We start from the raw sequence: 288,358 nt of genomic DNA, 5'->3' as shown, positions 1-288,358 counted from the left end.
AACTCAGTAGGTTCCCTCTGAATATCAGGAAACACTTTTTCACTGTGAGGGTGACCAAACACTGGCAAAGGTTGCCCAGGGAGGTGGTGAAGTCTTCATTCCTGGAGATATTCCAGAGTTGTCTGGATGTGGTCCTGAGCAACCTGTTCCAAATGGCCCTACTTGAGCAAGGACTTTGGGCAAGATGACCTCCAGAGGTCTCTTCCAACCTCAGCCATTCTGTGATTCTGTGACCTCTGATTTGTTGCATATCATGTTGTTTTAATTTTATATCACCTTCCATGCTTTGGTATGCAAGAAGAAAAATCAGCCAGAGACACTATGCAGGACTATCTGCACAGTAATCTCGAACATTTAGATTCATTTGTCTTGACTTGGTAGTTTACAGTCATAAAAAAATTCACTGTAATAGAGGCAAATTCTCAGAAAGGTAGAGCTTAATACACACTCTGACTTTATCAGTGGAATTTAGCTTGTCATTTGGTTCATCTTGCACTGTGAGCATTACATGTATTTTCACACTGCTTTCCTTCAACAAGCTGTTCCTACTAGGCACATACTGATTTAATCAAATCTTTCAGCTGTAGTTGAGAAGTGTTCTGAATAACAATAAGGTTTTTATACTGAATATGACTTAATTTAGAAAATACTGCTGATGCAAAGTGGCAGATTCATTAAACTGCATAATTGGTCAATGTAGTTATACTTCAGAAAATACTATTTTTTGAAGGTAGATCACTTAATCTTTCATATATCTTGTTTTGCTTTACAGTAGTGTTTGGGGGACAGCTCTTGGGAACCCAAAAAGAAAGCCAGTGATCTGGAATTAGCTTCAACAGACAGGTGAGACTTCCCAGTTTGGTGCCTTTCTGTGTGGTGAAGGTCAGGGAGCTTTTGCATCAAAAGACAAAATTTTTTCCTCAGGTAAGTTTGCCTTCCTTGCAAATTGCATTTTTTTGCAAAGCATCATGGATGCTTACTTTTTAGTATGTTGAAAAGACAAGACCTTTTGTTTGGACTCTGATTGCAAAGCATCATGGATGCTTACTTTTTAGTATGTTGAAAAGACAAGACCTTTTGTTTGGACTCTGACTATCCAACCTATTTGCTAGTATCCCTACTTCATCAGTGCAGGTGGATGTAATAGAAACAGTTTTCTCTTTCTTTCTTCAGTAACTAGACCAGGAGAGAAAAAGGGACAGGTAGACGTTAAAGTACATTTGATGCCTTTCCTATATACTGGATTTACTTTCATTTATTGGTACTTTTTGATGTTTAAATAACCATATTTTTGAAAATGCTGTTGTCCATTGATCGAGACAGAACAACTGTTTCAGTCTTCTTCATGTGAATAAAACCAGAGTGCAACCTTGATACATACGTTGTAGTAATTAAACTTCTTGTTTGAAAATAAAACATAAAGAAGATATATTTCTATAAGCTTCTTTTAATTTTTTACTTTAGCTATTGCTATTGAAGAAGGAAATAGGCAATAATAAATTGAAAATCTCTGCAGTTAATGCATCCCTGCTTATTCAGAAGACATTGGGATGGAATTTGCCTTAAGGGAGCAGTGCATAAGAACATTATAGCTTGGTTTGGTGGCATTTGGAGGTTATTCTGTATAAATATACAGAATGAGACTTCAGTCTGGATCATTTACGTTGTAGTAAGGAAAAATGTTCTAGCTGCTATGATTAGCTAATATGAGGGTTGATCGCTCACATAAATCATATCTGATCCTGATTTTAGGGAAATTACTCTGGGAAAATCTATTAATTGCATAAGCAGACATTTCTGATAAATAAAGGCAGTTACAAGAGAAGTGGGCACTATCCTTTCTGCAGGGAAAAGCACAGAAGAAATTATGTCACTGAGCGTTGTACGTGATATTCCTGGGTGTTGTACCTGCTCCTGCATTTATCATCTAGTACAGGATATATGATGACAGGGCTTCCAGGCTGTGTTGCAGCACATGTGAATGAAACTCACCCTGGTAGAACACAGAGATAAAAGTTGAATTGGATGTAAAAGTGCTTTGATTTGCATTAACAAGTCATATCAGATTGGTTTTAGTTTTTCTGACAGGAATTTATTTTTTTCTCCTGGTGGAAGTTCTGAGGTTTTTTGGGACAAATGCAAATTTCATAATACTAACCCATACCTCCCCTTTGGGAAAAACTCTTGTGTGTATTCTAGTCAGAGACAATTATGATTCAAGTGGGGAACCTATCAGAATTTCATTGTTCTTTATTCAGCTATATATCTCTTAACAGTTTTAGGATATTGTCATGACTCATGTTTAGAAGAAACAGGGAAGAAATTTTTAGATTTTATTTTATTTGTTTTTTTCTATAACTTACAAACAGAAATCTTTAAACAGATAATTATTTAAATCTGTATTATTTAACTAAAAAAAATTGTATGACACTCAGAGTAGTCTGAAATAGTCTGATGTTTGATCTCTGTTGCCCTTTTTGCCATAATATCATTTCACTATATCCCATCTGCATTCATTTCAGCATGATTGCCTTTCCACACTCCAATATTGATATAAAACTTTGTAAATTCTCCAAGTTCAATCACTTATTATTTTCATAATAAAGAGGTCTCCGGCATTACTAAATTAAAAAAAGTAACTACAAAGGCAGGAACGTCATACAGTGATATCACAGGGTAGGGAAATTTTAGACATTTAACATTTGTTGAAGAAATGAATTCACGAGTGTTGATTCATTCTGAAAATGTGTATTTTCACTAATTTTTTACTTCTGGAACACATTTGGACCTTATTGAGCTGAAGGTTTTAGTCATGCAAAATATGCTACCACAGGACCAATAAATCAAAGCCTGTCACTGACAGATACTATTTTGCAGTGCATCCAAATACAATAGTTACACTAGTTAATTAGTTGCCACTCACCCCCAAACCCTCAAAATTTAATCTGCAATCATTGTAACAAAGAAGATTGAGTTTAAGATTGGTATGCATGACTTGCTCAAATTCCATTTAGTGTATCACAGAAGAAACTCCAGCCTAAACAAAATGAAGTGTTGCTGGTAAGGTGCAAAAGTGATTTATACATAAACCTTTTCAAAACCAAAATAGAATAAAACCAATGAAACCAAGGACAAATAATTAGTAGGCAGCTTTAGAAAATTTTCCAGGCAGTGCCTGGTATTTATTAGTAATTATATGACTAAGCTTGCCCCATGTTTGAATATCTCTCTTTCATGTCAGAACAATTCTATAGTGTTAAGAAGACTGAAATTAAGTAGTTTCCAGTAGAGTCATCAGGTGCGGAGGCTAAGGAAAGCAACATAAGTCACCGGCCTAGATGACTTGTCTCCCTTGTTACTGTTTAGCACTTTGTGGCTACAGGCATTGTGGTATACAGTACCCCTGAAATTGTTCCATATACCACTTTTTAATGATGAATGGAGAGGTGCCATGTTGTCACTACAGAAATATTTAGTATTTGAGAAGTTCTAACAGGGTTGTGAATCAGCTGTTCTAGTCAGTATTTTCAATCTTCTTTCTCCTCCATCATTTAATCTGTGTAAGATGGCAAACGCTGTATTTACCTATACACTTGGGTTTTGAGTAATTACTCTTTTCTACTACTTTAAAATTGCAAGAGGTACCGCAGTGTAAGTTGCAGGAACCTGAGAGGTCAGATAGTTGTGTTCACTTGTCTGGATATCACTTCTCAAAATTGCAATACCCTAATCATAGAATCAGAATATTTTGGGGTTGGAAGGGACCTTAAAGATCATCTAGTTCCAATCCCCCTGCCATGGGCAGGGGCACGTTGCACTAGACCAGGTTACTCAAAGCCCCATCCAACCTGGCCTTGAACACTTCCAGGGAGGAGGCATTAACAACTTCTATTGGCAACTTGTTCGAGTGCCTCACCCCGCTCATAGTAAAGAATTTCTTTCTTATATCTGATCTAAATCTCCCCTCTTTCAGTTTAAAGCCATAACCTCTTATCCTATCACTACATGCCCTTGTAACAAGTCCCCCTCCAGCTTGCTTGTAGCCCCCCTTTCAGGTACTGGAAGACTGCTTTAAGGTCTCCCTGGAGTTTTCTCTTCTTCAGGCTGAACAGCCCCAACTCTCTCAGCCTTTCCTCATAGGAAAGGTGTTCCATCCCTCTGAACACTTTGGTGGCCTTCCTCTGGACCTGCTCCAACAGCTCCATGCCCTTCTTATGTTGGGAGGCCCAGAGCTGGATGCAGTACTCCTGGTGGGGTGTCAGGAGAGCAGAAGGGCAGAATCACCTCCCTCGACCTGCTGGCCACGCTTCTCTTGATGCAGCCCAAGATACGCTTGGCTTTCTGGGCTGCAAACTCTTTACATTTCAGCTGTACTTATGGATAAGTTATTTGATAAACAATAAATTGAACCTGTAATGTAGGAGCTTGCATTTAAAAGTACATGGTAGCTGAGCATTTCTTTCTGCTTTTCAGACTCTAAATTTCATACTGTTTTTAAAATCTATTTGATGCTCATTGTTCTACACAGTTGCCTTGTTGGAGGTATGTATGTGCTTACCGTCCTTACGTAGGAGACATGAAACATTCTGAATATAGTGCTTGTGTTTCTTTTCACAGCAATAATAGGATTTTGTACAGAAGTTAAGGAAAGATAAAAAAGCAAAACTGTTAAGTCAGAAACTTATGTTAAACTTGATTTTTATTTATTTACTTGAACATATGTAATTTTTGTGAATGTAATGCACCCACCTCTTAAAGGCAGATGCCGCCTGTTTTTTCAGAGATTTCCCTCAAATCCTAAGAAACACATCTATGTACTATTTTTGTCTATGTCAATATTATGCAGTATAAAAGGATACATTGATCCTGTTACACGGTAAATTAGGCAATGAGCTATGACATTTCCATTCCTCAATAAAACAGCAAATATTTCTGGTTTCTTCTCCTTAAACTGGAAGTTTTCAGAATAGTAGAGATGTAGAAAGTGAGGAGAGTGGGGTTCTAGAGATTTGGACATTTTATTTGGATGACCTATGTTTGGATTTATTTTCAATTCCAGGTATTTCACTTGGAGAGCTCAAAGCTGTCCATCTTGTCAGCTTTAGAAATAAGGCCCTGTTTCAAAGTTGAGTGGTTGATTTTGACAAGTGGATGTCTGTTACCAAACTCACACTTTCTTCTTCAGAAGGATGATTAGCTGCCTCCTACTTACGTACATAGTCTACTCAAACCAGATTAATTAGCCTAGAAAAAATTCTAAAAATATTACTTCTTCTCCTCAATTTGCCATGAAAACATTTATATATACTCTATTCCTTAAAAAGACTTATTGTTTTGTGGGTTGCGGAATGCAAAATAATGGACCAGAGGTGCTCTGGTGACTTAGCCCATTGTGCAAATATTTAGAAAGAAAAGTGTCTATTAGTTCCTGAATGTTTTAAAAAGAGGCTATTAAAATCTAATACACCTCCTCAAATACAATGAGATCATTTTTTCCGCATATTCAACAAACTCTGAACGGTAGGAAATGTAGATGGAATCCTCTCATTTCCTGCTGTCTTTAGAGAGCTGTTTTCTTTGAACGTCTAACGCATCCTGTATTTTGAATTAGATGTAGGAAAAAGACTTATTGCGATGAAAAATGTAGAATTCATATTTTTCTACTTGTGTAGTGTTAGAAAAAATTTTTTCCTTTTTGAGATTGTTAAAATTAAGCCTTCAGGATAATACTGTGTTAGATAAAATAGACCATCATGTTCTCTGAAGCATTATTTTTTAAAATTAGATCCTTATACATAAACATTCCATTAGAAGTCATAATTCAAATGGACCTGTATCGGAACTTATTCTACACTAGCAGATCTCCTAACATGAAGTACACATTCTGGCTCTTATGAAAAAAATTCTGTGGAGCTAATTTATACTCAGTCTTCCAAATTTGATGCAACACCTGCCTAGACCAACTACACCCCGACTGAGACAGACACTTGTGGTTTTGATACACAAATATTGACAAAGTTTTCTCTGTAAGAGATACACTGTTCTGAATTAGTTTCTTCTGCCATTTAAGACATGAATGGTATAAACTCCCATTTTACAAGTTTACATGTATGTCTGGATTGAAGCCAAGTGAGGAGTGACTTCAGAGAAATGAGATAAACAGAATCTGGAGGCTGATGGAGGATTTCTGAAGCTGAGTTTCACCTTTGTATAAGGCAACAAACCATCAATATTCTAGATAAAATCAGTTTCCTCAACAGCACCTTTAAAGATGGCAAAAAATCTAGAAATATTGCCAAATACTTTCTTTTACAAAATTTCCATTAGCCACAGCAACAGCAGAAATTATTCATTCCCTTTACTTACTGTGCTTTCCAACTAAACTAAAAAAAAACCAATAAAACAAAACTAGAAGAAGAAAGTATGAATTCACTTCAACAAACTGTGACACTACAAAAAGCACACTACAATAACAAGATGATAAGTAAGATCCATGCTGAACGTGAAATTTTCTATGCATTCTGCTAATTAGGTTTGCTAATTCTTAATTGTAGTACAAGAACTAAGGCACTTCAGCTTGGAAAGAGATGACTGAGAGGAGATATGATAAAGAACTCTGAAATAAAAAATGGTAAATGATATGGAGAAGGGTTTACACAGAATGTCTGTTTATTGCTTCTTAAAATGAAAGAGCTAGTTGTGACCAAGAATAGCACCTGGCAGAATATTTTAAATAAACAATAGAAACTATTTGTGCAAAGACTGTACTTACACTGTGGAACTCATTTGTAAAGCTGTGGTGTTTAAAGGAATAAATAGGAACTGGAAAAGCATTAAGCAAATTAATTAACTAGGGCAGGCCAGGCACAGCCATAGTTGGATTTCTGGAACCTGGAAGGACACAGAGGTGAAAAAATCTTTCTGTGTTTTTCCTGTTTCGTATACTGTCCTTGCAATTATTTACTACTGGCGTCCTTCAGAAACAAGACACGGGAATGTCTGGACCTGTTATTGCAGTTGTTGGACTACCTGGGAAACAAGAAATTAGAAGCGTCTGTCCAAACTTTAGCAGTTTTCATACAAAGATTACAGGACCAGGTTCCTTCAGCTTGGAAAGGAGATAATGGGACTGAAAGTCATATACATGCGTAATGTCGTCGATCATACAGGAAAAACATGTTTTTCACTTGCTACAGTAAAAGATGGGACAATAAGTCAGACCTTAGTTTTGGTCCCCTAGAACAGCTATTAGAAAACAGGTAATCCTATAAGAAATGGAAATGTTAAATAAGGCTTTCAGAAACATACCAAAACATTCTTGAAACCCCTGCTAGGCGTTTTTCTATTTATTTGAGGACAAGGATCAATTTTTCTTATGCAAACACATACTGGGCATTATGAGAATAAATTGGCATAAAATCGTAATTTCACAGAATCACAGAATGGTAGGGGTTGGAAGGGACCTCTGTGGGTGATCTAGTCTAACCCTCCATGTTCTCTACTGAGAACATTTCAGTAATAAATTGATGTAGTAGAAAATAAATCTTTAAAGCAACTTTCTGGAGGAAAAAAATCTGGATCACATAAAAAAAGCCCGTACAAAAGAAACACGCTAAAAATAAAGCAATTGAAGCTTTGTCATTTTTTTTAAGAGACAAAGCTTGTTCTGAAAAGCCAATTATCTGCATAAAAAAGTATGTAAATACTGTATTTGATCTAGTATAATCCCTAGTCACATTAAGGATTTAGGTTTAGCTTAATGAACATTTTCTTATGATGCGAACAGCCAAGCACTGAAATAGGAGTGCATAGAAATGTTCTGGAATTTCAGCAACAGATGCACTATAAAACCACACATGACAAATATTTGGAATGGTGTATTTAGACTTGATCCTGGTCTGAAAGGATGAGATGGACTGTATAATCTTTCCCATTCCCTTTCAACTCTATTATTAGAAATTTCTATTATTCTATGATTTACTGAGAGTATCTGACATTTACTCAGCTTCATTATTACACAGAGCCAGATCCCCAAAAAGGACTTTGCTAAAGGTTAGATAACAGAACCAAGATCTCTCTGTCCCAAGTGGAGAGCCTGAAAATCCTGATTAATAGCTGCCAAATCCTGCAGATGTGTAAACAGCATAGTGCTTTTGAGGCTCACACCGGAGAGGTTCTAAAGAACCAGAAGATCTGCATGTGCTGCAAAGTTACACAGCTGTGCAGGCATCAACAGTACAGGCATACAAGTCACTACAGCATGGTAGAGAAATACATGAGCAAGCTGTGTGTTAAAGCCTGTCTAAATCACCTTTTGCAAAGTAGTTGCAGATAAGGGATTTTGTGTAGGCAGTTTACCTTGCTTTTCACACAGCACGCGACTACGTCAGGAACAGCAATGCTGTGACAATGTTGTTGGACTCACCATAACTGAATATCAGTTTGCCTCCTTGTAAGACAAATCTGAATCTAAAAACTGAGTAGTTCTGGATGTCTCTGTCTTGAAAGACTCAAACAACCAAACGTGCTCTGAGAAAATCTATTCTGCAATCTCTGACTTGGGCTCGTGATACACTGCAGGCACCTGACTTCAAGTTCAGGTGGACAAAGTGTCTCTTGCCTGTTTATACACCCTTCAGATATCTGCAAGAGCTAACTAAGAAAAGCAAGCAAACTCAGTAAGTCTCCATAGGCATTTCCCTTCTTCTTAAAAATGTGGAGATTGTAAACTATTATCCTTTTACTCCAAATAGCCCCTTAGCTTGCAGGAGACCTGGGTAGAATACTATTTGCCCCTGAAAGGCTTCAAACCCACATCTCTACATCCGTAGATGATGGTGTAGCTTCCAGTTCATACACTACTCTTAAGCAGTACTTACTCTCAAGCCTCCCTCTTGAAGTACTTCCACTGTTCAGTACAGCGGAGAAGTGAAAAAACTCCTGACTTTATGGAGTGGTTAGGGGAATTCTATCCTCCTGTTTGTGTTTCAAGTACCAGGTACATTGATGAGTGAAGAACTGAGGACAGAAAGAGGTTTTGAATACTATCTTTCTGCAGAAGTGCCTGGCCCAGTACTACAAGTGCTGCCCAATACAATAAGCTGATGCTTGTTTTTATTCTGAAGCACTAATTCAGAAAGTTTTACAATAAAGCGAACTTAAGATATAATACCTCTGCTCAGATTGTTTTTCTATTTTCTGTCTGAATTTTGGTAAGTCTTCACTGAATGTACTTGTTATGTTTCCCTCTCTGAGACTCCTAGCTACATAAACAAGGGAGGGAGCCAATGCACTTGGCCCAGAGATCTGGAGTGCTTTGTGGAGGCCTGGCATCTAGGAGCTTAGGCAGTACCTACTCAACACTGTCAGTGTCACTGAATTTTATGGATATATCTCACAGTCCACATCTGGCAGGCTTGTTTTAAGTGTTTTACTTTCCATGTAAGATCTTGCTTTTGTGTGTAGACATTTCAGTGAGACTTAGCTCCCTGTAGGTGAGCACTTACCAAGACCATGGAAATAAAGCTCCTTGAAACAGGCCTCATCCTACCTTCTCAGTAAGTTCCTGAGAGCTAGCTAGTGAGATTGTTCTCCTCTGGGGAAAAATATATAGAGGAAGTAAACCTCAAACAAAACTATGCTTATTTCACATGTATATTATTAAAGCTTCACAAGCTTTCCTTTCTAATTTTTATCAAAATACCTGTGCTTCCTTAAGAAATAAGTTAATGTTTCACTGCTTGCTATTCCAATACTTCTAGCTGATTATTTCAATGATGTAACTTCTGACATGGGAAGAAACTATTTGAATTTAATTTGGCACCAGGGAAAATGTTCTTACAGTCAGATCAAGCAGGTTAGAATAGTTTTTTAAAGGAAGCAAAAAAAATCTCAATTTCTTCAGTAACTTAAAATGATACTAGACATAACATTCCACCACTGCATTGACAGTTTGTGAAAAAATTTTGTTTAATTTGTCTATTCTCCCTGTTGACCCAATGGTTTTCTGAGAAATTTATCTGTAGCAGATTTCAGGGCATGACTCTTTTTCAGCTTAAAAATAGAGAATCTTGAAAGTCTCAATTATATTTCTAGCAATAGAAGCATATATTCAGTATGTAAAATTTCACAGGCATTTTTAGTGAAATTAATTGGGGAAATCTGTTTAACAGATTCTCACTTTCCTTTTTTTGTTCCAATGACTTTAAAAGAAAGATTTCATCTGTGCATCTGTGGACACAAAGTATTTGCACAAAAGGTTGTAGTATACAAATAAGATACAGTTTGTAAAGGTTTTGGGTTTTTTTGTTTTTTTTCCAGATTTATTCTATTGAGAAGATTGAGTCTGTCCTTTCAGTGGTAGGGAATGTAACCTATGTCTGCAGGTGTTACGAGATCCACACTGATAGAGGCAAGTGGTAGGAGATGGTAGGCATCAGCCATGAGCCAACAAGCAGAGTCCTGTGCTCTTCACATCCGTTAAAAAGCTTACACATATCAAATTCATAGTTCCTGTTTCTTTATTTCTACTACAATTTGTTTTGCTACCAGTGAAAATACAAACATTTCCTTCAAAGTTCATAGGACTGTAGAAGAAGTTAGGCTGCAAGGGACCTTTGGAAATCCTTTAGTCCTCACACTAAGGTGAGACCAACTACAAAGTTGGATCAGGTGGCTCATGGCCTAATGTTACACTGATTCTAAAGTGACAAATAGGTGAGAAATACAAACAGTAACAGAAGGCCTGAAAACATATCTTACTGCTTGCCACCTGGGTCTTTTCTAGGGCAGCATCTTCATCTGTTTCTTTCAAGTAAAATTTTCAAAAGCTTTCCTAGCTGTACAAACTCTACATGGTCTTACTGGGATCCCTCTGGAAATCATCTTTTTCCATCTTTTCTGAGGCCTGATTTTGGATCTACACCTTGCTGTAAATGAGCTCCCCACAGGTGCAGCTTGCTCTCCTATAGGTTACTGCTTATTATTATTTTCCCCCCTGTCTAACCAGGCCATATTCTTCTCCCTACTCAGCTTTTCTCCCTTCTCTCTCAATTTATTGCATTATTCAAGCTGCTCCAAAAAGCATGCATGCTTTCTTCCGGGAAGAGAAACTCCTTTTCTAGAGATTCTTACCTAACCAAGGACAAAACAAGCAAGACAAAGGACGTGGGTGGCTTTCATGCTGCACACCTACACCTTTTTAAACAAAGCCTGCATCCTATGATACACTGAAAACAAGAAAATGTAATGCAACCCCCACAGTGTTCTTAAAAGATGTTTTCAAAGTGACTTAGGGATATTAGTTTTCTAGGGATGCTAACCATGGAGGAATTGTATCCAAACCCACAGGTTAAGCTAGTTTATGAAAGATAAGCTGAAAGCGCAGATTTGTTCTCTTCTAAATGTCTATAGAACTTTTGAGTCCCAACCCTTCCCAGTCCCTGTTTTGGCAGATGCTTCTGACAACAAATAGCATTTGACTTCTCACATGTAGATTGCCTGTTAGTTACTTTGTGTAATTGACTCTGGTTAATCTAATTTAAGTAGATATTCTTGAGCATACTAATTACTTAGAACCTTAGTTATGAAATAATCATATTCTCCATGAGCATGATGTGAATAAAGTTTCTTCAGGCCCAAATGATATTTTTTTAATGTTTTGATAAACTTTTTGTACCCTTTTCATAAATGAAAACATAAGAAATATTAGCTGTGTCTCTGTTATATGATCCAGTGTATTTAACCAAAATTATTGTTGGCAGAGGGCCAAATGCTTACAAATTTTCACATATAAAATTGATAACAACTTCCATTTAATAAGATGCCAACATGAGAAAGGCCAGCCAGATAGATTTAAAAAATAATTTTATCTAAACCAGAATATATTTGAAATATATTAAACATTTCTTAAACAAATTCTCTATGTTTTCTTTTCCTAACAAATTAGCATCTCATAGTCTGCAATTAATACAGAAATCTCTCTCTGTAATTAGGCATTCTGGGACTTATAAGGTAACTCACTCATATAAGAATGATATTTATTATTTTTAATTTTCTGTACATTGAGGTTTTGTATATTTTCTCCCATTAACTGAAACTTTTTGTGAGGCTTTATATTACCTAGATGAGGGGTTTCATCCTTTAAATGTAAACCTTTAAGCAGCCATATGATAGAGAGGAATGAAATTAGCTTTTTTTCTCAAGCAAAAATCACAGCTGGCTCCCTTCCCCCCCCCCCCCCCCCCATATATTTTTCATTGTTTTCACAAAGTGAATTTCTTAATGTCCACAAAAGAGCATAGATTCCCAGGGGTTTAGATTTCTTTCTTGTATTAACAAACACACTCTGCCATGAGCCAGGTAATAAGCCTTACAATGACTTTTGACGGATGATTCCAGTCTGATGTTTTCCATGCAAAATTTTATTTATTTATATTTTTGTGCCAGTTTTGATTTAAAGTCATGGAATATATGTAAGGTTTACGCAGAATTTTTTTCTGTCTGATATGTAATCTGACAATAGACTTTCACAGTTTCTCAATTTTTCCTCTAATACTCTGATTTTATTTTATTCTTTTTGGTAGCTGGAGTATATGTATAGTATACTACGTTGTGCATAAATATACATATATATGTATAAATATATATAAAATATAAATATGTAGTCTCAATGGATATCTTCTGTGAATCTCCTTTGGTGCCCAGAAACCACGTGTGATGGTGCAAGATGCAGAATGGAAACTGTTAATTAGCGTTGGGTGAAAATACGCACGCAGTGATACTGTTGTGTGGGTCATAGAAGAAAACAGTTACTTTTTACAGTACAACTATGTTATTTGATACTACCTTTCTTTTAATAGCAAAATGTTTGGTTGGGCTGGTTTAATTTGTCAAGGCGTATGGACAATTATGTCCCCAAATGTGTGTACTTAAATGTAAATTTGGTAGCTGATTGATGCTGTGATGCAGTCTTTGAATGCTTTACGATTCATTAGAAGTGATTAATAACTGGCTGGCATTTGCATGTATGAATATGCATTCACATCTTGAGTAGCTAAGAGGACTGGCTGATCTAAGGATGTACCAGTGGGGAACATCTGTGGTGCCAGGTCCCAGTGCTGACTGAACTCCTACCCAGGTGATGTGCTCAGGTTCAGATCCTCCAAGAAGGAAGCACAAGTTATCCAGAGTGTATTTGGTGCCTTACACTTTATCAGGTACCTTTTCACCTCAGCAAATCAAGACTTTTTTTTGAAAAGGGGAAGAGTGCCTTATGCACCCCCTGCCTTCTACAACACGGGCACCTTCACTCACAGCCTCCATTCTGAGTGTGCACCGCATTTGTGCTGACTGTTGCTGCTGTTGCTGTTGTCAGTGATTCAGATGACATCTGTAACCAGGAGGCCTGCTACAGGCTATTTTCATCTTCTGGTGGCTAAAAAAATGTATTGTTGCCTGATCTGCCCCACGGGAAAAGCACACACTTTATGGCGAGAAAAGCTGCTTGTTCCTGCTCTGTCCTCATCCTCATTGCAAAGTGGATGTACATAGATGTAGGAAGGGTTGGACTCCAGTGTATGAAGCAACACATCTCCTTCAAGGAATCACATCCCCAAGGCAAAAAACAGTCATCATCTTAGGAAACGTAGCTATATCACATGGTATCAGTAGAAAGCGAGCATAAGGAGAGGAATAAAATTTGTCATGAGGATATGAAGGAGAAAAGCTAGACATTAAGTATTACAGTGAGACTCAGTTCTTCACTTCATCTGTTCGCAACAGGAGTGTCCCAAGAACCGGTGGAGCTTCTAGTCACATACCTCTTCCAGTCTTTTCTTCTTTTATCATACTGAGCCTCCTGAGTCCTAAATAATAACCTTGTATATAGGTAACCAGGACAGGCTAATTCTTTTATAGACTGTATCTCTGAAGGATTGCCTGAGGATGGTCGACTGGCTGGCATTGGGAGCTCTTCATAAGTTTAGGGAAGCATATGAAGTCTCTGAGTTGAGCAGCAGTGGTTTGTGCGCTTCTAAAGTTTGAAAGTCAGACTGCAGAAGGATGTATAGGGGAGGGAGCAGTAGAACTGGTCTGGTCTCTCTACTAGTCTCCTGTAAGCTGCAAGTTGTTATGAATGAGTGGTTAGGTTGCTTAAAGGATCACTGTCAAAGGTATTTACAATAAATTTTTTTAATAAGAATTTCTAAAATGTGATTTGACAAAGTTCGTTGACAAGGTTCACACTGTTACTTATCAAATGGACAGAATAAAAAACTGAGGTAGGATTAAGATAAAATGGTTTATACAGAGACTGAAAGAAAAGATACAAGGGTAAGGGACACCCTTTCATTAAGTCACAAGATTCAGACTGGATCCACTTGCTTTCTAAATTCCTTCTCAGAGAGGTGCCCAGGTGTGGAAGGATCCAGACTTAGCCTTAGACTGCAATGATTTATGTCCAAAGGAAATGTTTAGCAGCAATTTAAGTTTTGTTCACAGTTAGACAGACAGAGAACACCACAGAAATTTAGCAGTAATTAATCATTTGTTAACTTTACATTTACAGAGTGATTAAAAACAATTCACTACAATCACAATAATAGAATATTATGATTTGAGTGGATTCACACATAAGCGTGTGCACAGACAACATGAATAGATAACGGTACATGTTAAAATTCCCCTGGAGTTCAGTAAAATACTCACTTCAAATTATTTTCCTCAAAAGATGAATGTCGAGCCTCAAGGAGTGAGGGATCCCTGTAGTTCAGCATCCCGTCAGTGACAGTGACTTCTAACTTCAGAGTTCAAAGTGCTCTGAAAGGCATCCAACTGAGAGAGAGCTACTGGGTGCAGCCCGCTACTGTCCAGAAGAGCTCGAAAGGCCTTTCTTCGTACCGCTATTTATAGGGTTTCAAGATGATTGACTTTGGTCAGTAAATTTCTATCCTGGACACATTTTGGGTTGGTAATTACTGGAATTCTCAAGATTCCAGTAACGCTGGTAGTGATCTGCCTGAGTTACAGTCCAGGTAGGATCCATTCCAAGGCTGCTGGGGGATGACCGATTATTCCTGCTCTTGTTCCCCACCTTGGCAAGGCAACCGGAGCTCCTGTGCTATTCCCTAGCTATTCCCTAGCTTAGCCATGCAACAGTTCCTGGTACAGTTAAGTGACGTTTAACCACCAAATTTGTTGCACAAAGGCTAAGACTTGATGGGAATTCCTGAGATCGTAAAGCAGTCCAGAGGAGGGAAGGGGGCTGTACCATCACAGAAGTGGATTTAGAAATGCTGGGTGTTTCAGGAGAAGGGGAGTAGTCACCGAGGCTATGCTAGGTATTTTTGCAGAACAAGTATCTTGTGCCATGCTCTTAGCTGGTCAGACTCAAGGGTAGACTTACATCACGGACAGCAAGTGTATTATGGTGATGACAGACTGTCATTTTGACATCTCCAGAACTGCCCAGAGTGCCTTTTATACATAACATTTGCTTACAGCTCACACCTTGAAAGGCTTTGCTTCTGGTTGGCAGTGTAATAGTAGGAGCTTGAAGTACTAAGCAGCAGTGGGAGATAGTGGTAACGTGGTCCTGACATCTAACTATGGCTGACCTGCTAACAGTTCCTATGGAGCCTGCCCTGTGCCTACTCACCAGTCCTTGTCTTGTTCCTCTCTTCTGATAGTGAGTTGTAGATGTCATTTCCCTTCCTGGACTTCCAGCTCTTTGTTCACTCTACCGGTCCCATCCCTGTCACCGTACCTGAACAAAGTGTGCTTGAACAACGGGTGCAGTATAACCTCAGGGTGTAGGATGGGGGTGTCTGTGTGATGTCCAGAGCCTGTGACTTCCGGCAGGCATGGATGGAAGAAGAATCAGAGGATAGGAGTCCCTCAGTAAACAACATGCATAATCAATTTACTATCGACACCAAGGCACAGATAGCAGCAGTCCTGCCAGAAAGATTACTTACAAGATCTTAGTTTGTTTTGTGTGTGGAGCAAACCAAAGTAATTTTTAACCTGATGCCTTGACACAGGATCTGTGGCTATTTACCCAAATGACTTAAGGATGCTTAAGGATGTCTAAGTGACGTGCGGAAAGCAGACTATTCACTATAAGAATCTCCCATAGTCTTTCAACACCAAAGGCTAAACTTCTCGAGCTTTAGCCGTCCTGGTCGGGAGTGGTTCCGGCCAACTTGAAAAGGTATCCATTAATACCAATAGATATCGGTACCCCCCTTTTCTTGGGAGTTCAGTGAAATCAATTTGCCATTGCTGCCCAAGCCCATTACCTTTTCCAATCTGACCCATTTCTGGTTTAGGGTTATTTTTCAGATTAGTCTGGAGGCAAAGATCGCACTGCTGAGTCACCTGTCTCACCGTGGTGTATAAGTTTCTGGCCACAATGTCTCTAATTAAATGTTTGTACAGACCATTTGTCCCCCAATGCCTTTTTATGTTCTTCCCTTATCAAATGCCATATCAGACAGGAGGGAATGATTAGTTTTCCCTGCAGGGTTTGAGCCCACCCTTTCTCATTATATGACTCTTCTAGATCTGTGAGAAGTTTCTGGTGTTCCTCAGTACATTCTGGCTTACCTTCTAGGGAGATTCGTCCATCAGGGATTAAAGCCCCTTCAGTTTTTACCTCCGTTTTGGCCACCTGTTTTGCCTCTCTGTCCACGGGCTTGTTTCCTTTTTCCAATTCTGAGCTCAATTTCTGGTGCGCCTTAATATGTATGATTGCCACTTTCTCGGGGAGTTGAACTGCCTCCAGTAGTTTCAAAATTTCTTCTGCATGTTTGATGTTTTTCCCTTGAGAGTTCAATAGTCCTTTTTCCTTCTAGATCGCTCCATGCGCATACACAACTTCAAAGGCATACTTTGAGTCTGTGTATATATTCACAACTTTGCCTTGGACCAATTCCAAGGCACGGGTTAAAGCAATTATCTCTACCTTTTGCGCAGAGGTGTTTATGGGCAAAGGTCTTTACTCTATGATTTCTTGACTGGTGGTAATAGCGTACCCCGCGTGTCTCTTACCACTCAGAACATAGCTGCTTCCATCAGTGAACCAGGTTTCTCCATTTTCCACAGGGCTGTCTCTCAAATCCGGGCGACTTGCATAGGTTGCTTCAATGGTCTCCAAGCAGTCATGATGCACTGGTTCTCCTGTGTTTCCGCTGAGAAAGGAAGCTGGATTGACAATGTTAGTAACTATAATCTCCACATCATCCTGCTCTGCCAGTATAGCCTGATATCTCAGGAATCTTTGTGGAGAAAGCCAGTGTCCTCCTTTTGCTTCCAATACTGTGGATACTGTGTGGGACACCAAGACAGTCATTTTCTGGCCCAAGGTAAATTTTTGGGCTTCCTGTATATTTAATATTACAGCTGCAACTGCTCGCTGGCATCCAGGCCAACCCTTCTCAGTTGCATCCAGTTGTTTGGAGAGATAGGTAACTGCTCATTGATATGGACCCAGATCTTGTGCTAGTATCCCCAGAGCAATCCCCTGCTTTTCGTGAGAGAAAAGGAAAAAAGGCTTACTCACATCTGGGAGCCCTAAGGCTGCGGCCAACATCAGAGCCTTTTTCAGTAGTTCAAAGGCTTTCATGGTCTCCTTGTTCCATTTAAGGTGATTTTGTCCAGTAGCTGTTAGTGCATATAGTGGTTTAACAAGTAGTCCATAATTATAAATCCACAGCCGGCACCACCCGGTCATTCTCAAGAAAGTCTGTAGCTCTTTCACTGTCTGAGGTCTCAGAGTTTGGCATATTACCTCTTTACGGGCCTGTCCCAAAGTTCTTTGTCCAGCACTGATTTCATAGCCCAAGTAAATCACCTCACGCTGCATTATCTGGGCCTTCTTCTTAGATACCCGGTACATTTGGAGCCCCAAGAAATTTAGTAGACTCACCGTCCAAGTGATACAACCGTCTTCTGTTTTGGTGGCAATCAGGATGTCATCCACATACTATAGTAATTTCCCTTCTTCAGACAGGATTTCCCAGGACTCCAAGTCTTTTGCAAGTTGATTACCAAAGATGGTAGACTGCTCTTAAATCCTTGTGGCAGGACCATCCAAGTGAACTGAGTCTTTCGACCACTTTTGGAGTTCTCCCATTCAAATGCGAATAATTTCTGACTGGCTTCATGGAGAGGGAGGCAAAAGAAGGCATCTTTCAAATCTAAAACAGTAAACCAGGTTAATTTGGGAGCCAATAGGGTTAACAAAGTATATGGGTTTGCTACTACTGGGTAGAGGTCTTCTGTTATTTTGTTTATGGCTCGCAAATCCTGGACCACCCGATACGACCCGTCAGATTTATGGACAGGTACTATAGGAGTGTTAAAATCCAACTCGCACTCTTTCAATAGTTCTAATTGTAAAAATATTTCTATCTCTGGTGGGATTCCTTCCTTATCTTCCTGTCTTAGGGGATATTGCTTAACTCTTACCAGTTGCCGGCCTTCTTTGAGTCTGACTTCAATGGGTGGAGCATTCTTCGCTCTTCCAGGGACATCAGTGGCCCATACCCCAGGGTATACCTGGTTTAGGATCTCTTCGGGAATTTTCCTTCTGTGGGAGGACTGGTTAGAAGTAGACTCAGTACTTGAATATATTGTCGATCCTTTACCTCCAGAGTAATTTCTCCTTTTTCAAATGTAATTTTTGCACCCAAATGTTCCAACGAATCCCTTCCCAGAAGTGCCTTTGGGGAATTGGGCATATACAAGAATTTGTGGACGCCCCATTGTTTTTCTAATTTATACTTCAAAGGTTTACAAAAGTATGCCTTTTCACTTTGGCCATTTGCCCCTTTTACCATGATATAGTCACTCCCCAGGGGCATCAAGGCTTGATTTAAAACCAGGTATGTTGCCCCCGTGTCAACCAAAAATTCTACCTCTTGTTGTTCCTTTCTCTCTCTTGCTAAACACTCTCCATGCTTCATCCAGCAGGACTTTCAAGTTCCTACCTTTTGTAGGACGCAACTTCTGGAGTTTGCACCTAATGTCTCCCGTAGACTGACCCAAAAATAGGGAGACTAGTTGTTATATTCCTACCTCTGACCCAGGGTCCAGCGGTGTGTTATGGCGCATTACATCCCTCAATCGAACCAGGAATTCGGATGGAGACTCGAAAGGACCCTGTTTAACTGCATATAAAGCTGGCCAATTTATGGTTCTGGGAATGGCCCTTTCCATTCCTTTAGAAATCCACTTTGAATATGCCTGCAATCTCTCCATGTGAGCAGACCTGTTAGCATCCCACTTCGGGTCTTGGAGGGGGAAATCCTAGTCCAGGAAGATACAGGGCTGTCTGGAGGAGTGGGGATTTCATCCGAGTTCACATCCTGTTCCTGTGGTCGAGGGGGAGGCTTAAACAAGTCAGTTAGATTAGTACATCTTTGTCTAATACTACATGCCGAACAACACTGCCTCAGTTTACCTCTGAATTCTTTATTGTTTTCTTGCTGAAGTGCAAGTACCATGGGGTCCTGTGGTGGTATCATTCCACAGTCCCTCTGTCACTCCGGATGGTTTCGGAGGGTGAAAAACATATTTGCATATGAGACCTCATCCCATTTTTCTTCTCTCCTCAAAAACAGCATTAATTGCAAGAGAGTATTATAATCTATTGACCCATTTAATGGCCACTTGGCCCCATCTTCCAATTTATATAGAGGCCACTATTAATTGCAATGTTTGATAAGGGTCCTTTTAGTTTCTATGCCTCTGGTCCCAAAAATGTCTTTCCAGTGAGCAAGCACACAGCCTAAAGGACTCTTTTTCAAAGTTCCTCCCTGATTGTTACCCATTTCGTGACTTCTTGCCCCTTTAACTTGCCTTTTGCTATTCTTTTAATAAGTTTCCACGTGAATCGCTTCTTACAATTTGTTATAGTTTCCTCCCAATCTTTCTCCCACACATCCCAAATTTCCAGAATCAATTTTTTCCTTCCAGACACCAGCTTCACTACCTCAATTTCTTGGTGAGTTCTTTCCCAACTATAAAACTGTGGGGTCCGGGGAAGGCATTTAGGACACTACGCTTCTCACATCCTAGATACACAGTATCACTTTTTATCACAAGATTTACACTTCAACAGGACCTAAGCTTGGTACCAATTTTTATATAATCTAGGAGCTAGCCCACATGCGAAGCAGGGAATTATTCCTGCTTTCCCATCAACCCCAGGATTTACAAGGATTTCTGGAGGTTGTTCCCAACCTAAGGCTACCTGCCACCCTGCGGAAGTCACATATGTTCCTTTAAAATACAATCTCTCTTCTCCCCTTTGTATCCAATTCCCCCCCTCATTCAAATACTCCCAAGGTTCGAGCCCAAACCACCTAAGGAGTGATTTCTTTTGCTCTGCCACTTTAATAATTAACCAGTTCCCATTCCCCATCACTTAGGAGAGTGATTAGGTACTACCGCAACCCAAGTTGCACATTAAAAGATTTACAAGCTTTATAATTATTCCAGGCACTTTGTCCGTCTCTGGCCATGCTCCTTGCGGAGTTACAGAACCGCAGATCGGGACTCCCACTCACTTCACCACAATGCCGTGTCTCAACCACACATACACACGCACAAAGACAAAACTTTTAACATAAAATCCCCGGGTATTCAAATTATAACATTATCACTTCAATTAACATTCATACAAAAACCACCCAGTTACAGTTAGCATTTATACAAAAACCACTCGAACTCAGTTACAGTTAACATTCATACAAAAATCACTCGAACGCAATTGCACGGAGGTCCGCTTACCCTTCTCCTGCTTCTTCTATACAAAACCACCCAAACACAATTGTGCAGAGGTTAGCATTCATACAAAAACCACCCGAACGCAATTGTGCGGAGGTCCGCTTACCCTTCCAAACATTAGCAGGTCCTTCCTGGCTCCCGACACTGGGATGCAGCGGTAACCTCAGGTTTGCTCGATCTACCCTCAAGATCTCTAGTGGATGCTCTATCGGTCAGCAAACCCCCCCTTCCTTACCAGGGTACCCTTTCCCCACGGGGAATATGCTGCAAGTCAGACGTCTCAATGTGATTTACCAGCAGCCCCGGCCATGCGTACGACTTACAGGCCCTTCCCTACAAAGCATACCGTTTATATCTGTGGCTTCAGCAGGTTGTTGTCTGCTTTCTAGGTGAGTGGCTGGCAGTGGAGGCTCCTCCGAGGAAAGTGCTCAGGACGCGCCTAGGAGCGTCCGCTCCGCAGTCGCTCCCACGGTCGAGTAGAGATCTCCTGGCTGGCTCGCCAAAACTGACGTGCAGAAAGCACACTCCACAATCTGTAAGATTGTAAAGTAGGCATGTTTATTCAGCGCCGGGCAGCACGGGGAGTAGTCCCACCAAAGTCGTGCGTGCCGAGCAGCAATGTGTCTCTTCAATTTATACATTCAAATATTACATATACATTAGATTTCTCAATACACCTATACATATGCATCTATCCTCATTGCATATCAAAATCAGTTCTGAGAAATAATTTCCATATTATAATTAGTTCCAAGAAGTCATTTCCATAGACTCCTCCCAGTTGCACTTGCGCAGTGCCTCCTAGTGGTGGTCGTCGGGGGTCCCAAGATGAAGGCCCATCCTCTTCATCACGGTGTCCGCTGATTGACCTTAGTTTCTGCGTAAACTCAGTTCTCTCCTGGCTCCCGTCCATACAGCAGGGTTGGTCTTGACCAGTTCTAGGCAACTCCCAGCCCCTATCAGGAACTAACCCCTGTGTATGGAGATGCAAGACTCTCTGCTTCAGTTAATTTAGACAATAGATAAGCACTATCAGGTTTTTTAAATGCACAGCAACTATTAAGTAATGCCACTTCTATTAAAATCCCTTTTAACCCCTTCCTTCATAAGTTCTTGCCAAATGCACGTGTTGCATATAGATTCTAGCATTGCTGGAGGGCTGTGTTTTGCTGGACAGTTGAGGTTTGGATGCTGGAACAGTCTTCCTTTCATTTGCTGTACAGCAAAACAGTCTAGCTAGGCTACAGAGAGTGTCTGTATTCCTCCTCCTTTCAGTTTCTGAATTGAAAACTTCTAAGCTTAATGGAAATGCTATCTATTCCCTTATCTTTGGAGAGATATGCTATCTGCTCTTTAACCATCTGTTCTATTTATTTTCCACAATTTTTCCATTTCCACTACTTCATATAAAGGAGCTAAACACAGAAAAGTCACTAAGATTTGCCTTCAAGTTCTTAGTCTTCACAGGAATGACTTGCAGATGTGATTCACTTGCATTTGTGTAGTTCCAGTGTGAAGCAGCAGTCTTTCTATAAGTTTGTACCATTCCTTTCTAAAATGTTGCCGATTACCTCTATGCTCTGATTTGATTTTCACTTCCAAAGTCCTGAAAACAGAGCTCTATGGGGCACGCTTTTTTCCTGTGGATGGCCAGGGATGATGAATGACAATGAAAGATTATGCTCTTTTCCAGAGGCTTAATCAATCATGATACAAAGTGAATGTATATTTTTTTTTCGGTTAGATTCTAAATAGTTCATAATTAGGCAATTTTATTCTTGGTGTGAGAGAGCTTCTGGAAGAGTCGGAAGTCTCTGAAAATATAATTCTCTCCGGGGTGGTCTAACACACCATGTATCTCACAAGCTTCCTGGCTTAATGGGCTTTCCTTCCAGCTTGCCAGCTCTAATTAAAGGCAAATTCTGTTTCAGTATGTTATTCCATTAGCTTGCATAAAATCACCCACATTTGCATGAGCCTGTCAAACCTTGTTCTCAAACCTGCCTAGTCTCCTGAATGTAGCAGGAGATTTCCTTTCTTTTTCTTCTGGCCATCATGGTCTTCTGAATTAATTGTTCAAACTCTTTGCTTCTGCAACTGTGAACCTGACACGTAGTGCATTTCTCATTAACAAGGTATTTTGCTTGTTCTTTTGTCATACTGCTACTTTTCTTCATGTTGCATAGTAAGACTGTTTCCTAGTCAAAGGGTCTGGAAAGCAATCTCTAGAAAAATGACTGGCACTATGTAATGGCACAGATGTATCCTGGAGAAAGAAACCTGACAAAATATTCAGTATTACATATTCCCACATTCACAGGAAAAAGCTCATTGATTTTACATTATCTTAGTTAATTTACAATTTAATGGGCATTAGCATATTTAGTTGCAATTATGACATATAATCCATAAAAATAATACAGAAAATAGAGTGATAGGAAGCTAACAAAACTCCTCCCACAAACTTTCTGTAAAGATACTAGCTTTTACTTTGAAATATTGGGTAATAACAATGCAAAACAATTGACTATATGTTTCTTGTTATATATATCTGTTTTATTTGCTTCCACAATTAAAACATCAATTAGAAAAAAGATCAGAATCTGTCATGACTCTAGTTCTCTCCACCCAGAAAATCTGCAAACCACTTCACAAATCATACACTTTTACTCCATTGGTACAGCTTCTTTGTAGTGAAATAGGGTGCTTATCCATTGTAGAACAACTCTGTAAATACGTTTGAGGCAGACGCTGTAGTGTATTGCAACAAATGCAAATTCCAATGTGATTTTTCAGATAAAGTGTAATTATCCACTTTCATTTTTAGCTAGGACCATTCAGCCATATGCTTAATTTGTTCCTACTGCTTTGTAATATCTGAGTGCTTTACTGGACATTAATGGATTTAACTTCAAAATACCATTGAGATATGGTAGTATGATTAACTTTATTATGCAAAAGCAGAACTGAGACACTGAGAAACACAGGATCCAAATTAAAATCCATTGAGAAAAGAAAATATTTTGTCAGCTTCAGCTGGCCTTGGATCACACCCAAGATTATATATGCAACCTGGAAAGACACTATTCTTGGCAAAGAGTCGCTTAAGCAAAAAATTATTCTATTATGAAAGGGTAATGGGACCTTTAATCAGTGCAAGTGATATGAGCTGTAGTTTGAAACACCAAGAACACTGCAATGTCAGTATTTGTACTAAACAGTCACCAAGAAAAAAAAATCATCAGTAGTTCTCACCTGAAGGAAAAACATTTACACTTGGACAGTCTTTCTTACTATTTTCTAATTCAATAATAAAGTATTTGTGTTGTGATTACAACAGAAGTACTATCCCTGAAGCCTTCAGGTGTGTACCTATTAGGAGCACTTTCTTGCTGCAGGCATTTTCATAAAATAATATCAGCAAAGAACTCCTATAGTGAATGCATCCATACACCTGTTAGTACAGTTGGTTTCACTCAGGAAAACCATCTCCTTATGCCAAGGATTCGTACAGCATCTCTGATAGAAGGACTGCAGGACTGATCTAGCGTTAGCGCACAAAATACTCCACATGCAGGTTGCTGGAAATGTAAATGTTAAATTGGAATGTATTATAAAATACTGGTAGATCTTAGCTGATATGATTTAGCTCTTTAAAGAATTTATATGTATTTATACATTGAGGATGACAATAAGAAAATTCTAACATTTCAGTAATTTTCAGGGATCTTTTGATCCTCCTTAATATTTGTAACTGTAGTGAATTGAAGTATACCCAGCTCCAGCTTCTGTCAGGATCAAAAAGCTCCCCAAAGCTCATTACAATTATATGTATCAGTGAAGACTACAGCAACATCCATGCTAAAAACAAGTTATAAATTCCCTAATGAGAGAGGTCAAACAAACTGAAACCTTCAGCTCAAGGTCTCATTAAGTACTATTACTCAGATAAACTCTTCTGTTGGGATGCTCAGCAGATAAAAACATTTTAATAATTTTAACTCTTAAGAGGGCAGAAAAAAGGCAGAGAAAAAGCAGAGAAACTTTGATGTTCAACCATATGGGATTACAAAATTCTGATGGGTGGATTTGAACCACTGTAATGACCAAGTGGTACTGCACAACCTTTTGGTACATCAGCTTTCATAGAATAGCTCTTCCAGACCTGTACTTTATGTTACTGCCCACCTGATTTTTGGATCAGGTCCTCCTGGACCCAAGGTTCTTCCAAGGCAGTTGGATCTAAGAAACAGCTGGTTAGCATCTGCCTCTGGCCATCACAACATGCTTTATGGTGCCATTGTTCCTATTTGGCTCTGTTTTTTTATGTAGGATTATTTAGCTCTAGTAACCAAAACACCCTCAAGACAAAGCTCTTGCCTTCCAGTTCACCTCAGTAGTTTATTTCTTTCTCTCTCTTAAATTCTGCATTCGTGCTTAGAGTCATTTGACACATCCTTTGCATCATAACTATAAAAAGTCCAAATAGTAGTTTTCATTTTAATTTTATTATTTGTGTGTTTGTTAAGCAATCAAAATTATTCTAGGAGTCAGACACATAAAAAGACACAAACGCTTTCTCAGGGTAATCAGTGTGAAAGACCTGAAGCGAGAACTGTTGATGGAGCAAGAACAGATCATTTAGGTTCTAATACAAAGCAAATCACCTTGAACTTTAATTGTAAATGTCAGAAATTGATATAAGATTGTTCAGAAGATTATTGGACAAAATTCTATAATTTGACTTTTCTTAGAAGAAGACTTTTTAGTTCTGCCTGTTCCAAATCAAGCTCTTACACAAATGTTTGGTAATGAACCCAGATGTTGTCATCTGTAAGCAGAATTTCAGCTACATCGCGTAAGTTATACCAATATCTCGTGTTATAGTTTTTCAGTTCACATATTCATTTCCTGATACTTTTGGCAAAATTACTGTGTTTTCTTTTCTTTTTCCCCTGTGAAATTTACATTGCCTGTGCTGCCATCATATCTGAAAAAGTCTTGTGTGGACTTCTCTCCTCTGTGCATATCTTACCTGCTTAAATGAAATCTCCCCGAAGCAATGCTAAGGAATAATATCAGTCTGTTGCTCCTTTTCTTGAAGCAGTCTGAGTCATCAGCAATTTTTTATATTTAATGAATAATCAAAAATATCAATTATCCATTCCAATTTTGGTAAACGAATGCTAATAATGATCAAGGGTTAAACAATTGCTTTGTTCTTGCAAATACCCAGAAGGTTCAAACCATGTGAAGTCTGTAATTGCTGTGTACACAAAAGGTACTTTAATATAAACTCCAGCACTCTGAAGAATGGCATTCTGGGTTTTTTTCCATCACAGAAGAGACTGCCTGAAATGAATGGCAATTGCAGTTAAGGTGGCGGAGATCTGAAATGGCTTAAGTGTCTCTGGTAAGTTGACCAAGGCTTCAGTCTCGTACTTTGATAAGCAGGTCAATACAGAATTATCTCATTTCTGCATGCAAGTGTGCCGAGACAGTCTGTTAGGTGACTGCATTACCTAAGCTGTTAATATGTTGGTAAATAACTGGAGTTGGAGAGGTATATATTCTTACTGATCTCCTGCACAATTTCAGGTTTAAACAAATTACAAAAATTGTGAGGGTGAAAAGAAGTCCTTGGGAAAGCAAAGAAACAGTGATATGAAGGCCAAAATTTACTATGGGACTTGGTGTGTGGTGAGCCAGCAGAATCTGTTAGCCTCGGTTGCATAGGTATTGCCTGTTTTCAAGTGGTAGTAACATTTCCAGTGGTGTCCAGGGACAGGACTTCAGTACTTCCTTTAAGAACCATGAAGAAAGGGCAAAGGGTCTGCACAAACTAATCACTAATGAACAAAATCGACCCACTGACTTCACACTGGACATGCCAAACATGAAGGACACAGCACGCAAAAAGCCCCTAAAACGTTATGAAAGATGTACATCCAAAGAGTGTCACTTCATGTCTAAGAACTTTTTATAACACTTTTGCTATCAAACTTGAGGATACTGAATACTGATAAAAGATTTAGAAATTGTAAGGGGTTGATTCTAACTGACCTTGGGTAATATGTCTGTTCAGCTTCAGCACTGTGCTGGATACATGCTATGCAAGGAAAGCTGTGGTAGAAAGTATTGTGTGGAGACCAGCTTTTGTCCACTGATGGTGAATTTTGGAGCTGTGTGGATGAGCTAAAGGCTTTCTGGACACAGGCACCTTTCCTCTTTGAATCCTGCGGTTCTGCCCTGTGCCACTAGGAACCAGCGTGCAACCTGAGTGAACCTTGCACTTTTATAGGTTTGTATCTTTTAGTGATTCCTTCCAGCCAGTGATTAAGACGAAGTGTGACAAAGGAGGAAAACACTACAGAGAGAACAGACATTCCAGTCAAAAAAAAGAGGGAAGACTGTGCTTTCTCTCTAACTTTACCTAAGTTTGACCCTGCTTAGAGCATCTCTAAGTGGATTACGTTAGGTCTTACTGATTGAGAAATGAAATGCAGGATCCAGTCCAAGGGCATTTTTGTCTTTGAATGTTTTTTTGTTCGTGGTCCAAATTCCTCTGAATACACAGCTCCCAGGTTGCCCTGTCTTACATTAGTCCAACAGCTTTTTCTGTTCTGAACATTAATCTCCCCTTACCCATAACTCCAAATGTCCTCTAACATTTATGACAGATGTGCCACTACTTCAGCAGCTTCCATATGTCCTTCCTTTCTCCTGGCAGGGCTCCCTTATGACCCCCCTGTCTCCTGGCACAGGTATACTTTCAAGAGTTGGTATTCCTTTCACTTTTCTGTTTGGTATTTCCATTTCTCTCATCATTAATAAACGTTCCAGTTCTGTGAGGCCCTATTAATCATCCAACTAAAGTTACCAGGTACTTCTTTTTTAACTAGATCAGTTTTTTCCCCACTAGCTCTTGCACTGTCACTTTATGTTTGGAAAATAGTCAGTATCTGTAGATTATTTTAATGAAAGATTTTCTGCACTTTCATCAAATTGGAAGGTATGCAAGTGTTAAAAAAAACCGTTATAAAGTTCTACCAACCTTCACCTTTGTGACTCAAAGAAAATCCACTTCGAAACCAAGAGACGCAGATATAAAAGTTTTAGAAATATTTTTCCAGGTGAAAAGTCAGAATGTAATGAATGAGAACAGATTAATTTGTTTCTTTATTCTTGGTCTTCAGTCTGAAACGAGCTCTTTCATTGAATTATAGACAGATCTTTGTCCCTTTAGAAAATAGCAGTTGTAGATTTTCCATATTATCAAAATTTAAAAAATCAGTTCCTAAGAGGTGAATGATCTAACTAATTCACCTAAGAATCCATAGTCTATTTTAGTATTTTTCTAGTACATAGCTTGATTCTGAAGTGAAATCTCCTGCATCAGCCTGAATCTGGTTTAACTTCAATTGTAAAATTTGAGAATCTGCCCCATTTTCATTAAAATTATTGAGAGTGTAAGTCATTATAAGTAGACAAGTACAATAGATGCTAAGAATCATGTATTTGTTTTATGTAATAGTCTTTATCTATATCTGTTGGTGCCTTCCGGAGTTGGATATACACAACTTCTTTTAGTAGGCAGTCAAAGCATATTAAAAATGCATATAATAAAACATTGTATTTTTATCCCCAAACCATTGAACTCAAATCCAAAAGATAATGGTAACTACTTCTTAAATTGTAGGAAAAGTTAAGCTGTAGCTATTTTGAGAATATAAAGGATTAGACTTTTCCTTTGTCCATATCTGAATACTAGTATTCAGCTGGTATTCCTGGTGAGAAACAGAAAAATGCTTAAAACTTTTTCTTATAAATTTCCATCTTCAGTTGAACTGGAATTCAATACAATGCACAAACTTAATGCATTTTGTACCCTTTTTAATTCAGATACAGAAAGAGTAACAAAGTGTAGTCCTTCCTACTCATTAGTTGACTTATTTACCATTAAAAGAATATGTAGATGTTTTTATGAGCTAAATTTAATTCAGATCACTTCTATGCTCTGAATAAGGCTAAAGCATTATGCTTTTGCCAGGAATATAACCTGCTCATGTTCCTGAATGTCCCTTCCATATGCATGAGTGCTCACAACTTGCGGCACCAACAAATTAATAGTTTTCACTGCCTTTTCAAAGAGGAATTCGAGACGCATGAGTCACTTTACTATTGATTCAGGGACTGGGACTGCCAAATTGCTACCAATAAAGTAATTTCCTACAGTTCTAGCTATCATGATCTGAAATTTATTACTATCCTTACGTAGCAAACTATCATTTTTAAAAGAGAAAAAAAATAATTAGAAATCCAGTGATGTTCAGATGGCAATAGCAAAGCTCTTTGAGATAATGCTGATACGTTGATATCAGATATGTTGATAACAGCAAAAAAACCTGTTATTTTTATGTGTTTTATCTAAAATCACTAGGGAGAAAGAGCTTAAAATGGTGATTCATCTGCATTGTTACAAATAATATTGTGGTTCAAGCAAAAACTTAAATTGGATCAATCTCAGACACAGTATACTGTTTAGTTAAGGTAAAATAGTCTCCTCACTGACATAATATATGGTTACCCAAAGAGTTTCTAATTTCTCAGAAGTGGTTGTAGGTTAATCAGGTGATGGTCAGATCCATTGTGCTATTTTCACCACTCTTGCTCTACCCTGGAGGAAGCCCATGGCATTTCTCCTTCCTTTAAATATGTCCCCAACTAACTTACTATGAGGAGTAGCAGAATAAGCCTGTAGAATCCTGCAATGATGTGACTACAGAATGGCTTTTTCTTTCAGGCTGCTACATCAACAAGGTGTTCTTCAGTTACTGATGTTATTTTGTTGTTTTACTTTCTTGCTTCCCAATCTTACTGTATTTCTACAGAAGCAGAATCTGAAGGCCCAGAAACATCTGCTAGAGACTTGACAGTGTAACATTTACATGTATGATTTTTTTCTGTTAACGTTAACTCTACTTTCAACCAGCATAGCATTCTCCTGAAGTTATTAAATGCAAAATCTGCCTCCTCAGTTTCAACTCTGATCTCAGTAGGATGTACCTCATCTGCTATAATAAAAGTTTACAGATATTTGTGGCAGTTCCCTTGCCCTAGTGGCACAGCATCAGTATGCTCTTGATACGTTATCTTGCCTAGAGAAGACATAGTCACAAAAGAGTATGAGAATCAATCCTTGGTTTATGTTGAAAGGCACTCTACAACCTCCTCTGCAAACATAGCTCTGGGCTTATTCTTTCCCTCAACCCAAACACTATGCTGAGCGTTGGGCAAGGTACCTTTTCCCTTCCTAAAGCTAAAAATTCCTCCAGGAGATTTCTTCTGGCAGCTTTCCATCTCCTCTGGCAGCCCCTTTCCAGAGTCCCTTCAGCTGTTGCTGTGTACTCTCTTGCTCTGAACTCCATCTCTAACTATATGTAGGCTATCATACCCCAGGGGATCCCTCTCCCTCCAGAAACTGAATATTCTCCACTGGACAGTTCCAGCATCAGCCCTTAGATGTTTGTACATAGTTCTTTCCAGTCCCCAGCCATGTATGTAGCTCCAAGCATTCCCTCTCTAATGTGCTTCCTCACCCTAGGCTGAGCCATAGGGAACAAGGGCCCTTTGATTCATCTGGAAACAAAATGCTAGTTACTTAAAAATCCCCAATTTCCTTTGACAGCTCCTTCTCTATCATTATTTGCTTTGTAGCTCTGGGCTTTCTCTTTCAACCCTAAGCTGAGACTTAGACAAGACACCCTTTGTCTTCCTCACTTCCTCACAGAGTCGTTCTTACGTACTTCATTTTCGTCTCACAGCCCCACTCTGGCTGTATTACATCTGTAGCTGGGGCTTTTCTTTCTTTCACCACCTAAAGGTAGACTGAACCATTGGTCAAATTCCATTCTCCACTCAGGGACTAAACTACTAGCAGCTCTAATGGGGATCTCCATGGAGCATTTTGAAGTAAGCTTGTGTTTGTGCATGTCTGTGTACAATGTACCAGAGAATTAGGAGAACAGTATCATAGAAAATATGAACAGTTTTGGGTATTTGCTATCAAGACAGTACTAAAAAAACCCCAGAAAATCTTGCTGTGCTTTGGAAAACTGAAAGTCTTTCCAAACTTTTCCTACATGTCCCCCTACCTTTTATTGTTGTTGTTGTTTAGCCTGTATTACCAGAGAAATTCCCACTAATATTTACTCTGCACAAGAGCTCTGTAATGTGTTAGTGAAAGCTGTACTAATGTGAACATGGATGGAAAGAGGGGTATGGAAACCTGTTACATCTGACAAGTTGCCACAAGTGGAACATTGCTCCTGCTTCCACATCTTACATTCATGTTACAAGTTACCTTTGCTGTGCTGATCACAACAGTAGCGGCACAAAAAGTTAAAAATTTCAGTGAGGTTTGAACAGTTCTGTTGGGTTAGCCCCAAGGTAAGAGCTGCCCCTGATCTTAGGCAGAGAGGCTGGATTTTACTTTTTACGTCAGCTGTTGTTTGTGCAGATTTTATTTAAACCTGCCTCCCGCTTCAGCCCCAGAATCTGCATTTTGCCATTGAGACTGAACCAATATACTTAGAAAAACTTACAGGAAAGCTGGAAATATGTTTCATTCTCTGAAAAAATTTCTTGTAAGGAGTTGAAGTTGGACAATCTTTGTCTCTACCCATTCTGGCATTGATTTCTGCAAGAGACTGTATTCTGAAAAGTCTAGCCATTGCTTTTTATTTCGCTGGGAAAAAGACCCTTAAGACCTGCACAGAGATAGACATAACCAAGACATGCCCAGGAAGTGGCAAGATTTAAGACTTATATCATCGGCAACGATACTGGCTGCCTCAGCTGGTATACGATCTATTTTAAGGTATACGCGTAGGGCAATTCGGGTTATGGAGTGCACTCGAGGAGTTAGAAGTCAAACTCTCTCCACTAAATTAGGATTCAAAGTTAAGAGCACAAACACTTCAGGTTCCAAAAATTCCGGGTCACCAAATGAAGATGATCCAGAAATGCTTCTCTCTTTCCATTAACAGACTAGAAGACTTTAATAGTTATGTCTTTAAATCAGATAGGTTTTAGATGTTTGAGTGTAGAAACCTGTCTCTTTGTACAAAATCCTGTACAAAGTTCTCAGTAATTCCATTTTTTTAATAGGTAAAACTATTTTTTGTTGCTGTTGTTAAACAAATTTAATAATGATTAGGAAATTCTTCAGGATATAGTTGTTTTGAATTTCATCATGCTTTAAAAATCATTTTCTGAGCTATTATGAATGCAGTATTTTTCACAAAATTTCTGTGAGAAGAATGAGTTTTAAGCATGAAACAACTTTTAGAGACACTTTCAAGAACTCCTGCAATGAGGTATTACGTAGTACTGAAATACTGTACATTCACTCAAGCAGGCTTCTTCTAGGGACTGTGCAACTTCTTCCGGCGGATGAAATGCCTATACTGACTAAACTCTCAAACTTAAATGCACATTTCTTTCTCTAGACATGTGGTTATAAAACCAAATTTATAAAAGCAGTTTAATATGAACTCAGTTCAGTTATTAAAACAGGTCTGTTATGTAGGCACCAAAAATAAATGGTCAGATTTTTCAATTTCTTTTCTGTCGAGTACTGATGAGTGCCAGACCACTACTCTTGCAATTTTTGAGATGTGAGAGTTGTGGGTTAATATACATCTAGGCAGGAAGGAAATCGTGTTTGGCTTGTTAAAATCTTGATCAGTGACTATCATATAAAGGGAGCTGTAATATCACCACTCAATTAAAAGAAAATACCTGGTGCTATTTTTGTAGGGTTCATGTTCAGAGTGCATATTGGATTGGCATAAGATAACCTTGTGCATCTAAATGCCTGTGACGATGGAGGCAGACCTGGAGACGTACAGAAGTATAACTTTGGATTCCCGGGGAACATTCATATAAAAAAAAAAAAAGAACATTAAACAGAGTTCTTTTGCTTTGGTATTCTGACTAGGTCACTGAATACAGAAAAGCTGGATTTCAGTCCTGAAGGGTACCCTCTTAGGGTATTTTCTTGGAATTCTTTTGTGGAATGACAAAGTGTTAATTGCCAAAATAACCTGAATTGTCTTCAGTCCCACAAACAGGTAACTACTCTGCTTGTGGCTCTTAAGTGAGCGACACAAAAATTTTGTAACAGCTTATATAGCTGATCAATGTAGCTTATTTTCATCGTCCTTTTGGTTTTGGTTATAGATTCATATCAAAACACACACAGACACAAAAGTTTTAAAATACTGGTCACTTGTTTCCAGATTTAACTGATACAACTGAATAACACTTGAAAGAAGCAAATAGAAGAGAACAAGTAAGATATGATAGGACACGTCTGTGTTTGTGCAATAAATTTCATATGAATGAATGCTGGCAGAATCCTCACAGGGAATTCAAACCATCACCCCATGGACTGGGAACGAGGATTCTCTCTCCAGCAGAGGAACTGGGAACTCTTTATTAAATCAAGAGCATTTCCATCAGAATCTTTCTCCACCAGCTGTGCACAGGCACATATGCATGTTTACACTCTTTTCATATATATGCATTAAAATCCAAAATCAAGTTTGTAGGTGCTACATTAATTACAGGGAATGTGATGAGTTAGAGAATATCACTGCTGGTTTTTGAGAGTCTGTATATAGTTATTTCTCTTTGGGGCACACTTCATGATTGCCTAAGGTCCTTCCTAGTCCTATTTTCTATGATTCTACAGTTAAATGCTATTAAAAATATGTTCTTAAAAAATATAGATTTGTACGTGCTTATATAGATAGGATCTGACAAGTTGAAAAATCTGTAGATAACAGTACCTAATTAGGTCTGAATTGCCCTGGTACTTAGTGTAATGAGTATGACTATATACAACAATAATGCACAATAGGTATACACAATTTAATGTTTTCGGGCAGCTGCAAATTTATACTTAAGCTGTTTGTGGCTGACTGTATAACTTGATACTGTAAATAAGATTTAATGAAAAAGTGTAGTTTTTTTAGCATGTATTTTTTTCTAATGGAGTATTTTCATATTTTATATATTATGGAGTGAAGATGAGGAGCGTAGAGCACTGTTGTTTTAGCACAGTAGATGATATATGTGGAGTAGACTACATCATACTTTTTATTTTAAACAGTTAGTGACCTAAGTTGTAACTATAAAGAAAATATTAAAAGATCAAAAGGAATCAGGCAGACCTGATCTTAGTGCAAACCAGATGTCCTGCAGAGAGGTCACTTTATTCATTACATCTGTTTCACATTATCTGGAAAGCAAGTTCTAAACCAAATTTGTGAATGAATGTTTAAATACTGAGAAGTGAGGTTCCTATGCCGTATAAAATACGTGTGTCTAACATCAGCGCTTTACTGTACCTAGTGCTTCTGTTGAGATTTTTTTCCCTCCTTGTTCCCATATGAAAAAGATCATGTTCTTTCTAGTGTCATCTAGTAACTGGTCTGGTTTCATTACACAAATCTCAGTGTAGTAAGCTAGAAAACATATGTCCATTTTATCTTCATTATAATGAGGAAAATAATATTGACATATTAATAGAAATTAATGTCTCTTTTCTCTTCTTCTGAACTTCTTTTTATGCTGTTTAAGGTCCTATATCCTGTGACTCTTGGGAAACAGTAGGCGATTTTAACCAGTCAGGTTTTCTCTTTTAATAATTTCTTAAAGAGACATGAAGAGGTGATTCATATGAAATGTTGATACTTGAACATCATACTAGCAGATCTTTTAAGGCAGCATGTTCAAATAAATCCATAAATCAGTGAATAGACATTTATATAAACAATCTTTTAACACAGAAGAAAAATATTATATTTTGTGAAAAGACTGGCGTGTTTTCTGAATGCTAGTAGAGACAATGAATCAGTAACTTGTAGTACCTTATTGCCTTGGGTAATTTTTATTTCATCTCTGACACTGATTGTAAGTGAAACAAGCTTGTTGTTTACATGTGGAGCCATGATGTCAGTTTTTCTGTATTATACCAACAACAGTAAATTCCCAGTGAGTAACTGCTATTTGAAATCCTTTTGTCATCATTTCGACACATAAAGTAGAGCCAAAAATGTAACTGGTCCGATTCCTGAAAATCCTGAAGGAAAGCCTTAGCTATAATTTTTACATTACCAGGTATATCTTTCAAGCTCTTGATCTATAGAATTATTTATTCTGTCTGTTAACTAATGTGGGTTTCAAATGTGGTGAGATGGATACCTAGGGATGGGCTCTGGGCAGAAGAGAAAACCTACATGCCAAGTCTCTTATAGCTGATCAAAATGAAAAGCACAAAAAGGTGCGTTTGAAACCCTACCATTCTCTACAGAGCAGAAGGGCTCTTGAGAAAGTACCTCCACTCAATTGAGATCCCAAAATCACTCCAAAATCACTGCAGTAGGCATCTGAAGCCATTCTTATAAACAGATGAACAGGGTTTACTGTTTTGTTTTAAGAAGTGGTGAAAGGAAAGAGTAGTGGTGGTGCTGTTATACTTTGTGTTTATCGCACTTGTCAGACAGGAGGTAAACTTAGTTCCTACATTTCAGTTTCTTCAATCTTGGATGACGCTGCTTAGCATGCAGCTCTGAGGGTAAGACATCTACTGGGTAATGGATGGGTTTTAATCTCCTCAGGCTGTGGAGAACCTAAACCCAACACTTTCTGGATGGCACTTGAATTATTAGGATGACGTCTTTTAGTAGTCTTTTTAGTTAGTGACTGCAACTGCTTTTTATATTGTACTTACTTTTTAGGTGCTGAGGGAGAACAAATAACAAAAGGTCAGGATTTAGATGGAGAAAAAAGGAAGATATGTTCTGCATACTTGTATTTCTCCTTTGTGATCACTGTGGAATGTTAACTAAAACCAGTGTATGTTGAAACTCAATCTGTATGCTAAAAAGTATTTCAGTGATATTTGGTGGTTGAAGTTAAAACTAGCAAGAAATAACAAACAGTGCTGGAAAACATCAGACATAAAAGATGAATAGAAATAGAAAAGCTAGCAGCAGAGATCAGGATACTAAATGAAGCAAATAAAAATCAACAATTTAAACAGGAGTTGCTGAATTGACTAAACATTGTGAAACGAATCATGGTTTGTATTTGCATGTTAAACCTCAGACTGAACCTGCGTTCATGCTTTAAGCTGTTGCTTTTCACATGTTTTAACTGAAGCCTAGGCTTGAGCATATGAACCCTGAAAACCACCCACCCATTCAAATTCACATGAGTCCTGAAGATGGGTCCTACAGCAACAAAAATTTCCACGAACAAGCTAGTCCAAGGGCTATTTAATCTAGGTGCTTTTGTTCTCAGACAGTTATTAGGGTTTTTTTAATGTGAATGGTCTCCTATTTCCTACCAGACTCCTTTACAGGGTAACAAATAATTTTCAATCTTCCAGTATTTGTCCACCTCTTCACATACTTTCAAATGTCTATAAAGGCACTAAAAAAGAAATCTCTTTAAACTTGAAATGAGCTTTATATAGAAATGGTAATAAAGTGCTGTCTATGTAGCAAAAGACAAAGAGAATTGAGGAGATTGACGACACGGACTCCAATATCCAAAGTGAAGACCCTTTATTTATCAGAAAGCTGAGTTTTATACCCTTACAAATCTGTCCATGTGCTTCAGCCCCAGTCCTTATTTGTTAACATACCTTGTTCACGCGCCTATTCTAAACATTCAATTGGCTAGCTTAGGTGTGTATGATTTCTCCTTCGTTTGCTCCAGGCGTTCTGCCAAAGTCCTCTGTTGCAAGTGATAAAGTCCTTATTTTAGTCTTGTTCAGAAACTCTCAAGGACACCATGACCTTCATTAATATAGTATGTTCCCACAGAGAATCACTTTTCTTTTTAACAAACAAAGGCTGGTTGAAAAACTCATAAGTTACTTTTCTTTCCTTCTTCCACACAGATAACTCAGCCATAACCGCTTGTGCTGACCCCTTGTATGCATTAGGCAGTCTGTTAACCTGGCACTAAATTGAAGAGTAGAGAGGAAGGCTGGCAGTACGCTGAAGGCATTCATCAGCTACTTGTGGATACTGCCACTTCTTGTCTTGGATCTAGATACTTGACTGTATCCGTTTGATTGAACGCTGACAACCTGAGCTAAAACTGTAGCTTAAGAAGCGAAATGTTTTATCATCTGCCCCACTGGGCTAAAGCTTTAAAGTTGTCAGAGAGAGGCAAGGAGTGAGGGGAAAGCTTTTCTGAACTTCTTTTGAAAAGAAGACTAAAATATTAATTCAGACCTCCAAGCTGGAGCTAATATGGTGTACCTACAGACTGGTTCAGAAACTAGTGACTCTGTGAAATTGTCTTACACCAGTTCACTCTACACAGATTTCACAGTGGATACAGAGGATCTTCTATTTATTTATCCTACAGAAATGACTGCAATCTAACATGAAGGAAATATTTCCTAGACTTAAGGTATCTCAGTATTAGTTTAATATTAGCACATTCTTTCCGAGTAAGACTACTTTGACAGACTTTTTGAAGGCTTAGAATTATTGTTGTAAGGCTTATAACTTTTGACATTTTTACATCAGGAAGCCATCTATAGAATTTATAAAACAGTGAACTGAATTAAATAACAGAGTTCTAGGAATCTTTTGCTGTTTCATCTGCAGTCATGTTGCTATAGAGACAAAGAATGTACTTGCCAACTGTACTGTACAGCCAACGTTGAAGGCTGACTCCAAAATTGTTGTTTCTTACTGCCCTTCTTTTTCTATATCTCTACCGACTCAGAGTTAGACGGTTTGTTTCCACGTGGTATTACTGATGAACTGGTGGATAGTAACTTGTCTCTGATACTCTGCCTCTGATATTGAGATTGCAGCACCTCACAGTTTGTCAACATTCAAATGCTACAATAAATAATTCCTGCAGCTACCAGGAGAGAACCGCATCTCTGGTGAATAACTTGTACTTGAAATTGAACATAGGCAGCTTTAAAGCAAAGATTTCATTGTCTTTGAAGACCCAAAACTACATCTTCTGCAGTTGGCTTCAAAAAGGGTAATTTATCTGTGGGTAAATAATTTTCCATCCTTTTTGCTTGTGTATTTTGACACCTAAGACGCATTTTTCCTAGCTATTACTTTGAATTTTACAAGTTCATTCTTTCCAGACAAAAAAATGAAGTGCAAAAACAGTTCAAGTACCTCAGGGTTACTATCTTTTTATTATGATCATGTGTTTGCCTGGGGGAGCCCTAAGCCTAGAAGAAATTGATTTTGCAGATTAGACTCAAGGCTGAACATCACAGTATTTGTTAAAGATGTTATTAGAAAGTAGTTTCAAATGCAATCTTGGGAATTCAGTTTTGTTTTCTTTATAACATTCATACAGATACAAAACTAGTTGTGAATATGGAAATGGAGTGGGTGTCTTCTAGGTAAATTCCTCTGTTTCTTTGAATGGGAGGCCTGAACAGGAAAAATTAGGAACTTCTGCAATACATTGAAATAACTATAGACTATTTAAATGTCATGGAATGAATAGCCAAAATCAAATTCCACATAGTTAAATACAGAATGCTTGCAAAAAGAAAATGAGTTATTTTTTCTTCTGTTTTGAAAAGGATTTTAGTATGATTTCAAAATCATATCATAAGGATGATATGACCTTCATTTAATCCTTTGTGATTAAATATTAGTTGTACTGCAATGCAGTAAATTACCAGGGAATAGCTGCCTCCCGTTTTTAGCCAATAACCTGGTGTAGAATAAAAATAGCTGCTATGAATGTGGATGGGAAAGATCCAAGTACTCCTTCAGATGTGCTGAACATCAGTTACATTTACCCCAGATGCCATGCTTGCTCCCAGGACCTCTTATAGTGAGAATATTAGCTTCACTCTCTGAGAGTCCTGATGCTTCTTCTTTCCTTTCTTATACACTGTTTTCAAGCAGTTATCCCTCATCTTGTAGATCGCTGCTCGCTTCTGAGTACTCTCTTTAGACACACCTGTTCCTCAGCACTCTCAGTGAAGAGGGGATACAAGTTTTTTCTCTATTGTGTGGTTTGAGCTCCCATCATATGGATCCTTTGTTACGTGATGTCATAACTTTTCTTTGACAGGACTTCTTTTTCAATGTACAGGAGAGATGGTGCTCTCTCACAGAGATGCTTTTCAACCTTCTGTTTTGCTACGTTGTTAGCATGAGTCCCTGTTCCTCACTTACTGTCTGCTACTGAAAACCACTTTAAAGGCAGGAAGAAATGGTTCTGGGGAGCGGTAATGAAGGAGGTTCTTTCTATTGATTTACTAACTATAGATCATGAAAGATACTTAGAAAACTTGGAAAGGTACAGAAGAAGCAGCATGTCAGAAGGAAGAAGCTTATGAATTGCCCACAGGACTGGAGTCTGTCTCTGCTGCAAAATTATTTTCATATGTAGCTACTGACTTTCTCTTTGTTTTTTTAGCCAGAAAATCAGCTGAGCCAAAGGGAACACTTTGAAGATTGCTTAAAGAATTGGACTTACCTATATAGTAGTTCTTGAAGTATCACTTGTTTTTCTCCTTCTGTATCACCTTTATTTGGTCTCAGAACCTGGGTAGACGATTTTACTTGGGCAGAATTTCAGAAACTTATGTGCTTGCATGAATTACATTTTTTGGAACGATAATGGCAAGAAAACAAGGAAATGTCCAGGGTGTGAATGTCACACAACTGTGCAGTACATGGTCTGTAGGACAGATGTTCCCTGAAAAATCATCCTCCTTAACAAAAGACATTTTCTGTTGCTGTGCAGTGTCAGTCAATCTTCTTCTTTCAGGGTATGGCTGTGCACCCAACGTACATGAGTGGTCTCTTATGTATCACTAGGTTACAAACAGAAATGTCGTAGCTCATCTTGCTTTGAGTGTTGCTGACTATTCATGCTGCACTCCTATATTTAGTCAGTACTTTATGGCACAATTTATGAAATGGGCTTATTGTGCATTTTCAGGTTTGCTTTTAGTGGGGGAAATGACTTGCTCTTTAAGAACTTTTAGCACGGGTCTTTTTATCATGGGTCATTATTTCTAGGTAAACATTATTTACCTGTGTTCTGAATAGGAATTTTCAATTTTAGTTGAAATGTTAAAGTACCTGTTCACTGACTGAAGGATACATTCAGGTATGTGTGGCCACTGCACTCTTTCTCAGACCAAATCTTCCTTCACTTGATACCTTCCTAGCTAAAGTCATAAGGGCATCAACTTTAGAGTTACAGGTGAATCAATGATCTTTTTTGTTGTAGCATAGTAGTTGCTGCTCTCATGCATTCTTGTTTTCAATAACTGAAAGCTGCTAACAATTCTGTTGCATAGAATACAGTACATTTAAAATTTACTCTGCAAGGAGATGACTTCTAACAGGCTAAAATCTGTCCAGAGAGAGTATTTTGTCTGGGCTTTGTGGCCCTTCTCAGGCTATAATGATTTTCTTATTCCTTCTCTCTTCCATACTTTTTTACTACCTGGGACAGAAGCTAATATTTTGGATCTATATTAAACCAGTCTGAATCAGACTCTTTAAAATAAGCCAAATATCTCTGGGGCTGCAAAAATAAGAGCTGTATGTGTGTCTTACTCGCTTCCTGGAGTGTTAACATACGACTATGTCATGATACCTAGTGCTCTTTTTTCTAGCTTTTGGAGGTCTGTACGTGTATCTGAGGCAGAAAATCTATTACCTCTTTATGCCTTTTGTATGTGGCATTTTCCTTTCTAATCCAAGACAGTGTGTTTTGCATACCAGAGATCTGATTCTCTAATGTTGTGGTAAAACAAAACCACCTACAACTTTTTTCTTGTCTATGCAAGTGGGAGTTTGAAGAAGTAGGTTATTTCTCAGCTTAGTCACAGAAATGCCTGCACAATCTTAATAAGCCATTTAACTTACTGAGTTCCAGTTTCCAAATTCGTAAAATATAGTATTATCAACTGCCCATCTCAGATGTAATAACAATTTTAAAATGCCATCAGATTTGGAATTGTTTTTTTCCCAAAAGTACACAAGACTAACAAAGATTTTTGGAGAATTTGTTGCTAAGTTGAGCTGACATTTCTCACCTTAGTTATGTCTGCGTTATCAATAATTGTGCCTACAAGAGATTTGCAGAGTGAAACTGTTGGTATTGAGGGCCTCACATTCAGACAAAAGTGTTTATTTTGGACTTGTTTTAGTCTGATATCATGGACTGAATGTCTGGAATGCCGTAAGCTAGCTTCTGGATGATATCTTCTCATCTAGTTTCATCTGAAAGAGAAGTATTTCTTTGCTCCAAGACCATTCCACAATGTGAATTGAAAATATAGTAAGTGCAGGTGGTTAGTACATTCAAAAGTACACTGCTGATGAAAATTCAAACACTAATGTGATTGCACCCTTAGCCTCTCTTGGGAGAATCAGATTTCAATACAGAGGATATTTTCTGTGTTCTCACAGAAGTCAGATAGTATAAATTCCACCCTGCAATAAAAAGATTTGATTCAGGGTATTTGGTTCTCTCAGATCAGGCAGACCAGTCATCTGTGATAGCTCCCAACAGTCCCTCTGCCTCAAAATCCCAACCTTGTTCTGGCAACAAATTGCTTCTCCAACTATTTTTAATGCCCGTTTTGAAAGAATTTTTCAAAGGATTTCCATTTTTCTGGACACTGCTTTTCTCTCTCTTCACTCCGCTACTTAGGTCACTATGACATAAGTAAAAATCTTCTGCAGGACAGAAACTGTAGTTATTTTATAGCTCTGTGTCACAGGTGAAACTGCTGCTCCATTGGAGAAGACTATAATGAATAAGGAATAAAAATCACTGCAGCTGCTTGTTTTAAACACAGAGAAATCATTAGATCTGTAGGCTCCAAGCTGGTGAAAAACAGAGAAAAACCTTATAAGCCACAATCATAAGAAAGGCTGGAAGTGAGGCGGGGAAGAAGACCTGTGATAAAATCCAAAATATGTTATTTGCATACAGTGATTCCCCTCAGTTGTGAGGCCATTTAATGTGTACTTTCATGAGGATAATGAGGTGGGAATATGGTATTTCATATAAACTTTATGAAAGAGTTCTTGTCACATGCACATAGAAAGGAACTGAAAAGTATATTCACGTATTTCAGTCTATCTGTCTTGGAATACTGACTGGAGTATAACAATAACTAAGCATTCATCAGCTTGTACTTGGGGTTTTTAAGACCTGCACAGAGATAGACATAACCAAGACATGCCCAGGAAGTGGCAAGATTTAAGACTTATATCATCGGCAACGATACTGGCTGCCTCAGCTGGTATACGATCTATTTTAAGGTATACGCGTAGGGCAATTCGGGTTATGGAGTGCACTCGAGGAGTTAGAAGTCAAACTCTCTCCACTAAATTAGGATTCAAAGTTAAGAGCACAAACACTTCAGGTTCCAAAAATTCCGGGTCACCAAATGAAGATGATCCAGAAATGCTTCTCTCTTTCCATTAACAGACTAGAAGACTTTAATAGTTATGTCTTTAAATCAGATAGGTTTTAGATGTTTGAGTGTAGAAACCTGTCTCTTTGTACAAAATCCTGTACAAAGTTCTCAGTAATTCCATTTTTTTAATAGGTAAAACTATTTTTTGTTGCTGTTGTTAAACAAATTTAATAATGATTAGGAAATTCTTCAGGATATAGTTGTTTTGAATTTCATCATGCTTTAAAAATCATTTTCTGAGCTATTATGAATGCAGTATTTTTCACAAAATTTCTGTGAGAAGAATGAGTTTTAAGCATGAAACAACTTTTAGAGACACTTTCAAGAACTCCTGCAATGAGGTATTACGTAGTACTGAAATACTGCACATTCACTCAAGCAGGCTTCTTCTAGGGACTGTGCAACTTCTTCCGGCGGATGAAATGCCTATACTGACTAAACTCTCAAACTTAAATGCACATTTCTTTCTCTAGACATGTGGTTATAAAACCAAATTTATAAAAGCAGTTTAATATGAACTCAGTTCAGTTATTAAAACAGGTCTGTTATGTAGGCACCAAAAATAAATGGTCAGATTTTTCAATTTCTTTTCTGTCGAGTACTGATGAGTGCCAGACCACTACTCTTGCAATTTTTGAGATGTGAGAGTTGTGGGTTAATATACATCTAGGCAGGAAGGAAATCGTGTTTGGCTTGTTAAAATCTTGATCAGTGACTATCATATAAAGGGAGCTGTAATATCACCACTCAATTAAAAGAAAATACCTGGTGCTATTTTTGTAGGGTTCATGTTCAGAGTGCATATTGGATTGGCATAAGATAACCTTGTGCATCTAAATGCCTGTGACGATGGAGGCAGACCTGGAGACGTACAGAAGTATAACTTTGGATTCCCGGGGAACATTCATATAAAAAAAAAAAAAGAACATTAAACAGAGTTCTTTTGCTTTGGTATTCTGACTAGGTCACTGAATACAGAAAAGCTGGATTTCAGTCCTGAAGGGTACCCTCTTAGGGTATTTTCTTGGAATTCTTTTGTGGAATGACAAAGTGTTAATTGCCAAAATAACCTGAATTGTCTTCAGTCCCACAAACAGGTAACTACTCTGCTTGTGGCTCTTAAGTGAGCGACACAAAAATTTTGTAACAGCTTATATAGCTGATCAATGTAGCTTATTTTCATCGTCCTTTTGGTTTTGGTTATAGATTCATATCAAAACACACACAGACACAAAAGTTTTAAAATACTGGTCACTTGTTTCCAGATTTAACTGATACAACTGAATAACACTTGAAAGAAGCAAATAGAAGAGAACAAGTAAGATATGATAGGACACGTCTGTGTTTGTGCAATAAATTTCATATGAATGAATGCTGGCAGAATCCTCACAGGGAATTCAAACCATCACCCCATGGACTGGGAACGAGGATTCTCTCTCCAGCAGAGGAACTGGGAACTCTTTATTAAATCAAGAGCATTTCCATCAGAATCTTTCTCCACCAGCTGTGCACAGGCACATATGCATGTTTACACTCTTTTCATATATATGTATTAAAATCCAAAATCAAGTTTGTAGGTGCTACATTAATTACAGGGAATGTGATGAGTTAGAGAATATCACTGCTGGTTTTTGAGAGTCTGTATATAGTTATTTCTCTTTGGGGCACACTTCATGATTGCCTAAGGTCCTTCCTAGTCCTATTTTCTATGATTCTACAGTTAAATGCTATTAAAAATATGTTCTTAAAAAATATAGATTTGTACGTGCTTATATAGATAGGATCTGACAAGTTGAAAAATCTGTAGATAACAGTACCTAATTAGGTCTGAATTGCCCTGGTACTTAGTGTAATGAGTATGACTATATACAACAATAATGCACAATAGGTATACACAATTTAATGTTTTCGGGCAGCTGCAAATTTATACTTAAGCTGTTTGTGGCTGACTGTATAACTTGATACTGTAAATAAGATTTAATGAAAAAGTGTAGTTTTTTTAGCATGTATTTTTTTCTAATGGAGTATTTTCATATTTTATATATTATGGAGTGAAGATGAGGAGCGTAGAGCACTGTTGTTTTAGCACAGTAGATGATATATGTGGAGTAGACTACATCATACTTTTTATTTTAAACAGTTAGTGACCTAAGTTGTAACTATAAAGAAAATATTAAAAGATCAAAAGGAATCAGGCAGACCTGATCTTAGTGCAAACCAGATGTCCTGCAGAGAGGTCACTTTATTCATTACATCTGTTTCACATTATCTGGAAAGCAAGTTCTAAACCAAATTTGTGAATGAATGTTTAAATACTGAGAAGTGAGGTTCCTATGCCGTATAAAATACGTGTGTCTAACATCAGCGCTTTACTGTACCTAGTGCTTCTGTTGAGATTTTTTTCCCTCCTTGTTCCCATATGAAAAAGATCATGTTCTTTCTAGTGTCATCTAGTAACTGGTCTGGTTTCATTACACAAATCTCAGTGTAGTAAGCTAGAAAACATATGTCCATTTTATCTTCATTATAATGAGGAAAATAATATTGACATATTAATAGAAATTAATGTCTCTTTTCTCTTCTTCTGAACTTCTTTTTATGCTGTTTAAGGTCCTATATCCTGTGACTCTTGGGAAACAGTAGGCGATTTTAACCAGTCAGGTTTTCTCTTTTAATAATTTCTTAAAGAGACATGAAGAGGTGATTCATATGAAATGTTGATACTTGAACATCATACTAGCAGATCTTTTAAGGCAGCATGTTCAAATAAATCCATAAATCAGTGAATAGACATTTATATAAACAATCTTTTAATACAGAAGAAAAATATTATATTTTGTGAAAAGACTGGCGTGTTTTCTGAATGCTAGTAGAGACAATGAATCAGTAACTTGTAGTACCTTATTGCCTTGGGTAATTTTTATTTCATCTCTGACACTGATTGTAAGTGAAACAAGCTTGTTGTTTACATGTGGAGCCATGATGTCAGTTTTTCTGTATTATACCAACAACAGTAAATTCCCAGTGAGTAACTGCTATTTGAAATCCTTTTGTCATCATTTCGACACATAAAGTAGAGCCAAAAATGTAACTGGTCCGATTCCTGAAAATCCTGAAGGAAAGCCTTAGCTATAATTTTTACATTACCAGGTATATCTTTCAAGCTCTTGATCTATAGAATTATTTATTCTGTCTGTTAACTAATGTGGGTTTCAAATGTGGTGAGATGGATACCTAGGGATGGGCTCTGGGCAGAAGAGAAAACCTACATGCCAAGTCTCTTATAGCTGATCAAAATGAAAAGCACAAAAAGGTGCGTTTGAAACCCTACCATTCTCTACAGAGCAGAAGGGCTCTTGAGAAAGTACCTCCACTCAATTGAGATCCCAAAATCACTCCAAAATCACTGCAGTAGGCATCTGAAGCCATTCTTATAAACAGATGAACAGGGTTTACTGTTTTGTTTTAAGAAGTGGTGAAAGGAAAGAGTAGTGGTGGTGCTGTTATACTTTGTGTTTATCGCACTTGTCAGACAGGAGGTAAACTTAGTTCCTACATTTCAGTTTCTTCAATCTTGGATGACGCTGCTTAGCATGCAGCTCTGAGGGTAAGACATCTACTGGGTAATGGATGGGTTTTAATCTCCTCAGGCTGTGGAGAACCTAAACCCAACACTTTCTGGATGGCACTTGAATTATTAGGATGACGTCTTTTAGTAGTCTTTTTAGTTAGTGACTGCAACTGCTTTTTATATTGTACTTACTTTTTAGGTGCTGAGGGAGAACAAATAACAAAAGGTCAGGATTTAGATGGAGAAAAAAGGAAGATATGTTCTGCATACTTGTATTTCTCCTTTGTGATCACTGTGGAATGTTAACTAAAACCAGTGTATGTTGAAACTCAATCTGTATGCTAAAAAGTATTTCAGTGATATTTGGTGGTTGAAGTTAAAACTAGCAAGAAATAACAAACAGTGCTGGAAAACATCAGACATAAAAGATGAATAGAAATAGAAAAGCTAGCAGCAGAGATCAGGATACTAAATGAAGCAAATAAAAATCAACAATTTAAACAGGAGTTGCTGAATTGACTAAACATTGTGAAACGAATCATGGTTTATATTTGCATGTTAAACCTCAGACTGAACCTGCGTTCATGCTTTAAGCTGTTGCTTTTCACATGTTTTAACTGAAGCCTAGGCTTGAGCATATGAACCCTGAAAACCACCCACCCATTCAAATTCACATGAGTCCTGAAGATGGGTCCTACAGCAACAAAAATTTCCACGAACAAGCTAGTCCAAGGGCTATTTAATCTAGGTGCTTTTGTTCTCAGACAGTTATTAGGGTTTTTTTAATGTGAATGGTCTCCTATTTCCTACCAGACTCCTTTACAGGGTAACAAATAATTTTCAATCTTCCAGTATTTGTCCACCTCTTCACATACTTTCAAATGTCTATAAAGGCACTAAAAAAGAAATCTCTTTAAACTTGAAATGAGCTTTATATAGAAATGGTAATAAAGTGCTGTCTATGTAGCAAAAGACAAAGAGAATTGAGGAGATTGACGACACGGACTCCAATATCCAAAGTGAAGACCCTTTATTTATCAGAAAGCTGAGTTTTATACCCTTACAAATCTGTCCATGTGCTTCAGCCCCAGTCCTTATTTGTTAACATACCTTGTTCACGCGCCTATTCTAAACATTCAATTGGCTAGCTTAGGTGTGTATGATTTCTCCTTCGTTTGCTCCAGGCGTTCTGCCAAAGTCCTCTGTTGCAAGTGATAAAGTCCTTATTTTAGTCTTGTTCAGAAACTCTCAAGGACACCATGACCTTCATTAATATAGTATGTTCCCACAGAGAATCACTTTTCTTTTTAACAAACAAAGGCTGGTTGAAAAACTCATAAGTTACTTTTCTTTCCTTCTTCCACACAGATAACTCAGCCATAACCGCTTGTGCTGACCCCTTGTATGCATTAGGCAGTCTGTTAACCTGGCACTAAATTGAAGAGTAGAGAGGAAGGCTGGCAGTACGCTGAAGGCATTCATCAGCTACTTGTGGATACTGCCACTTCTTGTCTTGGATCTAGATACTTGACTGTATCCGTTTGATTGAACGCTGACAACCTGAGCTAAAACTGTAGCTTAAGAAGCGAAATGTTTTATCATCTGCCCCACTGGGCTAAAGCTTTAAAGTTGTCAGAGAGAGGCAAGGAGTGAGGGGAAAGCTTTTCTGAACTTCTTTTGAAAAGAAGACTAAAATATTAATTCAGACCTCCAAGCTGGAGCTAATATGGTGTACCTACAGACTGGTTCAGAAACTAGTGACTCTGTGAAATTGTCTTACACCAGTTCACTCTACACAGATTTCACAGTGGATACAGAGGATCTTCTATTTATTTATCCTACAGAAATGACTGCAATCTAACATGAAGGAAATATTTCCTAGACTTAAGGTATCTCAGTATTAGTTTAATATTAGCACATTCTTTCCGAGTAAGACTACTTTGACAGACTTTTTGAAGGCTTAGAATTATTGTTGTAAGGCTTATAACTTTTGACATTTTTACATCAGGAAGCCATCTATAGAATTTATAAAACAGTGAACTGAATTAAATAACAGAGTTCTAGGAATCTTTTGCTGTTTCATCTGCAGTCATGTTGCTATAGAGACAAAGAATGTACTTGCCAACTGTACTGTACAGCCAACGTTGAAGGCTGACTCCAAAATTGTTGTTTCTTACTGCCCTTCTTTTTCTATATCTCTACCGACTCAGAGTTAGACGGTTTGTTTCCACGTGGTATTACTGATGAACTGGTGGATAGTAACTTGTCTCTGATACTCTGCCTCTGATATTGAGATTGCAGCACCTCACAGTTTGTCAACATTCAAATGCTACAATAAATAATTCCTGCAGCTACCAGGAGAGAACCGCATCTCTGGTGAATAACTTGTACTTGAAATTGAACATAGGCAGCTTTAAAGCAAAGATTTCATTGTCTTTGAAGACCCAAAACTACATCTTCTGCAGTTGGCTTCAAAAAGGGTAATTTATCTGTGGGTAAATAATTTTCCATCCTTTTTGCTTGTGTATTTTGACACCTAAGACGCATTTTTCCTAGCTATTACTTTGAATTTTACAAGTTCATTCTTTCCAGACAAAAAAATGAAGTGCAAAAACAGTTCAAGTACCTCAGGGTTACTATCTTTTTATTATGATCATGTGTTTGCCTGGGGGAGCCCTAAGCCTAGAAGAAATTGATTTTGCAGATTAGACTCAAGGCTGAACATCACAGTATTTGTTAAAGATGTTATTAGAAAGTAGTTTCAAATGCAATCTTGGGAATTCAGTTTTGTTTTCTTTATAACATTCATACAGATACAAAACTAGTTGTGAATATGGAAATGGAGTGGGTGTCTTCTAGGTAAATTCCTCTGTTTCTTTGAATGGGAGGCCTGAACAGGAAAAATTAGGAACTTCTGCAATACATTGAAATAACTATAGACTATTTAAATGTCATGGAATGAATAGCCAAAATCAAATTCCACATAGTTAAATACAGAATGCTTGCAAAAAGAAAATGAGTTATTTTTTCTTCTGTTTTGAAAAGGATTTTAGTATGATTTCAAAATCATATCATAAGGATGATATGACCTTCATTTAATCCTTTGTGATTAAATATTAGTTGTACTGCAATGCAGTAAATTACCAGGGAATAGCTGCCTCCCGTTTTTAGCCAATAACCTGGTGTAGAATAAAAATAGCTGCTATGAATGTGGATGGGAAAGATCCAAGTACTCCTTCAGATGTGCTGAACATCAGTTACATTTACCCCAGATGCCATGCTTGCTCCCAGGACCTCTTATAGTGAGAATATTAGCTTCACTCTCTGAGAGTCCTGATGCTTCTTCTTTCCTTTCTTATACACTGTTTTCAAGCAGTTATCCCTCATCTTGTAGATCGCTGCTCGCTTCTGAGTACTCTCTTTAGACACACCTGTTCCTCAGCACTCTCAGTGAAGAGGGGATACAAGTTTTTTCTCTATTGTGTGGTTTGAGCTCCCATCATATGGATCCTTTGTTACGTGATGTCATAACTTTTCTTTGACAGGACTTCTTTTTCAATGTACAGGAGAGATGGTGCTCTCTCACAGAGATGCTTTTCAACCTTCTGTTTTGCTACGTTGTTAGCATGAGTCCCTGTTCCTCACTTACTGTCTGCTACTGAAAACCACTTTAAAGGCAGGAAGAAATGGTTCTGGGGAGCGGTAATGAAGGAGGTTCTTTCTATTGATTTACTAACTATAGATCATGAAAGATACTTAGAAAACTTGGAAAGGTACAGAAGAAGCAGCATGTCAGAAGGAAGAAGCTTATGAATTGCCCACAGGACTGGAGTCTGTCTCTGCTGCAAAATTATTTTCATATGTAGCTACTGACTTTCTCTTTGTTTTTTTAGCCAGAAAATCAGCTGAGCCAAAGGGAACACTTTGAAGATTGCTTAAAGAATTGGACTTACCTATATAGTAGTTCTTGAAGTATCACTTGTTTTTCTCCTTCTGTATCACCTTTATTTGGTCTCAGAACCTGGGTAGACGATTTTACTTGGGCAGAATTTCAGAAACTTATGTGCTTGCATGAATTACATTTTTTGGAACGATAATGGCAAGAAAACAAGGAAATGTCCAGGGTGTGAATGTCACACAACTGTGCAGTACATGGTCTGTAGGACAGATGTTCCCTGAAAAATCATCCTCCTTAACAAAAGACATTTTCTGTTGCTGTGCAGTGTCAGTCAATCTTCTTCTTTCAGGGTATGGCTGTGCACCCAACGTACATGAGTGGTCTCTTATGTATCACTAGGTTACAAACAGAAATGTCGTAGCTCATCTTGCTTTGAGTGTTGCTGACTATTCATGCTGCACTCCTATATTTAGTCAGTACTTTATGGCACAATTTATGAAATGGGCTTATTGTGCATTTTCAGGTTTGCTTTTAGTGGGGGAAATGACTTGCTCTTTAAGAACTTTTAGCACGGGTCTTTTTATCATGGGTCATTATTTCTAGGTAAACATTATTTACCTGTGTTCTGAATAGGAATTTTCAATTTTAGTTGAAATGTTAAAGTACCTGTTCACTGACTGAAGGATACATTCAGGTATGTGTGGCCACTGCACTCTTTCTCAGACCAAATCTTCCTTCACTTGATACCTTCCTAGCTAAAGTCATAAGGGCATCAACTTTAGAGTTACAGGTGAATCAATGATCTTTTTTGTTGTAGCATAGTAGTTGCTGCTCTCATGCATTCTTGTTTTCAATAACTGAAAGCTGCTAACAATTCTGTTGCATAGAATACAGTACATTTAAAATTTACTCTGCAAGGAGATGACTTCTAACAGGCTAAAATCTGTCCAGAGAGAGTATTTTGTCTGGGCTTTGTGGCCCTTCTCAGGCTATAATGATTTTCTTATTCCTTCTCTCTTCCATACTTTTTTACTACCTGGGACAGAAGCTAATATTTTGGATCTATATTAAACCAGTCTGAATCAGACTCTTTAAAATAAGCCAAATATCTCTGGGGCTGCAAAAATAAGAGCTGTATGTGTGTCTTACTCGCTTCCTGGAGTGTTAACATACGACTATGTCATGATACCTAGTGCTCTTTTTTCTAGCTTTTGGAGGTCTGTACGTGTATCTGAGGCAGAAAATCTATTACCTCTTTATGCCTTTTGTATGTGGCATTTTCCTTTCTAATCCAAGACAGTGTGTTTTGCATACCAGAGATCTGATTCTCTAATGTTGTGGTAAAACAAAACCACCTACAACTTTTTTCTTGTCTATGCAAGTGGGAGTTTGAAGAAGTAGGTTATTTCTCAGCTTAGTCACAGAAATGCCTGCACAATCTTAATAAGCCATTTAACTTACTGAGTTCCAGTTTCCAAATTCGTAAAATATAGTATTATCAACTGCCCATCTCAGATGTAATAACAATTTTAAAATGCCATCAGATTTGGAATTGTTTTTTTCCCAAAAGTACACAAGACTAACAAAGATTTTTGGAGAATTTGTTGCTAAGTTGAGCTGACATTTCTCACCTTAGTTATGTCTGCGTTATCAATAATTGTGCCTACAAGAGATTTGCAGAGTGAAACTGTTGGTATTGAGGGCCTCACATTCAGACAAAAGTGTTTATTTTGGACTTGTTTTAGTCTGATATCATGGACTGAATGTCTGGAATGCCGTAAGCTAGCTTCTGGATGATATCTTCTCATCTAGTTTCATCTGAAAGAGAAGTATTTCTTTGCTCCAAGACCATTCCACAATGTGAATTGAAAATATAGTAAGTGCAGGTGGTTAGTACATTCAAAAGTACACTGCTGATGAAAATTCAAACACTAATGTGATTGCACCCTTAGCCTCTCTTGGGAGAATCAGATTTCAATACAGAGGATATTTTCTGTGTTCTCACAGAAGTCAGATAGTATAAATTCCACCCTGCAATAAAAAGATTTGATTCAGGGTATTTGGTTCTCTCAGATCAGGCAGACCAGTCATCTGTGATAGCTCCCAACAGTCCCTCTGCCTCAAAATCCCAACCTTGTTCTGGCAACAAATTGCTTCTCCAACTATTTTTAATGCCCGTTTTGAAAGAATTTTTCAAAGGATTTCCATTTTTCTGGACACTGCTTTTCTCTCTCTTCACTCCGCTACTTAGGTCACTATGACATAAGTAAAAATCTTCTGCAGGACAGAAACTGTAGTTATTTTATAGCTCTGTGTCACAGGTGAAACTGCTGCTCCATTGGAGAAGACTTTAATGAATAAGGAATAAAAATCACTGCAGCTGCTTGTTTTAAACACAGAGAAATCATTAGATCTGTAGGCTCCAAGCTGGTGAAAAACAGAGAAAAACCTTATAAGCCACAATCATAAGAAAGGCTGGAAGTGAGGCGGGGAAGAAGACCTGTGATAAAATCCAAAATATGTTATTTGCATACAGTGATTCCCCCTCAGTTGTGAGGCCATTTAATGTGTACTTTCATGAGGATAATGAGGTGGGAATATGGTATTTCATATAAACTTTATGAAAGAGTTCTTGTCACATGCACATAGAAAGGAACTGAAAAGTATATTCACGTATTTCAGTCTATCTGTCTTGGAATACTGACTGGAGTATAACAATAACTAAGCATTCATCAGCTTGTACTTGGGGTTTCAAAGTAGTCCAAATCTTATGTTTGAAACAGTCAAGATGTGTATGTGAAACTATGTAGAAAATTACATTAATAAGTGTATATATAAACTTTAAAAAAAATGTTCTGATTAAATAATCTCTAAACTCCAACCAATTCTATCTTAGTGAGGGCAGAGTGCCAAACTGATTTTAAAACAGGATCTGTTCTAGTACCGTAAAGTAGAACAAACTAAATCTGTTCATTTTTGACTAAAAACCCACCAAATTGTTCATACAGGTTGATATCTGACTAAATAAATAAATTTTTAAAAGTATTATTAATACATGTTTCAATAGACCAAATCATAAAAGCATTAAAGGGCAGATGTTTTATACACTTACATATTCTAATAGTCTTGAGCCAGGTTTTACAAAACACAGTTATAAGCAGTTATATTGTCACTAATGCAAAAAAAAAACAAAAAAAACCACCATCATGCCATGCTTATTTGTCAGATGCAATCATATAAAGGTACATAAATATGCCAATGAACTCTTCATATATATTCCTGCTAGAGCAAACATATGTAAAATTGATAGCGCAACTGCAAGGATTGTTTAGAAATAAAGTTAAAAGATACTTAATTCTGCATCTTTTTATGCACCTGGAATGGCAGGATTATCCTGAGTGATTTTTTTCAGTGCTTCACTTTTTCATCTCTTAGTTCTAATTACCTAAACCAACTGTACAGAGAGCAAGGAACTGTGTTTGAAAAGGAAACAAGCTGCTAACAAAGATTGCCAGCATCCATGCGATGGAAGTTGCAGTTGATCTCTCAGGATCAGCTGATACGAATATTAGTTACTGCAGTATCAGGATTTATTCTACAGTCAGCATAATGCAAAAATAGAGGCTTCAATACTTACAACCAAATTCATTCCACATTTACATATTTTTTTCAAATAAGATAAAATATACAAGATTTTTAAAAATTCATTTTCACTTAATGTGCCGTTCAGGAAGAACTAAAAATACCAGAGGGCTCAAACTGTGTAAACCTGGTTTTATGCAATTAGAAATCTTTTTCCTTACATCTCCCTCTTTTTCATGATAAAATCGTCCTTGTATTTTGTCAGGAATCTTGCTATAATAACTAACTTTTCAGGTTGGGTGAAAAATTACTAATGTTTTTTTTAAGAGATCTGGCTATGTTTATCCCATCAAAAGGAGAATTCCTTTCTTCTAAAAGAAGTTTCCAACCCCCACTTCTGAGCTAAGGTAAAGCTGGATGAGCCACTCCCTCAGTCTCCACCAGGAGCCATCTCTCCACAGTGTCAGCCATGGCAGTTAACAAGCTGCCACAAGAGCGGGTCCCTCCCAGGCATGGGTATGTGGCCTTATTAACATATAAATGGTTGTCTGGAGTCCATCCTCCTCATGGATAACACACATGATTTTCCTTATCTCTTTTCTTTCTTTGAAGCAGTATGTATGTGGGGTCTCTGCAACCACTTAGCAGAGAACAAGGGAGCAGAAGGAGGAACCCAGACTAAAGGATCTCTCGCTAGGATCACAGCTAGCGAAGTTCTACTGGTCTCTTTTAAATTGTGCTTGTATTATTACGCACTAGGAGTCCTGAGGTTATTTCACATCATCTCTTTGATTTAGCAAATTGGGAGTACATGTGTGAATGTCACATGAGGGTGGCTTTCTAACCAGTTCTACAAGTCACAGACAGATTTATTATAAACTGAGCAGTTGATAGTGTGTGTATGTATACCATTAATTCAGTAGGGATCCAGAATGGTATGTATGTTCTTACTGTCCTTACATAGGAGACATGAAACCTTCTGCATATAGTGTTGTTGTTTCTCTTCACAGCAATAATAGGATTTTGTACAGAAATTAAGGAAAGATAAAACAGCAAAACCGTTAATTCAGAAGCTTATGTGAAACTGTCTCTTCTCCAGGCTAGACTTTTCCAGCTCTCTAAGCCTCAATCCCACCGGCCATGTCGCCGACAAAGATGTTAAACAGTGCCAGTCCCTATACCAACCGCTGAGGAATGCCACTCGTCACTGGTCTTCCCTTGGACATCGAGGCATTGACCACAGCTCTCTGAGTGCCACCATCCAGCCAATACCTTTGTCCACCGAGTGGTCCACCTATCAAATCCATGTCTCTCCAATTTAGAGACAAGGTTGTCCTGCAGAACAGTGTCAAAAGCTTTGCTCAAGTCCAGGTAGATGACATCAGTTGATCTTCCCTTATCCACCAATGCAGTAACCCCACCACAGAAGGCCACCAAATTTGTCAGGCATGATGTGCCCTTAGTGAAGCCATGTTGGCTGTCACCAGTCACCTCCTTCTTTTCTATGTGCCTTAGCATGGTTTCCAGGAGGATCTACTCCATGATCTTGCCAGGCACAGAGGTGACACTGACTGGCCTGTAGTTCCCCGGGTCTTCTTTTTTACCCGTTCCAGAGTTGCCTGTTAATTCATGCAGGCCTCCTGGCATTTTTGCCAGACTTCCTCTTTGTTGGCATGCATCGCTCCTGAGCTTGGAGGAGGTGATCCTTGAATATTAACCAGCTTTCGTGGTTAATATTAATTTAATTTTATTAAATTTTATTTATTAATTTAATAATAAAGCCTGTTCCCTTCAGGGCTTTGTCCCATGGTACTCTACGGATCAGATCCCTGAAGAGGCCAAAGTCTGCTCTCCTGAAATCCACAGAGGTGAGCTTGCTGTGCACCCTCCTTGTTGCCCTAAGGACCCTGACTCCACCATTTTGTGGTCACTGCAGCCAAGGCTGGCCTTGAGCTTCACATTCCCCAGCAGTCCCTCCTTGTTGGTGACAACAAGGTCCAGCATAACCCCTCTTCTCGTGGGCTCCTCTGTCACTTGGAGAAGGAAGTTATCATCAATGCAGTCCAGGAACCTCCTGGATTGCTTATGCCCTGCTATGTTGTCCCTCCAACAGATGTCAGGGTGGTTGAAGTCCCCCATGTGAATCATGGCTTGTAAATGTGAGGCTTCTCCTATCTGTCTACAGAGGGCCTCGTTCACTTGGTCCTCCTGGTTGGGTGGCCTGTAGCAGACCCCCACTATAACATCACCTTTCCCTGCCCTGCCTTTAATCCTGACCCATAAGCTCTCGGTTGGCTCCTCAGCCATGCCCAGGAAGAGTTCCATGCACTCCAGCTGGTCAGTGACATAGAGGGCAACACCTCCTCCTCATCTCCCTTGCTTGTCCTTCCTAAAGTGCTTGTATCCTTCCATTCCAACACTACAGTCGTAGGAGCCATCCCGCCATGTGTCTGTGATGCCAGTAAGGCTATAGCCCTGCAGGCCTACACACATCTCTAACTCTTCATGTTTATTCCTCATGCTGTGTGTGTTTGCGTAGAGGCATTTAAGCTGGGTCCCCAGTGAAGCTGAGTTACTGCCTGGAGTTCCTTTGTGCTACCCTTCAGGTGCTCTCCTGTTAACCTGTGCTCCTTCTCTGGGCATGTACTGCTGGGACCAGCATCAAACTGGTAGCAGTGGGGTGGATTGAGGTTCCCCTCCCCAGGCAACTTTAGTTTAAAGCCCTCTTCACCAGCCTGGCAAGCTTATGACCAAAGATGCTCTTCCACTTCTCTGTCAGATGGACCCCATCAGTCTCCAGTAGAACAGATTTCTGCAAGCTATTTCCATGGTCTAAGTAGCTGAACCCCTGGCCGTGGCACTAGTCCTTTAACCATTTGTTAGTTTGCCAGATTTGACTGGCCCTTTCCAACCACTTCCCTGTGAGTGTGAGGACTGATGAAATCACTACCTGCGCTCCTGAGTACGTCACTGCTGCTCCTTGGGCTCTGTAATCTGTCTTGATACTCCTTAGGCTGCTCCTGGCTGTATCATTGGTGTCCACGTGAAACAACAGCAGTGGATAATGTAGACTGTACAAGGCTTGGCAGTCACTCGGTAACATCCCTGACACAAGCCCCTGGTAATCAGCACACCTCTAGAGAGTGCATCAAGTCAGCAAATGGGTGCCTGTGTACTTCTCATAAGAGAGTCGCCTACTGCTATCACCTTCTCTTGGTTTTGCTGCTTGTTATATGGGTGTCACATTGAAAGTTGTGAAGGAGTCTGGTGAGTGGCAAGTGGAATGCCCTCCCATTGAATCACGAGGTTCAGAGCAGACCCCGTTGCTTTCTAAACTCTCTCTCAGAGGAGAGTCTAGGTATGGCTGGATCCACTCCTAGTCCCAGACTTGGTCAGCGGTTTATGTCTAAAGGGTTAAGTGTGTAGCCACTTCTCAGATTCAACATTTGCCTGTCAGAGCCCTTCCAAGGACTTTCACTGAAACAGTTTTGCAAAGTTGAAACAATAGGTAATTTATTCAAGTGACAGGTATCACAGATTTGGGATTGAAACTGACAAATGCACTGTCTACAAAAATTGGTCTCAAATTAATAGTTTAGCACTTTAGTTAACAATGTGTTCCTGGGGATAAGACATATAAGATATATATATTACCAATAAGGTGTCCCTTCTTGGGGGGGAAGAGAGGTTCAGGCTCGCTGACCCACCTGGCAGGTAAGGTTTTTGCTTGGCTCCTCATCCAAAGAGGGTTTTCAATTGCCAGTTTGTATACTATTGAAATCTTGGTCGAGGTGGGACTAAGTAAATTATTATGTGTTGACTGGCTCTTGGCATGGTATGTGGTGTCATCAGAAGCGGGACTCAGCAGTTCGACATGCCTTCAGAGCATCTTGATATGTGCTCAGGGGGGCCATCTGTTTCCTATCTGAAGCAATCTCTGGCTGCACGGCCTCCAATCGCGCCCCACAGGTCGCTTGGTTTACAATGGTGGGCCATCATCCCTTACTTCTGTCTGCGAGTCAATTGCTCCCTTTGTTAACTCTTCTGCTCTTGATACACACATCGGAGCATGTTTTCCTCTTGCATTGACAAGTCTAACAAGGCCATCGACTCACAACAAGCAGCAGATTGGGCTACCTTTCTCTGGTGGCAAAACCTCAGCGGTGAGGCGGCAAAAAGCGTCGAGAGAGAGAGAGGAGACCCCAGCCCCCCCCTCCCCGAGTGGGAAAGCGGGAGGTGCCAGCGAGCGGCAGCTCTGACTCAGCGGGGGCAGAGTCGAGTGTGACAGCGGCCAAACCCCCTCACGGATAAGAGCAGCCCCCAGGGAGCGCGAGCGACCAGGAGCGCGGGCGAACAGAGGCGGCAAACAGAGGCGGCAAACAGAGGCGGCAAACAGAGGCGGCAAACAGAGGCGGCGCAGCAGCCCGGGAGCGGCGCAGCAGTTTACAGAGGTGGCAAACAGAGGTGGCGCAGCAGTTTACAGAGGCGGTAAACAGAGGCGGCGCAGCAGCCCAGGAGCGGCGCAGCAGTTTACAGAGGCGGCAAACAGAGGCGGCGCAGCAGCCCAGGAGCAGCACAGCAGTTTACAGAGGCAGTAAACAGAGGCGGCGCAGCAGCCCGGGAGCGGCGCAGCAGTTTACAGAGGCGGCAAACAGAGGCGGCGCAGCAGCCCGGGAGCGGCACAGCAGTTTGCGCAGCAGTTTGCGCAGGCAGGGCGAGCGGGGTAGGCGACTGGCAGGGTACAGCCGACCCTTCTGGCAACTCAAGTAGTGGGCATCGCTATTCCAGGAGATATTCTAGCCATGGTTACCACCTGTGGGAAAGCTATTGCTCGAAGGAGTGTGGGGACCCAGACGGAGGCCCCATGCAAGAACGCCGGTGTCCAGGTCTCTGGCTGCAGGGAGTGCCTGAGCCTGGCGCTCGTACCGGAGGACAGCAGAGACAACAGCTGTGTTCGGTGCGAGCAGGTGAATGACCTGCTCAGCCTGGTGGCAGAGCTGAAGGAGGAAGTGGAGAGGCTGAGGAGCATCCGGGAGTGTGAGAGGGAGATCGACTGGTGGAGCCGCTCCCTGCCCTCCCTGAGGCAGAGGCAGCAGGAGGCGGCTCCACAGAAAGCAGAGAACCCCCTACCCTCTTGCCACCGAGCAGAAAGAGGGGGCCTAAGAGATGGGGGGGAATGGAAAAGGGTCCCTGCTCGGGGGGGCAAGCGAATCTCCCCCCGGCCTCCCTCACCTGCCCAGTTGCCCTTAAGCAACAGGTATGGGGCTCTGGAATGTGAGGGACTGGCCACAGAGGATGTGGGTGAAGGTGAGGCTCCATCCAGGGGGTTGCCTAGAACAAGTCAGACAGCCCGAAGAATTACGACTGCCTCAACTAAGAAAAAAAGGAGGGTCATTGTCATAGGTGATTCCCTTCTGAGGGGAACAGAGGGCCCCATATGCTGACCGGACCCATCCCACAGGGAAGTCTGCTGCCTCCCTGGGGCCCGGGTTAGGGATGTTGCGAAGAAACTCCCTGGTCTGGTGCGGCCTACTGATTACTACCCCCTCTTGGTAATGCAGGTTGGCGGGGACGAGATAGCAGAAAGAAGTCCCAAGGCCATCAAAAGGGACTTCAGGGCACTGGGGCGACTGGTTGAGGCATCAGGGGCGCAGGTGGTGTTTTCCTCCATCCCATCAGTGGCAGGGAACAGCACTGAAAGGGGCAGGAAAACTCACCTGGTTAACAGGTGGCTCAGGGATTGGTGCCATTGGTCAAATTTTGGCTTCTTTGATCATGGGGAGCTGTACACAGCACCGGGCCTGCTGGTGACAGGTGGAAGTCAGCTGTCTCAAAGGGGAAAAAGGATTCTTGGCCACGAGCTGACGGGGCTCATTGAGAGGGCTTTAAACTAGGTTCGAAGGGGGAAGGGGATATTGCCCAGCTCACTAGGGATGAGCCTAGGCTTGGAGTGCCAAGGCCAGGGGTGAGATTGACAGCCCAGCTCAAGTGTGTTTACACCAATGCACGTAGCATGGACAATAAACAGGAGGAGCTGGAAGCCATTATACAGCAGGACGGCTACAACTTGGTCGCCATCACAGAAACGTGGTGGGACAACTCACATGACTGGCATGCTGTCATAGATGGCTACAGACTCTTTAGGAAAGACAGACCAACAAGGAGAGGTGGGGGAGTTGCTCTATATGTGAGGGAGCAAGTAGAATGCATTGAGCTTGGCCTGGGAGCAAATGAGGAACAAGTTGAAAGCTTGTGGGTTAGAATTAAGGGACAGGCTCATAAGGGTGACATTATGGTGGGTGTGTACTACAGGCCACCTGACCAGGAGGAGGAGGTTGATGAGGCCTTCTACAGGCAGCTGCAAGCAGCCTCACAGTCACAGGCCCTGGTTCTCATGGGGGACTTCAACCACCCTGACATCAGCTGGGAAGACCATACAGCTAGGCAGGCGCAATCCAGGAGGTTGCTACAGAACATCGATGATAACTTTCTGATGCAAGTGGTGGAGGAACCAACAAGGAAAAGTGCACTGCTGGACCTTGTGTTAACAAACAAGGAGGGACTGGTTGAGGATGTGAAGGTTGGAGGTAGACTTGGCTGCAGTGACCATGAAATGGTCGAGTTCAGGATCCTGCGTGGAGGAAGCAGGGCGAAAAGCAGGATCAAAACCCTGGACCTCAGGAGGGCTGACTTTGCCCTCTTCAAGGAGCTACTGGGAGGAATCCTGTGGGCCAGGGCTCTCAAAGGCAGGGGGGTCCATGAGTGCTGGTCGCTCTTTAAACAACACTTCTTCCATGCACAGGAGCAATGCATCCCCCTGAGAAAGAAATTTAGCAAAGGAGGCAGGAGACCTGCATGGTTAAACAAGGAGCTTCTAGCGGAGATCAGGCAGAAGAGAAAGGTCCATGGAATGTGGAAAGAGGGGCAGGCCACTTGGGAAGAGTACAGAAACGTGGTGAGAGCATGCAGGGATGTGACGAGGAAGGCCAAGGCTCACCTGGAATTGAAGCTGGCAAGGGATGTCAAAAACAACAAGAAGGGCTTCTTCAACTACATCAGCAGCAAAAGGAAGGCTAGGGACAATGTGGGGCCGCTGCTGAATGAGGCAGGTGTCCTGGTGACGGAGGAAGCGGAGAAGGCAGAGCGACTGAATGCCTTCTTTGCTTCAGTCTTCAATGCTAAGACTGACCCTCAGGAATCCCAGGCCCCGGAGGTAAGAGAAGAAGCCTACAAAGAGGACGACTTTCCCTTGGTCGAGGAGGACTGTGTGAGGGATCGCTTAAGTGATCTGGATGTCCACAAATCCATGGGCCCCGATGGAATGCACCCACGAGTGCTGAGGGAGCTGGCGGATGTCATTGCTGAGCCACTCTCCATCATCTTTGAGAGGTCCTGGAGGACAGGAGAGGTGCCCGAGGACTGGAGAAAGGCCAATGTCACTCCAATCTTCAAAAAGGGCAAGAAGGAGGACCCAGGGAACTACAGGCTGGTCAGCCTCACCTCCATCCCGGGAAAGGTGATGGAGCAGCTTATCCTGGAGGCCATCATGAAGCAAGTGGAAGAAAAGAAGGTTATCAGGAGTAGTCAGCATGGATTCAGCAAGGGGAAATCATGCCTGACCAATCTAATAGCTTTCTACAATGACGTGACTGGCTGGGTAGACGAAGGGAGAGCCGTGGATGTTGTCTGCCTCGACTTCAGCAAGGCTTTCGACACAGTCTCCCATGATATCCTCCTAGGGAAGCTGAGGAAGTGTGGGCTGGATGAGTGGTCAGTGAGGTGGATTGAGAACTGGCTGAATGGCAGAACTCAGAGGGTTGTCGTCAGAAGCGCTGAGTCTAGTTGGAGGCTGGTAAGTAGTGGTGTCCCTCAGGGGTCAGTACTGGGCCCAGTCTTGTTTAACTTCTTCATCAACAACCTGGATGAAGAGTTAGAATGTACCCTCAGCAAGTTTGTTGATGACACCAAACTGAGAGATGTGGTAGATACACCGGCAGGCTGTGCTGCCATTCAGTGTGACCTGGACAGGCTGGAAAGTTGGGCAGAGAGGAACCTGATGAGGTTCAACAAAGGCAAATGCAGGGTCCTGCACCTGGGGAGGAACAACCTCATGCACCAGTACAGGCTTGGGGTGGACCTACTGGAGAGCAGCTCTGCGGAGAGGTACCTGGGCGTCCTGGTGGACGACAGGTTAACCATGAGCCAGCAGTGAGCCCTGGCTGCCAAAAAAGCCAATGGGATCCTGGGGTGCATTAGGAGGAGTGTGGCCAGCAGGTCGAGGGAGGTTCTCCTTCCCCTCTACACTGCCCTAGTGAGGCCCCATCTGGAGTACTGTGTCCAGTTCTGGGCTCCCCAGTTCAAGAAAGATGAAGAGCTACTGGAGAGAGTCCAGCGGAGGGCTACAAGGATGGTGAGGGGACTGGAACATCTCCCCTACAAGGAGAGGCTGAGGGAGCTGGGCTTGTTCAGCCTGAAGAAGAGAAGGCTGCGAGGGGACCTTATAAATACTTACAAATATCTGAAGGGTGGGTGTCAGGAGAATGGGGCCAAGCTCTTTTCAGTGGTGCCCAGTGACAGGACAAGGGGCAATGGGCACAAACTGAGGCACAGGAAGTTCCGTCTGAACATGAGGAAGAACTTCTTCCCTCTGAGGGTGATGGAGCACTGGAACAGGCTGCCCAGGGAGGTTGTGGAGTCTCCTTCTCTGGAGATATTCAAGACCCGCCTGGACAAGGTCCTGTGCAGCCTGCTATAGGTGACCCTGCTTCGGCAGGAGGGTTGGACTAGATGACCCACAGAGGTCCCTTCCAACCCCTACTATTCTGTGATATTCTGTGATATTCTGTGATTCTGTGACCTGTGCAGGTGGTCACAGAGCTGTGCCCGGTTGCTGGGTTATGCGTACTGCAGGTGTCCCATTCAGGCAGTGGATGCCCCTCCTTCAAACAGCCGCCCTCCCTGCAGCTCTGGAGCAGGTCCTGTCTGCGGCTGACAGCTCATTACAGTTACACTGTGTTTAAATCTCCTGCCGTTGCTCTGGCAATGCCCAGGCCTTGTCAGCAGCTCTGGTGGGAGCTGCTGGCTGCAGGCAGGTCTCTCCGCTACCCTCTCATTTCCTTGCCTTGGGAAATCCCCCTTAATTCCTGATATTTCTGTGGTAACATCCAAAGTGCAAGTTGTGGGTTGTATTAAGTTTTTAAAATTAGTATCTTTGTTGCTGGTTGTGCATTCATATTAATTATCTCAACCAACTTGTTGAGAGAGTGTTTCTGTTATGGATTCCATACAAATACTCTTTGTCTTGGGTGGCAGCTGTGTTATTTTAAGAGGAGGAGAAGAAAGGCAATAGTTCAGAACTGTAAACCAAAGTGTACGTTAAGGAGAAAGAGGAAAGCGCAGTGAATGAAATTCAAACTCCCTCTGCTCGGCCAAAATGAGATCATCATTTACATGGGTAATTAAAATTGCAAGAGTCTAAGACCATGTATGACCACTAACCCTTGCAAGTTAGTTTCATGGATTGTGTTAACTTATAATTTATTTTGCTCTTATCCTTTTGTACGCAAAAACTTGATTTTGCCTTTCCACCAAATACATTGCTTCTCTGACTCCTAGGAGAAGAACTTACCATTAGATGGTACCTTAGATTATTTTCCATTATTATCTTTCCCTCTGCTATCTTACCACTGTCTTCTATAACTGTTACAGGTTCTGTCAGTACATGGCTTTGGACTTCAGAGTGTCATCTGGAGATCAAACATTTTGCTAGGGAGCTGTACCAGCTGAAAGCAATGATCAAAGATATACAGCAAATAAACCAAATTGCTCAGTGTCTATGTGGTTAAGCTGACTAAGTGCTGTTATTACAACTCTTTATTTTTTTGGTGATGCAAATGCTGAATTTGTATAGGGGACAGGTGATAGGAGATGCTGAATTTGTATAGGGGACTGATCTCATTTGAGTGTGAGATCCAGGCGGCTTAAAAGCCCATGCCCCTGTGTAATTTATAGTACTATTGTCATGTCTGGCATCTGCACCAATTCATCTCAGTCTAGAACTGTCCCTGTGACAGGTTTTCATGGTTACTGTGAAGACCTTTTCATTTTCTGTTCTGTTACAAAATGGTGTAATATATGAGCAACATTCATACAGTCATCAAATTGTGTATTTGTCTGTCTATTTACCTTCAGTCTGTCTTCAGTGTCTGGTAGGAAAATATAATGCTACTTGTACAGAGAGGACATCTCATGAAGTACAGATACAGGCACATACATAGTTCAGAAGAAAAGTGATATAACCAAAACCACTTTCTGATCAAATTAAATTGTTATGAAAATAAAATACTTCATGCTAGAAGAGCAGTCATAAGACAAAACAAAAATATAGCAAATTTTGATAAACAGCTGCCTATAATAGAAACACATAGGAGAAGAACCTATAATGGAGCTGTCAATTCAAGCATGCGAAAGAATTTGTTTTATTCAAACTTGCAAGGTATTTCTGTCAACCTCAGATGGCCTATGCCTTTGACAACAGTTTTATTTTAGTCTCAGAAGGCACAAGCCTTTTACTGATATCCATTATGGATGAGCATTTAAGAAGGAAGAATACAAAGCCATTATAATTTTTTCCAGAGTAAAATGAAATAATGATCTTTAGCGGTAGGACTTCTGAGAATTAAAATTTAAGGGTAATAAGAAACAGAGGTGGACCGAGTTAGCAAGAAAAGTATGCAGGATGATGCAGGCAAGACAGACTTTGTAATCAACAAACCAGATCCTGTTGATGTGCATAAATACCTAATGGGAAAATGTAAATTCTCAGTGGTGCCCAGTGACAGGACAAGAGACAATGGTCACCGACTGAAATATTTTAGCCAGGAAGCAGCCAAAAAAGAAGATTGTTATCTTGGTGTCAATAGTTAAGATTGGCCAAGCTGATCTAAGAGTTCACTGACACTAAAACAGCAAGCTCACACCAGTCCTCTCCCGTCCAGCTGTCAGCTGCCTGGACCTATTTCTTTGTGCTGGGGGCAGTTTTCGAACACCTGGATAAACTAGTATGTAATAGCACCAGATCAGCTTGCGGCTGGATAAGCACCATGACAGAGTACCTGGCAAACAGGAGGGAATACAATGTCCCTTTGACTAGCAGCAAGCTATTAGATCAGTTCAACATCTTATTTCAGATGTAGGCAGAGAAAATTGCAGAGCCTCATATCTTTATGAGCAATACAGCCCAAGTGTAGTAGCTCTACAGAGCCAGTAAAATGACAGGAATCATTAGTTTAATAGAACACTTTTGTGGTGTTTAACAGCTTTACATTGGGTACATTTAATTTGATGAGAAGCAGGGCCAACAAAGAAAAAAAGGAATAACAATACCATCTGTGTCCATCAGTGGCACTCATCAAAAACGTTTGGCCACCTGATTAGGTGCGAAATGCCTTTAAGCGTGAATGGCACCTAGATGCAGACAAAGAAATGAAGGACATTTACATCGTGGTCCCAGCACTGAAAACAAAGCAGCAGGATTAGAAAGAGATGAAAATCACTTAGGAACAGGTAGTGGGTATGGCAGAAGTGATCCACAGAAATTAGGTCATGGGATCTGAAAGCTGACACGTGCCTTCGAAAGAAATTCCCGATTCAGAACTTGCAGCATAGCTGAGGGCTCTGTCTGTCCTGAAATGCTCGATCCCTGATGCTGACTTCTGGGACAGGTCTCCAGTGAAAGACTCTGCTTGAGTTAAATCATACTTTTTTTTCTATTTAGAATACTTTCAATTTAGCAAAAACAGTGCTTAGCCTGAATGTTAGCTGTTGAATGCCACTAAATATATCTTTTCTACGATCAGCTGCTAATCATAGCTGTAGCTGGGGGAAAGGTAGATCTTGAATTGGTCAGTTGAAGGTTTCTCCATAGCTGAATCCAGCTCTGGCACCCCATAGAAGCTGTGCTTTAGAGATTAAAATTCTGGTCTTTTAGCACCACTTTATACAATCAGGTATGAGGGCTGATATAGCCATGTGGTGAGCTTGGGAGAGTGTTGCTTATGTTAAGTGCCAGTGTTTTCTACAAGGAAAAAGTACTGAAAAACTTCTAAAAGTAGCTCTGGGCAAGTCCAGAAATGTCATGTTTTGCCATTGACTTCAACTGGGGCTTAGTTAGCTCCCAGGAAATGCAGCATTAAGATAATTCTCTATGCCTCACACACCTGAAACACACAGGCATTGGTCTCTATTGGAGGTTTTAAGAAACTCATATATGAGATTATATTTAATCACTAAGATTGGTACTTCTTCAGAATTTTCAGTTGATTACACTATTTAGTTCCAAATATGTTATCTTTTCAAATGAGAGATACCGCTGATACTCCAGTTCTGTTTCAATACAGCATAAATCTATTGTCTTTAATAAATTTACACTGATAGAAGCAGATTGTGACATGAATTGTATAATGCATTTCGAAGTTGTCTTGCACATTTAGGCAACACTTTCCCCCTCCTCCTGCTTTTGGAAGCTTTCCTAGAGTAAGACAGGAGGAACCACTGTATTCATGTCCAGTTCCATGTGCAGAGAGTATTAGCATATAATTTGTTAAATTCGGTGTTACAGTTCATAAATAAGCATTAACGCAGCTTGAAATAATAGTAAACTAGATTTCCAGGGCTGATTGCAATTTTTGATCAACTTCAGAAGTGAGTTTCCCTTTTAGTAATTTGAATAGATGAAAGGTGGATGTTACTTAATAAACTGGTCATTGGAAGAAGTTCTACGAACATAACAGTAATTAATTCTTCTTGATCAAAAGCTATCTGACTGCTCATTAATCTACCCACTAATGGGTAGACATTCTTCGGTTTATTTTACATAAAATGAGGCTAGATTATCACAATTGTCCCATCTAATGTTTTGTAAGTCAGTGGGTAGAATAGTTCTCTTAATCAATCTTGTCAGCAATAATCTTAATGTATGTACAAATAAAATTGCTTTTAATCAGAAAACAACATCTTCCAATGCAACATTCATTTCTGATTATGTGAATTTCAGTTATTTATGAAAACAATATAAAACAAGATAATTTAGTTTCCATTTGTCTAAGCCTTTTTCTTTGCATCTAGATGGTTCTCAATGCATTTTCAGTTTTGCTTCACAGTTGGGGTATGGAGTCTTCTTTTCAATACATCTTGAGGGCACCACACAGAAGAAGATGTTTTGACTTCTTTGAACTCTTTGCCAGCTACCTTTCAGTGAGGGATCAGAAATACCTACCCTGATTGACACATAGGAAACATTTAAACTTTTCTTTTCTCTGGAAGACTTTCTCTTGCATTCTCTTCTTCCTGTCATTTTGCTGCTTTGTCACACATATTTTCAAGTTCCTCTCTTCCCCCTGCTTGAACTCTCAAGTATTCACTGCACATTTTGTTCTTTACATCCAGAATGTCTCAGTTTATATATCTGAGCAAGAAATGAAAGAATTACAGATCCTGTAAATTGACTTCAGACACATTCATTACTGGTGTACTTACAGAGGGTACGAAGTTCAATGGATGCAGAATCACAACCACAAAGTGTGGAAGTGGTTGACATCCTACTCCAGCCACAGTAAATAATTTCAATTTAAAATAACTAACATAAGTTCCCTGCTGCAAAACCCAACTAAATGGACAGGAAGAAAATGAATTGAAGATGCAGTGATAAAAGATAGAGTGATAGAAGAGATACAAAAAAAAGATTTTGAAAAATTCTAACTCTTCTGTAGAATCAGAGACAGAAGAGAATATTGGCTTAAACACACAGTGATGAAGCATTTCAAATAGACAACAAGAATTTTGTCTGTAGAGGATTAAACCAGAAACATCTATAATACAAAATTAAACATGAAAGACATGTAAACAGATGTGGTTTTACTCCCCATCCCCACTGTCTAAAATTTAGGGTAACATTATTATGGAAAAAAGATAGTGGAGGCTACACCTGGAGATGGAGAACAGATCATACTTTTACGCTTTCACTTGCTAAATATTCTGTATGTGTAGGAAATGAGAACAGAGGACTTGTTTCTCGCTTGATGTATGTTGGTGACAGGCCTGTGGTAGTACGTACAACACGGTGCAGCAATGAAATGGGGCCAAAATGAGAGCTTAGACAAAGGAGCTCCATCTGGTAATCTAGTGGATAGGTTACTCCTAACCTCAAGTCCGTGATCTGAAACTTGTCTTCCAAAGACTGTTTCTATACCTTATCTAAATACTGCTTACTGTAAAAAGCATAAATAACTTGCACTCAGTTACCTATCTTGCAGTTACTTATATTATTCACCGGATATAACTGGTCATCAGTTTGTTCATATTTTCTTCTTTGCAAAGAGACCAGAAAGTCTAAGACCTGAAAGACCAAATACCAATGTGAGATGATTTCTGTGGGTCTGTGATTTTGGGGCTTTGGGTGTGAATGCTGGGGTATGTAATTCCAGTAATCAGTTGGCATCTGAGGCTTGCATGTGAAATGTAGGACATCAAAGATTAAGGATGAATTCAGTAGTCATAAACAACCAGCAGACTACAAGGAATCTGAATTTATGCACAGCTTTTAATAGATGCTACAGGACAAATCTTCAGCTGTTATAAATCCGCCATGCTTATTTTGGAATGAACCAGATGCCAAAGGTACAAGAAAAGGGTTAATCTGATCTTCCTATTGAGGATCTACAAGCTCCTCTGAGTTCAGTAATGTGGTTTGAATGCCTGTGAATAAGATGCTTCAGATGATCAGTTGGCCATTAAGGGTACCAGATGAAAAATTATTGAGTACAAATAGTGCATCAGACAGACCAAAGCTGAAAAATATCCACAGTCTCAACAAGGCTGGGGGACCAAACTCACATTCTAAGCTGGACAGGAGCCTTGAAATAGCAGCACCACTGGTGACAGGATGCTCATCTGGAAATGAAATAATGTGGGAGGAGTCTGAATCTGTCTAAGCTAATGAGAGGTTTCAAGACTCTTTATATGAAGATACAGAATTCACAGAATATCACAGAATATCACAGAATAGTAGGGGTTGGAAGGGACCTCTGTGGGTCATCTAGTCCAACCCTCCTGCCGAAGCAGGGTCACCTATAGCAGGCTGCACAGGACCTTGTCCAGGCAGGTCTTGAATATCTCCAGAGAAGGAGACTCCACAACCTCCCTGGGCAGCCTGTTCCAGTGCTCCGTCACCCTCAGAGGGAAGAAGTTCTTCCTCATGTTCAGACGGAACTTCCTGTGCCTCAGTTTGTGCCCATTGCCCCTTGTCCTGTCACTGGGCACTACTGAAAAGAGCTTGGCCCCATCCTCCTGACACCCACCCTTCAGATATTTGTTGGCATTTATAAGGTCCCCTCGCAGCCTTCTCTTCTTCAGGCTGAACAAGCCCAGTTCCCTCAACCTCTCCTCGTAGGGGAGATGTTCCAGTCCCCTCACCATCCTTGTAGCCCTCCGCTGGACTCTCTCCAGTAGCTCTTCATATTTCTTGAACTGGGGAGCCCAGAACTGGACACAGTACTCCAGATGAGGCCTCACTAGGGCAGTGTAGAGGGGAAGGAGAACCTCCCTCATCCTGCTGGCCACACTCTTCTTGATGCACCCCAGGATCCCATTGGCTTTTTTGGCAGCCAGGGCACACTGCTGGCTCATGGTTAACCTGTCGTCCACCAGGACACCCAGGTCCCTCTCCGCAGAGCTGCTCTCCAGCAGGTCCACCCCAAGCCTGTACTGGTGCATGAGGTTGTTCCTCCCCAGGTGCAGGACTCTGCACTTGCCCTTGTTGAACCTCATCAGGTTCCTCTCTGCCCAACTTTCCAGCCTATCCAGGTCACGCTGAATGGCAGCACAGCCTGCCGGTGTATCTACCACACCTCCCAGTTTGGTGTCGTCAGCAAACTTGCTGAGGGTACATTCTAACTCTTCATCCAGGTCATTGATGAAGAAGTTAAACAAGGCTGGGCCCAGTACTGACCCCTGGGGGACACCACTACTTACCAGCCTCCAACTAGACTCAGCGCCGCTGATGACAACCCTCTGAGTTCTGCCATTCAGCCAGTTCTCTATCCACTTCACCGACCACTCATCCAGCCCACACTTCCTCAGCTTCCCTAGGAGGATATCATGGGAGACTGTGTCGAAAGCCTTGCTGAAGTCGAGGCAGACAACATCCACGGCTCTCCCTTCGTCTACCCAGCCAGTCACGTCATTGTAGAAAGCTATCAGATTGGTCAGGCATGATTTCCCCTTGCTGAATCCATGCTGACTACTCCTGATAACCTTCTTTTCTTCCACTTGCTTCATGATGGCCTCCAGGATAAGCTGCTCCATCACCTTTCCCGGGATGGAGGTGAGGCTGACCGGCCTGTAGTTCCCTGGGTCCTCCTTCTTGCCCTTTTTGAAGATTGGAGTGACATTGGCCTTTCTCCAGTCCTCGGGCACCTCTCCTGTCCTCCAGGACCTTTCAAAGATGATGGAGAGTGGCTCAGCAATGACATCTGCCAGCTCCCTCAGCACTCATGGGTGCATTCCATCGGGGCCCATGGATTTGTGGACGTCCAGATTGCTTAAGCGATCCCTCACACAGTCCTCCTCAACCAAGGGAAAGTCGTCCTCTTTGTAGGCTTCCAGGATTTAACATGAAAATTGCATTACTTCTTGACCATCTGTGGAAGAAAGATGGCTTTTTCTGTTTCCTCTAGAAGAAGGCAGATGGAAATGTTATCTTCAGAAGCGAAGCAGAAGACGAACAGTAATGTTTATCAAGAAAATGTGAAAATTTCACAAGTTTAGTTTTGGTGATGGCAGAATCACAACACAAGCAAGCAAGATAGCAGTCAAATTCAAAGATACTGAGTTACAAATGAACAACTGAATGTTGCTGTTGACTTCAGCGAATGCAACAGACACACTTAATGGGGTTTGAAATGGAACAAGTGGCATTATATGCCTCTGTGTTCTTCTGATTGCTGCTATTTCATTCACTTACCACTGAATGCCACATTACACAATATAAGTGCATATTTGACATTATGAACACACCATGAGTGAATTTAGCCTCATATTACTATGATGAAATGTTTTCTGTATGCAAACATGTCAAAGAATTTTGGGATGATATAAAAATAATTTTGCCTAAATTGTTTTTAAAAGATGAGGTAGGAGGCTGGAAAAATCTCTTGCTTGCTCTTTAGGATTAAAGAGATATAAATTTACCCCATAATATATCTTTTGACTTATTTTATATTTTTCAGGATAGAGTTTCCTGGCTGCATATTCGTATGCTATATTCTTGCAATAGCTTTTTGTTGTATTTCCAAAGAGCATTTTCTTATCTTGCGGTATTAAAGGCTTTTTGCAATACAAATACCTGGATGCCTCTAAAAAGTTTTAAGGGATTTACTAACTGTGAAAGCCTTATCTTTCCGTTTAAAGCTCATGTGGTTTTTTTCATGCTGCTTATATAAGATTAAATGCATATTTAACTGTCATTTTATTTTTAGTATACACTAAAATTATTTCTATATTTGATAGAATCAACAGTTTTGTTGTATAAAACTGATTTTTTTGCTCAAGTTCAGATGTCCCAGTTTGCTCGTAACCAGGAATCTGTCTCTATTCTGTAAGACTGAACTAGCCTGAAAGGAAAGCATCTGCTACCGTCCTAATTTCAAGAAAAGTGTTTATCCTATTAGAACCTATTCTATAATAAGAATTACCGAGAAAAGACCAATGAATATCTGCTCTTAGGCCTTTCTAGTTTATGCATTTTTCAATCAGCTGATCCCTGTTTGCAGTGTTTACATGCCAGTATACCAACTTTTAGAAGAACATTATTTCAGCAGTGCCAATAAAGCCACAGACTAGTATGTAAAACCCTGTGTAAATCATTTGTTGGACAAGCAAGGAAAGATCTTGAGGCTGAATTCATCATTTTGTTTGAAGTGTTTATGTCCTACAGATGAGCAATCATTATGGTTTAGTGGCTAATATTTTATATTCATAACACATTTGTAAAACCTATTTGACGCTTGCAAGAAACAAATTATGGGAGGGGATAAGGATCTAAGTTTACATTTGAGGCAAAAAAGGTAATATGAAGCCATAGTGGCGAAGTTGTCCTGATACAGGTTTAAGCGTTATGCCTCGTTCTATATGCTTCCCAGTGTAGGGTCTGAATGTACAGTTTGAGTGCCTGAATGTAAGAGAACCTTATCCTTAGAGCGGGGAGCTGAATGTGAGTGACTGTGCCGCACTTTGGAGATGCTGGCATGTTTTGACTGTGTTAACACAGCTTCATTGAAGTTGTAACCCCTGTTTCAAACACTATTTAAGAACAAATGCAGCTAAATTAAGGAATGGATTTTCAAGAGACTATTTTAATTTATAGGTATTAAAATGAAAAAAAATTTACTGTCCTTCATCCATGAAGTGCAGCAAAGCCTAACTGATTTCTGTGCTTGAAGGGGGGAAGAGAAGCAGCAGACAATAGTAATGGGTTGCTATTTTGGCAAAGTACTAGAGGAGTAAGTGTGAACCATCAGCCTGTACTTGACTTCTGTCTAATTCCACCTTTCGACAGGAGTACAGATGAAGAGAGCTTTATTGGATGGACACATTTTCTTGACAGGGTAACATGCCACTATTGACTCCTTTTAATCTTAGCTAGAAATTCGCACAAGGCAGCTGTGGATGCACCCTCCCTGGAAGTATTCAAGGCCAGGTTGGATGGGGCTTTGAGCTGCCACTCTTCCAGCTGACAATGTGAGTAGATACATGGGCCTAAGAAGTCACTGGAGATTTTATTGACAGATTATTTTTACATAACTAGTATATCAAAACTTAGCTCTGAAGTTGTAAGGTATTATATCTAAATATTGTGATACACCCTAAGTAATAATAACACTTCCTGAGGTCCTGAGCTTTGAAGACATGTTCGTTGTTTGTTCTTAAATATCAAAATCAAATCCTCCAGCCCTTTAACAATTGTCCTCTTTTCCCTCCACAATTTAGAGTTAGTGAGATGCCCTGCCCCCTTTTGCCCACACGTAAACACTTGATGTAAATCTATGAAAAACTTCAGTGTTCAAATACAGGTTGTCCTTTCTTTACACTTGAAAGAACTGAAGTTGACATGTATTTTGTGATCCAATATCCTTCCAAGGTGTTCTAATTTTATTCTGTTTGTTATCAGAAGTTAAAAACAGCAGTCTGAATGATATAGTCCCATTCATTTTCAGCCCTAAGGAGACATCAGTGTGGTGTGTTAGCCTATGATCAAAATATGTGAGGTATTGGAAGTCAAATCTCCATATGGCAGTCTTCACATGTGAGGCCTCATATGTGTCATGAGGGATGCACAGACATGGACAACAGCGTGATAACATCAGCTATGTGAGATGGAGAAAAGGATAGGGAATCTCTTCCCACAGTGCCCTGCAGCCACAGAGTTGAGGTCCATGGCTTGCAAAATTTTCAAGCCGCGAGTATGGAAGACATTTGATCTGAAAACTAGAGTGCATCTATTGCAAAATAACCATTTGAAATATGTAACTTAAAAATGTGAATAACTTCAGCAGACACTGTTCTAATCTACCAATTTGCTCTTTTTTGCATTGATTGGTAATGTAAAACATTAACAGTGTACAATGAAACCTACAGAAACACACTGCACATGTATTGGGAGAAAAGTAAAAAGTTGTGTCTTTTTAAAGACAGAATTTCACACAGTGTAGTCTGAGACTTACTAGCAGTTTCTCACCAGCAGCACCTCTATATAAACCGTCATGCTTCAAAAAAGGGTCTTCCTGAACACTGAATTTTTAAATCTTCTCTTAAACAGCAGAGGAATAACAATATCAGAATAAGAGTGGTTATTTTTCTTCTAGAAGGCATCGTTTTGTCAATTAGAAATAGTTACTTTGCCAGCCAGATTTTGAAACCGGCTACTAATCAATGAATTAGCTGCCTGCTGTCTGAGGCTATGTGTCACTATGCAAATATACATATTGTTAAATGACCTTTGTGGTTAAATTTAGATGATCACTTCAGGAAAAACTGTTAGTTTGATTCAAATTCCCCAAAGTCTTAGTCAGTGCATTCAAGGATCTCCATCAGCCTGGAGTGCTACCCAAAGTACATGAATAAATAAGGAGATCTTACAATTGAATATTTGGAAGTAGTTTTTAAAAAAATCCTAAAATGCATTGATGATGTGATTAACAGAACAAGCTTGACTAGTTTCCTCTTTCATGTTTCCTGTTGCCTTCTTTTGTTTGGAAGTTGTTCATTGACTTGTTTTACTTAACAGGACGCATTAGTAATGCATAACTACGTTATGGTAGGTACAGTTTAGTCTGTGTTTTCCCCCAGAGACTTCAGTTAAATTCAGGGGCAAATTTCTACGCAGTGGCACATCCTGAGACAAAGGATGGAGTGATTTTTTAAAGTTAAACATTCTATTGTAATGAACTGGTTTTACTGCTATATATGTGAAAGGAAAATCCTTTCTGGTTTAGAAAAGAGGAAGTCACCGTAAATGTTTTCGTAAGTAATTGAACTTCATTTACCACATAGAAATGCACTGCAGTAGTGATATTTACCACATCAGTGATTGCAAGGCAATTATAAAATCACACCAGCTTATTAAAATTGATGAGAAATGTTATACTTATACATGATTTGTTAGAAATGTCACTGTAGCTGATAATTTTACAAAGTATGCAGTGAGAAAATTAACAAGTTATGTGTATAGTAAAAACAGGAACCTTTAAATTCTTCAAAATATTACTGGCTCGCTTTTATTCTGAGTGAGAAATCACAGGAAAGATCTTACAATTCATCTGTTTTATTCCACTGAAGTTGTAGTAACAGGACCGTTTAAGATCAAGGCCTTCCCTGAAAGTAATTCTGCGTATTTTACATTTCCTTTAACAGTTTTCTAACATCAATAACAACAGAGGTATACTTATATTTGTTCTGCTGGCTTAGGCTAAAATTTCAACTTTTCAAGCGTGCATCAATTAAGATAGGTTTTCTTAAGAAATTACTTAGGCTCTTCCATGAGCTTAAACAACCTAAAACAATTTATTACTTCAGATATGGTTTATTTAAAGTCTGTTTGAAGCTCATAGGAACGTTTCTACTGACCGTCACTGGCTTAGGACTTCATTTAGCAAAGTTTTTGTGATATTGTAATTGTTAGGGGATGCAGAATTCAGGAGCCTTACAGGGGTGAGGCTCCTGCAGCTCTGTGTTCCCTGGACTGGTCGCAGTGAGTCTGAACAAGTGAGTCTGTGAATTTGCATAGTGAGTTTATTGAGAAAAAAGGATTACTGCTGAAATTTTTATTAAAAAGAACAACATGCAAAGCTCTATCTAAAAATATTCTGAGTTATGTTTCCATAAATGCACAAGTGCTTAGCCAAAGAGCAAAATTTTAGCAGTATTACCCGGACAGTATCCAGTGGGTAGTTTTTAAATTTGCAGTCACTGTAATTATTCAAAATGTTTATATGTCAAATATTGTCCAAATTTAAATAACTAACAAATTGAAGGAAGTTGTAGTTTGCTCATAAAATTTCAAAAGTAGGAAGAACAGCTAAAGTAAATAGACTAGTTCTTATGAGATATCTGCTTAAATCTAATATGTAGCCAATTCAATTGTCATACCAAATTAAATCAATTCACTAGAGAAATTACGATAGAAAGTTCAGGAAAAAGCAGGGAATGACGCTATCTAATAGTTTCCTTTTAAATTTACTGTAAATTTTGTTGTTCATCCAAGAGTTATAAAGGTGACACCTTGTGGTAATAAAGAATATCGCTCCAGTATTCATTACCCACCAAAAGGACATTTTAAACTGCTTTTTCTGCATATACAAGTAGAATAATGTTATAATTGAATCACAGTTTTGGCCAGTAATCTTTCACTCTGAAAGACACTCATTATGGATCATATTAATACTATTTTAGATTCAAAGTGTCTTCATTTAAAAAAAAAAAAATATTCATTTTGACCTTTTTTTTTTTTACCTTGCTCTGGTGCTTTTGTAATAATTTTACATCTTTATAGCACTAAGTGGACTTCAGCACTGCTCCTCAGGTTCAACTGAATGGTATACTTGCTCCTGATTTAGATGAACAGAGAAAGCACAGAAAACCTGAGAATCAGATTAATTGCATCTTCTCCATACACACCACGCGCACAAATATGTCCCTCAAAGGCAATAGAGGTCATAGATCATGTAACTACATCTGCAAAACACCCAGGGGTGGTACAGTGATATCTGTGTGCCTGCCACATTCCTTTTTTTGTCTATGCAGTCATTGCAGTGGCTAAAAGGGTAGTTTGGTGGTCTTAAATGACGTTGGGAAAAGGGGTAGCCAAACTCTTCCATGTTTAAAGTTGCTTTCCTAGCAAGTTATTGCAGCTGCATAGTGCTGAGCCTGAACTGATGAGCTCTCTAATCTTGATATGAGTCAGCTCCTACTTTTCCTACAAAACATGGTCGTATCTTCTTTATTTATTTTTCAGCCTCATGAAGTGTGGGCTGGATGAGTGGTCAGTGAGGTGGATTGAGAACTGACTGAATGGCAGAACTCAGAGGGTTGTCATCAGCACTGCACAGTCTAGTCGGAGGCCTGTAACTAGTGATGTCTCACAGGGGTCAGTACTGGGCCCAGTCTTACTCAACTTACTCATGAATGATCTGGATGAAAAGTTAGAGTGTACCCTCAGCAAGTTTGCTGATGACACAAAACTAGGAGGAGTGGTGCATACACCGGTACGCTGTGCTGCCATTCAGCAAGACCTGGATAGGCTGGAAAGCTGGGCAGAGAGGAACCTGATGAGGTTCAACAAGGGCAAGTGCAGGGTCCTGCACCTGGGGAGGAACAGCTCCATGCACCAGTACAGGCTTGGGGCTGACGTGCTGGAGAGCAGCTCTGCGGAGAGGGACCTGGGTGTCCTGGTGGATGACAAGTTAACTATGAGCCCTGGTTGCCAAGAAGGCCAGTGGGATCCTGGGGTGCATTAAGAAGAGTGAGGCCAGCAGGTTGAGGAAGGTTCTCCTCCCCCTCTACTCTGCCCTAGTGAGGCCTCATCTGGAGTACTGTGTCCAGTTCTGGGCTCCCCAGTTCAAGAAAGATCAGGAGCTACTGAAGAGAGTCCAGAGGAGGGCTATGAGGATGATGAGGGGACTGGAGCATCCTTCCTACAAGGAAAGACTGAGGGAGCTGGGCTTGTTCAGCCTGAAGAAGAGAAGGCTGAGAGGGGACCTAATGAATGCTTATAAATATCTGAAGGATGGGTGTCAGGAGGATGGGGCCAAACTCTTTTCAGTGGTGCCCAGCAACTGACAAGGGGCAACGGGCACAAACTGAAGCATACGAAGTTCCGTCTGAACATGAGGAAGAACTTCTCTCTGAGGGTGACGGAGCCCTGGAACAGGCTGCCCAGGGAGGTTGTGGAGTCTCCTTCTCTGGAGATATGCAGGACCCGCCTGGACAAGGTCCTGTGCAGCCTGCTGTAGGTGGCCCTGCTTTGGCATGGGGGTTGGACTAGATGACCCACAGAGGTCCCTTCCAAACCCTACCATTCTGTGATTCTGTGATTGTATAGCAACCTTATTTAGTAAAAAATCTAATTGTTCAACCTTCTCCTCATTCCAACTTTCAGTCAGCTTTAGCAATTGCGATGCTTGCTATGGATAAACCTACACATAAGCCAACATCCCCTCATCTGGCAGCAGCTCCCAGCCTTCCCTGAAATGACACGTTGAGATCATATTTACCATAGGATGTATGTTCACTACCCTGCATAAGTTGTAAGAGGTATGAACTAAGAAGCATATTTCAACTGCCTTCCTCTCATTAGGCTCAGAGATTAAAGAAGTTGAGGGCTAATGTGAGAGAAGAGTTGGTAAAAAAAAAATTAACAAAAGGGCCATGAATGTCCCTGAGTAGGTGGCTAGATATCAGCCAAAAAGGTATTAATATCAGTGAAAGCAGTAGTTAGGTGGATTCCATCTTAATGCAATGGTTCACCCAGGAAACAACAAGGAAGAATTTGAAATAATGCAGACCATCAAGCAATTTATTAAAGGAGTAACTAAAATGTGACAGAATGATAATCATTACTTTCTTACTTTTAAAGCCTTTGTTCCACTGGGAGGAAAGTTCAAGAATAAAGGTGATGCTGAGTTAGAACACTGTAACAACCTACTGAGGAAATAAGACAGAAAGAGATAAAGAAAGATTTTCTAAGGTTAATACCATTTTAGGAAATGATCAGTAAGTATTTTGTTTTACTTCAACCCAATTTTTTTTTTGTGGTGTTCTAGAGCCATAATTGGTTATAATAAATTATTTTGTAGTTCTATTTGAGAAATATTGTCAGGAATTTTTGTGTTGCATCATTGCATAGATAGTAGAATTAGTAATGTTACAGTAGGTGTAGATACTGATGAGTGTTCCAGCAAAATTCACTATTAAATATCACTTCATCCAATAAGCAGACAGTGTCACAGGATAATACGAATACGATTATGAGTTGAAACAAATTGATTACATTGGAACAGTAAATGAAAGCAGATCTTTAAATCTGTGATACATACAAATTATGGTGGAATGAAGTGAAATCTTGCAAAGAAGGCAATTGTACACATGGTTACACTGTTTGTAAAGTCAGATCAGTTTACTCTTCTTTCAGTGAGTGATTAGGCAGGTACAACGGCCTATACAGGTGGTTACTACTGAGCAGCTGATGTGGTGGATTTCAGTGCATAATTTATACTTATATATATATACACATTCCATGAGGTTCTCAATTTCAAAAGTCAATGTTTCATTCGTCAAGAGAACTAATTAGTAGAATCAACTAGTCAAAGAAGTTCTACAAGACTAGAAAAAATGAGAAAACTACGAGCAGTCTGTATCTCAAGCAAAAGTGGTGTGGAGGGAACTTGTATAATTGGGGTCGAAGCTGATGAAGTGCCAAACCATGAAGCTGATAACATACATGGAACAGAAAACTGACCTGATCAGAGAAAAAATATTTTCTCTCAGAGGTCATATGTAAAGGTAATATGAGAATTGCCAAGATTCAAGGAGACTTACATCTTGCCAAGATGCTAAAATAAAGTGAAAAAGGCCTTTCTACTTTAGATTAAAATAAATATAAGCTGTTTACATCCAGTGCCAGAGTCCTATTCCTGCTACCCAAGGAGTATCAAAACTGGCAGATGTTATGTAGGATACAAACAAACAAGTCAACTTCTTAACAGCTAGGGGTAGCTGAGCATCAGCCTTACTGTGAAGTAGTAAAATCTGGGATGGGGCATAGGATTCAAGGCTATTATCATCTTTTCTTTCTCCTATGAACAGACTTAGTGCCTTAGTAGAGAAAAAGCTCTAGCTACACATTTGTAGGAGAGCCAGCACGTCCACAAAAATAATAGCCTGCACACCTGCGACTGACCTTTGCTTATATGAACTTCTAGTTTATTTCAGAAAGGCTTCTCTGATCCAGTACAACAAAGACATTGAGTAAATGGCATAATTTACAAGAACCTCTAGTGGCTGCAGCCATGAGAGCAGACAAGCAAAGTGGCATTGAATCTTGACCTCTTTAAAGGTCGGTAAGTAAATAGTGCTACAGCGCTGTCTTGAGGCAGGTCTTAAGACACATTTTGTATTGACTTTAAGCTTTTGACTGTCCGATTCAGCAACTATCTCACATGAAGCCTGGCCAACTGTGCAGCTGGCAGGCAGGAAACTGAACAGACTGGTTGTACAGTGGACAATAGCAAAGGCTAACATACACTCGCACACAAATCAAACAAATGTGAATTCCTGAGAACTTACAATTGCTGCAGACACTGCCTTCACTATTCGGTCACCATCAGAAGAGGAGTCACCAGTATCCATTCTGAATGATCTTACTTAATATTTCTACTGATAGCTCCAGAATAGAACAGAAAAATTAGAAGTGGACTAACGACAAATACCACTAATAAAACAGCACTCGCAAGAAGAACTGGAGAAGACAGATAAAATGCAAACGAGGAAATGAGTATAGAGTTTCAAAGGACAAGGTGGTGCACTAGCAGATAAGTGAGAAGCAGCCTTGCCATCAAACCCTCCCAGCTAAGCACAGCAGCTGGAATCATCTCTTTGCACTCATTAGTCATGGAGTGACTACTGCTGAGACACAGATGCAAAATGAAAGCTTAGATATTTCACACAAGTGAAGTATTTAGCAGTGCCAGGAAAAATCTAATTAAAGTCAGGTAGTTTTAAATAGTCTAGGCCTGATGAAATTTATTGTGGGATGCTTAGAGAATGGATTAAGTGCTTCTAATGCAGTTACAGGACAGCCATGAGAATCTTTGCACGTTGGGAAGTGTGTCGAAGACTGAAGTCATGTCCTCTTTAAAAAGTGAGTGTGTGTGGCTGGGTGGAAGAAAGAGGGATTGTCTTTGGATTCTAGCTGTTGAAAAACAACAAAACAACCAAAATTTATGAGCCTCAAGAATTCTATAGGTAACAGATCCATGTTACCTTTTGGGTACAAATTATGACAATCTAGCTCCTTTTTGTGTTGACAGGCTTACTGGACAACTGAATCAAGTATCTTTTGGTTATTTTTGAGTCCAGGTAACAAATGTGGCTTTGGTAGTCTTTTAACAGTTTGTCAGACAAGCTGTCTTTTTTCCTTCTTGAATAGAAGTAACTAGATATTCCATTTTAAAGAAACTCACAATCTCAAATTGGGCATCAATGCTCTTTGGGACTCAGAAGACAAATCCTTTTCACTGTTGCTTGTAAGAGGTTTCTCTGGAAAAAGCACACTTTTTTATTTTTCCCTATTGGCTGATTTTTGTTTTAGTTTATCAACTGTGGATCATGACTCCCAGATGATTTCCAGCATCTGTGTACTGTTTGTTTGTTCATAGAGCATAGCAGATGCTTGTTTAGACCTTTTGTTGTTATGTGTTGTTCTGCTACAAGGTTAGAGTTAGTCTTCAAATATCACATTTGTACTTGCTCCTGTGAAAAATTCTTCATTCATGTACGTAATTCAGCAGCGGGTATACATGTAGGCTTGAAGCTCAAGACACCAGTAGATAGCCTGGGCTTCATCTTCTGTGTGATTTCCGGCAACTTCAAAGGAACATGGTTAGTCACTTGAGGGAAAAGAACATTGGAAAGTTTGGCTTAAATGTATTTAAATTCTTTTATTGCAAGGCACTTTCTAATTCTTTGCGCTTTTGCTTTTGGAAGTTTTGGCTGCTATATAAAACAATGTAAAAAGCTGTTGTAAAAGTTCTTCCCCAAGATGCTCTTCAGAGTATTTATAAACAGTTCTTTTCAAATCTAATTTTTAGATGAGAGAATCAGAGAGATCTTTAAAAAAAACCCACCAATAACCTTGGCAAATGTACATGTGTAGGTAGTTTAATTCTAACCCCAGTAAAATGGGGTGGGGAGGAGGAAAGAGTATTGTGAAACTCAACATGCATCTATAAATCACTGGTAATATACAGCTAAACAGAGAAGGAATTTGTCTGGTTCTTGATAGCCCTTTCTCTGTATCTTAATCTTTTAGTTCCTTGTAATTTCCTAACTATTGTACTTGAGCATATCCTGTTTGGCATTAATCTGGCTCAACAGTGAGACCTGTTGCCATAAGTAACACTGGACTATTTGAGCCCAAGTCAACAGAGCTATCAACAGCTGAGCTGCTTGTCAAAAAACAAACAGAAATGTGATCAAAATCCTCTGATTGTTTCATCTCCTCCTCCCCCAGCGTATAAACTTGAAATAATCACAACTGCTAGAATAAAGCTGTAAGTGTGCTGCATCTTGTTCAAATACCATTTGCATTAAACAAACTGTTAGAAGAGGAGGCTGCAAAGTAAAGCTCTAACAAAACTGGCAATTTCCAGCATTAAGAGCTTAGCACAAGCCAGCATTGAAAGTGTGCATTACAACATTGTTTTAAAATAATGTTTGCTATTTTTGCAAAGTACTTGCTCATAGTTCAATTGTCTCTTAACAAGCAGCTATTCTATATTTCAGTTTATTCATTCTACAGCCCGCGATCCCATGATTTATTTATCATACTTTATTCATGGATATTGTTAGCTTCCTTTTCTATGAATGACTTCACTAGGTAATTTGTATTTCTTGAATGGTCACAGCCAATGGTGAAGGAAGAAGGTATTTTATGGCTGTGGATCAAAGACACAAGGCATTAGTGTCAAATCTATTTGGTGAAGGAATACTTAACTTCAGATGCCTAGGATGTAATTTTTTTCAGAGTATGCATATTCTGTAAGTCCAGAATGGAATTCTCTTTGGCTTCAGGTGGATTTCTGGCTTTTGGGCAATCCTGCAAACTTAACTGTGGGTATTATTCAGGCAGTATAGAATGAAGACAACCTAGAACAGCCTAGTCTAAATAAACTGCCTAGCGTCATGTGAGAACCACTCTCAGATGAAAACAGATTCCAAAACTGCCAGTAAAATACTTTAACCAATGGGTTTATTGTACTTTTTCAACAAACTCCCATCTCATAGTGGATCCCCTATACCTAATAATGCAATAAAAATATTTAATTCATTGCCTGGAAAGTTCCAGTCTAATGTCCAGTCTATTGCTTTTCCCAAACAACTTCAACAACTTATCTTGCTGCATTAATGACCACTAAGCGACAGTAGCCAATATCTTCCTCATTGCTAAGTACACTCAGCTGAAACAGATGATTTGGACCTGCTCCTGGGCTCCCCACAGCTTTAAACATTGATTTCAGTTGCCAGTTAACCACATACATTTCCCTTTGTGATTTCTTTTCTCACACATTTTATACCACTTAGAATTTCATAGCACATTACCATTTATGCTGGAACAGAAATTTACTTTTTTGTGCCCAAGATAGAACTCCAAACATTTGAGTTTCCTCCTCCAAAGCATAGTGATTCCAGACTTCAAAAAAAAGGTCTTCAGTATTGGCTTTGTTCTCTAAATTCTTAAAAATTACAGTTATTTTTTGCAATAGCAAAAAACCCCCTTAAATAACTTGTCCAGACAACATGGAATACCTTCAAATAGTGCTTGTCAGTGGCAGAAATCTAACAAGAAAAATATCTGCTTACACTGATATTTGAAGCTTGGCAACTGAGAAGATGATCTCTTATGATGAAGAGACCGAAAAAAATCTTAATGACAAACAGTAGTATCTGTCCCAACTGTAACTATTCAATGTTACATCCGGTATTCAGACCCCACCTGCTAGTGGAAACACTTTCTAAACTAGGACTTTTGATGATAAATGAATGACAGCTGATCAATACACTCAGCCTCCTGTGCATGGCCCTAGACCTTCAATATCTTACTGCTGTCATCAGTCTTATGACCTCAGAAAAATACTATTACCCAGAAAATAAGATAAAAAAGTAGGAGTTAGGATAATTAATGAAAATCGTTTACAGGAGACAGGTACAGCTGCATGCTGCAATTCCATGCAATCCTTACTTGGGCAAGCTACCTAAGGCAAAGATTGCTAAATGGCAGTACAGCTGCTCACCCCTTCGTCAAGCCTGGGACAACACTTGTACCGAGCCATGAGTCGCTTTAGGAGATCAGTGTCAGGGCCCTGAGTGATTTTCCCCTGACCTTCCCTGGGGCTTTGGTTGCCTGAGCTCAGGTCCAACTTAGAATTAGTACAGCTGAGGGCCTTGGAAGAAAGAGCAAGCAGACACATCCTTGGAGGCTTGCTCCAAGCAGCTCTGCTAGGAAGACTGAGCTGGGGCTCCATCCTCCTTCCCCTGGAGTTGCTGAGGCTCCTGTGGTTGATCTCTGCCTGAGCTACGCTGCAGCCCTGGTGTGCTTGTGCCCTGTTGATCCAGATCCTGACCTGCGGACTTGATGACCCAGCTGGAGCTTGGCCGTGCTCTGTCACCACAAACATCCCTGATAACAGGGCCTGTGTCACTGGGGGCAGTGGGACAGGACCTGGCTGGCAAGGTCCTGCCCTGCTCGGGCTGCTCTGTGTATGGGCGTGAAATCTTTGGGGGAAAGTGTAGGGTGAGGGGGGTGTTCGTCATTTTTATGAAAAGCCTTTAATTCTGTGAAACTCAAAATCCCAGTGACTATAGAACTATTTGCAGTTCTTCTTTTCACTCACAGTTCTGAAAGCACAATATGTTATCTTGTGCTAAGTAAGATGTGCTTTCCAAGCACTATTGAAAAAAAATTTTTTTGCTCCAGTTCCTTTAGGTATTTCCATTACATCTATTTCAATAATAATAACAGATTAACTCACTGCTGCGAAATTATTGATGGGATGTATTGCTGAACCTTTCCCAGAGCTGTAGAAGCTCTACAACCAGTTTTATGAGCTCATTGCTCAGCCTCAGCCTGGTGATAGGTTCACTTCCTAGCATGTATCCATGTTCTTGATAAAGTAGTTTCTGTAGTATTCGTATGGCTGGAAAATTCCACAATTCCTATGCTAGTATGTCCATCTTTCAATGATGTTGTCTTCCACTCCACATATTGCCTTGTACTGTGATTCTATTTCTTAATTCACAGATAATAATTCTAATGGTTTAAGAAAAGCCAAAGTGTTTGCATAAAAGAGTGTATTTTTCTACTTCACCTCAAAAATACATCCAGATTGTATTCGTGGGTACAGCAGGTGGACATCATCAAGGACATCTCCCACAGGAGGAGAAACGTCTGGGAAGTCCCATTACAGAGAAAAATAAACTGTTAGCTCAGCTCTGTTCTAGGGACTGACCTACGGTGAAACAGAAAGGGGAAGTAAAAACCAAACATACTGAGAAAATTATCCCTAGTTGTTAGTTAGAAAATTATAATCCATAGTTTCATGGATAATTTTAAAGCCATCTCTTGTGCAAAAGAAAATTAATATTAGTTTTCTTCCAGTAGAGAATTTCCGCCGTATGTTTCCATCTCCAGTTCCTCCAAAATGCAGATGTGGGTGTAGAACTGCAAATCATCTATTTTCTGCTGAGATGTTTCAGCTCTTTAGGAATGCTTGCAGGCAATAGGATGCACATCACACTTTCAGAAGGTCCCTTCCAGTCCTATTTCCTTCAGGAAGTTTTACTCCCTTTTAAGGTCAGTGGAAGATAACTCTATAAAACTGAAACTGAAATATTGAAAATTTCTTTAAAAAATCTATTTTTAATTAATAATGAGACATCTGCCTCCTAGGATCTGGCATTACTTTGTAATATGGAAATACTTTACAAACCTGTAAGTTTCTCTAAGTTGTTTGTTATTTCTGTGACAAGTAGCTTTACAATATACACAGAAAAATAAGAGAAAAAAATATTTTCATAGCTGACTGTTACCCAGAACTTGGAAATTCTGGAACCGTGTTGAGTCCAGGTTAAATGCTTAAGCAAACACATTTTATGTAGTCTAACACAACACATTCAGATTTTGTTGCGCTGACTTGCAATGAAACAGTTAAGAAAATAATTTTGTGGACTTAAATATTATTCTGTTAATTCTCATGCCTGTTAAAGTAGGTTCTGACAATTTAGGATGGCATCACCTCACATAAATGAACTGGGATAGACTGGAGAGGATAAGATATTTTCTGATCTAGAACATATACCTAAAAAATGCATATAGAGCAAGGGATTTCTTTGGCTGACAAAATGGCCCTTTTGGCTGAAAAAAGCTTCTAGCCAGAAGAGACTGTGGCTTCATGACTTTCTGTGTAATGTTAGAATTAAGGTTCCAGAACATACTCCTTCATGTACAATAGTTAACTTGGAGCTAAATTGCAGTTTCCTGCATACAGGCAATATTCAGAACTCACCATGATACCCCCCTGCAGTGTTGTCCCAGTAGTGGTTCCCATGGTTAAGCATCCTCACTTGCAAAGACGTGTTTTTTTTTCTCTGAATTCTTCTCTGTTCATCTGTAGTGAATGAAACTGAAGAGCCACATAAGTATTCTTCTAGCTGCTCAACACATTTCCATCTTTTAAGATAAACAGGCAGCGATTCTTGAGGCTGTTTTTATAAAACACATTTTGTGTCTTCTACTGCTTACAGTAATTCCTTTAGTACCGATTTCATCTGTCGCCCTTGTAACTGTAGCTTACTCAGAAAAAGGGCTTTGAGCTCAGCTTAGTACGATAGCAGCTTCTCCCACTGGATATGGGAGCATTACAATTGCATGTTTCCAGCCACTCAGCCCCATGGAACTGCCCCACAGCACTGGTGGGTCAGCTCTTTTCCTTGGCACTCACTACTGCACTCCCTTCTGTTATCATTGGGACTAAGGCCCAGGTGGGTTTCTGTGAAAGGCTTTTGTGCACCCTGTGTTGAGATCACTGGGGAATTATTCAGATGTTCAAGCTGATGGCAAAGGAGAAGAGACCAAGTTGTGTCTCCTTTATCTGAGTCTTGCCTGGAGAATCTCAAACTCTTTTTTTTTTTTTATACTGTAAGAAAGACCTCCATCCTCTGCTCCCGAATGCACATATTACCATATCGAACTTTTCCTCCATTGATTGAACCTGCCTTCCTTGATCACTCATTGAGTCAACAACAAAATTAATCCGCATTGACTTAATTAGTTTTCTCCTCAGTTCTGCAAAAACATAAGTAAATGTGAAATCAGTCCTGGAAAAGAGTGATGAAAGAAAAATAACTACTTGGTGATATTCTCTATTTACATTGCATGTTGAGATCTATTTGTTACTCAGCTTTTAATCCCATTAGTATGTGCCTTGATGATTTTTATCAACTGATTTTATAATTTCATAAAAATGATACCAACTTCATTTGACAAGATCTATTTTCCATGTACCCATGTTGATTAGCAGTAATTATATTATCCTGTTTTAGTTGCTTATTACTTGAATAACATATCAGGCTTTACATAATTACAACCACCTCTTAATACTGGCAGGATGAGACCTTTCACTGACGACACTTAGATTATCTTCCCCGTGATAATGCAAGGTGATTTTTTTCCCTCTAAATATTCCAGATGGATGCTTAAATGCCTATTTATACCGTTCACTAAAATGTTATAATAGTGTGAACTTAACAACGAACTGAATAATACCCTGTCTCATGTTTTATTTGGTGACAAATTTGACCAGAAGGTTTAGAATTACTTTAGTCTGAGTTGTCGCTCCCCTGGAAACTTGAGGCTTTTCATATTCAAAAATCTTTCTACAAGATTTCAGTACATTAAACATTTTTTTTTTCCTAACAAAGGAATACTTTCCAGGCCTTATTCTTTATTCTTGAGGATTCTTACATTGTTGTATTGGAAGTTACAATTTGAAAGAGTCGATGACTAGATTTTATATAGCCTTTATGCAAGCACATATTACACAAGGAACAGAAAAACCCCACTTGCTGCAAGGGCTATAAATCAAACTGACCTTTCTTGAATGTTTTTCAGATTCACCTCCCAGAAAAAGCAACTGGCCTTAAATCATGGGGGTAAGGCAAGGGTGGGGTATGGAGGGAATCTGAGTTACCTATAATGTCCTTGTATCTTTTTTCCTAAGAAATTAGGGTTTATTATACTTTCTCTGTTGGACCTCATACATAGTTTAATATCTTCAGTAGCCAGAAAATATATTGAAATTTTAATTTTATTTGTTTAAAAAGTTTCTGGTCTCTGGTATGTTTTGCCTATAAAATATAGCTCAGTGAACATAGTTGCATCAGCTATATGTTTAAAACCAAGAATTACCTATATTTTCCCACCTGCAGTAGACAGGAAAATATTTTTCTATATCTTCTTGTAAGCAGACACCAACTTCTGACATTGAAAATACCACAGGCACATCAGTGTAAATAATACAATTAAGAATATATTCATAAATTAAAGAACAAAGTCAATGGATATTTTTATCCTCCGTGTACTTATTGGGATTAATTTGGTCCAACAATTTTATTGTTTTGAGTGCAATTAGTAAAGCAGTTCGCAATAGCCTAGGTCCCCAGATGACTGAAGAAATGATTTTCAAATGAATTTATGATTCTGCTTCTGATTTTGTTTTGCTGGGGTTTTATTTTAATAATACAATATGATCTATTTTGCTTTATCATACTTTTTCATTAATTTTAACCAATGAAGTCATAGCATTTCTAGTAGTAAGAAGCCTTTGAGTACAGTGGAAAATCAGCATCTGTAGGATAAACAAAGCCTTTGCAAAGTTCAGAGGCTCTAATTAGAAGATTGAATTTAATACATCTCTTTCCCTAAGTGATATTGGATTTGATATATGATTTATACGATCTGAAAGGCCAAAATAAATGTAAAACACTTAATACTGAGCCTACAGATTGATGTCCCCTGACTTTTTGAAAAGAGTATCTGAATTTACTTGAATGTATATTAGCTTATCAGGAGCTTTGCTGCTGTTTCTGGAATACTTGTTTTCTTTTCTGAGCAACAAATTAGTTTAAAGGTTTTTTTTTTTAAAGATCAGTGAATATTGAATATCCTTTTCTAAGTAGTTTCTTTCCTTTGGAAGATTCTTTCAAAAACCGACCTTTTTTCTGAGATAGGTCTCAAGTATATGATTAAAGGATTGAAGCACATCCTAATTCTGTCATGTGGTTATCATTGGTCAAGCTGCTACTGTTTTAATGAAAATGATTTTCTCAAATGAAGAAAATTAAGTGGTTTTTTGGTACTGCTATCTGGGGAATGATCTGATAGATTTTTATCTGGAAGAAATAAATGTAGTATTTTGTATCATCTTTGTATTCACAAAGTAAGAACTTTTTTTAGCATTACGTATTTCATTGAAATCTTTGAGAGAGAAATATGAACAGGAGCTTAGAGTGAAGGTGAGAAACATGTTTTAATTATTAATCTTCCTTGATCTTTAGTGGTTTGGTGTCATAGGAAATTGAAGTGGTAGGTAAGTTTCTCACATACAAAGGCAAAACTCCTGTCTGGTTGTAGATGCAAAATATCTAAATTATATGTAGGAAGCAAAATGCAGAGATACTGCAAAGAAAAAGAGCTGTGGGTTAGATCCTTAGCTACTAGCAGAGCACAGTGATCAGGTAAGGACATGGTCCTAGACGAAGAACCCTATGTATAAGTCTGATAACTGAGTGGCTTTATATTCTCTCAAATATTCTTTGGAAAGTTTTTATTTCTCGTGTAATTGTTTTCGGAAGACGGTAGGGAGGGGTGTTAATCTTTCTAAATTCTGAATACAGAGTAGTGCATGTATCTGGGATGCTTCCAAAAGTGAAAATAAAAAAAGTCTATGCCTGCCAGAAAGTTTTGCATAGAAAAAGACCTATGTGGTGGTTAACACATTCTTTTTCTTATTTTTTCCCTGCAAAACTTCTAAAGGGAAAATGACTGGCAGGAAGAAAGAAAATATTTATTGAACTTTTGCAATGACTGTTTAAAATCCAATACTTCAGTTCCAGCTGAACTGTATGACATTAAATAAACCATGAAGCATCTTGAATTATCTTTCATATGTACCTCAAACACCTCTTTAGCAGGGTGGCAGAATTTGGTGTACAGGGAGGGTTCATTCCCATACCAAGTGTTTGAACAGTGTATAAAGGTGCAAGGCAATTGCTGCTGAGCCATAGTGGTTCATGCATCTTATTAAATTCAACCAGAATATGATGTGAATTCAACAGGTGACGTGACAGCACCACGCTATGGAAAAATATCTGTACGTGAACACTGATGTTAAAGTTTCCTATGTGTAGAAGTAGGGCTTCTAGGGTGTACCACTTACTCTTAAGAAGCAGCAGAAGATTAAGCCGCTTATTGAATATTTTCCAGTGCCAGTCATGGCATCCAGGTTAATTGGGACAGCGCTGGGAGATTAGGAGTGTTCAAAATGGAAATATTTTGTGTTTATACTGCAGAACAGTGGGTAACCAGTTCTCCAGACATAAGCTTTAGTTTATACCCTGAAATAGCAGTGGTAGGGAGTAACACTGTAGGAAAAGATATTGTAGATGGATGGGATTACCATCTGGAGAAGCCTTTTTAACTGCATTTTCAGTAAAGATGCTGCATTTTCAAAGAGAAAATTCCAGGAAGAATGAATTTCTTTCAGAGGCACAACATTTGTAATCTACAGCAGTCTCACATGATGATGTGCTTACAGTTGTCCGCCAGGTAAGCACGTATGTTTAAATGAAGCTTTCAGCTAGTTTTTGAGACTGACTTGAACAAGAGAATTTGAAGACATGCAAAATAAGGCTGAAGTCATTGTAACTATCAGAAAAAGGCAGAATTCAACTTACTCATGGAATTTTCCATAAAGCAGACTCTTCTGCATGAACAAGGAAACTTTTTACCCTGACTGCTTTGTTCATTTCTCTCAAAAGAGAAGACTTTTTTGAGTTGTTCAGAATAAAAATGCAATAGAATTGCTTGCCCTAGATAGGATTTGAAATTCAAAAGGCTTCCTTTAAACACCCAAACATTAAAATAGCAATTAAAAATAATATTTAAATTCTTATGCTTAAGAATCAGCTATTCCTCCCATTCTGAAAGTTTTGCATTTTTTTTTTCCAGATATAACACCTGCGCATTGAACTCCATCGTACGTTTTCTAAGGTCATTTTTTTATTCTGATGCAGTTCTTGTAACCTTTCCTGTCATGGTGTCGTACTATTTTATAGTGTGTTCTTTATTACGTATTTTACAAAGTTAATTGAAGTGTTTAATAGAATTCAATCCTTGATTGTTTTCTCCCCTCCCTCCCAGTCACATTCCATTTGCTTTGTCATCTTAATTTGTATTTATGCTCCTTCGGTTTCCTTCTTGCCTTAGGGATATTTTTCCAAATCATTTATTACCCTTTAGGCACTTCCTTTTCTGCTGGGGGCTCTTGTCTGTTTCTGAGCCCTCCTAAACATGAACTGACTGGCCAGCTTTACATTAACACTCTACGGTGGATACTTCTTGCACCACTTTCTTTAATTACAGTTATTTTTTCTATGGTATAGTTAGCATTTCGTGACAAGCATTCAAGCCAGAAGATGACAAAGCTAAGGTTTTGCTGTCAGCCTTTGCTCTGTTGTTTTAAAGCATATCCATTATTATGCAATCCTGATGTGCAAAACCATACTGTTGTTTTTGTACTAGTTCTGGGAAGTGCAATGTGGGCAAAATGTTCAGGAAAGAAAAAAAAATTGTTCAGTGGACCAAATACTAGAGGACAGATCTGATGGCATGGCAGATGCTATACCTCAGTTTATTCCATGAGTAGTACCCCACTTCCCTGAGGGAAGTGTTGAATTGAATGAGGGTATTTGCCTGGCTATGTAAGAGGATGTACAAAATATAATGTAGACCAAATACTAGAGGACAGATCTGATGGCATGGCAGATGCTATACCTCAGTTTATTCCATGAGTAGTACACCACTTCCCTGAGGGAAGTGTTGAATTGAATGAGGGTATTTGCCTGGCTATGTAAGAGGATGTACAAAATATAATGTAGTTCAGCTTTGTTTTTAGAGTGTTTGAACCTGCAGGTTCACCAAGTTTTTTCTAGAACTCATGAGTGTCAGACATGCAACACAGGATCAATGTCCCTCTGGTCTAATTTGACAATGGCTGTAATCTGTTGCTCCAGGAAAGAATTGCTATGGCATGCTGTGACGACATATTTTCCTAATGCAAACCTGTTAGTGGTACAATTTACGCTCTGAAGCATGGCCTAGCCATGTTCTAGGCTATTTCATTTACCCTAGTGTAACTCTGGATGACATTCTTATTCTTGTAGACATCTTAGGCCTATAGAGCTTCACTGTTCTCTCTCTGAGAGTCTTATTGTGTGAATTACAGTTTAGGTGGGTTTTTTGTTTTTTCTCATCTTCCTCTTAACAAAAAAAAAATGTGTCCTAAAATGCTCCCTTCTTACTACCTCTAGTGCCATGAGTACATAAAAGAAATTAAAATGCTAGTTTACTTCTTGCAGACACGAATTTTTTCAAGCTTCTAAGCCACATCATGGGAGTGCATACAAATATGACTCCAACTTGCACAGGCACATGGAGTTTGCCTAGGCTCCCAGTTATTGTAACAGACTGAAATCATGCTCCACAGCTTTATCACTCTCCTGTGAACATGAGGCGTGGATGGACAAAATGACCAGAAATGAGCACTTGGTCTCCAAGTACTAAGGGTCTTCACTGCATTGAAAAATCAAATTCCAGAACCTCTAAGTCTCACCTTTCTCAGATGATAGTGGGTTATGGTTTTTTTTGTTTTTAAGGCAAGTCACAAAACTGCTCTCTTGTTTTACAGATTCAGAGTTGCTGTAATTCTGGCTATCCAGTAAGATTTAAAGAGGTTTAGTAGTATTTGAGATCCATAGAATGCTGGTGGTTAAATTGCGAATGTATCTTCCAAAGAGAAAACCATCGCAGAAAATGGAATTGGCTTCAATCCCATCATAATTATGAGTATAGTAAAAGAAGGAAGTCTGCAACAGGTTTTGAAGCGCCAAGCTCATTAGTTATGAGCACAAAAAATAAGTCAGAATTGTACTTTAGCAGACTACAAAAAACATTGCAAGTGTAAAAATTGTCAGAATAAGCCTTCTGCTTTGGTTTACAAGCTCATTTGAAAGACTTCACCTAAACTTTTTTGTCTTAGAGACTACTTGCTAAGATGTAAATTAATTTCTTTTAGAGAAAATGGAAGAACCGCATGCTTTAATGGGTTTATTTTTTTCTTGATTCAAAGTTTAAAGTTCTTGTGGAAGATAAATTCACCTTCTTTCCTATCATATAGACTTTTATGGCAACTTATTGTACATCTATGTTTTTTCCTCTTGTACTTCGAGTTACAAGAAGAAACCCTCCCGTAGCCCAGGGGTGGCCTTAGAAGCCTGTGGAGACAGGACATATTAAAACTGCTTATTGCAGTGTAATAGTATCATGGCAAAGAGGAAGAAATAGATACTTGCCATCTCATTGCATGCTATGATTTTTTTTTAATTTAAAAATCATTATAAGAACATATGCATAATTAAAGCATCTCATGAAAGCATGTTCTCAAGGCATTTTTGTCTGTTATATGTAATCTCTATTATCTCTGACTCAAGCACCTGAAGACTGTAATGTGCTATCTGTCAAGGAATCAGCATTTTATTTGGTGTCACTAAGAGATTCTGTCCTGTTTCACAGCTCACAGTAGCTGAATTTTAGCACAAGTGGAAGCAGGTTCTGAGAGCTAATGCCACTATTAGGTAAATTTTAAAAAATTTAAAAATCCAGTACTTATGGCTTGTACTTTAACAACAACAACCATCCTCATGGCTACTGGGGACTGCACACACATGGTAGTATAGCCACTTCCTGTCCTCCCTCTACCACAGATATTTCGAGATTAATTTCTCTGACCATGGGTGACTGAAAATCTTCTCTTCCTCTTAAGAAGCTTCCCATATTGAACACATTCCACTGCTGAGCACAACATTGGACCACTACCGTAAAAAAGTGCCACTTCTGATATGTGAGTCTCTACAAAGCTGATATCAAACCAAACTGAAGCAGCATTAATTAATTATGTGATCACTTTCCAATATTAACTAATCTAAAAATGTGTTTGTTTCTTATACTAAATTTAGTCTTCTTACCTTTTTTTAATCTTTAAAAACTTCAGACTAATGTTCTATATAATACAATTTTTGAATAGAGCTCTTGCTCACCTGTCTATTTTTAGTTAACAGAACATCCATTTGATGAATGACTCTTCATATCCCAGACATTTATTTATCATCGGCATGGACTGACATCATGAATTTATGTTTTGAGTTTAAAAAAAAATCTTAAAAGCTAGCCGTAGAAGAATAAGCTAGAGGTACGTACCATCTACAAAATTTGGCCTCAGATTTTAAGACTGCAGTTCTGAGGCTTGTACAGGTGGATTATTCTGAATTTATTTCTTACAGATGAAATAGGCATTTGGAGGAATTAACTCCTTGTCCTTTTTTTAGGGTGTTAGTTATGGAAATTTAGCTCAGCCAAGCCATATAGAAACATTTAGTGAGACTTGTGGGCTTTTGAAAAAGATTATTTCCATTCATGACCAGAATGATGAATATACAAATAGGTTGTTAAAATGTTTCTGTAGTTCAGAAATAGTTGACAGAAATGCATCACTTCTCGTGGAAAAGAACTAAGTCACCTAATCCAGACTGGATCATGTTTTATCTAAAGGATGCATGTTCCTGTCCCTTTGGATGTGTCAGTAATAATATTTTTGTCTTCTGCTCCTTACATTTCTACACAAAACTGCTATGGTTAGTTCTTAAACAGAGTTTTTGTATCCTTTACACCAGAGTTTGGTCCTGGTCCTGACCTGGGTAAGTAGAGATAACAAAAAGTTTGCAGGTAAATATTGATGTTCTAAGAGGCCCAGCATTAATGCAATGAAGAAGAGATTCAAGGAAAAGGTGAAATTGGAATGATGGTATCTATACCATTGGTTTCCATACTGCTTGTTGATCAATAGTTCAAATTAATTTTAGTGCCAAAAAGCAGTTAAAAGTAGAGAATTATTAGATGACAGAATAAACAGCTACACAATAGGAAACAGAAAAAAAATACGCACATCAAATATGTTCCAACCTGTTCAGAATAAAGTGAAAATGTTTAGCTACCTTGAATTTAAGCTATGGAAAGAACCATTAATTTAAATGTAAAAACTGCCTCCACAGTTGTAACTGAAACACTTTTTTCCCTTCCTTGGGCAATTAACTAAAAATCTACAATTTTTCCAAGATTCTATTCATTTTTCCTACACAGGAAAACTTTAAATTGAGGTGGGAATATAAACTGTAGTATACAGAATCAGAAGTTACTACTATTTGAATGAACTATAGATGCTAATCTATAAATTAACAAATAAAGAAGCTCTTTTGTACAGAATAGATTTTTATGTCAGTTAAAAGAAGAAAGGGATTAAAATATTACCCTAGCTAAATCGATTAAACATGAAATGGCTAGAATAGCTTTGACTAGCTCATTAAAATTAATACAAACATTTCTATGAGACAGACCAGCTGTCATAAATTATTCAGGAAAAGAAATTATACCATTCAACGAAGCATGCATTTTTTATGAAAATGCAAGCTAAATTTTAACTAGTAGCTAATTTCCATTTCCCCCTGAATTACTAGTTTTATCTTCTTGGGCTTTCATAATAAAATCTGTTACAAGAAACTCACCCGGTATTACAGCATTGTGGATCACTTAACTTTGTTACATTGTGTAGCCATGGTTACCAGTCACTGGAGAAGAAAAGAGACAAAGACTTGACAGCAGTTTATTGGCAGCTAGGAAACTGTAAATCAGATTAATTTTATATCTTTTTAGACACGAACTGAGGCTATTAGTTTTTTGTCAGGTTTAGGTGTGTGTAAGGTGTCTGTGCGTGTACACAGTCTGTACTGTGACGAGGAGTGGCAGAAGGCCACTTGCAAGATGAGGTGGATTGAGCAACTGGTATAAAGGATATGTCGATAATTCCTGTCCAGTCTATATCTGTCTGTATCATCTAGGAACACAAAAATGGACACAGAATCGCTCTCCTTGTGCCTTCAGTACTCTCTGTTGAAGACTGCTGTTATAAAACCTTTCCTGAACTCCAAAAACTGCATTTTAAAATGCTTTAGGTATTTTCTCCTATTAATCCTGCTGGAAGGTTATGATGGCTAGGAAAGTAACTATAATTCCCAATCTATATTTATATTTATGTTCAGGAATCAGTACTCTGTTTATCTAACTGAAAATAATTTTTCAAATTTTCTTTTTCTGGCTAAACAAGTTTTTTAGTTTCCTTTCAAAATCACTTCTCCTTTTCCATGATCTTTTAACTACTCCTTCTCTGCAGAAGGGGTCAGCAAAGAGATTCAGCTCTTTTAAGTTAATGCTTTTTGAACATTCATGCGCAGAACTATGCACCATGCTGCAGAGGAGATCTCCTCAACCTCTTCTAGACTGGTATTGACAGTTTGCTGCCCCTCTAAGAAATAGTTTCTCAGTATATTCTGGGATTGTATTTACATTTGGGATGGCAATGATGAGAAAAATGTAAAGCTCTTGTTTAAAACTCACCATACTTATACAGTACGTAACAAATGAATAAAAAAACTCCTAACCAAAGCTTAAGGTCAGAATAAATTGAGTAGAAATGGTTCGGCTAACCAGCAGTATCTTTGCTGATGTTACATGCTCAGTCAAGGTAGTTTTACCTTGTGTCCCTCCTTATTTTGTTCTAAAGCTTTCAGCTCTACGCACAGCACTTGGTAGCATTTGTTTCTGGAAGATTTCTGAAGACGTACATGTAGTTAAAAAAATAGCAGAAGGCTTTCACTGTTTTACTTGCAGACTGACAAAGATCTAAGACTTTTAGGAGTTTCTGTGTATGTAAACAAAGAGATGAGCTAAAGTAGTCTTGAAACCATTTGTACTGTAAAATCTGTTATTGTTCCAGCTTAATTTAATGCTTGACAGACGTTCTCAGAAAAACTTCCAGACTTTTAGTAGTATCTTGTTTTCTCTGAGAAACGACATTTCATCAAAACTCCGTACGAAAAAAAATGAAGAATGTAAATTGTCTAATTCCATTTGTAATTACTCTTTTGCCTAGAAAAGTTTGCTAGTTTTTTAAAATGATTGGAAGCATACGAAACAGTAAACTCTTCTGATACTGTTACAAGTTTCTTCAGTACAGAATAATTTCCTTTTGCTTTCTAGAAATAAAATACTCCAAAATATGTTTACATTTTACATTATACCAGTTCAACCTTTTTTTATTCCTTTGCTTAATTCTTCAGGTGTGGACATGGATCTTGACAAAGTATTACTGTTGACACTTTCAAAGAAAACATTCACATTTCTTATTGTATAATACCTGCATCTTAAATGATTTGCATTCCTTCACCTCAGAAGACTTTAAAAGTGGATAACTCATTAAAAGGCAAGTGAATACTGCACAATCTTTCAGGAATTTCCCTATTATTATCTTACTGAAGTGACTTTCTATGTATTGATTTCAGGTTTGAAAATACTAGCTATAGTATCTTTTTAGAAGCTCTTCTGTGACATCTGTTGGCTAAATTGGCCCTTGCAGTATAATACTGGCATGTAATAATAATAATCCTGTCTGGAATCCTTCCAGTGCTATTAAGTTCTTTCCGCTTCTATACTTAATTGGTCTGCTCTGGCCATAACTTGACCAAAGCCCCGAATTTAAATGAGCGATAACATTTCTGGAAGTCGTACCATCAAAACTGGACTCTTAAATACAGTGCAATGATGATGAAGGTTATGCATGGATTTTAAAGTATTTTAACAAGTTGAAGAGCCACCGTGTTTTCATTTGGGAAGCTATAACACAAAAGGTCTTAATGGGAACAATGATGTTGTTGGACGGGGCTATGAGCAGCCTGGTCTAGCAGAAGGTGTCCTTATCCATGGCAGTGGGGTTGGAACTAGATGATCTATAAGGTCTCTTCCAACCCAAGCCAATCTATGATTCTATGTGGCAGGTACTCAATGGACAAAAAAGATCAGTGAGACTAGGTGTGTAAGAGCCTGTATAGGGCTTTGGAAAATCTTCCATCAAGGGGATATACCTGCTGTAACATAAAGAATTTATATATGTAAGGGGAAGTTCAGAAGCATATGAATTTTTTTTTAAACACGAAGAACAGGGTTACAATAGTAATGATGGAGGGTTGTCTTTCACTTAGACTATAGATAAGGACAGTCTTACACTTGCATATTGTATTATAGAATAATTTTTCTTATATTTATCGTACTTTCATTGTTCAGGGAGAAAGGATGAAACATGGACTCTGCTCTTCTATTCTTCGAACTTTACTATGATTTATTATAATATTACAATAGATTACTAATTCATAACAAGCCTTTTGCTAATCTTTAATAGTATATGAGAAAATTGTTTTCATATCAGTGTATATCGACAATGGGAGCTTTTCAAATTACCAGATGATAAATGAAATTTTATTAAACTAAGACATTAATGAAGTACTAAGGCAACATTTTCTAGTTTATCAGAATCTAGTAATGATGCAGGCTGTTGCAAAAATTGAGTTGGGCATTTGAGGGGGATGTTTGGGATTTTTGTTTTTTCCCTGCAGATTATGTTATTATGACAACTGAGAAAGACTGTTGAGTGTTTCCTGGGAGAACATGAAATACAATATGCAGAATCAGCCTTAAAGTTGCACTTCCTGTTTCAGAATTTATCTAGTAAGCATATTAATAATTCTTCTTTTCTGAAGAAAAAATTGTGTCTATTCAGAAGAAAATTTGCTATTGAATTCTTTCAGCTCCATAAGCTTCATTGTGTATGATGTGATCCAGCTGGATTTCAGATCAGCTGAAACAGGTGTGCTTGCACTTTTCCAAATGTCTACACTATCTAGAATTATTAGGAAACCTCCAAAGTATATTTTCAGAGCACTATGCAGAGACCTTGTTTCTACTTATACATTAATAATGATTGTATAATTAATGGATAGGCAGAGTGATTAGAGAAAATATTCTAGCATCTACCTGAAAAAGGAGACTTTGAAGGAGTCTTGGAACTGGCTGGTACCTGGTATTCAGTATTCAGACATACTTTCAAGCTCCTCTACTGCTTAGAACCAGAGGAACTGCAGATAATGCATTTCTTTGGTTGACAACTTTTCTGAGATGCATCAGAGATGCTCAAGGACTTTTTGATTGTCTTAGAGATTGTATGGAAATAAAGCAGTGGTTTCAACCAGCTGATTTTATGCCAGGTTCCTTCATGCTCCTGCTCTTTCAGGGGTTTAGTTCACTGCACGTAAGACCAGCTCACTGAAGCGAGGTGTTGAGAAGAGGTGGAAGGAGCCTCTACTGAGGCTCCCCAGCCAAACAGCTCGGCATGTGAGTGCCCTTCCACTTCACTTGGGAGAAACATTTTTAGCTGAGACTCTCATGCTTGAAGATGACTTTGCTACAGATAGTTATTTCTATGAAAACAGTACTTCTCCCAGGACTATTGAAAGGATAAAATTACTCATTTTTGCAAGGGGTTTGGATGGGATATTGATTAAATGCCATCATATTTCTTTTAATTAAACCTATCTGTTGTATTTAACAGCTTACTGATCCTGCTTATTGAGCCCTGTTTCAATAAGTAAAGAGAATCTGTATTTTAAATGTTGAATATGCAAAATCTGCTTTATACCTTTGCACTTCATCAGTCTCAGATACAGCTGGCAACCCAGGCTGTAACAATGACACCAAAAGCAATACATGTGTTTGTTGTTCTTTCCTGCTTGACTGTTTAGTATTTAAATAATGACCTTCTGTATTCAGTCAGCCAATTTATAGTTGTCTAGGTGATTTCTTTATGAGCAACTGGCTTTCTGTCTTAGCTCCTTTTCTGTTCAGTTGCCTTCACTGTTTAGCAGAAATATGCAGCATCACCTTTTATTTAGGGGTAGAAAACATACTCGTTCTAAGCAATAAAGCTCAGATCTTGCTCTCAGTCCTGCATATTTTTTACAGTCAAAAACACCCCCACATAGCACAGAAGCAGATTTGTCCCATAGAGACCACATTCTTTCCTACATTTTGATTGCAGTTCAGTGAGTCTAAATCTCACTGAGGGAACCCTTTAATTTAGGAGACAATATTGGATTGAATGGAAAGCGAATGACAGCTTTGATGATAGATAAGAAACTGGATTTTCCACAGCAATAGTTCAGTTATATCAGCCTGTGACTGGCATTTGCTATTTGGAAAGAAGCAAAGTAGTCAGATACTCTTCCTTCCATAAGGCTTGAGAACCACCTCAGTTGACATCCCACTGCTTCTCCCTTTTTGATAAGGTCCCTTTGGATTCTTGATTTTAATTTATGCTAGCCATGAAGTGCTACATTTTGGGGTCTTATTGCTGCTGATGTCATTGTTTTGTTTCACAGAAGGCCACATTTTTGCCTGAAATCTGTATTGGGAGGTTTTGTTTGTAGCCTATGAACTTTACAGGGGGAAGAATATCTTCTCTGGAAAAATAAAAATGGAATAAAAAAATGTATCTGTATATAAACCTGTTGGTTGAGACCTAACAAGAAGGGAAACTTCCCCTATTCTCTCCTCCTGCCAGGAGTCCCTGGGGTCAGGAAGACCTAGACAAGGAGGGTGCTGCTCTGGACATCTTGTAGACCAACAGAAACAAAGTTGGAAGGCGTAAACATGTTTGTTTTGCATGTGTGGTTTATATACTTTTTTTTGTTAAACGTGCATTTTAAATATGCTTTTCTGTTAAAAGGTTTTTGTGAGCTGAGAAAGTGTGTGCTCAATGCTACCCGTGCTCTTCCAGGAGATGACAGAACAAAAAAGAGTGGGAACAAAAGGTGTGAAGGTCACCTAGTGCAGCTAGCAGGGAAAGCCTCAGCCCAAGGCAGAACTGGTTGGAGAGACGAGGAGGGAGAGGAACAGAGGAAAAACACATTAGCAGCCAGCTCAGCTTTGCTGGCCCACAGCAAGACTAGTTACCAGTTTCAAACTGTAGGTGAGAGTTACTGTGAGAAGAGACACATAACTAGCAGGCCTAAAAGTTACCTTCTAGGAGAAGAACGTGAATTGTTATATTAAAAAATGTTGTTCATTTTTTAATCTACCTTATTAGTCTTTTCCCAACCTAATAAAATACATGGTTTATTACACACTTGATTAGTGTTTGCTACTAACAAAACTGAGCTTTTAACATAAGCAAATTTAATATAATTTTACCATTCAATTAATGTAAAAAAAAATTCTCAGATTCCTTGGGAGCGGAGGCTGAATGAAGTTGTTCCTGTTGTATAGATGCTACTGAAATTCCCACAATTCTTGCTGCTTTGCACTAATGTTAATGATACTGTACAGAGGAGTATCCAGGTCTTTACAGGATGGCTTTTAGTTTTTAGCAGTGTTTTAGTCACATATTTTTCAGCATGTGAAATACAAGTATTATGTTTGCTAGACACAGAGGCCATCTTGTGGCGGAATGTTGGTAGTGGTATTGAAATACTTTTGATGGAAAAATGAAGTCCAATTTGTTGCAATATTTCTGGTATTACTTGTAGTACCATCATACATTGATGCATGATCATAATACACATACATTAGACAATATCTTCCGAGACTGTAGCAGAATATTCATTCTTAAAAGAAGGCACAGTTCACATAAGATCTGATGCCAAAACGTGTTAGGGCACTGAGAGAAGTGTGATGATCTTTTCTGCTAATAAGAAGCCAGTTCACATTTTAAAAAAACTTTATTTATAGTAAAGAATTAAAAAGGAAAGGATGGTTATGTCACAGTGAAAGGGTGAAATTCCTCATACAATTAAAAACTATTTAATTTAAACATTATTTTAACTTAATTACATTAATTTAACATTCAAATTCATCTTACAATTAAAAACTAATACTCCTACAGGATGAGACATTACTGACTAGATGAATCAAACTAATTAATACTATTCCTTTTTATCTCTTCTTCTGCAGTACAATTTTCTCATTTATAGTAGTGATTTGGAAATGTTGCAAATATATTACCTCTGGAAATAAAATATCCAGACTAGCAATAAGTATCACAATTAAGATTTGCCAGCAAGACATACAGGGATTGTAAATAGTCTAAATGCTAATAAAATTTACATTAATAACTTTTAGATTTAGACTGGTATTTAAAATTTATTTATTATTAAAGTGGTGGTAGTAGAGAATAAAAGAGGAAATAACTGGTGCATTGAATCCAGAAGAACAACAGTAACTGAAAAATAAGTATGCACAGGTGGACTTGAAGAAAGAGGTGCATCTATTGCACATTCCTGGAGCAGTAGGGAAATTGCCCTGATGTGACAGCCTGTCTAATCACAAATTGATATCTGTATGTGTAAATGCCAAGCAGTCAGCTTTCTCCCAGAATGGTGTGATTCACTGGCACTTGCTGACTACTTTGAGCCTTTAACACAAATGTCAAAGTTTAGAGAAATTTTTGGTGTGTTGTATGAGACCGCTTGCCACACAGCAGCAAGTAACAGAAAACTGTAAATTAGCATATTATTTCAGAGGAAACACAGTTATAAAATTCCAACCCTGCTATTGCTCTGACTTAAAAATTAGGTTAGTCTTATTTAGCGTTCTGGAAAGAAAGGAGGTTTTAGAGATTAAAATACACAGCTAAGGAATGACACAAATAAACCTGGTTTTCTATAAGTACCTTCAATACAAGAACACAGTATAATGAACAAAATTTAAAAGCATTAAATTTTAGAACTTATATGAAGAAATACTCACTTTTCTAAATTTGATGGTAACCTGAAAAAAAACATTACCATGATAGATAAAAGTGAGGCAACAAATCCAGTAAATCCTGGAAACAGATTAGGTATTCACATGGAGTAACATTCAAATTTACTATGACATTCACAAGGCTAAAAAACATTCACTGAGAATATAGAAGCAGGATTAATTACTAACAAACCTGAATGTAAGAAGAAATTTCCTCTGTCTGTACATTGTAGTGATCTATTATGCTTTCATCTGAAGATTCTGGTAGCTATTATTACTGGATGTAGAATAATCCATATATCACGGAAAGATTAATAAGATTTTGATAAAGTATTGTGAATAATTCCTACTGTTTAAAGTATGTAGAAATGTGCTTCTATGTCAATTGAGTATGGTATGTGCAAACAGTTGAAGTCCTTTGAAATCTGTGCAGACTGTAATTCTTCTTACCCATATTTTCAGTATCTCACTTTTCCACAGAAGATATGTTCGCTTTTAGCAAGCAAGGGCATTGCTATTATACTTTGCTTTAGTAAAGTGGTTGCAAGGTAATAAATACTTAAGCAGTCTGATCCCTGATTGGTATCCCTGTCACTTTTCATCCAAAGATAGCGTGGAAACATACACGTCTTTCAACAAGAAAAAGTGAACTTGGGCTGTTAGTTGCCAGTGATTCTGTCACATGAACACTTTATTTTGCCACTTAAAACGAAGTTCTTCTGAAAGATCACTTCTGCCGCTTCTCTGCAAATAGCGAGACAGGAGCTGCTGTTTATCAGCCGACCTTGGAAGGGTCTTTTTCCAGCAACAAAGCAGCTCATAGATCTGGTGTGTTAAATTATCAGGGCACTTCAGCCTAACAAGCTGAAGTACGCTCCGCTGAACAGGTAAGCATAAAGCAAGCAATGATGTATTATCTTCTGCAAGCTCTTCTGCAAGCCAATATAACAAGTTGTCCCACAGGGCCTCTGAAGGGCAAAAATTAGCAAATTAAGAGCATTATTCTTCTGCTATGTAAATCTTTCTTTCTTTTGTAAAACTTCCTAAAGCTGGAGGCTCAGTATGGGTGAACTCCCTAACTAAACATGGTTTGTTTTTTACTTTAATGGAAACAACATCACTTCTTATTTCTAATGCAATTTTTGGTAACTGCACTGTGACATGAAGTGAATCTAGACAAGCGTAGATTCAGCAATGATCTATCTATAACTGCATGGGGAAAACTAGCAATTAAGTAAAAGGATTTGGGCATTTCCTATGACTGATACATCACTTATACTGGAGCTTTCCAATACAAACTGGATCTCCTTGTACAGAAAATTATATGCTGTTCTTTTCCTGGTAAACATCTTTTTTTTTCCCTTTGAATATCTTTTAATGCACTAACTACTTCGGTTCCTGAATATGGCATTTTAAAATGTCAGTTATAGCTGAAACAGATCTTGGTATTTAGAAAAAGTAAACAGTAAATACAACTATTATTTATATTGATATTAATATATTATGTATGTGTTCCTACCTGATGAATCAGAAGAAATTCTTTTTGTGCTTCGTGGACGGTTGATCAGCTTCTCTTGCTATCAAAGAAAATGTGTTGAGGACAGAGAAATGACTAAAAGAGTAAGGGATGATGCATAGGGTATGGGAGTAGATTGCAGTAAACCAGCATTTATGATTGGTTCTATAATTTGTATCATTAGTGAAAACCAGTTAACATCACCAGCAGGTATAAATCAGTATACAGCTATTAAAATAATGAAGGTAAGTCTGTTTACACCAAACAGATGTTTATTGCAACTTATTGAAAAGTTTATAACTTATGCAATTTTACAAATGGTTGATCAGTAGCATTATGTCATGACAGGTGTACAGAAACTGGGTGCATAGAAAATCTGTACGAACCTTCCTTTGTACATGTAATGGATTCTAATTTTGAATACTGCGTTAACTTTGCCTTACTGTCTCTGTGTTCTTATTACAACTGTGTGCATACCATAGTATTTCAAGGAAAATAACTCTTTCTAGGTACGCAGTAGCTGTTATTAGGTCTAGAAATCATACTATGTTTGTAGCTATAGTCTGTTATTAGGTCTAGAAATCATACTATGTTTGTAGCTATAGTTCTTCATTTTACATAGTTCAACTTTGAATTATAAATCACTAAAAATAATCAGAATTCAAAAGACAAGTTCCATTAGAACATACAGAGTTCTTCCTCTGAACACTGGAGAGAAAGACAAAAATACTTTGTCCTTTTTCCCTATGCCTGAGAAACAGGAAAGTCCCGTGGGCTTTACTGTTTTTTCCTGCTCAATATAGAACAAGCAATTACTTACATAGGCACCGAGGACAAGAAAAGACAAGTTTGTATCCAGTGAAGTTCAGCTCTTTTATTGTTAAAAGCTGTAATTGGACTCTTTTAAGTGTCCACATTACTTTTGTCACTCACATTCAGTTGTATTACCTGTTTATGCTGTTTATGCACAGCTTACCCTGTGAGACTTGGTGTGGGTTTATCCACCGAGCTTCTTTTTTCCGTTTGTGAACTAAGAGCATGAAACACTGACTGGATAAATTACTGTCCTTTTCCTGCTGGGCAAACTGAGCCAGGGACTTGCTGAGCTTACCTTAAACACTTGTATAATGCAGACTTTATATATTATTCAATATTTGGAGTGTTCCTATGTACTGAGCTACACATCCAAAAGGTCAATGTAATCATAACTGTTACCTGTTCCCCTGTGAATTAAACAACTTTTCATCAGGCCTGTACTCAGTCATCTTGGTAGGGGGTTTCATGTGCACAGGATGCACACAGCATGCACTGCTTGGCAGCGCAAAACTTTCCTGTGCTGTACTCATCTTAAGACCTGAATATGCCTCGTCTTGGGTGCTGCTACAGCAATTCTGTTACTGGACATGGCTTAGTGTGAAGATAGCATAACATGGCTAAAAAAAGCTTTCGAAATAAAGGGAATATAAAGCTCTTCCAGAAGGGGGCATTGTTTTTCTTCCAAGACTCAGCTTTCTTTGGCTTCATTTAATAATGCATTTATATTTAAACTGATTTTCATTCATTAATGAGAATTTAGCACCTCAAAGGTCTGTATGAGATTTTTAGTTATTGTAGATGAACTCAATTACCCACTCATTGACTTTAATCTGAGCCACTTTATGCTACTTAATGTTAAAATAGTAGTAAAAATAGTATTGTCTAGGAATAGGGTAATAATATACAATGCATTAGATCTAAAACATTAGATCTCCCTTTAAAGATTAAATATCTGTGGCGAAGCGCTAAATTCACCCACAGTTCAGCTGCACTGGCATGTGGCCCCACTGTTTTAGTTGACAGCGCAAGTAAAATAGTCTTAGCGGTCAAAGCAGTTTTCTAGTCTAGAAGTGTCTAAGGAAGCGCCTTTCTGAAGCAGAAGATCACGTGCTATTTTGCTATTAGACAGTCATTAGACATAAAACTTCAGCAGAATAGTGATTTGACAATACTTGTATGTACTACAACAATCTCTTTTTACAAAGCATTCTGATTTCAGCTAGTAATACTGCAGTGCTCTGTCAAATGGATCTCTCAGACATGACCAGACTTGAGTAGCATATCAAACAGGACAGACAGAAAAGGAGAAATTAACCTTTTAAACTCTTCAGCCCACTTTCACATAAATACAACTGCTCTGAAATTAATAGAAATATCACTGATATGCACACATATACTTGACATCAGAACCTAGTCCACTGTGTTTAACTAGTGTTGAAAATAACAGGTTTGACCAACCAATGTTTTCTAATGCTGAGGAAATGGAAGCACCATGGATAGGAATCATTAGTGAAGATCAGCTTAATTCTGTACAAGTGTAGCATATTTAACTAAAAACTGATGCAAATGGTTGCATAGAAAGTAAACAACTACTGCTTTTACCACTGTCAGAAATATATTTATAAAAGACTGCATAACATGGGCACATACATATACAAATGACTTAAAATCTATATAGTTACTGTCTTCTCTCCACAAATCAAGAGAAATTTAAGTGGGAATGTTACAGAAATGAATGAAACTGTAGTTAGAATGGTTGCCTTAAAAAGATTCCATCTGTCTTTGTCGCTAGCAAAATCAGGCATTGTGGATTATTCTAACTTTATCATCTGGCAAAAAAAAAAAAAAAACCAAACCAAAGCTTCATTTAATTTTGCTGAGAAAATTTCTATTGGTACTGGCAACACTGAGTGTGATTTCATGTGTACTAAAACTAATCTACTAACATGGTTAAGCTAAACTTGAGATATTTCTTAACTCAAGAAAGTAGTAGAAATGTAAAGTCTTTGTTATTATTGCCCTGCATTTACTGTTATTTTTGGGATTTTATTCCCAAACCATGAAAGGTTCCCCAGCATACTGGGAGGAAGTGAGAAGTCCATCAACAATGCTACAACCTAGAGTCCACTAATTCACAACTAAGACATGAGACCCTTACTGTGACAAATGGAATTCTGTAAGCAGCTGTGTTAGTGTGAGCAATACTATAAACAACCCAGTGTTATCAATAGGTCAGATATGAACACTGACCGTTATGTTTTGATGTGTTTGTGAGATTTGTGGCAGCTTCCTTGCTGTACTGTAGTACTATAGGTGTAACAGAAACAAGAAAATTGAAGGATCATTGCTTGAGTGTATGTCTATGCACACGAATGTGCTCAGATAGTTCTAGGTTCTTTGGCAATAGATATTAATAGCATCAGCATATGACTAATTATGGACAGTGCCAATCTCGGTTCATATTATACGAACAGTAACACACGACTTGTACTTTAATGAAGTGGTAAATAGCAGTTGCATTTGACAGATGGCTGGTGTAGTTGTTTATATAATTAATGCATTAAATTTTTCCATAAGTGTACTTTCTTACCCAACTTGAACTATTTCACTCTATTTCTTTCATTCATTAGAAAGCCCATCTAAATGTGAAGATATATCTGATTCAAATATGTTGATGAGATTATGAGTAGTAAAAACAGGATAAGTCTTCTTGTTATGCAGTAAGATTGAACAAAGTGGAACAATGGGATGGAAGCTAGGTGGGTGGATGGAAAAAACCTGATGCCTAGGGTGTGCCACAGATTTTTTTATTATTATTTTTTTTTAATCATCGCACTGGACCTCAAGAGTTTGTATTTCCCTCTCTGTGAATACTACACATAGAGTGTATATTGGGTTTGTGTGGCAAGGTTTTGGTAGATGGGATGCAACAAGGGTGGCTTCTGTGAGAAGCTGCTAGAAATTTCACCTGTGCCCAGTAGAGCTAATGCCAGCCAGCTCCAAGACGGACCCGCTGCTGACCAGGGTCGAGCCCACCAGTGATGATGGTAGTGCCTCTCCTCTGTGACAACTTAGTTAAGAAGTGTGTAAAAAACCTTGTGCAACAGCAACTGCAGCTGGAGAGAGGAGTGAGACTATGTGAGAGAAACAACCAAGGTCAGTGAAGAAGGAGGGGGAGGAGGTGCTCCAGGCACTGGTGCAGAGATTCCCTTGCAGCCTGTGGTGAAGATCATAGTGAGGCACACTGTGCCCCTGTAGCCCGTGGAGGACCACAGATAGACAAAATCGGGAGTAAAGTTGAGCCTGGGAAGAAGGGAGGGGTGGGGGGAAGGTGTTGTTAAGATTTGGTTTTATTTCTCATTACCCTATTCTATTTTGATTGGTAATAAATTAAATTGATTTCCCCAAGTCGAGTCTGTTTTGCCCACGATGGTAATTGGTGAATGATCTCTTTCTGTCCTTGTCTCAACCCATGAGCCTTTGATTATATTTTCCCTCCCCTGTTCAGTAGAGGAGGGGGAGTGATACAGCAGCTTTGGTGGGCACCTGGCATCCAGCCAGGGTCAGCCTATTGCAGAATAATAGCCCTGTGGAAAAGCAAAGTGCTTGAAAGCATGTGATTCTCAAAAGAAAACTTACATTTTATATGGAGTTTGTTACTAAAAGAGATCTCCCTTTAAAATCTTCTGCACTTCACTGTTCTTAGTTTTTGCTCAGGAGACTGAAGATGAGGGAGAAATTAATAGGTATGCTTAAGAAATAAAAGATGTACTTGCAGGTGATAGATAGCTTAAGGAAGAGTGAGGTCAATTAAATTCAAAAGGAGAGAGATGCTATTGCTTGTCACCAGAGATTTAGGCCAAGTGTTACTTATCATATTTTTACACATATTTTGACATGAAAATGTATGTGTTGCAATACATATTTTGATATTAAAATGTACACAAATTTGATAGCAGTAGTCTAGCAGCAGCATTTTGTACAATATAGGGTGCTGATACCTAGGCTCCCTGAAAAGATTACAATGAGATTTCATTCCCGAATTATTAAAGATTAATTTATGTAGGAATAGCTTTCACCAGAGACGGAGACAATTGTCCACATGGCTGTATTGAAGAGGCTTATCAGGCATAATAGGAGAATCAGGTGATAGGAGAAAGATAGGTTACATGAACCGTTTAATGCTCCTACTGTTTGCAGTTCTGCACTCCCAAGACAAGGCTACAAGAAGCATACAACTGAAACTTAAGCAATAATTTCTCGGGGCCATAGCATTCAGGGAGAGCAAATGCGTGAAAAACTTATGCTAAACATTTTTTTCCATGCTCATGCTTGGATGAGGGTCCCTCCCACCTGCTAAGAGAAAGTATGAGGGTGTTTGTACATTGCTGATGGATCAGTACTTCTCCATCAGTGACTCCAGTGTGCATCTGCAAAGCAAAAATAATACCAAGATCTTTTTGCCTAATAAATATGTGGTAAAGGAAAAAGGGAAAGATTTCTAACATTATCAAGTAAGAAACCCACCTTTGGTAACGTTAGTGATAATTTACACAGTGGAGACTGGTGTTGATATTCACCATATGGCAAGGGTTGTTCCCATTCCTTGGTTATCATCTCTCTGGTAATTTTATAAAACACTGCTGTTCCTTTGTAATGAGGTGAGCTGTGGTTACCAAATTCATCCACTTCTTTAATTTGGAGCTCCAGCCTGGGTTTTCTTTGTGAATGAAAAATCAGCCTGTAGACTTTTCTAAAATCTTTTCCATTCTCTGTAATCCATACCAAAAACAAAATAATTTTTTTTACACCATATTTAGATGTGTGGCATCTAAAATACTTCATCAAATTACATCAAATAAAGCTAATCACATAACATTCTGTTGTTCTTTACCATTATTGTTGCTTTATATTGAACATCTGAGGTTCAAACGTTGCTGCCAGTGTGCTTCAGTAGTTGAAATGTCTGCATAGTTATCTGTCTAAGCCCCTGAATTGCTGGCATAAGGAGTAAGTGGTGCAGGCTGTGCTACAAGTCGGAAAATAAGGAACACAGAAGGGGATAAAATGCATAACACAGAAATAAATAAAAATAAAATGGTGTTGTGAGTGGAATTAGAAGTATATGCTTTCTGATTGTTCAGGATACTTGTCTGTCCATCTGTAACAACAAAATCAATGTGGGCAGAGAGGTAGGTGCATTTTTAGGATTTGTAATTCCATTTTAATTGATACATCTATAACACTGTCTTTGCATAGATAAGCAGGCATTCCTTGGGGGCTGGAGAATTCTCTTTTTGAAGAATAATTATTTCTTTAGGGTAAATGGAGTTTTCAGTGGGAGGGTTTACGTACAGAAGTTTCAGACGGCCAAATAAAAGTTTATACTTTCTTTACAAAACTGACAGAAGACACTACACATAATTTTGGGTGAAAATTTCTCCAAGGGTTCTTATTTCTTCTCACTTTAAGCAGATCTCTGAATGGTGCAGCCACTGCACGGAAATATTAAGGCTGCTAGTGGAAACAGCATAACAACTCTCTTGCATCACCTCAATTCATAGTGCAACTCACAGCAATTAACATTTTGTGCTGGATTTCAATGCTTAATTTTGCTCCCTTTGAGTGAACTTATACGGATAAAATAGCAGACTGTTTATTTTTGTTTGGAATCTGTTTCTCCTTTTGAAATAAAATACCAGCAGCTTCTGAGAGACCAGGTTTCACAGAATGGCAGAGGTTGGAAAAGATCTCAGAAGATCATCTTGTCCAACTCCCCCTGCAAAAGCAGGGTCATCTACAGCAGGTTGTTCAGGATCTTGTTCATCTGGTACATTTTATTTTTCACTTAGAGCAGTTTCCCATGGAATTTCATGTGCCTATCATTTACAAGATACAAAACACTGAAATAATGAAATGTGCTGTGACGAACCACAATCTACTAACATTCACATTCAGTATTTCTGAACAGCTGAGATGATTGCTAATGTTCTTCCAGATGCATGAATTTATTACCTTACCTGAAGCAAAAATATTGCCTCTAAATCTAAAATGAATCTGCTCTCCTTCTCTTAATGAGAACTGCTGTGTAGGTTCTGGGGGACCACAGTAGCCCTCCTCATGGAGATTTTGAAGTTCCCAGATCAATTCTTTGGATGCAGACAGCAAAACTACTATTTTATATGGGTTTTCTCTTTTCCGATACAGTATCACATTAGCCTTTGTGCTACAAACTGCTTCTTCCAGAGCCTGAGCAAAGAGGAGAAGATATGTGTTTTCCAAGAGGAACGAAAGGCGAATGACAACAAAGCTGTATGAAAAAAGAAAGTAAGAAAATAAATAGCTCTGTCATTTTATCAACTGATAAGGATTTATTATGCAAAATAATACAGGACTCGGTCTCCAATGGACCTTTTTCTACCTCCTTTTCGTTCTTGTTTCCAGAGTATGGAAGGGTGGAAATTTGCCTGCTTCTGTTGTGTAGAGTACACTGACTCTGTATCCATGAATTCAAATATGTATGAATTTTAGATGACAGTAAGATAATATTTCCTAATAAGAAATTCCCCACAAAACTATGGTTTTGTAGTCAGAGAGCTAAATCACATTTTTCAATTACTTTTAATATCTGCATTTGCTGTTTCAAGTTTGTATATATTATATTGTGTACAATCTTATAGATGAAAAAATATGTAAACAAATTTATATTTCCTGTAATTAGGAGTAACACATCTGAATGATCTTATACTGCAAGGTGGAATAAAGAGATGCTGGCAGGTTAGTAATTAATAGTGGATGATTTCTTAACTGCTAATTTCCATTGATCCGTACACTTGGAAGTATTTCAGTAAAAAAAAAAATATCCATACTTTACCTTTCTAAATGCTCATTTAGTTTAAACGATACAAGCCCATTCCGTGCATTCTGGATAATAATATCATCAAACACCTTCCATCCCTCTTCTTTGTTTCTGTGACCTAATAATTTCAAAGTATCACTGAGATTCTCCACACTTTTTCTCACAGAAGCACTCACAGCCCTGGAAAGGCAAGGAATTACAGGAAAGAATACAATGAAAAATAGAACTTGCAGAAAGGCTAAGCTTGTATTTGTAGCTCTGCTTTCCATTCTTCTTTGCTTGATGACTACATGTGTTTTTCCCACTTTGCTAAAAAGTTCCATCTGGAACTATACTCCAGAGTATTTAAGAGATATAATTGTTGAGAGATTTTAAAAAAAAATTTTTTCCAATTCTCCAGGAAAAGGAAAAAAATAAAGAAAATGAAAAGTTTATATCTAAATTAATCTAGTTTAATCTGTCATTTAATATCATACACAGTAATTATTGTGGATTGTCTTTGAGTCATTCATCAATATTTAGATTACCTAGAAGTAGATAACTGAAAAATAAAAAAAAAGAAACAACCAACCTTTTCTTCCAGAAGCAAATGTTACTCAATAACCACAAATGAATTTAGAAAATAATACGACTTCTATCCATTATCTCTTTCAATAGAGAAAATAAAACTAGCTTCTCTTCAAATCAGGTGAATACTTTGATATCACACTCGGAATCAAACAAATGTGACATGACATGCTCTGGCTAATATATCCTAATGAATAAAACATGAGGGTTTTTTTACAGAAGCCCATAACTCTCTTCTCACACACACCTCTCCTTATCAATTTTTAAAAACTGAATATGAATAACACATTCACTTCACATGCACATCCTATGGACAAGTCAAAAAAGAAAATGCTCCAGACAGGCCAGCCTAAGCATTTCTCCAGCATACAGCCTCAGCCTACATGCAAATACAGGACAACGTTGGCATCATTTTCTAAGGAGTTTGTATAGAAAGAAGCAATCGAGCCATGGTCTTGTCATGGATGTGCTTAGACTGGGAATCTAAAGTGCTGTTTGGGTTGGTATTAAGAACAGACGGATGCTGTGAGAGTACTGCCACACAATGAAATGCTTCTGGTACAGGAAACGAAATTAGAATCTCCTGTAAACAGACATGGGCACCCTTCCCAAATCTGAATTTTGTGAGTAAAGATGGATGTATAGTCTAAGAGACCAGTGTGAGTATAAGCTCTTTAAAATGTGATCTGAGAAGATTTTCAGAAATGGAAAGCTAGAATATTGTCTTCCTTCTCCATCTGTACCTTGCTTATTTTCAAGGTGATCATAATCTTGGCACGTAGATGAATTTTGAAAAAGATAATATTTAGCACAGTAGGAATAAGCTAACTCTTTAATGACCTACAGGAGAAGTACTTCCAAGCTGAATCTTGTCCCAGCCTAGCCCCAACCAAGAAATCCCAGTAAGCCCTTCTGAAGCTGGAGTTGCCCATGGTAGCAGAACTGGAAGCACAACCACCAAATAGTAAGTTCGTATTGTCTTTTTTTCCTGCGTGAGATGGTAAAAACACTATTTATTTTGCTGACTGTCAAAATAGATGAGGTCAGCTTTGACTTTTTTTTCATCCAGGAAGTTTATCCATATCCTTGTGTGCATGCTGGATAAATTTTATTGAACTGCCAGTTTACAACTGAAATTCAGAGATTTTTAAGGAGTCTCCATCTTATGACTCTTTTTTAAGACATACCAAAATGTCTAAGTTTTAGAAATATTGTGTGTTGGCCTTTATCCAATGCGGTGGTTACCACAAAACTGACCTACTCCAAATCATTGTGTCAGAAATGTTGACCCAGGTAGCCATTGGAATGTGTAGAAGTAGATATCAGAAAATTCAAAGGCCAGGGTAGCCAAACCACCGACTGGCAAAATAATGATCACAGCAGCTTTGAGACGTGGTTATTCTCTATGTTCAGTGTTTGGCTTTGTTTAAAATGGCTGAACATTTCTTGCTGAAAAAAACCCGCATTTTTCATCCTGACTGCTGCTAGAAATATAGTGGTCAGCATATTTAAAGATTATACATCAAATGCTATACTAATTTTTGTGGTGAAGCTATAGCATGAGAATTGTAGGGGGTTGCTATAGTGTTTCTAACCATGATTCTAAGTATAGCAGATTGTATTCAGGAACTAACACATTTTTAATACAAAAAAATAATCAGCAACTGTTTAAATTAACTCGTTTTGATGTGTTGAAAATGCAGAATTTGTAGTGAAGTTGCTCTTACCGGGCATGATACACAGTAGCAACTCTCTTTACTGTAGCGCTAATGGCTCTTGTATGTTCTGTTTCATCTTGCTTTTTTTTTTCTGGGTTTGGAGGACAGGGTAGAGTAATAGTGACAGCTCTGTTAAATGGCTGGGCTGAAGGATGCTGGACGTAAACCAGTGCACTAGTAGATACCACTGAGTGGTACATATCGTGTCTTGCTTTCAATGTTGAAACCAATGATGGTTCAATTGGCTGAATCTAGATATGGAAAGCAATCATACAATTAATTTACAAATGAATAATCTTCTCTTATATGTCTGTGTTTTTACAAATTGATTTATCTTTTGGAATTGGATTAGACGATCAAAGAAGATTTAGCCTCCTCTCTATAACCCAGGAACAACCCTACCAACATATCAGCACTTTATACAATGCACAACCAAATGCTTGAAAGTCATCAAAACCTGGAACCTTTGCTGGCAGACATTTTGGTGATTTTGTTCGTGCTTTCAGTTCAAGTTTTGAAACTCCTGAGCTCCCTCAGACTTGGATAATTTTGTAAGATTTTTCCAAAAAAATTTTTTTTTTTTTTGGCTGTTAATTTTGGTGTCTCTGTACCTCAGAATCAATGTTTTTTTTGTGGGGAAAGGGAGAAACAGATTATAAGTGAGGCAAATTTTGAGATGATTCTTAGCGTAAGGCTGAGGTGACAAAACCTTCTGTTGCACTGCCTGCTACAAATGCTGAAGGTGAAGTAAGAAAAATTGTTCCATTAACTTAAACACTGGTGCAAGCAGTTGAAGTTTGGAATTGATGCTTATGTCATTACTGAAAACAACTGTGTTTTCTGAAGTATATAAAAAAGAGGCAGTTCTTTTTAGCTAGAGATATCGTTGACTACAGACAGTATTATGTGGTTTTAACAGTGTTGACAGGAAGCCATTTGCTGTGTATAAAGGATGTGGAGCTGAAACCACTTTTCACTTCTAATAATGAACCAGATTGCCCTTTAACATTATTGGCATCCTTGCTTCAGAACTGATCAGATAACAGACTTAGGGAACAAGTATTACATATTTCAAGCTCACCTTTAACTGCATGGGTGCTGGAGAATTGAATGTTTCTGGATGGTAACAGAAAGAGATTCTAGAATCGACGCTCAGCTTTTGTGAAAGTCCTATCTTTGTAACGGTAAATCTTTCTTTCTTTAAGCAGGACAACACAGAAAAAACACCCAGCTGATAAACTTTCACTTCCGCAAAAGTTTCCTGCATAAATAGAATGTGGGGTTAGAGTACATTGGAGGCAAAATGGAAAGGAAGTTGTGTTCTGCAGCGGATTAACATTTTGAGAAGGCAACACCATGAATAAAGCAAGTTGTGAAATGAAAATAAATTAAATATTCTTGCCACCTGGATTCTCAGTTATCTGGTGATCTCCAGTCATCATGTGATGTCATTAATATTCCAATGTATGACTGGGGTGAAATGAAATGAGCTTGTAAACTGGGTGATGAATCTGGCCCAATGCAATTCTTCTGAAGTTAAATAAAAGAACTATCCTGTGTTTCTTTGAGATGGAATTTAGACTCATACACACAGAATTGTGTTACTTCTCTGTGACCTAAATGCAAAATAATTCCCCTCAAGTTTTTACTTTTATCACATAATGCAATATATTACACTTATTTACAAAAATCATGAACCATTAGATTACTTCATCATTAGTATTGTGAGATCAAGCACTTGCCTTGACATTATGAGTGATAACAAGGACCTTGTTAAACAGTAGGTTTCAAATAGAATTATTTATTGAAAAAGTTGGAAGAAAAGTTTAATTTAACCCCACGTAGTGGGCAATACAGCTTAATGATGACAACTTTACTTGTGTAACTCCACAGAGGCTTAACTGGGAACCTGGAATGGTGTTTTTACAATGCCCAGATAAGAGGTTACCCACCTTATGGTTTCCTTGGTATCCATCCAAAGAAACTGGAGTTAAGTATTTTGATTGAAAGTTCACATCAGTCACCTTCACCACAATCTCTCGGTAATTTCCTCTGAAGCATGAAGTAAATGGGATTGCTACGTTGATGGGGAAAGGGATTGTTTTCTCACAATCGGAGCATTCAATACAGATGACATTGCTGACCAGCTCTTCACAATCATCCACCACCAAGGAACTAATGTCATTGACTATCTTACACTTCAGATTGTCCAGAGCAGTTGAAGGGGCTTTAATAAAACAAGCTACTTCATGTTCATTCTTACCACTCTCTTCCACTAGAAATCTGCAGAAAAAGAACATAAAATATTATTCTTTGTATTTTGGGTGAGGTGGTGTCTTGTATTTTTAATTAAATACTTTACTATAATGATGTGCTGCATTGTAGCATAAGTAGATCATTCATAAAAGTATATGATTATGAATAGATGGGAAAATAATGAAAATTTTTCTATTTAGATTGTTGCAGAACAGCTTACATATTATTATAAAACTGACTAATTGGGGTCTGTTCTTACCAATTTCCAACAATTTGGGAATTATTGACTTTACTGACTGTGACTCAGTCTCGCTCTGGCATAAAAAAAAAATGCAATCAAATAGAAAGTTACAGTTTGCTTTAGACCAAATGGAAGATACTCATTGCACATGCTTAAGTTGTAAACTACTTTTATGTGCATGTCCAGCATCTGTTCAATACACTCATATTGAGCTTCTGAGCCCACAGATGTTTATATGTATGCTAATAAGCAATATTTATGTACATCTGTTCCTAAAAAGAAGAATATGTGCTTACTCTTTCTTTATACTCTGCCTAGATTTTTGTACTTCTGAATCATTCATAGAAGGACTGACAGAAGTAAGATCACACATTTGTGCTGAAGATTTGAAGGTAAATAGATCATTCCTACAAATCTCATTATTCATTTCTGTTTTACTGTCCTCCATTTGCTCTGTCAGTCTACGTTCTTCACTTTCTACCCGTTTCGAAGATTCTTTGACTATTGCCTTTATTTCCTGTTCAGAAAGATTCGTGACAGTTCTGTTGTAAACATCTTTCAATGCCCCAGGTAGAATGCCTTCCCCACTGCTTGTATGAGCATCTTGAAAAGCTGGTTCTGGAGACTTTTCAGTAGCAGAGCTAGCTCCATGAGGTTTATCCTTTCCATTGCAATGTTTTTTCTCTGTAACAGAGTTCGTTAGCTGTCTGTGTTCACCATCTTCCTGTTTCACTGGAGGATCTCTGCTAACATCCTGTTCTCGAGCACATACATTTTCAGCTAATGATGCAACAATGTCTTTTTCCACAGTTTTAGTTTCACTTGGCTGGATTTGATTAACGTTCTGATTTTCAGTCTTGCTCAGGGAAGGAGTTCTTCCGAACTGCTGACGGGGACTAGAAGATGCTTGCACAGACTTTGTTGTTTCTCCTTCAGAACAACACATATCTGTTTTTCTAGTAGCTTTTCGAGCAGTTTGCATCTGAGAATCATCGTCTTGCCTGCAGCTAATGGTATAAAGTCTATTTTCTGCCTCTTGAAGGTGGGAGACCGTATTTATCAAATAATCCTTCACTTTCTGCAGACAGTCTATAAGTCCATTGTACTCTGAGCAAAAAAAAAATAGATAACCAACTGAATTTTGCTATAGAGCTACCCAAAAATGTGAAAACTCTTACACACATACCTAATGAATTCCACCTAATTCCATAATGCCACTCGATACATGAAGCACAATACATTTCGTGGCTTCCATTTAACATTTTTTGCATTTGTTGCCATTCAATTTGTGTGAATTTCTGAAGAACTGAATACAGACAAGTACATTTATGTACTTGTCCAAGTACAACTCTGTCAAAGTACTACTGTGGCAACTCTAATTAACACTTTTCTAATGGTCAGACAGTAGCTAAGTACTTAATGACAATCAATCTAACGCATGGAATTGGTAAATAATTGTCAAATCAATCTGGGAAGAGCTTTAAAACTAAACATTATTTATATGTGTTTCCTAAAATTGAATCCTGCAAGATTCTAGTGCATGGGTCTCTAACAAAGCTGTTATACATAGGCTCAGTATTCAACATGCTCAGCAGCTTTGAATTTTTGCTGTGGAGAATAGAGGATAACACAAAAATGCCAGCAGATATACAATATTGAAGTTCAGCTGCTGGCAGCATCCGGTTATGGGAATGGTGGAGTTTGCTCTTGCACATAACTAAAAACACTTGGTGAAGAAGGATGCTCAAAAAGCACACAATCACTATGTGCCATTCATGTAAGATTTTATCTTTAACCTATTTATTTTACGAGCCCTCATTTATCTTATCTTACAGCTTTTCTTAGAAATCCGTGCAGATATTTTCTGCAAGGATTTCAGATACATTACGTTCAGCTCTCTTCTCATCTTATGGTGTCAGTGTCTGTAACTGGAACTGTGTCTTCAGTAGTTAGGTATATTGCAAACCTCTCAGAAAATTTCTTGTTTATTTGTTTGCTGCATGAGATGCTGGAAAGCTTTGTTTTGCAGGTTAAATCCAGTGAAAGTCAATACAAATAAGAAAATTGTATAGAATGAACCACTGGCTTACATTCACTTTTTTTCAGTAAAGTAGTATGAGGTAAATCAGTATCTCAAGGTTTTCAGCTCTGAAAATAATTTTTCCACATTGATGTGTGATGTCACATGATCTAGACAGGCCTTTCACTTTCATCTCTATTTGCATCTGATTAAACCTACAAAGTAGACAGTTCAGAATACAGTTTTTCTTTTGTTGAACTCAGTCTAAAATTTATTTATTTGCAATACTTTCTGAGTTCCCAAATGACTTGTTATTGGATTTTGACTATATCTGAAAACAAACAAAAAAAAAGAGAACCAAACATATTTTTAATACATAGGTTTCAGCTGGTAGTTCAAAGAAAAGAATAAGCTCATTCTAAGGTACTGTAGTTTTTTCAGGGGCACTTTTACAGTAGGGAAGAATTACTAAATAGTTTTACAAGGCTGAGAAATAAAAGGTTTGGAAATAACATGGCTTGTACAGCTTCATTTGCGTAAGAGGTTGTAAAAGACTACTTTCAAGTCTTACTACAATGCAAAATTGAAGTTTCAGCAAAATGGCCAAAATTAACCTATTTCTTCCCTGAATTTTGCATTCACAAAACAAAACAAAACAAAACCCCAAACAAATCATACAGCTCTTCAAACTTCCTTAAAATCACATTTGACGAGAACAGGGACATTTGAAACAACGGCACTTTCCTACGCTGTGAGTGTGACTTTTCTGATACCACGGTGCTTAAAGCCAAGCAAACTTTACCCTACCCAACTAAGTCACATGAAAAGGCACTTTTTGCATTCTGTTACAATGTTAACCTCAAAACAAGCCGTCTTTTGTGTTACCTCCCCACCACCACCATGGCTTTGCTAACACTTTCCTCTGTGCTGTTCTGACACTTGATAACACGGCTTTGGGTTGCAGTGGTAGTTTGCATGCAACCGTCCTCAAACCTTTTTGCTGAATGTTCTATGGGAAAGTGTCAGATGAGGAAAGTAGCTTTTTGGAAGGGGAATGATAGTGAATTCTTGTAAATGTCGAAAAAAAGAAAACTTCATCACATAGGCCATGAGGCCAACCGGGCAAAGTTAGCTTGATCTTGGAGCCTAGAAGCAGGTCCTTTTTTTACAAAAATGCTCTTTTATAATTGTGGACACTTTATAAACTTGAAGAACAAAGACTCATAAATGCAGGCATAGCTAAAGATTTCTGCCTGGAGTCTCTCTCTTTCTCTGTCTGTGCATGATGTTGTTAGGCCATTATTAAATGCAGAAATGTTAGTTTTCTTTTCCACTTTGAATATTTGTGAAGATGTTTCTGAGGAAAGAGAGTCGTTTCGTTCGTCACAAAATGATCCTGCATTTTTTTCAGGAACAAAATCTGGATTTGGTCCTCACAATAAACAACACTGTTATTACATCCACATCATTATTATAAGTGCAAGAAATTGAATTCCACTTATTTACCCATGCACTAAGATGGCAGAAGTGTTTCTTATTTTTGCTGTCATCTTTTTAACTATGTTGTTCCTTGTGGGGGGCTGTAGACGATATATATTGGGTTTACTTGGTGAGGCGCTGGCAGCAGGGGCTGCAGGGCGGCCTCTGTGAGGAGAGGCCGGGGCGGCCCTGTGCCAGACACAGCCGGTTCCAGCTGTCTCCATATCAAACCTACTGCAGGACTGAGAGCAGCCTGTCAGTGAAGCTGGTGCTGCCTCTGTGGAAAGATATTTAAGAAAGGGCAAGAACGCCAGAGAACAGTGAGGAAAAAAGTGTGAGAAGCAGCCCTGCGAACACCAAGGCCGGAGAAGGAGGAACGGGCGGTGCTCTGGGCACGGAGCAGAGGTTCCTCAGCAGCCCATGAGACCAGGCTGGAGCAAATACCCCCTCTGCAGCCTGTGAGGAACCCCACGCCAGAGCAGGTAGATACTCCCTGAAGGAACTGCAGCCTGTGGAGAACGCAGCTTTTCCTGACAGGAACTGTGGGCCATGGGAAGGACCCACGGCAGGGCATGGAAAAGCGTGAGGAGGAAGGAGTGGCAGAGGAGACATGTTGTAGACTGACTGCTCTCCTGTTCCCCACCCACCTGCACAGCTTGGGACAGGGAGGAGGTACAGGGGTTGGGAATGAAGGAGTGAAGATGAGCCTGGAAAAAAGGAGGAGGGGGAAAGGTATGGTTTTAATTTTTTACCTTTGTTTCTCGATATCCAAATCTATTTCAATTGGCAATAAATTAATTTTTTTCCTTAAGTCAGGTCTGTTTTGCCCATGACTGTGAGTGATTTCCCTGTCTTTATATTGACCCACGAGCTTTTTCACATTATTATCTCCCCCTGTCCTGTTGAGGAGGGGAGTAAGTTGCTGGGTGGGCATCTGATGTCTGGCCAAGATAAACCCACCAAAGTATAATATACATAAAGCTTTTAAAAAATTCTGTTTAGTTAATTTTATTTTTATTGACATTTTTTCCTCACACAATGAGAATTATGAGTCTCTCATCGAATCTCATGCAATAGACCCGAAAACACTGTGATACAAGTGTTGAGATATGAATTCATTTGGTCTAACGAACAACCAAACACTGAAATAGTAACACATGAAAAGTAAGGTCCCCCAGCATCATCACACAGAATAACTTAGTATCCAATATACCCAGTCCATTCTCTTTACAGGTAAGTACCTCCATACTTGCCTGGACTTGCAGTCAATTCCTTGTGTTTGTCATGGAGAGCACCCAGCAAGTGGCAGGTGTCTTGAATGCTTTCTGTAATATTCTCCAGCTGCTGACTGAGAGATCTACTCAGCCCTTTTGTTAAAGAGATCAATCTAAGCACATGCCCCACTATATCTTCATCCTCCAGATCACTTTTCAGAAACACCTCTCTCGCTAGCAAATTTAGGTGCTGGATTTTTTCCAGCAGTTGGCCTGATTTGCCTTCAGCTGTAATCTTACCTTTAGCCATTTCCATTTTATGTTGAGAATATACAAATTTTTTTCTGCTCAAACACCTCCACAAGATGTTAATCTTGCTTCAGACTACGACACTGCTTAGAGTTTGTAGCCTAAGCAGCGTTTCTGAAAGTACTGTATGCCACACACACTGACAAATGAAAGTCTAGCTCAGAAACTCTGAGTTAGTGTTGACTATTAAAATGTTACTAGGTGACAGAAAGGAGTGGCTGTCCTGTAACTACTGGCAAGGATTGCCAAGAGATGCCAATGTACACCACGCACCTTTAAGGGAGGTTATGCAACTCAGTTATGTTGCACTGACTTAAGTTTCAGGAGCTGTGAGCAATTTCTCACTTCCATGGCTGTAAATGATCAGTACCTATGAAATCAAGTTTAACTGTGAATTCATAAATATATAGTCACCAACAACAAGGAATTGTTTTCATTGCAAGCTAACATTAAATGCTGTAGGTCACTTGACACCATTTTCTGACAATCATATTTCATTTGTTGTTCAGAGACATCAAATAGGCCCATCCAAGCTGCTATGCAGTCTGAATAATGTATTTGAATTATACGTAGGTTTCAGCAATACAAGAATCTACAAATCTAATTTAGTGATTAGCAAAAATATTGATTAACAAAAATATTGATTAGTAATAGACATTTCAAGAAACCTGCAATGTTTTCTGGGCAGTCTTTATGTAACAAAAAAGCAGTAACAGCTAAAAGTTCGTATAACTAATGACTGAAATTTTGTTTGGTGTTTTGGAAGTTGAGAAGCAAACTTATGTGCAAAACACGAACTCATTAAACTTAGCTGCAGCATCAAGATTTGACTATATGGGGTTCACAGGGAAAAAGCACTGTCCTGAAGAATACCCCAACGAAAGCGGGCAGCACTCCTTCTGCAGGGGCTCACAACCGTGTGCTCCTGGAGGCAACCTGGGAGGAAGCAGGGCCAGTGCCTGGCGGGGCTCCTGTGCTGTTCATTGACTTCAGTGGGTGAAATCTGAGCGCTGATACCTCAACGATAGTATTTGCAATGATTTCCATTTCACCCAGCAAGTTCAGGAAAAGAAGTCTCACCAGGACAGCAACAAAAACAAGTGGAGGAGCAGCACTGACATTCTCTTCTTGATGCCCTTGTGCTGTGCTAGGGGACGACAGGCCTGAACCCTCATTAGCAGAGTTCAGTACTGGGCTAAATCTGAAGTATGACACACACTAAAATATTTTATAGTTTAAGAAATGTACTACACAAATTGTTGATACAGTGGCTTTCCTACTAAACATTCCTTTTTATGGCCCATTATAAATATAATTAGTGCAGCATTAAATAGCAATTAAAATGGGATTGTGATATAAAAGCATGCTGAAAACTGCATCTAAGCATTGCAAGAACTAATAAGGTAGTGTCAGCAGAGTGCTTTGAAGATGTAAAGCACTGTATAAATGTTAAAATTACAATGGAAGCTATAAAGTGTCTCTAATCAAACGTATGAGCTGAAACCAGCTGTAATTATTAAATTCAAAAGGAACGTTCCTTTAAACTCATTATAGTTTGCTTGCTCACACTGAAAGTGTACTGCACAGCTAACAGAAAAAGGTATGGGAATCATTAACCTATTTGCCATTTCTGATGGTCCAGCATCTCCACATTTTCCAAAATCATTCATAGTAAAAAGTGAACTCTGAAAAGAATATGCACTTTCATCTACACCAAGTGAAAAATGTCTTCTTCCTGCCCAGAATTTTTAGGATGTGTAAGAAGAAAAATAGAAGATGGGCAAAAATGCATTATTATATATATACTAGTATTGCGTAGACCATCTTCTCAGTGTAAATCCATATTGGTCCCCTAATCATAGTATAGCTGTATTCATCAGCTCCAGATCTTTTCCAATATATGTATCTCCTTAGGTTACTTTAGACTAAATCATTTAGTGATGTGCAGATGTGAGTTATGAAAAAAGACATTAGCTTGAATAAAGGTAAAAGAAGACCTGAGTTTTAAAAAGTAACCTTTGTGTGTGAAATAGATAATAATAAATGGACCTATTATCAGAATATGCTGTTCACTGAATGTTGTAGAGCTTACGAGAAGCTAATACAACACACTGTTATAAACACAGTTTTAGAAGATATTGCAAGAACTGATCTATATTCATGTTCTTTGTCATAAACAAATTGTTTTGTTTTGGGGTTTCTTTTGTCAAAAAATTATATGTCTAACTCCTGCTTCAGTTAATACATGTTATCTGTATAAATTGTCTATGCATATTTGAAATAAGATGTTAGTTTAGAAAATAGATTTATCTGAAACACATTCAATACGAGAAGAGAGATTGTTCTGATTTTTTAATGGGTAGTTGAAACAATTTCAGGCCTTACAGACAAAAAATGTATATCGGTCTTCTCTGTAAACTTGAATGACGTGCAAAAAAATAAGTTTTTGTAAAAATACAAACTATTATTTTATATAAGGGTCTGTAATTATAGAGTGGTCTGTATAACAATATATTGTAGAGACAGGTAAGCTACATTCTTATTGAAACAGTTACTACACAAGCGCTGCAATTGGAAGACATTTGAATTTGAAACATGTGATTATATATCAGATCTCATGACAGAAAATGAGGCAGTAAAGGCCACTCAAACTACAGTTGACTCTTCCAGGCTTTTCACTCTTCAGCAGTAGCAAAGAGAATGTATATTTAGGTTGTCTGATGATCAACATTTGGACATGTTTAAAATCAGCTATTCATATAGCAAGCCCATAGCTTTAGTTAAACAAAAATTGTTCCCACACCTGATTTCAATTTCAGTCCCATGAAAATCTGTTATTTGTGATATTTTGCTACTAATTCACCAGTTTCTCCTTACTTTAAGAATGGTCATAAGTTATGTAAGTGGAATTTCTTAATCTTTGATGCTATTTAGTGGACAGTCTTATGATTTAAGGCTTGTGTTTATGTACCATACTGGCAGGTATTAGACTATGTAACTCTAAAGCCTTTGGGATCAGACATCTTTTACTTGGCACAGGCTCTTGCCCAGATATCCAATTGCAGTAGGAGCTTTCAGGGTGCTGCATGTGCCCATAGGTCTTTCTGGCCCAGACCATCCTCTCCTGGTGAGTGCCAGTGATTAGGTGGGCCATGTTTGAAGCTTTCTGAACACTGCAGATTCTAAAAATAAATGCAGCTGAATTGAGTAAAATATAACGAGAAAACGTGAGAGGTAAAGAAAGTAGAGAACATGAGCCATTCAGGAATATTACAGAAAAGTGAGTGTATATTTTCTGAAAATATAGAACTCCCTATATTAATATATGTAGTGTAGAGTACACTGAAGAAAATAAGATACTGTAATAGATCACGTATGTGAAAGAGGAAGTAATTTCAATGCAATGTGATAAAGAATCTAGTAGAAGGATTATTTAAATAGAATTTATATCATACAGTTAACTTTGGAGTTTTACAATCACTTTAAGCTTATACTTTCATGAAGTTAAATTCAGCCTGGATTAGTTATTCGAGATGGTTTACTATACAGCACACCAGCTATAAAGAGGAGGTTGAGACAGGAATAAGCAGACTTGGTAAGGACAATATTACTCCATTCTCCAGCAGAATCAACTTTAACAGTGAAACTATAATTTGATCTTTCAGCTTTTACTACAAAACGGTGAGCAGAAGAAAAAAAGACACACAGAAAAGCAGAAAATCTGCTCTGTGTTTGATTTTGTTTTAAAAAAATTCCTATTCCTGACTTACTTTCACTTTTAGCTATATTCTGTAACTATTTGAAGAGTCCTTAAAAAAGATGACTTTCACATCCATAATAAATAGTGACCTTGGATGTAGGAGGAACAAAATACCAAATCTAGAAAAATAGGGATCAGAATATACATTTAAATTAAGTTGCCATTTAGCAGGTGTACATTTTCTTTTCACAATACCTTAACACTGTTGCATAGCTGATAACAAAGGAAGCGGACTTTGCTCTGCTAGGAAAAGAGATTAGACTGTAAGATGCAGACCCAGTCAGTTCTATCTTTGTACTCTGTGTATAATGCAAAGTTCACTATGAGACAATAAATGCATTTTGGTGTGTTTATTGATCTATTCATATTTGAAAATATGTGTAATGGTTTTTCTTCCCGTCTCTGGTATTCTAAGACCCAAGTCAGAAAACAGTAATGGTATATGAAAAACAAAGAAAATGCTATAGATGTGCCATGCCATAGAAATGATATTGCATGTTCACGTGAATGGTTTATTTAGCACTGTACCATAGTGACCAGTGCTGAATGTTTTGAAGAAAGTCATAATCCCCTTGAAATAGATAATTACAAAATAACATGGTTAGAAAAGGTGTATCTCTCCGTGTGCAGTCACAGTACTCGACATTAAGCCATCTTAATTATGAATCAGTGTACATGATCCTCACATTAAGAAAGGCAAAGCTCCAGAGTGTGGGAGGGAAGAAATTCTGAGCCTGTGCTAAACCCCAGTGTGGGGCCATCTGTGTACCTATATCCATTTAAATGAAGCTTGGTATTCTCGGCCTGAATTTGCCCGTACATTGAAGTTAGCTTGTGTGGATGTTTCAAGTAACAATATTGAGAAAACCAGGTATGCTCAGCTGTGTTGGGGTACAGCTAACACACAGAACGCGAGATCAGGGTGCTAACCGTATTTTTCTCGTTTCTGAGCCTGATCTACGCCAAATTGTATAGGCACAGCCTTTAGTTAGCTTTGTGATCGGTGAAGGGGGGGAAGAAGCAGCTTGTATTCTTTACGTGTTCTCTTTTAGTTTAGTTGTTGATAACTATTTGTAAGTAGTTTGAATAATACTGAGAACAAATAATCATCTATATGCTGATCAAAGACAAAGAGATTGCAGACTGGGGCTTTATGAGTCCTTGTCTTTGTTGGGCAAGGTCCTCATCTTCGGAATAGCAAGCGCAACTTCTAGCCCATCTGATCTGTCCTTTACTACTGAAGCATAAACCTACAAAATATAGCAAGAATGTAGCAGAAGATAAAAATATCAGTATATACTCTCAAATCCATATACTGTATTGTCCTTTTTACATTCTTCTACAGGAGATAATCTCAATTTAGCTGAAAACCTACTCTGCTGAAATCCATCTTGAACTGTAATATGCATTTCTTGTACCTCTCTTTTGTGAAAGAAATACAAACCACTTTTACTGATGCTTCTCTTACAATGGACAATTCCTTGCAGACACAAGAGAAGTGAGCTTTGATGACAGATATGAAGAAAAAGTGTCTTTTCCCTAGCCACTGAAATACCCTGATCAGTATTCATTACATTTTTTGTCATGCTTATTTAGACCCTTGGTGCACTGTATAAATGGCAATGAATGGTTTTAGGGCATGAATTTTATCTAGAATTTCCTTTATTTTTAAACATATGTTGTTTTAATTTTCTTCTGTATGCAAGAACTGTGAAGGCCTCCAGGATTCTGAACATTCACAAACAAGTGATGTTTTGTATTGCAGTAGCTGAAGAGAGTACGTAATTTCAATTCCATATCAGTGTGCACGAAGCAAAAATATTTAGTCAAGGTTTTGATCTTGCATAGGTTTTCTTTCTTTGTGCATACAAAATTGAATTATCTTGAACCAAGCCTTTGTGTGATACATTGGCTTTCCAATCATTTTGTGAGGAAAAGACAAGTTTACCACAGTGTCTCTGAACGGTCACAAGCTTGGTTAACTGTTTACCTGGAGAAGATCATAATTTCCACAGCCTCTCTGCTGTTTTGTCTTGGTTTACAAGATTAAGTAATAACTTAATTACAACCTTTGGGAAAAACTAATTCTTAAAACAAAAGTGCCTTTTGATGTGATCAGCAATGGTATTTTGTAGTTATTAAACACGATTGATGTTGTTTTGATGTAGTGTTTAATTATATATGAAAAACTGTAGGCTTTTCTATCCAATATTGAAATGGCACTTATTTAATTGCAATTTTAATTGAATTTTAGAAAGGGAGAGGCTGTAGAAACATGACATGAAATTGCTATTTTTCTCTTAATGGCATTTGTTTTCCCAGTGACAAAGTCCTGCCAGTGATACTCTGTCCTCAATAATGGGGTTAAACCTTCAATGCTCTTAAGAGATACCCTAGGTACAAAGCAATCCTTGAAGGAAGTATGAAATTTTCTGAGTAGGAGGTGGTGAAAAAGATAGTGAGAACTATAACTCTCTGCATATGGAATGGTGTGGTGTGACCAGTTCCAGCAGTGCTTGTACCATAAACTGAGTATTTGAAGGAGATTTCTTAAATGGCAGTCTAATTCGAAATTCTTGGCTGAAGACTTACGCCTTCCTTTGTTTACCTAAAATAACTAAGGTTACTGGTACTTCCAGTACCACCTGGTACTCCCCAAGTGCCTTGTCTACTTTTTACTTTTCTCATTTTACCTTTGAGATTGTTTCTCAAATTGTTAATTAGAAAAACTGATGAAACAGTACATGAAATGGGGCATATGTAGTAAAACTTCAAAGACTTGATACTTCTCAGCTTCTTACCAAACTTGGTAACTTCACAAGAAATTATTCATGGACAGATGAGGTACCTTCATTACGAGTTTTCTATCAAAGCATTATTTTTCTATACTGTAAGCCTCCAGTTTAGTCCCTTTAACAGCATCAGAATCCTATGGACTCAGCCAATTATCATGAGTTGGTTTCTTTGGTTGGGCAGAAAGCAACGAGGAAAAGAGAAAACAGAAGAGAGATAATGTGTTTCACCAGACATAAATAATACTGCAAACTTGTATTGCTCTCTATACAATTTTAACCGTGATTGTACTTCAGAAATTCTTTCCTCTAAAAATAGTTCTGTGATGTCTATTATGTTGCATTACTTTCCATGCCAAATTTGCTCAAGCAACAAGTCAAATGAAAGAGGGAAGGAGGATCCTGAGACCATGACCTTTAAAACTAATAGCATCTTTAAATGTATTATATGCGGTTTCTGTAGAATGTGAGCAAGCCAATGCTGTGTAGATAAAACCTTAATGATGAGTGATTCATTACTATTTCTTGAACTATGCAAAAGATGAATATGGGAAAAATTTAGCACTTCGATGTGCGGGAAAGTTCCTCAGAGGGATCTGTTTTCAAATAAGTTTAAGAATGCTCCATTAGACTTCTCAAAGATGACGGGAAGCTCTGCCAAGGTAACTAGGGCCCCTAAATGAGAGGCAGTAGCAAAGAAATAAAAAGGAACTCACCCACACTTTGAAGGTGCATTTGTATTCAAAAGCAACTTGAAAACCTTTAAATATAAATGAGAGACAGAAGGGCTGGGATAAGGTCCCACAATGAACACAGGTACTCTGAAAAGCAGTCATTGAAGCCACCCCTCTAGATTTTCTAGTGACAGATTTCTTGGGGAAACCCCAAGCAGCAGCTAGAAAGAGAGAATGCCATGTATTTTTAAAATATATTTTTTTTATTGGTTAGATGCCTTTCAAGTGCTTGCTCAAGACAGGACGTGGAGTGGGTTAGTCCAGGGAAGTGCTGTATTGTGTGCTTCGTCAAAAAGCGGTAGATAGACCCTCCTTAACTTCCAGAAACCTCAGGTTGCCCCAGGGATGTATGTTGAATTGCCATATTTGCTGACTCCCGTAGAGAGTGAGGTCAAGTTCGATGTTTCTGACTCACCCATCGCCACTATACCTGAGGTGCTTTTAAAGCAACTGTTACTATTGGTTTGTAAGTGGTTTTAGTCTCAGGAAGAGTATTTCAGTTAATCTGAATAACTTCTTGCCTTTAGAGGGTTTTGCATGTGTGGTTGAGTGCAATATACAATACATAAGCCAGAAAATTCACTCTGACTTAACTGTCATCAGAACTGGTAAGGGAAAGAAAAAAGATCAGTATATTGTAAAAGTAATCAGTAAACAGTATATCACCCTTTTACACAAGCTTTATGTCATTTGCTTTGAAAGTCATGTATCAATATCAAAATAGCTTAAAGGGACTATCTCATGAGTCCATCAGTAGTTTTAAGAAAACAGAGACTACATTAAGGTCAAACATATAGACATTAAAGTAAACAAGATAGCAAAAGCCACAACCATTGTGTTGTCATACCTGTAAAGAAGAAAGTTGACTGGTTTATAAAGTGATAGTCTAAAAATACAAATCCATCATGTAGTATAGGGAACTATCTTATGATGCTTCTTGGAAATCAGATTGACTGTTATACAATTACATGGCTTAGAGTAAAAATATAGATTGTTGTCCAGTGAGATGTACAAAAGTAACTGATTTATAAAGGGCTGAATAATTGGCTGAGAGGAATTCCAAGGTCATATAAACAGCTGATAGCAAATGCAAAAACTGAACCTAGATATCTCTATCTCAACTCTTATGTTTATTCTTGTGCTTATTCTAGTGCTATAATTTTTCTGGAGCTTTGCAGCATTTTTGTCTTACCCTGAGTGAAATATGTTACCTCATGCTAGAACTCTGCTTGTCAAAATTGCAATGCATGATTTAATTTCCAAGGTTAGTTTTCCTGATATTTTATTAACAATAATATCAATGCTATACTATTAATGATAGTAGTGAAGCTCAAATCATAAAAGGCCTAGATATTCACTCACTCATAGTTTGAGATGTAGCTAACATTTCATTTCTTACAATGCTTCTTAAGCTCCAAAAACTAAATATATTAAGCCTTCTCAACACCTTGAGGAGCCTGGTGGATGAATTTTATCACCTCTGCTTTAAAGAGGAGCAAATGAGACTGAAGAGTGTGGAAGACTAAGTTTAGAACTTAGACCTCGCTACCTAGCTTAGATTGTGTTCAATGGGAATATGTGCTGTTTTTATAGCAGAGAGAGAAATAATGTCATTAAAAGTCACGAATAAACTCAGTTCTGTGTATTTTTAGATTGCTGACAAACTTTGTGTACAGTATCAGAGCTACTTGCAGGCCATCAGTAAAGGGAGGAGTAGCAGTTGTTTCCACCAGTTCATCTTTGCAATTTGCTGTTTGTGCAGCTAGTTTTAGAGTTTTTAAATACAGTAAATATGCAGAAAGTAGAACTGATTAATATTTTTAAAGATATAGACATCCAAAAATTACAATATTTGAAAACTGGAAAATGGCTGACTAGTTTGAATCAGTTACATTACTAGCTTAATAAACATTAAAAAACGTGGCAAACATCTGCTTTGCCTTATGACAAACCACAGAGGTAGAGTGTGAAAATCTGGAGTAGATTCATGTTCTAAGGCTCAGGTCCTGTACAGTTCAGAAGATATTATTCCATCTTCAGTTAAACACAGACTTTCATGGTTATTCTTATGGACTGATAGTATTAAAAATAATCAGGCCAATATCAACTACTGGAAAACAAGGTTTTTGTAAACATAAATCTGAGCTAGAAGGCAATTATAGCATGTTCACTATGAATGACCTCCTTGTACGGTCAAATGTATTTTAGGATACAAAAGGCCCTAATGTCTTTCAGAGCATACAGCAAAAGTCTTGCAACTTCTAATTAATTTCTAAACTGAAATTTTATCTTCACATTACCTACCTAACATTTTTTCGTGATAGCAACACAGAAACTCAAGGGAAGAAGAAATTATCAGATAATAAAATCTCTACAGATTTTCAAACCTGTCAGCAGATTTTCAAAACTCAGGAATATCAACAAGCCATGAAACAGTACTGGGCCTTATGTCATATCTGAATTACATCAGAATTAGTTAAACGCAATTTCCTTTACAATTTTTCTAAGATATATTTTTTTTTAACCATAGTGGTAGAAAGCTGCCGTTCCATCCTCTGGCAGAGAATTATACACTGTAGATAAACAAGAGACATGACAGCTTTCTTAGAATTGGATAAATTGTGCTACTTCAGTTCTAACAAGGAGTGAAACAGCATAAAGATTTGCCTGATACTGATAATGTCATTCAGATATACACAAAAAGACAAGAAAAAGCCCTAAACCTCCAAAAGTACAACATGGCTTAAAATGAACTTGTGTGTACTGCATTTTTTTCTAGATATAATACAGATAGAAATATGTTAACAAAACTGAGTAGGTGTTTCAGACATGTAATGCTTATTTCTCCCATTCCTTGCCCCCCCCCAAAAAAAAAAACAACCAAAAACCTGAAAAAAAAAATCTCAGCTCCTGTGGTCTCATCTTGCGGTCAAGAACAGTAGGTAAGTATAATTCTGGTGGAGACACAGTGTGTCAGGGTGCAGTGTCACATTATGCTCTGAGGGGAGACGCTGTTACTGCACACGTATGAATGTGCTGAAGGCAATCTCTTTTAGTCAGTTCTGTGTGAGACTGTGACATCTGTTTTGAAGACAAACACTGAGGGGACCATTGTCTGCGGCCTCTGCTGCGTACCTGCTTTCATGGGCCAATCCCATGGGTCTTCTGGACGAGAAAGAAAGGTGAAGTTCGTAGAAGGACTTGAGAATTTCTTAACAGAGAAGAGACAAGAGCTCATGGGCATTAATCAATGACCATACCTTCAGACTTGCGGGAATTAGAAATTCAGCCCAGCATAAACTGCTAATTAACTGGTTTTTTGCATGGCAAGCTAAGCCTTACAAAGGGGACAGGTCTCTCATTGTTTGCAAAACCTGAATCTTTCAAATATCTTAAGTTGCTGTGGTTAAAATTCCTTTGCTAAGTCAGCACTCCTTGGCATTCTTACTGTTCTAAAAGGAAGCCAGGCTTAGCTGGAAATCTTAGGCAAATCTGTGATCAGGTGACTCTGTGACTCATTAGGTTACAATCCAGAAAGGCTGTGACCAAAAAGGGTGTTTGTATGCTTACCTGAATCACATCTGCGAACTAACCTGGTTTGGAAACATACGGGCCCCTTTGCAAATAATTAGGAATGACACTGAGTCAGACTCAGCAAAGGCATTAATAAAAAGCCAAGGAAGAACATCGAATTTCTTCAGATTATCTAAAAAGGCAAAACCAAAACTTTGCACTGGAGTGGGGCTTTCTTGCTGCAAAATTTGCTTGCATAATGCTATTTTAGGAGGTAAAATTAACCGCCTTTTTTTGGTATGCGAGTATTCAGGCACCTAATAATTAGGACTTGCGGCAGATTTTCAGAAGTGCTCAGGCACTGGTGGAATTGGTTCTGTAAAGCTGAACTTCAAATTGTTTCGACTGGGAGTTGAAGAGTGAAAAAGTTGTTTTCACATCCAAAATTGTGATCCTGAAACCTCATTTTGCTACCACGGCACCAACAGTAAGGCTGTATTTAGCGAGTAGTAAGCAGTCTTTGAAGCAGGAAAAAGAACCCAGGTTTACTTGCTTCTAAACAAGCACTTTAATTACCGGGCTCTTCCTCAGTAAGTCTCGGCTTCTTTTCTGCTTCAGCAGAGGGGCAGACCCCGGGCCTCATCTGCGACAGCGTGAGCCTTCTGTGCCTCCTTGGCTTTGTTTAGAACACTTCGGAACTGACACATCAAGGCGGGAGGCGCGTATGGACGCTGGCGGAACGTACGAAAGCACTTCTCGGTCTCGTTTTGTGCAACAGAAAGCTGGTTGCAGCCGAGTGACAGTAATCCGCAGATGTGGGCGCGTTCCTAGAAGTGGGGAAGTTACACGCCTTACTGAAAGCTTAGTCATTTGCTTTCATCGCTTATTTAGTTTTTTCGAATCGAGCGGTCCCTCCCCGGCTGTAAGGTAACTCCGCTTCTCCGCACCTGGAGCGCCCGCCCCGAGAGCGGCTTCGCCCGGTGCCGGAGCTGGTACCGGGAAGCCCTTCGCTCTGCCAGCTGCCCCGCGGCTCCCAGGCGGGAGGGAGGGAGGGAGCCCCGCCACCGCCCCAGGCTGCGGGCGGGGGGAGGAGAACGCGGGTGCCTGTCAAGCGATGCGCCGGGGGAGCACGCACCGCCGGAGCCGAAGCCCGCGGCCGCAAGCGGGCTTCCTCCTGACGCCTCCAGAAGTGCGCTGCCCGGCCCGCCCGCCCGCAGCGCCCGCCCGGGCGGCCCAGGCGCTCCCGGCCCAGGCGCTCCCTGCCCGGCGCTCCCCGCCCGCGCCCAGGTGCGGCCGCCTCCTGCGGGCGGGACGGAGAGCGGGGGAGCGAGGGAGGCCGGGAGGGAGCTGCGCGCCGCGGGCGCGGCCTGCCGGGGAGCAGCGCGGGGGCGGAGTGCGGTGGGGTGGGGTGTGGAGGCAGGAAGGAAGGAAGGAAGGAAGGAAAGAGAAAGAAGGCAAGAAAGCGGGCGGAGTGCCTGGGGGGAGAGGAGAAAGCTGAAGCAACCGAGAGACTTGCTCTTCCTCCCCCTGCCCCTCCTCGCCCCCGACCCCGCTGCTTTTTTGCCAGAGGTGAGCCGGCCCCCGCGAGGTGCGGGGTTTGCGGGGCGGAGGGCAGGGACTGCCCGCCTGCTGCCCTGGGCGCGGAGCGGTGCGGCCTGCGCGGGCGGCTCCCCGGGCCGGGCCGCTGCGGGCACCGAGTTGCTCCGTGGGCCGCTGCCGGGATGCTGGAGGGCCCGGTCCCGTAGGCAGATAGAAAAGAAGGGGGGTGGTGTGTTGGTTCCTTTTTTTTTTTTTTCTTGTCCTGTTTTCTTTTTGGTTGAAATTATTTTAACGGTCCGTATGTAAATGTCATACCAAGGAGCAGTGCTTTGCTGTTGTGTGTTTATTTACTCTCTGAGTTGTTTCTGTGAAGTTGAACGCAAACAGAGTTCTCGTTAGCTGCCAGTATATTTCTGGAAATTTTGCCAGAAAATGCACGAAGTTAACTTGGAGAAAGCCAAAGAGCCGCTAGGATGTCCTAGGTAGGAAAGACAAAGTGAAGGATACAGCGCCCAACTGTTGCCAGAGCAACTCACTGAAGCGTACTCGACCAATTCCACCTCTGGTTTGCTTATTCATGCCGTGCAGCGCCTTCCTCCAGAGACTGCAGGCTGTGCCACTGAAACTTCTGGCAGGATGAGGTTCGACTCGGAGGTAGCGAAGGTGGCTGGACTTTTCTCTGGAAGAGAAGCATTCTAAATAAAAAATAAAATAAACATTTTGACAGAGGACGTGCTTAAAGGTATTTTGTAATTATCCACTCCGTTGAGTTACTCTTAGTAACTTCCTTGTATTTGGAAGGGGAACAGCTCTGTCAGAGTTGTTGCAATCAGTTGTATTGCTCTGAGTTGACACAAATGTTAATTCATTAAGTAACTATTTAAAAGGTCATTTGAGAGGGGTTTTTGTTTTTTTGAGCATGCAGTCATTGTGCTGATTGCATTATGTAGATTTTTTGAAAGAGCTTTAATGATTTACAATGTTTTCTAGACCTGTTCATCTTGTCAGTTTGTATGCAGTCAAGTACAATGGGAAGATGAAATTCACTATTGGCAGAATTCATCCTGCTCCACCATACGTCCTGTTGTAGTGTTTTTGTTTTTTTTTTTTAACTTGTTCATTTGGATCTTAATTTAGTACGTGGTTTAGTAGAAGCTGGGAGCAAGCCTGAACTTGCTTGTACTTGTTGAACTGATTGCTTAAAGTGTGATTATCTTGCCCATGCGCTTCTAAAGGTTTGAGACTTTCTGCAGGGTAGTATCTAGTGATCTTACAAAAAGGAAGAGAAGAGCCTTACTTGAGTGTTTCTGTGTTCAGCTATTTCCTACTGTTCACACATTTCATTATTAAAAGTTGGATTGCTTGCTTGCTTCAACATAGATTCATCTGTCTTGCAATCAGTGTCGTCTAGAAGACTTTTCAACTTGAAAATCAGAGAATGGAAGAATCACAGAATCAACTGATAGGGCTTTTTGGAATGTTAGATGCAGGAGTTTATTGGCTGTGTGAGTGAAGGTCCTGAAAGTTATGTGTTTTCTTCTGTGCCAGTGTTGTCATTTTTGTTCGGTACTATTTAGTTGTCACTTTCAGTAAAACAAAAAGAACTGTTACGCCACTCTTCAGTTGTTGTACCTCCGTGTCTAAGCTCCTTCCATAAGATGGGAAGAGGAGGGACGTGAAAATCAATTTGAAAAGAAGTGTGAGAAACATAATGTTCTAGGGAAGAAAGTTGGATGATCCCGTATAAGGCTTGGGATGTACAACACAAATTTCAATTCATCCCCTGCCAAAACAAATTTTCTTGGAAGAAAAGTCCAGGTGATTTCCCTTGTATTGTTTTTATCACATAGCAATTTAGATGTTTTATCCTTATTTCTATAAAATTGAATGGTCAAGTGTCTTCCAAGAAGCTTGTTTTTTGTGTAGTTGCTATAGTATTTTCCCATTTCTAGTAACCATGTTGAAATATTATTTTTGTCTTGGTTTCTCTATATTGGAGAATATGGTAGCACAGCAAGAATCAGTTTTATTTACGCAAGATCATATCCCCCTCTTTTTTTTTTATTTTTTTTTGATATCGATTTCTATCAAATACTGTGGGGGAAAAAATCTATTTTGCCTTGCTGCTGAGCGTAAAAGTTTTGTTTTAGAGGATGTATGCAACCATGTGAACTGATGTTGAAGACTGTTGTTGATTTAAACTTCTTGTAGTGGTACAACTATGGAGGTGAGAATGAATGTATACATGTAAGTGTGTATGTATCACATATATGCATTCCATAGCTAATGCTGTACAAACATTCTTTAGGGTTTGTTGTAACTTACTCCGCAATTAAAGCTATGGAAGAGAATAAATTCTTTTTTAATAGATATTAATTACTTTGAAATAGATTCATATATTGCATAAGGTGGTCCTTGAGTTCTGCTTTTCTGTATACTTCTTTAGTAAGGATAAAACATCATAATGTTAATCATTCAGTATTTCTCTTCTAGCCTGTGATACAAGCATTCACCAATGTGTGTAGTTTTGTTTAGCTGTTTGTTACTTGAATCTCTGAGTAGTCAAAGCAAAAGAGGTGTCAGTATATTCAGTATATATTTGCTCAGACCTACAAAACGTGTGACACTGAACTTACTGGTCTCTAACCAGCTGTATAGGCAGGCCAGATCTGTAGCACATCTTTATAAATCTTGATGGATGCATTGAAAGCTTCTGCCACAGGTTACCACAGAAACAAAAAAATGGCTTGGGCTTCTGTTTCTAGCAGTGCTGGCATTTTGTGGTCAGAATGTCTTCTCAGTGAGCAGTTTCTTCCTTTCTAAGTCTGCTATGTGTTTCATTTATGAAATATGCCGCAAAAAGTAATGTTTTAGCAAATTTGGAAACAAATTTTGTTCTGTGCTAAAGAATCCTCTGTGTTGTTATGTGGTTTTTACAGAGATGGGTTAGAATCCAAATAACTGATAATGCATGGCTATTTGAGTTCGTGAAGTAACAATACTGGAGGTGTTCCAGAATAAGGTGTGGGCAAAGATATTGAGTGTAGAAAAAACAGTATTTAGATACTGAAGAGAATATGTACGTATGAATACATATGCTTATATAAAATTATATATTTATTTATAAATATATAATTAAAAGCTACTTTCCTAAGTGCCTTTTTTGTTACTGCTGAAGATGGAGGGATTGAGAGAATGATACCATCCGAAATAAACACTAACACCTCAGGGAAAAAATACCCAACTGCCACCATGAAACCCAAAACTGCCAAGGAAGGTGGAAATGGCTGAAATAACCAATTGCAACTCCAAATTTAAAACACTTAAACTGATATGCTAACATTGCAGGGGTTTTAGGTACTTGCAGATGTGTAGGTTTTTTGTTTTTTGTTCTTTTTTTTTCCTTTAATGAGTAGATGAAAGACTTTGTTCTCTGGCACAGACAATGCATGTCTGATATTTTTTGCCCACTTGAGTAATTTCTGTACTAATTATTTCTTGTTTTGTACTCAGAATATATATTCAACTTCTTAAGAGGCTGTGTATTTGTATTTGAATATTTCAGGGTTAGAGATGGGTGGAGGCCATACTGTTGAATCTTATCTTTTATGGCTCAGGGTTTATGTGAAAAGCTTGAGGAAATGCTGATGTCTGAAATTTTTAAAGCAATGATGAGTGTTTAGATAAGTAGTCAGGTTGGGAAAGGACAAAGTTAAATCTAAAAGCTGATTGTTATTCAGCTCAGTCCAAGGGTTTTTCAGTATAAATGACTTGAGAATCTTTTAATGAGGGTTAACTCTCTAGCAAACTTCATCTCCATTGAGAGCCTGATATCCAGTTGGCCTATAGTGTTCTCTCTCTAAAAACTTTTAGTTGAATGAATTTCATATTCCAGATGATAAGTGACTGCTCAGATATGTGGACAGTGATTAAAGCTGATAAAAATATTGCCCCAAAATTGAAGTTAAAGATTAGCAAGAATGCAAAGACTTATTTTAAATAATGGAACTTTTATAATAAGTGTACTGTGGTGATTTTCACATCTTCCAGAAAGATGTAGGTTCGTTGATCTGCTTTTTTCCTCTCATTATGTCATACATACGTATACGGTGTAAAGAAGTTTGTTTTTTCCCTGTTTTTGATTACCACTTGAAAGCATGGGAGTAATAAACATACTTACAAAATTTTGCAAGAAAAGACTTCTAGTGATTGAATTAGTTATTAAATAGTTTATTTCATAGTTGTAATGAAGTACAATCATCAATAGCAGTGATAACAGTAGTGTTCCATTCAGTACATGATTTGAAATTTATATTTATTTGTATGTGGCTTTAGGAAATGAGGAGGGGCACAAAGATTTATTTATGACTGGTTTTCTGAATAATGACTTATTTATAAGATAGTGGGGAAATCTTACAGGAAGAGATTTTATCCTTTATTGGAGGAATTGATAACAGTACAAAAGTAGGCAATCTTTTAAGCTTCAATTTTAGATCATAAGCAGTGCCCTTTTTGTCAGGAAATATTTTGAAAAATAAGGTATCAATACCTATTACCATGAAGATAAGCTGGGCATATGATTTCTTTTCTTTCTAATTGCTACTTCAGTCCTACGCTGTTCTACTGAAGCTGTTCTTTCTTTTCAAGGCTGCTTAAGGCTGGTGCCTGCATGCCAGGACAGCTGCTACTGTCAGCAGGTTTCCCTAGGGCCAAGTTACTCTTTGTACTGGAAGGAGGAGGTGAAAAAAACCTGTTGACTGCTGATGATCTTAAAGCTGCTTTAAAGAGGTGTGATTTCAGGCTGTCTCAAACACCTTCAGAATGGTAGCTTCTCTGTCTGCTTTGGATTCTGTAAATCGTGAATATGGATATGGCCCTGAAAGAAAGAAGAACTCAAATAGGTAGAATCTGGAGAGTGTAAGAGCTGAGTTGGAAAACAGTGAGGAAAAACTGTCGTGGGCCCTTGAGATACCACGTGGCCCTGGTGTGGAGGCCAGAACTTGCCTATGGGCTTAGGCCTCTGCTACTGTTTGTGGCCAAGGGAAAACTGCGCCCTTGACAGAGTTAAAAAGCTGGTAGTTACCTGTTTCCTGTTTTCCCTCATGACAGTTCTTTGAAGGGCTTGCTCTACAAGATGTATTTTGATCACCTCCATAGCTTTCTGGCTGTAGTTATTTAGACAATTAAGGCACTTCTCCAACATGCTCAAAGGCATTCTACCTCTGTGAACTATTTAGTTGGTTATGGTACTTGGTCAGTTGGATTCCCAGTTGAAGAGGGCTTGAACCCACAGTTCACATAGAATGCTCTAGTCTGTCAATTTTCCTTTTTCCCACTGAAGGTGTGTTTCTGTGCTAAAAAGAGTTTAAGACTCAGAACATAAGCGTGTAGAAGCCCTATATTGTAGTTAATTGGTGCTAGCATGGCAATGGGAAAGCTTTGGGTTCCAGCTCTGGTCTTGGATCACTTTTTCTCGCTCTTATACCCAAGTACTGTCTAACAAGTGTGTGTGTGGTTGTGTAGTTGAGTGGTTCATCTAACTCTTCATCTTGATGTAAACTGCTAGGATATGTTTTAAGACTGTACTACTTGTTCTAAGTTAAGACTTTGATTTCTCTATTTTCTTTATACAGGCCAAGATAAAAGCATGCAGAGATTATGCTGTTTACCCTCCTTGAAATTTTCATATATAAGCAATTTAAAAATATTACTGTAAAAATGACAGGGAGCCTTTCAGAATTTTATCCAAGACTAACGTGAATTCAGGCAGGATTTTTTTTTAATGCCCTTTCTCTTTTCCGTAGGTTTGCAGTCTTCAAAAAAAAAAATCAGTTTGAACTGAAGAATCTTGAAGAAACAGATATTTTTCTGCTGGCTGACAACAAGTTTAGAGAGCTTTGTTGCTAGTGAATATGCATGCATCCTGACTGTGTTTCTACATGACTGTGTGGGGCAGTATTCGGAATGAAGCTGCCACCATGTCATCCACAGGCAATGGCACTGATATTCAAGAATTCTTGGTCAACATTAACTTGGGGCAGTATCTTCCTAACTTTAAAGAATATGGCTATAACATTGTGACAGATTGCGTGGGAATAAATAACAGTGTGCTTCAGCAAATGGGAGTGTTGCCCACAGGGCACCGCAGAAGGATTCTTAAACAATTAGACACCACTCTGTCAAAAATGCGAGGAAATTCTCTTCTCCGTGAAAATCTGAAACTCAAAGACTGGAAAGGTTTAGAAGAGAAGCAATATTCGTCCTTGGATCAGGAGTCTCCAATAAGCAATTCAAGTGCAGATGGGACTAGCTTGATACCTGCAACATTGTCAGAACAACTTCTTAATAAAGCTAACGATGATAAAGAAAGATTTGTACTTGCAGAGCAAAACTTAGCTGAGGCAAATGATGATAGCTTTACAAATTCGGATTTGTCTAGTTTATACCAGAATTCAGACAACATACGAAAAGCTATCAATCTAAGTGGAAGTGTTATGATGAATACTCGGCCGGATACATCACTGGAAGAAGCTGATGCATACCAGGCTGATGAGCACTTGGCTGGCTGTTTGGCATTTCATGACCATCCTTCTTCATTCACTCATTCGTGTGAGACAAAATACAGTGAAAACAAACATCTGATGTTTGCAGATGAGGATGATTTATTTGATAGTGAGCCGAATTCTCCGTTCTTTAAGTTTAAAGGGGAAATGGTAGACAATGACTTATATGATTCTTATACGCAAAACTGCATGAAAGTATTTCCAAGAGCAAGTCGATCTTTTATATTAAGGCATCGACCTGTACCAGAAATTCCTGAATCAAGTAAAGTTCAAGCTTCATCAAGGTAACTGCTGTTTTTTTCTAATGAAGAATCACTGTCACTGTAGAAATTATGGTTTGGGGTTTCTCATGGTTTTCTTATGTCATTTTTTTGTGAATTTTTTTTTATATGTGCTGTAAATATGCTAGATCTGGAATGAATGTTGCCAGATGACCTGAAGTAGGATTAAGCTTCAATGCAAGTTAAAAGCTCAAATGAGAGTATAAAGGGAAATTTTATATATAACCTCCCCAGTCATCTCCGTGTCTATTTACTGTCAAAGAAAGAAGTCTTTATTGCTTTAGATATAACCCTTGTTAAAAACAACTATATCAAGCATTTTTTTAGACTTCATGTGTATGCTGAATGGAAGTACACAAGTGTTACAAAACCAGGATTGAAAAATAGCAGAAAAAGCTGTTGAATCTATTCCAGAATAAAACAATGTGAGTAATATTAATTAGACCTTAGCTCTAGGGTATCTTATGAAATTGTGATCCATCACAGGAAAATGATGACAAAACGGTGATTTCAAGAGAGCTAAAAATTCACCCATAAGTATAAAAAACTATTTTGATTGAGACAACAGTTATTGTGAAACACAAGTATTCAGGTTGTATCTTAGTAACTTTTAAGGTCGTATCTTTCAAGAGATACCATTATTGAAAAATACAAGTTTAGTATTTTTATAGATTTGACTTCTTGGAAAGATCTGGGAAGTTTTACATAACTACACATATTAATGTACTTTTATGTAAAAAGTGGGACAAAATTTAGAAGAACCTTCTTGTCTCTTGTGCATTGTATAGTGCAAGCACCTTGTAAACAAAGCAGGATGTATCTGATATGATTGCATGCATGGGCATAGCAAGATCATTACATGAGAGGCTTAAGTCTTAGCCTTTAAAGCACATAAAATTTATATGTAAATATAAAGAAGTAATTTAGAATAGGATATTTTGTGGAGGAGGAAGTTATGTTGTACTGTGGGTCTAAAGCAAGAACTTTCTTCAAGATGGCTCTTAGATTAATTTCTAAACTGGTTGTCACTTAACTGTTGACTCAGAGAATGAATGCAACCAGTTTGTCGTATTAGGTGTTGGTTTTTGCTGGTGTTCTCATACTAACAAAAATTTAGCTTTTAATGATGCTTGTAGTATAAAAACGTTTTTTTTGAGGCAGTCCAGCAGGAAAAAAAAAGTGAAAAAAGTGTGTGTGGGGGGAAGGATAGATGTGCAAGGTTTTCAGAGTTTATGCTATCTTTGTAAGAATAGTTCTGTTCCAACACTGGTGCTGGAATAGTATCGGACAGAGTCCAATAAAGTTTGTTACGATAAATTGCATAGGAGAGTTTTAATTAGTTTCAAAATATTTATGTGATGTGGGTGTGGATTTTTCTTCCTTCAGAACGGTTGTGTTTGTAATTTGAATCCACAAATTAGTGAGTAACACTTATTGTCTGGAATAAGCATTAGCTGTCTTGCAAAAATATGATGGAATGTAGAGGAAAAGGTCTGATGTTAGAACTTAACTCCAAGCCTATCTTAATAAAAGCAATATTGTTTGAATGTTAAAAATAATAGGTACTGAGTGTGCACTTGATCACAATATTACAGGCTGTGTAAATGAAGACTATCTCCCCACAGCTGAATTTGTGATATTTTTGGTTCTGTTAACTATAAGGTTTTACTCGACATGCTAGTTAAGTGTCTTAAACAGAGAAGAAAAATTCATGCAAAGACATATGCAAAGTTTTGTCGGTGTAGCCATATTCAAATCATTAGGTTGCACTTTTAGTCAATTTTTTTTTAAAGCTGCTAGCTATGCCTGGAAGGGACATGCCTGAGAATGTTTTGTGTTTATCTTTTTCATCTGCATATCTCAGCAATTAGAAACATCATTAGCGAGTTTATACATGCCCTTAACGCAGAGTTTTCCCAGCCCTAAATGCAGAGTTTTCCCAGCACTTATAAGTGGCTTTTAGATTATTGAAAGAAGTCAATATTAAATGTTTTAATACAATCATTTGATTGAACAGATGGAAAGGCAAAGATTCTTTGCAACAGAGATTTTTGTGTGCCTGAAAAAATGTTTCATCAGTGCTTTCTAAATTGCCAAAAAATAGTGCTTATAGAAACAAAAGTATAAACATCCTTCAGTGGGGAGTAGCTTTATGTTAACATTTGTAGAATGGTTATCCCTACTTCATATAATATAGCTATTCCTGCTGAGCTGAAATGGGAGTCTCGTCCTAAAAGATTACAATAGCTAGCTACTAAAAGGGTACTCTTAATGTATTTTGAGAAATAATCATCCAGTAGAGAGAATATGCTATATTTGTAGTCTTCCCACCTTTGAAGTAAATCCTCCAAATCCCAGTCTATTAGTGATTGATATGTGACTGGGTTATTACCTTCATTACCCGCCATTTTGATTTGTGAGCTCCAGCTTACTTTCTGCGTCTTTATGCTCCGGTTACAACAATATGGAAATCTTGAGCGTCGAGTAGCAGTCTGTCTGAGGAAGAACACGGCTAAACCAGAACTTCAAAACAAAAATTAAACTTCACAGGAACATTCTTGATAACCTTGCTGGGTATTTTTTTAGAGGCAAAGAATTAATCCAGAACTTTAAAATGGCAGCTTGCAGCATATTTAACCTCAGGAATGATTGTGTCTGTCTCACAGAATTGCACAGACAAACATTCTCAGCTTTTATTGATAGGCGCTGGCTTCATCCTTATTACCCTGTGTGAAGGCTTTTCCATAGGGGCAGGGAAACCCCACTGAAACCTTCTGGGAAACTCAACGTTTCCTTCTAGTTGTGCATGGATATTAGTCATTAAATTTTTATGCAAGCAAATGGTTTTCTCACAATCTCCTGTGTGCCTTCTGGCACAAAAGGTTCATACAGTGAGTCTCCTTATGCCCCTTAGTAGTTCTGTGACCGTGTCACTTTTTATTACTAGTAATATGCTTGCCTCTCTTGCAATTGTATCTGCCTCACTTATGCTCCTGGCTCATGCCTGTAACAAAACATGCTGTCAGCTAGTAAGACACCATAGCATTTTAGAGACTGGAAATATTTTGGTTTTCTTTGTGTTTTGAAGTATATGTGGCATCACTGTAACACTGAGGGGTGCAGAATTTTTTTTTAAAAAGTGACTATTACACAGTGTTCTCAGTAGTGAGGTTATTGTGCAGATTTTAGTAGTGGTTTTGGTTGATCAGTATTGAAGTGATTTGTAATTGTACTGGATTCTTGTCAGCTAGACTTTTCCCTCATAACAATATGAGCTCTCTGTTGATGCAGAATTAGTAAAGATCACTCTAAACGTGTTTAAAAGCACTGGAATTGTTAAGGAGATTGCAAATAATCTTCTAAAATTGAAATAATTTGCATCCAAAACATTTTTATTAGACAAGGTCATCACCCTTTCTGAGACCTTGCATTCTGTATTTTAAGTGAGTCTTAATTTTTTAATATGGTTCCCCAGCCGTGTTGTGGAATAGAGGAAATGGTTAATCAAAGTGGGTTGGAAGTTTTGTGATCCCTCTTTTGGTCTGTGACTTCTTCCATACAGACAAGAGTGAAAAATTGAGGCTTTTGTAAGACAAAATAGTGAAATTAATGCAGTGGATGGTGCTAACCACTGATGTGCTGTTAGTGCAAGATCAAAGATAGTGAAGTATAGGGATAGTTTTAGAGGCTTTGGATGCTTCGGATCACGTCATTTAGCAGTCACTCTTAGGTGAAATAGCTACTGTTGCATCATCCAGAACAGCAATCTGTTCAAAGAAAAACTTAAGCAGGTTTATAATGTGGTAAATCCATTTGTTATAAAGAATGCTACACGCATAAAATTTCAGGCTGATGAAGTCTATATACTTTTAGATTTTTTTCATATGCCCCAGCTTGGTTACTTGTGTTGTTCAGTAGTGGGATTGCTCTGATTCTTTATTAAAAGAAATAGACCAAAAGTAATTCTGGAAAATACGCTGTGTCTGAGGGGAAATATAAATAAATAAAATAGATAACAGTGCTTGGCCTGAACAGACACTGTTTGTTGTACGCAACTGGCAGATCTTATGGTTGAAACTTCTTGCTTGGTGCTGATATTCTTTAGACTCTATTTCTCAACATATAAATTATCAAGATTGCTAATAAAGTGCCTTAGCTGGTGCTGCTCTGTCACACAAAGAAATTTTTTTAGGAGAGAGAAGCTGCTCTCTCTCTTTTCTTGTGGTCAAGTGTTACCATTAATTTGTCTCTGCAAGCAGTCTGTGAAACCCTGAGCTCTAACACGGCGTGCTAGAACGCTGTTGACATGTGTGCGTTATGGAAGGGTTAGGTCTTGAGATGGATAGAAGAGAAAACATGTTTTGAGTGAGTTTGAAAACAAAAGCTTCATTCATTTAAACCGATCAGCAGATAGATGAGTGCTGATAAAGACTCTGAAGCACTGACTGCTTGCACTGACTTCTCTCCCTCACTTTATTTGGGAGGTGACAGAAGCGTATTGAATAAAACAGCTCAGCGCAGTGCTAAGCTCTCACCTTTCTAGTCTCTCAGCCTTTAGCAAGACCAGTCGCTGTCTCATCACACCCTTTCATCCTGTTTATGCATAAGAGAAGGGCGGTGGGAAAGAGTGTGCAGCCAGAGCTGCAGCCGGTACCTCTTCATACATGAAAAGAGTGGGCCTTAATCTCCACAGTTGTAACAAAGTGGTAGTTTAATTGAAATTCTTGTTAATGTCTTTGTAAAATTGGTACACTTTGCGATTGGCAGACTGCTTGCACTAACCTGCCTATAAAGAGCAAAATAAAGAAGATCATTAATCTGTAGAGGTATTAAATTTTGGAAATGGTTAAGGAAAATCATAGATTTGTGTAGATGTAAGGTGTTTTTTTTTAATCTTTTTTGCCCCCAAAGAAGTCTTCAGTACTTTTCTGTCTCGTAATCACGGTATTCAATTTGTACAATAGTTGTCTTAACTATTCTATTGAGCATTGACAAATTATTATGATTTCATATCTCGTACTGTATGTTGTTTGTTATATATAATCTTTCAAGCAGATATTTAAAGTAAGCTTGTTCCATTTATTTGATATCTTGAGATAGCTTTTGCTTCACGTAAGTTAGAACTTTGTTTTCCAAAAATGACAAAAAGGTTTTATTTTGATTGCTGAATAAGTCGACTGCTGTTTGCTTATTAGCAGGTTTTCTTGCCATGTGTACATACATGTAGGTGCGTAATCAAAAACCAGTGCACAAGTCCTGAAAAATACATGAATTTAAAAAATGCAGATCTTTGTAAGCTGATTTGTTATTTTTGTTTCCTGATGAATTAATCTTCACTCATTGCTATTACCATTACCCACTTATAAATCTATCCACCCCAAAGCTAAGCCAATGACTCACTGTTTTACATATGGAAGAAAATCATCATTTTAAAAGCTCTTTGATTCAAAGCTGCTTATCTGTATCTCTAATTTACTGTAATGCTATTAATACCCTTAAAAAGACCCAACCTAACACCAAAAAATCTGGTCCGTGTTGAACAAGTTAAGAGTTTTTTTTGTAAGCATACCAAGTTCTTTGAAGTTAGGTGAGTGCAAATGCATGAAGTTAGTTTGCTAATGTAGCTTCAAATGGTGTAACTACATCAATTTTAGTAAAATCTATGAAGAAACACAGACTTCTAAAGTATTTGCTGTGTGTGTTCTGTAATTATAACTCAGGAGAGTAAACAATTATGTAGGGGAGCTAGGACATGATGCATCTTAACTGGCCAAACTCACCCTGTGTTTTCTAAAACCAGGATTTTACAAAATATAATTGAGGAACTTAGTTGATTTACCCTTGATAACAATTGAAATGTTAAATAACTTTACAAGGTGTGGCTTCTGTCTTGAATTTAATCTAATAACTTGTTTGGGATAGATTTAGACATGGATTAAAAATGATGGTGAAATAGAGGTTCATAAATGTATGCCTTCTGTCATAGAGAAGCATCAGCCTGTAATATGGAGTGATTCAACTTGGTCTTCATGGGACAGTATTTGTAAAGTATGGACGATAATCTTAAAAAAATAAAATTTCTCAGTATGTCTAGTGGAGAAACAAAAATTGAGGAATATTGGTATTTTTAGTAAAACATACTTATCTTCGGCTTTGAAGGATGGAGGAGCTACAAACTGTTAGAACGTCAAGGATCTTACATTGCATTTATCAGTGAATATTCTATAAGGATGCAGGAGGATCTGTATCACTTATTTCAAGCACAGAAAATGAGATGAAGAGGAAAAATTACTTATTATTCATGTTAACAGGGGAAATTGGACCTTGGCTGAAAACAGCTCTAATACAGACTGCTTGAGTAGTGAAGATGGGCTAGAAATGTACTATTTCAGGCATATTTGTTCCTGTGTTGTTATTCTAAAGCTGCTGTCTCAGCCTGAAATATCATTAATATTAATAATACTACTAATAATTAAAAATGTGTTCCTTAGCAGCATGATGAGTGCCACTATACATGGAATTGTTGAAATACTTTTGGGCCAGCACAGCACTAAAAATACGCTAATTTTTCTGTTGTGTATGGGCATACATTCTTATCTATCTACAAAATGTGCAGTGGTAGTCACAGGCAGTAGCAAGGCAATGACATTTATGCCTCTCATTGAGAACTTTCTGGGAAAGAATTCGCCTTAGGAAATTGAAACTTTACAGCATTTTTTTTTTTCAGTGGTTGAGAGCATGTTTTCTGTGCATTTCAATGCCCAGGCTCCCTTTGAGCTTAATGTTAAATTAGACTTTCTTAGTACATCCTTCTTTAATATAGTCATTGGTAATCAGTGCAAAGGAGAAGGGAAGGTGAAGGATGGGGGAAGCATGGGGATCTCCACGCTTACCAGCAATCTAAATGTATCATAAGGTCAATTCAAAACAAAAAAACCCCAACCAAATTCAAGATGTGTGCTAGGATCAGAGAAGTATTCAGTGTCATAAAGGAAGGAAAACACATTGTTGGGTGACTTTTAAATTGAATCTGTAGTTTTCCTAAGACTTAAAATTGACTATTTCTATATTTGTATATAATTTTAACTATATAAGATGTTTTTGCTCCAATTCTGGGAAATTTCACTTAATTTTTTTTTTTGTGCTTTGTTTTGTTCAAGTTCCCTTCAGAAAAGAAGAAATGTGGATCCTGAAAATATTTCTTGCACTGGGAGGCAAATTTCACAAAACGGTGAGTGTAGCATGCTGATATTTACATCTTGAATATTGAGCAAAAAGAAACTTCAGATCAGAAATTGTCTAAAATGAGTGTTGGCTTGCTTATTTTAAGAAATATTGGGCATCTGAAAGGTCTGGAAAAAGCAATGTATGTAATAGCAGAGCATTTAACTACTTCTGCAATTTTACTTAATATTTTTTAATGAACTAATTATATGAAAATTAGAAAATCCAGTCTGTAAACCTCACTTATTTTAATACGTTTTTAGACTACAGTATTTTGAGTTTCTAAGTTTAGATAGAGATTTTTTTTTTGAGCAATGTTTGCTTTTTCTTGAAAGACATAAGGAGCATATTCCTAACTAATGTGATTTTAGAAGTCTTGTGCGGTGTGTTGTAAACAAAAGCTCTTTCGTACTCTAGAGATATGTCTCGTTTGAAGTTACGCATGTTAATTTCAAGCAAATATTTGGTGAATGTTATGGGTTTGTGTGGCAAGGTTTTGGTAGCGGGGGGGGGGGGCGATAGGGGTGGCTTCTATGAGAAGCTGCAAGAAGCTTCCGCCATGTCTGATAAAGCCAGTGCTAGATGGCTCTAACACTGACCTGCCGCTGGCCAAGCCAGTCAGTGACAGTGGTAGCGCCTCTGTGATGACATATTTAAGAAAGGGAAGAAAAAAACTGTGTGTGAGACAGCAGTTAGAGAGAGGAGTGAGACGATGTGAAAGAAACAACTCTGCAGACACCAAGGTCAGTGAAGAAGCAGGGAGGAGGAGGTGCCTGAAATGTCAGAGCAGAGACCCTTCCCTTGCAACTCGTGATGAAGGGGAGCCCGTGCTGGAGCAGGCTCCTGCCAGGACTTGCGGACCCGTGGAGAGAGGAGCCCACGCCGGAGCCAGTTGGCTGGCAGGGCTGGTGACCCCGTGAGGGACCCACGCTGGAGCAGCCTGTTCCTGAAGGACTGCAACCAGTGGGAAGGACTGTGCTGGGGCAGTTTATGAAGAGCTGCAGCCCGTGGGAAGGACTCTCATTGGAGAAGTTTATGGAGAACTGTCTCCCGTGAGAGGAACCTTCATGCTGGAGCAAGGGAAGAGTGTGAGGAGTATTCCCCCTGAGGGACAAGGAGCGGCAGAGACAATGTGTCATGAACTGACCGTAACCCCCATTCCCTGTCCCCCTGTGCGGCTCAGGGGGGAGGAGGTAGAGAAACAGGAGTGAAGCTGAGCCTGGGAAGAAGGGAGGGGTGGGGGAAAGGTGTTTTAAGATCTGGATTTGTTTTCTCACTGTCCTATTCTGATTTGATTGGTGATGAATTAAACTCCATTTTCTCCCCAAGTTCAGTTTGTTTTGTCTGTGACAGTAACTGGTGAGTGATCTTTCCCTGTCCATGTCTTGATCCTCGAGCCTCTCCTCTGTCCAGTTGAGGAGGGGGTGTTATAGAGTTGTTTTGGTGGGCACCTGGCATTTATCCAGGCCAAACCAAAAACAGTGACAAAATGAAGATTGTGTACAAATGAGTTTTTGTGTTTTTAAAGTCAGAATAAGGGACACTGTGGAGCTATTGCTCCTAAGAGTATGCAGCGAAAGTTTTTTGGTGTGTTTTTTTGTTCGTTTGTTTGTTTTGCCTTTTTTTTTTTTTTTTCTTTAAATTGATGCAGGATAGGAAAGAAGAAGATGCCTGTACGCAAGTTATATTCAACTTGTATAGTAATAGTGTCTGAGTAGGTAGTGTCTGAAGGGAAAAAAAGTGTCTGGACTTGCAAGTGGAAGAAAAGAAGGTTATCAGTAGTCAGCATGGATTCACCAAGGGGCAATCATGCCTGACCAATCTGATAGCTTTCTACGATGACATGACTGGCTGGGTGGATGAAGGGAGAGCCGTGGATGTTGTCTACCTGGACTTCAGCAAGGCTTTCGACACAGTCTCCCATGATATCCTCCTAGGGAAGCTGAGGAAGTGTGGGCTGGATGAGTGGTCAGTGAAGTGGATAGAGAACTGGCTGAATGGCAGAACTCAGAGGGTTGTCATCAGTGGCTCTGAGTCTAGTTGGAGGCTGGTAAGTAGTGGTGTCTCTCAGGGGTCAGTACTGGGCCCAGTCTTGTTTAACTTCTTCATCAATGATCTGGATGAAGAGTTAGAATGTACCCTCAGCAAGTTTGCTGATGACACCAAACTGGGAGGTGTGGTAGACACACCAGAAGGCTGTGCTGCCATTCAGCGTGACCTGGACAGGCTGGAAAGCTGGGCAGAGAGGAACCTGATGAGGTTCAACAAGGGCAAGTGCAGGGTCCTGCACCTGGGGAGGAACAATGCCATGCACCAGTACGGGCTTGGGGTGGACCTGCTGGAGTGCAGCTCTGTGGAGAGGGACCTGGGTGTCCTGGTGGACGACAGGTTGACCATGAGCCAGCAGTGTGCCCTGGCTGCCAAGAAGGCCAATGGCATCCTGGGGTGCATTAGGAGGAGTGGGGCCAGCAGGTCAAGGGACATTCTCCTTCCCTTCTACACTGCCCTGGTGAGGCCCCATCTGGAGTACTGTGTCCAGTTCTGGGCTCCCCAGTTCAAGAAAGATGAAGAGCTACTGGAGAGAGTCCAGCGGAGGGCTACAAGGATGATGAGGGGACTGGAACATCTCCCCTACGAGGAGAGGCTGAGGGAGCTGGGCTTGTTCAGCCTGAAGAAGAGAAGGCTGCGAGGGGACCTAATAAATGCTTATAAATATCTGAAGGGTGGGTGTCAGGAGGATGGGGCCAAGCTCTTTTCAGTGGTGCCCAGTGACAGGACAAGGGGCAGTGGGCACAAACTGAGGCACAGGAAGTTCCGTCTGAACATGAGGAAGAACTTCTTCCCTCTGAGGGTGACGGAGCACTGGAACAGGCTGCCCAGGGAGGTTGTGGAGTCTCCTTCTCTGGAGATATTCAAGACCCGCCTGGACAAGGTCCTGTGCAACCTGCTATAGGTGATCCTGCTTCGGCAGGAGGGTTGGACTAGATGACCCACAGAGGTCCCTTCCAACCCCTACTATTCTGTGATTCTGTGACTTAAGTTAGAAAAGGGAAATTGCTTCTTGTTCTTCAAAATTTTTTTCTGAGAAGGACAGAGAAATCACAAGCAGAAAAATCTGTGTCACTTGTTGATTTTATTAGTACTTTCATAGAGCATTGCACTGTATGACTCTGTATTTACTTTTTTGCTTTAAGAAACTTTCACAGAAGAAAAGCCACCCATCATCTCTCCATATGGGGAAACCTTTATTTGTGACAACCCTAATGATGCTAAAGTAAGTTGAGAAGTCTGGGTATAAATGGTCTATCTTCATGTTACATATTTTATATTGATCTTAATTCTTTTTTCCTCTGTTTTTTTCAGTTCTCAGTACCTTTTCTTTCTTTTTAGGTACATGCAAATGGTTTATAGTGTAAATATTTGTGGACTAGTGACTTGCCTTCATCTTGAGATACACTTTGTACTGTGCAATAGTAATAGGATGCTGTGATGTGTGATGCTTGTTGTTTTTGGTTTTTTAAAAAAACATGGGATAGATAACTGACTTTTTTTTTTCTTGTTGCCCAGAGGTGCCATATCAAATGCAAAACAGTCAGTTACAGGCAATTGCAGACTACCTCGATGCCTGCCTTTTGCCATCTTAGGTGGTATATGGTAATATTTTGTGCCTAAGTGAGGTTAAGTTGTGGGTAACCTTTAGAACTGACTAGTAAAGGTAAAAGTGGCTCTTCTCTCGTGATAATTGCAGATCAAGGCTGGGCATCTCTACACAGGCTTGTGTATATCTTATGAAAGCAGCCTACCTGTTAGCTTAGATGATCTCATGGTCACTTTTGGCAATATCCTTTTTTAATTCCTGTGTATGAAATTTCTCAGTACTTCTGATGTTTTTCATGCATCCGCTAAACTTGCTGTACACCCAGAAAGTCACTTTTGTTGTAGGATTCTCTGAAGTGAACACTTTTGTTGGGGTCATTAATTGTGATTTGAATGCCATAAATGACATGTGAACAGACTTCTAAATCACGTGGAGATCTGGGAGGTAAATTAGCTTAGTGAGACATCTGCCAAATGCCATGAATCCCAGCTCCTGCTTCTGTCTCAGCAGGATGCAGACCAGAAATTGTTGATTCTGTGATTGCTTATACTTGTCCCAGCCAATCTCAAGCCACTGAGTTAGAGAAAACAGTGAATTATTCTTAGCTTCTGTCCTGGTGTTCACTCCAATGTTTCATTCTTTAAACTATTGTAAACTAGTGACTAAAATGAAAGCTACTGAAATGGATGCCTAGGATTTTTTTCTTCCCAATTTTATTTTTTAAAGAATTGCTCAGTGGAAATAAATAGTTCTTATTTCATCTTCTAATGAGACTGGTTTTAGAAGAGTAAAAATTATCTCTGTTTTTGGTGCATACTTTCTTTTCTTTGGAAATAAGTTGTGATATTTTTTTTTTTTTTTCCTGTTGTTGACTTTTTAGGAGGTATGCACAAATTCATGTCTTGCTTCTCCTTCTAGCTCTTATCTGCAAACAAAAGTGACTTTTGAGCTTTTGTTTTCTTTCCTCATCTACAATGTCTTGCCTGTGCCAGTTATTGTTATCTGTGCCAATGTCTTTAAAATTTCAAAATTTAACTTTTGTAATTAGTTAAGTGGCATAAGCAGGTTTTCTAGCAAAAGTTCCGTAGCCTTTTTGTTACTACTTAGCATTATTCTGTATGCTTCATTGAAATGGTTATTAAAAAGCATACCCAGAAAGGTTGTCAGCAACTTTCTTATCTTACAATGGCACCAAATACAAAAGTACCTTGAAGTTAAAGTGGATTAACTGCTTAAAACATAATTGCTATTTCTGCTGATTGTAGTATATTCTAACATGCTTTCCCTGATCTGAAGATTTGGATTTTAATTATCACTTTCATGTAAGTAAACAGTTTTTTGAGTTATATTTATCACATGCCTGTTGGAAACTTCGTAGTTAATTTTGATTCCATTAGAATTTAATTGCAGACAAAGGGCATAAGGAAGAACCATAAAACAAAGGTCCCGAGATACATTTCACTACCAGATTTTATTCACTATGTATCAGGTATCCTAGAAACAAATAAGAAACTTTACGGTATTATTCAAAATATCTGAGATTTTAGGGCTTGCAACTGCTGCTTCATTTTAAAAGACAACCTCACATGAAGAATATAGTTTGTCTGTACACAAGGAAACGTAGCAAACTGTTATACTGCCTGGGTAAAGTTTGTTCTGAAGGCTTGTAAGTTGGCCATTACCCTTCTTCCTGTTTCGTTGGTGTAAAGAAAAGGCTTCTATAGGCTTTTATAAAGGGAGTGTCTGTAAAAATAGGTAATGAGTCACTAGAGACTGGAGGTAAGTGAGCGTTAGAGAACAGGGAATTAAAGTGATAAAGAAAATATGCCTTTGACTTAGGTCAGGAAGAAAGACAGCTAGAAGCAGAAACATCTAAAGCGCAACCTGAAGTAGGAACTTTTTAATATATATATTAATTTAAAAATAACACAAATAAAAATCTAAATGTTTTAGAGCTGATTTATCGTTGTGTCCAACTGAAGAGTCAAGTGCATTGAAGTTCCTCCACAGAAAAACTGAATTCTAATGAGTTCAGGCCTATGGAGTGAAGTATTGGTTTTATTTCTCGCTGTAAACTGTCAGACTAAATTAAACATGCATATTGAGTTCAGTAAATCTGTGTGAGCTCAGAAGCATTGTGATACTGTGGAATGCTGGCCAGATTGCAAACTTACTGCTTTAAGAATCCTTAATATTTTAAAAGGAGGAATTTATGGACCCATTATAAAATTGTATTGCCAAACCATGATTCAAGAATCAACCTGAGAACTGTGTGACATTAGCTTTAAAACAAGACTGAGGCGGTATCTCTTAAGGAAGATGCCTGTCCTGAGTGGCATGGAGTCTTTGTTTAATGTAGCCGCAAGTCTTGCAACTCTTCATGCAGTCCATGATTTAGCATTCAGCTTTCCTGACTTTCTGTTGTGATCAAGACCACCTGTTAGAAAAAGCTAAAACCAAAAATGCATCTGAATTACTTCCTGATTGAAAGTAGAGGATTTTTATGCAGGGCTGCAAGTAGGTAGTTCGATCTGTCTGGGATCTGGAAGCCAGATTTTTTCCTTAAGGGTCGGTGCTTCCTGTGCATAAAACCAGTACATATTTAGAGACAGTTTCTGTGTAATACATACACCTGTCCCATCAGAAATACTTCTCTTACAAAGGTGTCTGCAGGAGAAAATGCTGCTGCTAACTATCTTTGTATAATACCTTGGAGAATTTTAGGAGGTGGGAGATGGGAGTTTTGTCTCATCTTGAGTCTGAGCATCTTGCAGAATAATTTTGAAACAATGCACTGGAAATGCTTGGCATTTAATTTGGGTGAAATAGGTGTCTTTGTGAGCAAATAAAACTCCTTGTCCCAATAACTTGTCTTCACTTGTAGACTTCTACATTATAAAATATACTAGCAATAGAAATGCCTTTCTCGATTATTGCTTGGAAGTTCTCAGGCTCCCTGGATGCACTTGCCCAAGTGGTGAAGATTACGGAGTCGGCACGAGCAGGACATGAAACTGTTAAAGTAATGGTTCATGAGGGGGAGGAAGAGGTCCTACCTCATAGCTTCAGTGGGTATGGTTTGCGGTTGCATCCTGATAAGCAGATGTCCTGGGTTTGGCCAGGACAGGGTTAATTTTCACCGGAATCCAGGAAGGGGCACAGCCGGGCGGGCTGACCCCACCTGGCCAAACAGAGCCGGGTATTCCATACCATGTGCCGTCATGCTGGGTTCTGGTGGGGGGAAGGCGGGGCGGTGGGAACTCACTCGCGGCTGGGGAGCTCGCAGCGGCGGTCATGGAGGGTGGATCTGTGGGTTGTGCGGTTTGTGTTGTGTTTTCTCCTTATCTGTATCGTTGTTGTTCCTGTTCCCTTTGTTTGCTGTTCTGTTAAACTGCCCTTATCCCGACCCACCAGTTTCTGCCTGTTTCTTTCCATTCTCCTCCATGCCACGTGGCACTTTTGTTGCCGGCCGCAGCCAAACCAGAACAGCAGATGAAGATACTGACCATTTTCATTCTGAAGATGCTTCCTGGGCAATGATATTAGCTTCTTGACTATTACATAGAAGTGGGACACTGCCATTTCCCCTCCTTTTGTGAGATTCCGGTCAATCCAAGCATTTGATAAGCAGTGGACAGGTTGTTTTTTGAGTTTACTGTTTAGTTTGTTTGCAAACTATAGGGTGTTTTGTTTGGTTTTTTTTTTTTTGTCAAATCCTTCATGCTACAACGTAGTTAATAGCGTGGTGTACGTGTGGTGCTTGTTGTTGAACTTTGCTGTTTTTCTTTATAATGGATCTGGCTGGTAGAGGGAGGCAGACTGTTCACCTAGGTTTATCTTACCATCAGCCTGTGGTTTCCACAATTTTTGCTGCAGTGTACACACACTCAGCTTTGGTCTATGTGCTTTTTCAAGCTTGCCTTTTCATGTTGCCAAGGTACAGCCCTCAAGTACAAGATGACGTGCTGCTGCTCAGAAAACAAATGGCAACCGTTGTGAAAGCTTTTTTCTGCCACCCTTCAGCTTCATGACATACACATCAAAGCTTAAATGAGTAAATTAAAGTACTTCCATTGGAAGCACAAAGATGTTCATTTTAGTTTGGGGTTTTTTTTGAAGGAAGAAATATGAGTGTTGAAAAGCTTAGAAATGCGATATGATTCTCAGATCAAGTTTGGGAAGCGTGAAATGTAATGTTCTTGAACAGTGTCAGCCTTGACATTTTGTACACTGCAAGCAGTTTGTGATAAAGATTTCTAAACAAATGTTAATAAATGTGCCTTTTAGGAAGAAGAGCTTGGCAAGAAAATGCAAGATACATTCGATACAGTTTAGTTCAGTCTTACTGTAGGAATTTAAATTTACCATTATGTTATCTGTAGTGTACCGTGAAGGCTGTACATTAAATTCAAAGAAGTAGTATTGATATGAAAGGCTAGCAGTGGCAAATCATAAATGGTATACTGAACAAGTATGCAACAAGTCGCTCTTGAGGTTAGAAAATTTCAGGGTAAAAGTAGTATTCAGTTGTGCTTGAAGAAAAATCAGCATTGATATTTCTATGCACTGAGCTTCTTTATCTAATCCTTTTGTATCGGGTATTTTAGACTATGCTCAAATGTTTTATCTGAGTATTATTATTTAAAATGGAAATACTGACAATAACATTTCTTCAAATACTTTTAAAAATACAATCTTTCAAATGCATATTTGAGAATGTTGCAAAGAATAGCTTCGCTAGTTGGGCTGTTGTTTTGTGTGATTTATATCTACAGTAATTTAAACATCATTTAGTACTTCAGAACAACTGTTGGTTACAATATATTTCTTTTCTAGGAACTTCATGGAAGTGAATTCCTGGCTTGTGGAAATAATTTGGATCTAGGAATGAATGAAGAGTATTCTTCTTACAAGAATCTATGGTACTAAATAAGAGTTACAGAGAAATTCAAAACGTAAAGAGGAAAGAGCTATTTACTGATATCACAAGTGTATCTCTGCCTCTGAAGGCACAACCATGACTGTGTTTATTTAATTTTTTTTCCTATTTGAGCCTTTACCGCATGCTGTAGGAGGGGAAGTTTAGCTCTGTGGCTGTACTAGGACTGTCTAAGCCAGGTTTCTGAATCTTTTGTGGATTTGGAAGATGTCCCTCTTTTCCCCAGTGAGAACAGGGAAGCCACAAGTTTTATTTTTGTATGTCTCCTAGTTAACCATGTCTGAGTACTTTCATAGTCTACTTCCTCGTTAGGAAAAAATATAAACACAAAACTAGAACCCATTCTCTACTCCTATCATGAGGTAGTGGCCAGTGGTTTGACAAAATGGGAGCTGATGCTCTCCTGAGGTCTCCAGTCTGTACCTGGCTTCTCTTGAGGGAAGAGAGGGAAGAGAGAGGTAGTACTGCAAGTCCTCCAAAGTATTAAAATGAAGCTATTTTTCTGAGGAAGTGAAATTCATTTGAAATTGCTGTTCAGGCTTCTAGAGGAACCAGAATGTGTTACCTTGTTACCAGTCCTGTTGAATGCAGAAAGCAGGATTCAGTAAGGTCATAATTGTAAGATACTTTGCGTGTAGCATGTCTGTGTTCTCACAAAGGTTAAACAAGTTATAAAATATTTCTAATATGTTTTACCCATATTTGGTCTAATTAATAATTTTATGTATTTGTGCATTGTAGCAATACATTAAGAGTAAAATGCACTTTTTCTTTCTAGTTCCTCTAATAATCAGGAAGAGAAGATAAAGGAATTTGCAAAAAATGAATCCGTGTCTCAGGAAAACAAGTCATTGTCACCAGAAGAACCTGAAAATGAATCTGTGTATTCTATTGTGGAACAATGTTCTTTGCCTTTAAAGAAAAAGGAAAATAAAGCCAAAACACACTCAGCATCTTGTAGTAAGATGCAAAGTGGAGATTCGTATCGCTTGGTCAGTGAACAAATGCATTTTCAGCAATTTGATGGAGATCAAACTCCGATTGGAAAAGAATCAATAACACCATATGCTTGTTTTTATGGACCATCAGTAAAGAAGGTTAAAGCAGGATGGCTGGATAAATTGTCCCCTCAAGGGTACGGTATTTGAAGTGATTACTGTATAATTGTGAAGTTGTGTGTTTGCATGAGAGATGTCAAGTTTGTATTTGGTCACTGCTTTCTGTTTGTGGTGAGAGAGGAAAGAGAACTGGTTTTGTTGCAAGAGCATAGAGCTGTTCTGAATTCTTATTTTTTGATTATGTTACCTATTCTAAAGTTTATTTAGGAGGTGCACTCAGGAAAAATATTTTAATTAAAAATGTTGATCACCACTCATGAACTGTAGCAGCAAAATACAAAATTAATTTGTAGCGATACTTCTAATCTGTACATTTTTGCCGATTTTCTGTGGGCCACAAAGTAAGTGGAAACTCTGATTCTGAAATAATACTTTAGCAATTTGGTCATGGATGTATAAATTAGTAATTACTGTGACTGGAGATCCTATTGGTTACCAAATTGTGCGAATAAATTGAGCTTTGAGTTTGGAAATGCACCTAGAGTGAATTGTCATCTAGTTTAGTTTATTGATGTGCCTAAAGTTTGGTGGGAGGAATCCGAGCCCAAGTCTTGCTATAAGATTTTCAAGTAATGAAAAGGAGAGAAGAACGTGATAGAAAGAAAATAGACTCTTTGTCACATTTGTAGATTAAAAAAAAAATTAAAAATTGTACATTTAATTTCTGTTGTTTTATAAAGTTTTTGTAATAATTTTATTTTAATGTACTTTAAATTCCAGCATGTCTTAGATTGTATTACACTAAAGAGCACTCTATTATCAGATCTTCCCTTCGTAAATACCTACCAATGGTGGTGAAATTCTTCTGACTTTCTCCTCAGTATAAGTGAATAGCTTATTCTTAATTTTAAATGTCTTTTACAGTTTTGCAGTTGTTCTTACGACCTTCTGAGTTCTTTTTTGTATTGAAAGTGGCACAGTTTTACCTTATAAGTCTGCTTCTGATCTTCACTATACTTAGCATCTAGAAATTAAAGCTGTTGTCCTTGTTAGTGCTGTAATACATCTATCTTACTCTGGTTCTACTCAAGCCTTAGTAGTTCTGCATCTTTGTTCTTAGGACTGGATGTTTAGCTGTACCAAAAGGTGAGATTAAACAGTCTGGCCTTTTATTTTTTGTGGCGATGATAATCATCACTACTCATCGACTAGTACAGCAATTAAATTTTTTTTCAATTTAGTGACAAAGTTCTTGAATTAAATTGGTTGAGAATACAATGTGATTTGAGCCCACTAAAAGGAGCTCGATTGTGTAGCAATATCCTTTTTTTTTTTGTTGTTGTTGTTCCTTTTTAAGACTTCTTATTTAGCAAGTTTTAATTTCTTTGAATTTGGCTTTAGGTGTGTTGATACAGTGATACATTGCTGATACATTGTTCAAGCTGAATAACAAGAAGAAATAAACCTGGTTTAATAAACCTCTTTTGACATTATGGAATTTCAATCTGCTCAAGCTTTTTTTAAAGTTGTTTCAGAAGTTCCATTGCCATTTATGGATTGTCACTGTTTACTTTTGCTGGACACTAATTATATACAGTCAAATGACTTTTTCCCAGTATAGTATGCGTATGCACATCCTTTTTTCAGAATTGACTTCTTGGAGAGATGCAGGTAGCTTTAACGTTTGTTTTATTTCACTTACAGATTTTTTTTTAAATAACACTTTTGACAATTAGCTGATAGAGTGACAAAGTCTAGTTCTTGATTCTGATTGAGTCATCTTGTGCTATTTGAAGGAACAGAGTTGCGAACAAGTGTGAAGGCTTTAATCAAGTACTATGTGAGAATATATTATTTGAAAAAGATACTGAGTAAACCATAAAATTAGTACTGCTTAGGACTAGTAGAACAGTTGCAGGGTCATTAGCCTTGAGACAGTGATATCCTTGGCTAAATTTCAAGGACTTTCTCCCACATAGTTTAGTGAATGCTACATTTTTTGGTTCTTTTTCTTACAATACAGTTTCTCAAATATCTGAAGACTTAAAGAAACCAACTAAAGGAAAAAAAAAAAGGATTTTTTTCACCCCTTAAAGCACTGTCATGTTTTATTTCAGTCCCTGCCAACTGAATATTTCTTTTACCCACCCCCCTGCTTCCCTTCTTTTTGTAGAGCACCCGTTTACACCTGGCACTTTTTGTCTCCCCAGGGGAATGAATATATACTGGTTTTTTTATATTGCTAGAAATTGGGCATTTAAAGTACAACTTCTCTTCTTAGTTAACTCAACTATAAATTGTAAAGCCATTTCATTTACTCACACTGTACATGGTACTTAGGTTTGCTTTTTCTTCCCTGCATCATCTTGAAGTTTATTGACATATTAATGGAAAATGGGTTTTACATTGGCCTTTCCAGGTTATGAAAAATGATGATTTATTTTAGTCATATAAGTTAATTAAGCCAGAGCTGCTATTTGATGAACATTTTGATAAACTATCACAGTCTACTAATCCTAAAGCAGAGCACTCATTTAGCAGGAAAGGAAATAACGTTGGGAAAAGATATGTTAGAGTGGGGTCTTGTGCTTGCTTAATTAACTTGTTTAATAGATTTTAGAATTGACTCTTTTAGAGATGATAACTAATAGGCTGTCAACATTTTTAAAGAGCGTAACTGACTACTTCAGGTTCATCTAAAAATAATTTTTTTAGGAAGTCCTTAAAGAGCACGAGTTAATGACAAACCAAAATAATCAAATGAGCTTGTCGTTAATGATATCCAGTTGATAACACAGATTGAAAATGAAATTTTATGTTGTACTTGTTGAGTGATTTGGTGTGGCCACTTCATTGGCCGGGGAAGAGAGTGTTCAGGAGATGCTGATGACTGAAGATACAGATCTCTGTAAACAGAGATCACAGAATCACAGAATAGTAGGGGTTGGAAGGGACCTCTGTGGGTCATCTAGTCCAACCCTCCTGCCGAAGCAGGGTCACCTACAGCAGGCTGCACAGGACCTTGTCCAGGCGGGTCTTGAATATCTCCAGAGAAGGAGACTCCACAACCTCCCTGGGCAGCCTGTTCCAGTGCTCCGTCACCCTCAGAGGGAAGAATTTCTTCCTCATGTTCAGCCAGAACTTCCTGTGCCTCAGTTTGTGCCCATTGCCCCTTGTCCTGTCACTGGGCACCACTGAAAAGAGCTTGGCCCCATCCTCCTGACACCCACCCTTCAGATATTTGTAAGCATTTATTAGGTCCCCTCACAGCCTTCTCTTCTTCAGGCTGAACAAGCCCAGCTCCCCCAGCCTCTCCTCGTAGGGGAGATATTCCAGTCCCCTCACCATCCTTGTAGCCCTCTGCTAGACCCTCTCCAGTAGCTCTTCATCTTTCTTGAACTGGGGAGCCCAGAACTGGACATGGTACTCCAGATGAGGCCTCACCAGGGCAGTGTAGAGGATGTCCTTCTCATAAACATAGCAATGAGGTAGTCTGTTTAGGTTCTCAGCTTCCTTTTGGAAAGTATGTTAAGAAGCTTGTGACACTTTAAGGTATGCTATCTGTTCAGAATATTCTTTTGTCTCCACTAAAAACAGTCCTCATCCTTGTTAGTTTCAAGCAAAATTACATTACTGGAAGTTCTTTTTCCTCTGTCACTTCAGATGTGATATAGAGCACGTGGGGAGGAAATAGAGATAAAGGAAACTGAATTGATTAAAAACATGAAGACTCTGAATTAAAGAAGTCCAGTTAATATTGCACTTCTTGAGTCCAGATATTTTCATTGTATTTGAAATCAGCATTCTCCTTTTGAAGAGACACAGTAGGTCTAAGATTTATTTTAATTTTCAAAATATTTAGGCCGAAACACAGGAACCTAAACATGTTTTGACCTTGCTATAATTTGTGCTTGAGACATTCCTAAAAGCCAGTGTTAACTTATGTTTATAATTTTAATGGTATTAATTTTTGATTCACAGCAAACGTATGTTTCAGAAGCGCTGGGTTAAGTTTGACGGAGACAGCATTTCTTACTACAATAATGAGAAGGTAAGTGACATCTTTGGTCATGTTTGGGACAAAATGCGCTGTGTAATACACACATTGCCATCAAGAAATTTAGAAATAATTACGAATGAATATGCATCTTTATTTCATTTTAAATTGAAAAGTACTAGGATCAGACATTATTAAATAATTTAATGCGTCCATGAGATCTTCATATGTTATTCATCCTCTTGTTTTCTAGAAGGGCTTGTATTCCTGACCTTTTGAGGAGTAGTGTGTCCAGCTCTGGAGCCCTTAGCGGAGGAAAGACATGGATGTGTTGGAGTGGGTCCAGAGGATGGCCACAAAAATGATCAGAGGGCTGGAACACCTCTCCTATGAGGAAAGGCTGAGAGAGTTGGGGCTGTTCAGCCTGGAGAAGAGAAGGCTCCGGGAAGATGTTAGAGCAGCCTTCCAGTACCTCAAGGGGGGCTACAAGAAAGCTGAAGAGGGACTTTTTACAAGGGCAGGTAGTGATAGAACAAGGGGTAATGGCTTCAAGCTGAAAGAGGGTAGATTTAGGTTAGATATAAGAAGGAAATTCTGTACTATGAAGGTGGTGAGGCACTGGAACAGGTTGCCCAGAGAAGCTGTGGATGTCCCCTCCCTGGAAGTATGGAAGGCCATGTCAGATGAGGCTTTGAGCAACCTGGTCTAGTGGAAGGTGTCCCTGCCTGTGGCAGGGGGTTTGGAACTAGATGATCTTTAAGGTCACTTCGAACCCAAACCATTCTCTGATTGTGTGATTCTAGATATCGTCAGAACTTCTTACTTTACTGAAAGAATGACCCTGCTGCATTCTGCAAAACAGAGCAGGGTAATGCAAAACAGATATAAGAGATCCAGTGTCATTTTGATGGTGATTGCAAAATGTCTTGCCATGGGAACCCAGCATACTGGAGACTTTGAGAGAGAAATTAAATTTGGCATGGAAGACCTAATTAAAAATATATCTTTCCTGTTTGTCTTCTAGGGTTAATCATATATCATTGAACTAGGTTATGTTTGCATGGATCTGTTTTTAAAATTGATATAGTACTGTGATGCCGGTGGCTGGTCTTTGTTTCTGTACCTAAGGATTGAATCTTACTGAAACATTTGCATATCATGAGTTGCTTTGATTAAAGTAGTTCACTTCCAATATGTAATACAAAAATAGATTTGTAAATCAGGGTTTTCAATGAAATGTGTATTCCCTCTGTGAAATCGAGTTTTACAAAAGACTTGCTTGACCTTTTGATACTACTTTTTCACAATAGAAACTCCCTTATTTTTCTGAGACCTGTCTCTAAACAGGGCTTGCTTTTCTGTTTGAAAGATTTCTTTTGTATTTTCTTCTTTTGTTTAATATACTTCAGATTGTTACAAAATTCATTTTTCTTTTGCTCTGGGGTTAATTAATTTGTCCTTTTATAAGAAATGAAGAACTTCTAAAAATTAAATGTGATAGATAATTGTATAATATGTGTGTTTGGTGAGGTTATATGATATGATGGGATTATATGCATGTATGTTATCTGAAATGCTGGAAAGCATTTTCTGTTGAAGATGTGTATTAAATTAGGAACAAAATACAATTTCAGGTAAAAGGTTCTGAGCAGTGTACTGGGTGGTGGTAATCAGTGAGAGTCCTATAGATACTTTATAATATGCATACTCTTAGACATATTTTAGCAGATTATGTGGGGAGTCAAACTGAATTAGGAAAAGACTTTATTTCCCAAGGTGCCAAAGAAAAGAACAAGCTCAAAAAATTATTTATTTTGGTCTTTATGCCTGTGTGATACGAACATGAAACAATCTGTTTTTACTTGCTTACTTTGCTTCACTGACAGTAGAAGACATGATTTTGTAGATGACAGGAACAATAGAATAACATTTGGATTGCAGTGACAAAGAATGTTACCTCTTTGTGATGTTCATCCCAGGGCTTCAGAGGAGCAGAAAAGCAGAGTTAGTCATTAAGAAAGACTTGAAAAATACAGCATTGGGATTTGCTTAACACTGTCTGTAGCATAATTAGGGAAGGAAATGCTAATACAGAATTTTAAATCTTGTATCTGCACTGGGGATTTTTTTTCTTTTTTCGAAGGTCACTGAAAAAGTTACTTGGAGGTCAGTTACTGTAGAATAGTACTTGTTATACATTCACCTGTCGTATGAGATTCCAGAAATCTTCCCTTCCGCTCAGGGGAATATTTAGTGTGTCAAAAGATGCATAGAAAGCTACCAACTCTGCATCCTCTATTTAAAAGGTCTCTGTGCCAGGTTAGACTATCAGGAGCTTGCAGAAGGCTTGGTCTGAAGCCTGTTTGTTTCACTTTTCCTGGAATCTGAGTACAAAACCTCACTCCTGGGACTGAAAGAGATACTGGTTGGTCTGTGTGTGTGTATACAGTTTGACCAGATTTGAGTGTCTGTCCGGTTAACTTGTTGAGTCACGTACACCAAGAACTTTGTATGTCTGAGAACTGCAAGATTTGAAGCAAATTCTGGGATCTGAGGATTTGGTGAAACTCTTGGATTAGCTTGCAAATAGGAGGAAAACATAGCTGGCTGCCAACAGTTCCCAGTGCACAGTGGGATTGTGTTGGGTGAGCAGTGGTGTCACTGGGGAACATGAGTTTTTGCTGAAGTGGGCTCTGCTGGATCAGTAGTCGCACACCAAGAGTATTCATATTGCCTGCTAGATGGATACCAGTATGTTCCTGCTGTTGCTTGTGTATTGTTATCTTGACCTTGTAAGCAACTACTTGCAGATCCATCAAGACCTGCATGCAGCTCAGGAGCCCGTTCTGGTAAAAGACAGGGATAGTTATGCAGTTCATTGTGAGGCAGCGGGTCCCTCCTCTTAGGTATGTGGCTAGCTGTATATATGTATATATATGTATATATGTGTGTGTATATATATATATATTTAAATGGGGAAGTTGTTGTTTTAACTTCAGATCTTAATGGCAAGATCCATCTATTCAAATGTGTTTTTGTCCAAGGAAATTCCTACATACACAAGCATGTTATAAAGGAATTGTTACACTTTTGGTTTCACATATCAAAAGAAGTTCTCAAAAGGAAACCAGTCCATGCTCAGATTTTTTTCTGATTATTACAAGCAGAGAAGGGTAGACTCGGTGGAATGAAGTCATTTGTTCTACCCAGAAACACTACAAATATTAAATAGCTCAATTTGTTGTTAGAATTAGGAACTTGAGAGGAGTGATGTTCTTAAGAAGGGGAAGCGTGCTACATGGCTAATGAAGAGTGAAACAAGTGGAGGGTGAGGAGGGAAGACACAAAGGGTAGTATTCCTGAAAATGTGTACTTAGCCTATCTAAATGCTTCTCTGAACGATTTAAACCATCATTTTCTAAATGTTTCTCTGACCTTGATCTAGATGTGCATCAACTTCTAGTCGATAGAGATCTCTTCTTTACTTTATATCTGCACGTATGAAAAACATACTTAGTTTTCTACAAACAGCATCTGACCTAGGAATGGTTCTTGTTTGAATCTGTGATGCTGCTCATTTCTTCTACGTTCATGGTCCTGAGCAAGTTGATGTGGTCAAAGCAACATACCGTGTGGTTTTGTCTTAGCAGAATGTGGTTAACTGAAGTGAGAGTGAACTGAAGAGAGGAAGGCAGAATTTGAGAATTCTTTTCAGCTACCCCATATGCAGAGTTTTTGTTTCAAATTTCTTCCTGCTTTTGGCAGGAGAACTCTGGTGCTCTAACATGCACTTTACAGTAAAGTGAAACCTTCTGGTTTTGTTGAAGGTTTTTATTTAAAAACATCTTAGGGTCCCTGACAAATGTATTAGTGATTTAGGAAAAACTCTTGCTTTTATGTGTGGACAACTTCAATATTTTGTTGTCTTATGTTGCTTGTGAGCACAACAAAGAACAAAATTCACTGTGAAACAGATGAATCATTGTCATTCTTGAAATAGATCATGCTTAATCTGTTATGGAAGAAAAGTCAAAGCAGTGCAAAATGGTGTTTTCCAGGATCTTTTAGCCCAGCTCTGAAACACAGCTGTCAAGGAGGACTTCATTGGACTGTATTTGAAAAGAAATGTTTTCATCAGAGCAATTGATGTAAAAAAAAATTTCTTTCCTCATTAGAAAATTGTTCTGTGGGAGAATTTTTTAGCAGCCCTAAAACTAGTGTACACCTCTACAACAGAATAAATATCTGTGAGGTTCTTGGCTGTGTTTATTTGTTTTTGTTTTCTATATTCTTAAATAATTCACTTGATTTCTAGTCTGGAGTATTTCAAAGAGAGAAATTGTATCTTGCTCAACAAGAGCTTTTTAACAGTAGGCATTACTTCTTGCATGTGAAAGAGAAGCTGCTGCGGTAACAAGATTTGAGAAATTATTATGGCTTAAATTGTGTTTGAAAATATATATGCCTTGGAGAACAAAGCTTTAAAAAAGATGATTGTTTAAATAGCAAATCCAAAACTATGCACAGCTTAAAAGGAAACTGACTTTTTTTTTTAAAGCAAATAAAATAAAATAGCTGTGACATCCAGCAGTCTGAATTGTTCTCTTACAGTACCAAACACAGCCAGCAGATGCCTGCAAACACCATAATATAATTATATCTGAACACCTTTAGCAATAGCATGCAATATAGTTTGCCATTGTGAAGGATCAGTAGTTAACATAATATCCAACCTTATTAACAAATATGTTAAAATCTCTCTTCTAACAAATATAGCCGTAATCAAAATAGATGTGCAATACTTAAGATCATTGAGTGACAGTAGTTTGTGTGTAATTATAGTATCATGTTCACTTCAGCTGTGTTTTGATATTTCTATTTATTTATTTGCTAAACTGCATTCACTAGTACCTAGAAGTGAAACAACATAAGAGTGTGAATTTGGTGAAAATCAGTAGCATATTAAAATCAGTAAACAAAAAAATCATCGTGTGTATCCTTCATGCTTAGCATCCATAGTGGTTCTTTAAGTCCTTGTATAAAGTCTCTTACAATAATTTATACTTTGGAAGGAAAGTTATTGCAGTATGGATTCTTTATGGGGAGCTGACTCTTGGACTATTACTGCATCTGGATCATAAATCTTAGTAGTGTATCTGAATTGTCTTAGCCAATTGATCAAAAGATGGGGGGGCAGGAGCAGCAGCGCTAACTCTAGAATCCAGGAATTGTGCAGAAGTATTTCCGAAGTGTTGCACATCTGCTTGAGCTTTCCATCACCCGGCCCTGCACTCTTCCTCTGGAATACTTAGGTTAATTAGCTTAAAAGATGAGCTACTTGGAGAAAGTACTCGTAGCAATTCCTTTTTCCTATCTTGCTTTTGTGTTTGGTTCAGTTGTCCTGATTCTTACTTGGAAGTTAGTGATTTTGGGAAAAATTTGCTCAGACACCCAATGATGTTTTTGAGCGATAGTTCTCCTACCTCATACAGCAGAAAAATACATACCTAATCCAAGCTAGAGGATTGTTTTAATCGTGACAGGGCAATGGATTTTTCCAGAGAGTAATGACTCCCTTTGATTTCAAAATTAGGAATAAAATTGGTGAACTTATTTTTCTTATTGCGTAGCCCCTGAAGGAGTAGGGAAGGAAGAGAAAAATTCTTTGGAGTTTTCTGCCTGGATGAGGCACAATTTTCTTCCCTGGTCTGATTCTGTTCTACAAGTTTAATTATATTTTTTTAGTTACAGTTCTGTGAGATCGTCAATGTAATTTCTTTTGGCATAAAATTATAAATTTCAGACTGTGATATTTTGCAATATTAGTGCCATGAGACAATTTATGAAGTGGCATCTCAAATGTACGCATTCTATCTCACCATGGGATTTTACTCTACTCTAGAAGGCAGTAGGTGTACATAGACCTGGAACATTGAAGTTGTTGATATGTATGTAGTGAAGTGGTTTACTTATTGATGAAGTTTTATTATGGGTGTGGTGAACTTATTAGGAGCACAGCCTGGGTCTGTGAACTTCCTGAAAATCATGGTAAGTAATATTACCTGAGAGACATTTAACATTCCATGACAGTTATTAACTATTTCCATTGCATTTTTATTATAGGAAGTGTTCTCAAAGGGAATAATACTGCTCTCTGCTATAGCAACAGTAAGAGTTCAAGGGGAGAATAAATTTGAAGTTGTCACGTCCCATAGGACTTTTGTCTTCCGTGTGGATAAAGAAGGCAAGTAGAACACATGTAATCCTAATGATTGCCAAAAAGCCATGTAATCGCTACTGATAAATTATGTTTGTGAAAGATAACTTGTGATATTACCAGAAATATTTCTGGAATTCAGATGTTCTGGGCTCATGAAGTGAAACTGGAGATAACTGTGAGTCTTATAAGAACAACTGAAATTGCTGGGGAATTGCTTTTAAAAATACCAAAATGAGAATACTTTTCTGCCTCCTCCCTCATCCTTCCCAAAGATGAATTTGTCTTGATGTTCCTCAGGTCTCACCAACAGCTCTTACAGCCTGTGTGCTCTCAGCCATGTCCTCTGAGTCACCACTTGATATAAAATTGACAAAAAACAACAATGAAGTGATGTCTTGAATGTGATGCTGTGATCAAAGGAAATCTGGGTTTTTCTGTGTGTCTTTATTTACAGCCTTATACAGTATTTTCAGCCATGAATTGATGGAGAATACAAATGTAAATTGTAGTAGGGAAGTTAGTATGCCTTCTAATTTTAACACTTTATCAACCTACAGCTGTAGTATGTGGAATCAACATCAGTGCATGTATGACTTATTTATGGAAACAAATAAAATGGAATACCTAGAAAAAAAAGATATGCAGTATGTATTTACGGCAGTATGTGCCAGACCCATTATAGCTAAGGGTCTCTCAGCATTTCCATTATCAAATCCCATTTTTATGGGTTATAGCTTGGTTGTAAACGTTTGCTGCAGGCTGTAACAGGAGTGCAGCATCAGTGAACAAATACTTCTTATCAGGTTTGACTCAATTTCTGGCATTTGTATTCTCTTAGCCGAGTTAAAAAGTATGTCTATTTTTGTTATTTTTGCCTTTCTCTTCCAAATTTATTTTTTTACTTTTTTTGTAAATTGGAGCATAACCGTCTTAGTGGAGTACATTTTGTGGGGCCATAATTTGCTTTATGGGCCATTGCCTTTGAGTACTATAAAAATGTTAACAACTTATACTGACTTAAAAAATATATTCAGAGCAATCACTTGTTAAACATGAAATTGCATTTTTATTAGTATATAACTGTCTTTGGACACAGTGGCCTGTCTGTAAAGCTGTTCACTTAAGGTTAGGAAAGTGTGTTGTACAAGTAATTTGGTCCTTACTGTATCCAAAGCTGAATGATGTATTCATAGTAAATTATGTGAATAACCCTGCTTGCTTTCAGTTTTGTGCACAAACTGTTACTTGATGCCATTGTTTCTGTGGATGTGTGATTGGGCATTGTTCTGGGACTATTTGAATGGTACTTCTTTTCAAAGAGTTTGAAATGGAGACTTATACGTATTTCATCCTGTGGACATGATTTATTAACTTGCCTTTCTTTCTGCTGGAGTATCAAAATAAAGAATGCTAGGAAGCAGGGCGATAAGCAGGATCAAAACCTTGGACCTCAGGAGGGCTGACTTTGCCCTCTTCAAGGAGCTACTGGGAGGAATCCCATGGGCCAGGGCTCTTGAAGGCAGGGGGGTCCAAGAGTGCTGGTCGCTATTTAAACGACACTTCTTCCATGCACAGGAGCAATGCATCCCCCTGAGAAAGAAATTGAGCAAAGGAGGCAGGGGATCTGCATGGTTGAACAAGGAGCTTCTAGCAGAGATCAGGCAGAAGAGAAAGGTCCATGGAATGTGGAAAGAGGGGCAGGCCACTTGGGAAGAGTACAGAAACGTGGTCAGAGCATGCAGGGATGCGACGAGGAAGGCCAAGGCCCACCTGGAATTGAAGCTGGCAAGGGATGTCAAAAACAACAAGGGCGTTTTCAACTACATCAGCAGCAAAAGGAAGGCTAGGGACAATGTGGGGCCGCTGCTGAATGAGGCGGGTGTCCTGATGACGGAGGATGCGGAGAAGGCAGAGCTACTGAATGCCTTCTTTGCTTCAGTCTTCAGTGCCAAGACTGGCCCTCAGGAATCCCAGGCCCCGGAGGTAAGAGAAGAAGCCTACAAAGAGGACGACTTTCCCTTGGTCGAGGAGGACTGTGTGAAGGATTGCTTAAGTGATCTGGACGTCCACAAATCCATGGGCCCCGATGGAATGCACCCACGAGTGCTGAGGGAGCTGGCGGATGTCATTGCTGAGCCACTCTCCATCATCTTTGAGAGGTCCTGGAGGACAGGAGAGGTGCCCGAGGACTGGAGAAAGGCCAATGTCACTCCAATCTTCAAAAAGGGCAAGAAGGAGGACCCAGGGAACTACAGGCCGGTCAGCCTCACCTCCATCCCGGGAAAGGTGATGGAGCAGCTTATCCTGGAGGCCATCATGAAGCAAGTGGAAGAAAAGAAGGTTATCAGGAGCAGTCAGCATGGATTCACCAAGGGAAAATCATACCTGACCAATCTGATAGCTTTCTACGATGACATGACTGGCTGGGTAGACGAAGGGAGAGCCGTGGATGTTGTCTGCCTCGACTTCAGCAAGGCTTTCGACACAGTCTCCCATGATATCCTCCTAGGGAAGCTGAGGAAGTGTGGGCTGGATGAGTGGTCGGTGAAGTGGATAGAGAACTGGCTGAATGGCAGAACTCAGAGGGTTGTCATCAGCGGCGCTGAGTCTAGTTGGAGGCTGGTAAGTAGTGGTGTCCCCCAGGGGTCAGTACTGGGCCCAGCCTTGTTTAACTTCTTCATCAATGACCTGGATGAAGAGTTAGAATGTACCCTCAGCAAGTTTGTTGATGACACCAAACTGGGAGGTGTGGTAGATACACCGGAAGGCTGTGCTGCCATTCAGCGTGACCTGGACAGGCTGGAAAGTTGGGCAGAGAGGAACCTGATGAGGTTCAACAAAGGCAAATGCAGGGTCCTGCACCTGGGGAGGAACAACCTGATGCATCAGTACAGGCTTGGGGTGGACCTGCTGGAGAGCAGTTGTGCAGAGAGGGACCTGGGTGTCCTGGTGGGCGACAGGTTGACCATGAGCCAGCAGTGTGCCCTGGCTGCCAAGAAGGCCAATGGGATCCTGGGGTGCATCAAGAAGAGTGTGGCCAGCAGGACGAGGGAGGTTCTCCTTCCCCTCTACACTGCCCTGGTGAGGCCTCATGCGGAGTACTGAGTCCGGTTCTGGGCTCCCCAGTTCAAGAAAGATGAAGAGCTACTGGAGAGAGTCCAGCAGAGGGCTACAAGGATGATGAGGGGACTGGAACATCTCTCCTATGAGGAGAGGCTGAGGGAGCTGGGCTTGTTCAGCCTGAAGAAGAGAAGGCTGCGAGGGGACCTAATAAATGCTTATAAATATCTGAAGGGTGGGTGTCAGGAGGATGGGGCCAAGCTCTTTTCAGTGGTGCCCAGTGACAGGACAAGGGGCAATGGGCACAAACTGAGGCACAGGAAGTTCCGTCTGAACATGAGGAAGAACTTCTTCCCTCTGAGGGTGATGGAGCACTGGAACAGGCTGCCCAGGGAGGTTGTGGAGTCTCTTTCTCTGGAGATATTCGAGGACAAGGTCCTGTGCAGCCTGCTGTAGGTGACCCTGCTTCGGCAGGAGGGTTGGACTAGATGACCCACAGAAGTCTCTTCCAACCCCTACCATTCTGTGATTGTGTGATCATTGTCTTCATTTACCAGTGTTCCTTTGTACCAGTGCTGGTCTGCAGTCAGTGGATTGTTTTGTCTGCTTTCAGTGCTCTGATGTATTGTTTCTTGGTATATCCAAAATACACCATTTTTGGATTGATTTAAATATCTAGAGGGGAAAAATTATATCCAGTGCTTTGGAAAGTTTAGGGGCATTTGGGGGCAAAAAATTAAGTAGTTAGAGAATAACAATGAATTAGAGCATAATGTGCTAAGGTGCAGCACGATTTTATTTAATTGGAGTGGAATACCATTTAAAAAAACAACAACTTTTAGAGTGATCTGATGCCCTCAACTATACTGAAATATTCCTGTGATCTTTTCAAAGTACTCCAGAAGACCATGTATTGAAACAAAACTGCACTTGGATCACCTTCCCTGTGCTAGTCTGTTGGCCTGCTATCTTCTTGAAACTATTTTCTGACACTTAAATTCATGTATTAGTTCCTTCTTGCTGTACATGTGACATTTATGAAGTAAGCACGTTGCTGTTTTAACGATGCTCTTTGCAGTGTTCATTGTGTCAACTTCATATATACCGTGGATAGCTTCCTTCCCTCCCATCAATATATTTTATGACCTGAATGTTGCAGAGCAAAGAGTTGAAATATTCATGATGTTCCAATCGCATGGGGCAAGTCTAATTCATTCAGAGGATTCAGCATTAAAGTATATTGATCTTAGTCTGGTGAAATATCTGAACATAGTGAATGAGACTGAGTGGAACTTTATTACTTCACCTACTTGTGTTCATGCGTTTGTAAGATGTTAAATTAATAATGCATGTAAAGATATTCAAACATGCATTTTCTTGATTACTAAGTACTCTTGACAATGTCAAGCTTAACCACTGCACCTTAATGGAATAGATTGTAAATTGCCAAATATTTTTGCTTAAAAGCATGGCCAGACATAAGCTAGCATTGGCGATGGCTTCCCTCTTTAGGGACAGATGATATTTAGCTTCCCTGGTTTTCGCTTACATAACTTCTGTAGTTCTTTCCCATGGATCTGCCTTCCAGAAGATGAACATGCCAGCTGTCTACTACCTCAGCCTAAGCTGTCTGGAATTAAGCATCTTGGAACTAGCAGTCATTGTTTTAAGAATCTTGATCATCAGTTTGTATAACTTTCAATTTGTGTCTTGATTGTTGGAAATTAATTGTCTTTGTTAACATCCCCACTTACGGAGACTCTCCTGTTACTTTTATTTGCATCTCCTCTGCAAGGTGGATGTACTCTCTGATGTGGCATAGCTATACCATCCACTGGTGTAGCATAGTAGGAAGAATAGGAAAACCAATGTGTAGAGAAGAATGGAGCTGCTGCTTAACCATATGTCTTTGTCTAATTTTTTTTTTCTTGTTTAGAAGAAAGGAATGACTGGGTTAATATGATGCTCAATGCCTTGAAATCGCAGTCTGATAATAACTCTCAGTCTCGAACTTCTGTCGCCCCTGAGAAAAGCGGATATCTTGAGCTGAAAGGATACAAAGCCAAAATCTTTATTCTACTTCAGGGGAATACTGTGTGGATCTGCAAAAATGAGCAGGTAAATTTTTCACATGCTTTTTGTGAATGAATGCTTATAAAGATGATTTAACTAGTGAGTTGGAAATTGATGGCTCTTTGTGAATATGTGCATTTCAATATAAATGCATATCTCTTCTTATGTAGTACTTTATTGCTGCAATTCTCAGAAGGCTTCAAAAAACAGGCAAAGTATCATTATGTCTATTGTACAGTGGAAAAAACGAATATATAGTGAGGTGAAGTGAAGAGCCCTGACTGTCACAACAGGTTAGTGGTGGGGCTGGGATTAATTCACCCTTAAAATTTGTGCCATAAGCACTCTACTAAATCAGAAGGCTTATTTTGTGCAGTGGTTTCACTGTCCTATGATGCAGTGCTCTGGGAAGTGTGCTATACAGAAGTAGATTGTGGTATTTAAGTGATACTTCAGCTAAATGTTCAAAATTGATGTTCTTTGTGTTTTTAAGAACATAGATTGGCCAGTTTATGTTGTGCACTATACTATAATATTTTAAACAAATTGGTATTAAAAAACATGAAATAGGCCTGTCATTTCACCTCCCAAAATCTAGGGCTTTTGTTTTGGGCATGACTATATTATGAGATAAAGTAGTTAGCTGTGGAACTCTTTAGGATGCTGTAAATGGGGGATAAATGGGGATAATTGGGTACAACGAAAGACTGTGTGAACTAGCGGAAGACAAATCTATTGCAGGACGTTAAATGGGAGGTATTATGTCTGTGTGAGGAAATTGATGACCCTCAAGTAGCTGGAACCTGGGAGTGCATTTGGGGGAGGTGTTGTTACATGGTCTCCTTGTTCTCATTTTCTCTCAAATTTGTGTACAGGCAAATTGTTGTTTCAAATGTGAATGGTCTCTCCCTAAGATTTGCCTTTTTGGAGTTGATCTGATTTCTTCTCCTGTTATTCTCTTAAGTGTGAAATTATTGAAGTGGTTTTGAGGGACCACGTAATGTTCAATATTTAGATTTTTCTGTTCTTTCTTGGGGCAAGGCAGGAAATTTGAGACTAAGAAAGACTTTTTTTTTTCTTGCTTTCTACTTACTGTGCTCCAAGGAAGTTTTACATGTCAGGTACGTTCTCTGAGGTCAGTCAATAACCAACTAATCAAAAACATGATGCAATTTATGGATTTATACTGTTCATAACTATAACAAAACTCCACAAATGATTGAGACATGGAATATTTTACCAAAAGTGTATTGGCTTCCTGTCATTTGAATTTAAGCCTGCAGCGTGTGCTTTGCTGAATGAGCACCATGGAGAGGAACTGGTCTTCACAGCTGAGCACAGTACTTTTAGTAGCTATACTGAAATCCTCAGTCTTGGTTATTGTAATGAATAGGTGACCTGCCAGTTTATTTAAGTGAAGTTTACAGACAGGTGTCTTCTGACGAGGAATTAAACCAGAATGCAACCCCTCCCCGAAAACCTCTACTTCACTGAGGTTCTCTTACATCATCTTACAAAGAATGGAGTTTATCAACTTTACGGTCTCTGCCTGTGGGATGACCCACACTGTGCTGCAGTGCTCAATGTTACTGTTCTGTCATTGGGTTTCCAGGTATTTTGTCAGTGAGAATCCCTGGAACGCGTTCTCATTGATGAGAGTCCTTTCTTTGTGAACGTTCATTGCGATGAGCCACTGTTACCTTTAGAATCAGTACTGTATTCATGTATGCCCCTGAATACTTTTGAGTGCTCTGTTATGGATGTTCTGAGCTTCTTGATTAAGGGACAAATGTGGCAATTCAATGAGGTAGACAGACTTGTGGAGGATTTTTTTCTTCCAGACTGATATACGTCATTTGAAACTAGCTATGTCCCTCTTGAGAGTCTCAGTACCAGGCATCCAATTTTTGCTTTTTTCCTTCTTTCTTACTCTACCTGCATATAACTGTTGGGAGCATCTTTCTTGCCTCAAGTAGTCCTTTGATCTTTCTCTGTTGATATGGGACACTCCCAGCTCTGCCCACTATGTTGAGTCAGTTTTTCTGACTATGTACGTTGATACAAAACCCTTTCACTGTTGAAGGGTTCTTGATTGCTATGTTATACGTTTTCAGGGTGCAGATTATGACTATCTAAGACTGCTCCCTCACTCCTCCACAATCAATTTCCTTTCTTACAGATTTATGTTACTGTGTGTGCAAGTGTGTGTTCTGTCTATTGCTTGTGCAGTTGTATGAGAAGTTGTATCAGCTCTGCCCTTTCAACATAATTGATTTCAGATTTGCTTTAGCTGATAGTGAAAGCAGACCCTTATACAGGCTTTCTACTAGATGTTTATTCCCTTCTACTACATGGATGCTCTGCAGAGATCACTGACTGCAGTGCAGCAGAAGGCAAACCAAAATCAAGCCCTGAAACAGAATGAAGATTAGACTTGCTGCCAGCCTGTCAATTGCTTTTGTGTGTATGAATATTACAAACAATAGTGTAAAACCAGCTTCTTCTCGAAGCTTACTTACTTAGAACCATTTGATATTTTTGGTTTTAAGAGGTTTCTTTTCAGAGCCTCTGTTTGTACAGTGTCTCTCGCTTTATGTGATTTCTGGTTATTGGGGAATCAGAAAAAATAGCTTTTGTCTTTAAGCTTTCATAGTCTGTAATTCTTCTCTCGGTACCTTTTGTGTGTTATTTTCAAGTTGAAAACCGAATTATTTTTACTGCAGCACTGAATGCAGTAATACAGCTTTAATCCATTAGAGGGCTCTGTTGTTCTAAAAATCTTTCCTGGTCTCAAGTTTGTGCTTTAGCCAATAATTACCAGGCAAATACGTCCAGGAATGTCCTCAAATCCTGTTCATATTGGAATTCACATCCATACTAGAACGACTTCAGGGAGACTTAGAGGGGTTTATTATAACTGCAGTGCTAAAAGACACCTATTTAGACTTCTTACAATGTTGAAATGAGATCGGATCAAGCTGATTTATTGATTTCTATTAAACTTGATAGCGGAGAGTCCACTGTTACTTTAAAAGATTTTTCTTCATTGTTAAAAGTGGAGAAGATCCTAAGCCAAATGCCAAATCCGAACATAACCACCATGAACTTTGTGAAGTTCAGATTGAGATCAGAACATCATGTCTCAGGCCCATTTCTAGTTAGAAAGTGATTGGTTTAGCTTGAGCTTCTGGCAGTGATATAGTGCTAGTATAAAACCATCAATTTCTTTGACTCTCCATGTAGTGTGAATTTCTTAAACTTCTTCTCTGGAGCAAAAGTGAAAAACAGATCATACAGAATCGATTTGTTCAACCTGCAACTTGCTGAAATTCCCATTTCTATTTCAAAATCATTCGTGCTTAAATAAAAACATGTCATCTGATGTTTCATGACAGCTCAAACATTGGCTTGAAATGTCAGTCTGTTGTGGTGGTGCCAGCGATAACCTTCCCTCTCTGACCATCAGAAGGGCTCTGATAGATCCTTGCCGGGTCTGCTATAAAATATCCGTTTCATTCAGGTGTATTTAAGATTCATTGGTATCTAAAGTCAGGGAGTGCCTAGGTGTCACAGTGTTTGCATTAGAATTTGGCTTTGATAAAGAGAATTCAGGATCCTCTTTGTTACTGCTTAGCATGATTCTGAAAGAGATGTATTTACATGGGATATTTGAGGAAACTGCCAGTTATGAAGACTGGGAAATGGTATGTATGTCTGTATGCCATAATTATATGTGACTTTTTTCCTCCATGCATGAATCCAAGTTATAGCTTGAATAGTGATGAGTATTCTGTTACGTACAAGCAACAGTATCCATTTCTTAAACCTCTTGTTTCATTTTGGCTTAATGCTCTTATTGATTTCAGAGGGCTTTTTGTTTTGTCGAAGATTGAAATTATTTGTTTTGTGGCAGATGGAAATGTTTATTCATGTTGAGTGAGCCACTAAGAGAGTGCCTGGTAATTTTCATTTCCTCTCTAACGCTAATGGTTCATTTAAAGCAAAACTGGACAACATCTAAAGACGTGTTACAGGAAATTATATTAAACAGGTAGAAGATGGCAAAGGGTATGATAATTGTAGAGAATGATAAGGGGATGGACGGAAGGGCAAGTCAAAGATGATGCTTGAGACTGGTGTTCTGAAAGAGAGGAAGCAATATGACTGTCAATGGAGGGAAGTGGAAGGGTTATGTACATGTATCTCTGTGTACGTAAGAACAGAGATGTGTTCTTATCTCTGTTAAGAACACAGGCTTAAAGGGGAGTGCTTTGAGCAACCTGAGCTACTGAAAGATGTCCCTGTTCACACAGGGGGAGTTGGACTAGATAACTTTAAAGGTCCCTTCCAAACCAAAGCGTTCTATGATTCTGTGAAATACAGTGCCAGAGACGATGTTGGGATTCAGGGGCAGACTGAAAAGCCTGTGACTTTTTGGTATATAGCAATGAGAATTTATAATGATGCTCTGCAAGGGTGTTGTTCATTAGGAAATGTTCTGTTTTTCCCTAGAGAAAATGTAATCCTGATTAATAATCATGAAGAAGATGGAAGACAATGAGAAAACCTTAAAAAAAAACATCAAATAAAGGGTATACTTTACACTCTTAGTATAGTAGACGGTTTGTAGCAATGGAAGGTGAACAGAGAAGAGTAGTTAAATGAAGTCCTGAAGATGAGTAGTAATGTTTGTCTGTCATGCTAAGGCAGCGTAAGAAAGCCTTTTAAATGTATTTAGAGTCTTCATTGTATCATCGTGATAATATTTGTAAATATGAAAGGAGTTTAAGGTGATGGAAACAGCAGGATGAACGAAGAGTTGGGGAAAGAAGTTCAATGTAAGTTACCAGCTACCAGGTTAAACCAGGACAGTCGAGTAGAAAGGAGAATAGTTGCTTAAAGATTTTGAGATCTAATGAGGAACACTGAGCAAAGCAGCTGACAGTTCTGGAAAGGAAGCTGGGGAAAAAGGTAGGGGATTGAAGACAACAAAAGAAAATGGGACGAGGAATGGAAAGACCTATCAGATACTTGATATATGGTAATTGAAAGGAGAGAGAAGTGCCTGATATGCGCTGGGGTCGGGCAGTGGAAGGTGGAATTGTTGAGAATGTTTCTTGTTTTCTCAGTGTCGTCTGTGTTGTCATGTTCCCCCTGCCCCTCATCCCCACTACCCCAAGAACATGTGTCCTTTTGGAGATTTTTATGATGATAAGCTCTTGTATTGGATTTGTGTGGCAGTGTTTCAGTAGCGGAGGGGCTGCAGAGGTGGTTTCTGTGAGAAGCTGCTAGAAGTTTCCCCTGTGTCAAATAGAGCCAGTACCAGCCGGCTCCAAGACGGACCCGCTGCTGGCCAAGGCCGAGCCCACCAGCAATAGTGGCAGTGCCTCTGGGATAACATATTAAAGAAGGGGAAAAAACCCTATGTAATGACAATTGCAGCAGGAGGGAGGAGTGAGAATGTGAGTGAAATAACTGCAGACACCAAGGTCAGTGAAGAAGGAGGGGGAAGAGGTGCTCCAGGCACCAGAGCAGAGATTTCCCTGCAGCCTATGATGAACACCATGGTGAGGCAGGCAGTGCCCCTGCAGCCCATGGAGGTCCATGGTGGAGCAGATATCCACCTGCAGCCCGTGGAGGACCCCATGCTGGAGCAAGTGGATTTGCCTGAAGTAGGCTATGACCCTGTTGAGAGCCCATGCTGGAGCAGGCTCCTGCCAGGACCTGTGGACTCTGACCCTGTGGAGAGCCCACGCTGGAGCAGTCTGTTCCTGAAGGACTGCACCCCATGGAAGGGGCCCATGCTGGAGCAGTTCATGGAAGACTATCTCCTGTAGGTGGGACTTTAGTCTGTAGCAGGGGAAGAGCATGAGGAGTCCTGCCCCTGAGGAGGAAGGAGTGGCAGAGATGATGTATGATGAACTGACTGCAACCCCCAACCCCCATTCCCGTCCCCCTGTACTGCTTCGGGGGGAGGAGGCAGAGAATTCAGGAGTAAAACTAAGCCTGGGAAGAAGGGAGGGGTGAGGGGAAGATGTTTTAAGATTTAGTTTCTATTTCTCATTACCCTGCTCTGATTGGTAATAAATTAAATCAGTTTCCCCAAGTTGAGTCTGTTTTGCCTGTGGTGGTAACTAGTGAGTAATCTCCCTGTCCTGATCTGGACCCATGAGCCTTTCGCTGTATTTTCTCTCCCCTGTCCGGTTGAGGAGGGGAGTGATAGAGCGGCTTTGATGAGCACCTGGCATCCAGCCAGGGTCAACCCACCACAGCTGTTATTTGTAATAATAACTGGGAAGCTCTCTTGAAGAAAGAATTCTGTGCTTGATTGCTGGTGCAGACTATGATCAAACATGTTTACAAACATATGAATGAGCTTGGCTCGGAATGCCTTAAATAGGTGGAGGTGACAGAAAAACAAATGAACATTTGTCCTTGTTTGATTCATTCAGGCTTTACTCTTTAATTCAGATTGATACAAATCTGGAGCAAGATGTTAAAAACCAAAAACCAAACAACCCAAAAATATACCAAATGTATTGGAGGGGAAAAAATTAATAAGAAGGGTTTAAGATCAAATATACTGGTACATTGGTGACTTGAAGTGGAAGCAAATGATCCAGCCTCTTTTAAATACATTTGTTTGCATCAAGCTGGAGCTGGCATGATAGATTGAGGTCATATTCGTAATTTTCCAGCAGTTTCACAGAATCACAGAATGGTAGGGGCTGGAAGGGACCTCTGTGGGTCATCTAGTCCAACCCTCCTGCAGAAGCAGGGTCACCTACAGCAGGCTGCACAGGACCTTGTCCAGGCGGGTCTTGAATATCTCCAGAGAAGGAGACTCCACAACCTCCCTGGGCAGCCTGTTCCAGTGCTCCATCACCCTCAGAGGAAAGGAGTTCTTCCTCATGTTCAGACGGAGCTTCCTATGCTTCAGTTTGTGCCCATTGCCCCTTGTCCTGTCACTGGGCACCACTGAAAAGAGCTTGGCCTCATCCTCCTGACACCCACCCTTCAGATATTTATAAGCATTTATTAGGTCCCCTCGCAGCCTTCTCTTCTTCAGGCTGAACAAGCCCAGCTCCCTCAGCCTCTCCCTGCAGGAGAGATGTTCCAGTCCCCTCATCATCCTTGTAGCCCTCTGCTGGAGTCTCTCCAGTAGCTCTTCATCTTTCTTGAACTGGGGAGCCCAGAACTGGACACAGTACTCCAGATGGGGCCTCACCAGGGCAGTGTAGAAGGGAAGGAGAACCTCCCTCGTCCTGCTGGCCACACTGCTCTTAGTGCACCCCAGGATCCCATTGGCCTTCTTGGCAGCCAGGGCACACTGCTGGCTCATGGTCAACCTGTCGTCCGCTAGGAGTCCCAAGTCCCTCTCCACAGAGCTGCTCTCCAGCAGGTCCACCCCAAGCCTGTACTGATGCATGGGGTTGTTCCTCCCCAGGTACAGGACCCTGCATTTGCCTTTGTTGAACCTCATCAGGTTCCTCACTGCCCAACTTTCCAGCCTGTCCAGGTCATGCTGAATGGCAGCACAGCCTTCTGGTGTAAGAAATTCATTCCAATCTTCTGCACTCAAAACCATGGCAAAGATCAATTGCTGCGCATGACATCAGAAACAACTAAACAGGAAATAACTTTAATTCTGTAAGGAAGCTTAAAAATTTCCTTTTTTGCTTGTTGTGTAATATAAAGTGAATGACTACAGGAAATCGTTGAGTGGGGGAAAGGTTTGTTGTTTTTCTGACCATTACCACTTCAGTTTTAAACTGGATGCACCACTACTCCAAAAATATTTAAAAATGGATTTAAAATAATATGCTATTAATAAGGTTGTTGAATCAGTCAAGAAAAATACCAGGAACCACTTTTACAGGGAAGATCTACATTTTACATTCAAAAATAATTTTGTTGGATGTTGTTCTAGGTTGTTGAAACTATTATGAAAGAACATGGAGAGGGCATAAACAGGAATTCTATCAAAGAAAAATTAAAAAGTTAATATTAAACTCTTCTGTATGCAGTTAAGCTTTGGCTTTATGAGGATTTTATTTTTCTTGTTAATTTGTTTTTGTGGTATTAAGATCTCATTGAGATGTAAGTACACCTAAAGCAATCATGAAACATGGTAGAAAGCCTAATGCTTCCACAATGATCAAAAGCTTCATGATTAATTTGATTTGGGGTGGAGGGTAGGGAAGGAGGAAGGAAAACGACAAAGTTACCAGCTTCTCTGTAATGCTCAGTCAAGCTTTCTGGATGACTAATATATATACAGCCAGCTGTCTTGATAATGTAAAAATTAACAGTGAAGAAAAGTAGGATTTGTTTGAATATTATGAAGAAAAAAAGATTTTAGAGAGTGGCACAGCACATATGTAAAGAATTGAAGGAGATTTTAGATCTACTTGTGATAAAGTTATAACACTAATAATGCAGTATTGGGGAAATCTGTTTTCCTCTAAGAGTACTGGAATTACCTGAGAGCATTATCCATCACTATATGTGTTATCTGCATTGAAGAACTACTAGCTTGGCTTCAAATCCCGTGGTAAAATAATCCACTAGATCACAAGCCCTAAATGTAGGAAGCAGAGTATCATTACGTGTACTTTCATTTATAATGGTAGACCAGGTCTACATTTATTTATTCATTTTAAATTACATGAACAAGATATTTCTGCATTCAATGAACCTGAGAGATTGTACAATGTCGCTGTGTGTGTATATGTATGTATATATACACTTATTTATTGGAGGGTTTTTTTTTATGTGTTTGTGCAACAAGAAGGTTTGAGATTACAATGAAACTGGAAAAAAAAGTGTTTTTTAAGAATAGTTAGATCTCTCTTTTTTCAATAGCTCAATACGCTGTGGAGTTAAATGCAGCTAGAATGTTATTTTGCACCTAGTTGGTTCCTGTTTAATTGTAAATGTATCAGTCAGTTCTGAAAGGATATGTGCTGAAAGGCAGGGATACTCAGTAGCTTTGGTTTGCTTTTTGCCATCTAAATTGAGGGCGAAGTGAAACACATTTTTCCTATGCATCTGTTACTTCTGTGCATTTGCCATGTTTTGGACAGAAGTAACTTTAAACACACCAGTGACAACACTGATTACCCTTTTTTCCTCTGCCTGCATCCTTTACTTCAGATATTAAACTAATTAGTATAGCTGAAATATTAATATTTATGTAAGATTACAAAGCCATTAAAACAGTGAAGAGCAGAGCATTTCTGAGGCAGTGTAGACAACATATCTTCACTGAAATGTTTGTTCCACAAACTTAAAGATAGGTACAAACGTATGTTATGATAGTGTATGTGAATTCCTTTTCCCAATTAGTTAAAAATACCAGGATATGCCATTGCAAGTTTTAAATTATTTAGCATATATCTTTTGTTATCGACTTGCCATTTTTGAAATCTGTTACAACTCCATTAACTAAATGCAATTTATGAATTTAATCTTTAATTGGTGTGGCAGAGCTCAGACATGTAATGTCACAAAAGGATATTATTTATTTTTGTACACTGCCTATATGATAAAGAGCTAAGCTGTATGGATATCCTTCTGTGAAAGCTAAACTTTAACAGAGGTGAGACCATTCTTTTGTCCAGTCTGAAGTGGGAAAGCAGTATTATTGAAGACCTTAGGATTTGCGTAGTATGTGATGAGTACGATCAGATGAGCACGGGGTAGTCACATTACGATGATTAAAATGTTCTCCTTGGTTGCAATACTAAAAAAAATGGATTAGCATGCAGCAGCAGAAGACCAAAGAGTATGCCTGCAATTCGTTAATGTGCCTGTAACTGACACGGTAATGTCTAGAACCCCAAGCACTTACAAGCAGGTGATTGATCATAATGGATTTAGCTTGCAGTAGCTGAACAAGCAGGAAAAGCGCATTGTTCGTAAAGAAAACAGTTTTGGCATGCATGGATTTCTGTTGTTACTTCACGATGATTTTCAAGATTGGGTGGTCTCAGTTCAGTCTCTGTTGGAGTTTGTCAGAGTAAGGACCATTGGAATTTATTTAAGATGTCCAGAATTTGTAGTCATCCCCCCCTTTTTCCTTCATACTCTTTCACCACCCATCTTTTTTTGTTACAAACAGTTAATCAAGCAGTGGACACTTGCTCCACAACTGTTGTCTTCTGCACAGTATGCCCTGAAAATGTGAACAGTATCTTTGCTGGCAGTGGAGACAGAGCAGGTTGGAGTTGCTATTGGACTTCTAACAGAATTAGGCGATTTGAGTTTTCATCAGTTATGTGAAGTGGATGGTTTAAACTAAGCGTTATAAAGATGATCCTTAAAATACCAAGAACTTCAATATCATTGCAGCTTGAGTGACATTTTAATCTTTTGGATCTTAGATAAATTGTTTTTCACTTGTGCTGGTTTCTTTATGTTATTTGGAGCAGTATGGCATTGTTCGGATAATAAGAAAGCATTATTTTCTGTACTCCACTATCTTATATCTACAAATTTTATTCTAAATAAATGCACCATCCTTCCAGAAAAAGGAAGGGAATTTATGATTTACAGCATAGTAAATGTGGGGAGTACCCCAGTGTGCTTTCTCGGCAATAATTTCTGTCCCTGGTTAATAAATTGCTAGGCCAACAAGTTTGAACTTAATCAACTTAAACTGAGTTATTGCCTCATGAAACACTTCAATGCCATTGTTATGAAATGAAATTCTCTGTCTCAAATGTTTTGCCTGCAAAATATCATCTTGTTAGAGGTGGCATGTTTCAAAACTAATGCATTAAAAATCAATATGTTGTACAGATATTTCCAGAATTCTTCACTCAAAAGTTATTTCTGTCTCAGCAAGTGAGTCAGACCGTCCCTCCCACCCCGCTGAGACCCACCAGAGTGAATGACTATCTAACATCTTTAAAGAAATTTTTGAAAAATGTTGCATGCACTGAATTGTAGCAAAAATCAAACTTTGTTACCTTCACTTAAGGTGGAGGGTTGCCAGAACAATTGGCAGTGGGCAGCTGGAGGACCATGTGAACAGGCCTGGACAGTGGTTTGGAAGGAAAATGTATTCGGCTTAAGAACAGAAAAGATGGAAAGCAATAATTCAGGAAGTAAAAGATGGAAATAATCTTCTTTGCGTTTTAAGTGATACCTAGTGACATTAGTATGTTTTGAGCATTTCAAACAGCTTCTATTCGGTTGAGGTTTTTTTTTGTCTGTTGGTGACCTTTCTGTTGTACTTCTGCGGTATTTCCAATAAAAGTTGCTTTGGAAAAAAACCCTGTTGAGCCAAAGAATGCAATAGCTGATGAGTGTGTTTTACTCATGGAGATAAACACTTTAATTACTGACTTTGCCAATCCTTTTGGGGATTCTGAGATCTAATACAAATTGAGTATTACAACACCTGTCCATTTCTTTGTTGAAGATGAGTTAGGCTATTGAAAAACTAAAAGAAGTTACTGCTATCCATTGGATATGACTCCATTTTGATTACGACAAAATTATTGTCTCTGTCTTGTATCATCCAGTGTTTTCAAATTGTACTGGTTTCTATACTCCGCATCGAGGCAGGGAGGAGTTTATATCCACTGTACTATGCTTGTCCACTTTTATACATGTCTGCAATCTAAGTCCAATGTGCAGGGCTGTGTTAGAGACACTGAGCAAGGTTTAAAAAAGGTCTTGAAGCAGTGTGGATGCATTAGTATAATTAACATGGCTTTGTATACAGCTTCCTGTTCCACAGTCAGCCTGTCTGGCACTTGTTCTGAGCGGCTCTGCAGGATGTTGTGTGATGATGAGAGGTATGATGTTTTTTCCAGCGGAGGGCTGTAATTCCTTGTCATGGGGTCATAAAGAAGTTCAAAGGCAGATAAAATGACAGCAGTCAGCAACAGCAGCTCAGTTCCTGCAACACAGGAGTAATTGCAGCCCATTATTACATTTGACTCTTGCTTCTCTCCCCTGAAGGAACTGAGCAGCTGCTGATTTACTGGGCTGCAAGAAAACTGATGAGCCAGGAGATGGGGGTCAGAACAAAAGTTAAGAAACTGATCGAGGCAAAATTCATTAGTCCTGAGTAGCTGTAAGAGAAGGGGACAGTGCTGACTGGTCATCACTGCTGCACAGGTGGGAGATGGATTCTGACTTCCAGGTTGGTTTATTTCACCTTGCACATCTTTTTTTCACAAAGAGAAATAAGGGGGGTATCTAGCATCTTTTCACCTTTGTTTAAAATGGAGCCAACCAGAGGTACCTGCCATTTTCATGTAGCTCATCTAGAAAAGGCTTATTTCACCCTGAATAAATACATCAACTGCTTCTCTGTGTGTTTTCTGCGTGCTCTGTAATCATTCCTGTGTGTTAGGTATTTACAGGTTTCTCACTTTCCCTCTACAGCTAAAAAAGAATGACATATAACTTGATTTGTCTTTTCTGTTTTATTTAATGACACTGTGCAGTTGGCAAAACTTACAAGCCTGATTTGAGGATGACCTTAGGTACCTGCACGAGCTTATGGTAAAGATGTAATTAGCAGTTTACATGTGAAACTTGTGTATCCTTGCTGGTGTTCTCACCAATAAATGCCGAAGCGGAAATAGAAGGGTTACATGTACACAAAACCCTGTTCCAGAGGCTGTGTTTCTTCATGCTTCTCTCACTGATGAGGTATGGAATATCAGAAACATATCTTTTAATATATGCAGGTGGAGCTGTACTGGAATTTTACAGGGAGAAGGAAAAATAAAGGTTAATAGAGTGCACTGTAGGTACAAAACCAGAAGATGTTATCTCATCAGTTCTGCATAATTCTGTGGTGCTGGCTGTTGAGGTCTTCTAATTGTGCAGTTCTTTCATCTGCAGACCTGAATTTCATTCTCTTACACTGTGTGAAGATGTATTTTAAAATTAACCTTAAGAGGCCTGTACAGATTTTATTCTAGTTGCTTGTCATTCTAAATGGAAAAGTTAAAAGATGCATTTTGAGTATATACAGAGCAGTTTAGGGAAGGTTGTTGCTTGTAGGATCTAAACACAGATACCTGGGTTGAATCTCCAGCTCTGTGAATGTGAGTTGGAGCTTTGCCGTTGTGAGAATTGCCAGTTTTCCCATTTTAGTCCAGTATTCTGTTTCATTCCTGAGCTCTTGTTCATCAGTTTCTTAAATGGCACAGTCATGCTGGGAAAATACACCTTCTAACTTCAGTGTGTTTGCAGATTGCGGCTGCTCATTCTTGCTAACGCAGAAGGATTTTTTTGGAAGATTTTCTGTTCTCAAAAAGCATTGTAGCGTGTTACAAGCCTCGCCACCCACAATTGGTACACAATGCTGCTGCTTGGTTTCTGAATATCCTGGAACGGAGCGATTTTATAATTCCTGTGCTAGTTCTATTTTACTGTTTGTGATATTCTCTTTTACAGTGTTATCTTGATCAAGCCTTTGCAATTTTGATGCAAATTCTGTGTGATGAGATGCACCTGCATACCTTCAGTTATGAGCCAGAATAGCTTTTTCATAGCTGTGCTTCACCATGACATGAAATGGATTCAGTTTGCTGGTTTCTATGTTGCTGTTAGATCAGCCTGTAAATCAGGGCTTCACTTTTTTTGTCACTTTGCATGAGCAAATTGTCACAATAGGTGCTGTTATTTACTGTCTCTGATTTGTAAGGCATATTGGCTTATCTAAAAGTAGTAATATGTGTATATTTAAAAATAATTTTTATTTTTTATTATTATGTAGTTTTGAAGGCTGTTCTAGGAGAACATTGAGGAAACAAATTTGTAAACTTACATAATGTAAAAGTTTAGCTTCTATTTGCTACATTACTCAGAGTTTACTAATGTTTAAGTAGTGGTCAAGACCCATTGACCCAACCCAAGAATGTGCTCTGAAACAGAGATAACATTGCTGTTGGCAAGTTTTGCTTTTTCGGTCTCTCCCTAGATTCAGAAGTGCAAGACTTATTTCTTCCATGTGTAAGGAGATGGATGGGAGCGTGAGAGCCCTGAGAAGTGAAAAGAATGTAGGAGACAGGTGGAAGGGAGCCATGTGTTTGTAGCTTATTCTGGGTCCTGCAAGACCTGCATTTATTGTTCACTCTGTGACAATAGAAGCTCAGTAAAATAAACAGAAGATGTAGAAATGGTAAATGGATATGATTTGTTAAAGGTAGTGTAATTTTTAGTGTTCTTTCTGCCAGCTAGCTCTCTAGTTATTAACACAGAGTGTGAAGGTTATTCAAAAGGAGCATGTTGTGGGGTTTTTTTTAAGTATTGGGGTTTTTGTTTTGTTTTCAAACTTTAATTTGTAATAGTATCTTCTTTAGAGTGTGGTTGCTCTGTATTTGTACAAACAGTTTGTATTTTCCTGTTATATGTTAGCCATTGCATCTCATTAGCAGAAAATAATTTCATTGTAAGCTTGAATTGACTTGATTTTTACATAAGGTGCTTCTAGCTCATAATTTCTAAGTATTGGAAAACTGGTATTCATAAAAAATTTGGAATGTTACATTAAGAAAGACAAAGACATTTTGGTGCAGTGAGGCTGTATTAATTCTAGACCCAATCCTGAAATATGAGTATAGTGCAGATGTTTTAGAGCTGGACCCTTGCTTTATTTTTGACTATCATAAATATATTTGAACAGCCTCTCTGTAATTGTGAGAGATTATTCTTTGAGTTGTGAATGCTTTTGGTTAAATTGTGTAGCTGTGATGGTTGCCCTTCTTAGCTTTAATCATTGTAAAATCAAAACTAAAAAAAATCACAAAAACCAAACGGCAATGCCTTTTTATGTAAACTCATAATAAAACTTATTTCTGATGGATTTACTAGGAGTTCAGTAAACTCTATAAGCATTTAATACTCTAGCCATTTCAATATTTAAGTAGTGAAAAGTAGATTCCTTACTTGTAAACTGCATTGATTTGTGAAACTCTCTTTTACGTATTTGCTTTTGTACTAACAGTGTTTTCTTTATGTGGAATCATTACCTTCATGGCAAAAAGCCTAGGTAAATATGAAAGTGCATAGCTGCTAAGCAGTAGCTGTATGTGTGTCCATTAGTGATTTTGCTTTACACAAAATTAAAATACTTTCTGTGCATTCATCAGATATTTTAATCTTTGTTTGTCTCATAATGACAAATCAGTATGTGTGAATCTGAAGCCAGCAGAAGAAAATATTTGCTTTAAATACAAAACTAAGCAAAAAACAAAACCCAAATACTGCCCCGCCCCCCAAACCCCCACCCTACTCTGTTTTTTGTTGGACTAAATGTAAGGAGGATGTCTTCCCAGGAGAGACAATGCTGAAATGACCGACTGGGTTAGGAAAGATTCCTGCTTATCAAAAGCCACTGTGCAGCATTGCTGTTGTCATGGCATCAGCCCCCTCTTTGTCCAGGCACAGGACAATGTATGGCAGAACAGTTGGTGCTGCTGTCCCTTCACTGTTTTCGAATAAATATTACAAAAAGTGGCGAGAAAACGCAAATCGTAGTTTAGTCTCCTTAGGTTCCTGGTTCTAGGTGTTACTGGGAAGTTGCTGCTTTACACTGGTTTCTAAAAAATATCTGTAACTCCATGGAGTCTAAGGCACATTCTTTAAAGTTACTGTGCATGCATACACACACTCGAAATATAGTTCTTCTACTAAATATGTATTTATGTCTTTCATAAGAAGAAAATTTATTGTGCTATTTTGGTTCAGATATTTCAGAGGTTTCTGAATTTCAAATTTTAAGCAAATCTGAAATTTGATGAGGTTTAATGTCTCCTTTCTGCTAGGGTGAAGATTTCTTAAACAGATGAGAATTTATACCATCTGGCCAAAAGCATTTGTGTGGGTCTATACCTTCCTTAGCTTATTTTTTCCTCTTAAGTTGAAGATCATAATGTCACTTGTTAAACTGAAACTTTTATCTTCATGGCTCTGTGAGCAGCAGGTGTCTAAAATGTCCCTAGCTGTAAAAAGTACTGTTAGCGCAATCCAGATCTCTCCGTTTTTCCTTAAAATACTACTAATAAGGTTTTTTTACATGTTTTATTGACATTTGCATTATCTCAGAAGGACTGTTCAGTTTGACAGGATCAGAAATCTGAGCTCTTAGTTTTATTAGCATCAGCAGGGAAATCCCATAGTGATCCAGTTATGATAAAAAGGGGTATGTTTGGGATATAGGGTATTTGGAAAGCCATAAATACTTTTTTTAAGATGTGAAAATGTCCATCATAGTTAATCCTATTTGAATGGCACTTTAAAAAGTGTTGAAACATTTTCTATTTTTTTTTTTAATTTAATTGTCCTTTGTTAATGTTTTGAATTTTGCAGATTACTTGGAGATTAGATTCATGAGTAAAAAAAAAAAAACTTTGGAAAACTTTCTCCATCAGGAAGCATTACTTTTGCTGATACTTACTGAAGGAGAAGATATGAATTATTTTTACTTGTCAAATAAGATGTCGTAGAATTAAATTTTATTTTACTCATGTAGGAGGTAGTAAATAAAATATGAAGTTTTTATGTCTTCCGTGAGGACTAATTGTCTTAGCACCTTACTGTTTGTAGTCAATAAATAAAAGCATTGTGCTTGGTCAGCAATACTTTTCAACGGTCAATGTCGTATTTGTTTATCTCCACAGATAGATTTGGAGGAAAGGAGGAACTCCATTATTTGGAGGTTTTTGGTGCGTTAGGGGATCTTTTCCAGTGGGGGTACTGTAGCAGTTTTCTCTATTGTCCAGTGACAACTGTACAAGAAAGTCTGTAACGAGGTTCATTAATTTTGCCTGAGCGCCTTTCTAGATTTTAAAATGTGACAAAAACGTTCACAATCTGTCCTTCCTTCAGGAGTTCAAACACTTTGTTAGCAGTTTGTCTGGACTATGAATACTTAACAAGATCTTTGGTGTGTATGTAAAGCTTCAGTGAGAAAATTATAAAGATCTGAATTCAGAGAACTGTAACTGTACGTGGTGCTTTTAAAATACATGGAACCTTATGGTCTCTCGAGAACGGTCTTGATAAATCTTCCAAGAAGGTTTCCAGTTGTGAAGCACTTCTGAAGAAGAGTCCAGATGGCTACTTAAAATTTTCATAGTAATAGCTATGTTTAAAAATGGCCTTGTGTCAACGAGAGGTGCTCTGGGTGCTCATTACAGGGGAAGATTTTAAAATGGTGTGTGAGTTTGAGATGGTGGCTATAGGGATACCTGTTTCATCTAAATGAAAAAGAAATCATAGGCAGGTGGAAGGGGTCAAACAGTAGAAGTAAGGAAAATTGAGGAATTTCGAGGCAATAAAAGGTTTCACATATATTAAACTGGCACCCTTTTGGGATGAAAAATGTGTAAAGTGAGCAGCAAGAAATGAACTTTGAAATGGAATGAATTTCCGTGTGTTGTGTTGTGTATCTTAAGGAATGCAATTGTCTCTCTTAATACGAGGCAATGTTATAAATGGCTGTTGGAAGAAATATAAAGGTGAAAGCCTTGAATATAGGCTGTACTTGCTCATGACAGGCTTTGAATTTTATTTGCGTGTTTGTTTAGCTGCACTATCTTTATGTCATTTCATGATGTTTCATGAAGCAGCAAAAGTCAAGATCATAGCCCAGGCAGGCTGCAGTGTTTTCAGCCTCTCTAGCTAATTAGATGCTGATTTCTGAGTGAGCTCTATGCTGCAGAGGAGCATTGCTGGAAGGGAGTTACCATAATTGTTCAAATTGGACCTTTGTCTGCACTTGTCTTTCACATGGGGGACAAGGTTGGCAATAAAGCGAGCAGTTTGTCTCTCTTGCCTGATATCTGTCAGGGTATTTGGGAAGACAGCAAGGCAGGTTTTGTATGCAGTGTTACCAGCTTGCTTTTGAAGCTTGATTCTGTCTTGTGTGCCTCAAATGTGAAACTTGCTTTCCTAGTATGTTGAGTGACAAGAAAAAGAAAGCATGTGCGTGCAGAATGGAGTGTGGTCTGAATCACACTGTCTGTACCTCAGCTGAACTCTAAATTGTATAATAGTTGAAGAATTCAGTCCTTTCAGTATTTTTCTAAAGCAGCAATGCAAATGTCTATGGTACCTTTAAGTCATGAACTCTACTTTCTAGTAATAGCTTTGAAATGCTTTGTGTAAAATGTACAACTTTATGTAGAATTCAGTACCTTACATTGATGCAATAGGTCACACACATTGTTTCAGAAATAACAAAAAGGTTATTGGACCATCACTAAATGGCATACATACAAATTATTTGTAATGGCAAGACATAGTTGCAGCAGGGATTGCCCGGCCCCGCCCCAGCATGTTTCTGCACAAGTGAGAAGCTTGTGGATATTTGGAATTATAATTTTTCCTCTCCTCTCTGTTGTCACCTTCTTGCTTCATTTTTGAGGACAAAGAAATTGAATATTTTAATTTATGTGTGTATGTATTTGTTTGTAGCTGTTGTCTTTGAACATCTCTTTCTAGATTGTATCATCTTGTCTTAATTCGCTATAACCATACACTAAAGCCTTTCCTTCTGGGACTGGAGAGGAGGGGAGTGGGGAAGCATAGTCCATGTCCTCTGTTCTGACTTACGTTCTTTAAATCTTGTTAAGACCTGCGGTATTCAGTGGCTGCTATTATGCTGAATTTGAATGAAGCCAAGCATCTATCTAGAGTAAAAACTTACTTGGGGTTAGATGCTTCTGTGATTATGTAAGCTTCCTTTTTTGGGAGAAATTAGCTAAAACCCTGTGAAAATTCAAAGAAGATCTCTGTGAAATAACATTAACGTGATCACAGATTCGTGCACCCACTCTAAACATGGGAAAACTGGGCTTATTTCCAAAACCTTAATTTCATCCAATTAAATCTGCACAATTTAATATTCTGGAGTACATACTATAATATGCTATTTTCTTCCACAGAATCACTACCTCATTCAGTGCATTTTTGCTTAGTAACTGTTCGATAATTTTAATTTCTTTTCGTGGAGTAACCTGAGCCTTTTTTATTGCACACTGTTCAGAAGTGCCTGACAGAAAGAATCCTTTACTGGTTAAAGGAGTGTTCTGTGAGGAAATGATCAGTAATTGCTGTGTTTGGCTATTTGAGGAACAATGATTAATTTGTTTTTCATTAGTTTCTGTTAGGTAAAGGAACATGATTGCCTTCTCCATATGACCACAGAGTTCCGAGAAACAGAACGAATGATTCAAATATACATAAATTTTGTGTTCTCTATTTTCTCTGTCTTTTGTGGGGGTTTGGCAGGGAACAGTTTTCTGTAAAACCATACCTGCTCAAAATACTGCTTTCATAGGTCTCAGCTGAAGTTCCAGTTACTCAGCAGTTCTGCAAATCAAACCCTAGAGCATAAAATCAGGTACAGTGAAAATGACTATATGCTAAGGCTTTTGATTTACACCGAGTAGAAATTGGCAAAGGCAAAGATAAGAGCTAACTCTCCAGGATAGTATTCAGTCACTTTATGTGATCCTCCTTTCTTTGTATTTTGCAGCCTATACAGGAAGGGGGCTTTCATCTTCATGTGTCCTATGTCCATCCCATACAACAAGCAAGGCATGGGCCTGATGGTGCATAATCAAATAATTTTAAGTTGTATTTATACTGCAAAATACACACACATAACTGCTGAAGTGAGGATTCTGAATTACTTCTGTAGCAAGTGAATAGAGAGGTTTGTACCTTATACGAAAAATAACATCTAAGGTTGTAACTACCTTAGAGTGTTGGTCAGGAATGCATTTTTGAAACAAATCTAGTTGTCCCCACTTCTTATATGCTGGCTTTCCTCATAAAGCCATCTCGAAGTACATGTACTAGATTTCTTTATAATTTAATGATGTGGAGTGACGTGGAGCAGGATTTATTCCAGTAACATATCCAATACGCTCCACTGCAAGCAAGCCTACTGCGTGGCCCTGACTAGAGCTAATCTAAGTGGCCCTACTCGCCTTTTGCTACCTTCCTTCTTTTTAACCTCCAAAATTACGCATTTCAGGTTGTCATTATAAAATGTTTTGCAATAATAGCTCGAATAATTTTCAAGTGGTTCTATTATGGGACGCAGGAATTTTGCTTAGCAAAGTAAAGAACCTAAAATTGTTGATGTGACCACCTCACATAGCATAACAGATGAGCACGAAGCTACAGAGTTAACATGCACAGACAACTTGAATTCTAGCATCTCCTTGCTCATCAGGGCTTGAATTAGTAAACTTCATGTTCTTTTAACATTTTTTTGTGTATTTAATTATATACTGTATGCTTCACTGCTGTTTCATTTTAAGACCTCATTAGGAAGACTGTAGGAGAGAGCACTTATGTCTTTACTTGTGACAGTTTTTATTCCAATCCATGATATGTAACTATCACCTAAAATCTATATTAGAAGATTTTAGGCTGATGGGGGACGTAGGTCTCTAAAGATTTGAAAAGCCTGATGAAAGGTAACTGGGGAGGCTAAGCCTAAGCGTAGTTTAAAAGGAGAGGAAATCAATATAAACTTGTGGTGAAGAATTAATGTCATCAAAGCAATTTCTGCATTGCTAGTCACTGTTTCTCAAACTTGAATACATAAATATGACTTAATTTTTCATTAACATGGAAACAAATTTTTCCCACCTTTCTGTGCAGAAATTAGCCTTCCTCACTAGCTGGAAAGGCTGTAACATATACCTCCAATTAAGGAGGAGAGGAGAGAAACTGTGATTGCTTTATCTGAAGCATTCTAGTTACGGGCTTTTAATCTCTCTGGAATAATTTAGTTGTTTGAAGGGAATCAAATACCATGGGGCTGGACTGAAGGATAAATCTAAATCTTCTTAAATCATTAAGGGAATTCTCATCTATTTTAGGGCCTTATTTTGTGTGTGTGTGCGTGTGTGCGCGTGCGTATGACCTCAAGATCTGACAGCCACAGACAAAAAAGGCAAGGGACCATGATCTTGTAATTCACTGGAAGGAAACTGATGTGCAGTGAGAATACTCAGCTGATGTAGCAACTTCCAAAAAGCGCTATGCTTCCAGCATACACCAGTACTGTTTCTGTACTTGAGAGTTCTGTACTTTTTTGTACTTCAAAATATAATATTAAGAAGTGTTTACACATGTATATGCATATGGTTTTGTATATGTAGAATCATCGAATCATTAAGGTTGGAAAAGATCTCTAAGATCATCAAGTCCAACCACCAACCCAACACCACCACACCTGCTAAACCATGTCCTGAGGTGCCACGTCTACACATTTTTTGAACTCCTCTGGGATGGTGACTCCACCATTTCCCTAGGCAGCCTATTCCAGTGTCTGACCACTCTCAGTAAAAAATTTTTTCCCCATATCCAATCTAAATCTCCCCTGGCACAACCTGAGGCCGTTTCCTCTTGTCCTGTTGCTAGTTACTTGGGAGAAGAGACCAACACCTGCCTCACTACAACCTCCTTTGAGGTAGTTGTAGAGAGCAATAATGTCCCCCCTCAGCCTCCTCTTCTCCAGACTCTACAACCCCAGTTCCCTCAGCTGCTCTTCATAAGACTTCTTCTCTAGACCATTCACCAGCCTTGTTGCTCTTCTCCAGAGATGCTCCAGCACCTCAATGTCCTTCTTGTAGTGAGGGGCCCAAAACTAAACACAGTACTCGAGGTGCAGCCTCACCATTGCCAAGTGCAGGGGGGAGCAATCACTTCCCTGCTCATGCTGACCACACTATTCCTGATAGAAGCCAGGATGCCGTTGGCCTTCTTGGCCACCTGGGCACACTGCTGGCTCATGTTCAGCTGGTTGTTGACCAGCACCCCAAGGTCCTTTTCTGCTGGGCAGCTTTCCAGCCACTCCTCCCCAAGCCTGTAGCATTGCATGGGGTTGTTGTGACCGAAGTGCAGGACCCAGCACTTGGCTTTGTTGAACCTCGTACGATTGGCCTTGGCCCATTGATCCAGTCTGTCCAGATCCCTCTGTAGTACCTTCCTACTCTTGAGCAGATCGACACTCACGTCCAGTTTGGTGTCATCTATATAGAAATATATTGTCTTGAAATCATGGTAGTGATTTTCCTTTTTCTCTGCTGTTGCTGTTATTCCCTTGGTCTTCTGGCAAAAAACTGAGATAAAATTATGGACTGATAATAATAGAGTTGGTTAACCTTTAGAATAAAACTTAGCATTCATTTCCAAGAATTTTTCTGTGAGCGGTAATGGTAAGCTTGTAGTTGTGGTTGATTTTCTTTTGTTGGGTTTTTCCGAGATGTTATCCTGAGGCAATTGTGGTGGTGGTGTTTTTTTTTTTTGATCACGTTTATTTATTGTGGAAGTCATGTTAGATTCATAAATTACAGTGCATCCAAAGACATGGTTATAGCTGCTAAAACAGTAAGGTTGACGAACACAAGCATCAGCTCTAGAACTCGTCTGTTCAGATGATTTTTGGTTTGACTAAACCAACAAGAATGCTGGCCTGAGTGTTACTAGGGCAAAAGTGAGTGGAAGTGAAAAAACATTAAAAAAAGAAACAAAAAGTATTATACTTTTCAGGGAAATGAAGAGTAGTTTTGTGGAGGAGGTCGGCTCATTAGCTGAGAGCCTAAAGATTCAGCCTCTGATCACAGATTTGTTTAAGAATTCCATAGAGAAAGATGCCTAGGCCTGTCTTTTTAAGACAACATAAGTTATGTGTTCAGCGACTCTATAAATTGGCCTTGATTATATGTAGCCACATGATTTTGTTCATACATGTACTTAACTTTTCCGTAACCTTGGTGTTTATTTCTGTGTCTGTAAAACAGTGATGATATATTAGAAAAGGTATGAGACTAATTTTGAAGCTCCTGGAGTTTCATCCAGAGTAGAATCAAAGAAAGGTTAGTAAAGCCTGTCTCAGGGTAGCTTTTGCCTATGAAAAGATAATACATAACAGAGAAAGCAATTTTGTATACTCATATGTACTTTATAGATACAAGTTAAAGGTATATTTAAAAATAAGAAGTTATATTTCACAGTTGATATACAGATGAAAGGTTTTTATAGGTTATGTCTTTTTCAGACAGGTGTGATAATGATAGGAGGACTCACACAGTAAAATCATTTGTCCTTCAGGAAGGAACAACAGCTTACCAGAAAGACAGTATTCATCTCATAGTTAACTACTTTCCCCTGTTAGTATTTTTAGCCTTCAGTTAACTGTGGTGTTTAGTGAATACTTTTGATCTATTATTATATCTGTAAAGAATTTTTTTTTCTTTAAAGCTCTTATTGTCAAGAGATTTTTTCAACCTTTCTTCAAATTCGTGAAGATAGTATAAACATAGACATTTAAGACATAACTGTGTTTGAAGAAAAAACTGCAACCCTCAGCCTTCTCTGTGCATTTTTGAATCTTCTTAAACTTTTCTTGTGAAACTGTGTTAGACTTTATCTGAAGCAATAAGCTTTCAGTCTGTAGAAGTAAGACAATTCTTCTACTGAAAAGATACTACTTGGACTTGCTGTCAGTACGATTTGTATAGTGCTTGAATGGCCCTATTGTCCTCCTGTGCACTCAAAGTGAATGAATTTATCTTTCGAAGTGGAGCAGTTCTTCCTTACACCAGTTCCCCCTTCTGTTTTTCAAGAACAAGACTGCACTCCTGAAAACATAATTCTGAACGTTGAAAATTAGATTCCAGTATACCTGTTGTTCACAAAGCCTGGTTTATGCCAAGTGTTGTACAGTTACTGTTTGTTTGGACCATTACGGAAATAACTTCACTCTAATGTACCAGTGAAACTGGTTAGTTTGCCACCACCTTCAGCTGCGAAAAGTATATTCCTCACTTCTAATTTCTTAACGTTTTTGGCATTCCTCACAATGAAATTCAGTACTGTAAGTTCTTATACACTTGCTGAATTTAAAATATTACAATAGTTATTCTCTTTTCTGTGGGGTGGTTCATACACTGGGTACCTGTGCAAAATTTAGAGAGTTGGTACTCCAGCTAAATCTAGGTAAGACTTCCGAATTCAAGCATTTCATTTCTAGAGTACTTTCTTAGTTCTCCATTGTTAAGTTCAGTACAACAGTTTGGTGTCTGTCTTCACAGATATAAGTATGTGATCTTCGGCCTGAAGGGTGCTTCCATGCAGCCTGCTCCCTTTTTGCTCCGAGGAAAGTGGGTGCAGCTAACTGTTTGAAGGCATTAAAAAAGCGGAGACTGAAGGAAATATAAGATAGAGATTTGCAAGAAGGAATAATGTGGAAGAGGTAGATGAAAAAAGTTCGGTTACCGTTTCTTTTCTCTAATGTCATGTACTTAAATTCTCAGTTATCAATGAAAAAAATCCAAATATACCTGCACAGAAGGAACTACTTTTTTGCACAATTAGTATTTGGGAGCCTTATGAAGTAGGATGCTGTGGAGGCCTCAAAGCATGAATTTGTTCAAATTCCTTAAGGATGTGGCTGTCAATGGGTAGTAAATATGATGGCTTGGCTGCAACTATTTGTTCAGGGATTTTCTGAGCTGAAAGTCCTTAGATTGCTGGAAACATCTTTGCGAAGATGAGGATGCACCTTTTCTTATTTGTATTCTTTTTATGATAGTTGCCAGTAGGCAGTGCTTACAGGGAAGCTACTGTACTACATGAACTTTTTATCTGGCTTGATATGCTAGGTATTATTTCAGTTGTCTTCATTACTTGTAATTTACCTTCAGTAAACTCTAATCTGGACCTAAGCATATGTTGGACTCCTATTAACCATAGTTTCTGGCAGTCATTCAGCTGTCATTTAATAAATAAAGAATGCATTACACGTTTGTTCAGGTACAAGTATAGTCTCATTACCTATCCTTTAAAAATCAGGACTTCTTAAGGCCTATTATTTCAACTAATTGAAACTAACATGAGACCTGCATCCAGTTTACATCTCAGAAGCACAAACCATTTAATTCTAGAATGTTAAATGGCAGTTTTTAAAATTATTTTGCTGATTTGATTTAAGACACTGCTGCTAATTGAAATAAAAATTTAGTATTTTTCTATCCTCAATCTTTTTTTTTTTTTTTACCCTATATTTCATGCTTCTGTTTTTCTCACTGGTCATGTCTGACTTCAAGAATGCTTCACTGCTACAGAGTATGCTGTCAAGTTCACACCCAAAAGGAGATTATTCTGCTCACTCCTTTCCCATAGAACTGATCTTTGAGGATGAATTAGGGACTGTGTAGGCTTCACAGAACTCTGCTCTCTTCTAAGGCAGATGTGTCAGTAAGAAAGCCATTGATTTACAGGAAAATGGAGTGGAGGCTGAAGATGAGGGGGGAGAATAAAAATGTCTGTGTTACAGATTATGAGGGTAGAAGAAAGGTAGAAATATTAAAAAATATATTATATGAGGAGCGGCTCAGCCAGGGTACTTGTTACTACTTTTTATAAAGGTTTGTGCTGAAAACCACACCTTAGTTCCATGCTGTTAGTGTCAAAGGTAATGGAAAGTAAAAAAAAAAAAAAAAAAATTCTTAATAAGAAGTCTGGCAAGGAAATATTTGCTGGCTTATCCCACTCTGTTAATTACTGGAAATTACGGCATTTTAAAAATCTCATCTTAAAATGGACGCTATACTGCCTTTTGGGGCATAATTCTTTTCAGTGCTCCTTGTGATGCAATTGGTACTTCCACTTATGCATAGACCAATATGTGTGTATTATGTCAGATTTAGCCTTACCAATCACGGCTAAAATAATATTTTTATTTGCTCATACCTGAAATAGGGTAACGAAGTGAAAAGAGTTTTGTGAAGTGTTGTCTTCGTGTGAGCTTTAAAGCTTACAAAATTTGAAAATCTTATGAAGAGAAACTTGTTGGTGATGCAGGTTTAGCTATGTATTTATCAGAAAAACAATCTCCTCTGCACAAGCAGGTAAATCTGAAGCTTTTTCCCTCCAGTGCTCCTATTTTTATCAGCCCACACCCAACTACTTGTTATGTGGCAGGTGACTTAGTGAACATCTTGCAGATGGTAAGACAAGTGGATTTGACTTTTTGCTTAGATGATGTAGTTTGGTTTTGTTTCTGATGCGGTTACCATTTCCAAGAAGTATGCTAATATTTCCAGAAACTAAACTTGTGGAAGTGACTACCATTAGATGAACATCTAAATCAGTTTAAGCAGGAGATAATGGTGGTGTTCCAAATAGATCAGAAATAACATATGCGCCTATCAGTGTTTCTGAAATGCATGCATTTGAGAGCACCTCAGAAGAGCTCACTGAACATTTTGTTTCCCAGTTGTGTTAATGTAAGGTTGTTTAAGTACATTGTTCCATGCAGAGGAAAAAAAAATAATTTGTTTTGGTTTAAGACAAAAATGCTTAGCATTTCTAATACTTGAGTCACAGATAACACTTTGTCTGTTTTAGCTGCTGTATAGGACTTTTTTCCAAAGACGTGTTCAATGTGTTCATGTAATACATCAGAAGCATGAGCAACCAAAAGTCTAAGAAAGAATTTTGCACATAACATGTTTTATTTTGTTGAAACAGTCTGTTTAAAAGCAAGTAAAAGTGCTGTCAATGAGAAGAGTTTGGATGTATAAACATTATTTCGTCACTAAGCATGATTTAAGGTAGATACTTTTATAGTTTTGGGTCCACATTTTAAGGCAATCTGTTATTTAAACTTTTTTTCCTTTTTTAATAGCGTGCAGGGTTTTTTCTTACTAACAATCAAGTAAGGTCATTCTAGCAATTAGAAGAATACCATTTGGAAAAAATTTAGTGTAGGTTTATTTATCCATTAATGAATTAGAAACAGCTTACATGTTATGGGCAAAATGTGTATTAGTGTTGTTGGATTTTTGGACCATGCTGATTTAATTGTTCTATGCACGTTTGATTCTTGGATGATAAAGCCCTGTTTTTTTATTGTCTTTTCCCTAGGATTTTAAGACAGGATTTGGTATCACTTTAATCCCTATGAACGTGGCAAATGTAAAACAAGTGGATCGGACTGCAAAGCAATCTTTTGAAATAATTACTCCTTATAAAAGCTTTAGGTGAGAACTTTAATATTTATGTTAAAAAATGCAAATAACTGATGCGCTAAATACTTGCATCATACTACAGTGACTTACCTACTCTGGATGAAAGGTAACATTTTTGTGAAGAATGCTCAGCTTTTTTTTTTAAATAACAGAAGGATTTTCTTTCCTTTGTTTAGCTGTGTGCTTTATCTGTTACCTCCCTGACTAGACGTCCTATGTCCACAGATTTGTATTTTTGTATAGCCTTCTTTTTTTTTACTGTTCTGCCCTTGCACAGAATGAACAAAGTAATTTTAACAATTTGACTCCATCTTAAAGAATAATAAACTGCAGTAGTTAAATAATGCTGCATCCATTTAATACTAAGCATTTTATTGATACAATCATAGAATCAAGGAATGGTTTGGGTTGGAAGGGATCTTAAAGATCATGTAGTTCCAACCCCTCTGCCATGGGCAGGGACACCTTCCACTAGACCAGGTTGCTTAGAGCCCCACCCAGCCTGGCCTTGAACACTTCCACGGAGGAGGAATCAGCAGCTTCTCTGGGCAGCCTGTTCCAGTGCCTCACCACCCTCAGAGTAAATAATTTCTTTCTTGGATCTAACCTAAATCTACCCTCTTTCAGTTTAAAGCCATTACCCCTTGTCCTATCTCTGCATGCCCTTGTAAAAAGTCCCTCTTCAGCTTTCTTGTAGCCCCCCTTGAGGTACTGGAAGGCTGCTCTAACGTCTTCCCGGAGCCTTCTCTTCTCCAGGCTGAACAGCCCTGACTCTGTCGGCCTTTCCTCATAGGAGAGGTGTTTCAGCCCTCTGATCATTTTTGTGGCCATCCTCTGGACCCACTCCAACACATCCATGTCTTTCCTCCGCTAAGGGCTCCAGAGCTGGACACAGGACTCTAGGTTGGAGTAGAGTGGCGGAATCACCTCTCTTGTCCTGCTGGCCACGCTTCTCTTGATGCATCCCAGGATGCAGTTGGGCTTCTGGGCTGTGAGCGCACATTGTTGCCTCATGTCAAGCTTTTAATCCACCTGTACCCCCAAGTCCTTCTTGGTGGGTCTGATCTCAATCCCTTCATGCCCCAGCCTGTATTTATGCTTGGAATTGGCCCGACCCATGTTCAGGACCTTGTACTTGGCCTTGTTGAACTTCATGGGGTTCACAGAGGCCCACCTCTCAAGACAGTCCAGGGCCCTCTGGATGGTATCGCTTCCCTCCAGCGTGTCGACTGCACCATGAAGCTTGGTGTTGTCTGCAGACTTGACAAGGGTGCATTCAACTGCACGGGCCATGTCCCCAAGAAAGGTGTTAAACAGCATTGGTCCCAAGACTGATCCCTGAGGAACGTCACTTGTCACTGGTCTCCACCTGGGCATCAAGCCATTGACCACAACTCTCTTGAGAGTGACCATCCAGCCAATTTCTTATCCACTGAGTAGTCCATCTGTCAAATCCATGTCTCTCCAATTTAGAGGCATGGATGTTGTGTGGGACAATGTTAAATGCTTTGCTCAAGTCCAGGTAGATGACATCAGTTGCTCTTTCCTCATCCACCAACGCAGTAACCTCGCTGTAGAAGGCCACCAAATTTGTCAGGCACAATTTGCCCTTAGTGAAGCCATGTTGGCTGTCACAAATCACCTCCTATTTTGCATGTGCCTTAGCATAGTTTCCAGGAGGATCTGCTCCATGATCTTGCCAGGCAGAGAGGTGAGACTGACTGGCCTGTGGTTCCCGGGGTCTTGCTTTTTTCCCTTTTTATAAGTGAGGGTTATGTTTCCCCTTTTCCAGTCAGTGGGAACTTCACTGGAGAAGTGAAGTTCTTTCTCGAAAAGAAAAGAATCCGTTATGTGCCATTCCATGTAGAAATCCTCCATTCAAATCAGTAAAAAGCCTCTCTTTTGTTGATGCTGTGACTTGTAATGATTTTTAAGAAAATAAATGCACATGCTAATAAAAGCCTTTTGTTAAGTGTTGTAGAATTTCTTAAATGAAATCTCAGTAATACAGGAGAAGAAGAAATCACTTTGTTCTCCTGGGCTTGCTAAATGTTAGCAAAGAGTTTCCTTTCATTCTCAGTCAACTAAAGTAGCAGGTAAATCAGTCTTGATCCGAGATTTGAATCTGTGGCTAGCTAGTTCTTTGACTTTCTTTAAACCATCATCATGTTGGTATTTGCTTATTATGATTTATATTTTTCAAAAAGATCAATTTAAATGAAAGCATCTTTTGGCTGTTGTAGGTAGCAAGTCCATTTTTAGTCCTCAGTAAGTCTCCATGTTTCCTTAGGTTATTCTATGGATTTGTTCAAGGTCAGGCTTCAAGTTTGGTATGTGGTAACATAAAAAGATTGAAAGCAACTCAGGAACATAACTTGAACATTACAAAAGCTATGTAGCTCTTGCTAGTAGTGGTTTTGTTGAAAACTGAACTCAAAAACTGAGGGAATTTTCATTGACTAAAAAACCAAAATAATACATTCTATCTTAGTATTTATATCTGCGTAGAGGAAGATTTCTTGACTGTGATTTGAAGTGTAAATGTAATAAATAAGAGAAACTACAGACTATGTTTAATTGGGCCTTAAAATAAAGATCAATAACACAGAAAAGTCAATTGTTTCAGCTTTACAGCAGAGTCGGAAAGAGAGAAACAAGACTGGATTGAGGCACTGCAGCAATCGATAGCAGAAACTCTGTCTGATTATGAAGTAGCTGAGAAGATTTGGTTCAATGAGTCCAACAGGAGCTGTGCTGACTGTAAAGCTCCCAGTCCTGACTGGGCATCCATCAATCTCTGTGTTGTCATTTGTAAGAAGTGCGCAGGTAGAGTAATTAATAACAGGCTGTGTGGATTCTACAGAATGTCATATTTGCATATCTGTGTACGTCCTTGAATTGGCTTTTTTTTATTTTTACAGTGCCATCCTTGTGAAAGTTTTGACAAACAAAAAGTGACAATAACTCTTTTTTTTAATACACCAAGGTCATCCTTATTCTAAAACACTTCCATACATAAATGACAGGTCTGTAAAGTGGTTGGTTTCCCTGAGAAGAATAATCCTCCACAATTAGTGGAAATCAAGACACACTAGCACTGCATGGGAAATAGCTGGCTTTTGCAAGGCTGGATGCCAAAGAATAAAAATTTTCAGTGTATAAATTTGAGGTATTAATTATATTACATCTGGGCTTATTTTACTGCCAGTAGGGATAGCTTTTTCAGATACTACTAAAAATCTAGTTCTATCATGTTATATATTTAAATGTGCTTAAGCAGTAGATTCAGAGAAATAATTTATAACTCTAGGATTTCTTTCAAAACAGACCCTTCCCAAACTATTGTACATCAGACAGCCTACTTTCTTTGTTACTATCAAATGCAATCTACTTTTTTTTTTTAATTTTGGTGGTTTTTGGTGCTTTTATATTCAGATGTCAAGCCCAGCCCTTTTTGAAAATAGCAAGTAGAATAAATCTGTCTTCATTAAATGTTTTGGTTATCTCAGCAGAAGAGAAATACAGTTTAAGTACTTTAGTTAAAGTAAAAATATTCTTGGATTTTCAGGACAGCACAGATCTTTAGGACCAAGAGATTCAAAAGTCCGGAGTTTAAAAATGGATGCTAGCATTTGGAGCAATGAACTTATCGAGGTATGTTGTGATATTCTAACTCTTTGTCTGTCTTACACTGTGTTTGAAAAGGAGTTATTAATTACTTTACTCACGAGGAAACTGAGCATATAGCTACTAAATAACATGCAGTTGTTGCAGTAAACTTGATGTTTCGCAAATAATGTACCTTTGTGTCATTCAGAATATTCATTTGTTTTGATAACTCTCTGTACAATTTCTCTTAGTATTTCTCCAAGCATCTAGTTTTTGAAGGGAAAAAGAAAGAGCGTGCTTTTGGAAAGCAATGATGATGGGCAAAATCGGGAACGGGAAAAGAACAGAAACCTCACTACCAGTTTAGATGCTTGGGGAGTTAAAAAGTGGTGCTGATAAAGAGGGCTGAGTCATCAGTGTTTTCTTTAAAACACATGCTAGCCTTCTCTGACCTCTTACTGGTATTTTCTAATATGTATTGAAATATTATAACTGGTTAGCCTTGTAAAGCTGAGTTGCTGTTGATGATAAATGATGACTACAGACTTTATTATTCATTTATAGATGACCACAGGCAGCGAATGAGAGAGACTTCCATTTTCTGCAGGCAATCTTCTTTTCTTTAATAACTTTCTTTTTCAACTTTTAGCAGCTGAAAGCTATTTAGAGACAAGCTTCATCTATTTCATGCTATATTGATGTTTTTTTTTTTTTCTCTTGCACCTTATCCAGCTCTTTATCATCATTGGAAATAAGAGGGCAAACAGTTTTTGGGCAGGAAATCTTCCTCCAGACGAAGAGCTGCATATGGATGCCCCTGCAGAAAAAAGGATAGCATTCATTACACAAAAATACAGAGAGGGAAAATTCAGGAAAGCACCTTTTCCCTACAAAACCAAGGAACAGTTGAATAAGGTAATACTAGAATGGGTAATCCCATACCACACCTTTTGTATTGTGTTGTATTTATGTGCAGTTTGATCATCCTGTTAAACTGGTGAGAAAAGAATTCAGAATCCTGAGACACATTCTCACAGAGCTGAAGAAGGGTTATTTTTATGCCTGTAAAGAAGTCATTTCATGATTTCTTTGTTCCTAGTTTTTCTAGTTAGTTTGTTTGTAGAAGGTTATGGTACCTATGTGGTACCTGTAATATGTCTTCCAGAGCCATCTATGAATACAGATCTTTATTTTAATTCATATGCACACTCTAGGGATGCAAATTCCCACTTCACTTCTTTAAATTCCTTCTTTATGTGTTTTTGCTATCTTATGTCTGACATCTAACATTCCACTGCATTAGATGATTGAGTGTTATCAACAGTGAAAGTAGCTCACGCACACTTAGATAGTAGCTTGTAGCTAATTAGAAGTGAAACAAGCTAAAATTAATGGTGAAAAATGTGTTCTCAGTGTTTCCTTTTACACAAATAATGGAAAGAAATTCTTTACAGCTATAAAGTGGAAAGTACTAATTATAATTATCAATTTCTATGTTACTTTCGATGTCCATTTGACTGACTTCCAATATCTGTTGCTTTCAGAGTCATGATTATTTAGAGTTTGTGAATATAGAAGAGTTTAAATGCATATATATTACTATGCTAATGCATTCAGTTGTATGAGTCAAATTGTCTTAAAGGGTATGCAGAGATTGTGGGGAGGCAGTAACATATAAAAGTTACTGGGGTTTGAACTAGAGAGGTCTCATTTGTTCAGTGGTTACTGTGTCAGAAAGGAAGTGTTATTTTCCATACATCTTATAAGCCATATGTCATTTATACACATAAGAAGTTAAAATACGGGTGTATAAGAATAGTTTTCTTTAAATCACTTCTAGCCAAAGTATGGAACCATCTCCTGCATAGTTTGAATTTAGTTTTTCTGCATTTCATTGGATTTGGGAAACATTTTTTGGCTTCATGGGGAACAGAAAATAGCTCTGTTTTACAGGCTTGATTTTTCTGAAGTCTGTGGGTTTTTTTGTTGTTTGGGGGGAAGAGTGTCTGTCAATCACTTAACTATTAGGAAAAAATGTCAGATGTAATGGTCAAATTCTCTGTAGAGACATGAAATTACCCTAAAATAAGGTGATCATTGCCAAGTAATTCTAGAACTTTTACTGAACTATCTGTTGTGTCATCTTCTGCTTACTGGATGCTTACATGTTTATTAGAGCAGCTGAATTTTAGAGTAGTACTCTTGTTGTGTTGAGTGACTTCTGCCTTAAGCATTTCAGAAAAACTTTTTCATTAGCTAGATAATTTAAATATGTATTAAATCATAGAAATTGTCATGGAATAGATTGCTGTAATTCTGTAGCTGCGCCTGATTTTAAGATTTTGGACCAATATTTTGGAGGGGGGGAAAAAAACTTTGTTCTGTCTGTCTTGTATATAAAAATGAAAGGGGACTCATCTGATGTTGTGGGATGTGGTGAGATCTTTAAATCTCAAGGAAGGTGGTGAAGTATGAAGATATCCTAAAGAATAGATGCTTTATTGACTGTAACCGTAGTTTAAAAAAACTACCTATGAATTTCAGTCTGTTTCCTCGTGAAACAGATTTAAGGATCAAATCTCTTTGGTTGAACGTGTGAGGTCTGAAATAATAAGATTTTTTTTCTTAAATAGTTCGGTGTGTGAAGGAAAAGGAAGGTGAATTTTGCATATAAACAAACAACAAGCTTCCTCTCCAGTTGTAATGATTCAGGTTATCCTGCGCAGACAAAACTTGTGGCAGCAACATCTTGCAGGGTTTGGGTTGATGGTGTTTTGGGGTTTTCTTTTTTTGTTGCTGCTTTTTTCTAGATTCAGACCATACTTCATTATTTCTGCTACTTTTCGTTGTTTGTGGTCTTTGAAAATGCAGGGGAACTATATCTGAGGTGAAAGGATTTACATCTAAATGACATACACTTGTTGCCAATAACTTCCTAATTTAAACAGACTTCTTATTTTCACTCTTCATGATAAGGCCCTGTGTGCTGCCGTAGTTAAACAAGATGTACTAGAAACTCTGATGCTGCTGTTTAGTGGGGCTGATGCTATGTGTGCCACTGGAGACCCTGTTTACAGTACTCCGTACTTATTAGCCAAGAAAGCTGGACAAAGACTACAAATGGAATTCCTGTACCATAATAAGTTCTCAGGTGGGATATATTCTCTTTGTTTTGATCTTATTATTTTATATTGAGCAAAAAGGAAGGAAGGACAGAATTCAGAAGAAAAATAGGCATGGAGGTGAACAACAGAGGTACAGGGGAGAGGGAGCTTTGATGGTGTTAACTGTATTTCAGCAGATGGCATATGTAACTGTGTACAAGTTACTTTTATTTTGCTCAGACATCAAGTTTAGAACTTAGAAAATTAATGAAAAAGGCAGTGATAACTCATAGACCTCATACCTTTATTTATAACACATAAGAAAAATGTCATCTGCTCTGCCAAGATTATCAGGCTTTTACAGGTATATACAGTTAATATGTATATAAACTATTCATCTGGGGCTTTGTTTTTTCTTAAAAAATTATTTCATTGATATCTACTCCCACTGCACACAGACCTACCTGTTTTTCACAAACTATCCTCCCAAAATAAAACAGAAAACTATTCTTATAAATAAATAAATATGTTGTAGAGTATGGATGCACCTGAGCTTACCTTTTGAAAGGGCTGTACAGTATGAGAAGCAGTCTGGGAACAAAAGTTCACACATAGATTTACAGTGGAAAAAATTAGCTATGCTATACTGCAGCCAGCATTGTGGATGTACTCCAGGACCGGCTTTCACAGAATCACAGAATCACAGAATAGTAGGGGTTGGAAGGGACCTGTGTGGGTCATCTAGTCCAACCCTCCTGCCGAAGCAGGGTCACCTACAGCAGGCTGCACAGGAACTTGTCCAGGCGGGTCTTGAATATCTCCAGAGAAGGAGACTCCACAACCTCCCTGGGCAGCCTGTTCCAGTGCTCCATCACCCTCAGAGGGAAGAATTTCTTCCTCATGTTCAGACAGAACTTCCTGTGCCTCAGTTTGTGCCCATTGCCCCTTGTCCTGTCACTGGGCACCACTGAAAAGAGCTTGGCCCCATCCTCCTGACACCCACCCTTGAGATATTTATAAGCATTTATTAGGTCCCCTCGCAGCCTTCTCTTCTTCAGGCTGAACAAGCCCAGCTCCCTCAGCCTCTCCTCGTAGGGGAGATGTTCCAGTCCCCCCCTCATCCTTGTAGCCCTCCGCTGGACTCTCTCCAGTAGCTCTTCATCTTTCTTGAACTGGGGAGCCCAGAACTGGACACAGTACTCCAGATGAGGCCTCACCAGGGCAGTGTAGAGGGGAAGGAGAACCTCCCTCGTCCTACTGGCCACACTCTTCTTGATGCACCCCAGGATCCCATTGGCTTTCTTGGCAGCCAGGGCACACTGCTGGATCATGCCTGTCGTCCACTAGGACGCTCAGGTCCCTCTCCACAGAGCTGCTCTCCAGCAGGTCCACCCCAAGCTTGTACTGATGCATGGGCTTTGTCTCATGTCACTTTACAAAGTAACATGGCGTAGGCTGAACAACAGAAGTTTTAGTGGGAAACACAGGAATGATTTAGGACTTCCTAGAGCAAACACCTTAAGTTCTGCCTGAGTATTGCTCTGCCACAAGTGCCAGGCACTGGGTCCTAGGATGTTGAGCTCAGTCACCGTGCAAAGATGCAGCTGTGTTTTTTTCACTAGTAATGTTGTCAAGTGGTCCTAAGGCTATAGAGAGAAGTTTGCTTGTCTTGGCTCTGTCTTTTCTGCTTTTAGCCTTCCAGCCAAGGCAGCATCAGAGGAACGGAAGTCGTTGCAGGTTGATAGCGATTCTCTGAATCATTGTCTGTCTGCTGCCAGAGTTGGTGGTAAACTTCTAGATAAGCCCTCAAGAGAAACAATTCCTTTCTGTTCAAGTGTATCACATAAGGAATGAAGATAAAAGCTTAGTGCTCCAGAAAACCATGTGTTAGGTTACATTGGCAAGCACTGGTAGATAATGGCAAAGTTGTAACAAATGTGAACCCGTGTTTTTTTTGATGACTATGTAAGAACATAAAAATAAATCAGTCAGATGTATCCATGCTGTAGTAAAGATGTTACAGAACAACTGCGTATCTGCAGATGAGTGTTTAGAAAGACCTGTGGAGAAATGGTTCAACTGATATAACTGAAGTTCTGTGTGTTACTTACTCCTCTGTCTTTTAACAGATTTCCCAAACTATGATACTTGTTTTGAAAGCGGCTTCTCTGAACATTCTTCACATTCCACCTTTCTTTGTGAATTTTTATACAAAGTTTCTTCTAATATTCCTAAGCTTCTTACAGAGAAGAAATTAAAAGAAGGTATTTAACTTTTTCTTTATGCATTTGAATAATATATTAATATGTATGGTTTGGATTTCATTCTTTTTAACTTCTTGCTTTACTTTTAAAAGATAAAATGTCTTTGACATGACATATCCTAGTTTGATTCGGTAGACCTCTGGCAGATAAAGAAAATACTGATTATCTTGATCTCTTTATTCAGTGGTTGACAGAGGAAGAAAACTGAAATACTGAAAAATTGTTCAGTTAGCAACAGTTAACTGATAAATAAGAAACACTTAGAAACACTCCTTACTCTAATTTGAATGGATGCTATGAACTGCCAAAAAGTAGTTTCCATCTAAAATGATAATATTCCAGAAATCATTTAAAAGTATCACTGACTTTTTAGTAAAAGTCCAAATGGTTAACACCTGGGATATTTCTCAAGCTTACAGATTTTAAAAGTATTCCAAGTAGAAATGATCACTTCCAACAACTTTACAACAGATTGAGTTTTGTGGGGTGAAAATGTGTGTATATCACAGTAAATATATATGGTCTTCTGTGTATATCAGTCTTTTGTGATGTCGTCTTTGTTTTGAGAGAGATGTTAGCAAATAATTTTCTTAGCTTTTTTTTCCTTTTTCTCCCCAGTTGTGTTCCTATATTTTGCTTCCATCTAAACAAACAAATGATGTGGATTTATAAAATCTCATCTGATTTATGGTTGGGTTTATCACTTCTAAAATCTTGACACGACATCCTGTGTTGGTATATACATATGCTCGTATGATTATGTCCATATTCTCATGGTGTATGCCTTATGATCCTTAGTGGAGATTAAAGCACATTAAAGCACATAACATGTATTTAAATATGCTTTTGAATATTTCCCAGCAGCTTTGCGGTTGTTAACAAAGATACCTGTTGTGGCAGAGGACTGCTGGACAGGACTTTCTTGAGGATTGTTCTGAAGCTGTACTGAGCTTATGCAGGAGAGAAAGGCAGCACTGCAAACCTCACTACTACTTGCTCTAAGTGCAGACATTGTCTTCTGTGCTGTGGGTATCTATATTCATAAAACAACTTTAAAAAAAAAAACACTACGAGAAGTAAAGAGCAGACACAAGGCAATACTACTGGTCTGTTCTAAGACAATTGTATGTGAGAAGCGCAGTATAACTTTGTAAATACCTGTGTGGATTGAAGATTCATCTAGAAATGCTCACAGAATTTCTTCTTTATTACTTTTTGGGTAGGTGCAGTAGGAGTAAGCATCATTAGTAGGATGTCTTAAAAATGTTTATGAAGAAAGCCCTCAGACGAGAAAGGACTGAATTTTGACTGTCTACTATCATAAGTTTTCAGTGGACAGAAATGAAGCTGTTTTGAAAGTTTGTAGTGTATTGCTTAGCATTTCACTTACTACTTGGAGGAACATACAGTAAATTGAAAGGAACAAGCTTTCCCTCAGCTTGGGTTTTGGTCTCTGAAATTGTGATAGGGTCTTGTAGATGGTAGATGTTCTGCTGTTTGGTTTTTGGGGGGTGTTTGTTTACTTTGTTTTTGCATTAATGTTGAAATACCCACGTGTTTATCGGATTGATGTTTCTGGGATGGGTGCTTTGCAGGTAAATAGGCAGACAGGTTTCCCTGGCCACTTGCAGTTCAAGAAGACAAATGACAAATGGGACAAGGGAGGAAGTTGTAATAATAACATCCTCTCAACAACAACAACAAAACCCCTGCAGTTTTGAATTAGAAAGTGCTCTTGCCTGAGGGCTTTAATATATCTCAGCCAAGTGTAAGAAATATTCTGACAAAAGTGGGTTTTTTTGCTATTTAAAACATGAAACATGTATTTTTTTTTCCCCTTCTGTATTGATTTTTTTTCCCCTACATCAAGAACTGTTTCTACCTTTATAAAATCTCTTTAACATGAAGTAACATGGGATATGCATATTGCAGATTGTTGGGAATAGGTGGTAATTTTTTTTTTTTTCCTTCTTATTGCCTGCAGAAAATAATTTGATGGTTAGAGTACTAATGTGTGGGAGATACAGCTTCAGTTCCCTCCTCTGCCTGTAAAGATTCAAATAGGAAGGTTACATTACCCAAAAAATGACCAATCTGTTTAATTCTACAGAAGAGAAATAAGCTCTTCTGTTCAACCAGTTCTCACTTGCTGCAAACTAATTGAGTTCTGAACTGGGCCACCATTCTCTCCGTGGGGCTTACAGCACTTGTCTGAAATTTGGGCCCTGTCCTGAAGCACATTGGGCTTTTGATCTACTGATTTTTTTTTTCTTTTTTTCATGCTGTTTGTGGAAAGGGCTTCAAGCCAGAATCCTGCTAAGCTGTCTAAGCACTAAACTGAAGTTCTTCCTCAGTGTTACGAATCTCTGAGGCAGTTGTCAGCCTTGCCTTTAGTGCCAAGGGCTGAAAATTTAAGCGCTGTGTTTGTTGTCACAGAAACTCTTATCCCTTTATGAGCTGAGCCCTAATGGAAAAAGGACACTCAAGAAATAATTCAGTGCTGTGAATTGAACCCAGATTTTATAACAACCAGGTGGAACACCTGGAAATATAGTGCAGTTTTTCATTATGTGGGTTTCAGATGGCGCAGGAGAGAGTAAGCCAACATTGTGTGTACTTCTCATTATAGCAGCATCAGTGGTTTCAGCAGGGGTGTGTAACTTTTGAGGAGAGTTGTTGTTAATTAACAGCTGTTGATGATGAGCAGGAAGAGAGCTCAAACATTGGTGCTATCCCGCTGCAGTGGATCAAAAAGTAAAAGTTAGTGGTTTAGTGCCTCAGGTTTGATTTTTTTGCTTCTGTTTTTAGTGTAAAATGTTTTATGGAGCCCCATTAAAAACCCTGATGTTCTAAAATCATCCTTGAGAGTTGTAACAGTTTAATGAATATTGAAGCAGTGAGCTATTTTGTAGAATAGGCTTTGGGAGGTGGGAGAGGGAAAGATGGGGGACAAAAAACCCTAAACAATCAAAACCTCCAAGTTTGGTGCTCAACTCCTGTAAAGCTATACATTTTCAAACCCTTTATCTTCTTTTTATTTTAATATTGAAAATGTGTATTTAGACAGAATATAGATAGAACTAGATATCAAGTAGCATGATACAAATAAATACTAATAAAATAGTCCTAAGATATTTATAAAACATGTATAAATCATATAGCAAATGAAAGAAAAACTAATTGGATGAAATATCAGATAACATACTAAGTAACATGGGCTAACTATATCTGCAGCTTATTTTTTTGTTTTATTTTTGTATTTTTTTTTCCAGAGCTGTTTTACCATGATCTCCCAAATACTTTACCAGAATATTTGCAGCTGTATAGGAATTTTAAGACTGTAGAAATAAACAGAGTATTTTCTCTTATGACCTGTAGCGCTGGGAATAAATGCACCTCAAACTATATTCTAAGAACTAGATGTAAGCTAGAATGAATGCATGAATATTTTGAGTGCCAAATAGTCATTAGTGTGTATGCTGTTGGCTCATAAGAGGGAGTAAATATTTGGTCTTAATTAAATATGCCAAATAATACTTCGAAGGTGCTCTGCAGATTTTTTTTTTCCTCCACCTCGTATTATTTTTTTTAACGTATAACTAGTAATTAGTAGATACTCCAATATATCTAATTCAAACTTGTTTGAAGATGGAATTGTTAACTAGATAATTGAACCATGCTCAGCAACTGTAAATTGTTACACATTGAAAGCACCCTACAGATGTTAGCATTCTGTAAACTACAGTGTTGTTAAATGAATTCACCCTTTCCAGGTGTGTATGTGAATAGCAACAAGAGAGATCTCCAATTCATTCAAATATGAACATGCCATCTTGAAATGGATATAGATACTGCATGTCTACGATGTATCGATTTATCTCCCCCAGTATACAGCAATAAATTCAGTACAATTTCATTACTCTCTGACACTTTGGCCTGCAGTAGGAGAGAATTGAACTCAATCACTGATGTGCCTAGAAAGGGCTGTGCTATTAGTTTTTCTCTTCTTCAGTTTGTCATCCTCTACTATTTTGGTAGCTTATTTTTTTTTAAAAAATTAATCACGTTAACACAACTCTGATTGTGTTTTCCTTGTGTTTTCTAGTAGTGTGCAATGGATACAAATTCTGACATGTATGACATTGTTTTTTCTACACCATTTGAAAGGCCTAAATTGGTTTCCCTGATCTTGTGACAGTGAGTGGACATTGGGGCATTACCAAATAATGGAAGACAGATTGGCTTGGTTGTGGCCTCTAGTTCCAGTAACATGAAAGAGTAGCCCGTTTTTGCTACTGCATACCATGATTCACTAACTCATTTTGCTATCACTCTTGTCAGAATACATTGCTCTTGTAGCTTTCAGTGTTTCTAACTTTTTAGCATGTTTTCTTTTTGCTTCCTTAACTCTCTTCTGCTAACATGGTATTGTGTACTAGCTCTTTCCCCCATAAAGTTCCACAGCAAGTGAAGTAAAAGCCCTATATGATGGTAAAGTTAACTTATGAAGTGATTTAATATACTCCTAAAGTAAAAATAAATGTGTTCTATATGAAACATTCTTTTCTTAAATTACTGCGTGCTAGAGGTTCTGCAGGTTTAGTGGTACCAACACAGACATTGAATTCCTGGCTTACTGAAGTCAATGAGACTGAGATTTCATCAGAAGTGTATTACTGTTACAACAGAGTTATGCATCCTATGAGGCAACTTATATAGGAAGAGGAAATTGTTATTATCATGCCAACTGACTTTTATTTTTTTAACCACAGATTGCAACAGAAGATGGTGCACTTTGGAAAGTGGCTTTCTGAGCTACTATGAGAATGATAAAACTACCACTCCTCATGGTATGATTGACATCAATGAAGTTATCTGTCTTGTAGTGCACAAGTCAGATTTCTTTTTAAATAGACGGTAGGTTGCCAAATTAATATTTCAATAAACAAACTTGGGTATTTAAAAGATTTTATTCTGGGTTCTGAGAGCTGTTGATTTGTTCCTGAATTTCGAATGTGCAATTTAGAAAAAAAGCTGAATTGTTTTATGTTGACTTCAAGAAATAGGTGCTAAGTGGTATTTGGGGATTTGAAAAATATTTTTTTACAGTGATGTAAAGAAAATGTTAGAGTAATTTAAAAGGGCAGCATAAATTATATACATCTGTTTCTTATTAAAATCGTAATGCATATTTTCAGTGCTTAAAAGGTTACCTGATGTTAAATTGAACAATTAATAGTAATTTTTCTTTCTGCGATTGACCTCTGCCTCAAGCCAAAACTCTTGCTTTGTTTCTTCCTGATAATAATGCAGCAGATTAGAGTTCTTCACAATGCTTTCAGTTTTGGTCACGGATCTATTGGTCTTTGAAACCCTTTCTTTGTTCTGCAGCTGAGGACAGCAATGTAACCGTTGAACACTGTGTTAGTTTGAAGATAACTTTTTTGTGGTCTTATTTTTCTTTTGTAACTCTCGTATATACCGCTTGTGCATTTAAGACATCACGTGGAGATTCACCTGAATCTGAGCTGCATCCCAGTGATACTTGTTTTCTTTAGGGTAACATTTTTAAGTTATACTTTGAATCTGTCTAACAAACTCCATAACACTTCCTTTTAAATTTCTTTATGTGTGTGTGTATGTAAAATAACAAGATCTTTCTACAGTATAATGCTGTAATCCTTGTAGTTACAAAGCAAAAGTGTCCACAAAGAAAACAGTCTATTCGGTAAGCTTCTGGAAAAGATAACAGAAAGAAAGGACTTCAGCTACTACAGAGATAAAGGGCATTCAGAGGGGAGAAATCTTGAAACATGATGATGCCTCAACATGCTGTAAAATGCAGTGGAGATGCCCTTCACTATTCTGCAGTAGCATAGCTTTGTGATGTAGAGAAAAAGGAATAATATCACTTTCTTCTTCTGTCATCGAATCTAACCTATTGGTTGCTTCATCTCCAAATGGCTCCACTTCAGGATACTACCTAAATGAAAAATGTGTTGGCTGAATACTTCAGTTTTAGGGAACGACTAATGTCCTGCTATGCTTTACCTGCAACTGGATAGGTTTATGAGAAACTTCCCTGAATTTGGTATTTCATGTAGTGAAACGGTCCTTAAAATGTGTCTGCTATTAGTCAGAATTAAGAATTTACGTATAATTTTCAAGGTGGTCATTGAAAATGAGAGAATTGACTCATGTTCAGTTCTCCAGCTTTAAACAAATCTAAATCTCCAGCATTGTAAGGGAAAAGCATACTATGGCTGTTTGTATTATAGCGTGAGGTCACAGACAAAATCGTACTGTAAAATGGTGAGCCCATAATTTATAAGGTAAAGACTGACCCTAAGTTCAACAAAATACTTACTTTCCAGATTCCACCCCAATTTCAATTGGTTTGCATTTTCTTCTTTTACTCTCCTATTGTTTGTCAGTTAAAAATGGAACAACAGGGTCCTTCTGTTTTAAATGTGGTCTACTTTTTAAAAAGAAAAAGCCCAAGAACCACCACCCCCCAAGAACCCTCCCCCCCGCCCCAGCTTTTCAAAACTTCTTGAGCTACAGCAACTTCAAAGGGTAGCCATAAACACGACCGAACGAAACTCTTGGTGGTGGCAGATGATACAAGGAGTGGCAGTGACCACACATTTCACCCTTGGAGGTTGAGGCTGGATGATAGGAAAAGCCTCGTCATTAGAAAGGTGGTGGAGAACAGGAAAAGGCTGTTGACAGCAATAGTAGTCTCCATCCTCGAAGGTTTTCAAGGCTTTTCATTGCTATTCTGGTCTATGGTTAGTCCCTCTTTGAGCAGGAGGTTAGACCAAGTGATGTCTAAAAGTCCCTTTGAACCCACACTTCTGTGATTCTATGGTAACTTGTTTACAACTTCCCATTCAATGAGTTGGTCTGCCTATATTAAACCTGAACAAAATGTTTTGAGTGCATCACAAATACATACTTGCTGAAATCACACTAACTTGCAAAAGCAAGAATTCCATGGGAATTTTAATGACTATATGGAAACATATTTTATTAATTTCAGAATTTTTGAAAAAATATTGTGTAGCAGCCTCTAAACACATATTGTTGACCTGAAAAGCACTCTGATCATGTTGTGTTATAAAATACTCTGTTATTAGCTTGGTTGTACTTGTAAGATTGGAGGAGAAACGCAGATGGATTCCGTTCCATCGGTATGAAAAAATACAGAGAGAAATGGGGCTCGTGTGTCTACTGTTATGAAGTCTAAATGGACCTGCATTTTTTTTTTCCTCCTGCTTGCTTTAGGGACATCTTTACCTTTGAAATCTACTTAATGTCAGAACGTATTTTTCTGTTTGGAGCTGAAACTGCATATTCACAAAGAAAATGGACTTCGGCAATAGCTAAGGTAATACTGGTAATTATCCTTTGCAGTTAGGCCAGGAGCCTTTGCACAAAGAATAGAGTGTCATTGTAAGCTTAAAACCCTCTGAGAAGCCGTTCTTGATGAATACTGATCTGTCTTGTGTGTAAAGGTTTCTTGTGCAGCGGGAAGAAATAACTTCTGCGATTTAATGTATGAAACAAGACAATAAAATAAAATGGAAAAGGAATTGAAGCAACATTTTAATGCCGACCTTAAGAATATATTAAAGGTGCTCTAATATAAAGACATATACTATATGAATTTATTTCAGCTAAATTGTTTGTGGTTGCAATTCTGTTTTTTTACTTGCTGAAACAGAATTCAGAAAGCAGTACCATATTTTATACAGTAACAAATGCTAGTAGTCATCCTACTAATTAAATCAATTGTGGTTTAAGAAGCAAAAATGTTTGAATTGCAGAGTATGAATGGAAAAAATTTTATACTTGATGTTATAATTTAAATTTAGTATGTATGGGTTTAGGAATGATAAATCTGAAAGACCTATTTTTTTTTTACTGTGGCTTTCATCCTTGTATCTTATAGATTTGCAATATCTTGATTTGTTTTTTTTTAGGGGAAGAGGGTTTTTTTTCTTCATCTGACTCACCCCATTTTCTTTGGTAGCATTTTGTTCCCCCTGTGGCTGAATGCTTATTGGAGAGAGACTGTGACCTGATTGGCCAGCTGTACTACAAAGATTGCCATAATCTGGATCAGTGGAGAAAAGGCTGGTTTGCTATAGAGAAGTCAAGCCTTTATTTTTGTCTTGAAATGGAGAATGCTGAAGAAGATTCCATATATCTAAGGAGGTTGCAAGAACTAAGTAAGAATTTTGCTTAATTTCTAGAATTTAGGAAATACTCTACAGAATTAATTCACCGTTAAGGACACTTCTATTACATTTTAAAGTCATAAACATTAGGGACCTCAGTAACTATTCATTTGCATGAGTCAAATACTCTTGCATCTCTTGTCTAAATATGGAGATGGTAAAGTTCTGTCATGGATTTTTTTTTTTTCCCTACTTAGTGACACAGGCTAGAGAGATTTTTCACAGTGTTGTAATGAATGTGGACAATTTTTATTCCAGTTGCAGCAGTATCTTTCTTACAAGAGTACAGAATTGAATAATAATATATGACCTTTTGGGATTATTGTCTCAGATTTTTGACAGGGCAGATATAATCACTGCAGAATGTGTTCTTGAGATGATTGACAGGCCTAGTTTTAAAATACTCAAATACACTGGAAAAATTCTATTTCTCTTGGAAAAATATTTCACATACTAATGGGCTTTTCTTTTTTCCTGATACTAAAAATATTCTTTGCTCAGTATCATGATGTTGAAAGATAAGAATATTTATACAAATGGTCTTCTACGACCAATTTTATATCATTGTCTGTAATTATACTCTGAATACTCTTTTAAGTGTGTCTACCCTACTTGTTTTTATACTGAACAAACCAAAAAGTTATGTAGGAAAGTAAAAATAATTTTATATTTTATATTAAAGTAACATGGAGAAGATAATTTAGCTCTTTATTGATGATCCCCTTTGTCAAAGCTGTCAGATTGTGGATGTTTTTTTCAGGAACTTGCTTAAATGCCAGTAGGCTTTCTACTGTTTATTTGCTGCCACCTTACATTTGCTGTGAATAACACTGTAAAGGCAGTTTTTAATCAGGAATATTTTTATGCCTCTAGCTATCTTTTAATTTGTGAATACTTTTTGATCTTGATTCAGAATTAAAAGGTTAGGCAGTAGGAGAACTGTTTCTGATATTAATTTTGATAATGCAGCTGTAATTGCTCCAACATGATCACATGAGCATCCAAAATCTGTGTTTATTTCAAGTACAGAAATGAAACACATTTAATTTTCACTTGAAAATAGTTTGTGCTTGAATTTTGTTTTTTAAGTATTAGTTGTATAACAAAGTTGTATTTGTTGGAAATATTGTATATCCATACTCCTTTCTTTTCTTTGATTTCTGCTTTCCCCGTAATAAATATGCTCCACTGTTAAGACTGAATTGTATAACTGAAACTTGCCAAATAATGAATCATCAGTGGAAGTAAAATCACTTACCTTCTTGATATTTGAATCCATAAATGTAAATGAGACCAGGAGTATGTGTAATACGGAAACATCATGTAACATGCATCGGAATATGTTTATTGAGCTTCACTGATATTCAGGACTTTACTGCCACTGGGAATTAGTTGAGATAGGATGTGGATTATATGTAAGACCTAAACTTTGAAAGAATTAACTTTTTGGAATTTTGAATTAGTAAACGGGTTGTATTTAGTTTACCATTTTTACTGTAGTGCACAGTATAGTTTTATAAGCACTGTTACTGGAAACTATCCAGACGTATTTTCTGTATTATGTATAATATAGGTGTTTTACAGGGTGCTTTTTTCAGCAGGAATAGCATAAGGCAACGTAAAGAAGGGTGGCAGTGATCTTCACAGTATAACATATAACTCGCATTATGTTGTTGTAAATATCTGCAGTCATTAGGGTGCAAATAAATTAATGGATCAAAAAACCTAGCTTGCTTCTAAATCTTCTAAAATTTGTACTTAAAAGTTTAATTTTAATATAATATAACACTGTAGCATGTTTTCACGTTAAAAATGTTTAACATTTCTTTATAACTTTCTGTATTAACTTTTCCTGTATATGTGAGTGTATTGTGGTATTTTGCAGAGATTTTTTTCTATTATCAGCAGCATTCTTTATTTGAAATGTTGAAGAATTCCATGCTCTCTTTGTCACTGAAGATCATTTTGAAAAAACATGTCTATATGTGCATGCGTGTTTGTGTATGTCTACATATATCTATCTGTGCAGTTCATATGAATGTGTATGTGCTTTGTTTTCAGCAATCAGTAGTGTGATGCAAAATGGAGAGAAAATAGATGTCCTGCTGCTCGTTGAAAAAGGAAGGTAAGGCTCCCATCTGAATAGAGCTTTGATCTGCTTTTATATTGATGTCTTAGAATTCTTGCTGATCAGTCATGGAGCTTTTTCACTTGCAGTTGCTAGAGAGAGAGTAAATTTGCAAACTTTTCTAAGGAGGGAAAGTCTTTGTGTATTAATTACATTTTATGTCTGTGTCAGGAATTTTTAACAACTACTGCTTAATTAAAAGCAGTTTTCCCACTGAGAAAAATTATTCCCAGTCAGATTAGTCTGCCAATAATGGTTTCTTCAAAAGGACCTAACTCCTTTTACCCTGTAAAGAAAGCGTACCTCTTTGGAGAATTCACCACTTACTTACCGATTTTTTTAATCACTCTTATGTCCCAGAATTCTGTGTATCGACCTATGTAGGTCAGGATTGAGAGGGTGAGTCCCCTAGTTAGTTTTATTGTAATGTCTGAGCTCAGTTAATAACATACTAGCTAGAAAAAAAAACCAAACCCATACTTGTGAAGCAAACATGATCTATATCTGCTTCCAGATAGATAATATTCTGCTGAGATGAGTCTGTCAAATGCAGTGATAAGGGAGGTTGAAACTTAGTGATGTAGGGTATTTCTGCCTCCTATATGGGTACAAATTTAAAGAGGAATGTAAAATTATTGAAAATAATTCTTATTTTGTAATAGGCTGGGGTTTTTTTATTTCAATGATAGATTACTGGGCAAACATCTGGGTAAGAAATGGTGCAGTATTTACACAGTCTTCTGAACAGCCAATAATAGGTTAATAAAGGAAGATTGTTTATCTCTTTGTTGGGGAAACAAAAAAAATCCACAACCCGCAGATAGATTTAATGTCTATTTAGAACTGGAGAAACTTGGTAGAGAAACTTATTGTAACTTGTGTGTTCTGAATTTTAACTCCTCTTAAGATACTGTTTAAGTTTCAGAACTCATTAAGGTGATACAGATCAGAAACAAACACTTTCTCCTGTTGTTTTTTTTTTAAAGAAGCATATTGAAAGAGGGTGACGGAGCACTGGAACAGGCTGCCCAGGGAGGTTGTGGAGTCTCCTCTGGAGATATTCAAGACCCGCCTGGACAAGGTCCTGTGCAGCCTGCTGTAGGTGACCCTGCTTTGGTAGGGGGCTTGGACTAGATGACCCACAGAGGTCCCTTCCAACCCCAAACATTCTGTGATTCTGTGATTCAGCATAAAGCTGCATAGACCAACCAGGGAACCAGAGGTATCCTGTTCAAGGTGCAGTCCAATAGATGAGTACGAACTGTAAATCTAACTTCATACATATCAGCGCTGAGCAAAACTTCTAGCTCCAATACAGCTTTTATTATTTCTTTCAATATAATATTCCTGTCAAGTGAGGTAGGTTTTCCCCGAACTGCTTTAATAGTTTAATCGAAATTCTAAGCTATTTGAAAATAATTTCTATAAGGGCACTGGCTGATTTGTGGTGGCCATGAATATGTTTAGTTTTTCTTCACTGAAGTCAGACATAAGCAATTGGAATGCATAGTGTTCGCATTATCTTAACCATTAAAAGCCATATGGGTATATAAGCTTTGGCACACTGATTCTTGCTTAGGATATTACTCCAGAAGTATCCAGGTGTTCAGCACAATTGCATGATACTGCATCTTGCAGTGATAAGAAATTTAATGTATGTATGTGTAAAAAATGATTGTCGCCTTTATCTTTAGACTCAATTATTGCAAATGGAAACAAAATCAGCAATCCTCCTTCTGTCCCTCCAAACCCTAGATAAATTAGTTAATATCTTTGAGACATCATCAGCATCAACTAATTGATATATCATAGTTTCTTCGTTTTCCTATTTTGCCTGTTACTTTATAGCAGTACTTGTCTAATGCCAACTTTGGCATAGATTGATCACTTGGAAGAGACCATATATACTGATCTATTGACAACTTGCGTATTAATTCATTAGTCACTTATCACAAATGATAAAATACCAAAAAACACTGTTGGAAGAATGAAACAAAATAAGATTTTTTCCAGAATTAAGAAAAGTTTTGGGGAAAAAAAACAACAACCAAACAACCAAAAAACCCACATAAAAAACCAAAAAACCCACAGTTTTTTTTGCATAAAGAAATAAATGTGATCAGTGCCTTACAACATCTTGCTAAATTTTGTTAGAAGAATTTATGAAAATACCTTGAATATTTTCCTACTGAAGCTCATACTGTTCTTCTGTTGTTTTTTTTACTGACTTCAGTCTAACTTCACATTACTTACAAATATTTACACCTTTTGTTCCAGTCTCAGTCAAGGGTTGATTAATTAGAGAAAATCATACATTGCATGCATCATATACCTTTTTCTTTGACACTTTACATTGACTACTGCAGGCAAAAGCATGACTTAAGTTTTTACAAACGGGCTTCTCACTTAAGAGTGATTGCATATGCAAGTAAGTAGTTTCAGAACTATAAAAACTTCAAGTCTTACTGCTGAAATAATTAAAATATAATAAATCTATGAATTCTGGACTTTAAAAACTAGTTAGTAAATTTATGTGTATGTTAAATTCATGGGATACATAAATTTAATGTTCATCTGATCCATAACTACTCAGAGGAAGAATTTACAATTGATTTTGAGTTGCAAGGTGCATAATGCTTTCCAGATTGTAGGAAATACAAGAATTCAGAGAGAATACTACCAAAAGACATGTGAGATTTTTCTGAAGTGTCCTAGGTATGAATACATTCCACTCCCATCCCCTCTTTTTTTTTCAACTCTTCCGCTACCCTGTTTTCCGCTTAGCACCATGCTGTTCATTTGTTCTCTATCTGACATGTTCAGCAAGAAAAGACTAGCAGCTCAGAAAGAAGAGGTGGTAATCACACTACGCATTGCAAATAGCATATCATGAGAGGCTGAACCAGGCTAAAACATTTTCAAAGCAACAAGGCTGTTTCTCTTTTGAAGATGATTGCTGTTTGTGAAGCTCAGTGTACTTCCTAAATTTTCACAATAATCCTAGAATTTTGCTAATTCTAGATTATTTTCTTCAGATCTCAAAGATGTTCCATATTTGTCTTATGGTATCTTTGCTAAAGTAAATTGGAGAGTAACACACTCCCTTTCGTAGGACCTGTTGAAATTTTATTGCACTCTGATCTGTGTTGGAACATATTGTCCAACCTGTTAGAACGATCTCCAGCCCAGCTGGAAATCCTGACTTCTCACAACACTGTTTTCTTCTGCCATAATCAGATGGTCATTCGCCTCCTGTTATGTTACACTTTGATAGTTAAAATGCTTCTTGACTTCTTGCTAGAAGTGGCAAACCATTTTCCTCATTTCTGTGTCTGTCACTTCCCTCTGAGGGAGATGTCCTCATCAGAGATGTCGTCTGGTTTTCTCCATATTCAGTTTGGGCTTTTTGCCCCTTGATCTCTCATATCTATTTGTAAAATTCGTGGAGTGACTGTGATAGTTGATCTGTTGTCATCCAAACAGAAGTTGCATAGTAGATACGTGAAGAGACTACTTCTGTGTAGTTCAACAGAGGGATCTATACACTGTAGAGAGGAAAGGTGTCTGAAAACAACTGCACACAGTAATTTAAAAATATGTCTTTATATATGACATTTAATGCAAAATCTCTAATGCCATACTTTAAGGAAAAACAGTTGTGCAGACAATTCAATTTCAAATGTTTCTTCTTTTTTTCTGTAATCATTTAAGCTCTCTCTTAGGTGTCAGTGAATGTTTTCAGACCATAATGTAATCCAGATGGTGCTTTTTTTTTCGCTGTTACACGTCTCTTGTAGTTAGCCCTTTCTTATTATAGATAATAAACCTTCCCTACATACTGGCGCAATTTCTTTATGCTGATGGTTCATTAATTACAATGTTTTCTTCTTAACCCTTTGATGATAGCAGTAAGATTTCTTGTGAAATGCGGTTATGAACACAAAATTCTAGAATCCAGAAATAACCTCTGAACATAAGGCTCAGATGAGTGAAAGGACTTGTGCTTCCAGTATGATGTGCTGGATAGAAGACAATATTCTTAGAAGAAATATTGTTGACGTTTGTTACAAATCTGTAATTATTATTGGAATTTCCATGCATTAGTTGCAATTTGTTTATTCCGGTATGACTTCATAGCAGTGCATACCTACTTAGTACCTCTTTTTTCATACATGTAGATTATTAGAATCCCTTGAAAGTTGCTGGAGGGTACTGAGTTTTGCTGATGTTTGTTTCTCACCCTTCCTCCCCACAACCCTTACCCAGAATCACTTAGTATCACTGCTTTCCTAATGCAGAGTTGTGCAACAAAACATAGAGACTTAGCTAGTGGACTTTGCAAGACAGGTTAAAGACAAGACTTTGGGTGAAGAGTGCTCACATACGTTGTTTGACTACTGGTGCAGGAGGATGTGATGGTAGTCCGCAGTACTGTTGAAAAGCTGACAGTATAGAATCGTAGAATCATAGAATGGTTTGGGTTGGAAGGGACCTTAAACATCATCTGGTTCCAGCCCCCCTGCCATGAGCAGGGACAGCTTCCACCAGACCAGGTTGCTCAGAGCTCCATCCAACCTGGCTTTGAACACTTTCAGGGAGGGGGGCATCCACAGCTGCTCTGGGCAACCTATTCCAGTGTTTCCCCACCCTCATGGTGAAGAATTTCTTCCTAATATCTAATCTAAATCTGCCCTCTTTTAGTTTAGAGCTGTTCCCCCTTGTCCTATCACTACACACCCTTGTGAAAAGTCCCTCTCCATCCTTCCTGTAGGCCCCCTTCAGGTACTGGAAGGCTGCTCTAAGGTCACCCTGGAGCCTTCTCTTCTCCAGGCTGAACAGCCCCAGCTCCCTCAGCCTGTCCTCGTAGGAGAGGTACTCGGATCATCTTCATGGCCCTCCTCTGGACACACTCCAACACATCCACGTCCTTCTTGTTCTGGGGGCTCCAGAGCTGGATGCAGGACTTCAGGTGGGGTCTCACGAGACTGGAGTAAAGGGACAAAATCACCTCCCTCGACCTGCTGGCCGTGCTTCTCTTGAGACAGCCCAGGATATGGTCGGCTTTCTCGGCTTCAAGCGCACGTTGCCAGCTCATGTTGAGCTTCTCATCCACCAGTACCCCCAAGTCCTTCTCCTCAGGGCTGCTCTCGAGCCACCCTCTGCCCAGCCTGTACTTGTCTTTGGGATTGCCCTGACCCACGTGCAGGACCTTGCACTTGACCTTGTTGAACGTCATGCGGTTCACACAGGCCCACCTCTCCAGCCTGTCAAGGTCCCTCTGAATGGCATTCCTTCCCTCCAGCGTGTTAACCACACCACACAGCTTGGTGTTGTCAACAAACTTGCTGAGAGTGCACTCAGTCCCGCTGTCCATGTCGCCGACAAAGATATTAAACAGCACCGGCCCCAGTACCGATCCCTGAGGCAGACCACTCGTCACTGGTCTCCACCTGGACATCGAGCCATTGACTGTAACTCTTTGTGTGCATCCATCGAGCCAGTTCCTTATCCAACGAGTGGTCCATCTGTCAAACCCATGTCCTTCTAATTTAGAGACAAGGACATCATACGGGACAGTGTGGAATGCCTTGCGCTAAGTAGCTTGCTTACACAAAGTAGTTTCTTTGATGTACAGAGCAGGTGATCTTGGACTGCTGCAGTCATTTTTGCCAATTCAGTTGCCTCAATTCACTAAGGATGAAATTTACATTGGTAGGCCTTTTTGTTTGTTTGAGTACTTACATTATTAATTTCTTGGGTGTGGATTGTATGTGCTTCACACTTAACAGAGCAAAAACTCTGCTGTTGTTCACCATGTAGTCACTATTGCTAACTATTTTGAACTGTGTACTCTTCATCAATTTTTTTGAACTGGAAGAAGTAGCACATATAGAAATATACTGTGGAAGGCACTGAGCTTGTATTGTAGGAATGCATTTTGGCTCAGAGTCTGCAAAGTAGTTGTTAGTTTGCATGATAGGTAGATCTTTGTAAACATTGTGATAATAATTCTTTCAAACACGATTACTCAGTTGCTCAGTTTTGTGGTACATGGGACATCAGTACACTTCAGCCTGTGTTTATATGTTTATTCTTAAGCATTGCATATAATATAACTTTATATTTTTATAATAGCGATTAGTTCAGTGAGAAATGCATGTATTTGTTATTACTACTGTCTCTGAAAACTGTGTGGAAGAGATGATGACATTGATATGAAAAACAGAAGCTTGATCTGCGAAGTGGTCTCTATTACTTCATGAAGTTCTGTAGAAGACTTCTACTATGCCTTGACGAAAGTTCTGCTTTTCTGCTTGTAACTATTTCCCCTTCCTTTTCATACCACCTTCCGGGATCATAGAATCATTAAGGTTGGAAAAGACCTCTAAGATCATCAAGTCCAACTGTCAACCCAACACCACCACACCTGCTAAACCGTGTCCTGAAGTCCCATATCCACATGTTTTTTGAATACCTCCAGGGATGGTGACTCTACCACTCCTGGGCAGTCTGCTCCAATGCCTGACCACGCTTTCAGTAAAGAAAGTTTTCCTAATATCCAATCTAAACCTCCCCTGACACAGCTTGAGGCCGTTTTCTCTTGTCCTATTGCTAGTTACTTGGAAGAAGAGACCAACACCTGCCTCACTACAGCCTCCTTTCAGGTAGCTGTAGAGAGCAAAAAGGTCTCCCCTCAGCCTCCTCTTCTCCAGACTAAACAACCCCAGTTCCCTCAGCTGCTCCTCATAAGACTTGCTCTCTAGACCATTCACCAGCCTTGCTGCTCATCTCTGGACACGTTTCAGGATCTCAATGTCCTTTTTGTAGTGAGGGGCCCAAAGCTGAACACAATATTCGAGGTGCGGCCTCACCAGTGCCGAGTACAGGGGCACAGTCACCTCCCTACTCCTGCTGACCACACTATTCCTGATACAAGCCAGGATGCTGTTGGCCACCTGGGCACACTGCTGGCTCATGTTCAGCCGGCTGTCGACCAGCACCCCCAGGTTCTTCTCTGCCAGGCAACAAATCAACAGATCAACAAATGTTTTCCAAGTAGGGAAAAATGCTAAGTTTGCCTGAAAGTGTGAAAATTAGAAGGAATGCTCAAACTTCTTATTTGTACAGTGTTTTTATGATATAAGTGTATCCTAGATGTGCTCGCTCTCTGCCAAAAATACTACAGTTTCAGATGAGCTTTCTAAGCCCCTTCTACAGTAAATTGACTGAATTCTGAACTGTGTCTAGTACTGGTTTCATTTCCTTTTCTGCCTTCTCTCTTATATGGTGTAGTAGTAAATGCTGAAATTGCTTCTCTGACTTATCTGACTTTCTTAGGTGACCACTCTGGAGATTTTTGACTGGACAAAGTTAATTTTCTGGAGAATAATTAATCACTTTCAGTGAACAACCGAAGTCCCACACAAGCAGAAAGATTTTTCACATTTATATTTTTTACCAGCAACTTCTCTTTCATGACTGTATTGGTGCTATAGGACTGCTACTTAATCAGATACCCCACTTTCTTTGTTAAGTAACCTCTTCCTCTGTGATTTGAATTTTACTCAACAGCTTTTCAAATTTTAGAAAACAATGACAGCACGATCTCTTGGTAGTTCTGATACATTTTTTTTTCTAATGAGATACATTGAGGGGAAGATGGGAAGATCCATAGAATACGAGATGGTCTTTTTCTCATAGTTTAGGTAATTCATATATCATGACAGTTGATTGACAGGCACATGATTTAGACTTTCATATCTCTGTGAAAAGATACAGATAAGTTTAAATTACCTTTGAAGTTCAATACACTACTATATTTCCTCTGTCCTCCTCTGCTGCAAATTAACTGACACATAGCAGAGTTGCACATTGCTTGTTTAGAAGTAATAGTATTTTCACTTTACAGTATGCTGCTTCCTGTACATATCATAATTCCTTAGATAACCAAAAATAATCTGTTGAGACTTCCATTTACCCTTTTGCTTTATACCGTAGTGCAAATCCTGCTGTTCTGCAGGGAAAATAAAAATACAGTGATACGTGTGTATGTGTGCATGTCTTGTGATGGGAAGCACCATAAATCTTTTACAAATCATGGTCCTAACCTCTGCTAATCTGTGAATAATGTTACTAAAGGAAGAGTGTAACATGCACTGTCAGACTCATTTCCACTTAGTTCAAACATTTCTACTTGTATATGGCTACAGCAATACTAGAGGATGTCAGGGTGGTGTGTTTTTTTTGAAGCCATTGGTTGAGAACCACCCATGTAGGATATCTGTGTTTCTACTAGCCAGGCATGTGTGGTGGTTAATGTGACTTCCAAAACCAGGAAAGAGAGACTTTTTAGAAAGGGACTTTAGTAAGATTAAGTATTTTAGTGTCTCCTGCTCTGCCGCTGAATAAATAAGTCTGTATGGTGGATCCTGAGAATACTTCAGATCCTGGGTCTGTGTGTGTGCATGGATTGCATCCTTACTTCCTATCAAGTTAGGAATGCTAGAATGGTAATGTGTATAAAAGCAAAATTGAAAGATGCTAGTATTAAAAATTTGAAATGAAATAGTCTATAATTATATTAAATCTGTTGGGTTAATAATATTAATTATTTTATATAATTAATATAATTATATTAAATATTATATAATTATATATATAATTATATTATATAATTAATATAATTATATTAAATCTTTTGGGTTAATCTTTTGGGTTAAATAAAATAATAAAAATGAATGTTTCTTTATATTTTGATGAAAGTGTTTTCATTGAAGTTCAGTAGAATATTTTAACTTTTCCTAACCAGCAAATAAATTATCGTTAAAGAAAATGAATCCCTTACATTTCTTTAGTGGGAGACAAAGAGTATGTATGTGGAACGTTTGCTTGGTATTTTAACACTTAAAACAGATGTTTATTACATACATGCAGATGTGTGGACATACACACTTCAACTTTTCCATTTTTGAACTGTTTTTTAGAAGCTAGGCTGTCAGGGGCAAACAGGGGAGATTATTGTAGCACATTTAAATAATAAAACCAGATCAGGGCAATTAAAATGGTAATTAAAATGTTGCACTAACTTTTTCTACCTAGACGCTTAGTTTTTTCATGCAAGCTCTTTAGCTCTGTGATTTCCTAAAGGTGATCATTTCAATGCATGTGAAGGAGGGAAGTTCAGTATGTCTCAGCTCCTTTACAAACTTGGGTGAGGGGAGTGAAGGGGGGGAGGGAATAGAAAAGAAGGAAGGCCTTTTCCAGTATTGAAAGCTGTCTGTAAATCTCTGTTTCCTGCTTAACTGTGACTTGGACTTACGAATACATAGTGTAGGAGCAAGACTGAAGAGTAATTAAAATGTTGGTCAGGTCCTTTCCAGGGCCTATGACAGTGTTTGTGGATCTTCTTTCATTTATTTTGACACTGCTAGTACAAATGTAGTTGGGAAAAAAAAATAAATTGCTGTAACAGTAGGCCACCACCACAGCTTTCTGTGGTGGAGGCTGCCTTGACATCTAAGTATTTCTTACTTTTTCCAGACATCTGCGATGTTGCTGTAGTACAATAACATCAGTTTTCTATTTCTTTCCTGCATTCAAAATGTATTTATATTTTTCAGAACACTATACATCCACGGCCATACAAAGCTGGATTTCATGGCCTGGTATACTGCAATTGAAAAAGCAGCAGGTACAGATGGTAATGCATTACAAGATCAGCAGCTCAGCAAAAATGACATTCCTATTATAGTGAACAGCTGTATAGCATTTGTTACACAGTATGGTAAGTACAGTGGATTTTATTCAACCTAAGATCATTTTTGTAACACCCAAACCCCTACAACATCAGATCTTACTGAATGAGTTTATATATTACCTAAAGTAAGACCATACACCTCATTAGCCTTGCCACTCTTTGACATGATGGTGAAGTACACTGCCGGACATCTGAGAATGGGCGGTTTGGGGCAATGCAACTTGTTAGATACCCTTTATAGACACCTTCCTATTTTAAAAATTTACTTGTTTGCCTGATGTAGCTCAACCTTGGGGTCCAGTGCCTCCATACAGAACACCTCAGCCCTGAAAACAAGCTATGCAAACCAGGGAAGGCTATGGACTGGTCAGCACATCTTCTGGGAAACGGGTATCAACTGTGGAGCCGAGTTCAGTCTTAAGGCTGCTGTTTTCAGCATAATAGCCTAAGGATGTATAGTCAGTTACCATTTGTTTAAGTAAGTTTTGCCAGCATAACTTTCCATAGCATTAGGTCATATGTAGATGATGTCTGTGTCCTTTGTACTATTGCGAATTCCTCAGTTTTCTTGTGAAAAGCTAAATGCATATCAATCCTGTACGAATCTGTCTTCAGGGTAGACGTGTCTGTAACCTCTGTCAGTATGAGAGCGCCTAATTTATATTTCAGTGATTGAAGTTTAACTAAACTTCTGAACATGGCAAAGCTGCCTTATGGTAAATAGTTGTGTCTGGGTTACAACTACTGCCTAAAACTAAGAAAAAAAATGGTTTTGTTGAATTATTTTTTTAATCATTAGCAGTAAGAATTATCCAAAGTATAGTTAACAGTTTCATGCACTGTAATGTTGTTAAAGCAGGGTAGTTATGTCTGCCACTCCGAACAATTGCTCATGTGTGTTCTAAATTAAAATTCAATTTCGTAATGTCTTTTAAGTAAGTTAGATCTGTATTGAAAAATGTGTTTTTTCAGGATCAGCATTACTAGATGTTAAAATACTCATTTGAAAGCTGAAGGAATTTGTGTGTATTACTTGTATGCGTACATGGTTTTGTGTCATCATGCTAAAGGTTCTGTCTTTAGTTGTGGTCTACAAATGACAGATGCTATCGGGTCCCACAGCTGTTCCTGACAGTAACAACATAAATGGTAGTGCTTGTGGGCATAACAGGAGAGGTGAATTGCAGGAACAGAATACACGATTTTGTAGGTTTTGACAGAGTACTTAATTTGACAGGTACATAAGAAAATCAAGGTTTTGTATAAAATACTATTCTCTTTCAAGAAATGTGGGGAACACAGGAAGCACCTCTACAAAGAGGAATAATGGGACTTCAAATCTATGCCAAACTTCCACAAGCTTAAAAAAAAAAAAAAGTTTTGGCTGCTCGCATATGCAGTAATTGAAGGTAGTCTTCACTGTGGTTTAGACTATGAATTTTCTTGTAAGTGGATGCCTGACGTCTTCCTGAATGCAAGAAAAATCAGAAACAAGGAATAGTTTCTACTGATCTTGAGGCTTTTAAGAGTGAAATGTTTCAGAATGGATGAATACAGTAATACTTTACTGAGGCCTGAGTGGAGCTGATCAGTAGGGTAGCAAAATAGTGGGGGTTTTGCTCATGAAAGCAGCTGTGTGTTGTGTGTAATACAATACCAGTCATTAAAACTTCTTTCCTTTACACTGCCTTTTGAAACTATTGTTTTAGGAAGTCCTGAAGAGATTTGGGGATTTGAAATGCCTGTAAAGTATTCCTGAAATTGTGATCCCAGGCTTGCTTAATATTATGATATATTTTTTTGCTAAGAGGTCTGGTTGGGTGTAAGCAGACTTGGCAGTGTTTTTACTAACAAAGTGAGTATATGCAAAATGTCAGAGAGATTTTAGTAGGAAATATGTTGTCATTTGACAGCAAGATATGCTTTTATTTTTTTTAATATATACATGTAAAAAAATGTTTGGAGTTTTAAAAGAATACTTGATTTTACATTTATTTATTTTTCTGTATTTCTGTAACTTAGGTTTAGGTAGCAAGCAGATCTACCTTAAGAATGGCGATTCTTCCAATGTGGCTGAACTGCTGGAAAGCTTCAAAAAAGATGCAAGGAGTGTTAAACTAAGAGCTGGGAAACATCAGCTTGAAGATGTGACTGACGTATTAAAAAACTTCCTTTCTCAAATAGATGATGCCCTTCTCACTAAAGAACTTTATCCATTCTGGATCTCTGCGTTAGGTAATGTATTCAATAACAGTCAAGACAAGACAGGTTGTATGTACATTTTCAGCATCGAATTTAAGGGGGTTGTTAATTACTTGCACTGTGTCAACCTATATTATTTGATAATCAGCAAAAAATTGTAGTGAGGAAAAAACCTGTTTAGAGTTTGGCTGCCATGGACTTACGGTAATCAGAGATGATTTTATTGCCTTTAAGTGAACAAGAATAATAATAAATAGTGATGTTTCCTTGACAAAATATCTGTAAACAGTAGACCAGTATTGCACTGTGTTGTAGTTGGATCAGCCAAGGTAAGAAGTGATGATTAATATTTTATGGAAGCATTGATGGTAGAATTCAAGAAATAGACAAATATTAGAGTAGGAAAAAAGTGTGTACTCTGTATAAGTTTAGCTCAAAAATAGCAAAATGTTCATGCTGTCATCTGCATGATAGTTAAATGACAGTCTTGCTGCTTAAATGCTTTGGGTATCTTTTATGAACATTCACATAAAGTTATGTATATTAACAATGCAAGCATGTTAACTGTTATTTGTTTCTTGTTTCCTTAGAAATATTAATTTAATCCGAAAGAAAATTTAAGTAACTTCAGCCCAAACTGTAACTTGTGATATGAGGATGCGTATCTCTGTATGGTTGGAAACAGAACCATGAGATTACTAATACACTAATTAGCTACTCAATACATAAATTGTGATGATTTTTATAGTATTCATACAAAGCAGCTATATTTCTATTTGTTTATGTACTGCAGTATTTACAGACTGCAAAAAATAAACTCTTTCCCTCTCAAACTGTGCTATAAAATTGGAGATGATGCATAGCAATGAGATGCATAGGAAAATCTAAGATAGAACATTAATTTCTCCGTTACTGCATTCAAATCGTATGGGCCTATTCACTGTGTGGTGAGTTTCGTCTTTAAAAAAGATATTAAAAGTATATTCCTCTCTGATTTTGCTAAAATTCAAACATATGGAGGTTGCTTTAATATGAACCACTAGAAGTTTGGGAAATTCAAGTATGAATATTACACATTTTTGACCTTTAACCTCTGTTTGCATAAACTAGAGGAAAGAATATAAAGAATTTATTCACTTACCACAGGATTGCTTGCATCTTATAAGAAATCAGAAAAAGTTATATCTGTAGCGGTTTAGATTCAAGTTAGCTCTTTTATGAAAGTGCAGAATGCTGTTACAGTGATTTAACTTCCTGATTTGTACATGGGGCTCAAATTCTGCTTCAGCTTTGCAGCACAGAATCCTGTTCTATTATAGTTAAGTGACACTGAAAGTGCTTGTGGGAAGACTAAAACATCTGCGAAGATAAAGTAGACGACCTTTAAACTGCTTTTTTTGTTGTTTGCTTGTTTGTTCTTCCAATGATTGAATAAATCAAAACATGGTGCAGTAGTTAGTGGAGAGTGCTAGCGATCAGCTGAAAGAGATGAGAGTTCTGTGCTTTTTCTTCTCAGAAACTTGAGAGAAGCAAGGGACTGAGAGGAAAAAGCTGAATGAATAAATAAGTAAAATATACGTTAACTTTGCTCATGCCCCGAGCAGGATTATACTCTGTAGTATCTATGCAGCACAAGGAGGCAGACTTAAATGGAAGGTAGAGAGCTGCGACTGTGTCTCGGATACTGGAACTCCTGTCGTTGGTTCTGCCACTGTTCAGCTATGTAACTTTGTACAACTTCTTCACCACTCACCCTTCCACTTTGCTCTCCTATTATCAGTCTTATATATTTGGATCTTTAAATTGCTTTGGGCCTTGAGACGCTCTTCCAATGAAAAAAAAAGATGAAAAGGTCTTTTCCTTTCTCATCTCTGGGAACTCTTAGAAGTATATTTGCACTTGTGTGAGTGCATCTGTGTACACACAAACTGCAGATGAAATATCCTTTGAAAGGAAAAGCAATTGCTATCCTGGGATTTAGTCTTAAACCGTAGCAAATGGTGCTTGAATATAGAACTGTCTCTCTTTACTGCTGCTACTATTTCCCTGAAATGGTGTACAAAGTGGACTTTGTTAATAGTATATTGTCAGTGTTGCCTTTATGAAGAAGAGGTTGATTGGGTAAATTGTAATTTTAAATGACTAGATGATGCCAATACAGTTAATGAGAGCTGCTGTTGGTTTTTACTGTACATTGTTATTAATGCTCAATGATGATTATTTTCCGGCAGATACACAGAATGAAAAGGAACGGGTGAGGAAGTATGGAGCTTTTATTCGGACGCTTCCACCAGTCAATAGGGCAACTCTGGCCGCTTTAATTGAACACCTTTACAGGTCAATGCAAACGATGCACTGTAGCAGAGAAATTGTTGTAATGTGTTCTCAGCATGATGCTGCCATAAATGAAATGTGGCATGTTTCATTAACTAGTAAGCATCGAAAACATTACCTAGTTGTGAGGATTAATTGTATTTGATTCCCTTTAATTTACGATGTGTTTCTTCTTTGGTTGTATTTTTAGCAATAGGAACCTATAAATATCAGTGGGATGGACCAGCCTCACAGTGAGAGAGGGCTGCCAGTGCATGTGTCCAAGTAGAGTGATTTTTGGTGTAGCTTCTTTATAAGAACTAGTTTTATCCCAGTCTGCTGGTCTTACAGAGGACTGTTACAAATGGTTCTTGAAATGAAAACATTTTTTTTCAGGGAAAATGTTCTTCTCCACGGTCTGTATTGCACATAATAACTTTGAGAATTAGCTGCTCTTTCTGGTTTTTATCAGTGCTTCGTTTTGCAACTGAGGTAGTGGTAGAGAATTTCAAAAATATAAACTTGTTTAAACAATAAAGGTCATGTCATATTCCTAGATCAAATAAGCAGCAGCAAATATATAAAAAAATGTGTGCTTGGATGATTCTGTGGTATCATGGTTAAGTAGTAATGGTCTATATTGTATCTACTGAATGAGTCATTATATGCCTCGTGAATTGTAGTGGGTAGAGAATATGTAGAACCTTTACAGGTTATTGTGTTCAGAAATCACATTACATAGCCAGGTACATAGCAGATGTCATTTAATAACTATTTATACCATTATTAAGTTCATTGGTGCCATTATCGGGATAAAGATTATAGTAAATGGTGTGTTTAAGTATGTTACTAAGCAGATCCAGTTCAGATATATTAATGTGCTGTTACATCTATTCTGAAAGTAGTTTGAATTCATGTGCATAACAGCCAAAATTCTGTGATAGTCTTTGCTTCTGAAAGAGGACACGCTATGTAAATAACAGAACTGATAGAAAAACTTTACCGTAAGTATAGAAACTAAGAAAGATCTAATTTCTTTCCACATTTTTTTTGATCTTAGATGCCAAGTTTGTAGGATATACTTATGTAACATAATATAGTGAAGCTGTACTTAGTGTTGGTGTGGCCTCTCCTTGAGTACTGCGTGCAGTGCTGGGCCCCGCAATTTAAGAAGGAAGTTAAGGTCCTTGCATGTGTCTGGAGGACGGCAACAAAGCTGATGAAAGAGCTGGAAGGACTGTGCTATGGGGCTTGGCTAAAGAGTTTGGCTTGTCTAGTTGGGACAAATGGAGGCTGAGGGGTGAGCTCATTGCTCTCTACAGCTTCTTGAGGAGGGGACCTCTTCTCCCTGGTATCCAGTGATAAGATGCGTAGGAATGCTTCAAAGCTGCATCCAAGGAGGTTCAGACTTGACATTAGGAAACGTTTCTTTACCAAGAGGCTGATCAAACACTGGAACAGGGTTCCTAGAGAGGTGGTGGTTGTGGCATGCCTGCCAGTGTTTAAGATGCATTTGGACAATGCCCTTAACGTGCTCTGACTTTTGGTCAACCCTTAAGGGATCAGGCGGTCAGACCAGGTGATCATTGTAGGTCCCTTCCAACTGAACTATTCTAATTTTATTCTATTCTAAATAATTTTGATATCACTTGAGATGCGGATAGAAAGTAAAAATTTTCATTTCTGTAATGAGATGTGAGATAAAGAATATAAAGAAATAAATATAAAAAAGAATAAATAATACTAGATTTTTTTCATTGCATTTAATGTAACTATTCTTTTGGAAATGCACTCTATACTCTGTTAGAGGAGCCTCACACAACTAAAGGAACAATGAAAGCTTCTAAATATGTTTATTTTTCCTTCAACAGGGTACAGAAATGTTCTGAAATAAATCATATGAACCTTCACAATCTAGCCATGGTGTTTTCCTCATGCTTATTTCAAACTAAAGGCCAAACTAGTGAAGAAGTCAATGTAATTGAAGATCTAATTAAAAATTATGTGCAACTTTTTAATGTAGGTATCTTTACATAGAAGCGTCCTAATTGCTCAGCTGTTAGACACACTAAAATATAGAAATCTTAAAGGTGGTCTTGCAATGGTTACACTGTCTGATGATTTGGAGTGCTTTTGAACTCTACTTCAGTGGACATTGTTCTTTGCCTATTTTAAATTTTATTTCCCAACTACCTTAGCCTATGTAGGAAAGAATATGGTAATAGAATTGCTGTGAGCTACTGTTTTCCAAAATGGTGCACATTCTTCTCGCTGACACCAGGATACCAATTTTAAGAAAAATTTAAGATTATGTCTATGAAAAATAATACTTCTGTTCAAATCTTGTGGGCCTGATCAGACTTGAAGCATGGAAGAATTCTGTGTTGTTAGTTTCTGAGCTGTGCTTTCCATAGAGACTAGAGAAAGCATTTGGTTTCTTAGGCCTAGAAAGAGCATTAAATCCAACTGGATAGAAAAGATACCACTAGCAGCAATTCCTATTAGCCATTTTGGTTTATAACATTGGCAGTTTTTCTTGGAGCCTTCAAGTGCTGTTCTGACTGATAGAATATTTTGCATAGCTGCTTATATAAGAATATGATTAACAGTATTGTTAATTGTAACAATATTATTGTTATTATTAAGTATTTATTATTGTTAGCTGTAAGCATTCCTCTATATTTGTACTTAGTTTATTATACTAAATTAGTGTTTGCTGGTTTATGTTGTGCTTTTTATACTAGCTCCTTTATACTTAGTCATTGATCAAAAATGATCCATTTTAAACAGATAAATGAGGACCAGGTGAAACAAATGGATATAGAGAACAGCTTTATTACCAGGTGGAAAGATACTCAGGTAAGTGGCAAATATCAACTGATATGAAAATAATTTTAACAAAGACTCTTTTGTTCTGTACAGGCTTTTATACCCAGATTTCTAAGTGTAAATGTCTAAGTTTGTATCGTGACCAGTGTTGCTAACTACAGAGCTGAGGTAAATAAAATGAAATAAAAGAGGAGGCATGAACTGATGAAGCAAAACAGTTCTGTGTAATGCATACTGTGGAATTATGGTCTAACCTGAGCACTGGAATAACTTACAGGTTGTTACATGCTTTTACTATGCTTCATAAATTGTGCTGGAAGGAAATAGTCAGCATTTGCAGGTGTGAACGTGATGACCTCTTTTTTTTTTATTTTAAACATGCATATTAAATATCTTCAAGTGTATATTAATACTTCTATTATTTCATGAGCTTTGGGTATACTTGGTCTCTCTTCATTAGAGTTTCACCATCCCTTTGAGTTTAAAGCATCTGAATCTTTAGCTGCATCCTGTTTTGCGATGATTTCTAGAACCCCAGAGGACAAATATTACTTGGGGACGCTTCAGACAGATGCTAACAGTCAAACCAAATTTTGGGATTCAATGTAAGAAAACGGGAGATGTTATGCCGCTTATTTTCATCTTGAGTTCTGATGTTGTCTGTAACAACTTTTGAATAACTTCAGAGTGGTAAGAAACAGTGAAGTGATAGCATGTTTCACTAACTGAATGGTAGTTGTGTACAGTCCTAATTAAAGAAAAATCGTTAAGTTTCATAACATTACCAAGGTGGTTGAATTAAGATGGGTAAAAGGAAATGTAGGGAGCTTAAAAGCTTTTTCAGAAATCTAAACTAGTGGAGGAGAAGCTTTCAGTGATTTTGAAGCTTATAGAGCTTTAGAAACTAATAGAAAGCTAGCAAAAAAAAAAATCTATAATGCTTTGTCTGTTGGCTTATTTCCCCTTCCAGCAACAGTTTTGTGGTACCTTGTAAGCCATCATTAAGAAGACAGGGTCTTGCAAATACGCGTTGAAATTGCATGTTCTGTGAATTACTATCTGCAGCCTTATTTTTTCCTCATATTCCCTTATTGCTTCAGTCAGAGTAGCAAGAAGCTTTCTGACCGTAATGACCTACTGTGAATGTGCATATAGAAGGTAGAATGCTTATTTCCTCCTTTTGGTGGGGAGTGATCGAGTCACTGGGAAACAGTTGAAAGTTTATTTCTAGTGTCTGTCTTGCAGAATGAAAACAAGACCCCCAAATTTGATATCCTTAAGAGCATTCTACAAGGCAAGTGTTGAAGTATCTTTAATGGAATTTACTAATTCTGCAGTCCTTGAGAAGTACCTTGCTGAGATTAGAGATTAAAATTTTGAAGCCTAAGATAGTGAAAATGCATAGACTTTTAAATACATTCTTTTCTGTGGTTTTAGAACCAAAAAAATGCTTGTTACAGCTTATTGCACTATTAACATTTTCTAAGCATCTCTAGGAAGCTGTAATGGTTAAATGTTTGCAATACCTTCTGGAAAAATTAGGGAGATATGAGAGGAGTCTCATGATTAGAGAGATAGTGGAGACATTTTGATTAGATAGGGAAAAAATGTAGAAAGGGAAGCTGAAAGGCTGTTAATGGATTGAATAATACAGTAGCAACAGCTAGCTAGGTGGGTTTTTCCAAAACTGAAGCTGTGAGGAATACGGAAAAGACCCAAGTGAAGTGGTTTCGTTCTGTATTTTTTCCACCCCAGATACCATTGTGAAATCATCTTTATGAGGTGTATTGTATTTAGAAGGCTACCTATCGAAGAAAAAGAGAGAGACTTGGTTTTGTTTTTTTAAAATAAAAGTGTAGGCTTTCTAAAATTGTTAAGGTTTATGTTAAAAATCTTCTAGCCCCTGAAAAATTCGTCTTCTAAATTTTTAAACTTTAGAATCAAATTGGAATCTTAGTGAATAATTGGGCCTGTTTGGACTGGTTTCCCTGGGACTCTCCCAGTTGTTTTGAGGCAGTTATAGAGAGCTGACATTAGTCAGATTCCTCAGCACTCACGGATCCTGCTTTTCAGGCTCCCATAAATTTATGTACATTTAGTTTCTTTAAGTGCTCCTTGACCTGGTCCTTCACCACTGAGGGTAATCTTCCTTGCTCCAGACCTTGCCTCTGGTTTCAGAAGTCTGGGGTTCCTGAGGGCCAGTCTTATCAGTAACGTCTGAGGCAAAGAAGGCACTGAGTACCTTGGCAGCTTCTGTGTGATTTGTCATCTGGTACCCTGCCCTCTTCAGTAGCGGGCCCATGTTCTCCCTAGTCTCCCTTTTGCACTTGTAGAATCCTTTCCTGTTGCCCTTCACATCCCTTGCAAGCTTCAACTTGGGAGTAGCCTTGGTTTTCTAAGCTCATCCCTGCACAATGGTACAGTAGCGCTGCACTTCTCTTGGGTCACCTGCCCCTGCTTACATCTCTTCTACACTTCATTTGTACATCTGAGTTCAGTGAGGAGCTCTTTGCTCATCCATCCAGGCATAAAATGGAAAGCAGTACACAGAATGATCAACTTCCCTGTTTCCCAAACAGGGCAGTGATCTCAGCTTAAAGCTGTGGTTGATGGTCTTTTCCCTATAAGGAAAACAAGTAATACAAAATTCCTAGAACAAACTTGGTCACTAGAGCATTTTAAAATTGTGTAGCTGAAGTGATTCCAGATTCCTACTTGGAAAACGTGAATTCTTAATACTCAGTACACATTTTCACAACCTGTTATGAGGAAAATAGTAACTGAGCTGCTGGATTTTATTAATTAATCTCTGTCAATATTGTATCTGAAGACATCATAAAAGGCTGAGTTTGAGTTAAAAAGTGTTGTTAAATCTTATCAAACCATTGGTATCTTTACTCAAGATGGCATTTCCTGGAAGAAGAACCACCAGAATTCAAGACAGGAAATATGAACTCAACAGACCTTAGTTATTTGGGAGCACTTGCCCCAGAGATAACGGCCTTTTTCGTTTCAGCTTTCTAAACAAGCAATGGCCATTGGAACAAAACTTCTACCTTTTAATGGTTGATAAATTGAGGTTTGGACCGCTTTTAAGGATAGGGACTGCATTCTCTCTGTTATGTCAGGCTGTTACCCCTTGAACATAACAACTGAGGAATGGAGTCCTCAAGAGCCTGTCATTTGTGGCAATTTTATTATGACTGTGAACGTTTTTCCCTGCTGAATTAAACTATGGAACATTTTTTACCAGTTGCCAATTTTTCTGTAGTAGACATGATTAATGTAACTAGTGCTTCAATTTAAAAACACATTTTCTGAAACTCCATGTGCCTATAATGTGAAATGCATGGATGTCTAATGCCTGGGACCACTTCAGTGTAGAAGGGAGTAATTCTGATCAAAGATGGTGCACTTGCTATTATTTCAAAGTATTTACTGCCTGAAATCCACTGATTAAATAAGCTTCTTTTAGGTAGTCAGAAGGACGTTTTAAGATTTTTATGTATAACTTTTTATCTACAAGAATTCAACATTTCCTTAACTATGCATGGTGTTGTCAGTAGGTTTTGCTGTGGGAGTACATTAGCGCCAGTCTTGGATAAACACTAAGTGCTTTTGAGAAAGATTGACCTTTCTTTTCATTGTGTTTTACATTTATAACTTCTGTCATGAGTATGAAGTGCATATTACTCGTAATTTCGGACAACTAGATTATATGGAAGCCTACACTTTTTACTATTTACTTTTTACTATTTACTATTTTTCTATTTACTATTTTTCTATTTACTATTTTTCTATTTACCATTTTTCTATTTACTGTATTTTACCAGGCTTGGCCATATAAACTTCTTTCAAACTGCTGCTGTTAAGTCCAACTTAGCATTTGATGCTTTTGTGAACACAAAGAATAGCAAGAACCCAGCCAATTGTCACAAGTTGTATTTGCCAGTTCAGACCTGAAATAGGATAAACATTTCCAGAATAGATACAGTGGTTAGTTGAAATGGTGTAGCTTTAACTTGATATCTTCCATTATTTTAGTGGAAGGAAGGGGTGTGCTGAAACATATTCTTTTCAGCTGCTCTGCTTCCTTTGTCAGTAGCTACCATCATTCAGCCTGTAAGCAGTTTGCAAGACCATGCATATGGCAGACTTGAGTATGCAGACCATGTAGCCTGGAGATTGGACTTCAATCTCATGCAGGAGAAGTAGCTGCTTGGGAACTTCTTTGGGTGGGCTTCCAGCTACTGTTAAAACTGATGACATAGTGCAGACCAAGTGATGTAACAGCATGGGCGATTGGCAAGCAACTACAATTAAGAATAGTGTGTAAAAATCCTTTCCATTTAACATCTGATAGTCTGACGTTATTGCACCAAAGCGTGCTTGTATTTGTGGGAAAATCAGTGATGCGGATACTTTTGGGTATATTAGTAGCATTATCTCCAGGCTGGTGATGCAGTGTGTTCAGAGAACAACTGAACCAGATTTCTGCTGAAGGTGTGGAAGTTCTCACGTCTGAAATGTCACTGAAGTTCTGTTCCAGGTGGCACTTCATTAGCCGCTCTTCATTTTCCGTCCACCATATACTTATGCCAGCTGTGTCTGTTTGCTGCTGTAATTTACATCACATTTTCTCTCCATACAGTAGTTTACATGAGCCCAGTGAAAATCAAATGTCAGCTTCATTCTTGTTTCCAACCTTTTTCTGTAATATCGTCTGAAAAGCAAATTTTACAACTAAACAAGCTTTTTTGAGTCTGTGCCACTATAATTAAGCAGCTTTCTTCAAAGTAGCTTTGTAATGTTTTTCCTCAAAAATGTTTCCATTAGTTTGCTATTCTCAGAGGCTAAACTAACTTTAAAGTCACCGTTTTTCAGAATGTTAATGTTCTTTAAAATTGAGTGCTGCCATTTGTTTTTCTATATAAATGTTGCTTTAGCTTCTGTAAATTAGTCAAAATGTATCCCAAAGCTTGCCCGTTTTTACCATTTTCTCCACATCTTGTTCTGTATATCGTGCAGTTTTTCACTTTTCTTAACCTCTTCCTCTGTATGTAGTAACATATCAATAAGTAGCATCACTATGAATTCTCAAAATTAAGACACAAATTGTTATTCTTAATTTTATTATTAATTCTTTATATTGGTATATTAATAAGAGGGTATGCCTCCCAAAAGATTGTTTTCTGCCTTAGTTTTTTCTTCCTACACTCCGATCATCACCCTGTATTTAGTTTTAGAAAATATTTTTGGTACTAAGATGTATTTCAGTATTTTGAAGATGCTTATGACTATACTGCAAGGGAATTAGAGCAGGTATAATGTGAGACATTTTTAACTGTTGAAAAGTAAAGCAATTTTTCATCCACAAAGATCATTTTATTGCCGTAGATGAACAAACCTAATGACAATGGAAAATACTACATTCCTTCTCGCTAATCAGATTTTTCTCCTCGATCATAAAATGTTGGATTTACTGACTTTTGAATTTCTTTGTAAGTTTCATATTGTTTGACATTTTTAAATTGTTTGTTGGTTTTGAGTATGTTAAACTATTGTATATTATGTAATACATTTGCTTTATCATCTAATTATTCCACGTGTTAGCATTGTACATAAGTTTTAGATACCTTTCCAATAGACTTGAAGAGCTGTATTTAACAGAGTTTGATATCAAGAGCATTTGTTTTGATTCCTTTTTTAGATACATATTGACAAGTTTTTATTTGGGTTAATTATCATAAATGTAGTCTTCCTAGTAATGGTTTTTTATAATCTGGATATGTGCATGTGGCTATATGACTGAAATACTCTGTAACTTTTTCTCTCTTTTTTAACTCATTTTAGTTTGAGGTTCCTGTCCTGTTTCATGGTATTAAATTCTATTAATCTGTTTTTCGCTCTAAAGTGAGCCTAGCTAGCCTCTAAATCAGAATTATGGTTCTGGCAGTTTAAGATACCAAGGTACACTCATGTCTTAGACTTTCCAATCTTAAATATAAATTTTGAGTTTCCACTCCTTTCTTGTCTCGCCTAGTTTTCCTGCTCTTGAATGTGTATTTGTAAAGTGTGTTTGTTTCATGTGGTTCCGTTTGATTTAGTCGGGGTTTGGATTTTACTGCTGAATCTGTGAATAGGGTAGGTTTTTTTTCCCTTACACTAGTCAAATAAAAGTGAATATAGTGCCGATTTTCCCATTAGAGTCAACATTTGGACTATTTTTTTGGAGGAGCAGGTGGAAAAAAAAGTTTGAGTTAGTAGTTTCTAGCATATCTACTAGATAATAATTGTACTTTTCCTGTTTAAAAGGTTATTCAAAATATTTTTAAGACAGTCTAATTTTTTTTTAATTGTTTTGTTTTAGGTTTCCCAGGCTGGAGATTTGCTTATTGAAGTTTACGTGGAAAGAAAGGAGCCAGACTGCAGTGTTATAATCAGGGTTAGCGTATAAAAGTGATATAGTGTTTTTACTAAGCACTTTCTCATGTAGTATACCAAATTTATTTAGATACATGATTTTATATAATTACACCATCACTGTTGTTTGAAATATTTTTTTTAATTTGCTGTGTTGCCTAAATTTTGTAAAGACTGATTATTACGCATTTTTAAGGAGAATGTTGTGACACGATTTTGAAGAGGAGACGTCTTCCTTTAGTTTTACTGCAGTATACAGTGATATAAATTCTTGCAGCTCTATGGGTATAACACACAAGAACATTGACAAGTACACAGTGAATGCTGGTGTTATTCAATAGTACAAGGCCGTTTAAATGACCTTCCTCCTGGTTTTTCTTTTTGCCAGTGGCGATCTGTTTTCCTTGAGTGCTAAGAAACCAAAGCTTGTTACATACTGTAATTGAGATTTTTCAGCCTTGTATCTGATAGCGTATTTAAACACACTTGTCTCCATGTAGTAGTGCTCTGTTGTTTGGATGCTGAGGAAAAAAATTTCATTTCTGTAGTGACAAAGGACAGATATTGTTAGGAAGGAAGTAGAAAATTTAGGTCAGTGGTTTTTTTTGGTGTTTTTTTTTCTTATGTTATACCTCTTTGTTTCTGTTTCCTTTTTGCTCTGTTCAGCATATGACTCTCAAACACTTGTGTTTGTACATATATGTAGTATGTGGTATACACAGATACAGACATAAGACATGTTTTTTTAATAGGAATAAAAATGGGAGTATGCATAGCTAAGATTAAAAAAATGGTATTTCTGTAACACTTACCTTTCCATATCCAAAAAAATGTATCAAGGCTTTTTTCTTAATTTTTCGAGGGTAGAGAAAAAGAATTTCAAGTTACCAAGTTATCGGGCAGCTAAAAATTTTAACTGCAATTTCATGCAACAAAATAAGGAAAGCATGCTGGCCTCTGACAAACCCGACAAATAATATATGGGTTCCAAACTCGGTATTTTCCCCCCTTTCCCCCTTCCTTTGAAGGCAGTTGCAGGGAGGAAGATTTTGAAAAAATAAATCAGAAATCAGTAATTGTAATAGCTTATAAACTGACCCAATTTCTATTACAGGTATCACCTTTGACGGAAGCAGAAGAATTAACTAATGATGTTTTAGGAATCAAAAACATTATTCCCAACAAATATGATATCTGGGCTGCTTTTGAAGTACTTGAAAATGGAGAACTAGGTTAGTGGCACTTAAATTTATGCATGTTCATCAAATTTTATTATTTTTATTTTTCAATATTTAACATAATCAAAAGCTTAGTTAAAGAGTTATTAAAAATTTTATAGAAACCAAACAAAAATTAACCTTCATGCCATTGTTATACATTTGGTTACTGAGGCATCTGCATGATTTCTTTCTACACTTTGCCAGAAATAATGTGATGAATTGTTTTAAAATGCTTATAAGTTAGGAGCTGAAACAAGTTCTTTATATTAGTCTGCTTTGCAGTTCTTTAGTCATCAGCTATATAAAAGTAGGTCTTATGAATAAGTCTCAAAGAAGAAACTTATTTTCGTTAGAATGTCAGTGGCTGATTGCATAAGGAATATTGTTTTTCAGAAAATGAAATGAAAAAATACAAGTAATACTTAGGGGAAAGGATCTTTTTACTATTTGGTTAAGTATTTTTTCTGTGTAGATGGAAAAGGAGACAAAGTGTCTAATCCTGTGTTTATGGCAAGTGGCATTATAGTGTATCTAGCAGAATCTTGAAACATTGGTTTTAAATATGGTTCTGCTGCCAACCAGAGCAAATGTCACATGGTCACGATATTCATGAACTGTAAAGAAGTTTTAACATTCTTCAGAGTGCTTTATGCATTCTGAAGCTTGTACTTTATGATTAGAGATACTTAAAATAACATGAAGTAATACAGATTTTTGTAATTAAACCATTGTATTTTGAGGAATACTCACTAGTGTCATCTCATTTGTGAATTATATATGGGGAACAGAAATATACTTTTAGTAAAAAACAACATCTATTTGTACTTCATAGTAAGTTGTTGCTTTTACTATTTTCATGTTACAGAAGTGGACTGTGGACTAGTTTATTTCTGTAGTGAAGATACCTATTTTCAAGTTAAGGAAAAAAAAGTGTATAACAAAATAGAGAAAACTAAGATTACTAAGCATTCCAAGATTGTTTGAATAGTTTTGTTGTACTTGATTTTCAGACATGTTTACAATAGTCTCTTCAGATTTACTAATATTCCTTATATACTCAGTCTTGACCTTGGCAGTATCAATAAAGAGAATGGAATTGCATTCTCCCTTTTGACTTAAATGATCCTGATCCCTCTTTGCATCTTGCAGTCTTGTGCTGATGCTGCGTAGAGTTGTAACATAGCATTCGTTTCCAGATTCATAGATGCGGGTGTCAACTGACAAAGAATACTGGCATCTATTATCTTTAGAAGAGTCCTGATAACTCCTACAAGTACTCTAGAAATCCTATTTCTTTTGACTGAGTAATGGAAAAATTTGAAGAGGGGATTTCATTTTCTTAAACTTGATATGTAACACTTGCAGATAAATGAAAACTAAACTAGATATGACCAAGAGAACATAAATGTAAACACAAAAGACAGACCCTAGAGCAGCTTCTTGATGTATTTGAGTGCAACAACTAGTATTGTAGCGTGGGCTAGAAATGTTGTCTGAGCTAATGACTATGGAAGATCAGCAAAATTAAGTGTAGAGTGAGACACTACAGGCCCTATATAGGTCAATAAATATTGTCAAGGGATTAGAGTGCATCCCATTGAAGCAAGAGTTTACAACATAAAGTAGAAATGGCATACCAGTGTTTTAAAACCAAAACAAACAGGCAAAAAGCAAACTAAATAAAGTCCTAATTCAGCACCTGGCTCCAATCAGTAGAGACTATGTTGAAAAGTCTGCTTCATGGACCCCTTTCTGGAACAATCTGTGCATCAGAACAGTTGAACTGTGTTGGTAATGTTGAACAATAAAAATAATGCATGTAGTAAGAGACACTTACTGAGGAAGACTCCTGTGGTGCTATGGCTGAATCTAGCAGATTTTCAAAAGGCTGAAACACAGAGAAAGTAACAGAGAAAAATAGTCCTTTGCAGTCTTTGATTCAAATGTGACACTAAAGAACTAAAAACCTACTTGATGCTTTGCTGCTGCAAGTTGATATAACTAGCGACATTTAACAAACACCATTAAACATTACGTAATCTAAGGCATTTACAAATAAGTTGAGATTTTGACATGTCATGACAGAAACAAAGCTTGCTTATTTGTTTCAAGTGTACATTAATGATCACTGTGGCTTTCTGGCAGAAATGAATTTTCTGCTTGTGTTCCCACCATGGTCTGGTGCCTGTCCAGTGCATGGTGGTATTCAGTTTGTTACACTTAAGCCAGAAGTTTTATGAGACTTATTTTACTTTTTAAGATACACTGCCCTGAAAACGAACCCTAAGAAGGCAAGAGAATTAGAATCTTATATTTTCTAAAAAGTAATTTCCTCCTGATAGTTAATGTTGTTTAAGGTGAAAATGACTGGTTTTGGATATTTACCAGCATATGATGACCTAAGTAAAAGGGTAATTGGACACTTGTGTTGACTGCTTGCTGTTCGGAATGCTAAAACTGCAATATTAAAAACCAGCTAAATTATATGCATATAGAAAAGATGAAATAATTGATAATTTTATCTAACCTAATGCAGAACGTTCAGTACCATATGCTTTTACAAAATATGGTGTATATATTTTTTTTAGTAATTTGTGCTTGATGGATAGTTTGTAAATGAAGTGTGTTGCCAGTAAAAAAGCTAATGCATTTCAGCATGATGATTTATGTACCGTGTAATCCGTGACGACAGATGGTCTTAAATGTAACTATAAATAAAACAGTAGGTGTTTACTCTGGGAGTGCTGGTGTTCTAGGAAGATGTGGTGATCTGCCAGTGTTTTTGCTGCCTTGGATTTGTAAAGTTCTTCTCCTTAAAATGGATTTTTCTCTTGTACAAAGGCAACAAGTTATCTGAACTTTATCACATCAGAGGCCACAGTTTCCCAAAAGTTGAAAAGAAATTTTAAAAGTTTCACCATTTAAAGCAAAAGGGCCAGAAGAAATGGTGTTATAGAGATTGAGCTGCTGTCTGTAGAGAATGCTGTTCTTGTTAGGCGGCCTTGTTGTCATGTCTGAATAATAAAATCTTTATATAAGTAGTATAACAAGTCTACAGGTAAGGTAGTTTTTTTGCATCCCAAAACAGCGGTAGGTTTTTCTGTCATTTAAGTGCGTTGTTTGTGGCTGCTGCTTTCTGAAGCTCTGGTGTTCAGGAAAATATGTTCTGCTAGAGTGTAGTGCTGGACAGTCCCAAAGCAGCTGTTGACATTTCATATTTGTCCACCTTAGCAGAAATGAAAAATGAGATTATGGTGGCATACTTTTCCTTTTAGTACTCAAGAGACACAGGGCTAGACTGCCTGACCCAACATGACAGCGTAACACAGGTGTTGCTTTCCAGGAGCTGTACCCAGCTCTTCTCAAGGCCTGACCCACATAAGTTGGTACGCAAATAGGAACTCAGAACTTATGGAAAAAATTGCTCTTTGGAGGTAAAATGACACTTATATCCACTGCTCTAAGTTGTAGCCTGCAAAACCATTGTTAAGGTTTTTATGCTTTCGTAAATTACAGTAGGTGCTTACTGCAGAGCAAGTGAAAGCCTTCGGGGGGGTGTGTGTGTGGAGGAAGGATTAACAGAGAGGGGAACTGTACAGTCTCCTTCCATCCACATCAGGGTTGCCTGGTATGATACCTCAGGCTGTGTTAGAGTACGTGTCACGCTCCGATTTCTGCTGGATCTGGTAATGCAGATTTAGGGACTCTTTACAAGATCTTCCCTGCTTTCATTTGGTATATGAACTGGGGTTTACATGGAGTAGTGGCTGGACATTCTTATCACTGCAGATTTTCAATCTTGTGAAAGAGTGTCAGAGTTTCTCCTTTAGGATGCATGATACCTATCAACAAATGTATGTTTGAGCAACTGAAGAGTTGAAGTGCATGCATACAGTCTAGTCATGCCTTCATCTATTAGTATTTTAATCTTGCTGTACTCTTTGTATGAGGTTGGAATATAAAAGTACAAGTCTGGAGATTCTCTATCTGCGGCAACAGTGAGAAGACCTAGTAAGACTGCATACTTTTCCCTCCTAATAAAAGGAATCTAATGAAACCAAGAGTGTCGAAGTCTGCTTTCAGCATGTACAGACAATATAGTCTATACCAGTTGTTTGTTTGATTTTTTTTCCACTGTAACTGCTCAAAATTCTTTGGTTTTATGATAACATAGAATTCGTAGATATGATGATTCATTTTTGTATTAAGCCTAGGCCAGTGAGGCCCAGTATACCTGCAGGTCTCAGTTCTGTTTCATCATATTTAGGTATGCCCTGTGATAGCTCCTAACTTTTGTATTTAATTCGGAAGTAGTGGTTTAGTGTCTTTACATAAGAATATATTTGTAACTTAACACAAAAGAGTCACTGAACATTTGACTACTGATTGTCTAATTTGATATTCATTACCTGTGCAGACCCTGCCAGCAAAGTTGTTGCTGCAGGAAGTCAAAGAAATGCCTACTTCTGTTATTTTGAAAACAGTGGCTTTCTTTCATAGCTCGGAGTGAATGAGACAGTGTTGTATATAGGCATGTGTAACTTCCAGTCTTGTTTTTTTATTTTTATTTCAAAGTGGTTTTTTTTTTTCCCTCTGGCTTTTTTCAGAACGTCCTCTGCATTACACAGAGAATGTACTAGAACAGGTTCTTCACTGGAGTTCACTACCAGAGCCTGGCACTGCATATCTGATAATAAAGAGATTTCTAACAGCAGACATGATAAAACTCTACAGCGGTACGTATCTTTTTTAATCTTAGATATTTCATGTGAGGATGGCAATTCTTGTATAGCTGTTTCATTGTGGCAAAGTGTCCCAGAACATCTGAATTACTACTACCTTATAAAAGTTACTGGTTTACTGAGGGTTGTGCTGACTTCCTTTTAATACATAGAAATTACGAATACTCTTGTTTCTACAAACTATAAGCTCTCATATATGAACATAAAAGTATACAGAAACTCTGCATTCAGTTGAGTTTGTGAACTTCTGCTGTAAAGCTTGAGACTGCTTTATTATCCATGGTTCTGCACAGCCCATCAACATATATGCTACATTATACTCTGTGGACTATATGTATGTATATCTTGCATATATGATGATTACATTCCATATAAAATGTACAGTTTTTGTATAATTATAGAAGTACTTTATATACAAGTAAGAAATTATATTATGTAATTCAGTGCCTCCAAACTACAAAGCTAATTTGAATGATGTACTCAAATGACTGAATGACAGAATATGTGGCCTTTAAAAAGGATGAGGAGTTTAGATCTGACACTTGAAAGGAAGTATAGCTCAAATATCTAGTGGAAAAATGTTACTTACAAGCTGCCCCAGTCCTATTTTGGTTTTTTTTTATATGTAATACCTGGATTTAAGTCTCACGTGTAATAATATCTGGTATTCGCTTCGAGGGAAGCAGGAGTTTAGAAGTTAAATGTGTCCAAAAATTACTATGCTGTTTTCAAGCAGTTGAGATCCTGTATGCTGTCACTGTAAGACATGCAATGATGACACATGATGCCTGGTTTAATGCCAGTCTGATTTTATCTAATGACTTATTCAAATATGTAATCTTTTCTTTTCCTCTCTTTCCTGTACACTGAAAGTAATAGCCTTCTCTCATCTTCCTTTATTCCTGTAAAGGCATATTCCACAAATATGAACCAACCTTAACAACAGTGCTGTTCGTCACTTTTATGTTTAAATTTCACTGTCTCTAAACGCATCACAGCAGATAGTGAACAGAGAGAAATGGCCTAGTTCATTAAAAGCTTGATATATGAACTCCCATCACCTCATTCAGTATGTGTTGAGGTAAAACCAGAAAAGGGAATGGGTCATAAGGACTGTGTGAACCACTGCTCTGAGAAGCATGTAAAGATTAAGCTTGTGTCAATTTACAAAATGTAGTACTATTTAAAGGGGAGATCTGCCATTTGCTCTCCTTCTTCTCCCCTAATTTCTACATTCATTTGTTCTCCCAACCTATCGCAGTAATTGTTTGCGTCAATTCTACTCAACTTGACCTTAGTATAGACACACTGGCTTTTGATTGAATGTTTACATTTACTAGCCTTTTTTTGGTGTCCAAATAATTAAAACCTTGTTTAATAAGTTATATTGGTTTTCTTAGTGGTTTGAAGGGAAAAATCTCTGCCATATTGCAGACTTAGAGTGTTGATCTCTGCAAACTCTACATGGCAGAGTAAACTCATGTATTACAAAATCTTTTCCTGAGAATCTAATTGTCATTTTAAGGCACTTTTACATGATGAACGTACTTTAATTTCTAAAACATTACTTGTTCTAAGTCGATATTTTTGTAATAATGTTTAAAATAAACACATTTCTGTAGTAATTTCATCTTGTTAGAGTTTTTGAGTCCACTTTTAGCTTGTAAATTTACTCTGAAACATTAGCAATACTGAGGAGCAAGTTCACAAGCTTCAGCAAAACAATGTATATATTAAGTGTCGGCAAAGACGTGCAGAAAGTCTGCACTATTCATCCCTGTTTTGTAGTTGCAGGAGTCTACATGTTTATTGTTTCTATTTCTAATCTTGCATCTGTCCACGCTGTTAAAAGAAGTAAGCAGCTATTTCAGGACAAAAAGATACTTTTTTTTTTTTTTTAAATATATGTTGCGCTTCAACCACTGAATAGTGTCAGAATTATAAAAGATAGAGGATGAAGTCATTGCGGAAGGCATACTCCTGGTGTCTAGAGGAGGAGGCAGTTGTGGCTACGCTGGGACTCTCCACTTCAAAATGCACAAGAAATACCTGCTGGCTTGAAGGAAAAAGGGGAGACCTGAATCTTTTCAGTCCTTTATGCTCTTTATGTGGGTAATTCCTCCTTGCTGAGTAGCAGAGCTGAGGCCACATTTCCAACCACTACTATTTGAAGTATGGTTTTTAACAGTGGATTCAGCCTGTACAAATGGAGAACTGTATGGGTGGATGTCCTCCTCCTTTGCAGTAAAATTAATAGGGCTGTGATCATATTATGTTTATAACTGAATTGCATGAATTTTCCTTGGTTCTCTGATTTATGTTGGAATCTTACAGACTAATTTACGATATTCCTGACCTTTTTTCAGTTAGTGTTACCTCAGAGCTTTAGGTTATCAACACTTTTCTCTTTTTTTTTTTTTCCCCTGAGTCTCTAATGATGTTTGAAATAATGTTAGTTCAATAGTGAGCCGAAAGAAACAACTCTATTAGCCTCATTTCATCTTGGCAACTTATCATTGTCATCTTTGTCAGTGCAACTTTTCCCTTGTTCCTTCTACATAGCACTTACTCCTTTTTCATAGTTACTTAACTTCTCATTTTGTCCATTTTAAACTAATTTCTCATGTTGTGCAAAATCAATCACACTGAGGTCTAGATGTATATTTTCTCTTGTCAGAAATAAAATCTCTTTTCAAGGAAAAAAGTGTTAAGTTTTATTGTATTGATATGTTTCAGTAAGTTTGTGGTGGGTTTTCCACTTTCCCTCTCGACAATTTATTCCATAGCTTTTCATGCTTGTTGCAGGAGCACTCTTTCAAGTGCTGTTCAGAAGGGCAAGGTATGCATTATATTTTGGTATAAGAGATACTCAGTACAGCTTAGTTCTATTTCGAGACCCTTTTTCTTCTACTTACCTGAAAATTTCCCACATTAAAGTTTTATTTGTTAGAAAAATATAAGAGAATAGATACACTATAAAGTGTGTTGTGTATAGGTCCTTGAAATTTTGGCAGTAGAGAGCTGTGTAATTTGAGGGGGAAGTATTGATTTCTGGGAACAGGGGCTATTATTCAGATATTATTTGAAACATGAACTTCTAAACCATAGGTGGATCAATCCTGAATGTATTAATTGCCTCTAGTTACTAGTAGTTGCAAAGTTCTAGAAAGTTTTGCATGTTTTTTAAAGTTTATATCTGAAAAATCCTTCTGATTAGGATATATCCCAGTTATTTTAGATTTGCTTTATGAAATACTGCCTTCTAACGAATATAGAGTATCATCAGTTTAGAGGGTGATTATTTTTCCTCCTTCAGGCTTTTCTGAGATCTTTGTAAATATCAAGGGTTGGATAGACTTGTGCTGGTAGGAGTGCTGTCAAGTTTAGAATGAGTTTTTGTCATGTTGAGAGCTATGTGAGGAATTTAAAAATCTTCCAATTTGGTGCAGACGTGGAATATCCTGTTACTCTCATTTGGTGTGGTTAAAAATAAAAAAAGCTTGTGATTGTGTGGATAAGGATTCATATTCTGTTCTGAACGTGAAATATATGTTCTTAACTGGCAAAGAAGGAATATGTCAGTGCTTCTTTTTAACTGTGGGTGTAACTTCTGATTTTAATTGTTAAAATGTATTGATTCTTGCTTTACATTCTATCTTAAGCTCTAATGAAAATACTGGGAAATTTTCTTTTGAGACTTTCCTTTCACAGCAAGCATGCTGATTAGAAGGTAGTTGGTTTTATTTGATGAAATCAAAGAAATTTATTACATTTTTAATTTCCATTATATTTTAAAATGTTTTTTATAACTTCAGTTTGTACAAAGATATAAAGCCAAGAGGGAGTTAGATTTACAATTTTTAATTATCCTCTTTTTGCAAATAGTTAAGAGCTAGGAGGAATAACTTAATTCTGACTCTTTAAACAGCTGGTTTTCAGCCAGTATGAAAGATGGGATTGAGATACAACTTTTCAAATTAGTCTCAAAGTCTATCTGCATTGTACAAATGATAGTGGAATCTGACTCTGAGTTTTGAAATATAACCTGACTGGGTTTTTTATATGCACTTTAAAGTGTATTTGCATCATTGAATGTTTGAAACTGGATATCACTCATGCAGTTTATGTGCATGCACAACCATGCATCTAATGCATTAATACATTTTTCCCTACTAAAATGTTGGGGCTCTTCCTAAATAGACATATGTGGAATGACTGTCTGCAGGTTCTATAAAAGAACAATGAAAAACATAAATACTGAAATACAGGTAGCTGCAAACAGTACTGTTCAATGTATTTGTGTTAGACCTGCATTTTATGGTCATTAGTGATGTTTCATGCAAATTTGTAATTCTCCCTTGTCACTTCTCGTACTTGCTTTGTGCACATCATGCAGTACTTGCAGATATTGACTGTTCATTTAGCAGAATTTATACAGATAGAATAAATACTTAATTTTGATTAGTACATGTTACAGCAAGTGTCACAAATCATGACTATTTGTGTAGTTAGTTGTGGCTGTGTAACACTGCTCCTCATAAATAAAATAAATTAAACAATTAAAATCGGTCTGTTCTGTATTCCTGTCTTTCCTGACGAAGTGAAAATGTATTTTATGTTACTTTTTATTATAGAATTATTTAAAACATACTATTCTTATTTTTTTGACATTATATTGTGTGCTGCTTCTTAATAATAAATTTTTGATATCAGATGCTCAAATCTGAAGTGGAATTTTAATGAAAAAAGCCAGTTGAGTAGTTGGGTACACCACATACTCCTACACCACAGTTTTATTTACTATCTTGAAATTAATGTGTTATAAAAACTAGTGGTATCATTCTGGGACTCCTAAACAAGTTTATTCAGTATTTCCTAAATAAGTGAATGACTTACAGGAAATATCTACATTTACCAAAAGAAAATAGATGATGAAAGCCAAAAGATGGCAGTAGTAGTAGACACAGCCTTTTGGGATAAAGGAAATAGTAGCCCTGTTAGTATGGCTCCGTCTTCAAGGTGGAATGGTGTTGACTGGAATGGAGGAGATGACTTCGTCTCCTGCCTGGCTGCTCTCTCTTCATGTTGGCAGTCTGCTGCCACCACTAGTTACCTCAAGGAGAAAAGAATATTTCAGAATTCTGCTGTATTCTGTGCTCTTTCATAAAGATGTCATAAGATACGTGTGGGTTTTTTTTCTTTTGTTGTTCCTTACTTTCTTAACTGCAGTTCTGGTTTGAGTTAATATACATGTGTCATATCAGAATCACAGAATCACAGAATAGTAGGGGTTGGAAGGGACCTCTGTGGGTCATCTAGTCCAACCCTCCTGCCGAAGCAGGGTCACCTACAGCAGGCTGCACAGGACCTTGTCCAGGCGGGTCTTGAATATCTCCAGAGAAGGAGACTCCACAACCTCCCTGGGCAGTCTGTTCCAGTGCTCCATCACCCTCAGAGGGAAGAAGTTCTTCCTCATGTTCAGACGGAACTTCCTGTGCCTCAGTTTGTGCCCATTGCCCCTTGTCCTGTCACTGGGCACCACTGAAAAGAGCTTGGCCCCATCCTCCTGACACCCACCCTTCAGATATTTATAAGCATTTATTAGGTCCCATCGCAGCCTTCTCCAGGCTGAACAAGCCCAGCTCCCTCAGCCTCTCCTCGTAGGGGAGATGTTCTAGTCCCCTCATTATCCTTGTAGACCTCTGCTGGACTCTCTCCAGTAGCTCTTCATCTTTCTTGAACTGGGGAGCCCAGAACTGGACACAGTACTCCGCATGAGGCCTCACCAGGGCAGCATAGAGGGGAAGGAGAACCTCCCTCGTCCTGCTGGCCACACTCTTCTTGATGCACCCCAGGATCCCATTGGCTTTCTTGGCAGCCAGGGCACACTGCTGGCTCATGGTTAACCTGTCATCCACCAGGACACCCAGGTCCCTCTCCACAGAGCTGCTCTCCAGCAGGTCCACCCCAAGCCTGTACTGATGCATGGGGTTGTTCCTCCCCAGGTGCAAGACCCTGCATTTGCCTTTGTTGAACCTCATCAGGTTCCTCTCTGCCCAACTTTCCAGCCTATCCAGGTCACACTGAATGGCAGCACAGCCTTCCGGTGTATCTACCACACCTCCCAGTTTGGTGTCATCAGCAAACTTGCTGAGGGTACATTCTAACTCTTCATCCAGGTCGTTGATGAAGAAGTTGAACAAGGCTGGGCCCAGTACTGACCCCTGAGGGACACCACTAGTTACCAGCCTCCAACTAGACTCGGCACCGCTGATGACAACCCTCTGAGTTCTGCCATTCAGCCAGTTCTCAATCCACTTCACCGACCACTCATCCAGCCCACACTTCCTGAGCTTCCCTAGGAAGCGTATCAGTGTGGTAGTTATCACACATATCACACATATCAGTGTGGTAATTTCTGTAATTAGTGGTCAGAAGTTTTTGCTAGTTGAAAGTGGAATTGCTGGGAAAAGCTGATAAATGATTAAAAAAAACCACACCATATATTTGGCAGAATAAGAAAACAAAAAACATCTAGACATGGTGGTGCAGTAGTTTGTATGTACTAGTAATACTTGTATGTATTATTTTATTTAGAATTTTAAATTGCTGAGTACGTACTGAAAAATCTAGTCTCTTAACACTGAAAACCTTCAGTGGTTCTGGTATTTTTTTTAAATAAAAGCTTTTTCATACAAACTTAAACGCCTTATAAAGCTGACTGGAAATTTGTGGTTTGGGTTTGGGGTTCTTTTTGTGCATGGATTTTTTTTCTTTTTTATTAATTTTGGCAAATATGTGTTTCTGTGCATTTTCACTCAAACAGGAAAAAGTAGACAGACATGACAAAATGAGATCTTCATATAAAATTTTTGACTCTGAAGTACACAGATTAAAAGTATCTATGTCATACTTTTGGATTTAACTGCACATTCTGTTCTGAGAAGATTCTTTAAGTGTGTTGGTGTAGTGTTTCCGTGTTATCTTAGAAGTGAAATAGCTGACTTTTCCTCCCCAGTAATTAAAATAATAATGGTGTGAATATTTAAGAGTATCTTTCTTAGTAATATATTAGATATTAATATATAATGTGCATTTAAAATTAATGTATCATTTTATATATTATATATAATTGTTATTGTTATATCTTAAAAACTATAAAATTAAAGGAGTGGAATCGTAATTATAGTCTTTTGATAAACAGTAATACTAGGGACACTTAAAAACTAGCAGCTTCCAGTGTTGTAAAATCTGCTAACAAAATGCTTTTTTATTTTCTTGATAGAAAAAAATGAGAAAGGTAGCGTGAAAGCAGGTAATCTGAAGTACAAAGAAGAACCATCAAAACTACTGTCCGGAAACAAATTTCAAGAGCGTTATTTTGTGTTACGGGAAGGAAACTTACTTCTTTATAAAGATATGAAGGTAAAACAGGCAAATTCTTCATCAAACTCTTAAGCAGTCACTTAAGCTTTCTTTTTCATACGAAAAAGAGAAGGCAAACAGATAAACGTTTCTGCTGTTAAATGGCAACTTCTAGAGTCTGGGGTTGAATTACAAGATCTTTATCTTACTATTTCACAGATGCTTTAGTAAAAGGAGTTTGTGTCAGTTGCTCATTTAGCTATTGCAATTATGCATTAGTATAAGCTTTAAAAAATAAAAAGAAACCAACATTTAGGAATACCTACAGCTTGTGCTGTGACTAAGTTTTTTTTAAAACCTACTGCAGAGAGCAATAGTAGAAGTGACATGTAATTTAAGTGAGCTGCATGAGGTTTTTTCTTGGTATCTTGCATAAAGCCTTTAGAAATTAAAAGCAACAGCATTCTTATACCTACAGGTGTCATGAAAGAATAGATTATAGGTAACAACAGCTCTCAGTAGGCTAGCAACATCTTCCCCTGCTTCCCAACAACAGTTTTCAGACATATTCTCAGTCCTCCAAAAACTAGTGTTGACAATTAAGATACACCTCAGAATTCCACAGAAGCAAATTTAGGCATACTTAATAGCATGGTGGGTTCCGTTTCAAATATTTCATGGGAATTTTCTTTAAAGAGTGTTTGTGGTTGTATGCAGCTTGTATTAAAGTATAAAGCTATATAATATACATCGTGAACTATGTTTTCTTTTTAGTTTTGATAATTTCTGTTTTTTAAAAAAAATCTTTTAAAGTTTAAAGTGCTTTTATTTTTGCTGACTGCTGGTTTTGCCCATCCAGCCAATACAGCACTTCATAAGCACTTTTTAAAGACAGATCCATTGCTTAAGTGATCTAATGCAAAAGAAGTATTGTGTCTTTTTGTGATACTGTGGATATAAACTTAATTAGAATGACTCCAACATGTCAAAAAATAGTGTCTGATAATTTAGTGCTAAAACTAAAATTGACACATGCGTGAGAATAAATTAGTATGCCCATAAAACATTCATTAGTGTCTTGGAAAGACTTTATGATGGGATTGTTTTACTACTTTACAATCTGCTTTTTTAAGCTATTCTCATTTATAAAACACTAAATTCCTAACTCAGGTGGAGTTTTGAACAGTGCTACTTTTAAATGGCTTTACTTTTGTTTTTTAAAAAAGCAAGTGGAAAGACCATTCTGATAAAATAGTGTATATTGTTTTGTTTTATTTTCTTTTGGGACTTGTTTGTCTACCACTTACTTTCATTTAATTTTAGTCATATTTAGAAATGAATAGTAGGAAATCTTGACATTGCAGATGGAAAATTGTATTTAGTAAGACTGCATGTACTAAGTAATTTATAAATTCTCAGTAATAGCAAATTAAGTTGGTGTATGCAGGTGGAGATACATTCTGTTAAATGTTTCTCTTGTTCAAGAGCAATTATCAAAAAAGTGAAGAGTTTCCATGATACTGTATGTTAAATTACAGTATTGTGCTAATTGACTGAAATAGCATACCTCTTTAAGAGATAAGCACACACACAGACAAATGGGTTCCTTAATGTACATTTTTGTGAGAAGTATACAGTTGTTTAATTAAATAGAAGAACAACCATAAAACAGTTGTGTAGTTTTTCGTTTTGTTTTCTTAAAAGTGTATGCCATTACAGATTCTGTTTATTTTTCCCCACACTGGAGTAACAGAGGTTGAAAGCTGTAGAGCGAGGAATTGAGAATCCAGGACAGTAAACGCTATGGAGTAGCTTTATGTACTGGGATTAGAAGATTTGTTGTTTTTTTTTCCTAAATAGAAAGCTAAAACACTTAACCTAAAAGTACTAAAGAGGTGCTATTGTGTTCTGTAGTATAATAGTGTACGTGAGAATTTTATTGTTTCCTTTCAGCATTTCATCCTCTAGACACATGCAGTTCTCATAGCTAGTGTGGGTATATTATGTCTGTTGTAGGCTGGCTAAAGGTAGATTGTTCAAGAAGGAACAAGGGAGGAAGGAACCTCAGATCTCTAATCCAACTCCCTGTTCACAGCAGTGCTAGCTACTGAGGTGAGAACAGGTTGCTCAGGGCTTGATGCAGCTAAGTCTTGAAAACCACTGAGGATGGAGGTTGCACAGCCTCTCTGGGCAGCCTGTTGCAGTACCTGACTGTCCTCGTGGGAAAATTTTCTCCTTCTATTTAGTTGTCTCCTCACAATGTGAAGAGCACCACTTGGTATTCCTGATATCTTCCCTGTAGGTGCTGGGGGACTGCAGGTAGGTCAGCCTCTCCTTGCAGGGCACATGCTCCAGCCCCCAGCCGGTTTTTTGGGCCTCTGCTGAGCTCACTCCAGACTACTGATTCTCGTTTTTTTCTGTAGGGGGGCCCAAAACTGGATGCAGGACTGCAGATGCAGTCTCACAAGCGCTGAGGAGAGGGAGAGAATCACTCTCCTCTACCTGCCAGCTGTGTTTCTGCTAACACAGCCCAGGAGACCTTCTTAAGCCCAGCTTGCTAACTGCCAGCATCCCTCAGGTCCTTCTCAGCAGAGCTACTCCCCAGTCTGTGTCACTGCAGGGTTTTTTTCCTTTGCCAATGCAGGACTTGGTATTTATCGTTGTTGAATTTCACAAGATTACTGTTGGCCCATTTCTTTGTCCCGTATAGGTCCCTCTCGAAGCCAGCCCTGCCCCCAAGCATATTGACTGGTCCTCTGGGTCGTTGTGCAAACTTGATGATTGACTCCTTCAGGTCATTGATGAAGATGTTGAAAGGACAGGTCCTAGAATAGGCTCCTGGAGTACTGCCCTTGTCATAGGTCTGCAGTTAGGGTGTGTCTGATTAACTGTCACCCTCTGAGTCTGATTGTGCAACTAGCTTTTACTGGTATAGTACTGTCTCTCTCTAAGAGCTTGTGTCCATCTATTACAGCCCTCCAGTTTCGTGAATTTTACCGCCACGTCTTCGTTATTCCAATTGTGTTATAGATTTTTGACTTCATGTGAACTTCAAGTTCTTAATTAGTCTGCTTCCAGTAGCAGTGATTGGCACACTTTGTTAATGGGAAAGAAAGAGAGAAAAAATGTAATGATCTGTTAGAAAAGAAGGGTGCAGCCCATGAAAGAAGCATGAATGTGAAGACAGTCAAGTGGCATTTTTTGTTTTGCACGTTCCTGATACAATAATTAGAATCTTATTTTACTTGCAGGCTAGCAAACCTGAAAAAGTGTTACCTGTCAATTCCCTGAAGCTTTACCTGGGAGTGAAAAAGAAAATGAAGCCACCAACAAAGTAAGAGTAGAAAAGAAAAAAAATTAAACACTGTGTAGCAAGGTACTTGTAGTATCATCAAGAAAGGGGAACATAAAACATTGTGGAACAAGGAAAAGTCAAGAAGCCAATTGAAGCATGCTGAATTAAACTACCCTTTATAATATTATTTGTTCTGTTTCTATCTCTGTTTTTGTGTTCCGTGTTAAATCTTCTGTGCTAGGAAATTACTTTATTGATTCGCTTTTCTTAATCTTAAGTGTATTATCTCTTGTGGATATGTTTGCTTCTCACTTCCTTAGTTTTGTAGTATGTGTCCTGCATTTCATTGGCGGACACACCTTCTTTGCACCAAGAAAAAAAGAGAGAAGAAAAAAACAAGTAGTCATGGCCTTTACTGACAGTCCCTGCTGTTCAGTAGAGGATTTTCCTTTTTCAGGATCCTTGTTATTTTGATGTTTCTTCTTCTAGCTGAAGACTACAGTGCCCTTTACAAACATCAGTGACTATGTCTCTGGAAAAGAGCAGTGAAAAATGACACCTGTTTTTCTCAGATGTTTCCAGTACTTGTTCGGTCAGAGCTTTGACACACTGAGACAATGTACATAGGATCCTATCCCAAGGGGATGCTAAGTTGGCTGTAGCCTTTAAACAGATCTGCATGAACTTTCGCTTTACAGACGGCACATCAAAAGGCCCCGAAGAGGTCTATAAATTTCAAAGCTTAGTTCTGTTAAAGTTGGTGGGCATTTTTTTTTGGGGGGTTAAGTGCAGAAGGAGTAGGATTTTATTCCAAAATAGAAATGAAAAGATTATGTAAGCGAGTCTTTGCAGGTAGTTTCTTTCCTTGAGGTTTGTTTTCAGTCTGCTTTCAAAAGCAGAGTTTGCAAAGTCTCTCCTAGATCTCCAGGAGTGTCTGTGTGTGTTTCACCTCAGAGGCTTCACTGTGCACCTACTCTTTTTTCAGCAATTTTTAAATCTCTGTAGACTCATGTGATTCCTTCTGTTTATAGTGTAAGCAATACCTCGCTTCCCTCTGTGACTTCTACATTGTAGTGGACTCTTTGCTGGGAGCTGTCTTAGCAGTTTTTCTTCCTGCAGCTTTCAGAAAGTACAGCCACAGCTAAAATGAGGCAAGCAGGTAGCCGCCATCTGCAGGGCTTGGCTGTAACCCTTTGTCCAGAACAGAATGTTCATTATCTGTGAATCAACTGTGAGAAAATGAGCAAATCCATCGTCAAACCCACAATTTCATTCTAGATTTGCAGTACACATTTAAACTTTATAATTTTATTTTGTTTCCACTTAAAAGCACTATCTAAAGATAACTCATCTCTGCAGTTTGAGGAATATGTCCCTGTCTTGAGTTTCTGGAACTAACTTTTGAAAATTTTATTTGTTGCAGCTGGGGACTTGCAGTATTTTCTGAAAAGCACCAGTGGTAGGTAAACACGAAACACATGATTGGTTTAACTTCAGTGTTTAGTATTTGTTGAAATGTTCAATTTCAAAATAAGAACGTTTGAAAACTAAGAGACATTATTTTGCTTGCATGTTGACTTTTTGCTATCTTTTTCTTAATTAACTAAACAGTCCTAATTCATATGTTTTGGTAATCCTCTCGGATTAGGTGTCTGTCTCCCTTCTGTGGCCATAAAACAAACGATTTTCATAAATTCAGAATAATAGATGTTAAACCTATGCACTTACTTTAAAGGAAGCACATACATTGTCTTCAGAGTAGGGTAAAGTGATAATTTGAAGTATGTATTTCCTTATCTTTTTATGGGAGTGTTAATAATAAATATAGACAACATTCATAAACAAATGTAGGCACGGTTTGAAGTTGTTTAGAAGCCTATTCTTTAATATGTTTAACTGCAACAGGAGTTGTTTTTCTCGTTAATTATATATTGCCTTCTAGGTATATATGTTGTGATGGACAAGATGTGCAGATGGAGTGGATGATCAGCATTTTTACTGCACAGGTACTGATCTGATCAAGAAATGTAACATTTACTGCTCTTAGAAAAATCCCATTAAACAATGATATGTAAGTGTTGTGGATATGTTATAGATAAATTTGTGATGCCATTAAAGTTTCTGGAATACTCGATGTAATGTCACTGCAAAAAGATGGGCCTTAGTCTATGAGGACTGTTATTTATAATGTCATTTTCATATGAAAGCTGAGTCCTCTGAGAGTAAGGAAGAAAAACACTCCATTCTGGTGTCAGGTTTTTTTGTTTGCTTGTTTTTTCCCCCCATTGCTGTGTTGCAGAGAAGCTGGTTAAAGAAAGACAACTCATTTCCTTTGCAGTAATAAACCTCTTCTGGGTGAAATTCTTGCCGTTGACCTAAAGGCTGTGTCTGTGTGCCGTGATGCCTGAGTGCTATTTCTCTGCTTACTAGTTAGGGTGCTGCATGCAAAGTAGTCATGAAAGAAACATGTCCTGTTTCAAAACCTAGTGGTGTGAACTAGCCCTGTTGAAGAGCTATGCTAATACAGCTGTATTTCTCTAGTATCCAGGTTAGGTTAGTTAACGCTGACAATTCATTGTGTTGGAGAGGCATTGTCCTAAATTAACTAACCTGCTTGCTACTAGATTGTGAGTAAGGAGGGCGTACGTTTGAGAGCCATATGACACGTCCTTGCAAGTGGAGTTTAATATTTACATATTGGAGTGGGAGGAAGAGAGATGGGAAGAATTCAGCCTAACAGGAGACTCAAACATACTTTTAAGGTTTTAAAATGATTTTCTGTTTGTGTCAGATTTTTCTTGTCTTTCCTGTGACGTTCAAGGAACTTGGGAGAATATAACTGTGAATAAACATCACTAGTTTTATGATTACCTGTGAGCTTTATATATTACGTGAAGTGGACTAGACACAAGGCTGTTGCAATGCAGACTTCTTGGAGACTTTCTAAAACAGAATCTGACCTTCATAGATAGCAGTGCTAGAAGTATAATGCATGCCTTTTAAGTAAGACCTCCAAATTTTTGTCTTATTCAGCTCCCGTAACTGAAGTAGCTATTGTAGTTTCTATGGAAACAGCCACCGGTCCTGGCATACATCTCGTGGGCATAATATGAGTGGAGTCACAAGAAATAGGCTCAGAGGTTATTGATACAGGCTACTTAGAAATAACTCATACAAGCTTGGTAACTGCTGAAGTCCTTTTGACGTAAAATCACAAGACAGACAATCTATTAGGGTTCTGATCAGGTAGTGTGGTATGTAGAACATCCTCTGAAAATATAGATAATAAACTGAGAGATGCTGCTCAATCTTCAGGATATTTTTTCTAACAAAAAAAATTAAATAATTTCATGCATTTTTAAAAAAAAATTGCTATGAATTAATACTATTGTTTTTTTAAAAATTAATTCCAATGAATGAACAGTACAATGAATTAGCAGTACTAATAAGCTACACTGGGAGAGCTTTTTGATTTGGTTTTGGGGTTTTTTTTGTGGAGTTCGTTGTTTGTTGGTTTTTTTAATTAGCATTCTGGGCATCAGTAAAGTTGTCAGCCTTTGATTAACATGAGAAATTAAGTGCTAATGATGCAGATTTGCTGTATTGTTCTTATTAAAATCTACTGCTTTAAATATAATTTAAACTGAAGATCTTCAGAATGCAATAGCTCATGTTGTTAAGATCTCCAAATGTTTTGTATCATGCAGCAGCAGACTATTATTATCACATTATCCCATTTCTAAACCAGAAAACTGTAAATGTCAACTGAGGTTATTCCAAGTTACAATTTTCAAATTGAGGCTATCTTTAGGGAAGATAGCTTGTCTTTTACCTTATCTGTTATCATAGTATTTGAACACCTTTACGTTAGAGAGACTGCAGGCAGCACATTTTATTTGTCATTGGCATATATTAGATTACAAATTGAAAAATACTATAAAGTAGGTTTTGAAGTGTTAAGACATTGACATTTAATGATCCAGTGCAATTAGGAGGGAGATAAATGTAGATTACTGTGCTGCTCAGTGCTTAAGCAGAATAGGACTTTATTGGTAATTAATAGCAGTAAGACAATAGTACTATTGTTATCTTTTTTCACCATTTTCTGATAAAGTTGGTTCCCGTAGTATAAATAGTGCAGGGACTATAAATAGCAAAGTGTGGGTACCGCTGTAATCTAGTAACAAGAGTACTTTTGATACAGAAAGTCAAGTTATCCCAGAGGTTATTGATCTTGTGTTTCAAGCTGATAAATAGAAGAGGGCTTGGAGAACCATTGTTTCTTTAAGTTCTATGCAAAATCATCCTGAAAAGTATGGCTGAAACTTGATTCTTGATTTTTCTATAATAGATTTGTACAAAATCACTTAATAGCATATTAAGCATACAGTTGGAAGTAATTAATTGATATGAAGATGGAGATAACAGTAATCTTCTAATTCCATTGCCTTTGATCAACTACAGAGAGGCACATTATATTGCCACAAGGTGCAGTTGAACAGATAGGTCAAAATTATGAATAAATACATTTATTATGTGGCCTAATACGTTGCTAGTATTTCTGATGTACTTTCCCAGAGTTCTATTTTAAGAAATGTTACAGACACAAAAGGGAAATAAGGCTGCTTAACTGACAGGGACAGTTTTCTTAAACTGGCTGAGAATTAAGGGAGGCAGTTTCTTTCAGGAACTGACTTAAAGTTTCTTGGTCACTTTCTGAATTGCATCTATTTCTTCTGTCTTGGTCCACAATAAACTGATTTTGGTTGACAAGACCTGCTCTTTCAGATAATACCTTCTCAATGTTTCATTGGAAGAAAACGTTCTTAATGTTCAGTGAGGAGAACTCTCGTAACGGACTTACATCACCCCGGTCAGCACCATGTGTGAGAATTTGTTACTCCTTAAAAGTGTGATTATACAAAATACTTTTTCTAAATTTGAAATTGTGGCTTATGATTTCTAGACTGCTATTCTAAGCCAACAATCATTGATTCTCATGACTTTTTAGTAGTAATGCTGCCATCTGCAAGTATGATCACAGCTCCATAGCTGGATTTTTATATACAGTCTTGAAGTCTTCTTACTTCATGGATTTGGGAAACCGAATACCATTAAAAAACAAAGGGTGCTGAATATCCTGACACCTGTGAAAAGAAATCTATTACAGATTTGGACAGTGTCACAGAATTGTTTAGGCTGGAAGAGACCTCTGGGGATCATCTAATCAAATCCCTCTTTCAAAGCAGGGTCAGCTACAGCAGGTTGCTCAGGGCTGTGCTCAGGTTTGCATAACTGGAGACTCCACAACATCTCTGGACCATTTGTTCCAGTGTTTAACCAGTCCCACAGTAAAGAATGGTTGCTCTGTTCTTATATTAAGACAGTATTTCTTGTTTCCTATTTATTATAACTGGTGCTTTGGATGAGTATTTTGCTAATATTTACATGAAGCATTCTCAGCTTTCATTAGGGTTCTTTTGCAGTTCTGGCTTGCCAGTTTCCTTGGGAGTTGTGCAGATTGAGCTTTATGCACTCATCTCCAAGCTTTAGAAACTATTCTTCTGTGGGCCTCGTACATCCTGCTTGATTCACAGAATCTCCTGTTGAAGCCTTTTTAGGAAGATACTCTTACACTACCTTTTCCTCAGAGCTATCTTTCTGATTACCATCAATGTCACCAGAGGACTCTGTGAGCTTCAGGTACATGTATTGAAATTTCTACATGTGAAATTCTACATGATCTGCTAATGAAAGTTCATTATAGACCTCTTCAGAAAGTGGTTTTCACATTTTATTGGAAATATTCAGTTAATTATTTTTTTTTTCCTTCCTTTCTCTTCCCAGTCACATTTTTCACTCAGAAAGAAGCTGCACACGTTGGAGTTCTTCCCAAAACTGACATGTTTCAGTAAAGCTAAAGCAAAGAAAAGACTATTATTGAAGCCAGGTCTCTCTATTTGTAGGTTGTGTTTTTGGAGCATTTTGAATGTCAAGCCATTTCCTTATGGATAACATGTTGTTCTTGTAGGTTAATCAATGATTTTCTCTTAAATTATTAATGGAAATGTTGAAATACTTGTTTGCAAATTAATCTCATTTTATTTTATTCCAGAAACTTTTGTTGGGCCTCCTGAAAGGTTGTTTATGTGAAATTTTGAAATAGTGAATCAAGTCAGTGTGTCTTGTTTTATGATACTTTCTATTATTGGAAAATAATTGTAATAATAATATGGAGGGAAGATGTTTGATAAACGAAAGTCGTACAGAGATATTTTGGTTCTGTTCGCTTAATATTGTGCGGCAGTTACGAAATATTAACATAATTTTGAGCACCGTAGTGCTTTCCCCCTTCTCCCATGAGAGAAGGGCGTGGTGTTGTGCAGTAGATTGATTCTTCCGAGAGAATTTTACATTCAAAAGAATCACAGAATGGTGGGCGTTGGAAGGGACCTCTGGGGATCATCTGGTCCAACCCCCCTGCCAAAGCAGGGTCACCTACAGCAGGCTGCACAGGACCTTGTCCAGACACGTCTTGAATATCTCCAGAGAAGGAGAATCCACAACCCGTCTGGGCAGCCTGTTCCAGTGCTCCGTCACCCTCAGAGGGAAGAAGTTCTTCCTCATGTTCAGACGGAACTTCCTGTGCCTCAGTTTGTGCCCATTGCCCCTTGTACTGTCACTGGGAACCACTGAAAAGAGTCTGGCCCCATCCTCTTGACACCCACCCTTCAGATATTTATAAGCATTTATAAGGTCCCCTCTTAGCCTTCTCTTCTTCAGGCTGAACAAGCCCAGCTCCCTCAGCCTTTCCTTGTAGAAGAGATGCTCCAGTCCTCTAATCATCTTCGTAGCCCTCCTCTGGACTCTATATCCAGTAGTTCCTCATCTTTCTTGAATTGGGGAGCCCAGAAGTGGATGCAGGATTCCAGATGGGGCCTCACTAGGGCAGTGTAGAGGGGAAGGAGAACCACCCTCGACCTGCTGGCCACACTCCTCTTAATACACCCCAGGATACCATTGGCCTTCTTGGCAACCAGGGCACACTGCTGGCTCATGGCTGCTTGTCCCCCAGGACTCCCAAGTCCCTTTCCGCAGAACTACTTCCCAGCAGGTCCACCCCAAGCCTGTACTGGTGCATGGGGTTGTTCCTCCCCAGGTGCAGGACCCTGTACTTGCCCTTGCTGAACTTCATCAGGTTCTTCTGCGCCCACCTCTCCAGCTTGTCCAGGTCACACTGAATGGCAGCACAGCCTTCAGGTGTATCCACTGCTCCTCCCAGTTTTGTGTCATCAGCAAACTTGTTGTGTTTTTATGTTGTGTGTTTATGAAATTCTGCACTGAAAACAAGGAATCATTTTGTTCTTCAGCATGCAGATATATGCCCACCTGCTGGAAAAGCAAGAAAACAGTCTATAACTAAAAGTCCAAAGGTTGGAGGCTTACCACTAATTCCCATTCAACAGGAGAAGAACACTTATAAAATCAGAGGGAGTACAGAAGTAAGTGGGGCTTAAACTTGGTGTAGAACTTCTAACAACAGTGTTGTACTTTTAAATAGTCTAGTCGTAATGAACTCTCTAGAGCTGGATAAATATAAACTGTAGATGCTCTTACTGTCAATGTCCTTTTCATTGTTTTGTCATTAAAGGAACAGTTAGGACAATTTAATGTAAAAAACCATTAACATTGTGACCTAAACTTGTGACACCTCTTTGGCTGTAGAGTAAATCAATAGTGGATTTTTATTTGTGTTTAGGGTTTTTTTGAGCAATGATTGTTCATTAGAATTAAATAGGACTCGTACCTGGAAATATAATGCACATTATTACAATGCACTTTATTACAGTTTTATTTTAAGAAGGTCCTTGAAAATGGTCCTGCATGCATATTTTACCATGTTTTTTCTTCTGTCCAAAATAACTGCACTGTTTTGGTTATCTGTTCTGTGTATGTAATGGAAAAGCTCAGGTGGAACTGTGATACATTTAAGTTGTAATTTTATTAGTCTAAATGAAGAACCAGAGGGTTTAGTTACAAGTCTTTGCAGAGACTGAGCTGTCACTACGTTACGTGCACTAGTGATATGTCTCATCCTTATCATATTAGCTTAAGATGAATTTCTGCTATCTGTGTAGAGATACTGATGCCTGTGGGGAGGACTTACTTGCCTTATTTCCAGCTGAGAAGAAGCAGTGGTAGTGGAGACACTGTTCTGCTTGGGATAACTAGTGGTAGCTGATCTGAATGCAGCAGAGAATAAGTGTTGAAACAAAATGGCTTGGTCCTTTGACTTTATGCAGTATTATTTCTTACATGTTTTAGAAGATTTTGAAGGGAGGTAGATAATACAGTATGCGTTATCACCACTTACAGAGACAGTGGTTCAGGCACAGATTGTGAAGCTGACTCAGTTCCATAGCAACCCAAAAGCAAAGGTAGAAGTAGTGCTTTATCTAAAAGGCAACTCCATTGTTGGGAGGGGGGGAATAACTCAAAGATACCCAGAAACCCACAAGTTTAATATTGATGTTGTGGGCTCAAAAGTCTATGTTGAATGTCATCTTTTTGCCCCATTATTAGAAGTAATTTTATTGTGTGCTAAGAAGATAAACATATAATACATAAAATTTTGAAAATGCTGTATAACTAAGAAACCTTCTAATAACAAATAGAATCAGAAGATTTCTATTATTTCTGCGCCACTTGTTGCATACATGGATAGTCCATTTAAAATATGCATATTTCTCATATAGAATCATGTAACTGAAATAGAGTGCTGTATACCTACAGTAAGGCTGTAATTTTTTTTCAGAATATGGAAAGACTGAAGAATGAGGAAAAAAATTCTGGTTTTCAAGCCATGGTCAAACTCCTTACTGACTCATAATAGGTTATACCTGTGTAGCATTTTGAAAGGAACAGTATGTCACAGAGATAATGGAGGATTCAAATAGATGGAGTTGCTCCACAGTTTTTTGCTGGTGATGTGCAGAAAAAGGAAAAACGTAGTTAGATGTACATATTATTATCAATTTATTAATCAATTACTTGATTATGGGGCTGATATTTAGAGGCAAACAGCTGCTTCTAATGTGAAAGTGTTACTTTTTACACTAGGAATTATTGGGAGAAAAGTATGGAGGCCAGCAGTGTAATTTATAGTGTGTGACTAACAGCTGGCAGTGGATCAAATACTAAGAAATAATATTATTAAGAAATGTGATGTGGCAGTTTTGTTCAAACATCATTTTGATAGGTATTTATAAGTGAAGCCATTCATAACTGCTGGTGCGCTAATTTGAACAACAGAATTTGGCTCCATCAGCTGAGTATTCTTACAATGCAGATGTCTGGGAATTAGAATTCCTGTATATATTGAATCTACTGTAAAAGTGCAAAATGTTGAGTAGTAGCCTGTGTTAAGGGGCTACATGCCAATAGACAAGACTGTTTCAGAGAAGTAGGCAACCTTTAAATTTGAGTGGTGTATTTGATCTATTCCTACTTTTATTGTATAAAGGTCTCCAGCTATACTCAGTTTAGCAGAACTATACTGATTTCAGAAGTGTAGTTGGTGTTTTTTCTTCTCAAAAGATGCAAAATTGAAACCTGATATAAAAAATTCTGTAAATAGAAGATTGTTGCTCCTGACTGAATTTCATGAGTAATTTGTATCGTAATTTGTTGAGTAACAGTGAATAGCTCAGAGTGTTTTACTGTGTTTTCTGAAAGGTACTGCATGACAACTTATACTTCACGTGTTGTGTGTATATTATCACAGATAGTCCTTTAAAGATTATTTTATTAATTGAATATTAATAATGATAATCTCACTGTTTTCTTGTTCATGCAAGAACATTATTTTAAATGGAAATTATTTTAAATGGAAAATTATAGCATTTTCAAATATTTGGCAGAACAGAACTCCCCACATTCATGAGTCATTGGGACAGTTCCTCAGCTGCCTTGAACTTTTTTTTGCTGAATATAGCTGAACACATTAAATATTAGGATGCTTGTTGCTGGCATAAGTCATAGCGAGAGATTCTAAACTGATAGCAGCGGTTACTGGTGGCAGCAGAATTTAAAAAAGTCTTCAGGCAAGCTAAAATCTGCTCCATAGCATGCACCAGTGGTAACCTACGCAGCACTATGAACTCTTGCGATCATTGTTGCTCTTGGACTGAAATTTTCTGTTTTGGGTTTTTTTTTCACATGTCATGGCCACTGTTGCTTCATAATTGATGGGTAGTTTTCATTCTTGGTGAATGCAAATAAAAACACTGGCCTCCTTAGTGCTAAAAGTGATATCAGTAAAATAACCCCTTTGCTCTTTTGAAGATTGTGATTTATATCATCCAAGTGTTTGTTTCTTCTATTATAGAACAGATGCTAGCTCAGGTGAAATTTCAAGAGACTGCACAAATTTAGCCTCTGTTTTATAGCTTAGGTCTCTTCAGTGTAAACTCATTTAATATTTACTGCTTTTCTTCCTACACAGCAACTAATTTGCTGCATCAACACTCATTTTTTGTAACGGGCTTATGTTTGCTGCCCTCATGAAGAAAGAAATGTCACTTTAAAACATACAAGGCAAATAAGAATGGTAGAGGAATGTATTGTATTCTGTCTGCTCAGTTGGTGTGGCGGTTGTCAGATCATTCCTTTTGTGGAAGATCCTTATAGTTCTTGAAGAAAATGAGGTCTTGGAATTCTTCTTTCATGGATGAGATCTTTGTTGGCTACTAGAAGATACTCAAAGCTGAGGGAGACTTTGGTTCTTTTTGTCTTTCCTGTGTGGCGCTTGGGCAGTTTGGCTGGGTTTTTATGGAGTTATTTATCCATAGCATATGAATGTCTCATGGAATCTTGACACCTCATATACATGAAAGCAAACATGAAAAAATACTCAAACACTAGAGAGGAGCTAGTTTAGATACGTCTACATGAGTGTGGTGGTTAGGATCAGGAGTGTGCTTTAGGAGCAAATCTTCCAGTTGTTCCCATTTAGTGTGTTTTGTTTCATACTGTGGAGTGGTTCTGGAGCACGTGAACTTGGATTGCTTTCAGATGAAACTGGAGCTGAAGATGTTCTGCAGGAGCTTATCTAATGCACTGCAGCCAATAATAGGCCTTCTGCCAGTAGCAGGAAGCTAAAGCTAGTCTGAAGTGCATTTAAGAAAAAAAAAAAAAGGCAACAACCCCAAAATAGTGTTAGTGTGAATGTTAGCTTCTCAGCACTTTTCTTTCACTGTACAGATGTGCTCCTAATGGGCTATACCACTTGTGAATTTAGATGCAGCATTTTATTTACCTTTCGTTTCCTACAGCTTAAGAACTTGAAAACAGCCCACCAGTATGGAACAGTTGCATTGCCATCAGTTTGTTGTTTTATCTGAGTTCCCAGTATGTTACTTAAAATTGCTAGCCAAAATTTTAAAAAGCAGACAGTTTTTATAATTAATTAGATGGTACTGAACAGCTGCTGAAAATGTTTATGTGATCATGTAGAATTATCTTTCGTACATTCATGTAGCTCAGTCATTAAGTTACCAAAATTACAACATTCTCAGTTCTATTTGTTTGATTTAAGAATTTAATACAGCGGATCTGCTAGAAAACATTAAAATTTAGTCTGCTGTGGTAGAATGAAAAATCAAATTGTGAATATACGAAAATGAATGTCTTCATTGTCATGGTGCATTTAATTGAAAGATTTATGTAATTTTCAGAAGTATCACTAATTGAGAAAATGTGGTCCCTAAAAATGTTTACTAAACGATAACAGCACAAATTGTGGGAATTTAAAACTATTAACTGTGCTGTCTTAGCTCTTGAGTAAAATTGATTTTTCTTTTAAACTGTTACATGAAACTAATCAGCAGAAATTGCCATCTAAATATTGTTGAATATTTTGTTAATGTGAATGATATAATTTCTCTTTGCTTGTTTGCTCAGAATATACAACTGCAATCTGGGAAACAAAAATTTGGTGAGCATCGTGAAAACGACTTTCTGGAAGAAAGAAAAAACTTGAAAGAAAAAGCATCTATTGTGGCGCAATGTTTGGAATGGAAGGAGGAAAAAGTGCGAAATCATGGAAGAACACATCGGAGCTTGATCTCCGTTGAGGATGTAGGTGCAGGGATGACTGACTTACACCAAAGACCACACAAGGCAGTGAAGAAAAATAAAAACAAAACAAATAAAGCTACTTTGGAATTAGATAACAAATTGCCATCAAACGTGATTCAGGAACTAAATACAGTGCTGCAGAAGAACAGAGCACTTCATGATGAACCCTCCAGCTGATTTCCTGAGTCTGAAGTGTTTATGTATATATATATACACACACAAACACACATATATGCACGTGTGTGTATTTTCTGGGCAAAAGTAGTCTTTTCTGATCTATGTACTTTGTACAGTGCAAAGGAAATATAATTTGTTTATATGCAGCTGTTGATGTTGTATATGTGTATGCTACATCTTATAATTTAAGATTGAACTGAGAGAACTGATTATATAAAACTCCTGGAATTCAGAAGTTTTCCTGTGCAATGTAGTGACACCAGGGTTTTGTCTATTATTTTTTTGTTGTGGATTATGTTTGATATTATAATTCTAAGCACTATAAAAGGCTTTTGCTCTGTTTGTATTCTGTGCCATCTTGTAAGTACTAGAGAGATAATTTTGGAAGGAAGACAAGATATACATTGAAATTCATACTGTTGGCCTGCAATATTTTTAATTGTCTAACACTATAAGAATGAGTAACATTTGCTTTGAAAAGTGATTTTTGCATGTAAATTTTTTTTTAATTTAAGAATAAAATTAGTCTCTGCTTGCATAGATTTGTCCTCTGACAGACATGTGAAAGAATCCAAGATAAGACAATGTATTAGTTCTTGTATCTCAAAACTGTGTTATATGGTGTACATCTGATTATGGCATCTAAGCAATGAGAGAGTGAGTACTGAGGATGACAAAAAGAAGTCTTCAAAGCAACATGTAATTTAAAAGGATATATGAATTGGAAGAGTAGCATCATGTCCTTTTGCTCGACAGGCTGCAGTAATTTTATACACAGACCTTGGTTAGCTCAGGGTGACTGTCAAAGGCAGACTTTCTATTGCTGTTTGGATAGAGCTTGCTGGGTGCTGACAAAGTTGCTGGCATCTGATAAATATTTAATATTCACGAGAAATTAATTTCCTTAAGGAAAGATGGTCCCCATGCAAACATATCTACCAGAAGGGTGCTAACACTCAGTAAAGAAGCGTCAGCTGCTAAAAGGATGAGGAGATTAACCCCTCCCTTTACCATGAAGACAAAGGTGAAGAGTACGCTGTTTGCAGGGACTAGGAAATGCTTGTGGTACAACTGTAGCACAGTTCTTCTCAGTGTGCGGAGAGGTCCCAAGGTTGAGACCACAGCCTCAGTTACTTCCTTTGCTGCATTCTGAGTATGTAGGTAGCAGTTCCTGAAGACACATGTGGTACTACGCTGAACCTACTTTGGTTTTTAAGCTCTGAGTTCCTCAAATTGAAAAAAACAAAATCTGTTTTCAAAACAAAACCTCTGTGAGCAATGGAATTATTTGATTTCTTCAGCTGTTCTGTGGATCTTGCCTTCACTTATCCTGTGGGATTGCCTCCTTCCCCTCTGGCAAATCCCAGTTATCACTTTGGCCCGCAACAGCTGGATGGGCAAAAGGCACCCCTGTGCTGAGGCTGTTTCCACGTGTTGCAGATGCTGTCTGGTTAAGCAGCATGACCAAATAGAGAGCAGAGAGCTAATGGGCTCACACTGCACCTTTGCTTCAGGGGAGGCATTAATGTCAGCATCTGCTTTATTTTGCTGCTGTCCCTTTTGTAGTCTGATTAGTCACTCTGCCACAGACTTTCACCAGCCTTTTAAGAATTTACTGGCGCTTTTAGTGTTCCTCAAGTTTGATTCGAATTGGTCAGACCTCTTAAGGTAGAAATAATTTTAAACTATTTATTGTTTATTGAAAATAATTTTAAATAGCCTTAAAATTTCAGAGGAAAAATTCAATGTAATCAATGTCAATGACGTTTGATTTTTATTAATGGATAGTTTTGAGGATGCTTTATGTTGCTACTGGATTTCTTCACATACAGAAGCAGCATGCTCACCTATCCCCTCTTCTATTTTTGGTATTCCCAGGTGACATCATATTTTTCACATCATTTACTTCTATTCTTGATTGCATTAAGCAGCTTAATTGGAAAAATAATTTGTTTGATTGAAGAAATTAGACAAATGACTCGATGTATCTGGCAACTATACTAGGAAGTGTGGGGAAAATGAGATCAAACTCAAATATTTTTTTGTAGTGTTTTGTATTTATTCTTCCGGAATGTAGCACTGACAAAGCAAGTTTAGTCATTCAGACTTTGCACTTACCATATTTGATCAGTTGTTAAATCTGAAACTAGTTTGTAGATTTTAATTTTCCCAGTGCACTATCGACTGTTTTGCTACTTTTAGTTTGTAATTGAGCCTCTTCTAATCGTTGAGGCTCTGGCTCAAGAAAGCGTATAAACCTGAACTTCAATTGTATTGACTAATGCCAGTGCTTAATGTTAATAGGCACATTCTTAAATGCTGATTTGAATTGGGGCCTAATGCCATTAGGAGAGAAATTACTTTCTGTCTGAGTCTGGACCTGAATGTACTGTTTACAGTTGTACTTTTATTTGCAAATATTTTTCAGTATTGAGTTATGGTTGCTGTATTGTTTAACTTTTTATTGGGTTCTTAAAAATGACATTTACCTCTGCTGAAAGTCTCATGCATCATTTAAGCCCCTACACTAATGAAATAAATGGAACAATGGAAGGGTTTTGTGCACTGAAGTGAATACGTCTGTGAAGAAAATGTTGTGTGTATTTTTATTGGATCTAAGGACTGCAGAAACATTTATTCTATTTCAAAAGCATACCACAGATTAAGTATCTGTATGGCTGCTATTAAAAGGCCCTAAAAATCAAGCAGAAAATGTGTATACTAAAATACGTTTAAATTTAGTTTTGTATGTGTATATACACAGACATTCATACTATGTATGTGTATGTGTGCATACAGCTGTATGCACATCCACAGGGACACAATGAATGGTGACAGTGTTAACCCAAGGAAAAATTATTTGGGAAAGTAGAAATTAAATTGGCAATGAATTATTTTAAATAGGTATCAAAGTTTTGGACCAATTATCTGACAAATCATTGCACTACACATTTCAGACTGGTTTAAGACCTGCAGAATAAATGTGTTTTGTTGCAATACCTTAATAGCTGCTGATCTTTTATTGTCCCTGTTCTATGTTGTGGAATGGTAAAGGAAGTGTAATTTTCAGGGAATAAGTGCTAATTATTTGAATAAATGCTATTTCTCTAAAAGAGGTGATAGTTGGTTTTTTTTCTCAGAAAAAAGTAAATAAAAATGTTTTAAAATAAAAGGTATGACTATCCATACGCAAGCTGTTGAATAGACTGGTAAGTGTTTAATTTTTGATCTGCAGAACAAATTTAAATGAGACAAGTATTTTATGTATGGGCTTATAACAGTGGGAATACAAGGGTTAAAACCTCAGTAAATCTCAAGTTCAGCATCACCTTCTTAGACTTCTGCAACCATCATAGGTATAAAGCTGACATGTAAGCATGTTTTATACTAGTTGTTATAATGCCTGTTTTCTGTTTGTGTGGGTTTTTTTCATATTTATCAGGATGGGGGAGGGAAACAGCCCAAAACCTGAAGAAAAATATGAGCTGGAATCTGTTTGTTTTCTTTTTTTCGTGAGCTGAATATTGGTTACGATTTTGGAATTTTTCTTCGAAATGGATCTTTTTCAGAGATACTATTTTGGGCTACCAGTTCAAAAGAGTAGTTTGAGTAATAGGTTTTGTGCCTCAGCAGAGACTGCTTTAGTGTGGGGTCAGTTTGACCACCTGAGATCTACAGCATGTGTTCAAGCAGAGCTTATCTTTACTGTGTGACGTGGGTTGAGACACAATTTCTGCATTTTAAGGTTTTGCAAATGTTATCTGAGCATCTGTCCATTGAGGGAAGGACATCTCCAAAGATATCGTCAGTTAATGAGGAGATATTTGCTGTATTGTTGATTTTTGTTTCTTCGTTGTGAAGAGCTCGGGGCTGTTGTGCCTAAAGAAAGTTGTTAGGATGCCACTGGCTCTGTCTGGGGTGCATTCTGCTGTCACGTGTGGGTGTACCTTTGGAGTGCTCTGCAGATACAGGTTTGCCAGAGAGTAAAAGTTACGTGAATTTTATCTCACTGGTATGATGCTTCTCTCCCCTGATGCAGTGCTGGCACACTTTGTGTCCCTCTGAGCGCTGCCAGGTTACCACCAGCTCCACATCTCAAGTTCCAGATTAAGGAGTCTGGGAAAAAACTTAACACTCTCTGCTGGGGATGGTGGCCGTGCCCACAGGAGTCAGGAGGTAAGGGCTGCATGTCTCACTGGCTGAGGCACTTTGTTGTGAGCCTACCTTGTCATATCACCTTTCTGATTTTTATATCCTGTTTTCCAGTGCTAGCTGTTTCAGTGGGAGAGAATCAGTTATCAGACTGATGCTGGCATCCGCATTAGAACAACTTCAGTTGTGCCTCAGTCCAAATGGAAACTGAATTAAAAAAAAAAGAAAAAAAGTACTGACTCAAGTCCTTGTGTTTTTGCCACCCTTGCAGTTTGCTTCATGGTTCGTGATAGATTTGGATGTTGCCCTGTTTTACTTGCAACTCCACTGCAAATTGTGTCCATCTGTAGTTCAGTTACGGGGAAAAACAGTCTTGCTATTTCAATTCTACCACTGCTGTTTCTTAACTGTCTAGTTATTGTCTTTGCTGAAATTTATTTGAGAATATTCCCTTTTTGCTTTGCCGTTCACGGTTTACTCGAAAATCATGGCAATCTGTGATACTGAAGAGGAAGAAGGGTGTGGATGTCATAGTTGCAGTAGGCAACTGTACCTTCCTACATACCTACACTCTTGCATTGCAGTTCAGGTTTTTGGGGTGCTTTAGTGCTTGGTTAGCCTACCTGACCTTACTGGAGCCTTTCCTGCTTTTTGTTCTAGACCCTATTCTGCATCATACACTCTGGAACATCCTAGTATTTAGGTTGTCTTCCATACACACTCCCATTCTGCTCATTGGCTTGTGGTTTTGCTCTGCTTTTCCTATTTATGACTCAAAATTTAGCCACGCTTTCTGTTTAGATCCCATGACATCTCTGATGATTGACTTCAGTTTGGTTTGCAGGTGATATGGGCATTATGGTCAAGCCCATTATATCAAGCTTGCCTTAACCTTTACCTGAAATCGTGGTAGAGATCTTCTCAGTGTTTCCCCATAGAGAAAGGGATTTCACTGACCTTGCCAAGAGAGATAGAGGTTTAGTTGTTGACGAATGGGTGTTACAAAGTTCTGTATCCCATTTCTATGAATTGCCCTGAAGGTCTTCTGCGTATTTACATTTGTAGTCCTCAGCACATCAGAAGGCAAACTGAGAAGGAAAATGCACTCTCTTTGCCTTTTTAAATTTTTTAGTTCAGTGCCTTAAAGATCCTGTAATATGCATTGTGCCTGATAATAAAGAATGCAAATTCTTGCAAATTATACTTTTGGTTACATAAACAGTAAAGCCTTTTCCTTCAAAATTTAATTAGCATTGGTTTGTCCAGTACTACGGACTGCTTTAGAACTAATGGGTCTGAATAAATTGAGATTTGCTATGAGTTTTGTAACTTGACATTTTCTCCCCTGTCTATGTTTCCAATGTGTTCTATGTTTCATATTTAAAAGCTAATAATGTGTTTGTATTTGGCTAGTTTTGGTTTAAGTTTGTTTTCAGGGCTTTTTTTTTTTCCACTGTTTACTCATTGATCTTGTACATTGGAACTGTTCAAGCTCATTGGATGATAAATATCATAAACTGCAGATAGAAATCCTAAGGTCTTCTCAGGCTGTTGTAGGTAGAACAGTTTTCACATGAGGATCCTTACAGCCTTTTTTTCCAGGGAAAACCAGGTTTCCTAAACTTTTCTGTAGGAGAATATGCCTTGGAGTCTTGATTAAATAACAGAACGAAACAACAGTATATTTTATCCATATCCCGGTGACTGTTAGTTTAGTTCCCTTGCTGACACTTCTTGATCTTGTATAGCACAGCTTAGATGGGTAAATGAGTTTTGAAAATGGTGGCATAGGATCTGCTCTAAGAGCTAGTGTGCAGAAAAATAAGTATGAAATACTTGTAAAATAGCAAGAAATCCCACCATTAGCTGAACAAAATTTCTTTTTTACTCATTAAATAGCAAAATAGAAGTAGATTCAGGTTCATTGTTTTCTCCTCCCAGCTTTCAAAGAGAAGTTCTTATTAGCTTTAACTTTCTATGAATTTTCAATATTAGTAACTGAGTTTCATTTAGAAAGCTTGTCTTCCAAGACTTAAATCTTGATAGGGAGAAGTTACTTGAATTTAAAATATTTTAAAATACCTTTTATAAAGGTTATCTTTCCTACAAGCTAGCTACCTCATAGCAGGATTAATTTATTTCTCTCTGAGTAGTACTAGGACAAATAGGTATCCTGTGATGATTATTCATCTTTTTTAATGTCAGTCATGAAAATTCAAAAGTTTCCTGTATATGAATGAATTAATAAAAATGTAAATTTAGGATATTTACTGTTTACTATTGGAATTTGTCAAAACAACCTGACAGCATTAGGCAAAATATTGCTATTGAAATTAACAGCCATGAGTATGTTGCTTACTTGAATAATATAACCTTGATTTGTTATGGTCAGTGGTGAAGTAGTTCCAGGGAATCTGAGGATTTTGCAGTTAACAGTAAATTTATCTCCTGTTGAGTCTCTTATGGCCATCTCCTCTTTCTCCAAACTCCTTGGGTTTCAAAAAAAGGCATTAGTTTAAAATTCCAAATGTATAGGCAGAGAATAATCCTGAAAATTCTGTTTTAAAAAAACAAACAAACCATGAACCCACAGAAAATAACCCTCCTCCTTAAAGTGGTTGCATGAGATTCTTCGGTTAAATTATTTATGAGAAGCGTATAACAAAACAGTGATGACACCCATGCTGAAATACAAATCAGTTCTGCAATAGCTAAATGCTGTTTGCCTTAGAATAATTCTTTCTCCATCAGGTGGGTTGGGGTGATCAAGCAATATACTTCAAATGGCTTGAATCAAGGTCAGAAGTTATTGGCAAGAAATTGCACCCATCTCTTGCTCAGGACTTCAAAGATAAATGTTCTTTTCATGGTTTCCAAAATTTTTATTTCAATTGCTATAGAAAGGTCTCAAATGTATCTCAAAGAAGTGGAATTTAGGAGTTTCTCTGATTCCCTTCCAGCTTGTGGACACTGTAGTCCAGACTTGTTAGTATGCATCTGGTTATGCATTGTTTACTGATTGTTGCTAATTACTTCTCTGCTGTAGCTTTTGGAAACTTCTATTTTAGGACTAAACTGATCTACAGAGTTCTACCCTATCTAGAATGCACAACTTGGACAAGAAAGGTGAAAACCCCTGCTCTATAAAGAACAAAGTGTTCTTCTAACTTGAGTGTATGGTCTGGCCTGTACCTGAGATTTGTGCTCCTGAGAGGTATCAAAAATCCTGTGTTATTTGTATATTTATATATTTTTGTATATTTTGCTATTTGTATTATATGGTATTCGTTAGATTTTATACTCACCCTGGATTTTTTGGTTAAGACTAATGAAATCTGTAGTCAAATATTTAACATTTTCTTTCCTTAATATATTCTGAAATGACCAACCACACTTTTAATGGACAAAGTCTATAGTCAGATTTTAATTAACTGTATCAGAGTATTAGGGTGAATACTGTTTTTGGATGTTTACATTAAATAAAATCTTCCTCTTCACAGGTACTGGAGGTTTCATGTGATTTGTATTTTGTAGCCAATCAAGCAATGGAATTCATGCAGCCAAGTATTGGATCTCTGGTAGAACATAACCTGCTGTGTTTGAAGGTATGTAACCAAGTTCTTAAAGCGTGCAGTCAGTAGTATCACACATTTGTCACTGATCAGTAACATTTTTTGATAATGCGCTTACATCACTTTGGTTTTCATAGTAAATCTTTCATTACAAATAAAAAATTAATTCAGAGATGTTTTACAAATAACATTATTTCATTCAAGTTTTCCTTCCATGCTTTGTTTTGGCTTTTTAACAGACATTTTAATAGGCAGGTACAGCACTCAGGTTTTTTTTCTTGATTGCCCTAAGCAAAAGCAATGGATAGACATGAACTATCATTGTTGTATATACCTGATTTTACCCTTTCCAGTACCTGCTTCCTCACTACCTTTGAAGGTATATTTTTGTTGCTTATTAAATAAAGAGTGGTCAAACTGTGTGCTGTTGCACTTATGCTCCCTTGTTTTTACTTAATACCTACGATGAGAATCGTCTTTAGCCTTGCCTGTTGTCAGGTGTTCAGAGCTGAAAAATAATTAGCAAAAATTAAAGGCAGGCCAGAAACCTTGTTGCCTCCAAAAGTACAGTATGTTGCCCATTCTTATAAATGTTTTCAGCTTCTTAGCTATTCTTGTCCACCTTTCTATTCCCTGATGTACAATTAGCGAGAACAACGCATAAGAGTCTATCCCATCCTTATGGCCGTACAGGATCAACTTCTTTTTCTTTCATCTCTTTTTAATTAATGACCTGTGCAAATAAATCGCACCATTTGCAATGTATGAAAATACAGCTGTATTTATTATTAGATCTTACGTGGAGGGCCAGTTTATATGCTGCCTGGATGGCAAAAATAACTTTCTCCCTTTTTTATTATCAAGATAAAATGTCTGTGAAGCCAACAGGAGGAAAAATTTTTGAATGCAAGCAAGATTATATAGGCTTTACTCTGAGAAAAAAAATCTCTTTAACTTTTCTATTTATGTACTCCATTTTCAGACATGATCTTTAATTTTATTAGGAGGCTAGAGTCCACATCACTATGTGCTTTGAATAACAACTTCTGAACTATGTACAACAGAAACTGTTTTCTTTCTCAGAATCAGAACTCTTTGCCATAGATTTCTTGGAACAAACTTTGATATTTAGATTTATATTTTAAAATTAATTGTTAAATTAAGTACTTTTGCAATCAGTTAACTCAAGTTAATTGACAATTGACTGAATCATGAGAAAGCTTTATCGCACAGACCATCTAAGATACCTAACACGTTCAGTGTGCTATACAATTTATGCTATTGGAAAAAGTGTCACGTTGCCACTTTTTATGTTCTTTTTTAAAACTAAATGTTTGCTCTTGTGTTCCCTGACATTTGTGTGCACTTTATTTTCAGTTGCAGAACTCCATATTCCAGTGGAAAAGAAAAATTTCTCATCGATTTATTGGATGTTGCTCTAAACATTTAGAGGTGAAGGAGGTGTGCTGCTTCAAAGAGGATTCAGAGTGAGGTGATCAACGGGTTTGGCAGCAATAAAAGTTCCCCAAAAGTCACATCTGCGTCTTCATGAAAAGAGTAAGGTCATTTTACTCTGATCTACAATTTGGTTCAGGCCCCTAAAGGTTAATGTCCAGTACATTAGGCATGTTATAATTGAACTGTTGAGAAACAAATTAAAATGTTAATGAACTGTCTTCCCTTTGGAAGAAACTCTAGGTTTCTTATTACCAGCACTGCCAGCATTCTTGATCTTATTGTCTAATTGACACTTAATGACTCTCTTTTGGCGTCTCTAATTTTACATAATTAATGTGCATGTAAAATGAACCTTGTAAATATTTTGTGCTCATATACCACATGGTGAATAATGTAAGCAAGCTATTATAAGTCGCTTCCGTTTGCCCCTTGTAGTTTCATGGTCTCGGACCTTTGCATTAGCACGGAGCTGTGAGGGGGAAATGTAGCAGGCAGCTCACCTTGCTGAAGCAGATAACGCGGAAACAATGAAAAAATTCTAAAGAGCAAAAAGATCAACTAGGTTCTTTTTGTTGGTTTTTCACTTACCAAAGCAGTCTAGGGAATAATAGATTGGAGAATTTTCAACTTGTATGTATTAGATTGTTTTACAAATATACCTCCCTAAACTGATTATGTTTTTAACATCTAAGTGACTTGCAGATGGCCTTTATGGCTACTTCTCAAGGCAACACTTGCCCGCACTTGTAAGTAATATCTAATGAAATTATGAAGTATAGGATATAAGATTAAAAGTAATGAAAAGTTTTTTAGCTTGTTGAAATTATATTGAGGGACTCTGGCAAGAGGAAACAGTCTTTTCAGTTTAAGTATGGGCTGATTTTCCATAAAACGATGTATCGGGTCACTAACCAGAAATTTGTTGCACATTAGTCAATCAAAAATTTCTTTTTTCATCTTTTCTACCAGTCTTTAATCTGCAGTGCAGAATGCTGGCTTAAAACTATTGTATTTTGATAACTGTGATTAAAGAAAGATTTTCTCACCTTTTTATTTTGCTGCTATTATTTTGTATTTAATCCTGCTCTCCTTGTAAGCTTTAGTGAGTTTAAAGAACTTTCAATGAGACAGGTCAGGGTGGCTTAGCCCTCACAGAAAACAGTTCTTTTAACAGTGAAGTTTTTAATAAGCTCTTTTCCAGCTGCTGCTTATAATATACAGTCTGTTTCATGGAAATTGTTATAATGTCTTCATTTTTTCTCGCTGAAGTTAGAAAGGGCTTGCTCATCAGAATTCTGCAACAGTTCTCTTTTTCCATCTCTTCATTTCTCACCTGGCACTGGAAATTACATGAAGTTTGAATCTAGGTCTGTGCAACAATCTGGCAGATAGGATGCCTTATATTGATACATTTTTTCACACTGATTCAAATAAAAAAGATTTTTAAAACAGAGAAAAACTCAAATAAATATGGATTCAACTTAATTGAAAGAAAACTTACGGAGTCCTGACAACAAGGCCATCTGTAAGCGTAAATATATGACAGTCTGCTGTTATATGTATTATGAAATTTGAAGAAAATGGTTGTCTACCAGTCTGGTGGCACACACTTTTGTACTTTTACATGCACATTTGTGAGTGAAAATATTTAGTCATTGCACTTCCCTTTGCAGTTCATCAAGTATCTCTCTAATGTTAGTGCTTCTGCTGCTGCTGTTAATTGGAATGAATGTGCGTATTAAATGTATTTCGAAGCTGCTGTCGTGACATTGTGGTTAACTTGGTGGCCGGTTTGCATTCCAAGCCAAGTGGATTGCATTCCTGTGGAATTTCTGTCTTCCCATTTCTCCAGGCTCCACCTTCCTTTGCTCTGTAGGACTACAGGGAGAGGTCCCTCCTGCCCCACTGACCCATTGCTACTGTCAGAGCAAATTAGGAACTCTGTTCTTCTCGGGCTGGGAGGTGGTCACATAGCTGAGTTACTGAAACGTTGGTGGGAATGTTATGGGGGACAAGCATTAGCAGTGATATTTTTAAAACAGTAGTGCAGGGATGGGTTACAAGGGCCTTCACTGTCTCTTCATAGTATGCTCAATTTCTTCAACATACAACAAGTGAAGGATATAACTCGTGTTTTCAGTCCCATAGAAATTTTTGACCTGTGTGTGACAGTGAGACAGAAAAAGCGTTAACCATCATTAATGGATTATTTTGTTATTAAGGACAGGACAAGAAGTAAATGTATTAGATCAAATCCCCTCCCCCTGCCTCCATCTCCCCTGCCTGCAAAACACAGTGGCTGTTTATAAAGCACTTTAAAAGAAATTTTGTTCTACAGAAATTTGGTCTCAGTTCTCGATGAGTGTTAAGTTGTGTCTTAAAGTGTTCTAGAGGAATTATTAATCAGTAGTTGAACACAGAATTATTTCAATATTTTCTGAATTATAATTTAATATTTAAAGTTTAATGAAACAAATATTTAAGTAATTTGCTAAAAAAATGCATTTTCAAGGTGTTTTATTCATACAGGTAAATCAGCACAGAACAGACCTTCAATCTAGATGAAAGTCCAATACAAATCTCACCAAAATGAAATCATGTCTTTGTTGTAGACATACAAGTGTTAAATAATTTCTTGTTCACCAAAAAGAACTTTGTATCTTAAATTACAGAAAATTACACTAGCACCCTATTTAAAACTAGTTCAAGAGAAAAATGAAATGGAATTCCCAGATACACCTTTTTTACTTCATCCCAGCAACGTAATTTGAAGATCTGGTGATAATGTATTTTAAGCTGGAAAGTTGATACTTCTTTTTTTCTTTTTTTTTACTGTATTATAGTTGCCCTAGGGCACATTCATCTCTTCTGATGCTTTACAGTGGCCTGATATGAATGAAATCTGAACGTAGAACAATCTAGGTAGGAAGCAACACTTCAGCGGGGAAAAAATGACTTAGCCTTTGGCAGGCTTTATAGTGAAGGACAGAGGCTGACGCATATTGCTATATGCTGCTTATCTGATGAATATTTCCTTCTTTGTCTGCAACTTCCTAACCTTAAAGCAAGGTTTATGCAAAATTATGAAAGGCTGTTTCCACCGTGTGTAGTTACTGCCAAGAATGAATTGATTTTATGGTGAAGGGTTATTTTAAAAATTAATTTTCTCAACTTTATGCTGCAGAGGTAGAGTTCAGGATAATTGAAACACTGGGAAATTTAGACTTTCAAACAGTTCCATTCTTTTATACTGAATGTCCTGGTTTTAACACCAGCTAACAAAAATGGAACTTGGAACGTGGACAATCTACTTCTGTAGAGCAGAAGATAATTTTATTTCCTAGATTTCTCTGCTGTAATATAAACAATAACAAATGCAGATTGGTGGAGGTCCCCTGCTGCTAATATGAGAAATGTAGAGTTTATCCATTTTCCACGGCTAATCTGGACACTAAACAGAGTTAATATTTTCTTTCTCTGTTTTTTCTTTAATAGCTGTACTACTGTTGTAAGTAAATATCTTTCCCAACTACTGAATTTCTTTATCACAAAAAGGGTTAATGGATGAGATGATTGTCAGGTTTTGAACTGGAGGATTTGACTTGTTACAAAACCAAGTAATATAATCATTCTCCCTCCCGCCCCCCGACTAAATTGGTGAGTGCATTAAGTTTAAAAATAGTGTAATACGCTATAATATTAAAATTGATAGCACATGTGTTTGAAATATTTTAGAAAAAGTATGTCTAGACTTATTCTTTTATATTAACACTGTGTTGCTTCACATGTAATCTCATCCTTCCACATACATTGGCAAATATTTCTTAAGTGCAGAGAAGATCTGTAAACCTCTAGAAATATGGCACATAAAATATTTTCAATAATTATAGCACAACTGCTTGCAGATTTCCAGGTACAGGTTGAAATGTGCATTCAGGCTATAGGCATGTTTAATACATCACAGGCATAAAATCTGTATTCTGTCAAGTCTTATATGTAAAAAGGTTTTAATCTAATTTTTCTTCATAATTAATGAACAAAGGTGAGATAATGCTGGCCTACCATGATTAGGTGTACTGGCAAGGGTGACTCATCAATCCTAACTCACCCCCATATCAAATAACATCTTGGATAATTTCAGAGTCAAAGAGAAACATTACACTATGTACAGTCTTTCAGCACACTTCCATTTTAATATTACTTTCAATACAAATTAGAAAAGGAGTCTTTCTTGGCAAGAGAACAGTTTTGCCATATTAATGCTGAGTGGGAAAGAGAGGAAAAACTGCTATTGACAAGTGAATTTACGTATCCCACCATATGGATTCTAATGCTTTAATTATATTGTTCTCTTTCTTTTTATGGCAACTTTTAGTGATAATAATTTTTCAACTAATTAAAGACCAGCTGCTACTTAGCAAGCTAGGCACCCAATTAGGAATCCAGACCCTGGTAAACAACCTTTACTGCCAGCCAGCTAGTTGAACCACCTCCTGTCACTGGCATGGAAGTCTTTTTGTAGTTGTTGTTTTATAAATGCACATTTTAGTCATATTGACTGGCTCTGCTTAATGCTCTTCCTTGAGACTAGCGCAAGAATCTGACATCATTTTCACTTATTTTTTTCAGGGCAGCCTGCAATACCTTGTGATTTTCTACCTTTTTTTTTTAAAGTTTACTAGCAATTGAAAGACTTTTTCAGGAAAAGTTTTACTGAGGAGAAAACCAGATATATTTTCTGGATGCAGAAAGCAGTTTGCCTACAAGCAGCTTCCTGCTACTTAATGATATTTAGAGAAATGATGATGTTATTTCAGATTGAAGTCTGGTTTTTCCATGCAGTGTACAGTCCATATGAATGTGGCCCGTGTTTATTCTGCCAAGTGTTGTGGACTGAATAAATAATCCATATATGTGTTGTCTTGACTTTGTTTATAAAAAGAAATCATTGCAGAACTCTTCAGGACAAGCAGCCATGAAAAAGAAGTCTGTGTAACTTGTCCAAACTGATTTTGTTCATTGGTCACTCTGAATTATATGTTGAGTTATGAATTTACTGGCAGATACAATGGGGAAAGGGAAGGAACTTTGCAAACAACTACTTAGATTAACCAAAGCTAGAAAAAGCTGAATGTAAGTTCAGGTGCACAATTTTGGGTAGATGTGAGTTGATTCATACTGAAAGGAATAGTTTGACTGTTTCATATGTATTGCAGCAAGCCACTTTCCAGGCCACTGAAGGGACAGATTTGGTGTTGTAATAAAAATAATATGCTTCTATTTAATATACACCCTTGCTCAAATAGACGAAAATGTTTGTATGTTTCAAAATAAAATAAAAAAAGAAGTAGCTACAAAAAGAAGTTGGTGGCTTTTCCACAGATCTAGGGTTCGCTTAACTAATACTGAGAAAAAAAGCATCATTAAGAGAGCTAAGGGAAGAGTACAGGCATTTTACAAGCGTGAAACAGACACTGAGAAGTCTTGGGCTAAGTTAAAAAGCAAGTGAAGGAAAGTGTTCATAAAGGAACAACATGAAGGTTTCCATAGACTCGATGTACACAGATTTATATTTCACAGTTGTAGTGATGACAAATTAGTCACGTTTTCACAGTAGACTGACAGCTCTAGATGTTAGAGAAAGTTTCCTATACAAAGGATAGCAAATTTCTGTGGCAGCCTCTGCTTTTTTGCCTTTATTCTGGCTTTGCAGGTCTGTTCATCATGGGAGAAGAAAAGTAAGCTTCATTCTCATGGAATGAAAAGTGGATGTTTCAATGGAAATGCAACACAGTAAGTTTTAAAATTATTTAAAAAAAAAAAAGGTTGTATCTAGTTCTTAAGAACTTGACAGCTCTGTTGAAAGGAATGGCTCAGATGAAGATTTTAGGATGAATAGATGCTTTTACGAACTATGAAAACATCCATATGTTTTCAAAAGAGGGAGAGAATTGAATTACTTTGGAGATCAGTATAGATATTCTTGTGTGTTTTTACTGGAAACTGTAGATTCTAGTGTCAGGATTAAGAAATATCACAAAGTTGCAGGGCCAGTGATAAAAATCACAGTCACAAGTGTGAGATCAGGCAGCTTTCCCAGGCTCAGATTTTCAGCTAAATGCCCTTCTTACCGCTGACTACCATGCTCTTACATTATATGAACTTCCCGAAGTTGCACTGAAAATGAACTGCTGGTTAGAAGGTATATTTCTCAGAGTTTCGATTACATTAAAACTGAAATCAAGGTGTATTTATCAGAGCTGGGTTCGAGGCTTCCCCAAGGTGTTTTGACAGCATTCTTTTCTAACTGCTTTTGCAGATGACATTCTTTCAAACCAAATAAAAGTATTCTGAGCTTTTTGAGATGTTCACAGCATTAGTGGTACTAGAGTATTGTAAATGCTAAGAAGCTGTTTTGCAAAGTTGAATCTTGGCCATTTCCCTTTTTTTTTTTTTTTTTTAAGAATTGATGAGCTTAATGTGCTTTATGGATGGTCTGCCAGTAACATTTAATTTTGTTCCTTTTCATTCTGTTAAGCCCAATAAAAATAAGTTTAAAACTGTATCCAAGTTGTATGCTACCACTTTGGTGGTAAAAAGAACATATAAGCATTAGACATTTCGATGTATTTCTTGCTTATTTGATTATAAATAAAATTTATTTACCTTTTTTTTTCCTGTCTGTCCAAAGTGACGATATAAGATTGAAAGTGTGCATTTGTTTGCCTCTGACAGCCAGTGTTCAAATTTTTTTTTATCTATGGGTAGTCCTTAGGAGTAGAATTGATTTTTATTAGTAGTTACATTGTGGCTTTACCCAGAAATATCAGTCTTCATGTTCTAGAATATGTGCAGATATATGGTATGGGGATGGAGGGTGGGGATGGTAGTGGTGGTGAAAAAAGCAGTAATGTCTATTGAAAGGTGAATTCAACATTACAGAAATGCTAAAGTTGATCTCTAATAGAGGGAAAACTAGTCAAGTCAAATGCAGTCTCTTTACCAGTGTTAAGACAGTGAGCTCTTATTGATTTTTAAATACCTCTGACATGGGACTGTAGAACTGGAAGGGGCCTGCTGTGTCACTGTGTCCAGTCTCCTAAAATTACAGCTGCGAAAAAAAAACAAGAAAAAACCCTGAAATCCGAAATAAAACACCTTCTCCTCCACTTGCACTCACACTAGAGGTCACACACTGGCTGCACCATATGGTAAACCAAAGACTAGTGCTGCTTAACCAAAAGTAACAATTTAATGGGAACAGAGAAGAGAAAGAAAATTAAACGTGTTGCCAATTGATCACGTGCTGAGATGACTGTGGGAGGTATAATGTACCATGTGTGGCCAAGACAGATTTATAACTCCTTTTTTTCTGAGACAGAAGAAAATTTTTTTTCAGACTAAAATTTGAAGAGACCAAGTAATTCGAACAATGACCTAGAGGTCTTAAAACCACCAGTAACACCATGCATCTTAACCTGCCTTTAGGCAATCTCAGTGCTTCATAAGAAGTTTTTCTCTTGGAGGAGAGCAAGAAGAGGAGGGGAATCCTTCCTGCAATGCAGGCAGTTATCTTCTGGCGTTACACGGAAAAGAGATTCATCCTCATGCTGCAAAAACAAATCAGACAGCCCAACTTTCTTTGGCTGAATTCAGTCTTCCCCCATCCTTTCAAATATGCATGTACAGGGATTTATGTCTGTGTGCAGATTCATGCAAAAAGAGAGGTTTGTGGTCAAACTGCAAGTACAACTTGCACAGCTTTGATTTTGTTTTCCTAGATCTGATCGAAATCATTATACAAATTATAGAAACTGTATGTCATGTGTGGAATACAAAAAAAAAGTACAGAACAGTTTTTGTCCAGAGATTTGCCTTAATTTCTTGTTCAATGTCTTTTTCATCTTTTTATGTAGGTGCCAACTAGGATTGCTGTCTTTTTTTCTTGTGTCTTTTTTTTCTGGCTACAAGCAGACAGAAGGTCTGGTTGCCCAGGCTGGGAATTAAGAGGCTACAGTTTCATTTGGAGCCCCAAAGCTAATTATTAGTCAACATTATTACTGTTTGCTTTGTTCTTTGAGACAGATCTTGATGAATACACAAGTACCTTTATTCCTTATTTTTCGAGAAGAGAGCAGCCTGCAACAGGTAAGGAAGACAGCCTGTGTAAGATTCTGGAAATGTGATATTAGTGCTCAATTTTTTCTTGAAGGTAACAG

At 38.1% G+C, this 288,358-nt stretch overlaps 2 protein-coding genes across 2 annotated transcripts; one reads left to right on the top strand and one right to left on the bottom strand.

The window, feature by feature from the left end:
• Window positions 1–102,448: 102,448 nt before the first annotated feature.
• Window positions 102,449–120,766, bottom strand: DTHD1 (death domain containing 1). Its single transcript, XM_075422086.1, has 10 exons — window positions 120,496–120,766; window positions 116,040–116,850; window positions 115,199–115,529; window positions 114,328–114,507; window positions 113,256–113,497; window positions 110,977–111,141; window positions 110,123–110,412; window positions 108,630–108,874; window positions 103,290–103,347; window positions 102,449–102,738 (listed from the first exon to the last, which is right to left on the bottom strand). The coding sequence occupies exons 1-10, from the start codon at window positions 120,764–120,766 to the stop codon at window positions 102,449–102,451; spliced, it is 2,883 nt and encodes a 960-aa protein (XP_075278201.1).
• Window positions 120,767–138,984: 18,218 nt separating this feature from the next.
• ARAP2 (ArfGAP with RhoGAP domain, ankyrin repeat and PH domain 2) lies at window positions 138,985–274,021 on the top strand. The gene is made up of 32 exons (XM_009935526.2): window positions 138,985–139,950; window positions 147,108–147,178; window positions 150,366–150,445; window positions 155,606–155,691; window positions 156,487–156,843; window positions 160,748–160,817; window positions 166,887–167,007; window positions 171,980–172,161; window positions 199,045–199,160; window positions 201,775–201,974; window positions 202,717–202,802; window positions 203,490–203,672; window positions 205,734–205,908; window positions 207,991–208,125; window positions 212,898–213,042; window positions 215,413–215,515; window positions 216,161–216,359; window positions 218,430–218,493; window positions 228,117–228,280; window positions 230,276–230,488; window positions 232,687–232,792; window positions 234,640–234,787; window positions 235,559–235,627; window positions 241,968–242,042; window positions 243,135–243,252; window positions 247,848–247,976; window positions 255,268–255,407; window positions 258,599–258,681; window positions 260,066–260,101; window positions 260,585–260,648; window positions 266,013–266,144; window positions 270,604–274,021. Exons 1-32 carry the CDS (start codon window positions 139,043–139,045, stop codon window positions 270,955–270,957), a joined length of 5,112 nt encoding a protein of 1,703 aa, XP_009933828.2. The 5' UTR covers window positions 138,985–139,042; the 3' UTR covers window positions 270,958–274,021.
• Window positions 274,022–288,358: the final 14,337 nt, after the last annotated feature.

The sequence above is a fragment of the Opisthocomus hoazin genome, chromosome 5 (assembly GCF_030867145.1).
Source record: "Opisthocomus hoazin isolate bOpiHoa1 chromosome 5, bOpiHoa1.hap1, whole genome shotgun sequence".
Classification (NCBI taxonomy): Eukaryota; Metazoa; Chordata; class Aves; order Opisthocomiformes; family Opisthocomidae; genus Opisthocomus; species Opisthocomus hoazin.
Note: the sequence above shows the minus strand (reverse complement) of the source record. Positions and strands in the feature narration are given on the sequence as shown.

Coding starts and splice junctions, on each gene's coding strand:
- DTHD1 (XM_075422086.1), bottom strand. CDS start 120,766: ATGGCTAAAGGTAAGATTACAGCTGAAGGCAAATCAGGCCAACTGCTG. Junction 113,498..114,327: donor CAGCACCCATGCAGTTAAAG/GTGAGCTTGAAA, acceptor TTCCATATCTAG/ATTCAGCCAATTGAACCATC. Junction 102,739..103,289: donor AATTTCTTCTGATTCATCAG/GTAGGAACACAT, acceptor TTTGCCCTTCAG/AGGCCCTGTGGGACAACTTG.
- ARAP2 (XM_009935526.2), top strand. CDS start 139,043: ATGACTGTGTGGGGCAGTATTCGGAATGAAGCTGCCACCATGTCATCC. Junction 203,673..205,733: donor CCAAGGAACAGTTGAATAAG/GTAATACTAGAA, acceptor CTTCATGATAAG/GCCCTGTGTGCTGCCGTAGT. Junction 255,408..258,598: donor TTCTTTATAAAGATATGAAG/GTAAAACAGGCA, acceptor TTTTACTTGCAG/GCTAGCAAACCTGAAAAAGT.